This window comes from Leucoraja erinacea, chromosome 1 (assembly GCF_028641065.1).
Source record: "Leucoraja erinacea ecotype New England chromosome 1, Leri_hhj_1, whole genome shotgun sequence".
Lineage (NCBI taxonomy): Eukaryota > Metazoa > Chordata > Chondrichthyes > Rajiformes > Rajidae > Leucoraja > Leucoraja erinaceus.
In genome coordinates this window covers 43716301-44004658 of record NC_073377.1, presented here as the reverse complement: position 1 = coordinate 44004658, position 288358 = coordinate 43716301, and the positions used below count along the sequence as shown (strand labels likewise).

The following is a 288358-nucleotide window of genomic DNA, read 5'->3' as shown; positions in this document are numbered from 1 at the left end:
TGCTTTTTTGCATGACTGTTGGCAAATCAAATTCCTTGTATGTTTACATACTTGGTTAATTAATTACAATTATTTCTGTAGAATTATTTATGATTATATGTTTTGTTGATATTGTGACAAAAAGAATGATGATGTTGGAGCCTTACTAAGAGCCCCTTCAAGCTGTACCACATCAGTTATCAATGACCTTTTCCTGGAGGATTTTTTTGTTTTGCTGGTTATAGAGAAGGAGCATTAGAGTCACAGGAGACATGTTACAACATCAACAAGGACCTGCCCTTTCATCTGCCACACTTACAAACTCCAGGTATTCCTATTGGGATATGCTGAATGAAACTGACATGGGAAAGCTACAATTCTCCAGGGATACCATCTATGAACATTACACATTCTGAAAGCCACACTTGCAGTTTAATGATAGAGAATGCTCTAATAATATATGATGAACACAGACTTTATTCTATGGTATACATTTTCTTCTTAGATGCCACCCAAATCTCCCAGTATGTATTGAAATGGTTGAATCACAAATTCACAGATACTTTTTTTATTCTAAACCTTTTAATTTATCAATTTCTCTGTGGAAAACAAATAATATTTTGAACGACTACAGCATTTTTACCTTATAACTGGAATTCCAAATATTGGTGGCATTCCTGAGACCATATGGACTCTATTTTCAATGCAACTACTTTTATGACAAAAAATTATGTAATTTTATTAACCAAGAGTACACATTAGCAGTCGCTAGCTTGATGGTTGGCATTATTTATTTTGTATTCATTCTTGATCCTACCATTTTTAATGGGCCAAGAAGGTATTACTGTAATCCCATTGAAGAAACTAAGAACACTATAATCCCTGTTGTAGGATCAATTAAATAAATCATTACCAAGTAGAAGTTACAATAATGATGGATTTAACCAACAATGCGATAAGTTGTGTTGGTATCATGACTCTGAATCTATATATTCAGCAACATATGAAGATTTCACAACATCAGCATTATTTAGGGTGTAAGGCTTTTTGTATCATTGGGATCTCTTCTGGGGCTGAGGTAAACTGTACAAGAGGGGGTTTGCACCTGAACTGGAGGTAGATCAATATCCTGAGAGGGAGATATTGTTATTCAGAAGGTTGTAAATCAGAGCAAAAATAGCAGATGGAACAGGTTGGTGCACCACAAAGAGAAAGGGAAGAAACTGGGTTTAAATGTGGGTTAAACTGCAGTTATTTCAATGCCAGAGGCTTAGCAGGTTAGACGAACAATCTCAGGGGGTGTATTGGCTTGGTGTACTGGAATATCGTAAACATGAAGGAAATATGGCCGAGGGATGGGAACGACAAGCAGCTCAATATTACAAGGTATAGACATTAGAGGTGTTATAGAGATGTAGATAAGAGAGGCAGGGAATGGTTGGTTTTATGAGCAGAGAGGAAATAACTCCAATGTTTAGAGAGGGTATTCCTACGGTATTATGGATAGAACTTAGAAAGAGGAAGGGTATAATCACTTTGATAGTACTATATTATAGGCCCCCTAGTAGTCAGCATAAATTAGAGGGAAAAGTGTGTATCGGTTGTAGATAGCTACAGTATAAAATTAATAGAGTAGTGTTAGCGGGAGATTTCAACACTTAATATTGAATGAGTGTCCCATACTGTCAAGCTAAGAGGATTGAATTTGTTACGTGTATCCAATAAAGTTTCCTTGATTAATATACAATGGCCCCTACTAGAGAGGATGCAACACTGGAACCTCGTCTTAGGGAAAGGGTTAGAGGAAGTGGCAGAAGTGTCAGTGGGCGAGCAGTTTGGGACCGATGACCATAATTCTATTAGATTTAAAGTTGTAATGTAGAAGGATAAGACTGGCCCTCAAATTAAGATTCTAAATTGGGGCAAGGTCGATTTTGGAGGCAGTTGGAGTGCAGGGATTGCTGGTCGGCACGGACTCGTTGGGTCAAAGGGCCTATTTCCACACTGTATCTCGAAACTAAACTAAACTAAACTAAACTAAGCTAAGCTAAGCTAAGAAGAGCAGTTGAGATCTTCCCAGCTTCTACACTCCAAAGACGTACAGGTATCTAGGTAAATTGGTTTGGTAAATGTAAAAATTGCCTGTAATGTGTGTAGGATAGTGTTAATATGTGGGGATCGCTGGTCAGAGCAGAACCAGTGGGCCAAATCGCTGTATCCCTAAACTAAACTAAACTAAACTAAGAAGAGCAGTTGAGGAATTTTCCCAGCTTCTACTTTTTCTATCGCTCAACAGCCTTCAGACGATGAATTGAGACAGTCTGTGGCAGCTCTAGAAACATACTAGCTACACGAAGGTGAGTAGGACTGCAGCTCCGCGACTGGAGCCCCGGGTCGTTCCTGTTGGAGGCCGCTCCACGTTGCAGACCCCCAACGACACAACGGAGACCCGACAAAGAAAAGGTCGGGTCTCCCGTGCAGGGGATGCAAAGAGCCCCTGGAGCGTTTTAAAGTTCCCTCTTCCCCCCCAACTCGGGCTCCCCGTGTGTTCGCAGCTCTTCGACCCCAGCTGCCCCCCATCTCCGGGGGGTCTGGTCGCAGCAGCGCTCCACCACCCCCCCTCCCCCCCCCCCCGGAGACCCGACAAAGAAAAGGTCGGGTCTCCCGTGCAGGGGAAAGATTTTAAAGTCCCCCCCCCTCACCGCTACACCCCCACCCCCCCCCCCCCCCCCCACACACACACACACACACCCTGACAAAAAAAATAATAAAAACTACATAAAAACGAGATACATAAGTAAATACATTAGTATTTACTCCAGCAGCTTTCAGCACCTACTTGAGCCATCTTGAAATAGTTTGGCTCGTCACCCGACCATGTGGTTTCTTGTGGCTGACCCATAAGGCTTTTTCTCTCCCTCGGGGATTTCTTGTTGTGTCAATGTAATTCAATAAGTGGGTCATGACACATAACCGTGGTTCAGGTGGGTAAGCCCGGAATTCCATGACTGGACCTGATGTTCCTGGTCTGCTTTGTTTGACCAGCCCCTGGATGGTAAATGAGACACGGTCTGGTGTTACAACCATATTGTCCAATCGTAGTAGATGGAGGGACTGGACTCTTTGTGCTGAGACAAGTGCCATCAGCATGACCGTCTTCAGGGTTAGTTGTTCCAGGGTGAGGGACCTGGCTGGTGACCATCTCCTAAGGTATGTCAGGACCACACTGACATCCCAGATTTGGGTGTACCTAGGTCTGGGGGGATTAGAGTTAAATATGCCTCTCATGAGCTTGATCACCAGCGGGTGGGACCCCATGGCCTGTTGTCCTGGTGTTCTGACAATCTCAGGCCCAGCAGAGGTCTTTTCAAAATCTGCAACCCAGGAGTTTAATTTTATCATGGGATGGGTGGCTTATGCCTGATACCGGGTGAGTTCATAAGTCTGGGCTACTGGGAAAAGTCATTGGGGTTTCGACGACCATGCCAAGGAGCACTGGGAACCATGGCTGTCGGGTGCTATCAAAATACCTGAAGCAGAGTCCATCTGTATTTTGCGTAGTACCCGACTGATGAGGCAGAAGGGAGGAAAAGCATAAAAGAAGAATTTTCCCCAGTCCAGCGCGAATGCATCTATCGCTGCTGCCTCAGGGTCTGGTTCCCAAGCGACATACATTGGTACCTGGTGATTTAGTCTGGATGCAAACAGATCGATATCTGGCATGCCATATTGCTTTGTAATTTTAGCAAATGCTTTGGGATTTATCATTGAATTTGCGTGATCTGGTGTCTGCCACTATATTTAGCTTACCTGGTAGGTAAGTTGTGATAGCCAAATATGTCTATCGACACACCATTGAAAGATTGTGTTGACCAAATTGTCACATGATATCAATTTTATACCGCCCATATGGTTAATATAGGCCACCACCGTGGTATTATCTATTTGTTAAGAGCATGCAAGTGATGCATATTTGATGAATATGCTTTTAAGCCATAAAATGCACCCAACATTTCCAGATAATTTATGTGTCTGTAGTAAAGATGACTCTAGATCAGTCCATCTACCGCCTGTGCTGGATATGGTATCAGTTGCTCCCCAGCCTTGAGCATTGGCATCTGTTTGAATAATTAACGTTGGGTTAATGATGATGATAGGGCTGGAACTATGCCAAACGTTCCATACCCACCACTGTAACTCTGATATTGCTTCAATGGGTAATTTCATTACTCGGTCAAAGTGACCTGCATGTCATTTTAACGCCTGCACTTTTGCTCTTTGTAAGTTTTGATAGTGCAGAGGTCCAAATTGTGTAGCTGGAAATGCTGCTACCATTTTTCCAATTACTCTTGCCACTTGTCGAATGGTTGGTCGATCGTTGACCATTAAATTGTTACATGTTTGTGCCAATTCTGCTGCTTTCTCTTTTGGCAACGTTATAGACATGTGGACTGAGTTAATTGTGAATCCCAGATAGTCCATGGGTGTGGATGGCGTTAACTTAGATTTATCTGGATGTAAGACAAATCCCAAGGTTTCAAACAATTGTTTGGTAGCTGACACAGCTGATTTTTGCCAATTCCATGGTTTTGCCAACTATTAAGATATCATCAAGATATGGCATGACAATATTTTTGCTGTTTTCTTAATATTGCCAAGGCTGGTTTTAATATCTTGGTGAATAATCTTGGGGCTGATGTTAACTCAGGAGGCAACGCTTTAAACTGCCATTGTTGCCCCATCCAGGTAAATTTCAGGTATCTGCGATGATCCTTTTGAATGGGTACTGAATAGTAAGCATCTTTAAGGTCGATGCTTGCCATGAATTATCCTTTGGAAATCAGTTGTTTGGCAGGTACAAACGTTTCCATTTTGAAATGCATATACTTAACAAACATATTTAGTGAAGTTAAGTCAATGATGATGCGACATCCACCATCTTTTTTAGTTTTAGTGAATATATTTGAGACAAATTCCAAGGGTTCATGTTTGGTTTTCTCAATGATACCCTTTGTAAGTACCTTCACCAGTTCTGCTTGACCCTCTAGTTGTTCTTTAACTGAGAGGGTAAAGACCCTTTACGGGTGTATGCTGAACTGGTGGGATGTTTTCTTGAACAAGTTCAATTTTGTATCCACGAATGCTGTTGAGTATATATTTATCATTCGTGATAGACCTCCATGCTTCACCAAACAGATGTAATCTCTCCCCTGTTAGTATAGATCCCCCACTTTTTATATGCTGGTAGGAACCAGACCCACCTATCTCCATGGTTATGGGTGTTTCTTCTGTTTCGTCGTTGGACGATGTGTTGTCTGATGTGCTGCTGGTTGGGGGTGGCACATTTTCCATGGGGTCCGCTCTGGGCCCTGGCCTAAAAAAGGCTTCTGGGGATGGTGTGCGGACCCCGAGCTTTCACCAGTCCCATGAGGCTGACGTCGACTGGTGGACGCGGTGGGGTACTGCCGTCTGGGTCTTGTGGGTTTGCTCGTTCCGGGGCCTGCCCTCATGAGGCCAAATGTTTTGGATTCTTCTTCCAGGTCCTTCACTTTTTTAGAGAGGTCCTTACCGAAGAGCAGGATTTGCGGCTCTGAGGCCGGTGTTTTGCACAACCCTGCAAATTTCGGGTTGAGGGCAGATCTTATTATCTCCTTACGGAGGTTGTTGACCTCAAATTGGGTGTTGCACAGCAGAGCTAATGTATCTTGCTGGTTTGTGATTATATCCACCCCATCCATGGAACGAGCATAAGAAGTAATGGCTGACGTCAGGAGCCTGAGAATCCGCTGTAATTTTAATTCTTGGTTGCGGATGTTCTGAGCAACGTGCCCCCAGATTTGGCTGTTGGCGGCCGGCACGTTGAGCAAAGCGCAATTTTCTGGGGCCGAATACAGCTCTAGTGCCTCATTGACTGCCTGCTCTTGTAGAGGTTTATGAAGGACAGGTAGTGGAGCTGCCACGTAGCGGTTGACCACACCCAGCAGCTCTTCCTGGTCCTGTACCCCAAGCGTACTCCCGACATCTTCGGCCAGTGACCCCTCTTCTTGACCAGCCCAGCCCTGGTCGCCAACGCTGCCCTCGGCTGAGGGGGAAGCGATGGCCAGTGCCTTGTGAGGCACTGTGGTGGGAGTGCCTGAACTCCCTTGGCAAGACTGCTCCAGCTCCCGAAGCAAGTCTCGCTGGAGCATTTGCTCCATGAGCCGCTCCATGCGGCTCAGGCGGCTGTCTCTGCCGCTCTCGGGCGGTGAGACGTCCTCGTCGGAGATGTCGGACATTACCGGCCGGTTTGTCTTCCATGTAGATTTACTTCCAGCCCGCTGCTCAGGCTGCGCTAGCGGGACTGGGCTCGGCTTGGTGTCAGAAATAGCGGACCGCAGGGTGTGCGGTCCTGCCACCTCTCGCCCCCCACTGATGGAACGCTCCTCTGTTGGAGTTGAACGGGTGGCGCTCTTTTTTGCTTGCCTTGTTTTGCTCATTTTTCCAGTTGTCTCAACCTGGTGAGACAAAGGAAAGCAAAAAAAAACTTTTTCAAAATACGACCTCAGAATAAACTTACCTGACGGTCCGTCTTTTTTAAACTGTAGCGGGAGCGCCCTGTACTCCTGTTCGTCGCTGTTGCACTGCGTGAACGCTCATGTCGCGCATGCGTGCTGGACGGGTTCTTCACATAGTCACTCACGTGACTCCGAAGTACGATAAACATTCACCCCCTCACTCACTGCGCTCTAGAAAAATCTGAAGCACATTTGACTTTAGAAGTTTTAAAATATTCTAAAAATGTTGATTTGGTTAAATTTGTGAACTGTTACGCCAATTTTGTTTCATAGTCTGTTCAATTTTCAGTAGTCCTGGCAACAAACATCCAAAACTGAAAGTCTGTCAAAATATACGGTGGGGTATGTCAGCTAAAGAAATGGGCAGAGACATGGGCAGGTGGGGTTTATTCTGTGCAAGTGGGAGGTGTTGCACCTTGGGAGGTTGAATGTAAGGGGAAAATGTACAGTTAACAGGATTGGAGTACATAACTCCTTGAAAGTGACAGCACAAGTAGATAGAGTGATATACCAAATTGATGCTTCAATTAGAAGGTATTAATTACAAGGAGAGATTATACAGACTTGAATTCTTTTCTCAGGAACACCAGAGGATGAGGTGAGATCTGCTAAAAGCATATAAAAGTATGAGAGGCACCACCAAACTCAGGGACATCTTCATCCCTCTATTATCAGGCATCTGAACGGTACTTCTGTAAGCGAGGGTACTGACTGATTCACCTCTACCCCTTTGTGGTCATTGGGCTTTGACTATGGAACTCATATACTATAAAATTGTGAGCTATATTCTGCACTCTGTATCTTTCCTTTTGCTCTTATTCTATAACCTAATTCGATTTTTAATATGATTGTGAATAATTTTTGGGCCAGATTAAGCAGATCAACATTCCAGAATGTTTTTAATCTCCAAACATCTGTGCTTACCTGGGACAGGTGCAAATGTTCTATAACACAGACCTTCCTCATGAGTGTTGGTCTAATAATTACCCTTGTTTGACTGGCTGAACACTGCATGTTCCTTTCAGCACCAAAGGCCCATCCAACAGATTTCATAAAGGTAGACACAAAATGCGGGAGTAACTCATGGGTGACGTTTCGGGTCGGGACCTTTCTTCGAACATTTCATAATCTGGTTTTGATATCTTTTGCTACTGATAACAAGTGTTCACCATCCATCCATTCAACGAAGACCATTACTCTTGCCTGCAGATCACTTTTTTTCATTCTTTCAGAAGAGAACACCGAATGCCAGAATAATTCTAGAATTTAGACGAAGCTTGATTGAATTTTTCAAGGTAATAATATTGATTAGAAATTGATATAAAATATAGGCACTGCTAGAAGAATCCATACGTTGGTACAAGGTATTTTGTGAATAAAATAGTAAGATTAAACGAGAACTTACCAGTTTGAAGTTTGATCTGTATTTTATGAGGAGTTACGATGAGGGATTACGTGAAGAACCCGTTCAGCACGCATGCGCGGCATACTTCAAAGCAGCGGTGTGGAATCACAGATAGACACAGTTATTGAAGTAAACATAGTAAAGATAAGGAGACATCAGTTTATGAATTTGACCCATACTATTGAGGGTGGGAGCGGAGGGCACGTAATCCCTCATCGTAACTCCTCATAAAATACAGATCAAACTTCAAACTGGTAAGTTCTCGTTTAATCTTACTATTTTACTTCGGAGTCACGTGAGTGATTCCGTGAAGATTTCAAAGCTCTGTGATTTCAAACCGTGTAACAGTTATTACTACATCACTGCCGAAGTCTTTGAGGGAGGAAGTGTGTTATTGTAACCAACCAATTAATCTGTTTGTAGAAAAACACAATGGTATTTTTTAACAATAACAACAAAGAAATTAAATTGCTCCCCTGGGCTTAAATTAAATATTTGCAGTCTGTAAAATCTTTCCTGCAAATAAAACAGGTTTTGCCAACGGCTTATTATAAACTTTCTGAACGGTCTTTCCCCCCACCATCCTGCTGTAGCCAGGATGTGGTTTATAGGCATGTCCATTCTTTTAGCCGTCGACGTGGATGCTGCCCTGGTGGAATGAAATTTGTACATGTTATTTTTTATCCCAGCAGCTTTTAGCACCTGCTTGAGCCATCTCGAAATGGCTCATCACCCGACCATAAGGTTTTTTATGACTGACCCACAAGGCTTTTCATCTCCCTCGAATATTTTGGTTCTGTCTATGTAGGATAATAGGGTCATAGCACATAACCGTGTTTCTGGCGGGTAAGCCCGGAATTCCACGACTGGATTAGGTGTTTCTGGTCTGCTCTGTTTGATCATTCCCTGGATAATGACAGAGATCTGGTCTGGAGCTGTGAGCATGGTGTCCAGTCGCAATAGGTGTAGTGACTGCAGCTACAAGTGCCATCAACATGAGTGTTTTGAGCATAGATGGTTCCAGGTTGAGGGATCTGGTCGGTGGCCATCCCCTCAGGTATGTCAGGACCACACTGACATCCCATATATGGGTGTACCTTGGTTTAGGGGGTTAGAGTTGTAAATACCCTTCATTAGTTTGACCACCAGCTGGTGGGACCCCATGGCCTGTTGTCCTGGACCTGGCTTTAAATAGACAGGCAGGGCAATTCTAGCTGTGTTGATGGCTCTGTAGCTGAGTCCTTCATCGTGGTGAAGGTTCGCCAGGAATTCCAGTACGTTGGTAACTGTAGCGGTTGAGTAGGTGGTCCCTGTATCCAAGCAGTACTTCTCCCATTTTTTGATGCTGGACAAGTGCTGTTTTTTAGTGGATGTTCGGAGGGATGCTGACATGGTGTCGACGGTTTGTTATGATAATCGCAGTCCCAGAAGTGGTTTGTGCAGAATCTGCAACCCAGGAGTTTGATTTTTTCATGGCACGGGTGGCTTGTGCCCGACACTGGGTGTTAACAGCTCTGGATCACTGCGGAATACCATCGGCGTTTCAACAACCATTTCATGGAGTATTGGGAACCATGGCTGTGTAGGCCAGTCGGGTACTATCAAAATACCTGAAGCAGAGTTCATTTGTACTGTGCGTAGCCCCCGACTGATGAGGCAGAAGGGAGGAAATGCATAGAAGAAGAATTTCCCCAATCCAGCGCGAACGCATCTACCGCTGCTGCCTCAGGGTCTGGTTCCCAAGCGACATAAATAGGTACCTGGTGATTCAGCCTCGATGTAAATAAATCGATATCTGGCGTGCCATATTGCTTGATAACTTTTGTGAACATTTTTTTGGGGGTTTTAACATCCATTCGATATTGTCATTAAATTTACGTGACCTGGTGTCTGCCACTGTATTTAGCTTACCTGGTAGGTAAATTACTGGTAGCCAAATATGTCTTTGGACACACCATTGCCAAATTGTGTTGACCAACTTGTCGCATGATACCGATTTTATGCCGCCCATATGGTTAATGTAGGCCACCACCGTAGTATTATCTATTTATAACCGTACATGCAAGTGATGCATATTTTTTGCATATGCTTTTAAACCATAAAAGTCACCCAACATCTCTAGATAATTAATGCCCAGTGTAAGTGGTAACGATGATTCTGGGTTAGTCCATCTACTACTTGTGCTGGATATAAAGTTAGTTGCTCCCCAGCCTTGAGCACTGGCATCTGTTTGGATAACTGACGTAGGGTTAGTGATGATAATAGGCTGAAACTATGTCAAACGTTTTTTGCCCACCACTGTAGTTCTGATATTACTTCAGTGGGTAACTTAATGAAACGATCATAATGACCTGTATGTCGTTTTTGGTACAACGGTCCGAATTATGTAGCCGGAAATGCTGCAACCATTTTCCCAATTACTCTGTTACTTGTCGAGTGGTTGGTAGTTTGTTGACCATTAAATTGTTGCATGATTGAGCCAATTCAACTATTTTGTCTCTTGGCAATGTTACAGTCACGTAGACTGAATTAATTGTGAAGCCCAAGTAGTCCATGATAGTGGATGGCTTCAACTTAGATTTATCTGGATGTAAGATAACCCCAGGATTTTGAATAACTGTTTGGTAGCTGAACAGCTAACATAGTCAATTTCATGGTCTTGCCTACCATTTAGGATATCATCAAGATATGCCTTGACAATATGTTTTTGTCTTCTGAATATTGCCAGAGCTGGTTTTAGTGTCTTGGTGACACTCTTGGGCTGATGTGAACCCATTGGGTAACGCTTTAAACTGCTATAGCTGCCCCATCCAGGTAAATTTCAGGTATCTGCGATGATCCTTGTGAATGGTACTAAATAGTAAACATCTTTAAGATGAATGCTTGCCATGAAGTATCCTTTGAAATTTAGTTGTTTGGCAGTAACAACCGGTTCCATTTTGAAATGTATATACTTAACAAACATATTTAGTGAAGTTAAGTCAATGATGATGCGACATCCACCATCTTTTTTGGGTTTAGTGAATATATTTGATACGAATTGCAAGGGTTCAGGTTTTCCCATGATACCCTTTGTAATTATTCTCACCAGTTCAGCTTGTCCCTCTTGTTTCTTTAACGGAGAGGGGAAAAATACCCTCTGGGGTGAATGTTGACCTGGTGGCAATTTTTCTACTATGAATTGTATTTGTATTCACTAATGCCATTGAGTATATACTGATCACTCGTGATAGACTCCCATGTGTTAGTATTCCCCTATATACTGGTAGGAACCAGACCCACCTACCTCCATGGTTATGGGTGTTCTTCTGATTCCTGCCGGTCCAACGAGTGTTGCACGTCGTCTGACGTGGCGGTGACGTTGGGGGGTGGCACATTTTCCATGGGGTCCGCTCTGGGCCCTGGTCTAAAGAAGACTTTCGGAGAAGAATGCGGACCCCGAGCTTTCATCAGTCCGATATGATAGACGTTGACTGATGGACGCGATGGGGTGCTGCTGCGTAGGAATTACTGTTTTTGGTTACTCGTCCCGGCCCTGCCCTCATGAGCCGAAAATTTTGTAAAACCTCTTGCATGTCCTTCATATGCTTTGTGAGGTTTTTGCCAAAGAGCAGTGGGTCTGGCTCTGTGGCTGGGGTATGCACCCCACAATGTAGGATTTTATGGCAGGTCTTATGACTTGTTTACGAAAGTTGTGGTCATCGCCGTATTTGTCCATGGAACGAGGAAAAAACGATGTGATGGCTGTCGTCAGGCTTTTAACGGCCTCCTGCACGTGGGGTTTCCACGTAGCTGTCCACCACACCTAGCAGCTCTTCCTGTTCCTGCATCCCTTGCATACTCCCGAGATCTTCAGCCATTGCCCCTGTTCTTGACCAGCCCAGTCCTGGTCACCAAAGCTATCCTCTGGAAAGGAGGAAGCAATGGACAGTGCACAAGGCACTGTGGAGGGAGTGCCTGCCTGACCCCCCTCTGCGAGAGCGCCCCTCCTGGGGTGCACCTCGCTGGATCTCCTGCTCCAAGAGCCGCTCCATGCGGCTCAGGCGGCTGTCTCTCCCTCGCCTGGGTGGAGAGACATCGCCGTCCGACAAATCGGAACCACCGGCCGGACGCTTCTTCCTTGGCTTTACATCCAGCCCGCTGCTCAGGCACTAGCGGGCTGGGCTCGGCACGGTGTCGGGCTATAGCAGACCGCCCGGTAAGCGGTCCTACCGCCTTGTTGCTGCCCCCGCGAGATGGAACGCTCCTCCGTGGAGTCGAGTGGGGGCAGGTCTGTGCAGGCGGTGGAAAGACGTCCCGTCCGATAAGTCGGAGCCACCGGCCGGACGCCTCTGCGGCGGTACTTCCAGCCCGCTGCTTAGGCGCTAGCGGGCTGGGCTCGGCACGGTGTCGGGATAGCGGAGCGCCGGGTAAGCGGTCCTACCGCCTTGTTGCTGCCCCCGTGATGGAAACGCTCCTCCGTGGAGTAGAGCGGAGACAGGTCTGTTCTGTTGCTGCCCCCCCCCCCCCCCCCCAGATGGACGCTCCTCCGTGGAGTCGAGCGGGGGACAGGTTTGTTGCAGAGCCTTTCTTCTCTGCCGGACAGCAGAAGGCTCCCTGTGAAAGAAAAACCCGACGTCAGCTTACCTGACGGTCCGTTCTTTCACCTCCATAGCGGGAGCGCCTGGAATTCTCTTTCACAAATAATATTCTGATGCTAGGTAAATCCTTAACTTTGTTGCACCCGTTATGTTTTGCTTTTTAATTTTATCTCTGAGATTGATAGGTTTATACAAGCCAAATGTATTAATGAGAGTGGGGCAGATCTTCAAAGCTTCATGTTGTGCGGACATAAAATCAGCCATAATCTCACTAACATGCAGGATCAATTTGTGGGCCAAATGGCCAACTTGTTTTCCCATGTTTTTCTGCCAGTAAAAACTTTAGAGTTTAGGCAATTTGATAACCCGTTGGCTAGCAATAGGAGGAAATTAAGAAGAAATCAAGTTTGTTCCACCAAATACAAAATGCATCTGCTCGGTGTAATTCTATCTTAAATCAAAATATACTCTAATACTTTAATAGTCTGTAATTTATGTCAAGCATTTTGTACAAGCAGCTTAGTCACTCGAGTTAATGACGGTTGGACATAAACTGCAAGTCTAGATCTATCATTTTATCAGCCAACATGAACAGCTCAATTCAGCTCCATTTCATTTCTAATTTCAGAATTTCACATCAAGGCATTTTTTAATGTGTCCTGGTTTCCATTTACAGTAAAAGGTCAGAATTACTGAGGAACTGGTCTCACAGAGAAAGGAAACTATCCACTGATATTCACTCATCCAGTAAGCAGGGAACTTAAATACATTAAAATGTTTTATTATTTTGTCACATCTGCTCTCCTTCATCAAAGTGAAGACTGTAAAATTAATGGGCATTCATCATGATTATGTCAAAACCCAGTCGGGATAAGAAATGGATTAATGTGCAAAGTGATTACGATAATGGCAGTATTGCAATTCCATGAAGTTTGAGGTCGACCAGGCTACAGGTCTTCCCCAGGTTGCAATCGCTTGGCTTAAGAGCAGCCTGTACTTATGAATGAGTGTTTTGGAAACTGGCTGGATGGATTTGCCTCTTATGAAATGAAATGAAATGAAATGATTCAATTTATTGTCATTGTCAGTGTACAGTACAGAGACAACGAAATGCATTTTTAGCATCTCCCTTGAAAGGGAGACACAGGGCGTCGCGGTGTGCCCGCGCCTGCCGCCGTAACATTCCATTACAGGCAAAGGTGGGTGAAGTGTCTTGCCCAAGGACACAACGACAGTATGCACTCCAAGCGGGATTTGAACCGGCTACCTTCCGGTCGCCAGCCGAACTCTTAGCCCATCGTGCTATCTGTCGTCCTATGCAGGGTTATAGGCATTTCCTTCCAGGTGGTAATTGGGTTTGTGGCGATATAAGGTCATAAGGAATAGTAGAATTAGGCCATTCGGCCCATCATGTCTACTACGCCATTCACTCATTGCTAATATATCGTTCCCTTCTAACCCCATTATCCCGCCTTCTCCAGTAACCTGTGACACCTCTATTAATCAAATCTATCAATCTCTGCCTTAAAAAATCTCCACTGACTTCTGTGGCAAAGAATTCCACAGATTCACCACCCTCTGACTAAAGAAAAGTTTCCTCATCTACTTCCTAAAAGAAGGTCCTTTAATTCTGAAGCTATGACCTCTGTTTCCTAGACTCTCCCACTAGTGGAAACATCCTCTCCACACCCACTCTATCCAAGTCTTTCAATAGCCTGTTTCAATGAGGTCCCCCCTCTTCTTCTAAACTCCAGCGGGTACAGGCCCAGTGCCGGCAAACGCTCATCATAGGTTAACCTACTCATTTCTGGGATCATTCTTGTAAACCTCGTCTGGATCTCCTCCAGAGCCAGCACATCCTTCCTCAGATATGGTGTCCAAATTTGCTCACAATATTCCAAATGTGGCCTGACCAGCGCCTTATAGAACCTTAGTATTACATCCCTGTTTCTGTATACAAGCCCTCTTGAAATAAATACTCGCAATGAGTTTGCATTATTTACTACTGATATCATTGCATCTTGCAGAAAAAAGGGAATGGTTGAATGAAATTCCCTGCTTTAAATACACATTGTTCTTGGTTGACATATGTTATTTTTAAATATATTGCTGGGCGACTGCATTTTGGACGTATGCTGCTTGGGTTACAAGCAGTTCTCAGGAAAAGAACCCTGTCGTAACCTGGGGAGGATGAAACATACCAAGAGGAGAATGATACCACCGTGGCTGACAAAGGAAGTCACACATAGCAAAATAGAAGGCAAAAACATGTAAAGATTAGTAGGAAACTAGAGGATTGAGAAGTTTTTAAAAAGCAACAGAAGGCAACTACAAAAGCATAAGGTGAGAAAACTGAAATATGGAGATAGGCTGGCCAATACTAAAAAAGGACACCTAAAGTTTTTACAGATGTATTAAAAAAAGTAGCAAGAATAAACATTGGACTGCTCGAAACGGTGGCAGGTGGAGGTGGAGTTGCTGCCTCACAGCACTTGCAGCGCCAGAGACCCGGGTTCAATCCCAACACGGGTGCTGTCTGCACGGTGTTTGTACGTTCTCCCTGTGACCGCGTGGATTTTCTCCGAGATCTTTGGTTTCCTCCCACACTCTAAAGACGTACAGCTTTGTAGGTTAATTGGCTTGGTATAAGTGTAAATTGTCCCTAGTGTGTATCGGATCACTGGTCGGTGCAGACTTCATGGGCCGAAGGGCTGTGTCTGCGCTGTATCTCTAAACTAAATTAAAAACTAAACTACACTAAATTAAAATGATGCTGGAGAAGTAGTAATGGGGAATAAAGAAGTGGTGCATCAATACGTGAAGACACCAGCAATGTGACAGAAATTCATGAGAGATTGGGGGCAGCCATTAGTGCAGTGAGTGCTACTACTGAGGAGAAGGTGGTTGGGAAGCTGAAAGATCTGAAGGTGGATAAGTTACCTGCATCAGGTGGACTACACCCCAGGGTTCTGAATGAGATAGTGGAGGCATTAGTAATGATCGTTCAAGAATCACTGGGGTGTGGAATGGTTCCAGAGGACCGGAACATCAACAATGTAACTCCACTTTTTGAAATGGGAGCAAGGTAAAATAAAGGAAATTATTGGCCAGTTAGTCTGATTTCTGTAGTTTGTAAAATGTTAGAGTCCATAATGAAGGATGAGGTTATGGGGTTCTTGGAAGCAAATTATAAAATAGGCCAAGGTCAGCATGGTTTTGTTAAGGGCCTGACAAATCTATTGGAGTTGTTTGAGGAAGTAACAAGTAAGATAGACACAAGATAACCAGTGCGTGCTATTTACTTGGATTTTCAGAAGGCCTGTGATAAGGTGTCACACGTAAGGCTGCTAAACAAGATATGAGCCCATGGTATTAGTGGCAAGATACTATTTTATCTCTCCTTGGCCAGGAGAGAGGCTTGAAGATTGAAAAACTGGAACGGAAAATGAATGAAAATACTCGAGCACTCCAGCAATATGATTAAAAATATGGATCTGGAAAACAGAAGCCGTTGACTGAATTTATGAATTGTTGGTTTGCCGGAAGGTCAAGAAGGAGATAATATTATTAAATATGCTTCTAAAATGATAAAGGAAACTTTCAACATTGAGCACAATGAAAATCTTCCATTTTTGGATAACGCACACAGGATTGGGAAGTAATCTGGTAATAAACCGAGACACTTGATTGTTCGGTTTCACTTTTTGCAAATGAAGGAGAATATTCTCCAGGCAGCAAAACAGTAGGGCATGGTTGAATATGAAGGATGCAAGTTTCGGTTTATTCATTATTATAGTTACAAGCTTTTGGAAATAAGAAAGTCTTTTCATAATGTAATGTCTGATCTGTTTAAGAAAAAGTTGCGCCCATCCTTACTTTATCCAGCTAGACTGTGTATATAACTTTTCAATGGTAACATTTGAGTTTTTAACAATCCTCAAGGCGCTTCCAGCTTTTTGGAGATTTATGAGGGTGAAGGGGAGTAATTGATAGCTGATTAAGTTATAATTGGAGATTTACTGTTCCTATTTTGACAATATATCGTTTGGTAATGAATAAGAATTTAACTGGACGAGGTGTTTTTCTTTTATATATATTAATTTTTAAGAATTTCTCTGTTAGTTTTTTACTTTTGAAAGTGAAGGAATTTGTGTTCCCCCTGTCTTTAGACAAATTAAGTGAACACAGTTCTTGTTTTTCATATTTTGACCTTGGATAAATAATATGTAGCTCTTGCTCTTCAGCTTCATTGCCAGCATATATTTTTTTTAATTTTCTCTCAAACCATAACAATGATCGTATTATGGCTATTGAGTGGCAAATATGCTTTTTTCTACGCTGGGTGCTGTTGCTGGGAGAGCTGGGGGTAGGGTAGGGATTAGGTAGCTTACTGTCTATTGTCAGTTTCGGCTTTACATGGATGGGTGGGGTGCGGGGGGAGGGGTCTTTTGTTTCTTATTTGGTGTTTTTCATTTGTGCAAAATGTGAACTACAAAAATGTCTGAAATGACGTCACTTCTGGCTCCGCACTAGATTTTTCTTCCTCCAGTATCATGAACTATTAGGCTTTAAGAAATTAACCCTTTACATTCCACATGATTTTTACAAGCAATATGGATAAAGTTATTATCTTCCTTTGATGGAATGTGAATGGCTTGAACCATCCCATTAAGAGGAAAACATTTTTTAAAGTTCTTCGCAGACTAAAGGCTCAGATTATTTTTGTTCAGGAAACTCATGTAAGGCAAGATGACAATCAACAATTTTTCAAGTTTTGGAGAGGACAGCAGTTTCATTCAAATTCACAGGCTAAGGTGTAAGCAGTCTCTATTTTTATTGACTCCTCAATTCCGTTTGTTCATTATGAAACAATTTTTATCCATATGGTAGAATTTTGGTGATTACTGGTGTTCTTCTAAGCAAAAAGTTGCTATGGTGAATGTTTACGCACAAATATTGATCACTGAGATTTTTAAATTGCATCCTTTCCTAATTTAAATGAACACTTTTTAATAATGGGTGGAGATTTCAACTGCTATCTGAACCCCTTGATTGACAGATCTACATCTGATCATGTGCTTCCAAATAAATCAGCTAGTTTTATCAATTCTTTTTTACATGATTCTGGAATGTTAGAAGTTTGGAGATTCTTACACCAAAATGACAAAGAATGTTCTTGTTTTCTCATGTATATCATAGTTATTCTAGGATTGACTACTTTATAGTAGATTCTCGGCTAGCTTCATCTGCATGTGAGTATGATGCAATTGCTATTTCTGATCATGCATCTTTGAAACTATCAATCAAACTAGCTGATTCCAAGTTTAGTGCTAAACAATGGTGATTTAATGCTATTTTGCTTCAAGACTTAAATTTTGTTAATTTTATTAAAGATCAGATTGCTTTTTTCTACTTGACAAATTCTACTGAAGAAATATCCAATGGTGTAGTCTGGGATGCTTTTAAGGCATATATTTGTGGACAAATTATTTCATACTCCGCAGGATTAAAAAAACAAACTCAAAAAGAAATACGTATATTGACTGGCGAGATTAAAGAAATTGCTAAAAAAATATTCAAATGCTCTCAGTTTAGAGCTCTATAAGAATAGAGTTGAACTTCAATTGAGATATGATTTGTTATTAGTATCACCGATTGAGAACCAGCTACTTAAAACCAAAAGTCAATTTTATATACACGGCGAAAAATCTGGTAAATTACTCGCTAATCAGTTGAAAGCGGTGTCGGTCAAACATCAGATTACAAAAGTGAGTAAACGGGATGGTACACTAACTGTAGGCCATGACGAAATTAATAAATCCTTTCAGGAATTTTATGCCCCCCTATACCAATCAGAATTTCCTACCGATTCCAATATAATGCATGAGTTTTTAAAGAAATTGAACTTTCCAAATTTACCACATAATGAGTCTCTGTTATTAGATGAACCGATCACGGAAGAAGCAATACAGAAAACAATCCTGGTAAAGCTCCCGGTTTAGATGGGTTTACAGTAGAATTTTTAAAGTACTTTTCAAGTTTATTGTCTCCCTGGCTATGCAAGGTTTTTAAAGAAGCCTTTTTAAGGAATAGATTACCACAATCGTTTTATGAAGCATCTATTTCTTTAATTCTTAAAAACGATAAAGACCCTACTGAAGTGACATCATATAGACCTATATCACTGTTAAATGTAGATTCCAAAATTCTTTCCAAAATATTACCTATGAGATTGGAAAATATTTTACCGCAGATTATCTCTGAAGATCAGACAGGTTTTATTAAAAAATGTTACTCATACTTTAACGTTAGGAGATTAATGAATATTGTACATACAGCTTCAAATAAAACCCCAGAATGTGTCATTTCACTTGCTGCCGAGAAGGCGTTTGATGAGGTAGAATGGGAATACTTATTCAATTACATGAAAAATTTAAGTTTGGTCCAAAATTTATTTTGTGGACCAAACTGATATATCATATACCCCAGGCTTCTGTACTTACTAATAATCAGAGATCCCCTTTTTTCAGGCTCTTTCGAGGTACTAGACAGGGCTGTCCTTTAAGTCCTTTACTATTTGATATTGCTTTGGAACCTAATAGTTTTGGTATTGTCCGCGGGAATAAGACACATAAGCTATCTCTTTATGCAGATGATTTGTTATTATTCATTTCTAACCCTGAGAAATCTGTTCCGGCAATAGTTGCATTACTTAATTAATTTAGTAGTTTCTCTGGTTATAAACTAAATCTTAGTAAGAGTGAGCTTTTTCCATGAAATAATCTAGTTTCGAATTATGGACAGTTGCCACTTAGGTTGACTACTGAAAGTTTTACTTATTTAGGTATAAAGATCATCAAGAAACACAAGGATTTATTTAAAGCTAATTTTATGCCTTTAATTGACCATATCAAACAACAGTTTACTAAATGGTCACTAATGTCCTTATCTATAATCGGCCGAATCAATGCTATTAAAATGTTCATTTTACCTAGATTTTTGTATTTATTTCAGACAATACCAATTTTTATTGCCAAATTTTTCTTTGATACTATTGATTTCAAAATTTCTTCATATATATGGCAGAATAAAAATTTCAGACTAAGTAAAAAATACTTTGATTGCTTTTACCACATTAATTGCCAGAAGATCTATTTTATTTAAATGGAAAGACTCCAACCCTCTGACCACACTCCATTGGTACTCTGAAACGATATCATGTTTAAATTTAGAAAAAATCAGGAGTGACATTGTTGAGCCTTTGGTTAAATTTGATAAGACTTGGGGAAAATTTATTCAACACTTTCACACAACATAAATTGCTCCCTCTCCAACCGTTATAAAAATTATTTTACCTCTATATGGTGGAATGGACTTTGTTGAAATTCTCAGATCAGATTCTCTTTTGCTTTTTTTTTTCTCTTTAGTTTAGAGGGTTTTTATTTCTTCCTTTTTTCCTTTTTTTTTCTTTCCATCTGTGGGTTTTTTTTACATATATGTTCTTTTAAACATTTAACTCCATTTACATAGATACACATCTGTTCAATGTGTATTTTGACACTGGACTCATATTTAGGTTATAACTGTTATTAATGTAATCCTGATCCCTATGTCATTGTTATATTTATCATTATTCTTTTTTTTGTTTTGTTTTGTTTTTGTTTTTTGGAAAAAAAACTAATAAAAGGATTTAAAAAGAAAGAAACAAAAGAGATTTCTCTCACTTCAGGTAGCCCCGGCATTCCCTCTCTCTTTATCCCTCCCCCACCCAAGTCGCACTAGGTCTCATTTTCACCCTCCAAACAGGTTACAATGGCTTGTTTCTTTTATCATCGTTACTTTTTGCATATCTTTCATTCATTGTTTATCTCTCCACATTACCGTCTATATCTCTCATTTCTCTTCGCACACCAGCCTTTGGGTTAACATATGAGGAGGGTTTGAACTCTCTGGGTCCTGTGCTTGCTGGAGTTTAGAAGGATGAGAGGTGATCACATTGAAAACTATCGGATAATGAAAGGCCTAGATAGAGTGAACGTGGAAAGAATGTTTCTAGTAGTGGGAGAGTCTAGAACTTGATGGCACAGCCTCAGAATTAAAGGACGAACATTTATAATGGATATGAGGAAGAATTTATTTTGCAAGCGGGTGATGAATCTGTGGAATTCATTGCCATAGATGGCTGTGGAGGCTAAGTCATTGAGTATTTTTAAAGTAGAGTTTGACAGATTCTTGATTAGTAAGGTTATGGGGAGGAAGCAGGAAAATGGGGTTGAGAGGGAAACATAAATCATAAAACAAATGATCAAATGGCAGAGTAGACTCAATGGGCTTAATGCTCTACTCTCTGCTCCTATGTCTGATGATCTTAGATGAACCTGTAATTGGTAAAAAAAAAACACCAGTTGACTTTGCACTTCTCTCGATCCTTTCATTTTCTCTGAGGCCAATTGTTACCATCAGCTAATTATAAAATTGCTGATTGATCTAACAAAAATGCAATAGATACCACATTCTTAAAAGAAAAACGGCAAAAAAGATTAAAAATTAAAAATTACAAATCTATCCTCTGCGAACATAATATAATAGTTTTGTTTTGTTTTTTTCATGGTTTTTTTATTTCAAAATGCCGAACTAAATTTTCTCAGAAATCACAATGAAAATAATTCAGAGAAAAAAGAGGTAAGGCAACGTTTATGATAAAAGAGCAAAGTAGGATTTGTAATATGTAAAATACATTACCCAAGCATCAAATTATTTGTTTCTTTCTCCATATCTGCATGCCAATATCATAATAGACTAACTCTTAAAAGAAAAGTTGTGAATTTCCATGCATTTTCTAGCCTCTGATGTTACCTGTATTTATAATATAATTCTTTATTGCCAAACCGTGAAGGAGATGATTTGTGATTATGCAATGTATGTTGTGCTGAGTGACTGCATGGTTCAATAAACTTTAATTTCTCACCTACTCTCATACACTAATGAGTTCCCATTTCCTATAACGTTGCACCTGAATTTAGACAATTGTCTGTGATTTTGATGCTTTTCCAACACTGATATCTACCACACCCTACAATGCCAAAAAATATGCAGTATATACATTGAGTTAGGCACATGTGTGTGCATTAATGAATGTGACCATACATGTGACCAGCCGTGCTGCTTCTTTGTTGGTCAAAGAGATATCATACAGCCCATTTATTTTTCATTAAACTTATTGAATGTGATACTCAAAATGTGATGCTTGACCCTTTACCATCAATACAGCTGAAAACAGCTGTTGGTTTATTCCCCAGTGTAGCCACAGGTTGTTTCTGGTATTAAAGTCTGTTTTTGTTGCTAAGCATCCAATACATAGTTTTCATGAATCCTCACAAGATCTGTTTCTTATTTGCATCTGCTTTTTTGTTATTAAAATTTTCTATAAGAGGAATTCCATTCCTACAATTGTTGTTAAACTGGACATGTAAATAAATGGTTTGAATAAAATATATTAGCGTGGATTTTGACTACGATAAACTGAAAGATTATTGCCAAGAAAGACAATGAAAGAAATCATTTTCACAGAAATAAGACCATTTTCCTTCATTAGCAAATTTCTACTTATGGATAGTTAACTTATAGAAATAGAATTACAATTCCCTTATCAATACATTTCTCCAATGTCCAATGGTTGCAGATGTGAATTAAAATGAATAGATTTTCATCATCACCCTGCAATGTAGGAATAGTTTGCATGGGACATCTTCACAAATACAGTACGGCACAAATGGATTGTGATTTATAGTTTGGTTGCAAGGCAGAACATTTAACTTATGCAGGTGTTCAATTTTCAGTCTCTTGCTACAGACATAATGTTTTTTTTACAAAGCCTGCACACCATATGACTATCCTGCCAAAAGGATTACAATATGTCCACACACATAGATGCACAGAGTTCAATGCATTCAAGCATATTAATACCCCGTTATGGTTTCAGCAATGAGATGTAGGTAACTTGAACCTATATTTAATTGCGGAAACCAATATACACACAATTTACTCACTTGTATATGGCTTACATAAAATAATACAGCACAGAAACAGGTCCACGATGTGTGTTCTGACCATAACAGCAAACTAAACACTATCCAACTGCCTACACATGATTCCTATTTGTCCTTTTACTGCATGTTCATGTGCCTATTTTTAAATGATGAACATCAAGTAATATATTTTTTGGCAGCACAGTGGTTGGCTTACAGTGTCAGAGACCCAGGTTCGATCCTGACTACGTGTGCTGTCTGTATGGAGTTTGTACGTTCTCCCTGTGACTGTGAGTGTTTTCTCAAGGTTCTCCAGTTTCCTCCCACATTTCAAAGACACGCAGGTCATAGTCATAGAGTCATAGAGTGATACAGTGTGGAAACAGGTCCTTTGGCCCAACTTGCCCACAACACTCAACAATATCCCAGCTGCACTAGTCACACTTGCCTGCACTTGGTCCATATCCCTCCATACCTGTGTTATTCATGTACCTGTCTAACTATTTCTTAAATGATGGGATAGTCCCAGCCTCAACTACCTCTTCTGGCAGCTTGTTCCATAAACCCACCACCCCTCCGATTCCTATTATATCTTTTCCCCCTCACCTTGCACCTACATCCTCTGGTCCTCGATTCCCCTACTATGTGCAAGAGACCCTTTGCATCTACCCAATCTATTTCTCTCATGATTTTAAATACCTCTATAAGATCATCTCTCATCTTCCTGCGTTCCATGGAATAGAGACCCAGCCTACTCAACCTCTCCCTATAGCTCACACCCTCTAGTCCTGGCAACATCCTCATAAATCTTTTCTGAACGCATTCAAACTTGACAATATATTTCCTATAACATGGTGCCCAGAACTGAACACAATATTCTAGATGCAGCCTCACCAACATCTATTACAACTGCAATGTGACCTCCCAACTTCTATACTCAATACTCTGACTGATGAAAGCCACAGTGCCAAAGGCCTTTTTGACCACTTTATCTACCTGCAACTCTACCTTCAAGGAACCATGCACCTGTACTCCTAGATCACTCTGCTCTACAACACTATCCAGAGGCCTACCATTTACTGTTTAGGTCCTGCCCTTGTTCGACATCCCAAAATGCAACGCCTCATACTTCTCTGTATTAAATTCCATCAACCATTCTTACGCCCAACTGGCCAATTGATCCAGATCCTGCTTCAATCTTTCATAACCATCTTCACTATCTGCAAAACCACTAACTTTTGTATCATCAGCAAACTTGCTAATCTTGCCCTGTATGTTCTCATCCAAATCATTGATGTGGATGACAGACAGTAACGGGCCCAGCACCGAACTCTGAGGCACACCACTCATCACAGGCCTCCAGTCCAAGAAGCAACATTCCACCATCACACTCTGCTTTCTTCCATGGAGCCAATTTCCTATCCATTCAGCTATCTCTCCTTGGATCCCATGCGATCTATCTTTCCAGAGCAGCCTACTATTCAGAACCTTGTCGAACGCCTCACAGAAATCCATGTACACAACATCTGCAGCTCTGCCCTCATCGAACATTTTGGTCACGCCCTCAAAAAAATCAATCAGATTTGTGAGACACAACCTCCCACGTACAAAACCATGCTGACTATCCCTAATCAGACTTTGCCTATCCAAATGCCTGTATAACCTATCCCTCAGAATACTCTCCGGTAACTTTCCAACTACAGATTTTAAGCTTACCGGCCTATAGTTCTCAGCATTTTCCCTGCAGCCCTTCTTGAAAAGAGGCACAACATTTGCCACCCTCCAGTCATCCAGCACCTCTCCTGTATTTAAGTAAATTTCAACCAGGGCTCCCGCAATTTCCTCTGTAGTTTCCCACAATGTCCTTGGATATATAATTGAATGAATGAATGAATGACTGAATGCATGAATGAATGAATGTATGGAATGAATGAATGAATGATTGAATGAATGAATTGGCTTCTGTAAATTGCCTCGAGTGTGTGGGACATAGCACTAGAGTGGGGGTGGTCGATGTTTGGCGTGGACTCTGTGGGCCGAATGGTAGGTGACGTTTGGGTTGGGTCCTTCTTCAGAGTGATAATAGTAAGGGAAGAAAGTTAGAAAAGAGAAGTGGGGGCGGGACAAAGCCTGGCAAGTAATAGGTGGATGCAGGTGTGGGAGGTTTGATGGACAGGTGGGCGGGGCATGTGAGAAGCACAACAAGTAAACAGGAGACTGGGCGTCAGGTAAGAGGAGGAGGACTGAAATGCAGAGCTATAGGCTGCGATGCATGTGCAAACTAACAGAGGTAGGGAAAGAGGGGGGGATAAAATGGAGGGAGAGGACAGGGATGCAACATAAATTTATGAAGGAGCGGGGAGACTAGGTGAGGAGGGGCTGATGGTGGGAGAATTGGGAGCACACTGGGGTGAGAGCATGTGAAAAAATAATGGGGTAAGGAGGTTTCATTTGAAGTGGGAGGAGTCAAAGTTCATGTCCAAGCAGAATGTGGGGTGCTGTTCCTCCAGTTTGCACATGGCACCAATCTGGCAATGGAGGAGGCCCTGACCAGAAAGGTTTGTGTGGGAATGGGAAAGGAAATTAAAATGGTTAACAGCTTGGAGATCCAGCAGGCCTTGGAGGACTGCTCCTCACATAAGTGCTCCTCAAAATTGTCACCTAGTCTAAGCTTGGTGTCATGCCTGTGAAGAAGGTCACATTGGGACATCTCTCCCTGCAATTTTACATTTCACTCCACTCCGAGGATTCTCTTGAACTTCTCCAGATATGCTATAACAAGTATTCTGATGAGATGCATCTCAGTGTGGCATGACAAATGCCCTGCTCTTGACTACCTGAATCTGTAGAAAGTGGTGAACGCGCCAAATCCATCACAGCCTTGTCACTTCCATTCAGTTCATCTCCATGATGCATTGAATTGGCCAGACTGGAACTATCATTAAGGATGCCTGCCACCCTGGCCATTCCTGTTTATCTCCTCTACCTTTTAGGAGCAGATACAGGACCTGGAAACCTTGGATGTCTGGAATGAAGAACAGCTTCTTACCCACTGCTATTGGATACCTAATCCAAACACCCATTTTACATTTAATTCTCAGAGGTGCTGCCACATAATCTCACTCTTTACTCGACTTTAGCTAGTTATTTTATTATTATATTTTACATTCCTTTACACTACTTCCACTTTGCAGTACCAATCTTATGTTTTGTACTCATATTTATTATCATGCTTATCAGTACTGTATGTGTACTGTTTACTCTGTGAGCTTCATGAGAACAAGGAAATTCATTGCTTTCTCTTAGTCTGATCTGACCGGTTCATCTACAGTGCATTCTATAGTTGTAGCACAGGAATCTGGATGTTTCATCACACCACTCCACTTTCAGATGCAGTTGACTAGTGCCTGGGAAATGTCTTCCCATTTTCACTAATGTCCATGTATATCATCGCAAAAGGTCTGCTCGGTCATGACCAAAGCTGCAAATGGGGATGTTTTTAGTGTCATTCTTACAACTATGTATAATCCTACATTGGATTTGCTGCTCAATGGTTCAAGATTACTGTCCAAATAGAACTGGTAAGCAAAGCTTACTATAAGTATTTTCATATTGACTATTCTTGTGGTGATAAAGTATGCAAAGTATGATTTTTGCATCAATGATTTTCCCTCTAAATACCATTTATTATGATTCAATGCATCTCTGCTCACCAGCATAATCAAGGATTAGTCTTGCCCCGTTCACTCCCTCTTCTCCCCCCTCCTAACAGGCAACAGGTACCGAAGTTTGATCACAGGTACAGGTACACGTGCTCAGATTCAGGGACAATTTTTTCCCAGTTCAGCTTATCAGGCACGTGACCATCATGTCACCAGCTAGAGTGTGGTCAGGACTCCCATCTATCTCATTAGAGATTTTTGAACTGTTTTTAATTGGACTATATTGGACTTTATCTTGCACTAAATGTTGTACCCTTTTCCCTTATCTGTACACTGTGGACAGCTTGATTGTGATCATGTACAGTCTTTTCTTTGACTGGGATAACATGCAACAAAAAGCTTTTGACTTTTCTTCAGTACATGTGACAATAATAAACTAAACTAAACTAACTAAACTAACTTACGGGATGGCACGGTGGCGCAGCGGTAGCGTTGCGGCCTTACAGCGCTTGCAGCGCCAGAGGCCTGGGTCCGATCCAGAGTACGGAGTTTTACATTCTCCCCGTGACCATGTAGGTTTTCACCGAGATCTTTGTTTTTTCCCACACTCCAAAGATGTACAGGTTTTTTTGTTAATTGGCTTGGTATAAATGTAATTTTTGGCCCTAATGTGTGTAGGATAGTGTCAATGTGCGGTGATCACTGGTCGATGCGGACTCGGTGGGCCGAAGGGCCTATTTCCGTGCTGTATCTCTAAACTAAACTTAACTAAACTAAAAAGTAAATCATGACATAAATGGCACCAAACTTGTGCTAATGAATATCCTCTCCCTATCTCATGGCCTTTTTAGTTAACGGCTTGAATCACAATAATCTCTCAGGGTCTCGACCCAAAACGTCACCCATTCCTTCTCTCCAGAGATGCTGCCTGTCCCACTGAGTTACTCCAGCATTTTGTGTCTACCTTCGATTTAAACCAGCATCTGCAGTTCTCTCCTACACAGTAATCTCTCAGTTCTGGACAATATCTTTAGCAGAATATTTTTAAGTTTAAGTGTGGCCATACAATTTGATAATGTAATTTCCAGAAGCATGTGGCATTTGGTCAAATCTTGTGCTGGACTCCTTTTGTACACTTGTACATCACATCTTTTTAACATCTGATGATAATGCTGAAGCAGAGACCCTTGATTCTAGATTCCTTAGCCAGGGAAGCATCCTCCCTGCAGAACTTTGCATGTTTCAATAACACTACTTGCCATTCTTTTAAAATCTTGAGAATATGGAACTAGTCAATTTGGTCTCTCCTCATATATAGAGTCATACAGTACAAAAACTCATTGTTTGGCCCATATCTCTCAATACCTTTTCTGTCCATGTACTTGTCCAAATGCCTTTTAAATGATGTTATTGTACCTGCCTCAACTACTTCCTCTGGCAATTCCACATACCCATCATCCTGTGTGTGAAAAGTTGCCCCTCAAACTCCTATTAAATATTTTCCCTCTAATTTTAAACCTATGCCCTCTAGTTCATGATTCCCCTACTCTGGGAAAAATACCCTATTTTTTCACCCTATCTATTTCACTCATAATGTGATGCTCTTTTATGATCACTCCTCAGCCTGCATTCCAAGAATAGTCCTAGTTTGCCTAATTTGTCCCTATAACCCAGGTCCTTGAGTCCTCATAAATCTTCTATAGAGTCTTAACAGTTTAATGGCATCTTTCATAGCGCAGAAGCAGGCCCTTCAGCCCAAATTGCCACACCGGCCTACATGCCCCTGCTACACTAGTCCCACCTGTTCATATTTGGTCCATATCCCTCCAAACCTGTCCTATCCATGTACCTATCTAACTGGTAGGGATAGTGCCTGCCTCAACAACCTCATCTGCCAGCTTGTTCCATCCCTTTATGTGAAAATGTTACCCCTCAGATTACTATTAAACCATTTCCCCTTCACCTTAATCCTATGTCCTCTAGTCCTCGATTCACCTACTCTGGGCTGGGTACCCTATAATAAAGTGACTAAAACTCAACACAAAACTTATAATATGGCCTCACCAATGTCTTGTAAAACTGTAATGTAATGTCCAAACTTCTAATCTCAATTCCCTTAATAATGAAGCCATACCTCCCAAAAGTCCTCTTCCGCACCCTATCTACCCCTGATGACACTTTGAGGGAAGTATGTACTTTTACTGCTAGATCCCTCTGCTCTTGACTAGGCTCATATTCACTGGAATTTAGAAGGATGAGTGGCTATCATATAGAAACAAAAATTCTTAAAGGATTGGACAGGCTAGATGCGGTAAAGGTTTTCTCGATGTTAGGGGAGTCAGTTTAAGAATAAGCAGTAGGCCATTTAGGACTGAGATGAGTAAAAACTTTTTTACCCAGAGAGTTGTAAATCTGCGGAATTATCTGCCACAGAATGCAGCGGAGGCCAATTCACTGGATGTTTTCAAAAGAGAGTTAGATTTAGCTCTTGAGGCTAGTATGACTGTATGGCAAATCAAGTTTCACTGTATTGGTACATGTATTGATAAAATACATTTGAATCTTTGAACCAAGGATATGGTGGAAAAGCAGGTACAGGATACTGATTTTAGATGATCAGCCATGATCATATTGAATGGGGGTGCTGGCTTGAAGGGCTGAATGGCCTACTCCTGCACCTATTTTTCCATGTTTATTATATTTTATAACAGTCCCCTGGGCCCTACCAATCACTGTAAGGGTCCTGTTCAAGTTTTACTTCCCAAAATCCAATACCTCATATTAACTGACACATTGCCATTTAGAAAACAATCTTTGTTGCATCTCTTTTGCACCAAGTAAGGAGACTACAACTGGAGAAAATACTGCAGAAATGTGATCTTATTAAGACCTCATATAATTGCTTTCAGAAGTCTTTAGTCCTTTACTCAAATTCCCTCATAATAATGGTCAGCATACCATATGCATTCCTTAAATCCGCTGCACGGCATAGTAAGCTTTAACGGAAAGGAACAGTGGTAATGATTTTTCACTGAACTATTGCAAGCACCATGTTTAGCTCATAACAGTTTGAGCATTGAATTTTCCAATTTTAGGTAACTACTAATCCAGAAACAACCTCCCCCCTCTCTTCCCTGTGCCACATATGGATGTGTACCCATTTCTCCCATGATCCCACCCCCCCCTTTCCTCTTCCTCCCATCGCCTTCCATCTATATTCCTTGCTCCATGCCTCTTCTCTCCTTATCTTCTTATCTTACTACCTTTTGTCTTTTCATCACTGGCATTTGTCCAACCAGCCGTTTACCAAACCTCCCATACCTGTATCCACCTATCACTTGTCAGGCTTTTCTACCTTTCTTTCCCCACTACAATCAGTCTGAAGAAACATCACCTATCCATATTCTCTAGAGATGCTTCCTGGCCTGCTGAGTTGCCCCAGCATTTTGTGTCTTTTTTTTGTAAATTTGCATTTACAGTTCCTTTTTTTTTAAAAAAAAACGTTGTTTATTTCTTTTAAAATCTTTTTAACAGTTTTTTTGCCAAAAAACAAAAACAAAACAAACAAAAAAATAAAGAAAGAAATAACAAAAAGGATAATGATAAACATAACAATGATATTGATACATAGGGATCAGGCTTACATTAATAACAGGTATAACCTAACTATGTGTCCAGTGTCAAAATACACATTGAATATAGACCTCCTGGTCTCTATATAAATGTAGTTAAATGTTTAAAAGAAAACTTATATATGTAGAAAAAAAACACAAAGATGGAAAGAAAAAAAAGAAGGAAAAAAGGAAGAACCAAAACCCCCCTAAACTAAAGAGGAAACAAAAGCAAAACAGAATCGGAGCTGAGAATTTCAACAATTTAAGTCGCCAAGTCCATTCCACCATATAGAGGTAAAATAATTTTTATAACGATTGGAGAGGGAGCAATTTATGTTGTGTGAAAATGTTGAACACATTTTCCCCAAGTCTTATTAAATTTAACCAAGGGTTCAACAATGTCACTCCTGATTTTTTTAAACTTTAAACATGATATCGTTTAAGAGTACCAATGGAGTGTGGTCGGAGGGTTGGAGTCTTTCCATTTAAATAAAATAGATCTTCTGGCGATTAATGTGGTAAAAGCAATCAACCGATGGGTGGAATGGGACAAATGAATAGAATCTAACATTGGTAGCACAGAAATTGCAGTAATAGGATGAGGTTGTAAATCAATACCTAAAACTACAGAAATAGTATCAAAAATGTATTTCCAATATTTTTCCAAAAGTGGGCAGGACCAAAACATATGGGTCAGTGAGGCCACTTCAGAGTTACATCTGTCACAGGTAGGATTTATATGACCATAAAAACGAGCTAACTTATCTTTTGGCATACGAGCTGTGTGAACCACCTTCAATTGTATCAGAGCGTGTCTTGCACACATTGAAGAGGTATTAACTAATTGAAGAATCCTCTCCCATTTCTCTATAGACAGGAACATTTGGAGTTCTCTTTTCCAGTCATTCTTAATTTTATCAAATATATCTATTTGTAATTTCAAAATCAACTCATAAATAGTCATTATTAATCCTTTCTGATAAGGGTTCAAATGTAAATTATTTTCCAAAATTTTGGTTTGATGTGGTAGTGGAAAAAGGTGTAGAGTAGCTTTCAAAAAAGGTCTAATTTGTAAATATCTAAAAAAGTGTGAATTAGGTAAATTATATTTATTGGAGAGTTGTTCGAAAGACATAAAACAACCATCCAAAAACAAATCACGAAAAGCTACTAATCTCTTCCTCTTCCATAACAGAAAGGCTTGATCAGTACTAGAAGGTTGGAAGAGAAAATTAGATAAGATAGGATTCAATAAGATAGTTGGATAGTTATATGGACGGGAAAGGAATGGAGGGTTATGGTCTGAAAACAGGTATATGGGACTAGGGGAGAATACGTATTCGGCACGGACTAGAAGGGTCGAGATGGCCTGTTTCCGTGCTGTAATTGTTATATAAGATAAAATCATTTAGTCCAAAACATTTACGAGATTGAGACCATATTCGAAAAGTATGTCTTATTATTGGGTTAGTCAATCTCGTAATTGTAAAAGGTAACGAGGCCCGTAGAATAGAAGCCAATAATAGCCCTTGTAAGGAATCACATTCAAGATTTATCCATCCTGGGCATTGGGTATCTTATAAATCTTTTGTCCAAAATGTTAGGTAACGAACATTGACTGCCCAATAGTAGAATCTAAGGTTCGGCAGTGCCAAACCACCATATTTTTTTTTTATTTCTGTAAGTATTTTTTACTTAGTCTGGAATTTTTATTCTGCCATATATATGAAGAAATGTTGGAATCAATAGTTTCAAAGAAAGATTTGGCAATAAAAATTGGTATTGTCTGAAATAAATACAGAAATGTAGGTAAAATGAACTTTTTAAATAGCATTGATTCGGCCGATAAGGTGACCATTTAGTAAACTGGTGTTTGATATGTTACTTGTATCTATAAAACCTAGCTGTGTCACTGTTCAATAGGAGTGGAACTAATAACTACCCTGACTGGCTATATCAGAAGCCTTATCGTGAACCACTGAGAAGTCATTCACCTTGTATTTCAAACAATAGGCATGTTCCTTAAAGAGAATAATGTTAAGTCCTGATGGAGCCAATCAGTACAGTCATTAATTGCAGACAGGGAAGGAGAAACTTGTTTACTAGAGTGAGATGAATCTTTGGAATTTTCTATGCTGGAAGGCTGTTGATGCTCATTCATGAAGTTTATTGGTAATCATTTCCTGATTATTAAAGGAATCAAGGATGAGGGGGACAGTGCAGGAAAATGACATTGAAGTCGCTCAGCTGTGACCTTGATGAATGGTGGAGAGGGCTCAAAGGGGCAGGTGTCATGGCCTTGACTGGAATTCACTGCAAAAATATGCTTTGGGGCAAGTATCTACAGTTGTTTTCAACACCTCTATGCCACTTTCTTGCCATTCTTGCCATAGAGGGAGTACAGAGAAGGTTCACCAGACTGATTCCTGAGATGTCAGGACTTTCATATGAAGAACGACTAGATAGACTCGGCTTGTACTCGCTAGAATTTGGAAGATTGAGGGGGGATCTTATAGAAACTTACAAAATTCTTAAGGGGTTGGACAGGCTAGATGCAGGAAGGTTGTTCCTGATGTTGTGGAAGTCCAGAACAAGGGGTCACAGTTTAAGGATAAGGGGGAAATCTTTTAGGACCGAGATGAGAAAAACATTTTTCACACAGAGAGTGGTGGATCTCTGGAATTCTCTGCCACAGAAGGTAGTTGAGGCCAGTCCATTGGCTATATTTAAGAGGGAGTTAGATGTGGCCCTTGTGGCTAAGGGGATCAGAGGGTATGGAGAGAAGGCAGGTACGGGATACTGAGTTGGATGATCAGCCATGATCATATTGAATGGCGGTGCAGGCTCGAAGGGCCGAATGGCCTAGTCCTGCACCTATTTTCTATGCGTCCTGATCCTGCCATTAATTCTTATGTTCTTATTTTCGTGCATGGAGGCCTTTACCAAACAGGATCAATCAGGGCTGGCAACAAATTATGCCAGGCAGGGAGTTGCCTTGGTAGGCCCATTGTTGGCAAGGGAAGGTGATCTCAAGAGGGATACAATGTGGTGAACTGTGGAACTGGTCAAATGACCAAATGACTAGAGTGGAAGAAAGGGGCACCTATACCAGTTGTTGGATTTAGCATTGGCAGAAAATGGCATAGAGGTGTTGAGAACAACTGTAGACACTTGCCCCAAAGCATATTTTTGCAGTGAATTCCAGTCAAGCCCATGACTTTGCATGCAGACACAATACAATTAATCTTTTTTGAAATATGGAAGTTACTTTACCTCAAAACATTTCAAGTTATAAATGCATTTACCAACTATTCTAAATCTTATCGCGTTGAAGAACTTAGCAAAAATATGAAATTTTAATCTTCTAATACTTCAAAATCGCAATTATGTTCAAAAGCAATTAAAGGAAATTAAGATAACCATAACATTTCAAAAACAATGTAAAACGTTGCAATATTTTTATTTAAATCTATTATTTTACATAATAGGAATAATTATTTTGTTGTTCATACCAGCGACCAAAAAACTATCAACAAAAAATATCTGCTACATTTATTACTCAGGCTGGCAAACAATTTAACTGTGGCTTGCTTAGGCCATGTCTTGGTATACATTATAACTTTTGTTCCTTTCAATGGTTCTATTTCCAGATCTAGATTGTTGTAAATGGCAAGAAGATGTGGTGAGTTGCTGTGGTATTTCCTGAAAATCAGTAATTAGACAAACCATTGAGTGCGATGTAAGTTCTTAAAAATCATGACTAGACACCACAAAAAATGATTCCAAAGTACTGAAAAAGATTGTTAACACAAAAACAAAACTGTGCAACAAACTGGAAACAGATGTATTTAAAATGTTCAGATTCTGTTGGGAGGAGGATTTGGTGACAGTAAAACACATAACAAATAACAAACTCCCTCGCTGATGTTTACTTGCAAGCGTGGTCATTATTCACAGTGCAGAATGGGCACTGCAATCCATCCCTGTAAGACAGAAGGAAATGTACTAGCTATCGGGTGATCGCACAACTAGAGAGGTCCATTTACGCATTGACTCTTCAAACACAGGATGAAAGCTTTGCAACAAAGAATTTATAAGTAAGCTCATATTAATTTGCTAATCCTGTTGAAATGATAAACCCTGAAAAGAATTATACAGGTGAATCCAGTCAAATATAAAAGTGTTCTTTGATGCTAGTATTTGGTTACCCATTCATGTTTTTCTAAAGCACTTGCAGTACACTAGATTTTCAAGTGAGTTACCACCCTGTGAAAATGGAGATTCAATACAAATGCAGGGTTAGCAAAAAAATCTGTGAAGATTTTTCCTTTTCTATCCCTGATAGTGAAGTTTGCTGAACCAATTGGAATCTACCCATATGGTTTATTCTATCTTGTATTTCAAGACAAAATAATGCAAAATAAATGCTACCAAGACTGGTGGGCTGGATATTACTGCCCGGACTATGCACCAGCCGCTCCAACCAGTCCTGGGTCAGTCGAAGGAAAGGCCCCAACCTCAAATATTACATGCCCATTTCCCTCCACAGATGCTGCCTGCCCTGCTGATTTCTTCCAGCACTTTGTATTTTGTTCCGGGGTTCAGCATCTGCAGTTCCTTTTTGCACTCCCTGCAAAAAGGGAGTGCCAGGGCAGTTTACTGTTCTGGATATAAGATGTGGGAAGGCATGGAGTCTGATATCCTTCCAGACATCCACATCTGCGCCAGGTGCGTCGAGAAGGGGTTCCCAACGGACCGTATTAGGAACCTGGAGCAGCAGCTCAATGACCTCTGTCTGGTCAGGGAGAGTGAGGAGGTCACTCCAAGACTACGGGAGGCAGACAAGTGGGTCACGGTTAGAACCATAGAAACATAGAAAATAGGTGCAGGAGTGGGCCATTTGGCCCTTCACCGCCATTCAATCTGATCATGGCTGATCATCCAACTCAGTATCCCGTACCTGCCTTCTCTCCATACCCCCTGATCCCTTTAGCCACAAGGGCCACATCTAACTCCCTCTTAAATATTACGAGGGGCAAAGGGCAGAGGCAGGGTCTAGAGAGTACCCCGGTGGCTGTACACCTTGGCAATAAGTACTCCTGTTTGAATACTGTTGGGGGGTAGCAACAGCGGCCAGGCTACCGGCACAGGGACCGGTCCTGTTGCTCAGAAGGGTAGGGAAAGGAAGAGGATGGCAATAGTAATAGGGGACTCTATAGTTCGGGGGTCTGACAGGCGATTCTGTGAATGCAGTCAGGAGACCCGGATGGTAGTTTGCCTCCCTGGTGCCAGGATCTGGGATGTGTCTGAACGTGTCCAAGCTACCCTGAAATGGGAAGGAGAGGAGCCTGAGATCGTGGTACATATAGGTACCAATGACATAGGTAGAAAAAGAGAAGAGGTTCTGAAAGGAGAATTTAGGGAGTTAGGAAGAGAGTTAAGGAGAAGGACTGCAAAAGTAACAATCTCAGGATTACTGCCTGTGCCACGCGACAGTGAGAGTAGGAATGGAGCGAGGTGGAGGATAAATGTGTGGCTGAGGGACTGGTGCAGAGGGCAGGGATTCAAGTTTCTGGATCATTGGGACCTCTTTTGGGGAAGGTGTGACCTGTACAAAAAGGACGGGTTGTACTTGAACCCGAGGGGAACCAATATCCTGGCGGGGAGATTTGCAAAGGCTACTGGGGATTCTTTAAACTAGAATGGTTGGGGGGAGGGACTCAAATAGAGAAAGCTAGTAAGTGTGTGAGGCAGGAGGCAGAGAAGGGAAGCACTCAGACCCAACATGTAGGGGAGAAAGAAGAAAAAGATAATAAACAGAGAATAACCGGTGATGGGTTTTTTAAATGTGTATATTTTAATGCTAGGAGCATTGTAAGAAAGAAGGATGAGCTTAGAGCCTGGATTGACAGCTAGAAGTATGATGTTGTGGCGATTAGTGAAACATGGTTGCCGGGTGGCTGTGATTGGAAATTAAATATTCCAGGATTTTGTTGCTTCAGGTGTGATAGAATTGGAGAGGCAAGAGGTGGAGGTGTTGCATTATTTGTCAGGGAAGATATTACAGCAGTGCTTTGGCAGGATAGATTAGAGGGTTTGTCTAGGGAGGCTATTTGGGTTGAACTGAGGAATGGAAAAGGTGTAGCAACACTTATAGGGGTGTATTATAGGAAGAGCAAATATGTAAGGAGATAGCAGATATTAGTGGTAAGCACAAGGTAGTGATTGTGGGAGATTTCAATTTTCCACACATAGACTGGGAAACACATTCTGTAAATGGGCTGGATGGGTTGGAGTTTGTAATATGTGTGCAGGATAGTTTTTCGCAGCAATACATAGAGGTACCTACTAGAGAAGGGGCAGTGCTGGACCTCCTGTTAGGAAATGAGACAGGTCAGGAGACGGAGGTATGTGTTGGGGAGCACTTCGGGTGCAGTGATCACAATGCCATTAGTTTCAATATAATTATGGTGAAGGTCAGAAATGGACCAAGGGCTGAGATTTTTGATTGGAGAAAGGCTAACTTTGAGGAGATGCGAAAGGATTTAAAAGGAGTGAATTGGGACATTTTGTTTTATGGGAAGGATGTAGTAGAGAAATGGAAGACATTTAAAGGTGATGTTTTAAGAGTACAGAATCTTTATGTCCCTGTTCGGTTGAAAGGAAATAGTAATCATTGGAAAGAGCCATGGTTTTCAAAGGAAATTGGACACTTGGTTCGGAAAATTAGAGATCTACAATAAATATAGGCAGCATGGAGTAAATGAGGTGCTTGAGGCGTATAAAGAATGTAAAAAGGATTTTAAGAAATAAATTAGAAAAGCTAAAAGAAGATATGAGGTTGCTTTGGCAAGCAAGGTGAATGTAAATCCAAAGAGTTCCTACAGCTATATTAATAGCAAAAGGATAACGAGGGATAGAATTGGTCCATTAGAGAGTCAGTGTGGGACAGCTATGTGCAGAGCCAAAAGAGATGGGGGAGATATTGAACAATTTATTTTCTTCGGTATTCACCAAGGAGAAGGATATTGAGTTATGTGAGGTAAGGGAAACAAGTAGGGTAGCTATGGAAACTATGAGGATCAAAGAAGAGGAGGTACTGACACTTTTGAAAAATGTAAAAGTGGATAAGTCTCCAGGTCCTGACAGGATATTCTCTAGGACATTGAGGGAAGTTAGTGTAGAAATAGCAGGGGCTATGACAGAAATATTTCAAATGTCATTAGAAACGGGAATGGTGCCAGAGGATTGGCGTACTGCGCATGTTGTTCCATTGTTTAAAAAGGGTTCTAAAAGTAAACCTACCAATTATAGACCTGTTAGTTTGACATCAGTGGTGGGCAAATTAATGGAAAGGCCACTTAGAGATAATACATATAATCATCTGGATAAACAGGGTCTGATTAGGAACAGTCAAGATGGATTTGTGCCTGGAAGGTCATGTTTGACTAATCTTCTTGAATTTTTTGAAGAGGGAAATTGATGAGGGTAAAGCAGTGGATGTTGTTTATATGGACTTCAGTAAGGCCTTTTACAAGGTTTTACATGGAAGGTTGGTTAAGAAAGTTCAATTGTTGGGTATTAATAGTGGAGTAGCAAGATGGATGCAATAGTGGCTGAATGGGAGATACCAGAGAGTAATGGTGGAAAACTGTTTGTCAGGTTGGAGGCCGGTGACTAGTGGGGTGCCTCAGGGATCTGTGTTGGGTCCACTGTTGTTTGTCATATACATCAATGAACTGGATGATGGTGTGGTAAATTGGATTAGTAAGTATGCAGATGATACTAACATTGGTGGTGTTGTGGATAATGAAGTAGATTTCCAAAGTCTACAGAGAGATTTAGGCCATTTGGAAGAATGGGCTGAAAGATGGCAGATGGAGTTTAATGCTGATGAGTGTGAGGTGCTACATCTTGGCAGGACAAATCAAAATAGGACGTACATGATAAATGGTAGAGAATTGAGGAATGCAGTTGAACAGAGGGATCTAGGAATAACTGTGCATAGTTCCCTGAAGGTGGAATCTCATGTAGATAAGGTGGTAAAGAAAGCTTTTGGTGTGCTGGCCTTTATAAATCAGAGCATTGAGTATAGAAGTTGGAATGTAATGTTAAAATTGTACAAGGCATTGGTGAGGCCAATTCTGGAGTATGGTGTACAATTTTGGTCGCCTAATTATAGGAAGGATGTCAACAAAATAGAGAGAGAGTACAGAGGAGATTTACTGGAATGTTACCTGGGTTTCAGCAACTAAGTTACATAGAAAGATTGAACAAGTTAGGGCTTTATTCTTTGGAGCGCAGAAGGTTAAGGGGGGAATTGATAAAGGTCTTTAAAATTATGAGAGGGATAGATAGAGTTGACGTGGATAAGCTTTTTCAATTGAGAGTAGGGAAGATTCAAACAAGAGGGCATGATTTGAGAATTAAGGGTTTAGGGGCAACATGAGGGGAAACTTCTTTACTCAGAGAGTGGTAGCTGTGTGGAATGATCTTCCAGTGGAAGTGGTGTAGGCAGGTTCGATTTTATCATTTAAAAATAAATTGGATAGGTATATGGACGGGAAAGGAATGGAGGGTTATGTTCTGAGTGCAGGTAGATGGGACTAGATGAGAGTAAGAGTTTGGCACGGACTAGAAGGGCCGAGATGGCCTGTTTTCGTGCTGTAATAGTTATATGGTTATATATTGGCTGAAGCTATAGATATTTAATCATGATGAGCATGGATAAAGTTTTTCCTCCAGAGTAGAGGAGTCTAAAACTAGAGTGCATAAATTTAAAGTGAGAGGGGAACGATTTTAAATGTTTCTGAGAGATATGTTTTTTCACACAGAAGGTAGTGGGATTGTGAACGAGGCGCCAGAGGAAGTAGTCGAAACAATTAAAATACGTTTGGGTAGCTTCATGGGATTGGAGCTTGTTTGGGCTACATTGATATAGCATTTGTTACATGTGAAAGACATTACAAAATTCAGGGTCTATCATGTCCAACAAATGAATATATTGGGATATGAAGCAAGTCATTGAGAGTACATGGCCTGAATAAAGAAAAATCATGCTTAAGTTCAAGTTCAAGTTTATTGTCATATGCACAAGTATGGTGTGGTTCAGGCACACAATGGAAAGTCTTGTGTGTAGTGGCATCACAGGCTCAAAGGGCTTAATTAGGAAAGGAAAAATGGATTATGAAAGAAAACTGGCAGGGAACATAAAAACTGACTGCAAAAGTTTTTATAGATATGTGAAAAGAAAGAGATTAGTTAAAACAAATGTAGGTCCCTTGCAGTCAGAAACAGGTGAGTTGATCATGGGGAACCAGGATATGGCGGACCAATTGAATAACTACTTTGGTTCCGTCTTCACTAAGGAAGACATAAATAATCTGCCGGAAATAGCAGGGGCCCGCGGGTCAAAGGAGTTGGAGGAATTGAGTGAAATCCAGGTTAGTCGGGAAGTGGTGTTGGGTAAATTGAATGGATTAAAGGCCGATAAATCCCCAGGGCCAGATAGGCTGCATCCCAGAGTACTTAAGGAAGTAGCTCCAGAAATAGTGGATGCATTAGTAATAATCTTTCAAAACTCTTTAGATTGTGGAGTAGTTCCTGAGGATTGGCGGGTAGCAAACATAACCCCACTTTTTAAGAAGGGAGGGAGAGAGAAAACGAGGAATTACAGACCAGTTAGTCTAACATCGGTAATGGGGAAACTGCTAGAGTCAGTTATTAAAGATGGAAAAGCAGCACATTTGGAAAGTGGTGAAATCATTGGACAAAGTCAGCATGGATTTACGAAAGGTAAAACATGTCTGACGAATCTTATAGAATTTTTCGAGGATGTAACTAGTAGCGTGGATAGGGGAGAACCAGTGGATACAAGATACATTTAATTGTCATTTGGACCCCTTGAGGTCCAAACGAAATGCCGTTTCTGCAGCCATACATTACAAACAAATAGACCCAAGACACAACAACACAACATAATTTACATAAACATCCATCACATCATTGTGATGGAAGGCCAAAAACACTTATCTCTCCACTGCACTCTCCCCCCCCACGATGTCAGAGTCAAAGTCAAAGCCCCCGGCTGGCGATGGCGATTGTCCCGCGGCCATTAAAGCCACGCCGGGTGATGCGAGGTCGCACACCGGGTCTTGCTGTTAGAGCCCCCGGCGTGCGCTCGCAGAGTCCCGAGGCCATTCCAAGCCTCGCGGGGTGGTGCTGTAAAGGCCCCGCTCCAGGAGCTCTTCAACCCCGCAACTCGGGCGGGGGAAGTCGCCGTTGCGAGAGCCCTGAAAAGCGGTCTTCCTCCAGGGAGCCGCAGGCTCCCGGTGCCACCGTCCACAGACCTGCCGTTGGAGCCTCCGACTCTCCGGTAGCAGCAGCAGCAGCAGCAGCATCAGCGCTCCTCCACCGCTCCACCCGCTCCGGACTCGGCCAGCCCCGCGACGGCGACGGTGACGGTGAGTCGTAGCACCAGAGTCCCCGGCTTCTTCCTGTTGGAGGCCGCTCCTCGTTGCGGCCCCAACGACAACGGAAACCCGACGAAAAAAGGTCGGGTCTCCAGTGCAGGGAGAGATTTAAAACGTTTCCCCCCCCCCCCCTCCCACCCCCCCCCCCACCCCCCCACACACACACCCCAAAAAAAATAACAAAAACTACATTAAAACACAGACAAAAAAATGTGGATGTGGTGTATCTGGACTTCCAGAAGGCTTTCGACAAGATCCCACATAAGAGATTAGCATACAAACTTAAAGAACACGGCATTGAGGGTTCAGTATTGATGTGGATAGAGAACTGGCTGGCAAACAGGAAGCAAAGAGTAGGAGTAAACGGGTCCTTTTCACAATGGCAGGCAGTGACTAGTGGGGTACCGCAAGGCTCAGTACTGGGACCCTAGCTATTTACAATATATATTAATGATCTGGATGAGGGAATTGAAGGCAATATCTCCAAGTTTGCGGATGACACTAAGCTGGGGGGCAGTGTTAGCTGTGAGGAGGATGCTAGGAGACTGCAAGGTGACTTGGATAGGCTGGGTGAGTGGGCAAATGTTTGGCAGATGCAGTATAATGTGGATAAATGTGAGGTTATCCATTTTGGTGGCAAAAACGGGAAAGCAGACTATTATCTAAATGGTGGCCGATTGGGAAAGGGGGAGATGCAGCGAGACCTGGGTGTCATGGTACACCAGTCATTGAAGGTAGGCATGCAGGTGCAGCAGGCAGTAAAAAAAGCGAATGGTATGTTGGCTTTCATAGCAAGAGGATTTGAGTATAGGAGCAGGGAGGTTCTACTGCAGTTGTACAGGGTCTTGGTGATACCACACCTGGAGTATTGCGTGCAGTTTTGGTCTCCAAATCTGAGGAAGGACATTATTGCCATAGAGGGAGTGCAGAGAAGGTTCACCAGACTGATGCCTGGGATGTCAGGACTGTCTTATGAAGAAAGACTGGATAGACTTGGTTTATACTCTCTAGAATTTAGGAGATTGAGAGGGAATCTTATAGAAACTTACAAAATTCTTAAGGGGTTGGACAGGCTAGATGCAGGAAGATTGTTCCCGATGTTGGGGAAGTCCAGGACAAGGGGTCACAGCTTAAGGATAAGGGGGAAATCCTTTAAAACCGAGATGAGGAGAACTTTTTTCACACAGAGAGTGGTGAATCTCTGGAACTCTCTGCCACAGAGGGTAGTTGAGGCCAGTTCATTGGCTATATTTAAGAGGGAGTTAGATGTGGCCCTTGTGGCTAAGGGGATCAGAGGGTATGGTGGGAAGGCAGGTACGGGATACTGAGTTGGATGATCAGCAATGATCATATTGAATGGCGGTGCAGGCTCGAAGGGCCGAATGGTCTACTCCTGCACCTAATTTCTATGTTTCTATGTTTCTAAGAACACTCAAAAACAAATTATAGATAAATTAGACAACATTATAATGCTGAAAGAAAGATTGTTAAAAAAATAAGACATTAATGCAAAAGCATAACTAGAAAACATGTCAATCATAGTAGAAGAGGTTTCATTGTCGAGGTAGAATCAGGGTTATGTAGGGTTGGTTCTAAGACCTAAGAAAGTAGCTGTTCCTGAACCTGGTGGCATGGGATGTCAGTCATTGTACCTCCTGCCCTGGAATCCCCATTTTGGCTCTCTGAACTCCAGCAAAAAAAAACAACATAATTTTAGAATCAAAAGATCAGGAATAAGTTAAAAAAATTGCAAGAAGAAGTGCGAAGAATAACACTTGGTATATATATATCCCTGTGAACCATGTGATAAACCGTTCCTAATGTTGTGAATGATGAACTGTCTTGAACCATTTGCTTGTATGGAGAAAGGACATGTTCTGTGCCCCTGTAACTGATACTGCTTAATATAGCAGCTTAATAGTTTAACTTACTAGCTAATCTTGAGTGTCTTAGTGAAAGACATATTGACATTTGACATAACACATTTTGGCCCCAGTGAATATCTGGGGAATAAATCTGTAGTGCTAGTACGATGTATTATTCAGAAAAGCTGATCTCCTAATGGGAAGGTAACTATCTTCACATATACAGGAAGAGATTCCTGACAATATTTATTACAGTCACAGAAAGGCTTAGAAACAATCAATGGCCATCTAAAAGACAGAACAACAAGACAGGAAGGAGTAGGAAATCATCAGGCCTAAAACATCATAATCTCTATTCAGATTTGCCCTAGTCTGTAAATTCAGCATGAACTTCCACTGAATTTAACATCATTCATGCAAAATATGACAATACTGCTCCATGCTTTGGTACTTTAAAATATTGCCTGTGCAATTACATTACACTATACTGGCACACACCCAGCACGTGTTACAGTTGGGCCAAGCATTTTCACTGTATTGAACCCACTGTATTACTGCAATTCATAGAGGGCATATTACAACATGTTCAAGCGCAGAACAGAAGTGCCCTTTTATTTTTTTAACGTAACCATCTTCTCAAGCAATCCCTAACTTTGTCAATCTCTTCTCTCCACTGTCCAATAACCCCAAAGCAATCTCACAAGCTACATCCTAATCTTTGACAGTCTTGGAACTAAAGGGGCTGTCCCACGTGGGCGACCTAATCTGCGAGTTTAGAAGAGTGTCTTCGACCTTCAAACACGCAGCATGGTCGACACGTGGTCCTAGGAGGTCTTATGAGGTGACTGGAACTCTCCTTCATGCTCGAGGGAAGTTCCCGAATACTTGTGGCCTCAGCTGGGACGCGGAAAATGTTTCAGCATGTTGAAAATGTTTCCGCGAGTAAAATATGGTCGGCATGGTTCTTTTGAATTCGTAGTGCAGTGGAGTGGGGTCGCTATTTAGTTAAAGGCAGTCGAGGGCAGCCGCAGGCAATCTTCTTCGCTGATCGGGCATTTTGATTGGCTCATTGGAGTTTTCAGGACCAAGGAAGACCTACCGGTAGGTAAAATGCCCACTAAATTTTATTATACTTCTTAAAAGTGTCTCCCCCCCTTCTCCCCCCCCCCCCAATTCTCTCTCCTCCCCTTCTCTCCGCGTTCTCTAAAGGACTAAAGGACTTACCGTTACTGTGTATGTGTGCGGTCGGTCGATTCAGCTCGCGGCTTCAACGCGGACGGTCGATCCAGCTCAAGGCTTTCCAGGCGAGTGCGCTCGAGCTTGAAGGTTGAAGACACTCTTCTGAACTGGCGGATTAGGATGCCCAAGTGGGCCATCCCCTTAAGGACCTAAACAATTGTTTTACAAAGGCCTAAGATGGTTAAATGGAAAGTGGCTATCATGCATCACTTATTTCTTCTCTCCAGAGATGCTGCTTGTTACTCCTGCATTTTGTGTCTGTCTTAGGTTTAAACCAGCATCTGCAGTTTCTTCCTACACAGAATAATTAAGAGAATGGAATAAAATAATTAAATGATTACATTTAAGCAAATTGGAGGCAAGAGATCTTTATTCCAGAGGCCATAATGTTTTGTATTCCAAGGGAAGGAACCAAAATGAATACATTAAAAAAAAAATCATTTCAAACAAGCTGATTTTAGAAATATAGAAAGTTATGGCAATGGAGACAATTGAGAACCTGTGGGAATGAAAAGATGTGGAAGGCAAAATGTTAGTTTTTAAGATGCAAATACACCTTATTTCTGAAATGCCAGAGAATGTAAAATGTAAGATCCATATGGCTCACTGGCAATAATATAAAGGCAATAATATAAAGGGGATTTGGCAGGAGGGGAAAGCAAACTTTTTTTAATATGTTGAGTACAAAAATAGAAAAGGTGGATGTGTAAAGCTAGGTTGAGGTTTGCCAAGACACTATTGAATGCTATAAAGCATCATGAGGAAAACACCTGAAAACCTAAGTGAAGCATTTTTCAAGTGTGCCAGAAATACATAACAGTTACACAGAAGAGTTCTCCCACAAGATAAAACAAGAGTTGGAAATTGACATCTGTTTTCTTTTTAATAGTCTTCATGAGGGAAATGGCCTAAGATACGGCAGCACTGGTGCTGTAATATAAAGGTGAACGTAGACTGGAAACATTGGAATTGCAGAGAAGACACTCGCAGAGGATCTAAAGTTTGGTTACTATCTCTGGCTCCCACCATCTTTCCTACTTTTCCAGGGGAATTGGCTCAAACCTTTGTGTCTTGGAAATATTTCTCTGTGTCTCTGGCCAAACTCTGGAGGATTAGAAAATATTATTTATTTTGCAATTCAAAAATGTTGTTTCTCCCAGGGTTGGTAATGTGACCCTGTAGCAGCTGCCAACAACATTTAGCTACAAAATGTAATATAAATTTTGTATTAAAAAAATTATATTATATGTGAAGTAAAACTATTGCTTAGGGAACAGTAATCATTGATCCAAGCCAAGGGTCCGAAGAAGGGTCCTAACCAAAGACGTCACCCATGTTTTTCTCCAGTGATGCTGTCTAACCCATTGAGTTACTCCAGTACTTTGTGTCTATTTTCTTTGTGCTTTAGTATATACCAGCATCTGCATTTCTTTTCTACACACTCTATTCCAAATGGGTTTTCTTCTGAAATGTTAATGCTCATAAAACTTTTTCAATAATTGTCTATTGTTGATAGGAAAATATTCAAAACTGAGTATTCCAGGAGAAATAACATTCAACCAGGTAATAATTATGTTGTATATTGATGTAATGTTAAATGATGCTAAATTACTCAGTCTTTAGTCAAAAAAAAAAATGCTTTGATCTGTCATTTTCACGTGTCACTTTTCTATTTTACTCTTGCATATCTCGAGTCTTCCCTTCCCCTGACTCTCAGTCTGAAGAAGGGTCTCGTCCCAAAAAGTCACCCATTCCTTCTCTCCAGAGATGCTGCTTGTCCTGCTAAATTAATCCAGCATTTTTGTGTCCATCGTTTGAGAAACTCAGTGGGTCAGGCAGCTTATTTGGAGGGAAACAAACAGATTGGGACCTTTCTTCAAGACTGGAGTAAAGGGGAGATGACAGGCAGAAAGAGGTGAAGGGAGGGGGTGGGACAAGAGCTGGCAAGTGTTAGATTGATCCAGATAAAGTTATAATAATAGTTGAAAAACAGACAATTTAGGTGGGGGAGAGAAAGGTGGAGATAGCCACAAAGTGACAAGTGGAGATGACAAGTAGAGAAAAAAAGTGTTGCAAATGGCATAATTTGATAAGAAAAGATGAGGTGGAATGAAATGTAGAACCAGAGGAAGGGCTATTCAGTAGATGGGAATAGGTGGGATGAAATAGGGGAAACATAGGTGGGTAGGGGTGGGTGATAGGCAGAATGAGGAGGTGGGGGGAGGAGTGGAAAATAATTTGATGACAGGGGCAGGAGGAGTGGACAAACAGATGTGTGTGAGAAGATCTCAGTAGATTAGGAGAGTGAAGGTTGGGGCAGAGAGGGGGGGGGGGGGGGGGGGGGGGGGGAGGGGATAATTTAATGTTTATGTCATAGGCTACCCAAGTGGATAATAGGGAGCCGATCTTCCAATGTACATGTGACCTTACTCTGGAAATGAAGGAGATAGGTCTTTATGGAAGTGGGAAGGGGGATTTGAAGTGGCCTTCAAATGGCAGATCCAGCTGACCTTGGTGGAGGGAGAACCAGTGTTTGCAAAGCGGTCGTCCAGTTTAAACTTGGTGTCACTGATGTAGCGGAGCCCACATCAAGATACAGTAAACAAAGATGAAGGAGTAGCTAGACCTTTCTTCATCCCTTTGCCTCACTTATTTCTGCCAGTTATCGCCCCCCCCCCCTTTCAATCCACAGATGCTGCCTCGCCCATTGAGTTCCTCCAGCAGTTTGAGTTTTGCTCAAGATTCTAACATCTGCTGTTTGTGTTGGCTCCAGACTCAAGTTTTAGGTGATGTGCTAAAAATATGGAGCCTTAGTATCATTTAAAGTAACCCTGGGTCCCTTGGTGTCATGCACAGCTTATCTTGCCTTCTCCTATAACGTTCAGTGGGAGTCTACTTGCATGGACATAGAGAGTACAACAGGATCTTGGCCTACCACCAGGATCTGTTTAACTTTACAGTTTTTTTTGCTAATCAGGAACCTCCACTCCCCAAACCATGCCTCATATCCACCAGTGATGGTCAACCTATGGTGGTTGTTTGTCACCTGACCAGACAAGGTCCTGATCAAGTTCGAGATCTTAGTAGAATACTTGAAACGTTGATGTCAATTAATTTCTGAAGTTACCTTCTTGCCAAGGAAGATGAGAGAATACTGAGTGCAGGTAAGTCCTGACTTCCTGCATAAGCAGACAAGCTTCTTCACATTTCCAAGATGTTCAGCAAATGGTTAAGGTCTTAATTTCAGTGGTAATATATTGTAAGATAATGAATAGAAGATGCATTTATTTATTTTTTTCTTTTTGCTGTGGAACAATACAAGTTCATAAGTTATAGGAGCAGAATTTAGCAATTCACCCCATCAAACCTATGCCATTCAATCATGGCTGATCTACCTTTCCCTCTCAGCCCCATTTTCCTGCCTTCTCCCCATATCCCCTGACACAATGTAGTTTGGAACTGAGGAGTTATGTACAACATTAACCATAATGTTAGTGATTGCCAGAACAGGCGCGATGGGTTGCACCACCTACTCCTGATCCTATTTTGTGTATTTTTATGTCAGAAGTCAATCAGCAAACTACATTTGCCTTCTGATTTTCGTGCCAAAGTTAATTATAATCTACTACAAATGCCGAAGGATTTTATTGTTACGGTTCCTCATAATTTTTGTGTACTTTTATTACCAAGCTGGATATGTGATTTATATACAGTGAGTCTATTGCTTTGTACACTATTACACTTTATGATGCCATGAACCAAACACCTCCCAGGGCAATAGTTGTTGCTCCAGATCCTGCTATAAACTCTCCAGATGGTACCTATAAATGTATCGGAATTAACATCTGATTCTGTAAATGAAAAGATAACCACTACAAATACTGTAGCTCCCCATAACACTTTGTAAAATGGACAATTATACTTGCTCACCTGCTGTGACCTGTTTTTGGAATCCAGCAAAAAAAAAATATTTTAATGGCTGAAGGTCTTCTTTTATCGAATCATCTCATGTAACCCAGTGAGTCTACAACAATGCAGAGTAATGTCTGGTTGCCAACCAATGATGAGTTGTTTTTTCTTAAATGCAATTAAATTTTGAAAAAGTTAAAAGATGGCAATTGAAATACAGTCGATAATTCACTCCAGATCTCTCCAATGTAGTTATGTTGTAAGTTACCATTCAAAAAAAATCTTATATCTCATCGTAAGGATAAAAAATCATAAAATCTTATTTCAGCAACAGTGTACTGTATGTTTGTTAAACACTGACGGTTTATGCACAGTGCTTTCATTGTTTGGGAAACTTTTACACTCTTTGATGCCATGTAACTTAATATTATATCTCGCTGCCTTTATTAGCCTTTCACATTAGTTGCACATTTTGTATGCTTGACACATAATCTTTAGAAATGTCTTTATTAAAGTTTATTAGTCTTGCTGACTATTGCTGGTAATTCCATTTGAAACTTTTTGTATTTGACTTTTAAATTATACAATGTCTCAGACTTCTATGAATGAGCTGTCAAATGTGGAAGTCCATGCCAGCTAAAAACTTTGGAAGACAGACTGGAACCCTAGTCCAGCTCAGACCCAGTAGAAGATTCAGGATACCTTTGATTTCAAAGGGGAAATGATTAAGAGGCAAAATATCATAAGATCACAAGTGATAGGAATATAATTAGGCCATTCGGCCCATCAATTCTATTCCACCATTCAATCATGGCTGATCGATCTCCCCCACCTAACCCCATTCTACTGCTTTATCCCCATAACCTCCGACACCCATACTAATCAAGAATCTATCTATCTTTTCCTTAAATATATCCACTGACTTTACCTCCACAGCCATCTGTGGCAAAAAATCCACAGATTCACCACCCTCTGACTGAAGAAATTCCACCTCACCTCTTTCCAAAAAGAACATCCTTTAATTCTGCGGCTATGGCCTCTAATCCTAGACTCTCTCACTTGTGGAAACATCCTCTCCAAATCCACTCTGTCCAAGCCTTTCACTATTATGTACATTTCAATGAGGTCCCCCCTCATTCTTCTAAACGTTCTTCTAACCTCATTCTTCTAAAATAAAGATGTTACATTTATGAAACTATTTTGTTTAATAATAAATGTCTGGGATTCTCAGCATGATTCAGTTCCACCACATGACCCCATGAACCATTTTCATTTAACAGCAAGACCTAGCCCATAACGTTTAATTTTGATGTTTTATGCTAATTTAGGTACCATATAAAATGTCTGTACAAGCTTAAAAACAATCAAGTGTGAATTATCCAACAAATATGTTGTCTTAAGAGATGAATTGATGCATTGTTTAACACTGTTTCTCATTGTGACTTGAATCCTTTGGCTACTTAGTTAAGAGAATAGACAACATAGGAGAACTTCCAACCAAGTTGAGACATGGCAGCTAGGGCATGTTTCCATTTCCCTTCCTAAAGGATGAAAAAATTAGTGCCCCAATTTGACGGTAGTAATGAGATATACTCTGAGTCCCATTGCTAAAAGACGCAAATTTGTCTGTGAACCTTAGGATCATACAGAATTATCTCACAACACTCATTATGTGAAGCTCACCGTGCTTCTGAAGTGTGATAAACAATAAAGGTAAAGGCAGAGGTAGCCAACCGTAATATGTGTATTTTCAGGTGAAGCCACAGTCAGTACACACTGCATCGATTATTTGTAAGCAAGAGGGCAATATTATGCAGCCTCCCTGGCCATCTGTAAATTTCATTCATTTTGCAGCCAAAGCTAGTTGAAAGCTTATGACATCTCATAAGAAGGACATTATTGCCATAGAGGGAGTGCAGAGACGGTTCACCAGACTGATTCCTGGGATGTCAGGACTGTCTTATGAAGAAAGACTGGATAGACTTGGTTTATACTCTTTAGAATTTAGAAGATTGAGACCGATAATATAGAAACTTGTATTTTAAGGGTGGACAGGCTAGATGCAGATTGTTCCCGAGTAGGGAAGTCCAGGACAAGGGGTCGCTTAAGGATAAAGGGGAAATCCTTTAAAAACCGAGATGAGAAGACTTTTTTTCACACATCAGAGTGGTGAATCTCCTCCCTGGCCAGATCTAGTGAGGCCAGTTCATTGGCTATATTTAAGAGGGAGTTTTGCAGCTAAATCAAGGGGTATGGTTGAAAGGTCGGGATACTGAGTTGGATGATCAGCCATCCATGAATGGCTTGCAGGTCGAAGAGATGGCCTACTCCTGCACCTAATATGTTTCTATGTTTCTCTCCATGTCTTATGTCAGAGACTGCACTATCTATGTCTGAGAGACTGCCTGTCTTTGTTTTATTAAGGTCATCAACAAGGAGGGTTACATTTTTCACCGGTTTCGATAAATACATATTGTTGTTTGCTTTTATGTGCCCGCTGTCATTATCTGTCAGACTCAGAAGTGATGCTGGGAATACAAATGTCACTTTATAAAGGCAAAACCTTTTGTCTATCACGTTTCCCAATTAATATTTCATGTGATTTGTGAAACAACGGTTGTCAATGCAGATAATGCCATCAGCTCTATTCAAGGAGAAGCCTGACAGATAATTAAACTCCAAGAAATGGAATGAATATAGGGAGAAGGCAGGAAAACCATGATTGGATTAATCATGATCATATTAAATATCAGAGCAGGCACGAGCAACAAACTAGACTGAATCTTGTCTCTTATATACTTAGGGAATGAATGCTCAATTATAAAGCAGAGCAATTGCCAATTTGCATTAGTTCAAACTTCTTCCGTAAAGAAGTCTCACAACTTATTTTATTGACAACTATAATGGAAATTATAACTACAAAGATACCTGCATCATAAATATTGCTCTGCTCCAGTAACTGTTGGTGTAAAAACCATGGGCAGTAGCTTGCATTGTAAAACTTTGCTCAACATCCACATATTTGGAATGAGTATCAGTAACTTTATTAAGGTATTCAGCTGGTGAAAGACCAATTCCACAGCCAAGGATCAAGATTGTCAATATAGTTCTAATGAATTTTCATACTGGGTGCACCTTACTTCTAGTCCTCACCGAGATTAAAAATTATAATAAATAGAAGTTAGCCTAACTTCAGCCGTTGGTCACATTTTAGAGTCCATTATTAAGGATGAGGTTTCGGGTACTTGGAAGCACATGATAAAATAGGCCAAAGTACAGCATGGTTTTGCTAAGGGGTGATCTTGGCTGACAAATCTGTATGTTTTGGGGGAGGATAAAAGAAGGATAAACAAAGGAAGATCAGTGAATGTGGATCAGAACCAACACTGTTTTTTTATTGGATTTTCAGAAAACTTTTGATAAGGTGCCACACGTGAGGTGCTACACAAGATAGGAGCCCATGATATTAAAGGCAAGGTGCTAGCTTGGATTGAAGATTGGCTGACCAGCAGGAGGCAAAGAATGGAAATAAAAGGGGCCTTTCTTGGTTGGTGTTGGTTCTGCTACTTTCCATGTTATATGTGAACGATCTGATTCAGGGCTTTGTGGCCAAGTTTGTAGATGATAAGAAGATACGTGGATGGAGCAGGTAGTGTTGAGAAAGCAGGGGCAGCACAGTGGCGCAGCTGTAGAGTTGCTGCCTTACAGCGAATGCAACGCCAGAGACCCGGGTTATATCCTGACTACTGGTGCTGTCTGTACGGAGTTTGTACTTTTTCCCCGTGACCTGCTTGGGTTTTCTCCAAGATCTTTGGTTTCCTCCCACACTCCAAAGATGTACAGTTTTGTTGGTTAATTGGCTTGGTAAATGTAAACATTGTTCCTAGTGGGTGTAGGATAGTGTTAGTGTGCGGAGATCGCTGGTCGGCGTGGACTCAGTGGGCTGAAGGGCCTGTTTCCACACTGTATCTCTAAACTAAACTAAACAGGGAGGCTGCAGAAGGACTTGTTGGGAGAATCGGCAAACCAGCGGCAGATGGAATACAGCTTAGCAAAATTTATGGTCATGCACTTTGGTAAAAGTAATAAAATCAAAGACTAAATGGGGAGAGAATTCAGAAATCGGATCAGCAAAGGGACAGAAGTGCTGGTGCTGGATGTCCAAAGCTTAATCTGCATGTTGAGTTGGCGGTAAGGAAAGCAAATGCAATGCTAGCATTCATTTCAAGGGGTTTAGAAAATAAAAGCAAGGATGTAATGATGATACTTTATCAAGCGCCGGAGAGGCCACATTTAGAATATTGTGAGCCGTCTTGGGCCACATATCTAAGGAAGGGTGTCCTGGCTTTGGAGAGCCCAGAGGAGGCTTACGAGAACGATCACGGGGAAGATTGGATTAATGTATGATGAGCGTTTGAAGGCTCTGGGCCTCTGCTCGCTAGAGTTTAGAAAGATGAGGGGACACCTCATTGCAACCTACCAGATAATGAAAGGTTCAGGTAGATTGGATGTGGAATTGATGTTTCCATTAAAGGGATAATCCAGAACCAAAGGGCACAGCCTCAGAATAAAGGATGTGCCTTCAGAATGGAGATGAGGAGGAATTTCTTTAGCCAGAGGGTGGTGAATCTGTGAAATTCATTATCATAGACGGCTGTGGAGGCCGTGTCATTGTGTATTTTTAAAAGTAGGGATTGATAGGTTCTTGATTAGTAAGGATGTCAAAGGCTACGGGTAGAAGGCAGGAGAATGAGATTGATAGGAAAAGATAGATCAGTCATGAATGAATGGCAGAGTAAACGTGATGGGCTGAATGACCAAATTCTGCTCATATCCTGTGGTCTTATTATGGTCTTATAAAAAACGAGAATCAATATCTGCTATTTTCACAATTGCAAATAAACATATTGACGTATAGTATTGTATGTCTCCCTTTGACCAAACATTTTTCAATACACAGCAGACGAACATTCTGAGTCCATTAATTCAGTTTCCATTACATTAAATAGCAGCATCAATTTCATTTAAATATTTTAGCAGGTGAGCTGAGAAAATACACTTCCTCTTCCATTTTTCCGTGATCAAGGATTAATCATTCAGTCAAACACATACCTGTCATGTAATCTCCAAGCGTGTAATGCTGTCAGTATCACACAAGCCAGGCAAACTCATCTAACTTACAAGGTTGAATGGAAAAATCTAACACTCCATAGGTAATTGTCCACCTCCAAACTAATAGTGTTAGAATTTGGGTTTACTCGTGTGATATTTCATACTCTTCAGATTTCAGATAGTAAGTTTGAATTACATTTTCTAAATTAATTTAATTTCTGTGAGATATTTTATGCAGTATAATATCATTGACTTAATGATGTTTTGGAAATGGAGCCAGATCTAGCTTACTGATAGAAGTTAGTGATTATGGTGGAAGGACAATATTCAGGCTGGAGGTGTGTGACCAGTGGAGCTCCGCAAGGATCTGTGCTGGGATCATTGCTGTTTGTGATATGTATAAATGCCTTGGATGTAAACGTAGATGGGGTATTACTATTGTAGATGACCCCGAGGGGTCATGGAGTGTGAGGAAGGCTGTCAAAGTATACAGTGGTATACAGATGAGCTACAGAAAAGGGCAGAGAAATGGCAGATGGTGATTAATCTGAGCAAGTGTAGATGTTGCATTTTGCGAGGCTGAATAGAAGGGAAAACTAAACAAGTAATAGCATGACCCTTAACAGCATTGATACATAGAGGGATCTCAAGGTCCTAGTCCGTAACTCGCTGGCCTTCTTAGCTCAGGCCATTGAGTATAAGAATCAAGAACTCATGATGCAGACTTTGGTTAGGTCACATTTTGTGTATTGTCAGCAGTTCTGGTCTCTCTGTTACAGGAAGGATATGAAGGCTTTGGAAAGAGTGCAGTAGAGGTATACCAACATGATGCATGGATTAGGGGATATTAGCTACGAGGAGAGGTTGGACAGACTTGAATTTGGAAGACCTGAAATAAGTATATAGTAATTACTAGACTAAGTGGGACCTGTTGGGTCCCAGCATCACACGGGAGGGCTGGTCCCCCAACACAATATTCCACCTCTCCACCAATTCCAATATTGGTGGCCAGTGGGGGTGGGGGGTTCTGGAGTGCTAATATGGGTGTTGTGGGCTGAAGGGACTGGTTTCCCGAGGGCTAGTATGGACATTGTGGACCAAATGAATTCTTGGGCTGGCGGCTCAGTCACTCAAGCCTGTTGTGCTGGCAGCTCACTCACTTACGGCTGGTGGGCTGGCAGCTGACACGGCTATTCCTTGAAATTCCATTTCAAGCAGGGTGCAAGGCCACCAAATTCAAGTGCAATTTATAACCACTTCAAGCAGTGTGCAAGGCCACCAAATTCAAGTGCTGTTTCATACCATTTCAAGCAGGGTGCAAGGCCACTAAAGGCAATGAGTCGAGACCTCCCCCGCTTCCATCTTGCAGAGACTGAGCCATGCCCACACTTCTGGGTTTTATAGTCCCTCCCCCCCAGCAGAAGGGGTGTGGCCTTCATGGCATGATTGACAGGAGAGAGAATCTTAACATTTTCTAAACACTAATAACTCTTTTATTTTTCATCGATGGGAAAAAATCCTCAGCACCTGATGAGCGGAGGGGTACTGAGTAAGATGGCCATAAATCACAGCCGTACATGGTAGCATGTTTTCTAAAATCAATATAAAGCACAAACAGGAAGTGGTCAAGATTAGACTTTTAATTATATAGAAGGCAAGGCGACTTTAATTAGGCAAGGCAACTTTAGCATGTCCAAACCAAAGGCAAGGCAACTTTAGCATGGCCAAACCAAAGGCAACACAACTTTAGCATTTCCAAACCAAAGGCAACACAACTTTAGCATTTCCAAACCAAAGGCAACACAGCTTTAGCATTTCCAAACCAATGGCAACACAGCTTTAGCATTTCCAAACCAAATGCAACACAGCTTTAGCATTTCCAAACTATATTTTCAAACCACAATAAGGGTACTGACAGGTCAGTAAAACCACTCACAGTTTAGTAGGCATGTGTTCAGTGTTATTCACAACTCAGACTGAGAGACATAACCCTCTCGCTCCCCCATCTTGCAGAGACTGACTGAGGCACTCAACACTTCCGGGTTTTATAGTCCCTCCAGAAGGGGTGTGGCCTTCAGGAGAGAGAATCTCAACATGTTTTAAACACTAATAACTCTTTTATTTTTAATCGATGGGAAAAATATTCTTGTCCTGCGCAGCGGAGGGGGACTCTTAGTAAGATTACAGCCGTAAGTGGCAGCGTTTTTTCTAAAATCAATATACAGAACAACAGGAAGTGGTCAAGATCCGACTTTTAGTAATATAGATGAGAGGCATTGATAGGGTTGACAGTCAGAACGTTATTCCCACAATGGAAATATCAAATACTAAAGGGCATAGCATTAAGATGACAGGGGCAAAATTTAAAGGAGATGTCCAGGGAAAGTTTTTTACCCAGAAGGTGTATGGAACACGCAGAACACGCAGGTGACTGAGGCAGTTCTGATTGTGACATTTAAGTAAATTGTGGATAGGTATATGGATATGCAGGGAATGGAGGGGAAAAGCTATGACAGGCAAATAAGAGTTGGGCTTGGCATCGTGTTTGGCACAGAAATTGTGGGCCGAAGGGCCATTTCTTGCGCTGTACTGTTCTATGATTATAGGAACAAGGGCTGGGTTCCAAATTCACTAAGGGAGCTGTTTCAACTATAACAACATTTTAAAAAATCATATGCCACAGGCAGAGTCTTGAAGGCAGTAAGCAGTTTATCAGAAAACCACAAACATGTTGTCCCACAGTTCCTATTCTTTCATATCACTGGCTATAAGATTAGGCTGTGTGCCAGTGAATTGCTAATAAACTGCCAGCTGTATGTAACAGGAATCCAAGCAACATGCCTTTTATCATTATATACAGTAAAGCATCGCTGCCCAAGTATCTTATTTGACTTATTTTTTATTAAAGGAGATTTTAGATATACTGTTAAATGCACATTGCAAATATTTAATTATAACACAGTTTCTTACGTCAATGATTTTTTTATTGCGCATAGAACCAGTTATTTCATCTTTTTTCCTCCATTTTTCAATCGAGCAAGTACAAATGATATATGACTGGAAACTGGTCAGTGTGTGTTTATTCAATCAATTTTCAGTAGCGCAATAGACGTTTTCTTTGTGAATCTACCATGAAGAAATGCAGAGGCACATGAGCCAAGTCCTTTCCTTTGTATGCCATGCCACTGCTGAGCAAGCAGTGGATAAACAGGTATGTCTGGACTAGAGATGGGGATAGGGCCAATGTCTGGAGGGAATCTCAGGAAAGAAAATGTCCAGAGGTGGAGGGCGGGCCGGGGAGCAAAAGTGAGAGTTGGCACTGGCTTTTTATGGATAAAAAGTGATGGTTGGTTTCTATGGTAATGGGGTTGGTTACAGGGAGGCTACTGGATCTTGACTCATTGACGGGCCCATTGATGGGCAGAAGGGTCTTGACCCAAAACATTGCCTGTCCATTCCTTCCACAGATGCTGTCTAACCTGTTGAGTTCTTCCAGCACTGTTCTGCTCAAGATTCCAGCGCCTGCAGTATCTTGTGTCTCCTTCGGGTCCTCTTCAGCAGTTTGCTTCATGGGATAGGGTAAGGCTGAGCTGGACATGGGTTCCATCTCTTGCAGGTAAGTAAGTGGTTGCTTCAGGGGTAATGTATGTATGCTGATTGACCACTTTCTCATAGAAACATAGCAAATAGGTACAGGAGGAGGCCATCCGGCTCTTTGAGCCAGCACCACCATTCATTGTGATCATGGCTGATCGTCCCCTATCAAATATCAATCTACCAATATTTTTTCCACATCTTTCTCAGAGGTCTCTCTGCTCCTCAACACCCTTTAGAACACTTGTCTTTGTTCTATATTGCCCCTCATCATTCTTCCAACAAAACACTTCACTTGACATTTCTCCAAATTAAACTTAATCTGCCACATGCTTGCCATTTCCATCAGCCTGTTTATATCCTGCTGCAAGTCCACAAAACTCAGTTCACAAAACTCAAGTGTTATCTTGTACCCCAATTCCAGGTCATTCATGTTTGGTTTAGTTTGGTTTAGTTTAGTCTAGTTTAGTTTAGAGATACAGCACAGAAACAGGCCCATTGGCCCAGAGTCTGAGCCAACCAGCAATCCCTGCCACACTAGCACTTACTGGGGACAATTTGCAATTTATACCAAAGCCAATTAACCTACAAACCTGCACGTCTTTGGAGCTTAGGAGGAAACCGGAGCACCCGGAGTAACCCAATGCAGTCACAAGGAGAACTTAAAAGTTCCATACAGGCAGTACCCATAGTCAGGATCAAACCCGGGCCTGTTTCCATGCTGTATCTCTAAACAAAACTAAACTAAGCCCAGGAACAGGCCCATCAGAACATAATGCCAATACCAACTCTGATCTGCCCACAAATAATCCATATTCCTCATTCCCTGCATATCCATGTGCCTATCCAAAAGTCTCTTGAATGTCACCTTTTTATTGGTCTCCACCATCATCCCCAGCAGTGTGTTCCAGGCACCCACCAGCCTCTGTGTAAAAATGTGGCTCTGCTAAATCACCTTTAAACTTTTCCCCTCACACTTTAAAGTTATACCCACTCGGATGTGATATTTTCATCCTGAGAAAAAGGTTCTTATCCATGCCACTCATCATTTAATATCTTTATCAGGTCTCCCCGCAACCTTTGGCATTCTAGATAAAATTATCCAAGTCTGTCCAACCTCATTTTGTAGCTAATCCAGTCATCATTGTAGTACACCTCCTCTGCACTCCTCCATGTCCTTCCTTAATGGGGCAACCAGAATTGCATGCAATTCTTGAAACAAAGCCCAACCGAAGTCCAATAAAGCTGCATTTTGACTCTTATAAATACTTTACCCACTGGAATTCCTATCCTCTCTCCCAAATGATTCCATCTGCCTGTCATCCAATTATCATCTCCACTTATCACCTTGCTTACTTATTAGATTCCAACATTGGCAGGCTCTTGTGACTCCAGTTATCACCTACCAGCTTATGTACTTCTCCGGGGATTGTCACCTTGTCAATTTGGAGAAGCTTGTGTGGACCTGAGATCGATGCAATCTGGAGCCATGCTCCTGGTAGGGCCACCCATGGCGGTAAGGTCAAGGGGGAGGTCTCTGACAAAGAATAATCCAACCAAGACCTCAACCGGCGGAGGACGATGGCTGACCTTAATGGAACGTCACAACGGCTGGGAAGGCAGATGAAGGTTGCAGCAGAAAAGGGTCTCCAGTCATCTTGGACTCCATGTCACTGGATCCAAACCCAGATCTGTTAATGACCATGGGGTGGTTGCCTGTGCACCAGTCAAGTAACATTAGCAAATTTGCAGATGACACAAAGCTGGGTGGCAGTGTGAACTGTGAGGAGGATGCTATGAGAATGCAAGGCGACTTGGATAGGTTGGGACAGTGGGGGCAGCATGATGCAGTTTAATGTGGATAAATGTGAAGTTATCCACTTTGGTAGCAAAAACAGGAAGGCAAATTATTATCTAAATGGTGTCAAGTTGGGAAAATGGGAAGTACAACGGGATCTGGGGGTCCTTGTTCATCAGTCAATGAAAGTAAGCATGCAGGTACAGCAGGCAGTAAAGAAAGTGAATTGCATGTTGACCCTCATAACAAGAGTAGTTGAGTATAGGAGTAAAGAGGTCCTTCTGCAGTTGTACAGGGCCCTAGTGAGACCACATCTGGAATATTGTGTGGAGTTTTGGTCTCCAAATTTGAGCGGCTGGTCTTGTATACTCTGGAATTTAGAAGGATGTGAGGGAATCTTATTGAAACATAAGATTATTACGGGTTTGAAAACACTAGAGGCAGTAAACATGTTCCCGATGTTGGGGGAGTCCCGAACCAGGGGCCACAGTTTAAGAATAAGGGGTAAGCCATTTAGAACAGAGATGAGGAAACACTTTTCACCCAGAGAGTTGAGAGTCTGTGGAATTCCCTGCCTCAGAGGGCGGTGAAGGACAGTTCTCTGGATACTTTCAAGAGAGAGGTAGATAGGGCTCTTAAAGATAGAGGAGTCAAGGGATATGGGGAGAAGGCAGTAACGGGGTAATGATTGTGGATGTTCACATTGAATGGCAGTGCAGTGCTACTCCTGCACCTTTTGTCTATTGTCTCCCCACATTAAACAAAGTTATGCACAGGCGTCCTCCATATAGCACCCTTGAAGGGTGAAGGAAAACACCAAATGCAAACCTCCACTGCCCTGTGGCTATTACCTTATTCAGGGAAGGCGAAGACTGGATCCGGCAGAATATGCGGAGGAGACTGCCATTTGGTGGTCCAATGGGTAGGAAGGTGGACCCAGCAAAGTGCAATTAGGGCACAATGTTCACATAGAACACCGGTGGCCCTCCACTGCATCCTGACCAATTGCCAGCCGTCTTGACTATGTCTAGGCCTGGACGAGAGAATGAGGCTGATGATTTGCACAACTCTCCCTCACTTTAATCCAAGTCGAGCACAAGTCAACACTTCAGGACCCATACCGCCCAACTGGGCGAAGCAGGATCACCACAGGAGCGCATGCAGCAGGGAAGAAGCGCACCGCAGAGGCTCTGAGGAAACGTGCCATGCGCAAGTCTCGAGCCACTTGATCTTCTACTGCAGCACCCACCCAACTATGTCCCATATGCGGGCAAGCCTTCAGGGCCCGGATCGGTCTCACCAGTCACCTCCAGACCCACAAACAAAAACACTGACGTCATGGTCTTCTTCGACTGCGAAGGACGAACACAACAACCAGCCTATGTTGTTATCTCCATTCATCACTCTTTCACATAACCCTATCTACCCCTTTTTTTCCCTCTCTTCTCTATCTGTCTCTATGTATTACCCACCAGCCACTGCCTCCCAACTCCACCCCACCTGGCTCCATCTGCCCTTCATCTGCCTCCTCACTTTACTTTAGAGATACACCGTGGAAACAGGCTCTTCAATTGGAACAATTTACAATTTACAGAATCCAATTAACCTACAGACCTTTGGAGTGTGGGAGGAAACCAGAGCACCCAAAGAAAACTGACACATTCACAGGGAGAACATACAAAGTTGTACAGACAGCACCCATAGTCAGGAACGAACAGGGTATCTGGCGCTATAAGGCAACAACTGTACTGCTGCACCATTGTGCCACCACTGTAGATCCACCCATCACCTTCTAATCCAGTGCCTCACCACTTCCTCTCATCCATTTATAAGAAACATTTCCCATTTTAGGGCAGCACGGTGAGATACTGCCTTATAGAGCCAGAGACCTGGGTTCAATCCTGACTATGGATGCTTATCTGTACAAAGTTTGTACGTTATCACCGACACCTGCGTGGGTTTTCTCTGAGATTTTCGATTTTCTTCCACACTGCAAAGACGGCCAAGAGTTTAACTGATAGAGGAATTAAGGGACAATAGGTACAACAGTTGTGTACCAACCTCACTAATTAGTCACAAACTCTGACACACGAGTTACTGTCCCTTCCTCACACTGCACAACCAAAGGGGTTTGTGTCAATATTGTCAATCCAGGTTCCACTTCAAAATACAACAGCCAGCATTACATTGGAAATCATCACTAACAGCATAACGTCACAATCATGGCACCGGAAGGTTTGAACATTTCTTTGCATTTTATGATCTCAGATTTACCAGGTAACCAAACATGGACCTCAAATACTAAGATAGAAATTCAAAGACATCAGGAACGGCAGATTTTTAAATCTAGAGCAAAGCAGAAACTCAGCGGGTCAGGCAGCATCTCTAGAGAACATGAACTGGTGATATATTGGGTTGGGACCTTTCTTCAGTTGGAAACATACTGCCAGGGGTTGTGGAAAGGAGCAACCTACATCTGGGAGTGGTGGTGGTGGAGGCACATACAATAGTGGCATTTCAGATACTTCAGGATGGGTACATGGATATCCATGGATATGGATTATGTGCAGGCAGATAAGAGTATGGCTTGACAATATTTTTAGCATTGGCATTGTGGGCTAAAGTACCTGTTTCTGTGTTCTACTGCTCTATGTTCTATGTTGAGACTGATAGTAGTAAGGGAGAGAAAGCTGGAAAAGAAAGATGGAGGTGGGCCAAAGCCTGGTAAGTGATAGGTGGATACAGGTGAGGGAGGGTTTTGACTGACAGATGGGTGGAGTAAGTGACAAAGAGCTGAAAAAGGGATGAATGGTGTCAGACAAGTAGAGGAGTGAAATGTAAAGCCAAAGATAGGAATGGGACAAGAGAGGGATAACGGGAAACGATAGACTCAGGAGATGAGTGAGGGAGGTGAAAGAAGCAGGGTAACTGAGAATGGGAGATAGTAGGAGAAATGGGTGCACAATAGGGCTGTACAGGGAAGAGAGGGAGGAGGTAGAGTGTATTGTGTGAGAAGGAACTGCTGATGCCGATTTAAACTAAAGATAGGCACAAAAAGCTGGAGTAACTCAGCAGGACAGGCAGCATCTCTGGAGAGAAGGAATGGGTGACGTTTCAGGTCGAGACTCATCTTAAGGGACTCAACCCGAAATGTCACCCATTCCTTCTCTCCAGAGGTGTTGCCTGTCCCTCTAAGTTACTCCAGCTGTTTGTGTCTATCGTAGGTAGAGGATATTACTTGAAATTGAAGAATTGAACCTTCATATAGTAGAAGCTACCCAAGCAGAATATGAGGTGCTGTTCCATCAGTTTGTGTGTAGCAATGGAGAAGGACAATTGATAATGGGCAATGGAGAATGCCAAGGACAGAAAGGTTTGTATAGAAATGGGAATGAGAGTTTAAATGGTTTACGACTGGGAGAGGTAGCAGGCCTTGGTGGATAAAGAGTAAGTGTTCAGCAAAACAATCGCCTAGTCCACGCTTGGTCTCACCAATGTAAAGGAGATTACATCGGGAGCACCAAGTGCAGTAGACGAGGTTTAAGGAGGTGCATATGAACTCCTCTCTCACCTGGCAAGGCTGCTAGGGTTCATGAGAGGATGTGAGGCATGAGGTGCAAGGACAGGTGTTGCATCTGATGCAGTTGCAGAGGAAAGTACCAAGGGAGGGGGTGGGTTGGGTGGGAAAGGATGAATGAACCAAGGGATTAATCTCTGTGGAAAGCAGAAATGGGTGGGGATGGGGAAATGCGAAGTTCATTGAATGTGGTGCAAATGTTGGAGAATGACGCGTTGGATGAGGAAGCTGGTGGGCTGACAAGTGAGCGGAACTCTCAGATGCTTTAATTTCTGGGGATGTAGTCACTGGACTTGAACAATTAGGTCAAAAGCCCTCTCAATATTCAGAGGTTTTCTTTACGTGAAATTACCATGCTACAATAACTCTCAGTTAAATTAAATTTCTACTAACAATTAAAATGTAAAGGAATGAAATACCTCAACTGTAATACCGCAAGTGTAATGGTAATAGGACTAATAATTATCATTTATTTCTGCACTTAAAATGCATATAAATTGAAAGAAGATGTATTGTGATGAGTGTAGTTCCTAATTACACTGTATGCACAGAAATTTCACAGATTTCAGTTTGTTTCAATCAGGGTGATCAAAAATATGTTTTTCTCATGACGGAAATGAATTGGTGCAACTTGGATATTTGCTTTCATCTAAATATCTATCCCAACCATAAAGTTGCTGTTCATAAATATCAGCTATTGGCCTCACCGTTATTTTCATAGCAAGTTGTAATCCCAATAACTAGAATAGTTTTCAAATTGTGCAAATACTTAAAATCATTCTGGATAAAAAATAAACTTCTGACAATTCCAAAATAAAGGGGATTTGCTTGCTCAGTTTATAACTATAAAGCATCACTTTATACCATCTGTCAGTATAATAATTTATTTAAAGATTAATGTATTTGTTTTTTTTATCCTACCTGTAAAGGAACATCACAGCATAGTTCAAAGGACTGCATTTTGCCCTACGGCAATTGCATTTAACTCGCATGTAAGAGTTTCTTCTGTTGCCTTGGCTGCTAATGTAATGGGTGTAGAACTCTGAAACAAAAACAGTCAGATATGGTTCAAATACCAGGAGAAAATAAAGGCAGGAACTAAACTGCAGTAACAGCAGCAGAATGGCTTTTCACAGTACAGGGCTGACAAGTTGACATATCTTATGCTTCAGTTAAGAGGGCAGGTTGGAAAGTCTTGGAGGAGGAGCATCAATTTTACCCTCACCCCACCCCCACCTCACACCACAAATGAAATACTGTAATACAAGAGTCAATTTGAAGACTTCAGTTGAACATTGGTTGCTGTACTAACACCAATCTTTTTAACACAATTTGTGCACTAAGGCACTTCAGCTATGGTGAGATTATTTAACTGCAGCAAGCTGGAGAGGTGCAGTTCACTGAGGTTGTTAACTGTGGAGACACCAACCTGCTGCCAAGTAGGATTTGCTGTTCTGTGATACTAATGAGTTCCAGATTGAGAGGCTAGACTGCTGTGATCTCCCTTAACCACTACACTGCAGGGTGAGTATGCTTCTGTTTTTATCTCAAAAAGATGTAGAAAATATTTAAAAATGCCAAGGTGTTAACAGACCTAACCAAGATTCATTAAATGGTGTGGCATTTATAAATTGCATCTTTATCCTTGCTGCTTTTACATCAAAAATAATTGTAATGCTCAAATATAATTGAATTAAGTTATAGTGAATAACCAAAAAATAAGATAACATCAAATGCTGATGACAATAAAATTGACACTCGACCAAAATTAATTAATAGCGACAGATCTTTGATTTTTCTTTGCCACATACAAATGTTTTTTTTTTTAATTGAGTAGATTCAGCTAAATTGATGACAGTCACATTTCTCAATCTGCCAACTGAATGAAGAAAAGTGAAATTTGTTTTTAAATTATTTGTTGTATTTCCTACCGTGGCATTTCCTAAACTGCGTTACCTCTCACTTACAAATGATTAAAATAAACTTTTTTTTTCTAGATACCACTTCACACTAAATCATGCAGATTAACTGCATGAAAGGTTCATTTGCACACCTGACAGTAATGGCATTAAAGGACTTCTTAGTTCATTTTGCCTCACACATTATCCTCAATTGTATTTATTCTTCAGTGCTCTCTATGGACACGCAAACCACATGAGACATGGTAAAGCCCTTTGGAATTCCATTCATTATTGTCACAAGGCATAGCTTTCATCTGATTTAATGTTCCATCAAACATGATTGTTCAATAGGTGAACACTTTCAATGGAAGAAAAAGCTAATGGTTTTATGGATTTAAAGAGCTCTTCTGTTAGCCAGAAAAAAAATGTTAGAGCAGCAGAAGACTAACGATAATGTTTATGTGCAGTTATAATCAGAAAGGTTAGGAATTGGCCCATTGAACTGGTTTAATAGAGGCAAAATCATAGTTGAAATTGATTTACAACCAAATCCCATTCTGCTAATTGAAGTTACAGTGATTGGTGATACTTTTCATTGTTCAATTTTCCATATAAGTAGAATAGTATCTGCAATCATTTGTCTTATGTTCATCATATTCACAGCAAATATATTTTGCTGAATATAACAAGCTTATATAACAATACATTTTTGTGCTTCAGTTTGAGAAAGATTGCTGCATGAATAAAATACAACCAAAATCCTCAATAGTTCAAATTCTTTCGAACTTGCTTTAGATCTATGAAGCATGGCAGCGTTACGTAATACACTTTGGAAGCATTTACTCAAAATAAGGCAGTCTATTACCTCATATCTGATTATCAAAGATTCAGATCAGTGTCTTTGGTCAAATAATCTTTGGTCGAGTGACATCATTAATAACTGAAAGTCCTTTATTCTCAGTGTATGGGCATTGAAGTGAATGTGTTTAAAGCTCTGCCAATTTGAAGCATGAATTAATTCAAGCTACATTTCAAACTACAGCTGGTTAAATTGACGCTTTGTAATTTAGCACCTCTGTTATTAGTATAGGGAGAAAGGAGATGAGTTAGAAGTTTTTTTTTGTGTGTGCAACTTTAATCATTCATGCTAGGCAGCAATTTATTTAATTCTATAGTTTTTTGGGAGGATTAATTTCTAGACCTATTCCCTCCCCCATGAAATTTAGTTTCTGAGTTTGTAGGTTGTTAAATGGTTATATAGTGCAGGCAAAATATAAAGGTAGTCATGCACTAAATACCTTCCCATCAACTTATATTAAACTACCTTTGATGTAATACAAGTGAAATTGATTTCATTGATTAATGTTTTGTGCCTAGATCAATCACTCTTTCCAGTAAGTATCAAAACTTGATTCAGGCATTGATATGAAATAACAGTATTTATCAAGGTATGGGATTATAAATTATTTGAAAGCTTTATTTGGTCACATTTATGTTTCATAGGGTACAGAGAAGAGCAAACATCTTTTAGAATTTTAGAACTGTGCTTTTGTATTACTATATAATAAGGTAATCTTATCTGATAAAATAAACCATTTTGTCAAGCTTTTCCCTCGTGTTTTTAATCCTCACATAATGGATATTCAATAAGGAACTAAATGATCTGTTAAAAGCAGATTTGGCAATTTGTGGGATTTGCACACGTATCCAGTAGTAATGAGGATTCATGTGCTTGACAGAGTACATTTTCTCCAATAATGAGAAATGTCAAAATTAATTGTCGGTTCAATATTTTTTCCAGCTGAATCTATGATATTAAGTTTACATTACAGATGGTTTATTTAATTATCCCATAAATGATAGAAGCTTTACTCAGGGAAAAAAAAATAATTGAAAAGTACCCTCAACTGCTAAGTATATTACCTGAGTACTATGTCTCTGTCTCACAGAGAGTTGTAAGTCTGTGGAATTTTCTGCCTCAGAGGGTGGTGGAAGCCGATTCTCTGGATACTTTCAAGAGAGAACTAGATAGTGCTCTTAAAGATCGCAGAGTCAGGGGATATGGGGAGAAGGCAGGAATGGGGTACTGATTGTGGAACATCAGCAATGATCACATTGAATGGTGGTGCTGGCTCGAAGGGCCGAATGGCCTAATCCTGCACTTATTGTCAATTGTCTATTGTGCCATACACTGGATAGAAAGCACAAGTTTGATCCCTGTTCTATGCATTGTTGACAAACACCACCATCTTTGGACATGCTAAAAGAAGCCATGGCTCACACTATTAATCATTGTCCAGTATATTTTGTTAAAAAAATGATTTATAGAGATTTTGTGTAAAAAAAACAGTGAAAAGCTTAGTTGTTGTCTCGTGATATTGCTGTTTTTGGACGTTAATGGCCACAGGCACATATTTGGACATAAAATACAGAAACAATTTGTCTGTTGGTAAAAAGACATACTAATGAGTAACTAAGACTCAGATTATTCTGTTCCACCACGATTGGAATTGAAACATAGAAACATAGAAAATAGGTGCAGGAGTTGGCCATTCGGCCCTTCGAGCCATTCAATATGATCATGGCTGATCATCCAACTCAGTATCCTGTACTGGCCTTCTCTCCATACCACCTGATCCCTTTAGCCACAAGGGCCACATCTAACTCCCTCTTAAATATAGCCAATGAACTGGCCTCAACTACCTTCTGTGGCAGAGAGTTCCACAGTGTGGAGAAATGTGCAAAGTCAAATACGAGTTACTTGTTCCTCATCCTGAGGTACTTCTTAATTATCAACTAAATATAACTTTCCTTCTGTGAATTCCTTTTCTTTTTTCAAACATTATCATATAGGAACGATTTCACTTGATAATTAGGACACCAGCTTTCATTGCAGGTATTTCTCCACTGAAGCACAGATTTTGTTTTGTTTTCGGTGAGAGGGGCAAGACGTACTTAGAACTTGATGGCTAACTTTTTCTCTCAGAGGGTGGCGGGTATATGGAACGTGTTGCCAGAGGAGGTAGTCAATGCAGATACTACAACAGCATTTAATAGACACCTGGACAGGTACATGGGTAGGAAAGACATGGGCCAAATGCAGGGAAATGGATGAGTGGGACCGAAGAGACTCAATGTATCAAGAAACAAAGGACTGAGTCGGCGAAGATCTTTCTATCTGTCATTTTGATTTATGTCCATAAATACCAATTGTATTCTATCTTTAAACCCCTCGATCATCCTTTCATAGCAAACTCTTCAGCTTTCTTTTGAATATACTGACATTGTACATCACCTCTACCTTCAGACAAAGTTTTGTACATTCAGTAGCAAAGTAAAAAATGCTGGAGTAACTCATCGGATCAGGCAGCAATTATTTAGGCAATGAACAGGCGACGTTTCTGGTCCTGACGCGAATGTCATCTATTAATTCCCACCACAGATGCTGCCTGACCTGCTGAGTTTCTCCAGTACTTTGCAAGATTCCAGAATCTGCAGTTCCTTGTACCATCACACATTCATTATCTGTGTGATATAGTTATTTCTAAATTCTTTATTCACTTTCACTCATCTGAGCTTGAATGCATTTTGTTTAGTGTAAGTTAATTCAGTCGGTTAGTTCTGATTCTTGCATGGTTAACTGTTATGAGAATCAAGAATATATATATGGGCAAAGTCAGTATTTGAAGGTGAATTACAGGTTAGTTCTCTTTATGAAGAATCAAGAAAATCAAATAACTCAAGCGAAAATAAGCTTGCCTATCCCTTTCATACGCTGGCTGGGTAGTATGTATCTGCAAGATGTTCCCGGTTTTATTGCGGAACTGGTCTTTCACTTTGTAATTCTACCCTTCTATTCTGCACCTGTGTTGCTAGCTTTAAAGACATCTTTAATTAATCAATCATTGAATTTTTTATCATGTTAACAGTCACATTACATGAACAGAGATATGTCTACCTCACCCTAGAATTCAGAATTAGTTTTCAATGGTATTGCGCTCAGATCACAACCTACCTTTGGAGTCTGTTATCAGCACCTTTAAAAGTCTGAGTTTGATTACCTATTTTAGATCTTTCATCAGGAAAAAAGTACTTTGAGGCTGATGTGCTGTAATAAAAGCATGCCTGAGAATGTGCAGAACATGTGTTTGTTCTACCATCTGAAAAAGTGGAGTGTTGTAGAGCAGGGGTCAAGTAGCAAACATGCAACACTCTTACCTTAGGTTTTACTGAGAATATTCTGCTGTTGAAATACATCCATTAAAATGCATCTATTAAAGAAAATGGGTGGCAGGATATGGACCGGGGTTCATTCATTTTCTTCCAATAAAGTAATGTAAATTATAAAAGATAATATGGTCTCATTTACTGTTTCATTCCACCTGCCGCCTGAGTTTTAATAATTTTTTTAGCTTAAGTATTCTCTGCACTGATCTCGCTGTCCTCCATGCCCTTCTTGGTTGATAGATAGATTCTTGATTAGTACAGGTATCAGATGTTATGGGGAGAAGGCAGGAGAATGGAGTTAGGAGGAAGAGATAGATCAGCCACGATTGAATGGCAGTCTTGATGGGCTGAATGGCCTAATTCTGCTCATAATTCCTTATGACCTTATGACCTTCTCTTTGGTGAAAACAGATGCATTGTACTTGTTTAGTACCTTGCCTTCATCCCCTGACTCCAAGCACTAATTCCCTTCTTTGTCCTTGAGTGGTCCTACTTTCTCCCTGGTTACCCTCTTGCTTTTAATGTAGTTACAAAAAGTCTTGAGATTTTCTTTAACCCAACCCACCGAAGGCATTCCGTGGCCCCTTTTGGCACTTCTAATTACCCACCAGCTCTTTCTCTCTTACTCTATATTCCTCAAAGGCCCTGTCTGATTCCAGCCTCTTGAAACTTGCATTGCCTTTATTTTTCATTTTGACCCAATTTACAACTACTTTGGCCATCCAATGTTCCCTTACATTGCAATCCTTATCTCTCCCTTTTCAAAATAATGTTAAAACTTATGGAGTTGTGAGCACTATCCCCCAAATCCTCTTCCATTGAAATACCACTCACCTGGACCGGCTTATTTCCAAACATGGTTAGGTATGTTCTCTTCTTGGGTCGGACTATCCAAATACTCTATAAAGAAACTCTCTTGCATACACCTCACAAATTCTTCCCCATTAAGGCAAACTTGAGATATAAGGATGGAGTTAAAGGGAAAGAGAGTATAAGAAAAGTTAAGATAGACACCAGAAATAATGGGGCAGAAAGCTCAGGAAGGAATAGGAGAGTATGGCCAAGTGAAATAGTAATTGACGTGAAGGGCGAGGGGAGTATTGAATTAAAAGTATAATATATGGATGCACAAAGTATAAGAAATAAAGTGGATCATCTTGAAGCTCAGATAGAAATTGTCAAGTATGGTGTTATGGGAATTACAGAGGACATGGCTACAAGAGGACCAGGGCTGGAAACTGAATATTCAAGGGTATACGTCCTATTGAAAAGACAGACATGTAGGCAGAGAGGGTGGGGTAGCTCTGTTGGTGAGGAATGAAATACAGTCCCTTGCGAGGGGTGACATAGAATCAGGAGATGTAGAGTCAGTATGGATAGAACTGAGGAATTGTAAGCGTAAAAATAACCTAATTGGAGTTATCTACAGGCCACCAACAGTAGCCTGTGTATAGGGTGCAAGTGGAATCAAGAGTTAAAATTGGCATGTCGCAAAGGTAATGCTATGGTTGTTATGGGAGATTTCAACATGCAGGTAGACTGGGAAAATCAGGTTGGTACTGGACCCCAAGAAAGGGAGTTTGTGGAGTGCTTCCGAGATGGATTCTTAGAGCAGCTTGTACTGGAGCCTACCAGGGAGAAGGCAATTCGGGATTAAGTGTTGTGTAATGAACCAGATTTGATAAGGGAACTTGAGGTAAAGGAGCCATTAGTGGTGGGGAAGATGCTGGAGTCAATCATATAAGATGAAATAGCTACATTTGGATAGCAGTAACAGGATAGGTCTGAGTCATCATGTATTTACGAAGGATAAATCATGCTTGACTTATCTTCTGGAATTTTCTGAGGATGTAACTAGGAAAATGGACAAGGGAGAGCCAGTGGATGTAGTGTACCTGGACTTTCAGAAAGTCTTTGATAAGGTCCCATATAGGAGATTAGTGGGCAAAATTAGAGCACATGGTATTGGGGGTAGGGTGCTGACATGGATAGAAAATTGGTTGGCAGACAGTGGCTATTGGTGTACTGCAAGGCTCGGTGCTGGGACTGCAGCTATTTACAATATACATCAATAATTTTGATTAAGGGATTCTAAGTAACATTAGCAAATTTGCAGATGACACAAAGCTGGGTGATAGTGTGAAGTGTGATAAGATAAAGATAAAATACTTTATTAATCCCCTTATTCAGGGGAAATTCAGATGTCCTTGCAGCACACTAATAAAAATACAACATAGCATTCAAGAAGTTTAACATTAAAACATAAAAACATCCCCCCACAGTGGTTCCCACTGTGGGGGAAGGCACAAAGTCCAGTCCCCATCCTCTTGTCCACCCAGAGTCGGGCCTATTGAGGCCTCCACAGTCGCCATTACGGGGCCCGATGTTCCCGGCCGTTCTCGCCGGATGATGGTACTCCGGCGTCGGGAGAACCCTCAGCGGCTTGGGGTGCCAGGAACGGCCGCCTTCTTACCGGAGACCGCGGCTTCCAAGCCAACAGACCGCGCTGGATGAAGCTTCACACACTGGCGATCTCGGCGAGAGATCCCAGGCTCCGGGATGTAAAGTTCAGCGCCGCAGCTGGCCGCTCCACAGAACCGCGGCTCCACGATGTTTTTATCGGCGGTCCCAGCATACTGGAGTTCCAACGCGGCGACTCAGGCAAGGCATCGCCCGCTCTGTGATAGCGCTCCAGCACTGTGCCGCCGCCAAAGCCGAGGTTCTGGCCAGGTCACCTCAGGAAACGTTGCTCCAGGACCCGCTGGTAGGCCGCGAGGACAGGTCGAAGGTGCTGCTTGGAGGAAGGCAGCCTCACCGACCAGGTAGGGACTTGAAAAAGCAGTTTCCCCCTTCCCCCCCACCACCCCCCACACATAAAAAGATTAGACCCCCAGACTACACACTTTAACGTACTAAAAATAATAAAAAAGAAGTGAAAAAAACGGACAGCTGCAGGACAGGCAGCCATACAGGACAGCGCCTCCACTGATATGAGGAAGATGTTATGAGCATGCAGGGTGACTGGACAGGTTGGGTGAGTGGGCAGATGCAGTTTAATGTGGATAAATGTGAGGTTATCCACTGATGGCAAAATCAGGAAGATAGATTATTATCTGAATGGTGGGAGTTGGGAAAAGAGGAAGTACAATGAGATCTGGGGGGTCTTTGTTCATCAGTCACTGAAAGTAAGCATGCAGGTACAGCAGGCAGTGAAGAAAGCGAATGGCATGTTGGCCTTCATCACAAGAGGAGTTGAGTAATAGGAGCAAAGAGGTCCTTCTGCAGTTGTACAGGGCCCTAGTGAGACCACACCTGGAGTATTGTGTGCAGTTTTGGTCTCCAAATTTGAGGAAGGACATTCTTGCTGTTGAGCTAATGCAGCATAAGTTCACGTTTAATTCCCAGGATGGCGGGACTGTCATATGTTGACAGAATGGAGTGGCTGTGCTTGTATACTCTGGAATTTAGAAGGATGAGAGGGAATCTTATTGAAACATATAATATTATTAAGGGATTGGGCACGCTAGAGGCAGGAAACATGTTCGGAGATGAGGAAAAACTTTTTCACCCAGAGAGTTGTGAATCTGTGGAAGAAGACAGTGGAGGCCAATTCTCTGGATTATTTCAGAAGAGTGTTAGATAGAGCTCTTAAAGATAGTGGAGTCAGGGGATGTGGTGAGAAGGCAGGAACAGGGTACTGATTGTGGATGATGAGCCATGATCACACTAAATGGTGGTTCTGGCTCAAGGGGCCGAATGGCCTACTCCTGCACCTATTGTCTATTGTCTATTGAATAGTAAGCTTAAATTATCAGGATAATTTCAGGAACCTTGTCAAATTTCCAGTATTGAGACATGAAAGTAATAAGACTGTGGAAAAACAAATAACTATGATTAATTTTGTATTGATTCCCAAATAAAGAACAGAGTAGGGCCTCAGTTGATTGACTTGTTTGGTGATTTTAATCATTCTCCAACCACAGTTATTCAGAAACAATGAGTTCAGTCTGTGAGAAGGGAACTCATGCTCTCATCTCTCTTACTCCCCTTAGTTTACACTTTTGCCGTCAGCTGATCATTGATGAAAACTTGTGAAGACATCTTTGACTAAAGCACTGTGTTATGTCATGTTGACATGGGGAACAGAAATTGAATTTTTTTTTTAAAAAAGACTGCAGATGATTCAATTCCAAAATTTAAAAATGAACATTATGCAAATACTCGGTAGGTCAGGCTGCGACTGTGGAAAGAGAAACAGCATTTCTGATTCGTGACTTACCTGTATCATCAGAAATTATGTACTTTAAATATTTCTTTTTACACATATTCATTCCAATTAATGAATTTCTTGTAAGTTTGGTAATGAGAAAAAGTGAGAAACAAATGCAAAATTGCCAGAAATAGGAACATTTATTGAGATAACTTGGAGTTAGAATTTCAGTTTTGAATTCTGATATGAAACTGTCCTTTTATTTCAATGAGCATATTAAATAATCAAGGACTCTCTCTGTTGACATAATTCATAATGCATCCTCAAACCCCTCAGATGTGTAACTTGAGAGGCTTTCGGGAGTAAAAATGGGAGAAAATTAAACCCAAATCTGATTGGTACCAGTTTGCATTTGTTTGCTTTTATAAGATTTAATAGAAGTTTTAAGTATTGTTATTTTATTTCATTTCTAGTTTCTTCCTTTTTTTCTTCCACTGGTATATTTGATAGTTTCAAAGTTCTGACAAGTAATAATAATAATAATAATAATAATAATAATAATTTAAGATTATTATTAACAAGATTAACAGATACTGGAGAAAACCAATATAACAGTAAAGTATAACAATGAAAACTTGAAATGAAAACATGGGAGTCATTAGGAAATGCTAACAGATAGAATCATAGGGAAACACTATTCGCCTTCTTTGATTCCCATATGCTGCTTACCAGAGGTTTATTGCTGGTCACTACTTTGTAATTTAACATTCTAACATTCCCAGCATTGTTGAAATAAAACTCAACCAACATGTGATTCATTTCCAGCTCCATGGGACTGTGGCTGTGAATGTCTCGCCATCTCTTTTATTCACTCCCTTGACTACTGTAAAAAGTCTAGAAAGCATACTGTCATGTTGCATCACAGCTTGGTCTGGAAACAGCTCTGCCAAAAACCACAAGAAATTGTACAGAGTTGTAGATGTAGCCTGGTCCATCACATAGGCTGGATTCACCACTGTTGACTCTGTCCATGCTTCGCGCTACCTTAGAAAAGCAGCCAACTTAATCAAAGACCTGTTCCATCCCTGGTCGTTCCTTCTTCTCCCTGCTCCCAAACGGCAACAGATACAAAAGCTTGAAAATGTGCACCACCAGGCACAGGAACAGCTTATTCTTCTCTGTAATCGGGCATCTGAATTGTTCTTCCATACTACAGTACTGCCGGTTCACCTCTACCCCATTGCAGACATTGGATTTTGTTGTGCTATTGTATTCTACATTCTGCATCTTCCCCTTTGCTCTGCCTATTGTACTTGAGTTTGACTTGATTGTGTTTATTTATGGTATATCTGAACTGATTAGACATCATGCAAAAACAAAGCTCCTTACTATACCTGAGTACACATGGCAATAATAAACCCAAACCTAATTTAACTATCGACAAAGACACTTTATTCATGAAGTAGTTCATAGAGCCTATTGTCATCCTTGCAATTGAATTCTCATAAACAGCTTTTCATTGGAATTTAATGCACACACGCAGTTCTGAAACAGTGAAACATTAGTTATATGGAACAGTTCATACGAGTTGTTAACACTAAACTAAATATTATTCTCTGAGGATCAATACCAAATTTGTTGCATTCTGTAAATAGTGAAACCAAACAGTCTGATCCTCCTGATCTGGTACTAACTGGTTGCAGTTCTCCATTGATCTGTTGTTGAGTGATGGTCTTCTTGCTCAGCAAAGTTGCTGGTAAATCTTTCCATATCACCATATCTATTTAAGTCAAACAAGATTCATGAGTGCATTTTGCAAAATGGTGTCTGTTTCCCTAATATCAAATAGAAAGATGAGGGGATCCTCATTGAAACTGACCGAATAGTGAATGACCTGGATAGAGTGAATGTGGAGAGGAGATTTCCACTAGTGGAAGAGTCTAGGACCACAACCCATACCTTCAGAGTAAAAAGATGTACCTTTAGAGAGGAGATGAGGAATTTCTTTAGTCAGAGGAACTAAAGAAATCCATGGAATTCATTGCCCCAGATGGCTGTGGAGCCCAAGTCAATGGATATCTTTAAGGCAGAGATTGACAGATACTTGATTAGTAAAGGTGTCGGGGGTTATGGGGATAAAAGGTAAGAGAATGGGGTTGAGAGGGAAAGATAGATTAGCCATGATTGAATGGTGGAGCGGAATGAATGGGCTGAATGGCCTAATTCTGCCCTAGAATCTATGAACTTAAGAACCTAGCCCAAAGCTAATAATGGCCTGTTTCCTTAATCTTCATTACATTTTTCCATATCTTTCATTCACATTCTATATCTCACATTTCCCACTCCCCTGACTCTCAGTTTGAAGGTTTCAACCCGAAACGTCAGCTATTCCTTCAGCTATTCCTTTTCTCCAGAGATGCTGTCTTACCCGTTGAATTACTCCAGCTTTTTTGTGGCTATCTTTGGTTTAAACCAGCGGGTCAGGTACTTTTCGACGCCGCTGTTTCGGCACCGCTGTTTTTGATTATCCCCCGTTTAATATAAATGTAGGTTTCTGTTGTCCCCTATAAATTGTGTCATGAATTTTCCTATACCCAAAATAAAGATAACCAGCTGGGAACTGATTTTAATTCATCTAAACTTTAATCTTAATTCATCTAAATATATAACAATAAGTATATAACAATAATACACCTGAAGCTAAACCAGTAGAATGCATTTCGAGACTTTGTAATAATTTACTGTCTACTTTGTTAATGATTGCACTTTAAAAATGATTTGATTTTACCCTCAAACTTCTGCTCTCAATAGTCAATAGTCAATAGTCAATAGTCTATTTATTTGTCATTTGGACCCCTGGAGGTCCAAATGAAATGCCGTTTCTGCAGCCATACATTACACACAAATAGACCCCAGACACAACATAATTTACATTTTACATAAACATCCATCACATAGCTGTGATGGAAGGCCAAAAAAACTTATCTCTCTCCACTCTGCACTCTCCCCCCCCCCCCCGATGTTAGAGTCAAAGTCAAAGCCCCGGCTGGCGATGGCGATTGTCCCACGGCCATTAAAGCCACGCCGGGTGGTGCGAGGTCGCACACCGGGTCTTGGTGTTAGAGACCCCGGCGTGCGCTCGCATAGTCCCGCGGCCATTCCAAGCCGCGCGGGGCAGTGTTGTTAGGCCCCGCTCCAGGAGCTCTTCGACCCCGCAACTCGGGCGGGAGAAGTCGCCGTTGCAGGAGCCCCGAAAAGCGGTCCCCCTCCAGGGAGCAGCAGCAGTGGCAGCGCTCCTCCACCGTTCCCGCTCCGGTCTCGGCCAGCTCCGCGACGGTGAGGTAAGTCGGCACCAGAGTTCCCGGCTTCTTCCTGTTGGAGGCCGCTCCTCGTTTCGGCCCCAACGACAACTGAGACCCGACGAGAAAAGGTCGGGTCTCCAGTGCAGGGAGAGATTCAAAGTCCCCCCCCCCCCCCCCCCCCCCCCCCCCCCCCCCCCCCCCCCCCCCACCCCCCACACACACACCCCAACATAAAATAACAAAAACTACATATAAACATAGACAAAAAATAATAAAAACGCGGACAGGCTGCAGAGGCCGCTGCTGACCAGAGTCGCGTCGCCTACCGCCTACAGTGGTTTTGGGTGTGTTCAAATGGAGGCGCCGAAACAGCGATGCTGAAACGGCGGCGCCGAATGGTACCATTCCGTAAACCAGCATCTGCATTTCCTTCCTGCACATCAAATATAGCCTCATTGTTTTCCAACAGAGGGGAGTGAAAATTATGTTACAATAGTACCTATCCCTAGTTTCCCCTTGCATCACTATTTATTTCATTGTGTTAGGTTTAGGTTTATTATGTGTTATCCAGTCAGATCAGATAATGTTATATATACTTAAATACAATTAAGTTAAAGTTAAGTACAATTGGTAGAACAAAGGGTAGGACAAAAAATGCAGAATTTAGTTCTCTGCATTGTAGAGCAACAGTTCCGTAGACAAAGTTCAATGTCCAAAATAAAATAAAGGTGGGGCAGTACTCTAGTTTATGGAAGGACCATTCAGAAGCTTGATAATAGAGGGGAAGAAGCAATTCCTAAGTCTGGTGATGCATGCTTTCATGCTTCTGTATCTTCTGCCTGACAAGAGCAGGGGGAGAAGCAAGTCTTTGATTATGTTAGCTGCTTTCCGAAGCATCGTGAAATGTAGATGGGGTGGGAAGTCTGGACTGTGATGGATGGGGCCATATTTAGAACTCTCTGAAATGTGTTACGCTCTTGGGCAGAGTTGTTCCCAAAGCAAGCTATGATGCAACTAGACAATATGCTTTCTATAGTGCATCTGTAGAAATTTATAAGACTCATTGGAGACATGCCAAATATCCTCCATCTCCCAAGGAAAGTAGATGCATGGTGTGCCTTCTTGGCAATTATTTCAATATGGTTAGTTCATGGCAGATTGTTGGTAATATTAATGCCAAGGAACGTGAAACCCACAACCATTTCCTCTTTGACACCATTGATGCTGATTGGAGCGTACTCCACTACACTTCCTGAAGTAGCTCAAGTGTTCAAGTTCAAATTAGTTTATTAGTCATGTGTCCCTGATAGGACAATGAAATTCATGCTTAGCTTCAGCACAACAAAACATAGTAGGCATTGACTACAAAACAGATCAGTGTGTCCATATACTATTATATAAATATATATACACATGAATAAATAAACTGATAAAGTGCAAATAACAGATATTAATGGTCAGAGTTTTGTCCGAGCCAAGTTTAATAGCCTGATGGCTGTCGGGAAGTTGCTATTCCTGAAACTGGTCGTTGCAGTCTTCAGGCTCCTGTACCTTCTACCTGAAGGTAGCAGGGAGATGAATGTGTGGCCAAGATGGTGTGGGTCCTTGATGATACTGCTAGCCTTTTTGAGGCAGCGACTGTGATAGATCCCCTTGATGGAAGGGAGGTCAGAGCCGATGATGGACTGGGCAGTGTTTACTACTTTTTGTAGTCTTTTCCTCTCCAGGGTGCTCAAATTGCCGAGCCAAGTCACGATGCAACCGGTCAGCATGCTCTCTACTGTGCACCTGTAGAAATTAGAGAGAGTCCTCCTTGACAAACCGACGCTCCGTAATCATCTCAGGAAGTAGAGGCGCTGATGTGTTTTCTTAATAATTGCACCAGTGTTCTCGGACCAGGAAAGATCTTCAGAGATGTGCAGGCCCAGGAATTTGAAGTTCTTGACCCTTTCAACCCATCGACCCATTGATATATGGTTTCCCATCCTACTCCTTCCAAAGTCCACAATCAGTTCCTTGGTTTTGCTGGTGTTGAGGGCCAGGTTATTGTGCTGGCACCATATGGACAGTTGCTCGATCTCTCTTCTATACTCGGACTCATCCCCATCAGTGATACATCCCACAACAGTGGTGTCGTCAGCGAACGTGATGATGGAGTTTGCACTATGACTGGCTACGCAGTCATGAGTATAGAGTGAGTACAGCAGGGGGCTGAGCACGCAGCCTTGAGGTGCTCCCGTGCTGATTGTTATCGAGTCTGACACATTTCCACCAATATGAACAGACTGTGGTCTGAGAGTGAGGAAGTCGAGGATCCAATTGCAGAGGGATGCGCAGAGACCCAGTTCTGCGAGTTTGGTAACCAGCTTGGAGGGGATAATTGTATTAAATGCTGTGCTTTAATCAATGAATAACAGCCTGACATATGGGTTTTTGTTGTCCAAGTGGTCCAAATCGGAGTGGAGGGCCAGCGAGGTCGCATCCACCGTTGATCTGTTGTGGCGGTAAGCGAACTGCAGTGGGTCCAGGTTTTTGTCGAGATAGGAGTTGATTTGCGTCATGATCAACCTCTCAAAGCACTTCATCACCACAGGCGGTAGTGCCACTGGTCGATAGTCATTGAGGCACGTCACCTTACTCTTCTTGGGCACTGGTATAATTGATGCCCTTCATGAAACAGGTGGGGACCTCATACCTCAGAAGTGAGAGGTTGAAAATGTCCGTAAAAACTGCAGCCAGTAGGACCGCACAGGTTTTTAGAACACGACCGGGTATACCATCAGGTCCAGGCGCTTTTCGGGGGTTCACCCACCCCTCTGAAGGATTTCCTGACATCGGCCTCAGTGACTGAGACTGAAATGCCATCACAGCTAATGGGGGCTTGGGAAAGCACATCGGTATTCTCCCTATCAATGCGTGCGTTAAACGCATTGAGCTCATCAGAGAGTGATGTTTCACCGACATTCGAGCTGCCTCCTGATTTCGCCTTGTAGGAGGTGATTGCATTCCGGCCCCACCACAGCTTCCAAACATCTGTCTCATCCTCCAGTTTGGAGCAGGTCCCTTTTGTCCTTTTTGATGGCCTTACCAAGGTCGTATCTGGACTTCTTATAGACCACTGTATCATCAGACATGAATGCCCGGTGTCTAGTCTTCAGAAGAGTGTGGATCTCAAAGTTCATCCAAGGTTTCTGATTGGGAAACACTCTGAAGGTTTTTGTAGGGATGAAGACCTCCACACATTTCTTAATGAAGTCTGTAACGACTGTGGCATACTCGTTCAAGTCCGTTGCTGAGTCCTTGAACATTGCCCAGTCTACAGACTCCAATCAGTCCTGGAGTTGTTCTTCTGTCCATGGTCTCCAGTTGGCGAACACACGTATTGTCTTCTATGGTACCCAGTCCTCTACACACTTGCTGATGAAGTCTGTGACAGCAGTGCAATATTCATCTTAGTTAGCCTCAGAGTACCTGAATAGGGACCAGTCCATCGATTCAAAGCAGTAGCGAAGGACTCATCTACTTCCTCGGACCTGCACTGCACAACTTTCTTACCAGACCAGATTCGGAAGTTGCGGCGCTGCCTTGCAGCTGCGGCTCGCCTGCAGTCCGTTTGTCTTTTTTTTTTTTTGTTTTCTTTTGTCCCGTTGTTGCAGTTTATTTCTGTTTATTTAGTTGTGTATGTGTGTGTGGGGGGGGGGGGGGGGGGTGAGTGTGGTATGTTTTTTGACTCTTCCTTCAGGGGGGATGCGACGTTTCCTGCCATATCCCTCCCCATCTCCGTGTCCGCCTGCGCTGAGGCCTATCGCGGAGCTGGTGGCCTCCAACTGCGACCGACCTCGAGGCTGCGGAGGCAGAGCCAGGACTTACCAACGCAAGGCTGGCCGACTTCGGGGCTGTGGTTGCGGTGCGACCCAACTTCCGACCCGACTTTGGAGCCTCAGAGGTTCGGCCGCGGGCCCAGTGGACGACATCATGAGGAGCTCGCAGGTCACAGGTGGTGACCTGTTTTTCCGGAGCTCCCGCAACTACAGCTGCATCCGCTGGACTGGAGGGCAGCAGCTTCGGTAGCTTCGACTGCCTCGGGCCGCGGAGGTTGAACCGGCCCGTTAGCGGAGCTCGGATTCAGCCGCGGGACTTGCTCACCATCACCCGGCGGGGTCAGAACATTGGAGGCCTAGATTGCCTCAGCGCAGAGGGAGAGCAAGGAGGGAAGAGACAAGGACTTTGGGACTTTAAACTGTGTTGAGTGTTTGTCTTGTTATTTATTCTATGTTATGACTGCAGGCTAAACCATTTTGTTGCACTGAAAAGTGCAATGACAATAAATTGAATCCAATCCAATCCAATCATCATACTTCAGTTTCTCCTTGTAAGCAAGGAGTAGAAGAAAGAACATCCAGGTGATCAGATTTATGAAAGTGCGGTGTGGAAATAGAGCAGTTTTCCTTTTTTATGATTGTGTTGCAGTGCTTGAGGGATCTTGGGCCATTAGTTGGATAGGAGATCAGTGGATAGTATTTTGGAAGCACACTTTTGGAGTTGGACTGATTGTAGTCCATGGTTATTACGAGTATGGCCTGGGGCTTTGGGGTACTTTGTTTCAAGGCTATTGATGATAGTGTGCAGTTCCTCAAGTGCAAGCTTTGGGTGGGATGTAGACAGGATAGCCAGAGTGAATTCCCACGGCAAGTAGCAGGGATGACATCTCACCATATGATATTCCATTTCTCGGGAGTAGGAGCTCGCTTGGACCGCCATATCTGGGCACCATATGGAATTAATTAGAAAGCAGACCCTTCCAACATTTACCTTGCCTGAGGATGCCGTGCTGTCATCTGGTGTAGCTAGCAGTCCTCAAGTTGAACGGCACAGTCAGGAGAGGCAAGGGTGAGCCATATCCCTGTAAAAGAAAGCACCCAGGAGTTCTCTAAGGTAGGTAAGCCTTGCTTTGGGTTCATCTAGTTTGTTCTCAGTTGCTTGTACATTTGCTGACAGTATGCTGGGGAGGGGGGAGGGAATTGAAACCATGCCATCAGTCACGCCTGCAGTCCGGCTCATGCAGTGGCCAGTTTCACCAAGGATCTTTGATAGATATATCACAAGCCCTAGTTTATTTTCCGCACGAGTTTAAAAGTGCCAGTTCAAACGATTATGGTAAACCGATCATTGAACAATTGCATCATTTGCAATTACATACGAGGTGTAAAATATACATCAACATTCAAGCTGTACCAGTTTAATTAGATAGCTGCCAATCATTATTTGGAACTTTCTTAAATGGTGAAGATTTTCTCTGTAACTCAAAACTGGCGAAACATTGAATGCATTTTAAAATGCTGGATTCATGATTTTTCTTTTCTGAAATTAGGAAAATAACTTGTTTTAAGTTACGTATGCACTGCAACAAGAGAATTTATTTCCTCTCTTCTTTATAACTTGTCGTTCCTTATAATTCCTGTCTCCTTGTATTTGGCTGTAAATAAGGCAGTATTACTTAAAATAAAATAAAATAAAATTCTGAAGAAAGGTTCTGGCCCGGAACGTTGCCTATTTCCTTCGCTCAATTGATGCTGCCGCACCCGCTGAGTTTATCCAGCACTTTTGTCTACCTAGTATTACTTAAAAGCCAGGATAATTACTGACTTTCTGATTGCAAGGTAGTATTTTTGTAATACTATTCTATGCTTTAGCAACATTTTCACCAGCAAGAACAATGTTTTACCTGTGTGCAAGTTTGCCCCTTCTAACTGGGTAGGCTATTGTTTGAAAACATGCCATGTTCCGCAATACGAACAACTATTTTTTGCCTAGGGCCCCAAAGTTTCATATCATAAAATTAATGATTTACAATACAAAAGTAAAGAAATCGACAAGTAAAATGGTAATTGCTCACAAAATTCAATGATTTCTATCCTCTATATTAACAGAATGATCTCAGTGCTGTGCTATAAAGATTTTTTCTTTAATGCATGATCATGTTCATAAATATCATTTTCATTTCCCCTCCTACTCCTGCCCTGCCATCCATTATTCTAGCATCTGTAAGGACAGCTAATAATCTTTACTTTTCTTCTAGCACCTAAAAGCTTTAAAACATCCATTCAGACTGAGAAATAACGGACCCTGCTTTCTCATTAAACACGTTGAATTTCCTCAACTTCCAAGGCAATGTTGAACCATTGACTTCTACAACATCTGACCAAGCTACAAGTCTCTGGTGAAATCATACCGAGAAACAAAAGTCATAATTGATTGCGTTTAACTCCCACTAAGAGTGTAAAAAACAGTCAGACTTCCGTAGTTTTATATGAGACATCAGAAAGAGCTAATGCTTTAGTAAGAGAGCTGTAATGGTTTTCATTATTGCTTAAAGTTAATCGAAAACATTCCTTGCCCCGACTGCCAACCAGACACCACAGACACCTTGTACACTAAGCTGCAAGCATTCAATAACTTGGAGTGGTCGGCAGCCCCCAGATTGAACATTGCTTTACAGCCGGATGTGTTTTTGGATTGAACAACTCGAGTGCATGTCTATTCCTACTATGTCTAGAATCAGGTTAGTCCTGACAGATTTTGGACTCTTTTCCAGAAAATCCTTCAGTTTATTAGAAAACTGTCACTCTGGAATAACTCACATATATTTAATTTCACTAACTCACGGATCCGCTGAAAGGGAGTTGTGAGTAATTTAATTCTCAGTAATAAAATGCTCTTGAATCTATCCATCCGTGGAAAATAAATCCAGGTTTGAAAAAAAGAAATGGCAGCTATACTTCAGCAGGAGGGTCACCCAAAACCGAATGATTTGTGGAGTGATATCAAGTAATCATGCAGCATGGAAACAAGCCTCTTGGTCCAACTAGTTTATACGGACCAAGATTTTCCATCTGAGCTAGTCCCATTTGCTCATATCACTCCAAACTTTCCTGAGTATGTGTCCAAGTGTCTTTTAAATGCTGTTTTACCATCTACCTCAACTAACCCCTCAACTAACAGCAGCTCAAACCATACACGCACCATCCCCTGAGTGAAAACATTGCCCTCCGGTTCATATACACTAAGTTGGGAAAGTTGAGCATAATGATGACAGAAGGAATGTAATCTGTGTGAGGTAATGCACTTTGGGATTTCATATACCAACTGGATATACACAGTAAATGGTAGGGACCTTAAGAGTGTAGATGTACTCTTTAGGTGGCATGGTGACACAGTGGTAGAGTTGCTGCCTTACAGTGCCAGAGACCCAGACTCGATCCTAACCTCGGGTGCTGTCTATATGGGTTTGTACATTCTCCCTGTGATCACGTGGGTTTTCTCCAGGTGCTCCAGTTTCCTCCCACACTCCAAAGATGTACAGATTTGTTGGTTAATTGGCTTTGGTAAATAAAATTGTAAGTTGTCCCGGTGTGTAGGCTAGTGCTAGTGTATGGGGTGAGTGTTGGTCAGCGCAGATGCATTTGGACAAGGGGCCTGTTTCCATGTTATATGTCTAAAGTGTGTAAAGTATGTACAGAGAGGCCTCAGATGCAATTCACAGTTCTCTGAAACTGTCAACGCAGCTGGATTGTAACGAAGAAGGCATTTGACGTGCTTGCCTTCATAAACTGAGGTATTGAGTATAAATGGTAGGATGCCATATTGAAGCTGTGCTAAACATTACTTAGGCCAGACTTGGAATATTGTGTTCAGTTCTGGTCACCACACAAAGTGAAGTGTAACATAGAAACATAGAAATTAGGTGCAGGAGTAGGCCATTCGGCCCTTCGAGCCTGCACCGCCATTCATTATGATCATGGCTGATCATCCAACTCAGTATCCTTTTGAATTGAATTGAATTGAATCCTTTATTTGTCATTCAGACCTTTCGGTCTTGAATGAAATGTCGTTACCTGCAGCCATACATGTAATAATAAACACACAATAAACACAAATTAACATCCACCACAGTGAGTTCACCAAGCACCTCCTCACTGTGATGGAGGCAAAAGTCTTAGGGTTGCTGTCTCTTCCCTCCTCTTCTCCCTCTGCCCTGAGGCGATACCCCACCGGGCGATGGTAAGTCAGTCCCGCGGTTTAAGCTCCATGGCCCGGGGGTTTTCGAAGCTGCCGCCCTCCAGTCCAGCGGACGCAGTTGTTGCCACGGGAGCTCCGGAAAACAGGCATCAACCTGTGACCCGCGAGCTCCCGACGATGTCATCCACTGGCCTGCGGCCGAGCCCCGGATTCAGGTCGCCGCCGCCAGAACGCCGTCAAAGCCACCGGAGCACCGTCTCCGCCCCGCACCGGGCCGCCCCCACGGGAGCGTCTCAGCCGCGCACCGAGTCGCCCCCACGGGAGCGTCTCAGCCCCGCACCGGGCCGCCCGGGAGCCTCGGCCGCCCACACGGGAGCGCCTTCCAGCCGGGAGCCGGGCCGCCCACACGGGAGCGCCTTCCAGCCAGGAGCCAGGCCACCCACACGGGAGCGCCTTCCAGCCGGGAGCCGGGCCGCCCACACGGGAGCGCCTTCCAGCCGCCCACACGGGAGCGCCTTCCAGCCGGGAGCCGGGCCGCTCACACGGGAACGCCCTCCAGCCTCGCATCGGGCCGCCCACACGGGAGCGCCTTCCAGCTGGGAGCCGGGCCGCCCTCACAGGAGTGTCTCAGCCCCGCGCCGTCCGCCCTCACCGGAGCGCCGAGTCGTGCCGCTGCCCGAACGCCACCGCAGCTCGAAGACGGCCAGCCTCGCATTGGTAAGTCCTGGCTGGCTCTACCTCCAGATCCTCGAGGTCGGTCGCAGGTTGGAGGCCGCCTGCTCCGCCATTAGGCCTCAGCTCAGACGGGGGAAGAGAAGGGGGATACGACAAGAAAGTCGCATTCCCCCCGAAGGGAGAGACAGAAAGCCCTGTTTCACCCCCCCCCCCCCACACATAACACAACCTAATAACCAAAAGTTTAACTGAACAAGACAAAAAAAACAACACAAAAAAGTAAAGACAGGCAGTTGCAGGCGAGCCACAGCCGTTTCACGGTGCCGCCACTTCCTGTACCTGCCTTCTCTCCATACCCCCTGATCCCTTTTGCCACAAGGGCCACATCTAACTCCCTCTTAAATATAGCCAATGAACTGGCCTCAACTACCTTCTGTGGCAGAGAATTCCACAGATTCACCACTCTGTGTGAAAAATGTTTTTCTAATCTCGGTCCTAAAAGATTTCCCCCTTATCCTTAAACTGTGACCCCTTGTTCTGGACTTCCCCAACATTGGGAACAATCTTCCTGCATCTAGCCTGTCCAACCCCTTAAGAATTTTGTAAGTTTCTATAAGATCCCCCCTCAATCTTCTAAATTCTAGCGAGTACAAACCGAGTCTATCAAGTCTTTCTTCATATGAAAGTCCTGACATCCCAGGAATCAGTCTGGTGAACCTTCTCTGTACTCCCTCTATGGTCTCATTAGAAATAATGCAGAGGAGAGTCAACATGATGTTAAAAATAAACTGCTGGAGGAACTCAGCGGGTCAAGCAGCATCTGTGGAGGAAAATACCTATTCCTTTTCCCTAAGGGACAATCCCTTTGTTTCTAAAGATGCTGCGTGATGCTATCGAAAACCTCCAACTATTTGTGTTTTGCTCCAGATTCCTGCATTTGCTCTTGTGTCCCCACTTCATTAGATTGGTGCCTGGAAAGGTGGGCTTTACTTAGAGAGCTTAGATAGGCATTGGTTTATTCTCACCAAAATGCAGGAGTCTGAGGGATGACCAGACAGAAGTTTATAAAATAATGAGAGTAGACAGGGAGATCATAGTTAGATAAAGGCCAAAGGTAGGGTAGATAGTATGAATCTTTTTCCTAGGTTGGGGGAATCTAAAACTAGAGAATATCATTGCAAGGTGAGAAATGAAAAGGAGATCAGATGGAATGAGTTACCAATGGAAGTTGTCGAGGCAGACACAATTACATCATATAATGGCAATTAGAATGGTACTTGGAGAGGAAAGACATAGAGGAATTCAGGCATAATGCAGGTTAATGGAAATAGAAAAATAGGCCTTGAGATAGGCATGGACGAGTTGTCAATGCTATGCAAGTCTATGATGCAATGACACTTTTTCAAAACAGGAGGATACTGGGCTAGCAATAATATTGAGCTTGGAAATCTTTGTTAAAATGCCTCCATGCCAGTGGTATGGATCCACTTCATTGGAAGTATGGAGAAGAGATATTTTGTGCAAAGGAAGCTTGTTAAGTTGCAGAGAGGGTGTGAAAGGGAATGTCTCTGCTGGGGTAAAACTGGAATGAGCATGGGATAAACTGTTAACATGGCTATCTGGCCAATGAGTGAACGGGACCAGTTAGGGAGTGAGAACATAACCAGAAGAGTGTAGAAGTTGCAAAATACAGAACAGGGAGACTTGCCTGGCAGGTAAGGCTGAGGGCATGTATTCCACTTCCAAACAGAGAAATCAAATTATTTGTAGAATTCAACATTGAGTCGACAAGACTGTTGTAGGTTCCATGACAGAAGATGAGGTGAAATTCCTCAGGCTCACAAATGCCTCATTGCAATACTTCTATTGTTTGTTTATTTTCTCACTCCCATTCACTCAGTGACCAGAAAACCTAATTCACAATTTATCTCCATGGTCATCCCAGTTTTACCCCATCAGTTTTACCCCATCCCCCACCCTCCCTGCAGTTTAACAAGCTTCTTTTGTCTCCTTTCCAGTTATTACAGGTTCAGTCGACCTGAAACGTTAACTCTGCTTCTCATCCCATTGAAGTGGCCTGACCTTCTATGTCCTATATTTTCAATATTTTTTTAAAATTATAGACAAGCAATAACTGTACATTTCCATTGCCCATACATGGGTGATGAACCTGTCGCAAACAAATGATCTTGTGTCAACTATTTTCAGATATCACAGTTGTGCCATATATTGGCTCAGCAGTGGGGTTTTCTGGAATTATTACATCTTCACCCTAATGTCTGGAACGTAAAGATTTAAAAAAATAGGACTAAGCCTTGAAACCCTTCAGGCCTGCTCCACCATTCAAAACAATCATTGCTGGTTATCCATGTCAGTATCCGATTCACACCATCTGCTTTTATTCCTTTATCTCTGTGGTGTTCCAAAATATATCTACCTCTTTCACGAATGTATTCAATTGTCTGACATTCAGTACCTTCTGCAACAGAGAATTCCACAGGCTTGACGGTCTATAGGTAAATAAATTTCTCCTGATTTTAGTTCTAAATGGACAAACTGTATCCTGATGCCATGATCCCTGGTTGTGGATTCTACAGCCATCTGGAATATCCTTGGGTCTATTTAGTCCATCCAAAGTTGTCATAAGATTCCTCATTCTTCTATAATCCCGTAAACACTGGACCTAACTCTTCATCAGTCTTCCTGCCTTCACAGCCCTGATTGTACCCCTTCATCCTTCCTCAGATTAGGAGAGAAAACATTTTAAACATAGAACTCAGTACAAGAACTTGCTGAGACCACATTTAGAGTATTGTGTTCAATTCTGGTCACCTTATTATAGGAAAGATGGTGTTAAGCTGGAAAGGGTACATAGGAGCTTTACGAGGTTGTTTCCAGGACTTGGGACTATAGGGAGAGGTTGAGCATGCTAGGAATTTATTTCTTGGAGTGCGAGAGGATGAGGGGTGATCTTTTAGGAGCAACTTTTCTACATGAAGGGTGGCAGGTGTATTGCACGACCTTCCAGAGGCAGTAGTTGAGGTAGGTACTATAATATGTTTAAAATACATTTGGACAGGTACATGGATAGAAGGTTTGACGACATGTCCACTTTGGGGTTCGCTCCTCTCATGGCCCTGGGCAAACGAGCCATAACCAAGTCCAATTAAGGTTCATTGGACCAATTAACCCGATCCTTCAGATCTACCCCTTATAAACACAGGAGCCCAGAGGGGATGGGACAAAGGAAGCTGTGAGGATGATTCTAGCCCTTGTTTATTGTTGGAAATAAATCCCAATGTGTGCGTTCACCTTAGTGCGTGTGTGTGCGTATTCATTACTGATCTGGCATCATGACTGACAACACAAAGGATATGGGCCAAACTCTATCCGTGTAGATATGAGCCAAACCAGTCCCACCTGTTTAGTCCCACCAAAACAGAGATAGATAGCAGAGATAGATAGATAGATTCTTGATTAGTATAGGTATCGGGGGTTATGGGAAGATGGCAAAAAAATGGGGTTAGGAGGGAATGATAGATCAGCCATGATTGAATGGAGGAGAAAACTTGATGGGCTGAATGGCTTAATTCTGCTCCTATCACTTATGACATAATGACTAGTTTACATGGAGCATGCTGGAAACCATGGGCAAGTTAGGCTGCTGTTTCCACACTGTACAATTCCATGAATAACTCCATATGTGGTCTGAAAATGTACAGCTGCAGCAGGATATTGTTGTTCCTATACTCAATTTTATTTGCAATGAGGGACAGTATATCCTTCCTAATTACTTTCTGCACCTGAATGCTTGCTTTCAGCGACATACACAGGTCACTCAGGTGTGGTCTCACTTTCCTTGTCCCCAATCTGTCAACATCTAGATAACAGTCTGCCCTTTTTGTTTTAGAAAAAAAAATGGATAACCTCAAGTTTATGCAAATTCAACTGCACCTGCCCAGCATTTAATCACTCTCACAAGTTGGCCAATTAATTTTAGAGCTTAAGCTGCATCTTTCTCACAATGTACAAAAACTTCAACTTTGTGCCATCTGCCAGCTTAGAGATGTTACATTTAGTTTGCTTAACTAAATTATTAATAGACATTGTGAGTAGCTGGGACCCAAGCACTGATTCCTATTGCAGCCCCTCCATTCACTAGCTGCCACCCAGTAAAGGATCCATTTATGCCTACACTGTTTCTTGTTTGTCAACCAACTCTGGATTTACATTAGTACATTATTCCCAATCCCACCTTCTTTACTTTTGAACACAAAACCTCTTATCTCGAACCTTCTCAAAACCATTAGTTTTATCATATAATATGATTTATAATTGTAATATTAATATAAGACTTTTATATAAGATTTGAAAATAAATTAAGATTTTTACACCATCAGAACATTTCAATGTCCTTTACAGCTGATGCAGTAATTGAAATTGCAATCTTCATTAATTAAAAGGTTGATAATGTAAGGTTGATATCCTGCAAGATTGATCGTCATAACCTTTGATCCTCTATATTCCAAAAAATATTTAATCACAGCTTTAAATATACTTAATAGCTCAGCAACCTTAGCTCTATCGCCAGAGAATTCCCCACCCTCCAAAGTGAAGAAATTCCATCTATCACCATCACTGACCTTTTATCCTGAGCATGTGCCTCCTTCCAGGGGAACTATCATCCCAGTAATCAAGCCAGCAAACCTGCTCAGGGTCTCATATGTATTTGAAGAGATTACATTTCATTCCTCTAAACTCCAGATTGTGTGGACAAACTTTCCGCAGTGGACAAGCCCCGCTTAATCTTTCTTCAGAGGCCAACCCCTGCATCACAGGAATCTATAAATCTATAAGGAGAACAAAACCACACTCTATACTCCAGATATGATGTCAACAACATTGTGTATAGCTGCAGAGAGCCTTCCTTCCATTGAACTGTACCTCCCTTGTAACCCCAGCCATCATCCTATTTCCCTTGACTGCTTGCATCATCTGCATGTTAATTTTCTGTGTTTGATGTGTGAGAACTATAGACAATAGGTGCAGGAGTAGGCCATTCAGCCCTTCGAGCCTATCCGCCATTCAATATGATCATGGCTGATCATCCCCAATCAGTACCCCGTTCCTGCCTTCTCTCCATATCTCCTGACTCTGCTATTATTAAGAGCCCTATCTAGCTCTCTCTTGAAAGCATCCAGAGAACCTGCTCCTCTGAGGCAGAGAACACTGAGATATTTATGAACAATGTCACGTTTATCGGGGTACAGTGAAAAGCTTGTCTGTATCCAGCCGTGATATCCAGTCAGCGGAATACATGATTACAATTGAGCCATTTACAGAGAATAGATACAAGATAAGTGCAAGATAAAGCCACTGTGTTTAGTACAAGGTAATGCCACCAAAGTCCGATCAAGGATAGTCCGAGGGTCACCAATGAGGTAGATAGTAGTTCAGGACTGCTCTGGTTATGGTAGGATGATTCAGTTGCCTGATAACAGCTGAGAAGAAACTGTCCCACATCAGTCTCACACCATCTGGCTAGTACCGTGCATTTATTTTCTACCTCCCAAATCAGACAATGTCACCCATTTTATATTCCAATCGATATTATTTGCCCATTCACTTATTTTGTTAACAATCATTTGTAGACACATTGTATCCTCAAGCTATCATTGTGCTATCGCCAGAATTGCAACCCTACATTTAGCCCTTTTATCTGTCATTAATAAAGTTTGTAAAAGACCTGTGATCCTTCACTAATTCTTGAGGCACCCCACTAATGTACAGTTTACAGATCATAAGGTCATAAGTCATAGGAGCAGACGTAGGCCATTTGGCCCATCAAGTCTACTCTGCCATTCAATCATGGCAGATCTATCTCCCCCTCATTTTCCTCCCTATAACCCCAGACACCTGTACTAATCATGAATCTATCTATCTCTGCCTATCTACCTGGCCTCCACAGCCTTCTGTGGCAAACAATTCCACACATTCACCACCCTCTGACTAAAGATGGCCGCTTTTAGCATACTTCTAACTATTAACCATGCTATTATACTTCCCACAACCCATGACCCCTTACTTCACTGTTATGAAAGCCATGGAATGCAGGAAAGAAGGCAGCCAGTTTGAACACAAAAACAGAAAGTAACTTTATTTTGGTTGCGGTATGACGGTGGAGATAATTTATTGCATTATTCACTTACAATGAACATTTCCAACTGATATATAGATTTACTAAACACAAATTGATATGTGTGAATATATTTACTTTAGAGGTCTGAAATTCCCAGTTTCTATATTAAATTAGCTAGTCTCACCAAAGATAGAAACATAGTAACATAGAAAATAGGTGCAGGTGCAGGAGTAGGCCATTCGATATGATCATGGCTGATCATCCAACTCAGTATCCCATCCCTGCCTTCTCTCCATAACCCCTGATCCCTTTAGCCACAAGGGCCACATCTAACTCCCTCTTAAATATAGCCAATGAACTGGCTTCAACTACCTTCTGTGGCAGATTAGCTAGTCTCACCAAAGATAGAGAATCTACAGATGACCTCGGCCAGTAATTATAATCTTGATCATATGATTGATGCAGCAAAGTGGATGTTGCGTGAGAAATGGGTTGGGATGGGCCATTGAGGCAGAGATAGATAGATTCTTGATCAGTACAGGTGTTAGGGGTAATGGGGAGAAGGCAGGAGAATGGGGTTGGGAGGGAGAGATAAATCAGCCATGATTGAATGACGGAGTACATTTGATGGGCCAAATAGCCGAATTCTGCTCACTTATGACCTTAAGATGTTCCCACAAAGTGGTTTAGTTTAGTTTAGAGATATAGTACAGAAACAGGCCCTTCGGCCCACCGAGTCCAGGCCGACCAGCAATCCTCGCACATTAACACTATCCTACACATCCTAGGGACAATTTGTAATAATACCAAGCCAATTAGCCTACAAACCTGCACATCTTTGGAATGTGGGAGGAAATCAGAGATCCCAGAGAAAACACATGCAGGTCATGGGGAGAACATACAAACTCCACAGAGCCAGCACCTGTAGTCAGGATCGAACCTGGGTCTCTGGCACTGTAAGGCAGCAACTCTTCCACTGCGCCACCATGTTATGCAAGTATTCATCGTTCAGGCTCAAACATGGTTACGGTGACAAAGTACCACACAGTACCAAGCATTCCCTTCACTAAAGGGGGAAATGAAGTTGTCTCAAGTGTCTCAAGTTTCATATAGCAACTGTAATTTACTGTAACTGTAAATTAATATTCAAACAAGTAAACATGAACGTATTATTTCCATAATAAGTGCAATAACCGTATAGTATCTTCCATCACAAATGTTCTCCATTTTCTTTGCTGCTTCCATGAGCCATTCTTCTCCAGATTTGGGGAGGAAATTATGCTTTTAAATTATGTAGATTCTTCTTCCATCAACCTACTGCCATCCCCACCCTCTCACACGTAACAGCGCACTTTTCATGAAAATCCTGCACTCATTGCTCTCCTCTTTTCACGAGGTAGCTGTAAACAGACAGATATAGAGGACAAGCCTTTTATTTGGGCAGTGAAACTAAGTTACCTTTTTGCTTCTCATTCAGGCATCTGCTATGTCAGCTGTTTTGATCACTGAAGCAGATGAAAGCACCTGAGGTAGAATTTTAAAACCCAAGAAGTGAGTCATTCTTCACAGGATGAAATCCAAATCCTGTTTTATTATGTTGTCAATACACTGCAGAGATTCACTTCAGCTTGTTAACATGATAGCAGACAGATGAGGTGAAATAAAAAGTACTGGTCTGTGAAAGCAAGTGAAGGGAAATTGAACAGAACTCTCAAGTTACTCAGATAAGTCTCAGACCACAACTGGCGAACCAACCAATGGCTAAAGTGAGGCAAGTTCTATTTGGCTTAACCGAACACTTTGACATGGTATCCAACCATCTGAACAAAAGGGTAGATTTGCAGCATCTTTTGTGAGCTCCCAGCACAATGAACAAAGACTGCTTAAAAAGAGGGAGAGAGCAAAGGTACACATTAGTACAGGAAGAAAGTGGTTAGGCAGTAACAGCATGAAGCTTTTAGAAAGCATGAACCGCAGTACTTGCCATTTATTGAAGCAAAGTTCTTATATATTTCTGGTTTCCTGAAACGCAGCTTTGCTTTTTAATACTTAGTTGCAAACACTTGCATCTTTGATTCAACGTACCCTGGGGTGCTTGGATGTAAAGGAAAGTACCATTCTGTGATTAGTTTCAGTAGAGTGCACAAGGAAATCTGTTTAATTTTTTTTTTAATTATGCCAAGCATATTTTGCATGTGGGTTAACCCTTTGCTGAGAGAACCATATGACCTAATAAGATCACAACAGGATCAAACTCCATGAGAACTGAATTTTACACTTGGAGCAGTCATTGATTCTGCATCCTCCTCCTTCAACACCCACAGATAATGCAATTAATTTCCACTCTCACCAAGCACTACTTAAGACCTAAAGTATTTTACCAAACTACTTTACAGATTCATTAAAATATATTTATATTTTAATTTAATGTTAAATAAAACAGATTTTTTTTGTATGGCACTATTTTTTTGTATGGCTTCAATGTAAGTGACTAGTAAGCATACATATTTTAGGATTTCCCATTGAATAGAATAGATGAAAGACTCCTGTTTATACCTTAGATTAGTTTAGAGATACAGCGAAGAAACAGGCCCTTTGGCCCACTGAGTCCGCATCCACCAGCGATCCCCGCACATTAACGCTACCCTGCAGATACTAAGGACAATTTTACATTTGTACCAATTCAATGAACCTGCAAACCTGTACATCTTTGGAGTGTGTGAGGAAACTGAGGATCTCGGAGAAACCCATGCGGTCACAGGGAGAATGTATAAACTCTGTACTGACAAGCACCTATATTCATGATCGAACCCGCGCCTCTGGTGCTGTAAAGCCGTAGCACTACCGCTACACCACTGTGCCACCCACCCTCTAGTGCTATTAATAAAACCAAAACACCCAATAGTTAAAAATGATGGCGTATGCTAAGTTTTTCAATCCATTAATAATATTAATAAATATTATTATACCTGTATATCAATTGAGCACTTTCTGCATTTGGGAGCCCTAAAGAGGGAATACAAGATAACATAAGAACACAAGAAAATTAGCAGGTGTAACCTACCTAGTCCCACAAGCCTGCTTTGCCATTCAATACCATCATAGCTAATCAGCCCCAGGCCTCCACTCTTCCTCTGTGCCAGTTCCACATGCAACTCAATTTGCCGAACAGATTGAGTTAGTGGCTACTCGTGTCTGGGTTTGTCCTCCGTAACCTTGAAGACATGTGACGGCTCTTTCTCAACCAGCCCACATGCTGAAGGCAGAGACTTATAGAATCACATTAGCACAATGCATGTTATCTCCATGAATATGTTCTTAAAGTTGATATGAACCAGCTTTGAATTGTGTTATAATTTCAGTTCCAGCTGCATGATACTCTTGTCATGAATTGTTTGGGGCTTTGCACCCACCATGGTACCTCAACATTCACATTCATCAAGAAAACAAATAAGTTGTAGAAATACACACGTATTTCAACTGTGTGTGCAGGTAGTAGTGACCTTTTCACTGATACAGATTAAGAGCCAGAGATATGTGTTAGTCACTAATAAAATCAGCAAAGTGCTTGGAAAAAAATTCAAAGTCAGAGTGGTGAGAAATGATTGGGCGAATTAGCATGGATGTCTTTTAGGGTATCTGGATTAAAAAAATGAGAGAACAAGGATTAAACAGAAGTGCTGACAGAGTGGGATGTAGTAGATGGAATATGCATATATACCGGCAAACGCCGTATAATCACATGATCCACTGTGCTGTAAATTCAATTACATTCAATGTAAATTAATGCATATGCCCCCATGTTATTATGTTCTTAATGTGGTAGAAAATCTGAAGAATTATTATTCTAAAAGCTGATGAGATAGTTGAAAATATTAGCAGTCAAAGATAAAAATGGAGTGAGAGGGGCAAGTTATTTTTCATGCAACAGATGTTTGATCCATATAAGCCTCTGCCAAATTTAAAATTGAAAGAACCATTCAAGTCAAATCATGATAAATGACAAATTTAATGTGATTTCGTCCTTGATTTTTAAGTACCATTTCATACAAAGTGTTGTTCACGGCCTTACCTGCGAACACAGTAAATGAGATTTAAGCAAGTGGAACATTTTAATTTCCCTTATTTTCTTAGTCAGGATACACAATGAGTTGTGATCAGTCTAGTTTTGTGGATTCTGAGGTGACTATTGAGGGCAATGGAGAAACTGTAGACTTTTCCACTAGAGCAACAGTTGCTTGATGGCCACATTTTGTGGTTGTGCACTACTTCTGCCAGGGCTGCTGTGTGCTCTCGATACAAGCACCTTGGGCTCTTAATATCATCCAAAATTCTCCTTCTTCATTTTGAGCAGTCATATAGTCATTCAGCATGGCAACAGGACCTTTGGCCCATCTTGTCCAGGATTTATGTTTCATCCTTCTAAACCTTTCCTGTCCAATTCGCCATCTAACTGTCTTTTAAATGTCACCATTGTACCCACCTCTGCAGCTTCCTCCAGCAGCTCATTCCGCATACCAAGTATCCTCTGCATGAAGAAATTGCCCCTCAGGCGCTGTTAAACCTTTCCCCTCCTCACTTTAAGCCTATGCCCTCTACTTCTAGACCACCTATACCCTAAGAAAAAGAATATGACTGTTCACTTGGTAGACATAAAATGCTGGAGTAACTCAGCCGGTCAGGCAGCATCTCTGGAGAGAAGGAATGGGTGACGTTTCTGGTCGAGACCCTTCTTCAGACTGTTCACTTTATCTATACCACTGTATACCACTATAAGGTCCTGCTATAAGGTCAACCCTCAGCCTCCTATGTTCCTGGGAAAGAAGTCCCAGCTTAACCTCCTTATAACTCAAGCTCTCTAGTCCCGGTAGCATCCTACTTAAAATGTTCTGCCTCCTTTATTATTTAGCTTAATAACTCCGTTCCTAAAGCAGGATAACCAGAACTGTACACGATATTCCAAATGTGGTCCCTCTCTTCTCTTATAAAACAGTACCATGATATTCCATCTCCTACCCTCAGTGCCCTGTGCAACTGTGCTAAATACCTTCTGCACCACGCTGTCCAGCTACCAGCCTTGCTCTTCAATTCAACAGGAATGTTTTATGTTTTATGTTAAATCTTATTTGTGTGCTACATGGTAAATCAACTTTCACTGCACCAATTGGTGTATCTGACAATAAATGTCCTTTGTCCTTTGGCCTTTGGGACACTGTCCCTGAGCTCTCCCAATCTCACCTTTAAAAAATCTCCTATTTGGCAGGCAGGTTTGCTATGGCTACACGTGCGGATTTAAACTAAATAGTGGGGGGAGGGATTGACAAATTGGGAGTATAAAGATGGAGTTGAAGGGGAAGTGGCTACAGGAAAAATTACAAAAGATTCTCGAATTAATAGGAAGGAAAGCTAGAGAATGGACAACAGAGTAAGGTTAGGGCCAATTACAAACCATATAACCATATAACCATATAACAATTACAGCATGGAAACAGGCCATCTCGACCCTTCTAGACCGTGCCGAACACATAATCTCCCCTAGTCCCATATACCTGCGCTCAGACCATAACCCTCCATTCCCTTCCCATCCATATAACTATCCAATTTATTTTTAAATGATAAAAACGAACCTGCCTCCACCACCTTCATTGGAAGCTGATTCCACACAGCTACCACTCTCTGAGTAAAGAAGTTCCCCCTCATGTTACCCCTAAACTTCAGTCCCTTAATTCTCAAGTCATGTCCCCTTGTTTGAATCTTCCCTACTCTCAGTGGGAAAAGCTTTTCCACGTCAACTCTGTCTATCCCTCTCATCATTTAAAAAACCTTTATCAAGTCCCCCCTTAACCTTCTGCTCTCCAAAGAATAAAGCCCTAACTTGTTCAACCTTTCTCTGTAACTTAGTTGCTGAAACCCAGGCAACATTCTAGTAAATCTCCTCTGTACTCTCTCTATTTTGTTGACAAACGTGTGAGGGGGGAAGTGAATACGGAGGTCAAAGTGCTGTATAGAATGCAAGAAGTATAAGGAATAAATTGGACAAGCTTGAGTCTCAGTTAGAAATGGGCAACTATGATGTTGTGGGAATTACTGAGACATGGCTACAAGAGGGCCAGTGCTGGGAACTGAATATTTAAGGGTATACCTCTTATCGAAAAGACAGACAGGTGGGCAGAGGGGGTGGGGTTGCCCTGTTGGTGAGGAATGAAATTCAGTCCCTTGCAAAGGGTGACATTGAAATAGGAGATGTGCAGACAGTATGGATAGAACTAAGGAATTGTAAATGTAAAAACACCCTAATGGGACTAATCTACAGGCCCCCAAACAGTAGCCTGGACATAGGGCGCAAGTTCAATCAGGAGTTAAAATTGGCATGTAGTAAAAGTAATGCTGTGGTTGTTATGGGAGATTCCAACATGCAGGTAGACTGGGAAAATTAGGTTGGTACTGGACCCCAAGAAAGGGACTTCATAGAGTGCCTTTGTGATGGATTCTTAGAATAGCTTGTATTGGAGCCTAGCAGGGAGAAGGCAATTCTGGATTTAGTGTTATGTAATGAACCGGATTTGATAAAGGACGGATTTGATAAAGTCCAGGACAAGGGGTCACAGTTTAAGGATGAAGGGGAAATCCTTTAGGACCGAGATGAGAAAAACATTTTTCACACAGAGAGTGGTAAATCTCTGGAACTCTCTGCCACAGAAGGTCAGGAGGCCAGTTAATTGGCTATATTTAAGAGGGAGTTAGATGTGGCCCTTGGGGCTAAAGGGATCAGGGGGTATGGAGAGAAGGCAGGTACAGGATACTGAGTTGGATGATCAGCAATGATCATATTGAATGGCGGTGCAGGCTCGAAAGGCTGAATGGCCTACTCCTGCACCTATTTTCTATGTTTCTATGTTTCTATGTTTCAAGGTTAATGAGCCATTAGGAGGTAGTGACCATAACATGGTCAAGTTTAATCTACAATTGGAGAGGGAGAAGGGTAGATCGGAGGTGTCAGTGTTACAGTTGAATAAAGGGGACTATGGAGCCATGAGGGAGGAGCTGGCCAAAGTTGACTGGAAAGATACACTAGCAGAGATGACAAAAATGGTAGGTATTTCTAGGAATAATACAGAAGGTGCGGGATCAGTTCATTCCTAGGATAAAGTAAGATTCCAAGGAGAGAAAGGGACGACCATGGCTGACAAGGGACATCTCGGACAGTATAAAAATTAAAGCATAGAAGTACAACGTAGCTAAGATGAGTGGGAAGCAAGAGGCTTGGGTAATGTTTAAAGAACAACAGAAGGTAACCAAAAAGACAATACGGGGAGAAAAGATGAGGTACAAAGGTAAGCTAGCCAAGAATACAGATAGTACAAGCTTCTTTAGGTATGTGAAGAGGAAAAAATAAGTTAAGACCAAAGTTGGACCGAAAAAGGTGTATTTATTATGGAGAACAAGGAAATGGCAGACAAGTTGAACAGGTATTTAAGAGGGAACTGCAGATGCTGGAGAATCGAAGGTTACACAGAAAAGCTGGAGAAACTCAGCGGGTGCAGCAGCATCTATGGAGCGAAGGAAATAGGCAACGTTTCGGGTCTGAAGAAGGGTTTCGGCCCGAAACGTTGCCTATTTCCTTCGCTCCATAGATGCTGCTGCACCCGCTGAGTTTCTCCAGCTTTTCTGTGTAACCCAAGTTGAACAGGTACTTTGGATCTGTCTTCACTAAAGAGGACACAAACAATCTTCCCGATATAGTAGTGGCCAGAGGATCTGGGGTGACGGAGGAACTGAAGGAACTCCACATTAGGCAGGAAGTGTGGTGTTGGATAGACTGATGGGACTGAAGACTGATAAATCCCCTGGGCCTGATGGTCTGCATCCCAGGGTACTTAAGGAAGTGGCGCTAGAAATCGTGGATACATTGGTGATAATTTTCCAATGTTCCATAGACTCAGGATCCTGTAGATTGGAGGGTAGCTAATGTTATCCCACTTTTTAAGAAAGGCGGGAGAGAGAAAACAGGGAATTCTAGACCAGTTAGCCTGACATTGGTGGTGGGGAAGATGCTGGAGTAAATTATAAAAGATGAAATAGCCGAACATTTGGATAGCAGTAACAGGATCAGTCCGAGTCAGCATGGATTTACGAAGGGGAAATCATGCTTGACTAATCTTCTTGAATTTTTTGAAGATGTAACTGGGAAAATGGACAAGGGAGAGCCAGTGGATGTAGTGTACCTGGACTTTCAGAAAGCATTTGATCAGATCCCACAAAGGAGATTAGTGGGCAAAATTAGGGCACATGGTATTGGGGGTAGAGTGCTGACATGGATAGAGAAGTGGTTGGCAGACAGGAAACAAAGAATAGGGATTAACGGGTCCCTTTCAGAATGGCAGGCAGTGATTAGTGGGGTACCGCAAGGCTCGGTGCTGGGACCGCAGCTATTTACAATATACATCAATGATTTGGATGAAGGAATTCAAAGTAACATTAGCAAATTTGCAGATGACACAAAGCTGGGTGGCAGTGTGAACTGTGAGGAGGATGCTGTGAGAATGCAGGGTGACTTGGACAGGTTGGGGGAGTGGGCAGGTGCATGGCAGATGAAGTTTAATGCGGATAAATGTGAGGTTATCCACTTTGGTAGCAAAAACAGGAAGGCAGATTACTATCTAAATGGTGTCAAGTTGGGAAAAGGGGAAGTACATTGGGATCTGGGGGTCCTTGGTCATCAGTCTATGAAAGTAAGCATGCAGGTACAGCAGGCAGTGAAAAAAGCGAATGGCATGTTGGCCTTTATAACAAGAGGAATGAAATATAGGAGCAAAGAGGCCCTTCTGCAGTTGTACAGAGCCCTTGTGAGACCACACCTGGAATATTGTGTGCAGTTTTGGTCCCCTAATTTGAGGAAGGACATGCTTGCTATTGAGGGAATGCAGCGTAGGTTCACAAGGTTAATTCCCGGGATGGCGGGACTGTCATATGCTGAGAGAATGGAGCAGCTGGGCTTGTACACTCTGGAGATTAGAAAACTGAGAGGGGATCTCATTGAAACATATATGATTGTTAAGGGTTTGGACACGCTAGAGGCAGGAAACATGTTCCCGATGTTGGGGGAGTCCAGAACCAGGGGCCACAGTTTAAGAATAAGAAGTAAGCCATTTAGACCAAAGAAACACTTCTTCTCACAGAGAGTCGTGAGTCTGTGTAATTCTCTGCCTCAGAGGGTGGTGGAGTACGGTTCTCTGGATGCTTTCAAGAGAGAGCCACTGCTGCACGGGTGGTTTTCAACTGAATAAGGGGGGGTGGGGTGTCAAATGGGATAGTCGAGGACAGAGTTAAAGGGAAAGAGAGTAAATGGATGGTTAATTACCCCAGAATTAACGGTAAAGGAAGCTCACAAAGAGATAGGAGAGTGTGGCCAAGTGTAATACGGATCAAAGTGTAAGGTGAGATGCGTTAGGAATTAAAAGTGTTGTATATGAGTGAGCAAAGTATAAGAAGTAAAGTAGATGAGCTTGAGGCTCAGTTAGAGGTTGATAGATATGACATTGTGGGGATTACTGAGACGTGGCTGCAGGAGGATCAGGCCTGGGAAATTAATATTCAGTGATATACATCTGATAGAAAGAACAGGCAGGTGGACAGAGGAGGGGAGTTAGCTCTGCTGGTGAGGGATGGAATTCAGTCCCTTGTGACGGAAGACATAGGGACTGACGAGGTAGAGTCACTGTGGATTGAGTTGAGGAATTGTAAAGGCAAGAAGACACTAATTGGTGTTATCTACAGACCCCCAAATAGTAGCCCGGATGTAGGGTGTAAGATGCAGCAGGAGTTAAAACTGGCATGTAACAAAGGTAATGCCACTGTGGTGATGGGGGATTTCAATATGCAGGTAGACTGGGAAAATCAGGTTGGTTCAGGACCCCAAGAAAGAGAATTTGTAGAATGCCTCCGAGATGGATTCTTAGAGCAGCTTGTAATGGAGCCGACCAGAGAAAAGGTAATTCTGGATTTAGTGTTGTCCAATGAACCAGATATGATAAGAGAACTCGAGGTAAAGGTAAGAGGTAATGATCATAATATGATTAGTTTTAATCTGCAATTTGAGAAGGAGAACGTTAAATCGGAAGTGTCAGTGATGCAGTTGAACAAAGGTGACTATGAAGGCAATGAGAGGGGAGCTGGCCAAGGTAGACTGGAAAGGGATCCTAGCAGGAATGACGGTGGAACAGCAATGGCAGGAATTTCTGGGCATAATCCGGAAGACACAGGATCATTTCATTCCAAAAAGGAAGAAAGATTCTAAGTGGAGTTGGAGGCAACCGTGGCTGACAAGAGAAGTTAGGGATAGAATAAAACTAAAAGAAAAGATGTATAACACAGCAAAGAGTAGACAGAAGCCAGAGGATTGGGAAACTTTCATAGGACAACAGAAGGAAACAAAACGGGCAATACGGGCTGAAAAGATGAAATGCAAAGGGAAGCTGGCCTGGAATATAAAGAAGGACTGTAAAAGCTTCTTTAGATATGTTAAGGGAAAAAGAGCAGCAAAGTCAAATGTGGGTCCCTTGAAGGCAGACACGGGTGAAATTATTATGGGCAACAAGAAAATGGCAGAAGAGTTGAATAGGTACTTCGGATCTGTCTTCACTAAGGAAGACACAAACAATCTCCCAGATGTATTGGAGGACAGAGGATCTCGGGGGTAAAGAAACTGAAATACATTTTCCTTAGGCGAGAAATAGTATTGGGTAGGCTAATGGGACTGAAGGATGATAAATCCCCTGGGCCTGATGGTCTGCATCCCAGGGTCCTCAGGGAGGTGGCTCTAGAAATAATGGACGCATTGGTGATCATTTTCCAATGTTCAATAGATTCAGGATCAGTTCCTGTGGATTGGAGGATAGCTAATGTTATCCCACTTTTCAAGAAAGGAGCGAGAGAGAAAACAGGGAATTACAGACCAGTTAGCCTGACTTCGGTGGTGGGAAAGATGCTGGAGTCAATTATTAAAGAGGTAATAATGGGGCATTTGGATAGCAATAAAAGGATTAGTCCAGGTCAACATGGATTTATGAAAGGAAAATTATGCTTGACTAATCTTCTGGAATTTTTTGAGGATGTGACAAGTAAAATGGATGAAGGGGTGCCAGTGGATGTAGTGTATCTAGAGTTCAGAAACTCTTTGATAAGGTCCCGCACGGGAGACTGGTGACTAAAATTAGAGCACATGGTATTGGGGGTAGGGTGTTAACATGCATAACAAAATTGGTTGGCAGACCGGAAGCAAAGTGTAGGAGTGAACGAGTCCTTTTCAGAATGGCAGGCAGTGGCGAGTGGAGTGCCGCAAGGCTCGGTGTTGGGGCCGCAATTGTTTACCATATGTATTAATGATTTGGAAGAGAGAATTAGGAGCAACACTAGCAAGTTTGCGGATGACACAAAGCTGGGTGGCAGTGTGAACTGTGCAGAGGATGTTAGGAGGTTGTAGGGTGACCTGGACAGGTTGAGTGAGTGGGCAGAAGCGTGGCAGATGCAGTTTAATATAGATAAATGTGAGGTTATCCACTTTGGCGGCAAACACAAGGGGGCAGATTATTATCTCAATGGGGTTAGGTTAGGTAAGGGGGAGGTGCAGCGAGACCTGGGCGTCCTTGTTCACCGGTCACTGAAAGTTGGCGTGCAGGTACAGCATGCAGTGAAGAAAGCTAATGGAATGTTGGCCTTCATAACAAGAGGATTTCAGTATAGGAGGAAAGAGGTTCCTCTGCAGTTGTATAGGGCTCTGGTGAGACCACATCTGGAGTATTGTGTACAGTTTTGGTCCCCTAATTTGAGGAAGGACATCCTTGTGATTGCGGCATTGCAGCGTAGGTTCACGAGATTGATCCCTGGGATGGCAGGACTGTCATATGAGGAAAGATTGAAAAGACTAAGCTTGTATTCACTGGAGTTTAGAAGGATGAGGGGGGCTCTTATAGAAACACATATAATTATAAAAGGACTGGACAAGCTAGATGCAGGAAAAATGTTCCCAACGTTGGGCGAGTCCAGAACCAGGGGCCACAGTCTTAGAATAAAGGGGAGATTATTTAAGACTGAGGTGAGAAAAAACGTTTTCACCCTGAAAGTTGTGAATTTATGGAATTCCCTGCCGCAGAGGGCAGTGGAGGCCAAGTCACTGGATGGATTTGAGAGAGTTAGATAGAGCACTCGGGGCTAGTGTAGTCAAGGGATATGGGGAGAAGGCAGACACGGGTTATTGATAGGGGACGATTGCTATCACATGATCACAATGAATGGCGGTGCTGACTCGAAGGGCTGAATGGTCTCCTCCTGCACCTATTTTCTACGTAATCTATCTATCTAATCTATCTATCTATCTATCTATCTATCTATCTATCTATCTATCTATCTATCTATCTATCTATCTATCTATCTATCTATCTATCTATGTAAGAGCTAGATAGGGCTCTGTAAAATAGCAAAGACAGGGGATATGGGGAGAAGGCAGGAACGGGGTACTGATTGGGGATGATTAGCCATGATCATATTGAATGACGGTGCTGGCTCGAAGGGCCGAATGGCCTCCTGCACCTATTGTCTATTGTCTAATTTTTTACCTTTAACAGCATCTCCCAGACAAACTCTGCAAGTTCCTGTCCAATATCTTCAAAATTAGTCTTGTCCCAATTTAGGACTAACTCGTGGACCAGTCCTATCTTTGATCATAACTTTTTTTAAACTAATAGAATTATGGTTACTGGTCCCAATGTGTTTTTATATAATCGTAATCATTCAGCACAGAAACTGATGCTTTGTACCCACTATAGGAGAGCATAGATCACTGCTGGGCTAAAAATCATGAATTTTATTCCAAATCTTTTTCCTCCAGGCTGTGCTGTTGCATTGAAGGAAATGAAGAGGAGCATATGAGGTCATTTGCATTTAACTGCCTGAATGCTATGAAAAATGCTGTATCCTAATTGACTCTTACCATTTACCACAAAAGGAGCAGTAAAATTGTATTGGGATAAGTTTCCCATTTTAGTGCTTAGGCATAAAGCATGACATTGCAAAAAACAGTAATATAATCAGTCTCATTTTACACTCCTTTCTTTCTGGCACTGTATGAAAAGGGAAACAAAAATTTATTATAACAAATTTGTTGCCCTGTCTTGAAATTTATATCAGAGACCTTGCCTCAGCGGGCAAAACTCTTTCTCTATCCCTGAGCAGCATTAATTTTCAGTTGAGAATTTAGAAATGGTAAAGCTGCCAGACACGTATACATTAATGTCACTCACTCAGTCTGAATCAGGTGCACAGCCTACACTCTGTTCATTCCTGAACTGACGTTTAACTCCACATATGTCCAGTTCCCCATATCCTGGAACACTACAAAAGCTTTCATCCATATCATTACTTGTTCACACCATCTCCAACTCTTCGTCAGCTGTGCCCCATTACAGAGATGTGTATCCTGTGCAAAAATATCCCAAAGGGCCTGATCTTGTGTTGTACTTTTCCTGTACTATGTTCTATGTTTTATAACTCCCCATGCTCTCATGTTATCATACCTGAGTTTGCTCTGTCAGACAATCCCCTTCACTGCATCCATTGCATTTTCCTCTGCCATGTTCCATGTTTTAACAACATAACAATTAACTCAGAAATGTTCATTTTAATCCTCTATGAAGTCTAACCTCCCACCTTACAAACACCTTTAAGTATATATGGAGATCATAGAGAGCTGCAAGAGTAATAGTTGTGACAGTAAGTGTTTTTAACTTCCCTAATAGTGACTGGGGCTAAGGGTTTGGATGAGGCAGAAATTGTTAAGTGTGTTTAGGAACACTTTCTCAAACAATGTGTAGAGAGATACTAAAGAGAGGGCAACACACGACCTGTTTGAGAAATCAGGCAGGGAGAGCACTTTGGGACGAGTGACCGTAATTCTATTTGTTTTAAAGTATTAGTGGAAAAACATAGGAGTGGGTCATAAGTTAACGTCATAAATTGGGCAAGGCTAATTTTAATGGCATTCAATAAGAATTTGCAAAAGTTGAATGGGAGAGAATATTTGCAGGTAAAGGGACGTCAGGCATGTGGAAGGGTTTCAGAAGTGAGATAGAGGGAGTTCAGGGACTGCGTGTTCCTATTAGATTGAGGGGAATGGATGGAAGGATTGGAGAAACCTGGTTTTATCATGGATATTGAGGCACTGGTCAGGAAAAAGAAGAGGGCATACATCAGGCACAGGCAGCTGATATCAAGCTAAACCGTTGAGGAATGTTGGGATGTAGGAAGTACATTTAAGAGGAAAATCAGGAGGGCAAAAGAAACTTTGGAGAATCCCAAGAGATTCTAAACTATATTGAGAGCAAAAGGGTGACCAGGGAGGGAATATGTCCTCCTATGAATCAATGTGGCTGTCTATATGTGCAACCACAGGAGATAGAAAAAGTGTTAAATTAATATTTCTCATCAATATTTATTGTGGAATGGGTCATAGAAACCAGAGAATTCAGGGAAGAGAATAGTAATTTCTTGAAATCTATCCACATGGCATAAGAGGAGGTGCTGGCAGATATCTTCTAAATGCCGTTATGGTACCTGCCTCAACTACCTCCACTGACAACTCATTCCATATATCCACCACCCTATAAGTGAAAACATTTTGCTTCAGGTTCCCAGGAAATCTTCCTCTTCTCACCATAAACCGATTTACTCTGGTTCGTGATTCCTTTCCCCCGGATAAAAGACTCTGCACATTGATCTTATTAATTCCCTTCTTATTTCATAGACCTTTAAAAGATCACCACTCATCCTCCTGCACTCGAAACAATAAAGTCCTAGTTGCCCTTCCTCACCATACAGCTCAAGGTCTCGAGTCTTGGCAACATTCTCAAAAAATACATCTTCAAAGGGTGGTAATGTTGCAAATGAGAAATTGATGAAACTTTGCATTGCGTATACAATTAGTACCTAGTGTAAGTACCAATGTAACCTCTTCAGTATGTTTCTGCATAAAATCTGATATGTATGTTTTTAGTATTTTTGCACACCTGGCTAGTAAAGTGCATCCACCTGCAAAAGTGCCCTGGCAGCTAACAATACAGTGACGATCAAATGAAGAACCCTATGATATGATAGTACAATAAATTATGTAGCACAGCAACAGCAGCAAAAGCAGCAAGTGCTCCACTGGTGTGGAACTCATGACCAGGAGGGAGAGTTGTTGTACCGTTGTCAGTGAAAATAGTTCACAGCATAATCTTCCAAATTTGACTTCCTTTTAACTGTATTGCAAGGCAAAACCTATGCTAAAAACACAGCATTTATATAAATCCTACCTCTGAGAAGAATGAATAAGCATCTGAGTATGTATTTACTTCCCAAGTCTGTAAAGTTCATTTAACATTTATTTTACCACTGGATATATGTTGGAATTGAAAAGAAGAAGCTTACACATAAAACTAAAAATACACCCAAGGCATGGCTTTGTTGTTTGCGACATGGAGTTTGACACCACTTTGGTGATTTTAGTCACAACTGGACAACATTAAAAGGTCTGGGAATACTTGTACGGGCCACATGAGAAAGCAATTCTCAGTTATATAATCTCAAAGCTAACTGTTTTCGTGTCAAGATGGGAAGTGTCTGTTAGTTCACAGGGAGTTAATTTCAATTAGTGTGGTTCACTGAAGAATGTTATTGTCTGAACCTTGATAGCAGAGTGACAGATTCCTAGGCCTCCCTGCTGAAGCTTTCAGAGTAATTTTCTGCCTCTTATAACTCTCTTCCACCTCTGCCCTGAATTGTAGCAATGTTCCCATTTAGTCAGTACACAAAGCAATAAAAGACTGGGCCTCGCCAATCAGATGATGCGTTATTTATCTCTTAGATATGTATACTTACATATATATACAGACTTAGAAGAGGCTGAGAATACAGGAATTAAGTCTTAATTATTACCTGGTCAAATGCATCAACCTTAGTACTAGTGCGCAGTCTGAATGTTCAACTTTTAAAATGTATGTCATTTTAAGGTAAAATAAGTACATTTAAATGCAATCCTCAACTTTGAAACTTTATATTGAGAACAATTATTTTTTTCAAAGAGAGTAGCAAAACAATTAATAATAGAGTCTATTAAGATCTGATTGTTGCCACTAAGAGGGAGGTAGAATTTCAGGCCTTTGAAGTAGCTGAGTATGAATCGGGCCTTATTACAGAGATATAATCTGCATTCATACATTTATGTTGGTAGCTTGAATCTATTGGGAGAGATTGAATTCCGTTACATAGTACATCTTTGCTTTGGAAATGTTCTCAGGGTTTCTCTATTTAATCCTGACGTGACTCAATAATACAATGCAGTAGGACACAGAATGATGCTGCATTACTGGTGCAGTAGATGCGATTGAAAGTCAGGGAGAAGCCTGAGTAACTCAGAAATATGCATGATGATCTGTTATATAGGCAGCATAATAAAGTGATTAGGAACATATTTTTTCTATGTGTTCTGGTCATAGTATGTTTAAATACAGATTTGTATTTTTTAAGATCAAAACATTTATAATGGTACAAAGTGCATGAGCTTTGAAAGGAGACTGAAAATGCATGACTCATGTTAACAGTTACAATCTGTTCATCAGGCTTTATTTAATCCTATAAACATAAAGAAGCTCTAACACAGAAAACTTTACATGGTTTCTAAACAAAAGATAGAACGCAATGACTAGAAGTGTGAATGTCTCCTCTATGGAAGCTAAGTACAAATTATTTATGAAATTAGGATTTCCTTCAGAGTTGGCAGAGGTTAAAAAAAGAAATTAATTGCATCTATCTGCTCTTCCTGACCAGTATATAATCTGGTTTGCAGGACTCTGTGTGACTGGTCTCCTTCACAGGAACAGTCGGAAAGCAGCGAGCTCCAGGTGGCTCTCAAGAATTTCGCTGCCAAAAAAAGCCCACGCTGGAAAGTCCAAAGGGGCTCCCTAGAGGGAGTTGGGTTCAGCCCGGAAGAGAGTGAGATTAGTAAAGCATGATTATACAACCCATGCTGGTGGCCGTCTGTCAGAGGGAAGAGGAACAGTAACGGCAATTAGCAAGACTGAAAGCTTCAGAAGGCTTACAATCAGTGATCTGCATAGTTCCCTCAGAAGAATTTTCTTCCAGTACTTGATTTCAGATGTCCACTGCTGTCTGATCCATAACTGGCTGACACACCACTGCGGTAAGCACATCCCTGCTCAGTGTGGTAATCACTGATATTTATCACCACTTTTTGACCTGTTTACTATGAAGTAAAGCACTTCTGTTTTTGCCAAGTTACTCACTTGCCTTGAGCTGTCCGATGCCCTCAACAGGTTTGAATTAGCTTTCTGTGTCGTCGTCAAGGGAAAGTGAACTTACTGCAGGACTTTGTTCACCTTTCTGAAGTTACATTATCAACCAGTACTCGGAGAAGGACGTTAACAGAAACCAAAGATATAAAAATAAAAGCACCAAAGGGATATTTGAGGAGCTCAGTAACTTCGTTAAGGAAGTAAAAGAAAACCCGCATTGGATATGATTTATCACCTGAAGTATGGATATTGATGAACGACATTCAAAGGATAACAGGGGTCAAACAGAGAAGACCAGCAACAAACTCTCAACCTGCCGCATAAGTGTCCTTGGTATTCCAGCATGTTTCTTTTTATGAGACTATTTCTAGTGCTAAGAGCTTCACTACAATGTGGAAATGGATACTGACAAAGGGTGCCTCTGCCTTTACACACCTGGCTTATGTCTTTCTCCTCTTCCTGATCTGTTCTTCGTCTGTTGCCTCCAATGACATCAGCAGAGATATGCGGTCTCCAAATATCTCAAGCTCTTCATACAGCCTGGGAAGGCATGTGCGCAGCTACAAATACCTGGAAGGAGATGTGCGGTGGAGAAAGCTGTTCTCTTTCACCAAATACTTTCTCAAGATCGATAGGAATGGCAAAGTTGGTGGAACAAAGAAGGAAAACTCTCCCTTCAGTGAGTATGGAATCTTCATTACCCCAGTTTATTTACGGATGTTTGAATGTTTAACATTTACTTTGGTTGGGTTTTTAATAGCAAGAACAATTGATTTTTACTTCTATAGAAATAACATATTTTGTAAATAAAAGCGTATTGTATGTTACATGCAGAGGTTTAAAGCATTAGTGATTGCCTGTTTTTGCATAATTACTGGTATAATTGTCACATATTATTTTTTTAATGCCTGTTAATATTAACCAAGGTACCTCTAAATTGTAACCCAAGCCTTAAAATAATTACTGATGTCATTAAGCCATTTTATATAACTTTAAGGACATTACATCTTTTACAAGTTTAACAAACAGTGCCTGGTTCTGTTTTTAATTTTATTTTCCTGCTTGTTGCTTTGAACGATTGCAGTTAAAGAGGCAAAGTTAAGGCACCACTACTGCTATTTGTCTTTTCTGATGCCTCGTTGGTAACTCGATACTATTCTGTGTCTGTATTGTCAGTAATATATGTGACAATCTGTGGTTCTTTGTGGCATTCTGAAATTTTATGAGTCCTTGCCGTATTCCTCCATGGCATTTTAAACTTCTAAACATTATAATCAGCAAATTACATCTCAATACAAAGTTATTAGATGAATAGATTTCTTCAAAATGGTGAAGTATGTACCATTTTTTAAATAATGAAGATGTTATTTAAAGTTATTACCCCAGGAAAAAACATGGCTTTCAATTAGTTAATGGAAGATTTATTTTATATTTCAACAACATCTGATATTATCAGTGTTAATGTTTTGGCATCTTTCCTCTCCTTTACATGAGTTACATTGAAAACGAGACCAGAATAGATGAATTGTCGTCTCCTTGGTCCCATATGTCCATATTTATTGTTTCCAGAATTTGCAAGTCTAGTTTCTGTGTTCTGAAAATATGCAGAATTGCAGTCTGTATAAAGTGTGGTGAAGAAAAATGTACGACTACTAATTGATCTGTGTAATTTCTAAAATATACTGAAAATGAAAATTGTGAAAGCAACAACAGTTTTTACTCGTAAATGAACTGAGCCTTTAACCATCAGTAAAAAATGCAAAATGGATGGTGTTATTCTTTTGCAACCAATAAAATATAACAGATCTCAAGGTCATTAAATATTTCTTGTTGTACAGTTCATTGGCAAGAAAATATTAAGGCTGGAGAATGTGAACAATCCATTTAGTTTATCCAGCTCATTTCACTGTTTGCCAACATTCTGTACTTGTGACCCTTATAAGCGATGTTATTTGTTTCCTGCAGCAACATAAGTCTGTATCCTTTCACTCCCTAATCAAAAACGTGTCTGCTTCTTTTGTCAGTGCTTCAGAAGACCCAACACTCACCGCATTTAGTGGCAACTTGCTCAATTAAACTATGACTCTTGACTTTGAAATAACCACCTCTTCAATCATGTTTAGTCGTTTCCTAAGCCTGTAATCATACACTAATAATCAGTTATGCAACAGTGGTCATTGGGGCATAAATGAAATATCAGAATCTGAATTTGTATCTGTTTTCCATTAGTGGCAATTTTTTTCATTGTAAAATAAACAGCAATGTAGGATTTACATCTAAATGCATTTGTGATTATCTTAAAGGTCTTATAAGTTCAATCTGCTGTACTTCAAGTATTGTTCATTGTTCAAGAATCTGATATAATTCAGTCAAGGGGTTTAAAATATACTTCATTTCAAACCAGGACAAAATGAAAAAATTGGATAAAATAGTGTCAGATGAGAGTGAATTGCTAATGGATTGATTAACATCATCATTACTTTTGGAATGTTAAATCATTTGTTAAGTTGAGAGTCATTCAGAATGTCTTTCCTAGTAGTGGACATTGACAAGCCATTGGTAGAGCTATTCCCTTTATCCAGTATCTGTACACTGCCGGTGACTTGATTGTAATCATGGTTAGTCTTTCCGCCGACTGAATAGCATGCAACATGAAAGCTTTTCACTCTACCTCGGTACATGTGACTATAAACTAAACTAAACTAAACTAGAGCTATCTAGGGTACACAAAAATGCTGGAGAAACTCAGCGGGTGCAGCAGCATCTATGGAGCGAAGGAAATAGGTGACATTTCGGGCCGAAACCCTTCTTCAGACTGATGGCTTCACTAGAGCTATCTAGTGCTGATTTGTCGCAAGGAGAGATTTGAAACATAGTTCTTTTATATATACTGACCACAAAACTGGCATGTTAATGTTGTCTAAAGAAGAAATAGATTCAAGAGTTTGGGTGAGATGAAAAAATGGTTTATTGCAAATTTAGAAGGAAAATGTAATTCTTCAAATGGCAGACCTCCATGTCTCCAGAAAGGTCTTGTGTGGAGTTTGGGTCATACTACTGAGACTGGACATTACCTCAACATTAAAGGTAAGAAAAACCTAAAGTTATTTTCTTTCTGGCCTGTCTCAATTACTTCCTAACAGTCAGATCAACATTATTTTATGAAAAAACTGAACATCAAGTTATCTCCTTCATTTTGGAGTGTTATGCCTTTATATTAAGTTGAATTTTAAGCTTTAACCTGGAGACCCAGGTTCAGTTTGCTTGTCAACTCTTCTTCTTTGCTGTAGTTAATAGATAAACCATGATATATTTCAATAATCCATGCCTTTAGGTGCAAACCACTTAAAAAAATGGAAGTAGAAAAGAATAATGAGTGGAAAGTTAGCCAGTGAAAACAATTATATTAAGGCACAAGAGTCTGTAGATGTTGGAGTCTGGAGCAACAAACAAACTGCTTGAGGAACTCAGCAGCCCAGCAGCATCTGTAGTGGGAAATGGATAATCAACATTTTGGGTCGCGCTCCTACATCTGGGCTGAGAGAAGAGAAGAGATAGCTAGAGAAAGAAGTGAAAGGGAGGGTGGAGTAAGAGGTGGCAAACAATAGATAGATTCAGGAGATGGGTTGACTGTCAGATGTTTGTTTGTGGCCTCCACATGACTACCCACCCCCTCCAGCTTCGGTCTCTATCTCCACCCTTCCTACCAGGCTCTACCTGCCAATCAATGCACTCTCACTTATTGCTTGCTAACTCTTGTTCCACCCTTCCCCTCACCACATTTTACTAGCTATCTACCCCCTACTTGTTCAGTCCAGATGAAGGGGCTCAACTCAAAACATCAACTGTTTATTTCTCACCGCAGATGCTGCCCGAACCACTGAGTTACCACAGTGTACTATGTTTGCTAGTGACTGTTATATAATAGGAGCATACCTGAGAAAGGGATATGGAAAAATGCTGCAAACCCACAGCAAATCCCTACAAAATAGTATTATTTATTTCAGGTTTATTCCAGTGAAATAGCAATGAAATAATTAGTCTTTGTCTAAAATGTTTTGAGTCTATCACACTCAGACTGGCTATGAGAAGATTAAAATTTAACTCATCCTCAAGAAATACTTCTAATGGAAATGCTCAGCCGTCTACACTCCTAATTCATCTTATTTATTCAGCAAGGATTCTGGGGTAAACATCATTACCAATGCAATTTCTAATATGTATTGTTTACATATCCTCATGTTTAATGCATCCACAATCAAATTAAAGATGAAAAAAATGTATCTGAAATGAATTTCTGCATCTACAATTGTTTTAAAGTGAGTTTTACAAACTTGCATTTCTGACCACGCATCTTCCATAGCACATGTAATAAATCCAACAGTTTGAAAGCGAAATTGAACTGCTAGTCTTCATTAGTGAGTTGGCGGGGAAAGCAAACTAGGAGTCCTAATAGTAAATGTTGACAGTTTTATAATTACCACCTGCTGTGTTTTACCTTATGAAGCAGTTATTAAAATAATCCCTGAGCAGCCTGCTGTATATAAGGTGTATAAATCTGGAAGACCAAGTTAATGTTGGCAAGTTTTACTTTTGTTGCTGTGGTTCTTAAAAACAGACCAGAAATGGATGATCGGCTATGATCACAATGAATGGCGGTGCAGGCTCGAAGGGCCAAATGGCCTCCTCCTGCGCCTATTTTCTATGTTTCTATTAATTCAAAACTGTCTGAAAAGGTCCTTTTGATGTGCAATGGAATTATCTCTGCAAAGCCATGGTATTTATGACCCTGACAAAAATGAGAAAAAAATCAGTTGCTGCTGTGAATCTGAAACATAAAGGGAAATTGTAAGAAATATTCATCAAGTAAAACAACAGGTGCCAGGAAAAAAATAAATGTTATATTAAAGATCTTTCATCATAATTGGTAAAAATTATAAGTTGAAGAGATAGGGTGAAGAGAATGACAGGAAAAAACAGAAAGGAAGGTTTATGATCATTTGCAGAAATTAATGAGATCACATTAAAACAGAATGGTGATAGGACAAGCAAATATACCATAGCTCCAGGAGAAATGTAATTATTATCTGAAATTCTTGGAGATATCGTTGAGGAAAAAACACTGTTCCACGAGCATTGAGCTTCCTTGAAATAGTGTGGGAGGTCAAAAGAAAAAAGTCAGTGTGAGAGTGGGCCTGAAAATTAAAGTGGCAGGTGACCGGAAGTACAGGGTCATGCTAGCAGTCTGAAAGATGTTCTGTGAGGCAATCTCTTTTTCATCTCCTTAAAGTAGAGGAGGCATCAAAATAAGTAGCAAATGTAGAAACCTAGATTGAAAAACATATGAGTAAGATGGTCTTTCAACTGAAAGGAGTGTTTGAGGCCATGGTCAATTACTTTCGCAAGGAATTCATTGAATTCCTGGTTCATTCCTGAGTCGCTATCAATAGTCTCTCACCTTTGTATCCTGGTATCATGTGCCCTTTTAACTCATTTCCTCTCAATATAACTTCCCGCCAGGGGACTTCCTTTCTTAACACTACTTTGTCATGTTTGTCAACTCTTTATGGACATACAGGAATTCATATCCCAGACCAGTATTATACACATGTACCAAAATTGCCATTAGCAATGGTAATCTGCTCTCCAGAGGAATAGGGTAGTCTGGCTTAAAAAACATCATAAATCTATTCAAAGTTAATTAATCCTTGTGGTGGAACCTATCTGCTGATTTGTCCGCTCCACTGCTGAATTTATGATGGCCATACATAGAAAATAGGTGCAGGAGGAGGCCATTCGGCCCTTTGGGCCAGCACCGCCATTCATTGTGGTAATGGCTGATCGTCCCCTATCAATATCCCGTGCCTGCCTTCTCCCCATATCCCTTGACTCCACTAGCCCCTAGAGCTCTATCTAACTCTCTCTCAAATCCATCCAGTGACTTGCCCTCCACTGCCCACTGTGGCAGGGAATTCCATAAATTCACAACTCTCTGGGTGAAAAAGGGTTTTCTCACCTCAGTCTTAAATGACCCCTTTATTCTAAGAATGTGGCCCCTGGTTCTGGACTCGCCCAACATTCTAAAGAAGCTTTTACTGTCCTTCTTTACATTCCTGGCCAGCTTCCCTTCGTACTTCATCTTTTCAGCCCGTATTGCCCGTTTTGTTTCCTTTTGTATTAAAAGTGTTCTGAGTGTGAGGTGATTATCTATGTTAATAGCAGCACTCTCATGGTTCAGACCCTTCTTAAAACCAACATTCTGGCTGAGCTTTTGGCCACCAAGTCCCTCTTAGGCCTAGTGTCCATTTTCCCCTCATATCTCAGTAAACCCCTTTAAGATTTTATTTCTCTGTGACAGGTCAACATGGGCTTTTCTGTTTCATCTTTCTCTCCTGGTGTACAACATTTTTCCACGTTTAGTGGGGATAGCCTCTAACTTGTTATTCATACACATCCTGACTCAATTTGGAAGGTAATTTGCATAGCTTTGCATTTAGGATGAATGAAGGTATTTAATCTCCTCATAATTGTGGTTCTTACATTGATTGGAGGAAAGGCACACATCCGATATCAAGAGCTAGCCCATGGTGTAATGCAAGCCCCGAACCCCAGCAAAACATCGAGGAAGCCAAGAGAAATAAATTGCTTCTAACACAGAGAGATTTCTAGAAAAATGAAAATTAAATATGAAGCATTTTTTAAACACAAAAATGAATAGGATTTGGTATGGTGGTTTTAGATTTCTGGGATAATAAGCATATCATGATATAATCTGAATTGACAGTAAATGATTAGTAATCAGCTGCAGATGATCAATAAACTTGCAGTGATCATTTTCTTTTCAATAAGGATGTCAAAACACATCAGCTACAGAGAGTGTGCTGGTCATTCAGGACTTGGGAAGCCTCAGGCAACTTAAGTGAAAATGAAATAAACTACCCCCTGCCTATGCCATACATCCATTATAATAAAGAACAGATAAACACAAGTCATTTCCAGGCAGCAATCTGAATGAAACTTTACTTTTGATATTTGACAGACTTTAATAAGACTGTGCCCATCAGCCATTCTTTACTTTCAAATTGTACGGTGATATATTTGATTGGTGTGTTTATAACACCTAAATGTTAATTAAAATGATTGTATTATATAGTAATACCTCTATTAGTGCACTAGATATGTTCCTGGAAAATGGAGCACTAAACAAAACAGCATTACAACAGAGCATAAATGGGGTTGTGATCCTGATAAGTTATTTGTAACTCAATTATTCCATTTGTGGCTCCAATATAAAAAGAGACATGAAACAACCGGATTTGATTCTCCAACTGGAGCTTTGATTGCCCTGCGTAACTCCAAAGTTATGCTCCAATTCCCCTCCGGAGTTACTCCAGTACTTTGTATTCTATGCAAGATTCAAGCATCTGCCATTCCTTGTGTCTACTATCTAGCTCTAACCGGGGAACCCCTGAGCCATAATGCAGACGAGTACTGGACCATAAGCCCAGAGGAATGTGGACCATGTGGAGCAATGTTTCTGTTAAACTCTATGATGTATTGTGTTATTTTTATTCGTATGGCTGTATGGTAACTCAAATCTTACTGTACCAATTGGTACATGTGACAATAAATGTAACTTGAACTTGAACTTGGATCATATCCCACCTGACCCAGCCATAAACCTAACCGGAGGGAATGGCATAACACTGAGCATGAACTCGAACCCACATGAACCTTAGTAGGTAAATGAGCAGCTCGAACCCAGCAGAAGGAGCCTGGGGACCCATAGGATCCGCCAGACCCTGTCCCCTGCACTCCCTGTGTCCTGATCGCCCGAGAAAGATCACCTGTACTCATCTAGTGGAAGGCACATCCAGCCCAGTAGAAACAAGCATATCCAACCCCTTGGCTCCCCCAGTCTCCCAGTGGCCAGGGTCACCTGGCAGAAGAAGCCGTAAACCCCACAGGCACAACCACCACAACCCCTTAAACACCTCCATACACCCAACATAGTGGCTCCGACCCACAATTATGCCTCTGCACTTTCAAAAACACCTCCATTCTACCTGTTAAACATCCAGCTTTCATTAAAGCCACAGCATGGACTGCAAAGTAAGGTTCCAAAATGAAAGAGTGTTATAGAAAAGGTGTGGCGTCAGGGGTAGCGTTAAATGGGGTACGCCTGTATTTTTGTGACTACCTGACAAACAAAATACATATAAGACACATCCCAACTTTAATCATGTGCTTTGCTTAATATATTTCAGACATAACAATTGAAAATCAAAACGTAGAATCACAGAGCAGAATAAATAGTACAGGAACTGGCTCCTCGTTCCACAGTGTTTGTGCCAAACATAATGCCTAGCTGAAGTTATCTCATCTGCTGCATGTGATCCATATTCCTCCATTCCCTACACTTCCATGTGCCTATCTACAAGCCTCTTAAACAGCACTATGGTACCTGCCTCCACGACCACCCTTAACAACATGTTCCCAGTCCCCACCTCCCTCTGTGTAAAATAAAACATGCCCCGTACATCTCCATTAAATGTTCACCCTCTCACCTTACAGCTATGCCCTCTAGGGTCTTAGAGCTATAGTCATAGAGTGATACAGTGTGGAAACAGGTCCTTTGGCCTGATTTGCGCACACCGGCCAACATGTCCCAGCCACACTATTCCCACCAACCTGCGCTTGGTCCATACTTGTCCTATCCATGCACCTGTCTAATTGTTTCTTAAACGTTGGGATATTCCCAGCCTCAACTACCTCCTCAGGCAGCTTGTTCTATATACCCACCACCCTTTGTGTGAAAAAAAGTACCCCTTGGATTCCTATTAAATCTTTTCCCCTTCACCTTGAACCTATGTCCTCTAGTCCTCGATTCCCCTACTCTGGGCAAGAGATTCTGTGCATTTACCCCATCTATTCCTCTCATGATTTTATACAACTTTATAAGATCACCCCTCATCCTCTTGTGCTCCAAGGAATAGAGCCCCAGCCACTCAACTTCTCCCTATAGCTCAGAGCTGGCAACATCCTCGTAAATCTTCTCTGAACCATTTCAAGCTTGACAATATCTTTCCTATTACATGGTGCCCAGAACTGAACACAATACTCTAAATGTGGTCTCACCAATGTCTTATACAATTGCAACATGACCTCCCAACTTCTATGCATGATAGGTACACAAAAAAGCTGGGAAAACTCAGCGGGTGCAGCAGCACCTATGGAGCGAAGGAAATAGGCAACGTTTCAGGCCGAAACCCTTCTATACACGATACTCTGACTGATGAATGCCAATATGCCAAAAGCCTTTTTGACCACCTTATCCACCTGCGACTTGACCTTCAAGGAACCATGCACCTGCACTCCTAGATCCCTCTGCTCTACAACATTCCCCTGAGGCCTATCATTCACTGTGTGGGTCCTGCCCTTATTAGACGTCCCAAAATGCAACACCTCATATTTCTTTGTAATAAATTCCATCAACCATTCCTCTGCCCACCTGGCCAATCGATCAAGATCTTGCTGCAATCTTTCACAACCATCTTCACTATCTGCAAAACCACCCACTTTTGTATCATCAGCAAACTTTCGAATCTTATGTTCTCATCCAAATCATTGATGTAGATAACAAACAGTAACTGTCCCAGCACCGAACCCTGAGGCACACCACTAGTCACATTCCTCCAGTTCGAGAAGCAACCTTCCGACATCACCCTCTGCTTCCTTCCATCTATCTCTCCTTAGATCCAATGTGATCCAACTTTCGAGAGCAGCCTACCATGCAGAATATTGTCGAATGCCTTACAACATGTATATGTATACATGTATACAACATCTACAGCTCTGCCCTCATCGACCTTTTTCATCACATCTTCAAAAAACTCAATCAGATTTGTGAGACACGACCTCCCACATACAAAACCATGCTGACTGTCCCTAATCAGCCCTTGCCCATCCAAATGCCTGTATACCCTATCCTTCAGAATACCCTCAGGTAACATTCCGTCTGCAGGGCGGTCACATTGGCGTAGAGGTAGAGTTGTTGCCTTACAGCGAACGCAGCGCCAGAAACCCAGGTTTGATCCCGACTATGGGTGCTGTCTGTACGGAGTTTGTCCGTTCTCCCCATGACCTGAGTGGGTTTTCTTAGGTTTCCTCTCACACTCCAAAGACGTACAGATTTGTAGGTTAATTGGCTTGGTAAATGTAAAAATTGTCCCTCGTGGGTGTAGGATAGTGCTAATGTGCGGGAATCGCTGGTCGGCACGGTACCCGGTGGACCGAAGGGCCTGTTTCCGCGCTGTATATCTAAACTAAAACTATACTACAGATGTTAAGCTCTCCGGCCTATAGTTCTCAGCATTTTCCCTGCATCCCTTCTTGAATAGAGCCACGACATTTTCCACCCTCCAGTCTTCCAGCACCTCTCCTGTATTGAAGGATGGCTCTTAAATTTTAACGAGGGCTCCCGCAATTTCCTCTTTAGTTTCCCACAATGTCCTTGGAGATATCTGATCAAGCCCTGGAGATCTATCTACCTTCATACACACACACATAGAAATGGGCCCTCAGCCCACAATGTCCATACCCACCTTTCTACCAATCCTCACTGATCACAGTTGCCGGAATTGGGTCCATATTCTCCCATGCCTTGCTTATTCATGCATCAGTCACAAAGGTAATGATTGTATCTGATTCTACCATATCCTCTGGCAGTGATTTTCAGATATCAACCACACTCTGTGTAAAATATTTCAATCCTCTTTAAAACTCTTTTTCTCACCTTAAGCCTGCAGGCCCTTGCATCCCATATGCCTACCATGGGAAAAGATTATGCATATCCACCTTATCAATGACTTACAATTTTATATACATCCAACCTCAGCCTCCTTCCCTCCAGGAAAAACAAGCTTAGCCTATCCAATCTCTCCCCGACTAAAAACCTTAAATCCAGGCAGCATCCTGTTAAATCAACACCATATTCTCCAACATTCCAATTTTAATATTGTATCCCCTGCCCTATGAAGGTATTCTTCATGACTCTATCCACCTCTGTTACCACCTTCTGGGAATTGGGGATTTGAACCTCAAGCCCATCCATTCCTCAACAGCCTGCAGTGCCCTGCCATTTACTGTGTATATCCTACCCTATTAAACTTCCCTAAATGCACTGGTCAGGAATACATTTATTGTGCTAACTCTTCGTACATTTCTCTATCTAATCTATAACATGCTCTAGCCCTAGAATCTTCCTCACTGTCCACAACTCCACCAAGGTTACGTCATCTGCAAACCTACTAATCATGTCACCTACATTCACATCCAAGTTGTGAATATATCACAAACAACAAGGTGCAAGCACTGATTCCTATAATAGACTGTTGTTCATGGAATTCCAATCAGAAAAGTATCCTTCCATTACTACCTTCTGTTTCCTATCAATAAGCCAATTTATGATCCATTATGCCGGCTCAATTTGGACCCCATGTCTTAACCTTCTGGACCAGTCTACCATGCAATTGTCAAATGCTTACTAAAGTCTGTGTAGACAACATCTACTACCTTGCTTACATCAATCTTCTTAGATATCCCCTCAAAACTCGATTAAATTAGTGAGGCAGGATTTCCTCTGCACAAGGCCATGTTGACTATCTCTGATAAGCCCCTACTTTTCCAAATGTGCATGTATCCTATCCTTCGGGATTTTCTCCAATAATCTCCCTACCCCTGATCTATAGCTCACCAGCTTGTAGATACATGATCAATCCCATCTGCCCTTCTCGAATGGTGGATCAACACAAGCTACCCTCCAGTCTTTAGGCATTGCATTAAGGGCCCCACAGTGGCACAGTGGGGAAGTTGCTGCCTTACAGCGCCAGAGACCCGGATTCGACCCTGACTACAGGTGCTGTCTGTACGGACTTTGCACATTCTCCCTGTGACTGCGTGGGTTTCCTCCAGGTGCTCCAGTTTCCTCTCACACTCCAAAGACATACAGGTTTGTAGGTTAATTGACTTTGATAAAAATTATTAATTGTCCAGTGTGTGGGATAGTGCTAGTGCAAAGGGTGATCGCTGGTTGGCATGGACTCGATGGGCCGAAGGGCCTGTTTCCATACTGTATCTCTAAAGTCTAAAGTCACACCTGCAGCTAATGTAGATGCACCAATATCTGTCAGAGCCATAGTTATCTCCTCCCTTGTTTTACATAGGAACATGGGATAGATTTTGTTGGCCATGAGGTACTTACCAGCCCACGGAGTGAAGCAGCCCGTGATCTGACATCGCCTCCTTCTTAATGCAAACCTGCTCCAGACTTTTTTTTTATACCCTTTCCTGCTCCCTAACTTGCCTCTGACTGCTCTGCCCACTAAACTCACTGAATTTACCCTCAATACGTTTCTCTCAGCCTGCTGTGCTGCTTCTCACCACTCCTGCTAAATCAGTTTAAACCCTCCCAAGTAACATAATAGCATTGTCGACTCCAATGGAATTAAGGGATGATGAGCGACAGGTGGGAAAATTGAGTGTCCCAAGGATTTGTCATAATCGTACTGAGTGCTGGAGCAGACGTGGCCACATGTACGAATTTAGGAATGTAAGAAACAAGAATAGGAGTAGGCCAGTCAACTCAAACCTGTCCACCTTTCCTTTCAATAAGATCACAGCCAATTCAATCACACCCGCTGTTCAGAACAGCACTGAACAGAGAGCAGCATGGTGGCACAGCGGTAGAGTTGTTGCCTGACAGCACTTAATGAAGATGCAAAATCTCTGTCAGAACCACAGTTATCTCCTCCCTTGCTTTACATAGCAACTTGGGATAGATTTTGTGGCCATGAGGTACTTATCAGCCACAGAGACCTGGGTTTAAACTTGGCTATGAGTGCTTGTCTGCACAGAGTTTGTTCGTTCTCCCCGTGACCACGTGGGTTTTCTCCGAGAACCTTGGTTATCTCCCACACTCCAAAGATGTACAGGCTTGGTATAAATGTAAACATTGTCCCTAGTGTTAATATGTGGGGATCGCTGGTCGGTGCAGAATTTGTAGGCCAAAGGGCCTGTTTCCGCACTGGATTTCTAAAACTAAAACTGAAAAGTAAAGATGTTCACATCTATGAACACAGATTCAGTAGTTGTGAATCTGTGTCTCTGTGCACAAATTCACAACTCTGAGAGAAGAAATTCCTTTTCATCACCAATGGAAATTAATGTACTCATATTCTGAAACTATGCCCCTTTAGGAGTAACATTCTCCAATAATTCGGCTGGTCCATGCCTCTTAGAATTTTAAGTTTCAGGGAAATCACCTTGGATTCTTCCAACCCACCAGGAATAAAAACCCAACTTGCTCAATCTCTCTCCATATGCCAACCACTTAATCCCAGAAACCAACCTGGTATATATTCTCTGCTGGAAACCTTAGCAATACAATACAATACAGTACAATATGGGTTTATTTGTCACATTGCACATAAAGTGCAAGTGAAATGAATATGTCAGATCAGGCAGCATCTGTAAAAAGAGCAACAGAGTCACTGTTTCAGGTCCAAGACCTTTCATCACAACTGGGAAAGGATCTGGGAAAACAAGTTGGTTTCAGTTGCAAATAAGGTGTGATGGGTGGAGCAAAGGGAACATCTTTGATGGTGTTACACCAAAAAAGCTAATATCACATTTAAAGCAGATTTTGTTTCTTTGTGTTAAACGCTGTGAATAGCAGGGTTGTAGGACATGCCCAGCAAGCAAGATGTGGTAGTAGAGAGAGAACAAATGAGGCTGAGAGGCAGAAATGGCCAATTTTGATGTTGACAAAATGAAAAAGTGAGTTATCTGAGGTTGGTGAAGCTGAAGCCGTCCAGAAGGCTGCAATACATTTAGAAGAAATATAAGATGTTGCTCTTCAAGCTTGCATTGGTCATCATCATAACGTGTAGGAGGTCAGAGACAAATAAGTCTACATTGCATTGATGCATGTATGTCTTTCCTTAAATATGAAGGCAAAAATTGTGCACAGTATTGCAATTTGGATTCAGTAGTGCTTTGTAAAGTTGTATCAAAAGGTCCCTACTTTTATATTTCATAGCTTTTGAGAGCCAATATTGCATTAGTACTGTGCTGTACTGCACTTGTTTTGTATCCTCAGATCCATTTGTACCACAACATTTTGTTATATCATCCTTGCTAAATAATAAATTGTTTTTCCATTCTTCCTTCCAAAGCAGTTAACATCACATTTTCCACATTATCTTCCAATTGCCACCTTCTTGTTCACTCTTGATCTCTTTTTAAGATCTCACAATTTGCTAACATGCTTATGTTTGTATCATTTGCAAATTTGACTACACCCGAATCCCTCATCCAAGTCATGTGCAGTGACAAGCCATTCCTGGGATGTGCCCATCATTGGCAATGTTAGTATCTGTTGCTTATCCCTAATTATTCCTGAACTGACACACCACATATGAGCCAACCACACAAGGAGTCACACACATAGCAGACTGGATAAGGCAGGAGATTTTATTCTTTTGATTTTACTTTGTGATCCAAATGAATTTAGAACTGCAGATCCGTAGTTTTATGATTGCTGATACAGTACTTGTTTTTTTTTAAAGAAAGCTTCAGATTTACTTAATTACTTGAATTTTAAATTCCCACTTGCAATTGTGGAATTCAAACTTGTGTCTCTTGATCTCAAGTTCAGACTTCTGTCCACTGTTGTAACCGCTATGCAATGCTTCATTCTGCTCACCAATCAATAAATGTATGTCAAGCCTATAATATTAGATGAGTACTGACAGAACATTTTTTTTTCACACCAAGCACTAAAAGGCAATTTGTAAAGCTTTGCAGCTGTTGAAGTCAAATTGGAAAATACCCAACTGATTCCAGTTCAGCTCCAGGTCATCTTTCATAATAGTGATGTGGAAAATGTAATAACACAAAACGTGTAGTTAACACGCACCATTAGTCACAAAATATATAGTGTTGTAGTTACATGTTTACTTAACCCTTTAAATTTAATCAAAGTAATGATACTCTTTCCATCAAAGTATTACTGAAAATGTTGAATAAGCCCTGAGAATAAGCCCATGAAGTTTGAGATGCAGCAAATGCAGCAATACACATTTCAGCTTTATTGAGTCCCATTAAATCCTATCATCACATTGGGGTGCACAGTAATGGGCCTGTCCCACTTAGGAGATTTTTCAGGCGACTGTCAAGTCGCAGCAGGTCGCTGAAAATCCAGCGACTGAAACGGCGATTGTCAGAGTGGAACACACACACACGTACCCACATCGCTTCCTTCACCCACCAGTTAGGCAGGCGGGGGACAGGGCATACGGGGGGAGCGCTGTCTGAGTGAAATTCACACTGTGCAAAGCCAATGTGATACAGACACACACCGCGATGAACAGGAAGGTTGACACTGTAATTAAGACGGTGAAAGCGCAGTGTAAGGGAATGGTCACGTAAGTCCTTTTAAAGAGGGGGGAAGGAGGGGAGAAGGGGGGAGGGGAGAGAAGGAGGGAGAAGGAATGGAGACAAGCCAGAGATACAGAGCTGTGAAGCTCGGCGGACAACATTACCGGTCGGTTATCCTTGGTTCTGAAAACTATTGGTTACGTTTTCTTTCCCAATGAGCCAATGAAATTCATTGGTCAGCACCGGCAACAACCTATGACAACCTTCGACCTCCTGGCAACCCACTACCACTGCACTTACGGCACAAGAATTCTCGCTACTCTCTATGGCGGCTTCATTCTGGTCACCGTTAATTTTTCAATAGACAATAGGTGCAGGAGTAGGCCATTCGGCCCATCGAGCTAGCACCGCCATTCAATGTGATTATGGCTGATCATCCCCAATCAGTACCCCTTTCCTGCCTTCTCCCCATAACCCCTGACTCCGCTATCTTTAAGAGCCCTCTCTGGAAAGTATCCAGAAAACCAGCCTCCACCGCCCTCTGAGGCAGAGAATGCCACAGACTCACAACTCTGTGAGAAAAAGCATTTCCTTATCTCCGTTCTGAATGGCTTACCCCTTATTCTTAAACTGTGGCCCCTGGTTCTGGACTCCACCAACATCGGGAACATGTTTCCTGCCTCTAGCGTGTCCAAACCCTTAACAACCCAGCCACTCCATTCTCTCAGCGTATGACAGTCCCGCCATTCCGGGAATTGACCTGGTAAACCTATGCTGCACTCCCTCAATAGCAAGACTGTCTTTCCTCAAATTTCCTCAAATTATGGGACCAAAACTGCACACAATACCTTGTGGTCTCACAAGGGCCCTGTACAACTACAGAAGGACCTATTTGCTCCTATACTCGACTAATTTTGTTATAAAGGCCAACATGTCATTTGCATTCTTCACTGCCTGCTGTACCTGCATGCTTACTTTCATAGACCGATGAACAAGGACCCCCAGATCCCGTTGTACTTCCCCTTTTCCCAACTTGACGCCATTTAGATAGTAATCTGTCTTCCTGTTTTTTATACCAAAATGGATAACCTCACATTTATCCACATTAAACTTCATCTGCCATGCATCTGCCCACTCCCCCAACCTGTCCAAGTCACCCTGCATTCTCATAGCATCCTCCTCACAATTCACACTGCCACCCAGCTTTGTTTCATCTGCAAATTTGCTAATGTTATTTTGAATTCAGATAAGATAAGATAAGATGCATTTATTGTCATTTGGACCCCTTGAGGTCCAAACGAAATGCCGTTTCTGCAGCCATACATACAAACACATAGACCCAAGACACAACATAATTTACATAAACATCCATCACATCGCTGTGATGGAAGGCCAAATAAACTTATTTCTCCACTGCACCCACCCCCCCCCCCCCCCCCCCCCCCCCCCCGATGTCAGAGTCAAAGTCAAAGCCCCCGGCTGGCGATGGCAATTGTCCCACGGCCATTTAAGCCACGCCGGGTGGTGCGAGGTCGCACACCGGGTCTTGGTGTTAGAGCCCCCGGCGTGCGCTCGCAGAGTCCCGCGGCCATTCCAAGCCGCGCGGGGCAGTGGTGTCAGGCCCCGCTCCAGGAGCTCTTCGACCCCGCAACTTGGGCGGGGGAAGTCGCCGTTGCGAGAGCCCTGAAAAGCGGTCTCCCTCCAGGGAGCCGCGGGCTCCCAGTGCCGCCGTCCACAGACCTGTCGTTGGAGCCTCTGACTCTCCGGTCGGGCCGCAGCAGCAGCAGCAGCGCTCCACCACCGCTCCACCCGTTCCGGACTCGGCCAGCCCCGCGACGGCGACGGTGAGTTGTAGCACCAGAGTCCCCGGCTTCTTCCTGTTGGAGGCCGCTCCTCGTTGCGGCCCCAACGACAACGGAAACCCGACGAGAAAAGGTCGGGTCTCCAGTGCAGGGAGAGATTTAAAAAGTTTCCCCCCCCCTCCCACCCCCCCACACACACACACCCCAACAAAAAATAACAAAAACTACATTAAAACACAGACAGAAAAATAATAAAACGCGGACAGACTGCAGAGGCCGCTGCTGGCCAGAGCCGCGCCGCCCACCTTCATCCAAATCATTGATGTATATTGTAAATCGCTGCGGTCCCAGCACCAAGCCTTGCGGTACCCCACTAGTCACTGCCTGCCATTCTGAAAGGGCCCCTTTAATCCCTACTCTTTGTTTCCTGTCTGCCAACCAATTTTCTATCCATGTCAGCACTCTACCCCCAATACCATGTGCCCTAATTTTGCCCACTAATCTCCTATGTGGGACTTTATCAAATGCTTTCTAAATGTCCAGGTACACTACATCCACTGGCTCTCCCTTGTCCATTTTCCTAGTTACATCCTCAAAAAATTCCAGAAGATTAGTCAAGCATAATTTCCCCTTCGTAAATCCATGCTGACTCGGAACGATCCTGTACCTGCTATCCAAATGTGCGGCTATTTCATCTTTTATAATTGACTCCAGCGTTCTTCCCCACCACCGATATCAAGCTAACTGGTCTATAATTCCCTGTTTTCTCTCTCCCACCTTTCTTAAAAAGTGGGATAACATTAGCTATCCTTCAATCCACAGGAGCTGATCCTGAGTCTTTAGAACATTGGAAAATTATCACCAATGCATCCACGATTTCTAGAGCCACTTCCTTAAGTTCCTTTTCACCATGAAGGCGACTCCCCGGCAACCACCCGCGAGCATGTGGCGACCACATAGTATCCTGTAATTGCCTAAAAATTTGCCCAAGTGGAACAGGCCCATAAGATTTTTTTTTCCCCCAAACTGCTGTGGTTTAGGAAAATGAGTTAGACAAAGATTTAGACAAAATCTGAGCAAGATATTTTTCACCCAGAAAGTGGTTGCAATCTTTGAATGCAATGCCGGAGAGGGTGGTCGTAATAATCACAGAGCTGTACACTGTGGATGGCTCAATTGTAATCACATACAGTCTTTCTGCTGACTGGATAGCATGCAACATAAAGCTTTTCACAGTGCCTCGGTACGTGACAATAAACTAAACTAAACTAAACGCTGTATTTCTTCTGGATTACAATAATTTTTGATGAACATGATACCACAAAGTATTATTTCAAAAAGAAACTATGGGTCTAAAATGCTTGCTTCTGTTTACATCGGACCCTGTTCTTTTTACTGCTTTCTATTCATTTCAAGCAGAGGTTAACACTATCAGGTCAATGTGTGAAATTGTAGCTCCTTATAGTTTTTGACATCCCACATATTGGCATGGCATTTCTTTTTGAAGAAGGTCCATTCTTCACAGATCATATGTCACAAGGCACTAAAAGTGTCAGAATCCCACAGCAGGCTTGTAGTAGCTTGTTACTTTCCCCAGTGCCTTAAAAAAAACCTGGCTGACCCACTCGAATCTAATGAAGGCCAGATAACAGCCAAATACCACTAACTCCAGCTGTGAGAATTGACCCTTAAAAAATCATTCAATTTTTTCAGGATGAGATTAAAAGTAAGATGTATACTTGGTCTCATTACTCAGAGATGCTTCAATTGCATCAAAAACCTTGTGTGTTAAGATTGCTGTTTTTAAATATGAGCACTCCTGGATTTCCATTCCCAGCAGTGTCGATAGAAAGATGTACGAAATGCACTCAGTTCATAAATTGGATAAATTAGCACTATTTGGGTTGCCAGCTTTGAATGATTCATCCCTCAAACTAATCATGAAACTGTATGAATGATCAGTGTGGAGAAGTTTATTGGTCTGAACTTCCTATTCCTTCAGGTACAAAATATTTGCCTATGACTTACAAACAGGTAAAAATGTAGAGTTTTTAATCAAAAATCCTAATTAAATAAACATAGAGATTTATAAAATATGAATATGTTTCTCTTGAATACTAAAAAGTTTGAACATTAAAAATCCTATATTTGTACATAAAATATTATCACAGATGTTAGGAGTCTGTGAACACCTTTCATGAGAAATAGTGATCATTATTATTTAAGGATTAAAAGTACAGGTTGTGAAGTTTCTATGTACAATCAAACTGTATGGAAATCTAACAGCTGAATTGTGAGTTATTTGCCGTGTACCTTCGATTCTGCATGTAATTTGCAGTTGTGTGCAAAATTGCTCACATGATATATATTGCTCTTGATGACAGAACACGTTTGTGTACTTACCTTAAGGAACTATTGCAATTATATTTTTGCATATTGTAGCTTATTACATAATTTCAACTACCATGTTGTAATTGTGTGGTTAGATCATGCATTACTCAACTTATCAATTCAGCTAAACTGATGTTGCATACTTGGAAAAGAGGCATACAATAATCTATTGGAGCATAGCGAAATTAAGGAATGACAACATGAATGAAACATTTGAGACCTAACTAGTTAAATATTGCTCATTTCTGGGAAATGGAGCTTGTGTATGAAATTAGCAAAACCATTTAAGAGATTTGTTCAACAAGCTATCATTCACTGTTTTAATAAAGGATACCTTAAATATAAGTTGGAACATTCTTTAAAAGATTTATATATTAATACTTTAATGATTTCAGATTTAACAAGCTTTAACCAGCTGAAAGTATTCACTATTTCTGTAAAGATACTTTTTTTAAAGGGACAATCAAGACACTTGTTCGTAATCATTGGTCGCCTATTATGCAATAAAATCAGATATTACAGCATTGACATTGCATTTGTCTGATTAAAATTTCTCAATCGATCACATGCAATCTCTCTTTGTAAGGTACATGGGGTTACTGAAGTGGTGGGGTTAATTCTGGACAATAAACTAGAGCTACACCATTGGAAAAGTGAGCAACTAATCTTTGAAATGAACAATTATGTTACATCAAATGGCAGCAGCGTTTAATGTTAAGTTATGCAAGTTGTTTATCACATTGATAAAAAGAAAATAGGATGTATTTTATTCCAAAATATAAATAGAAATATTTTATGAATCTATCCATACCTGTGGGGTGGAACAGTGGCACAGCAGTGGAGTTGCTGCCTTACAACACCAGAGGCCCGGGTTCTAACTGTGGGTTCTGTCTGGACGGAGTTTGTACATTCTCCACGTGACCACGCGTGCTTTCTCCGGGTGCTCTGGTTTCCTCCCACATTCCGAAGATGTGCAAGAATGTATGTTAATTGTCTTCTGCAAATTGTCTCGAGGGTGTAGGATAGAACTAGTGTACGAGTGATAGTTGGTCAGCACAGTCTCTGTGGGCTGAAGAGTATGTTTCCATGCTATCCATCCATTCCCTTGTGGATTTTGTTTTGTTGAAGTAATATCTTCACTCTCATCAATGTTGTTGATGGCAACATTCAATTATATTATGTGTATATAGAAACATAGAAACATAGAAACATAGAAATTGGTGCAGGAGGAGGCCATTCGGCCCTTCGAGCCGGCATCGCCATTCATTGTGATCATAGCAGATTGTCCCCAATCAATAACCCGTACCTGCCTTCTCCCCCATATCCCTTGATTCCACGTCCCTAGAGCTCTATCTAACTTTCTCTTAAATCCATCCAGTGATTTGGCCTCCACTGCCATCTGTGGCAGGGAATTCCACAAATTCACAGCTCTCTGGGTGAAAACATTTTTTCTCACATCAGTCTTAAATGGTTTCCCCTTTATTCTAAGACTGTGGCCCCTGGTTCTGGACTCTCCCAACATTGGGAACATTTTTCCTGCATCTAGCTTGTCCAGTCCTTTTCTAATTTTATATATTTCTATAAGATATCCCCTCATCCTTCTAAACGCCAGTGAATACAAGCCTAGTCTTTTCAATCTTTCCTCATATGACAGTCCCGCCATCCCAGGGATCAGTCTCGTGAACCTACGCTGCACTGCCTCAATCACAAGGATGTCCTTCCTCAAATTAGGAGACCAAAACTGTACACAATACTCCAGATGTGGTCTCACCAGAGCCCTATACAGCTGCAAAAGAACCTCTTTACTCCTATACTGAAATCCTCTTGTTATGAAGGCCAACATTCCGTTAGCTTTTTTCACTGCATGCTGTACCTGCACACCAACTTTCAGTGTACAAGGACGCCCAGGTCTCGCTGCATCTCCCCATTACCTAACCTAACCCCATTGGGATAATAATCTGCCCCCTTGATTTTGCCGCCAAAGTGGATAACCTCACATTTATCTATATTATACTGCATCTGCCACGCATCTGCCCACTCACTCAACCTGTCCAGGTCACCCTGTACTCCTAACATATCCACTGCCAGCTTTGGTCTCACCAGAGCCCTATACAGCTCCAAAAGAACCTCTTTACTCCTATACTGATAAAAATGCGGCCTCTTGTTATGAAGCCAACACTTCCGTTAGCATTTTTTCACTGCCTGCTTTGTACCTGCACACCAACTTTCAGTGTACAAGGACGCCCAGGTCTCGCTGCATCTCCCCATTACCTAACCTAACCCCATTGGGATAATAATCTGCCCCCTTGATTTTGCCGCCAAAGTGGATAACCTCACATTTATCTATATTATACTGCATCTGCCACGCATCTGCCCACTCACTCAACCTGTCCAGGTCACCCTGCAACCTCCTAACATCCTCTTCACAATTCACACTGCCACCCAGCTTTGTGTCATCTGCAAACTTGCTAGTGTTGCTCCTAATTCCCTCTTCCAAATCATTAATATATATGATAAACAGTTGCGGCCCCAACACCAAGCCTTACGACACTCCACTCGCCACTGCCTGCCATTCTGAAAAGGACCCGTTCACTCCTACTCTTTGCTTCCTGTCTGCCAACCAATTTTCTATCCATGTGGTCAACACCCTACTTCCAATACCATGCGCTATAATTTTAGTCACCAGTCTCCTGTGCGGGTCGTTATCAAAGGCTTTCTGAAAGTCTAGATGCACTACATCCACTGGTACCCCTTCATCCATTTTACTTGTCACATCCTCAAAAAATTCCAGAAGATGAGTCAAGCATGATTTCCTTTCATAAATCCATGGTGACTTGGACTAATCCTTTTACTGCTATCCAAATGCCTCATTATTACCTCTTTAATAATTGACTCCAGCATCTTTCCTAACACCAAATTCAGGCTACGTGGTCTGTAATTCCCCGTTTTCTCTCTCGCTCCTTTCTTGAAAAGTTGTATAACATTAGCTATCATCCAATCCAACTATATCAGTATAACAGTGAGTTAAAATCAGTATTGAGTCAAAAATCCGACAACAGTGCCTTCCTTTTCACCCACAGGAACAAAGAAATGATCAGTAAGATGCCATTTATATGAGATATTTCACATTTGCAGGAAATATTACTGTTAATGCTTTTGACTTTTGAAATGTAACAAAAAACTGCCATGTCATGTGGTAACCTGGATGCCCCCAACGTGATCCAAAAGACCAGCATGGTTATTGTAGATAACATGCTTTTGTTAACACTGTTTGAGAGTTAAGTGTCTCTTTAGATGCTTGCTTTTCTACATATAATATCATAGGATGTTTTCAGGTAGACAAAAGATGCTGGAGAAACTCAGTGGGTGAGGCAGCATCTATGGAGAGAAGGAATAGGTGACGTTTCAGGTCGAGACCCTTCTTCAGACTGAAGTTGGGGTGGGGGGGCGTGGGGGCGGGGGTGGGAAAAAGAAAGGAGGTAAGCGTAGACAGTAGGACTTGTGGGAGAATTGGGAGGGGAAGGAGAGGGAAAGCAAGGGCTACACCCGCTGAGTTTCTCCAGCATCTTTTGTCTACTTTCGATTGTTCCAGCATCTGCAGTTCTTTCTTAAACATAGGATGTTTTCAGTCTGTTTGAGTAAGTCGACAAGGGGACTGGTTAATATTTTACCTGAAAGACGGACCTCCAATATTTCTTTGAAATGCAACAAAAAAATGATGTTGTTACAAATCTGAAATAGAAACCGTAAAACATGGAAATGCTCAGCAGGAGAGAGTTGTCAACATCTGCATAGAGAGACATAAAGTTACCGTATTAGGCTAATGACCCTTCATAACTTCATCTTGTGTGCTTACATTGGAGTGGAACAGTGATATATCACTCATTTCCTAGTACATCACTACTTTAACCACACTTTTTAGATATATGAGTTCATACGTGCTGTGGTCCAATTATGTTATTAGGATAAAAAAACTAATGGAAAATCACACATTGGCAAACCTACATGTAAAAGCTAGTGACATAGGTTTTGGAGGACCACTGACAGAAGCATTCAGGTACGGGCTTTATTCAGGTTCTTCCTCCTCAGAAAGAACCAGAGGAGCAGGAATTTAGCATTGCACTGGCAAGCTACAAGGCTGCAGAGACGAGCTTTACGTTACAACTTGATATTGCCCAACCTGCTGAATGTGCCTTTCCACCTATTGATTTCCCTTATTTGTATGCATCACTTGCACCTCATTGTCATATTGTGGCCACAACCTTTTACAGAGTGAAAGAGCTTTCTTATTAGAAAATAGTGCTGTCTGTGGGCGCCTTGATGATAGGCGTGTCCATCTGAATCTATTATACCTGTTTGCAAGTCTCACGTAGCTTTTGAATGCATTTCACTTGGATCAATAGATTCAATAATTAGAAAATGCTTTGCAATAATGACGTGCCACCTTCATTTATTTTTAGTGGGTCAGAGTATAATTAATAACATTTTACTTCCTTCCTCCTGTTGATCCTGTGATAATTCTACTCTTTGCCTTAGGCTGCCTTGAGACTGGCTCAATGAATCAACATCTGCAAGAATAGTTCACCTGTCCAGAAACTCTGCATCCTTTCCTTAATAATTTTGCACGAGGCTGGATTTTAAAAGTGAGCTATTGAAAATCATCCTATCTGTGAAAATAATGGATAAGGCATCGTGCCATAAATTTGAATGAGTGATATTCTGCCGAGTAGTAAGTACTGGAGAAATAAACCACAAGAGTGCATAGTTAGGTTAAAAGAAAAGAATGCATAGTTAAGTAATTCTAATTGCTATTCTTGATAAATGATAAGAAATAATTAGCAATAAGCAACATACATGACTAATTACAAATGTAGTCTTAGCTCAAGACAGAGAACATCTTGATCTGAACCTTTGAAAACTATTTTTTAATTAAACATCTAAAAAGATTCAAATTGTGTAATTCTGTGTTTGGTCCATTGTCAATGAAGTCACATACTATTCAAGACAAAAAGACCAATTCATGACCTTTGCCATGTCAGATCACTTCATCTGGTTCCCATCAGGAGCAACATAATTAAATGTTTCAATCTTGTTTTTGACCGCCTTGGTAATGGGTCTCTGATGTTGTGTGGAAAATATGTCTTGTTGACAAACTCACACTGAAAAAACTTAGTTTAATTGTACTTGAAAAGCACCCATTTTATCTGCTTCAAATAGAATTTAAATTTAACAATGTGAGGGGAACAATAAAAAGTTTTAATCCTGATAAACATCCGAATCCTACTTTTTGTAGTCATCAAATCTGCATGAACAGAGGGGACCTGATGGCTCAGCATATTGTGGCCTAACAACTCAACCCCACAACATTGGGTCTTTATTTACGAGAAGACAGAAATCGCTTGAATACACAATTTAAGAAAAAGAAACAAAAATGCTAATGTTACGTTCAGTTAATTTAGCTCCTGATTTTAACAATGTTGATACAAGTTGATAATTAGCAGAAGCGGAAGCCAAGTATGTCTCTAAGGTGAGAGAGATTTCAAAAGTAAAATGGAAAATGCTGGAAGCACGCAATAGGTCAGCCAGAATCTGCGGAAAGAGGAACTGTTAAAGTTTCAGGTCCAGAATTGGGAAAGAGAGAAAAAACACTAATGGGGTGGTGTGGAGTTGGGAGGGGTGAGGGGAAGGGGTTGGATGGAACAAAAGGAATGGATCAAATAGGATGAGTTAGCAGTGAGGTACAGTGTAAATCCAGTGTAATGTGTTAGTAATTGTTTGGCTATGAGACATGACCAAAGGGCAGACAACACCAAAAAAGAGAACTGCTGAGGCAAATAGACCAGTTCAAACTCAAACAGAAGAGTGTGTTTATATAGCATTGGGGAACTCATTGATGGGTCCCACAGATTGTAATGTGCCCAGATAGAAGATGAGGTATTGTTCCTTGTGCTTGTGTTGTGCAGAGAAAACAGGCTGAAATGTCACCATGGAAGGTGGATGGAATGATTAAATGTGGTCAGGAATTAAATATCCATAACATGTAGCCAGTTGTTTCAGGTTACCATTGGCAGGAGCTTAGAATATCCTGTCTTTATCATGGACCTATACAGCGTGATTGCAGGACCTCAAGAGAAGAGAGGAAAAATCATGAAAGGATTTAACTCCAGTTCTAAATGTCTATTGATGGAGCATGTTCATAAACAAACTAACAAATGTCTAGAAATGATTCCATTGCGCCAATGTGGATATTTTCCAAAGGATCTATAGCAATAGAGCAGTACTATGTGGCTGCTCTGTATCCAAGTTGCATGTCAGAGGTTACCAGAAATAGACAGGCTGTTACACTACAAAGGAATTAATAGTGCAGCAACCCAAGATAAATATACAATTTTTTTGTGTGCAGCAACCAACATAATGTTGGCAGCTGGAACTACAACACTGTGAAGCACAGGAGAAGTAGCTCTGAGCAAATCTTTGCCCTAATAGATAAATTGAAATGTCATGATATCAGTAAATATGGAATGGAATACTTTATTGTCACCTGTGACAAGGCACAGTGAAATACTTTGCTTGCATACCCAAGGTATGCATATAGCGGCCACCTACGATGCAGACCAAGTTACAAAGTACGCTGGCTCCTCCTTTGTTCTTCCCCCGCCCCCGCCCCACAGTGGATCCCACGCTGGATCCTCCATTGTCCATTGTTTCCCCACCCCCCCATGAAATATGCAGATCATTTTATGATTTCTGTCGATGTGTCTATTTGAGAATTCCCACAAAGACATTGGACATAAACATACTTGGCTGTGGGCAGTGACTCTGCAGAGAATGACCTGGAAAGTTGTCCTTGTGGATCAAGTCATCTCTGGCTTGTATGCCACTATAAAATGCACAAAGTATAAATGAACACAAAATAGCCCTTGCTCCATTGCAGGAACCATCACTGAATCAATGCGCAGACTACCAGGCTTTTGATATACTTTCTACTGGATCAATTGGTTTGTGCTATCACATTCATTAACTGGGTTTGCCTAGATTGAATAAAAATGTAATTGGTCGTTTAGAACTTTTCAGTTTTATATTTTGAATCAATTTGTAGTATTTTACAGAGACAGAAGGGACTGCAAATACTGGCATTTTGATGCAAAGCACAAAGTGTTTTGTGAAGTCTAAAAAGGGCAGGACACACACAGTGAATGCTAGGGCTCTGGGGGGTGTTGTAGAATCTAGGAGTGCAGATACAAAGTTCCTTGAAAATGGCGTTACAGATAGATAGCATGGTCAAAAACACAAATTCAAAACCGACGCTATGATCGGGTGAGCCGGCGTAGGGAAGGGTAGTGGGATATATCTCCGCTTTTTTTCACTTCTTCGTTAGTTATGGGGTTTTTCTTTTTTCTTTTTCGTATCTTTTTCAAAATTCTTTCTTTTCTTTTTCCTTTCTTCTTCCTTTCCCTTCTTTCCTTTTTTTCTTTTTTCCGATTTACTTATTAGTTTATAAAATGTTAAAACTGAAGCTGTACGAAAATTGTACATTTGTTATGTCGATTACTTTCTCCTTGTACAATTGCTTCTAATAAAATAAATATTTAAAAAAAAAATGCTTTCAGCACATTGGCCTACAGAGTATAGAAGTTTGGCAGTCATGTTGCATTTATATAAGACATTGGTGAGGCCGCATTTAGAGCTCTGTGTTCAGTCTTGGGCATCATGTTATAAGAAAGATGTTGTCAAGCTGGGAACGTTGCAGAGAAGATTTATAAGGATGCCAGGGCTCGAGAGCCTGAGCTACAGGGAGAGGTTGAGTAGGCTGAGTAGGTTAAATAGGCTAGGACTATTCCTTGGAGCGCAGGAGGATGAGGGGGGGGTTTATAGAGGTGTACAAAATCATGAGAGGAATAAATCGGGTAAATGCATTGAGTCTCATGCCCAGAGTAGGGGAATCAAGAACCATAGGACACTGGTTTCAGGTGAGGGAGGAAAGATAGGAACCTGAGGGGTAACTTTTTTACACAAAGGGTGGTGGGTGTATCGAATAAGCTACCAGAAGAGGTAGTTGAACCAGGTACTATCGCAATGTTTCAGAAACATTTAGACAGGTATGTGGATAGGTTAGGTTTAGAGGGATATGGCCCAAACTCAGGCAGGTGTACTAGTGTACATGGAACATGTTGGTCAATGTGGGCAAGTTGAACCAAAGGGACTGTTTCCATGCCGTATGACTCTTTGACAGTTTACAATAGACTGCATTCATCCAAACTGTTATTCATGTGGTTTGTGAACATCAACCATCAAATTACAACAGTGTCAGCTGTATCCACGATGCACTTGAGTCCCCAGTGCAAAGTTTGTTTTCCAGGGGCACATGGACCCGAATGTAGACTCGGAACAGGATCAAGCAGTCGATTCGGGCAGCTCCGGATCCTTGAATGGCCATCTTGGCTGGGGACCCTTTTTTCCAGATTGTCTATCTATTTCTCTCCACAGATGCGGCCTGACCTGTTATATTCCTCCAGCAGTTTGCTTTTTGCTTATAGTATTTTACGATGTTTGTTGGTAAAATAGTATATTTTTAATTTATCAAATGCATTTCAAAATAATCAAACAGCCTTGTCATCAGCATGTTGTCAAAAGGCCATGAAGACAGTCCAGGAACTGGGCCATACAATTTTCTACCCCTGCTCATGGCAGAGTGTTTTGCACATTAGCTGCATCATGCATGGTAGCTCAGACAGTTTAAGACTACCACATAGGCTGGTGCAGTTTTTCTGCCGCTCCTCTGCTGGGTTCTTCTCGTGGATGATCCTACATTACCCCTTCGTCTCCTGCTCCTCGTCACTGTAGAGGCCCAGCAGGATCACAACATTCATTATATGTAGCAAAGAATGAGAATACTGAAATATTTGAAAAGAGAGTAGTGCATGATCAGCAGAAAGTGTATTGGTATAATGGATATAATGTTAGATACTGCTTAGCCTTAGTGTTGCACAGTTACTCAATCTTTTAGACAATAGACAATAGGTGAAGGAGTCGGCCATTCAGCCCTTCGAGCCAGCACCGCCATTCAATGTGATCATTGCTGATCATCCCCAATCAGTACCCCGTCCCTGCCTTCTCCCCATATCCTCTGACTCCGCTAACTTTAAGAGCCCTATCTAGCTCTCTCTTAAAAGTATCCAGAGAACTGGCCTCCACCGCCCTTTGAGGCAGAGAATTCCACTGACTCACAACTCTCTATGAGAAAAAGTGTGTCCTCGTCTCCGTTCTAAAAGGCTTGCCCCTTATTCTTAAACTGTGGCCCCTGATTCTGGACTCCCCCAACATCGGGAACATGTTTCCTGCCTCTAGCGTGTCCAAACCCTTAATAATCTTATACGTTTCAAAAAGATCCCCTCTCATCTTTCTAAAGACATACAAAGTATACAAGCCCAGCCGCTCCATTCTCTCCGCATATAACAGTACCACCATCCTGGGAATTAACCTTGTAAACCCACGCTGCACTCCCTCAATAGCAAGAACATCCTTCCTCAAATTAGGGGACCAAAACTGCACACAATACTCCATGTGTGGTCTCACTAGGGTCCTGTACAACTGCAGAAGGACCTCTTTGCTCCTATACTCGACTCCTCTTGTTATAAAGGCCAACATGCCATTTGCTTTCTTCACTGCCTGCTGTACCTGCATGCTTACTTTCATTGGCTGATGAACAAGGACCCCCAGATCCCGTTGTACTTCCCCTTTTCCCAACTTTGCATTATGATTCTATATTTTTACAAGGAGTTCTTTAGATTGCAATCCAAAAAATACATTAATTGCTTGACTATATCGCACCGAAGTATCCCATGGCTTAGTGGCTGATTAATTTACAAATAATAAATTAGTCTCTTTACATGAAATTTTTCAAGGTGACAGATTAAATGATTTCTTTCCCTGAAGGCACAAGTTATTTGCAAGTATTGCTGGAGGCTCCTTCCAACTATATTGGCAGAACAAAATTTGATGTTAGCAAATAGCTGGCTAGTACGTTATAGCAACTATGAGAGTCAGGTACTTTGGATCACTTCTTAAGATCATTAAGTACTTTAGTAATTATTCTTCCAATTTAAAGTCCCCAGTCGAGCCTTAAGTTGTTAAATAGCCCATCAGCCCAAACATTTATTGCTGACAAGCCAGCATTTGTACAAGCAAATATGTAGCATGGGCAGTGACACAACCAAAATTACTTCTGTTTATTTGATTTCCATGGTTATTCTATCCAAAAGCCAATTTAAATAGTTTTAAGACAAGTAAGAGATCTGTGAACAAAAAATTAGCAGTACCATTTTTAGTTTAGTTTTAAGGTCCGTGGAAATAAATAAGAACAGATGTAAAACAGGCTGCCAACTTAACCAGTTTAAAGCTCTGCACAATGTCAAACATTGTTATTCTAATTGTAAATTATATCAGAGTACATAGTGTCTGCATTTGCATAACTATTACAAATATGATGAGAGTCTCAGTTTTCTTGGTGCCATTGCCAATCAAGGCGTGCTCTGTGTGGGAGCTGATATACAGTACAGGTGTACAACCTTTTATCCGGAGTTCCGGAAACCGAAAAACTCCGAAAACCAGCCATTTTTTTCCCAGGATGTCGTCTGCACACACTACTGTACTACTGTAGTGGCTGCCTCCTCCTCCCCGTAGACCGGGGAGACACTTAAACATCTGTAAATCATTGCTTAAATGTTAGTCAGTTAGTTTGGAGGGCTTTTATGTGAAGGGGTAATTCTTAGTCCCTTACCTGGTCGGAGAGGCGGGGAGCTTCAATGCCTTACCGGGTCGCCGTGCAGTAAGCTCCGCAGCGCTGTGGCCGCCAACTGCCAGCTGGGGCTGCGGGCGGCCGGCCGCGGGCGGCGCCGGTTGTAGCGACCCAGCTCCGACCCCGGAAACTCTACCCCTGGATGCGAGACGCCCGCAGCCCCAGCTCCGCGAATATTGGGAGTCGGTGGCGTCGCAGCGCTGGGATACCAGCGGGGAGCGGGCAATGCCTTACCGGGTCGCCGTGCGGTAAGCTCCGGAGCGCTGTGGCCGCCGACTCCCAACATTCGCGGAGCTGGGGCTGCGGGCGTCCGGCCGCGGGCGGCGCTGGATTTAGAGCGCCTCGCAGCCAGGGGTAGAGTTGCCGGGGTCGGAGCTTCAACCGGCGCCGCCCGCGGCCGGACGGAGCCCCCCAGCTCCGCGATGTTGGGAGTCGCCAACCAGGTAGGGGGACTAAGAATTAAAGTTTCCCCCTTCACATCCCACCACCACCTCCACATAAAATCCCTCCAAACTAACTGACTAACATTTATGCAATGATTTACAATGATTCCCCGGTCTCCGGGGAGGAGGCAGCCACTCCAGACTTTTCAAGCCGCCCACGCTACCTACCTAATCTACGCTAAAAAAATTTCCATTCGGAAATCCGAAAATGTCCGAAATCCGACAAGTGTCTAGTCCCAAGGCTTTCGGATAAAAGGTTGTGCACCTGTAGTACCACTATCGCTGTCTCTTCCAAAATCTTCTAAATCTATGGTAGTGTAGTGGAACCAATGTTAGTGTTCTTTCCGTGGCCAACATCCTAAGACTTGAGCATGTATTCAAGCACAATCATCCACAGTAGCTGGGCCTCCTTGCCTACATGCTTGACAATGTTAAAAACAGTTATTGTCACTGTAAATGGTACCAGATTACATAGTATTTGCACATAGAAACATAGGTGCAGGAGTAGGCCATTTGGCCCTTCGAGCCTGCACCGCCATTCAATATGATCATGGCTGATCATCCAACTCAGTATCCTGTACCTGCCTTCATGTACCATGTAGAAAACTCTGAAATTAAGACAAGAGGGTATTTGATTTGCAGATGCAAAGAAATCTGATGTATTTGCATTTGGTTAATTTATATTTCAACATTTGAAATGATGTGCCTTTGCAAAATAATGGGTCACGTCTCGACAGGAACCGGAACACCACCATACGTGCAACCCTTGGTGTGCAATTAACCATTCTGGACAGAATTACAACAAAAAGACTATGTTACTTCCATATCCAGTGAATGCCACCATCACGCTTTCCCAAACTAGCATTTGAGGCACCTGTCCATGTATTGAAAACCTGTCCCGAACATCACCTTTAATCTCTGTTCCTCTCAACTTAAAGCTATATCGTCTAGTATTTGATATTTCCATTCTGAGAAAAAGTTTCTAGCCTATCTATACCTTTCATAATTTTATTTACTTCTTATCAGGTCTCACCACAACCTCCACCATTCCAAAGAGAAAACAATCCAAGTCTGTCCAACTTCTCCCTGTAGCTAATACCTCCTAATCTAGCCATCATTTTGGTGCGCCTCCTCCTCACTCTTTCAAAATCCTCTACATCTTTCCCCTAATGGGGCTGTATATTTTGACAGCCTTCCTCACAGTCCACGACCCCAGCAATCTTGGTATCATCTACAAAGTTACTAACCGACCTTGAAGTTTAGTTAGTGAAATGGTATGCTTCTTCCACTGTATACACATGGCCTCCTTGTACTCTTTGTTGCAGAGGCTTGAGGTTCTCAATGTCCACAGATGTGTCCCTTCTACTTTGAGCCCTGGAGATGTAGTTTTTTTTAATGGGGATTTTGAGAAAGTCCATGAAGTACTTGATTTGTACTCCTGGAAATCTCTTATCCCGAAGTAGAGTCTAGTGTCAAACATGTAGGCAGGGTGGCCCAGCCACAGCAGATGGCTATGCATGATTAAATCCTCAATTCTTAGGATGTTGATCTTGGAAAGAACACTGACACTGGTTTCCATGCCCTGCTATAGGTTAGAAAGATTTGCAGATACAGCCACAACGGAATTTTTCCAAAGTTCAGAGGCCTGTCAATTTTACGGGTGAGCAGGAATCACTGTGGCTCAGTTGAGTAAAGCTCCATATCCTGTTTGAAGTATTGGCCTTAAAACTCTGCTTTCCTCAGCCTGCCAAAGGCTGCAGACTTTAGACTGTAGAGATGTAGCGTGGAAACGGGAGCTTCAGCCAACTGTCCACGTGGACCCGCTATCACCCCGTACACTATCCTACCCGCACTAAGGACAATTTTACGACTTACCGCAGCCAATTAACCTACAAACTTGCACATCTTTGGAGTGTGGGAGGAAACCGAAGCACCCAGAGCAAACCCACGCGGTCACAGGGAGAACGTACAAACTCCATACAGACAGCACCCATAGTCAGGATTGAACCCAGGTATATGGCACTATAAGGCAGCAACTCTCTGTTGTGCCACTGTGATTCAAGATTCAAGATTCAAGATACATTTAATTGTCATATGTGCCAAATGGCACAGTGAAATGAAATTCCCATACAATAAAAACATTTAAAAAAAATTTAAAAAAATAAAAAATAAATAAATAAATAAATAAAGAACACACACTATAGATTTGACATAAAACACCCCCACACAGCAGAATCAAAGTTTCCCACTGTGTGGGAAGGCACCAAAGTCAGTCTCTTCCTCCACTGTTCCCCGTGGTCAGGGCCTCCCCAAGCCCTCCGCAGTTGCAGCTACGGGCGGCCCGATGTCCAGGACCGCTCGCCAGGATGATACAAGTCCGACGTCGGGGCTGCGGGATGTCCTCAGCGGTGTGGACACAGAGTCGGCCCCCTCCTACCGTAGTCGGCGGCTCCCAAAGTCCATAGGCCGCGCTGGGTGGAGACTGCTGCTGGCGGCCCTCTGCAAGGCGCCCCAGGACTCCACGATGACGGTCAGCACCGCCCGCGTTGGAAGCTCTCCGCACCAGAGCTCCATGCTGTTGGAGCAACGGCCCAACGCTCCGGAGCTCCAAACGGCGACCCAAGTAGGCATCGCCCGCTCCGCGGTGACTCCAGCGCTACGCCGCCGCTGTAGCAGCCCCGGTCCGGTTCCCGGTCCCCGGCAGGAAATGCCGCTCCAATCCAGCTGATAGGCCGCGAGGTGGGGGGCGAGGACGCGACTCGGAGAAATAGTCGCATCCCCGCCAGGAAGAGACTGGGAAACAGTTTCCCCCTTACCCTGCCCCCCTCCCCCACATAGAAAAGTTAAAGTTTCCCCCAACACAAAACTTTAGACTAACTAAAAATTTAAAAAAAGATTGAAATAACAGACAGGCTGTAGATAGAGGCTGCTGCCAGTGCAGCGCCCCTGTGCCAACCTTTACTAGTGTACTGAGGCAAAGGGGAATTTCAGCATCAATATCTGTCCTCAGTGACAATGAGTCCACATCTGGAAAGTGATCCGTGTTTGCCAAAGTCTTGTTATTGATCTCGATTGTTGCAGGGTATAGACACAAAATGCTGGAGTTACTCCGTGGGTCAGGCAGCTTCTCCAGAGAAAACAAATATATATTGTTGTGTGGCAGGAATAAAATAATAAAGGATCTTTGACAATCAAATATTTAGTATAAGCTCCTTCTGGTCATTAGATTCAATGAACATGTAACCATATAACCATATAACAATTACAGCACGGAAAACAGGCCATCTCGGCCCTACAAGTCCATGCCGAACAAATTTTTTTCCCCTTAGTCCCACCTGCCTGCACTCGTACCATAACCCTCCATTCCCTTCTCATCCATATGCCTATCCAATTTATTTTTAAATGATACCAATGAACCTGCCTCCACCACTTCCACTGGGAGCTCATTCCACACCGCCACCACTCTCTGCGTAAAGAAGTTCCCCCTCATATTACCCCTAAACTTCTGTCCCTTAATTCTGAAGTCATGTCCTCTTGTTTGAATCTTCCCTATTCTCAAAGGGAAAAGCTTGTCCACATCAACTCGGTCTATCCCTCTCATCATTTTAAAGACCTCTATCAGGTCCCCCCTTAACCTTCTGCGCTCCAGAGAATAAAGACCTAACTTATTCAACCTATCTCTGTAACTTAGTTGTTGAAACCCAGGCAACATTCTAGTAAATCTCCTCTGTACTCTCTCTATTTTGTTGACATCCTTCCTATAATTTGGCGACCAAAATTGTACACCATACTCCAGATTTGGTCTCACCAATGCCTTGTACAATTTTAACATTACATCCCAGCTTCTATACTCAATGCTCTGATTTATAAAGGCTAGCATACCAAAAGCTTTCTTTACCACCCTATCTATATGAGATTCCACCTTCAAGGAACTATGCACGGTTATACCCAGATCCCTCTGTTCAACTGTATTCTTCAATTCCCTACCATTTACCATGTACGTCCTATTTTGATTTGTCCTGCCAAGGTGTAGCACCTCACATTTATCAGCATTAAACTCCATCTGCCATCTTTCAGCCCATTTTTCCAAATGGCCTAAATCACTCTGTAGACTTTGGAAATCCTCTTCATTATCCACAACACCCCCTATCTTGGTATCATCTGCATACTTACTAATCAAATTTACCACACCTTCATCCAGATCATTGATGTACATGACAAACAACAAAGGACCCAACACAGATCCCTGAGGCACCCCACTAGTCACCTGCCTCCAACCCGATAAACAGCCATCCACCATTACCCTCTGGCTTCTCCCATTCAGCCACTGTTGAATCCATCTTGCTATTCCTGCATTTATACCCAACAGTTGAACCTTCTTAATCAACCTTCCATGAGGAACCTTGTCAAAGGCCTTACTAAAGTCCATATAGACAACATCCACTGCTTTACCCTTGTCAATTTCCCTAGTAACCTCTTCAAAAAATTCAAGAAGATTAGTCAAACATGACCTTCCAGGCACAAATCCATGTTGAGTGTTCCTAATCAGACCCTGTTTATCTAGATGCTTATATATATTGTCTCTAAGTATCTTTTCCATTCATTTGCCCACCACTGAAGTCGAACTAACAGGTCTATAATTGCTAGGTTTACTCTTAGAACCCTTTTTAAACAATGGAACAACATGCGCAGTACGCCAATCCTCGGGGACTATTCCCGTTTCTAATGACATTTGAAATATTTCTGTCATAGCCCCGGCTATTTCTACACTAACTTCCCTCAATGTCCTAGGGAATATCCTGTCAGGACCTGGAGACTTATCCACTTTTATATTTTTCAAAAGTGTCAGTACTTCTTTTACTTTGAACCTCATAGTATCCATAGCTACTCTACTAGTTTCCCTTACCTCACATAATTCCATATCCTTCTCCTTGGTGAATACCGAAGAAAAAAAATTGTTCAATATCTCCCCCATCTCTTTTGGCTCTGCAGATAGCTGTCCACTCTGTCTCTCCAATGGACCAATTTTATCCCTCCTTATCCTTTTGCTATTAATATAGCTGTAGAAACCCTTTGGATTGACTTTCACCTTACTTGCCAAAGCAACCTCATATCTTCTTTTAGCTTTTCTAATTTCTTTCTTAAGATTCTTTTTACATTCCTTATACTCCTCAAGCACCTCGTTTACTTCATGCTGCCTATAATTATTGTAGATCTCCCTCTTTTTCCGAACAAGATGTCCAATTTCCCTTGAAAACCAGGGCTCTTTCCAATTTTTCCTGTTTCCTTTCAACCGAACAGGAACATAAAGATTCTGTACGCTTAAAATTTCCCCTTTAAATGTCCTCCATTTCTCTTCTACATCTTTCCCATAAAACAAAATGTCCCAGTTCACTCCTTTTAAATCATCTCGCATCGCATCAAAGTTAGCCTTTCTCCAATCAAAAATCTCAACCCTAGGTCCAGTTCTGACCCTCTCCATAGTTATATTGAAACTAATGGTATTGTGATCACTGGACCCGAAGTGCTCCCCAACGCATACCTCCGCCACCTGTCCAGTCTCATTTCCTAACAGGAGGTCCAGCACTGCCCCTCCTCTAGTAGGTACCTCTATGTATTGCTCTATGTCAATAAGAGTCTTGGAAAAAGGACACAAAGTGCTGGAGTAACTCAGTTAGTCAGACAGCATCTCTGGAGAACATGGAAAGGTGACATTTTCATCTAAAGAAAATCACCTTCCAGGCTTTCCAGAAATACAGCCTGACTGGCTGACTTACTCAGGCGTCTTTTCTTGTAAACCAGCATCTGCAATTCCTGTATCAACAAAAACTTGGTGCTCGTTCTCTGAATATGCATATTTGCAAACATTGTGTGGGTACTGTAATGCGATAATGATTATCATAGCTTTTGAATGATAATTGAGAAAGATGAACAGTTTCAACCAGCTCAGTGAGAAGTTTTTAGATGGTGAGTTGGAGTATTGCAGTGAAGAAGTTTAAGAAGTGCATTTGTCCAATAACACAGGCTTGCTTGACCTCTATCTGAACTCAGCTTGGATTCATGGAAGATGTGATGGTTAGGATAATGGCTTGCATGATATTGTATAGCACAAGGAGGATGCTCTATAATCTCCCATGGGCTATGGGGGTCAAAGACTTTTAGAAAAGGTTTGTGCATTAGAATTCTCTTCTATATTTTTCTTGGATTTTTCAACTGAACAAGATCATGCACTTTCTGATGGATAGATTCTGCAATGCAAGTGGGATTACCTCTTTGGCCAAATGGGAGGAAACTTTGTAAAAGGCCTTCACATTGACTTTCCCTATGGCTGACTGCACAGTCAGACATGTCTCCTTTCTTGAAAATGTTTACAGTTATGGCATCTCTGAGATCGTCAGGCATGCCATCCTTATTTAAAATGAGGGTGATGAGACAATGGAATTGTGCCAAGAACACTTCTTTGCCATGTTTGGTACTTGGGATTGGTTGTGGGGTGGTCTTTTAAGCCTACTGCTAAGTTGAGCAGCTGCAGAGTGAAGTCAAGGATACTCATGTTAAGTACAGAGTAGTGGGTTGAGGAGAGCTTTTAAGTGATCCATCTGGCAGGCACTAACTGCCTTTCATCGGTAATAAGTTATATGCTAATCAAAGAAGGTGCAGACTGAAATAAGATTAAATATATTACATGGGCTTTTTATCCCCTAGACTAAACAGTACACTCTGTCCAAGTGTGGTTTAAATGCCTACCACGCTATTGATGTCTTCATAGACAATTTGTTTACAGTAAACTGTGGCACTCACGAAAGAGGCTAGAGTCACATGAATGTGCAGTGGTTAAACATTCTTAGAAGGTTGGAGAAGAGCCAAATATCATATTTGTCTTCAGACTGGAACAAAAATCTATAATAAAAGTGGGAGATGTTGGGAATTTTTCATCAGACCAGTCAACCACTGGATAAAAATACAGTCAGTGTAAGGAACTCAAACCAATTATCCATTGAATGGGATTGGACGCAACATCAATTTTATAAGATGGCTGGTGTACAGCGTGGAAACATCCCCTTCTGCCCACCTAGTCGATACCTGCCCTAATGCACACGTGTGCCAAGGTAATATTGATGGAAAGGAAGCACGGAAAGAGCTGTGAGATTTTATGTGGCTCGTTTTATTTTTGCAATTGTGAAAAACTCCAAAGGTAATGGGAGTGGCGGATGTTAAATTTGTTTAATACATTACACTCTAAATGTAGTACATAATCCATACAAAGTATATTCCATAATTTGCTCCCCAGCAAAACTAAATTCAAAGTGATGGTTATGCATGCATGGTTTTAGTAATGGAATGTCTCTTTTGTAAATTGCGAGTGATACAGGACTTTTGACTTCCACATTTTCTGAACTTGCTCTCTGGTCACAGAGCCCATTTCCTCCACAGCAAGACATTATGGCAGAAATCTAGCCCTAACATAGGCCAACTCAACCTGCATTACTATGAATAATGTCTGACGTATGCCTGCAAATGCACTGAGCCTCGTAAAACGGACCAAGGTTAGGAAAACATATTGTGAATAGGTAGAAGTCCCACTGGGCTAAAGCTATAGTAACAGAAGCGACTGAGGAAATAATGAAGGTAGACAAAAATGCTAGAGAAACTCAGCGGGTGAGGCAGCATCTATGGAGCGAAGGAAATAGGCAACGTTTTGGGTCGAGACCCTTCTTCAGGAAATAATGAGATCTCTTACTCCTGGTAGATTGATTTGCTTCTTTTTGTGACAGCCCGATTTTTAGCAACATTCATCAATCTTTAACATGTTTAGATACGTGCAGGAAGAATACTTGACAATAACTATTTCTTAAAAAAATATTTTTAGAACACTGCCAGACTGAAAACGTTTGTGAAAGATTTACTGTTCGATAAAAAAAAATAGGTATGGATATTTTGGAGAAAGTTTGGAGAAGATAATCAAGTATGATCTCGGACAAGTATGATCTCGGACAAGTATGATCTCGGACAAGTATGATCTCGGATAAGTATGATCTCCGAGAACAGTTTGCGGTCACTCACCAGTTCATGTAATACTAACTAAATGTTATCCTCACCTCTATCTACATTAATTTAACATAGAGCATGGACCCGAACAGGTATTTCAGCTCACAATAGCAACCAGAACTGTGCACACTATTCCAATCGTGGTCTTATAGAACATATAAAATAGAATAGTACAGCACAGAAACAGGCCCTTTGATCCATAATGTCCTTGCTGAACAGAATGCTAAGTTCAATGAATCTTCTCTGTCTGCATATCCTTCTATTCCCCGCATATCCATGTGCCTTTCCAAAAGACTCTTAAACGTGAGTTTCGTATCTGCCTCCATCATCATCACCCTTGGCAGTGCATTCCACCCACCCACCACTCTCTGTGTAGTATTAACTCTACTGAAGTTGCTGAAGGTCCTGAGGTGCTATGGAGTTAGACAAATCTCCTGGGCCCGATAAAATATATATCTGAGGACACTGTGGAAAGCAAGAGAGGAAATTGCAGGTGTCCTGGCTGAGATTTACAAGTCAGCATTAAATATGGGTAAGTTGCTGGAAGATTGTAGTGTGCTAAATGTTGTGCCTCTATTCAAGAAGGGCTGCAGGGAAAAGCCTGGGAACTACAGGCCAGTGAGCCTAACATCAGTGGTCGGAAAGCTACAAGAAAGTATTCTGAGGGATAAGATATACATGCAGTTAGATGGACAAGGGCTGATTAGGGATAGTCAGCATGGTTTTGTACCTAGAAGGTCGTGCCTCACAAATCTGAGTTTTTTGAAGATGTGACCAAAAAGATTGATGAGGGCAGAGCTATAGACATATATATAGGCAAGGTTCCACATGGTAGGCTGCTCTGGAAGATTAGATAGCATGGGATCCAAGGAGATATAGCTGAATGGATAGAAAATTAGCTTCATGGAAGGAAGCAGAGGATGATGGCGGAGGTTGTTTTCCAGACTTGAGGCCTGTGACTAGTGGTGTGCCTCAGGGTTCAATGCTGGGCCCATTACTTTTGTTATCTGATTTGAATGAGAAGTACATGACATGATTAGCAAGTTTGCAGATTATACCAAAATTGTAGATAGTGAAGATTATTGTCACATAATTGCAGCAGTATTTTGATCGGTTGGGCAGGTGAGCGGAGGAATGGTTGATGGAATTTAAAACAGAGAAATATGATGTGTTGCATTTTGGAAAGTCTAAAAAGGGCAGGACCTACACAGTGGATGGTCGGGCTCTGAGGAGTGTTGTAGAGCAGAGGGATCTAGGAGTGCAAGTACATAGTTCAGGTATGTGGATAGGATAGGTTTAGAGTGATAAGGGCCAAATGCAGGCAGGTGGGACCAGTGTCGATGGGGCATGTTGGTTGGCATGGGCAAGTTGGGCTGAAGGGCCTGTTTCCACACTGTATGACTCTCTGACTCTACCGAGCCAAAAGAGAATTTGCATTTGTATAGCATTTTTTGTAATCTCAGGATGGCCAAAGAACATTACCGTTTTATTAAAAATGTGGTGCAGTCTGCAAATCAATCAATTGAAAGGTTAATAAATATGTCATATCGCTATCATGTAACTCTATGTCTCTGATTTATCACTCTGCTTATCTGACTGAAAAAGCAGCCAGATGAGGCAGGTAATATAACAATATTTAAAAGACATTTGGACAGATACTTCGAAAGGTAAAGTTTAGTGGGATATGGACCGAATGCGGGCAGGTGGGACCAAAAGGGGCATTCTGGTTGGCATGGGCAAGTTAGGACAAAGGGCCTGTTTCAGTGCTTTATGACTATGATCCTATGAGTTCAAATTCTGCATGGTTGGAACTTACTTCCAGTTACATCAAGGAAGGTACGGTTCATTTGTCTTCATTTTCATTTGATCTTATTCCAAGCTGATCTACAATCCACATATCCTCTCTACCACCTAGTCATGTTTATACTTTTCACAATTCCATCCATCTGCTAGGTCGCCTGCTGCAAAACACTCAAATGTTCCTTTCTCAAATCTAGAATCAATCACTCTTTTGATCAGCCTTTCGTCTAGTATACACCTCCAGCTCCACCCACATCACAGAATTATATTTATGAAATCACTGCTCTCCGTATTCTAACTTTACTAAATCCCACTCCTATTATGTAGCTGATCAGTATGATCTCAGCTATTTGTGAGATACATGTTCTATTTAGAAGATATCTTCTCATTATCACAGATATTCCTATAGCATTCATCCTTAAAGCCATCCACAAGAAAAAAAAAGTATTGAACTTGCTTTGAAGAATCAGTTGTGTTGAATGTAACGGCTCACATTAACCCAACATGATTTCATTTCACAGAAAATCCTGTGAATATAAATTCATCCTTAAAGCCATCGCAACAAAAACAAAAAAAGTATTCAACTTGCTTTGAATGTGTTGTGTTAAGATGTAGAGAGAAACGTTGATACCCAACATGATTTCATTTCACAACACAAAATCACCTTGTGAAAATAAAGTAGTCCTGTAGAATTTTACCCGCAACAAAAACACAAGTGACTGTAAAGTCAATAACTTTCATTTAGTATGTGAACTTTGCACCCAGGGATAAGATGGTTGAGAGAATCGTTGATATTTTAATTGTTATGCATTTTTACTTCCTCTATGTAAACATTAACACAAATAACACATTATGTTAAGCAATTGTGCCTTACAGTTAGATTAAATGTCTATGTGATGTATTGTTCACAACTTGTGTATTTTAGTATAAAAAGATAATTGTAGAAAGTAATCTTCTTCAGTATCATTTTTATTCCACAATAATATGGGTTGATTTGCATCAAGGATTGAAGTTAAGAGGAGGTATTAATTTGCTTTGGAAAGTAATAGTTTGTGAAGATGAAGTCTAAATAATATAAAACAAACCATCAAGAGGCTCAGCTTTAATGAATGTTGTCAGAGATTTTAAAGATGGTTTATTTGCAGTATGATCCAGCTAACACATGGTAAATATTAAAGATAATGTGCTGCAGAGCCATTTGGACTTTAAGTGAAAAAAAAACGTGGTGAAATAACTGAAGGGCAAATGGCTTAATTTCAGAAACCAGAGTAAGAAACAAACTTAATGCCTTTCATCTGATCTCTGTTAGGTCATTTGTTTTCCTCCAAGTTTTTGTTCAACTATTCATGTAGAAGCAGAACATGCATGCAGCCAGCAATTCAGGTCTCTGCCTAGCAGTCACAGACAAGTATACAAAACAATGCTCTTAGAGATAATCTTCTTTCAGCCACGTCAATGACACCCACTACATCAAATCAGGATTGTGATTATCAAGAGAGGTTAACTTTACATGTTCAACTTTACCCATCTTCCTTCTCCCAATCCCTTGTTACTTATAAAGTCTCTAAACGTTATTTAATGTATGCAGGCGGTGTTTGAATGCCTGCCATCACAATCCTATACCGCTCAATGAACTGGGCTTATATGCTCTAGAATTTAGAAGGATGAGAGGGTATCTTATAGAAACACATACAATTGTTAATGGATTGGACAGGTAAGATGCAAGAAAAATGGTACCAATATTGGGGGTGTCCAGAACCAGGGGTCACAGTTTAAGAATATGGGGTAGGCCATTTAGGACTGAGATGAGGAAAAACTTTTTCACCCAGAGAGTTGTGAATCTGTGGAAATATCTGCCACAGAAGGCAATGGAGGCCAATTCACTGGATGTATTCAAGAGAGAATTAGATATAGCTCTTAGGGCTAAATGAATCAAGGGATATGAGGAGAAAGCAGGAATGGGGTACAGATTTTGGATGATGAATGTAGTCAGAGATTTTAAAGATGGTTTCTTTGCAGTATGATCCAGCTAACACATGGTAAATATTAAAGATAATGTGCTGCAGTGTTGGCTCAACGGGACGAATGGCCTACTCCTGCACCTTGTTTCTATGTTTCTATGTTTCTATGATGTTTCTATGTTTCTATGAACTGCACAGAGACTGAGCAGAATAGTTTTGGTCCCAACCTAATCAATTGGAATTTTAAACTACAGGTTCCAAAGTTAAAGGAATTATCTGCTAAATCAGATCTCAATAACATCAGTAGCAGATTAATTTTAACTATGACTTACTTGGTTGCATGTAATTTAAGGAGCATAAGCAGTGCGGTACATCTCCTTACTCTCCTCATTCGTAAGTACCCTCATTGAACTCACCAACTTCCTCTCCAAATTCAAATGCCTCAATGGTTAACTCTCCTTGAGTTTAGTTAAGACCTAGCTAGTCACCTCCAAGGTGTCTGATTTTAACTACTGGCAGGTGTTACTGATTGATTTGCTGGTCGGAACATTTTAATACATTTCCAGTCAAATAGTCCCAAACGTAAAAGGCACCCATGGCTCAGTGGTAGCACCCTCTCATCTGATTGGGAAGATTGCTGGTACAATTGTAACTGCAGAATTGGGCACAAAGTCAAAGCTAATTCCATATTCATAATACTAACAGACTGTTGCATGTTTAGAAACTTGTGCCATCATTTAGCTAAAAAATATTACTGAAGAGCCCATAAGATAATAAGCCATAGAATGTTTCCCTTGGGTGGTAATAAAAGATTCCAAGAAATTCTGAAGAAGAACCAGATAATTTGCTTCCAAGAATACAATTAAACCAAGCACTCCACTGGTAATTACATGATGTCTGGACGGCCTTGCCGTGTGCAAAGTGGCTACCACATTTCTACATTTACAATATTGGTTTAGAGGAATGTGGGCCAAACACAGCAATCTAGCTATGATGGTTATCGAGGTCGTCATGGACATATTGGAGGAGCAACTATTTCACTCAGAGGGTGGGGGGCATATGGAACGAGCTGCCAAAGGAAGTAGTTGAGCCAGGTACTATAACAGCATTTAAAAGACACTTGGACAGATATTTGTGATAAGAAAAGTTTAGAGGCATATGTGTCCAATGAGGGCTAATGGAACTAACTTAGAACGGGCATACTAGTCGGCACAGCCAAGTTGGGCCGAGGGCTCTGTTTCTATGCTGCCTGACTATGACTATATATTTTTGAATATATTTGATTTCCTATGTTTATGAATGCCTCTAGATAATTACAGGTCTTTCTATCTTCTTCAGCAAATCCATTCTTGCCCACTAAAGATTTTCAGGGATACTTACTTGAGATGTGTTAAATCATGAGGGGCATGGCTAAATAAAATAGGAATGACCCATTTCCATTTAGCTATATGGCCAATCCTTTAAATGTAATCATTAAAAGGATAATAGGAAAGATGGGGAAAATGTTTTCACCCAGAGGCGGTTAAAAAATCTGGAGCTCACTGCCTGAAACAATGCTGGAGACAAGAAATGTCATCATATTTAAAATGCACTTGAAAATATACTTGAAGCTTCTGGATTACGGTTCAAGTACTACTCAGTGGAATTATGACTAAAGGCTCTTTGTCAACCAGCACAAATGTGCTGAATTGCCTCCTTCTGTAATTCGATGTCACAAATTCTCTGTTCTATCCTTGGCTATTCATCCAGTTCATTTCATAAAGTCAGGAATGTTTCTACATTTGTTTGGCTGCAAGCATATAACACCATCAGAAGCACAATCAAATAAGTACAATTAGATAGAGCAAAAGAACAAGATCACCTGGCAATATCATGATTTGTAATGAACAGTAACAGGTCAATGTAACAAAGAGCAGTGATTTATCAAAGATAATGGTCAGACCATCTGGGACTCAACTTTTATGCACCAGGCAAGAATGTATAATAATGGTTCATATTGTTAATGCATTACATGTGTTGTGGTTGCAAGAAGATGGTGTGATTGAAAGCAGGCAGTAGCTTTGCCAGTAGCAGTGGATTGCATTAAATCTCCAGCTGCTTTACAGCTTTCCAATACAGTGGCATGCCATACAATACCTGTTAGGAGGTTTCACTGTACAACCATCCATTTTATTCAGGCATTAAATACTTGTTTTAATATATCCCTTTTTAGTAAAATAGCTTTGGCTATATACACCTGTTACCTAACCCTTTAGGAGCTGGTAATATATGGCTCTAAACCTGATCCTCATTAATAGTACTGTAATAACATAGACTGGTTTCCAGTGATTCATCTCATTTCTTTGCTTAAAGGAGCGTAAAAGAAAAAACTCAGAACATGTGTAATGTTTGCAAGTAAAGAGGGAAGTATGCTTTCCTGGAAATGCTATTTAAAGTTCTTTGTTAAGTGGGTCAGAATTTACTGTCTCAAGTGGGTATAATTTACTTGACATTTACAACATCCAGTTGGTCCAGCAAACTAACGTTTTTGTTAATGGAATAAAATCTATTTTTGGAATAAAAAACCCTTTGCCAAAGATATTAAAGGCTAACGACCTGCATAATAAACATGCAACATTTCAAACAAGTAAAGTATATTTTAAAATGGTCTCCAAATTAGACAACACAGCTATTTTGTTGAAATTCCCTTGCCAAAATCCTTATATTTTATCACGTGCCTCCTTTTAAATGTTTCATATTTCATATATATCTCAGGAGTGTTCGGGGGTTATGGGGGGAAGGCAGGAGAATGGAGTTGAGAGGGAAGATAGATCAGCCATGATTGAATGATGGAGTAGACTTGATGGGCCGAATGGCCTAATTCTGCACCTATAACTTATGAACTTATGAACTCTGCTTAGTGAAACTTGGAAAAAAAAAATGCTGGAGCAACTCAGCAGGCTAGGGAGGGAAATGAACAGATTTCGGGTGTCGGGAATGGGAGCCTTCTTCAGACTTCAAGCGTGACTTGGATAGGCTGGGTGAGTGGGCAAATGTTTGGCAGATGCAGTATAATGTGGATAAATGTGAGGTTATCCATTTTGGTGGCAAAAACTGGAAAGCAGACTATTATCTAAATGGTGGCCGATTGGGAAAGGGGGTGATGCAGCGAGACCTGGGTGTCATGGTACACCAGTCATTGAAGGTAGGCATGCAGGTGCAGCAGGCAGTAAAGAAAGTGAATGGTATGTTGGCTTTCATAGCAAAAGGATTTGAGTATAGGAGCAGGGAGGTTCTACTGCAGTTGTACAGGGTCTTGGTGAGACCACACCCGGAGTATTAGTATACAAACTTAAAGCACATGGCATTGGGGGTTCAGTATTGATGTGGATAGAGAACTGGCTGGCAAACAGGAAGCAAAGAGTAGGAGTAAACGGGTCCTTTTCACAATGGCAGGCAGTGACTAGTGGGGTACCGCAAGGCTCAGTACTGGGACCCCAGCTATTTACAATATATATTAATTATCTGGATGAGGGAATTGAAGGCAATATTTCCAAGTTTGCGGATGACACTAAGCTGGGGGGCAGTGTTAGGTGTGAGGAGGATGCTAGGAGACTGCAAAGTGACTTGGATAGGCTGGGTGAGTGGGCAAATGTTTGGCAGATGCAGTTTAATGTGGATAAATGTGAGGTTATCCATTTTGGTGGCAAAAACGGGAAAGCAGATTATTATCTAAACGGTGGCCGATTGGGAAAGGGGGAGATGCAGCGAGACCTGGGTGTCATGGTACACCAGTCATTGAAGGTAGGCATGCAGGTGCAGCAGGCAGTAAAGAAAGCGAATGGCATGTTGGCTTTCATAGCAAGAGGATTTGAGTATAGGAGCAGGGAGGTTCTACTGCAGTTGTATAGGGTCTTGGTGAGACCACACCTGGAGTATTGCGTGCAGTTTTGGTCTCCAAATCTGAGGAAGGACATTATTGCCATAGAGGGAGTGCAGAGAAGGTTCACCAGACTGATTCCTGGGATGTCAGGACTGTCTTATGAAGAAAGACTGGATAGACTTGGTTTATACTCTCTAGAGTTTAGGAGATTGAGAGGGGATCTTATAGAAACTTACAAAATTCTTAAGGGGTTGGACAGGCTAGATGCAGGAAGATTGTTTCCGATGTTGGGGAAGTCCAGGACAAGGGGTCACAGCTTAAGGATAAGGGGGAAATCCTTTAAAACCGAGATGAGGAGAACTTTTTTCACACAGAGAGTGGTGAATCTCTGGAACTCTCTGCCACAGAGGGTAGTTGAGGCCAGTTCATTGGCTATATTTAAGAGGGAGTTAGATGTGGCCCTTGTGGCCAAGGGGATCAGAGGGTATGGAGAAAAGGCAGGTACGGGATACTGAGTTGGATGATCAGCCATGATCATATTAAATGGCGGTGCAGGCTCGAAGGGCCGAATGGCCTACTCCTGCACCTAATTTCTATGTTTCTATGTTTCTATTGCATACAGTTTTGTTCTCCAAATCTGAGGAAGGACATTATTGCCATAGAGGGAGTGCAGAGAAGGTTCACCAGACTGATTCCTGGGATGTCAGGACTGTCTTATGAAGAAAGACTGGATAGACTTGGTTTATACTCTCTAGAATTTAGGAGATTGAGAGGGGATCTTATAGAAACTTACAAAATTCTTAAGGGGTTGGACAGGCTAGATGCAGGAAGATTGTTCCTGATGTTGGGGAAGTCCAGGACAAGGGATCACAGCTTAAGGATAAGGGAGAAATCCGTTAAAACCGAGATGAGAAGAACTTTTTTCACACAGAGAGTGGTGAATCTCTGGAACTCTCTGCCACAGAGGGTAGTTGAGGCCAGTTCATTGGCTATATTTAAGAGGGAGTTAGATGTGGCGCTTGTGGCTAAGGGGATCAGAGGGTATGGGGAGAAGGCAGGTACGGGATACTGAGTTGGATGATCAGCCATGATCATATTGAATGGCAGTGCAGGCTCGAAGGGCCGAATGGCCTACTCCTGCACCTAATTTCTATGTTTCTATGTTTCTAAGCTGATGCAGACATTGGTTTAGTTACATCTTGTGTATCTAGCTCCCTTACATCCCCAATCTACATATAGATCCTGCTTTTCCCTTACTGAGGAATCACAGATGTTGGAGATAGATGAACCAATTCAGTGGACCAGCATTGCTCCAATTACTTCAGGTTTTAGTGCCCTGGGAATCCTGAGACAATGGCATCAGAAATTGCATCAGGCACTATTTACATCCCCTCATTGGCTTCATTTTCAGAGGAGTTGCATATTGAGATAGGTAATCATACCAGCTCAGAACAAGTCAGAACAGAGTTAAACTCTCCCTCATCCATAATATGAGACCTTAGTCCAGGTGATGAGTTTCCATAGGTAGACGCACCATGCTGGAGTAATTCAGCAGATCAGGCAGCAGCTCTAAAGAAAAGGAATAGATGATGTTTCGGATGGGAACCCTTTCTCAGACTTCCGACCCGAAACGTCACCTATTCCTTTTATGCAGAGATGCTGCCGAAATTACTCCAGCATGAATTACTCCAGCATTTTGTGTCTATCTTCGGTATAAACCAGCAGCTGCTTAACCTGATAACTTTCTGCATTCGGAAATTGAATAAAGCCTGACATAGAACATAGAACAGTACAGCACAGGAACAAGCTCTTTGGCCCATAATGTCTGTGCCAAACTTGATGCCAAGACTAACTCATATCTGTCTGCACATAATCCTTAATATAACATCTCATCAAAAAGATGTTGCTGCTGAAAATCTAGTACTGACGTAGCTCTGCATTGAGTTACTAGCCTTGATTGTTGCAATATAATAATCTTCATGGGGTCTAATAACCACACCCTCATATGTTATATCGTTCTTGCAAATGTGACATATTGAGAAGGTTTTCCAAAATGTATGTATTTAAGTGGCAATGCAATTTGATAGCAAATGGCATGCTTGCCTTCATTGGTCAGGGCGTTGAGTATAAGAGTCAGTATGTCTTGATGCAATTTTATAGGACTTTGGTTAAGTTGCATTTTGGAGTATGACATGTGGTTCTGATCACCGCATTATAGGGAGGATACGGTGGCTTTAGAAAAGGTGCAGTGGAGGTTTACCAGAATGATGCCTGGATTAAAAGTATCAGCTACAGGGAGATATTGACAGATATGGCTTGTTTTCTCTGGAACACTAGAGGTTACGGGGAGACCTGATAGAAGTATTTCAAATTATGAGAGGCATTGATAGGGTAGATAGACAGAATCTATTTTCCAGGATGGTAATATCAAATACTAGAGTGCATAGTTTTATGGTGAGGGGAACAAAGTCTAAAGGAGATGTATGGGGCATGTTTGTTTTTGTGCAAGGGGATGGGAGATGACGGGTGAAACGGGCTGACAGGGGTGGTTGTGAAGATAAGTTTGATATATATATATATATATATATATTTCGAAAGAGTTGGTCTTGGCAACATGTTTGTCACAGACGTTGTTCTACGTCCTATCTCACACTTGTCCATGCCCTTCTCACAGGTGAAGACAGATGTAAAGTATTCTCACGTGTCAGATGTGGATTTACCCAATGACAAATGGTCCTAATTTATCTCCCTACCTCTTGCATAATAATGTGGTCATCTGTTTTATGACAATTAACTTTTGGCACTTTACACATTTTCCCTTCAACTTAATCCTCTCTTTAATTTCCTTGGCTAACTAGGATTGATTCAATACCATCATAGAATCCTTTGAGATCTTTTCTAGCTGGGAGTCTTGAATTATCTTTTTTTTAAATGTCTTTCACTGCTTATCTAGTGTCTTACCTAATTTATTTGCCCAATATACCCTAACCAACTCTAACTTCCTTACCTTCTAATCCCACTTATTTGAGTTTAATATAGTTATTTCTCACTCGGAAATGGAATGGAGACTAAATAATGTTCTGATCCCTTCTGAGCTGAATTTTACTCCGAGATTGTTTAGCAAATCAGTTTTGTTGCACATTACCAAATCCAAAATAACCTATTCCCTGCTTGGCTCCATGACATATTGCATTGGGAAAATATCCTGAATCTGCTGTGTAAATTCATTCTCATGGCTACAAATTGTTATTTGCTTGATTCAGCCTTATCTGAAGATTAAAGTCTTCACGATTAGTGCACTTATGTTTAGATATGTCCATTATTTCTTGATTTATATTCTTTATTAGAGTAGCACTAATGCACTAATGTGGCACACAGATTCACTTTCCATTTCAACCAGACAATATGATACAGCATATACTCTACATTTCTTGAATTATCCTAGTAACTCATTTCAATGAACATGCTATTGTCATTTTGTTTTTGATGATCTAAGGTTGAGTAAAAGAGTGGTGGGTCCTCTAGTACAGAAATTTAATTTTATTGAAAGGCAATTCTACTGAAACAATGATTTACAATGTTAGATCACTTGGATCATCTGCCAACCAATTTGAGGCCCACTTTGAACCGCCTGCCCTACAACTTAATTTCAATTGTTAATTGGTCTGAAGTGAAAGTAATGAAAAATATGTATCTGACCACTAAGCTAAAAGGTACACAATAAAGTAGGTAAGACAAATAGTCTAAACCTTTGAATCACAGAAATAATTTCAAATAAATAGTTATGCTTTTATCTTAAGATAAATTAAAACTTGGAATTAAGATACATTGTTTGGGAGCTACTAGTGTGTTCCATCTAATACATGTAAGAAGGCTAGTAAAACACCAATAATTCAGTGGCCCTGTAACTCAGAGGGAATTTGCATATTCTGGTGAAAGGGGCCATTTCATCTCCTTGTGGATAAAACCATGAAAAGTGAGGACACAAAATACGATACGATACGATACGATACGATAGAACTTTATTTATCCCAGGAGGGAAATTAATTTGCCAACAGTCATAAAAAACACTAAATAGATGAAACTTTCTGCTGGAGTAACTCAGCGGGTCAGGCAACATCTATGGAGAACATGGATAGGTGACAATTTGAGTTGATTGAAGAAGGGTCCCAACCCAAAACGTCACATAGCCATGTTCTCCAGAGATGCTGCCTGAGTTACTCCAGCACTTTGTGTTATTTTATTTGAAGCAGCATCAGCAGTTCCTTGTTTCTACATGAAAAGTGAGGGCTAGCTTTAGTTTTGAATATGCAAATAACAGTGTTAGGCTAAATTAAAACAGGTAGTGAGCGTGATATTTTATTTCGTTTGTCGAAGAGGCTCAGGTTTTATTTGCTCAGGTAAATACAGAAAGCATTAATTCATCAAAGCCAAGATTGGGAATATGTTCGGAAATTATCTCTGATATTATCGGTTTTAAAAATCTGATATTTTTATGAGCCTTTATTTGATAACACTGTTACAAAGTTAAATCTTCCTTTCAAACTCATTAAAAACTACTGGTCCTGATTTGCAGAAAATTAAATGTTTCCTGTGAGTGTTTGAACATATGTTTGCCATTTTACTGCCTATGTGTAATTTGTGGGAAAATCCAGTATGGCTACAAAAGTCATTAATGAGAATCAAGAACAAAAAGGTTCTTGTTTGAATTAGGTGCATGGCAATGAAAACTAAGCGCACTTTGAAAAGTCATAAGCAAATTACCAAAGGCAATAGGGCGATTTATATAACTTTAAAAACATTCACATAATGTAAAAAATGCAAGGTGATAAACATATATGACAGAAAGATATGCATTGACTGAACATCAGGAATATCAATATTTAATGATAATCTACCAATCTACTTTAAACCCTCTCAATTAGCACAAATAAACCTGTCCACCAGGAAATTGGTCCTCTTCCAATTCTGAAGCAAACCCTTCTATCTTGTACCGGTCACCTCTGCTCCAGCAGAAAGCTCAATGGTCCAAAAATCTGAAATCCTGCCTCCGATATTAATTCCTCACCCATGCATTCATCTGTCCGTTCTTCCTATTCCTACCCTCACTAGTCTGCGGCACAGGGAGTAATCTAGAGATAACTATTCTTGCGGTCCTGCTTCTTGACCCTTTGCCAAACTCCCTATATTCACTCTGCAGGAACTCATTCCTTTCTTACCTTTGTCATTCATGCCAATATACTGTACATAATGACTTCTGGCTGCTCATCCCCCCCCTGAGAATGTAGGAACAAAGAACTGCAGATGTTGGCTCATACCAAAGATAGTTACAAAGTGCTGGTGTAACTCACAGGGTCAGACACAGCATCTATGGAGAATGTTTCCTTTTTCCCCATCCATTTTCCCCAGAGATGCTGCCTGACGCACTGAGTTACTCCAGCACTTTGTGTCTCTCTCCCCCTTGAGAATGTTCTGCTGCAACTGCAAGACATCTGAACCCTAACACCAGGGAGGCAAAACACCACCCTGGAGTCCCATTTGCTGCTACAGAATCTCATGTCTATCCCAGTCTTTTATATTGTTCTTATATTTTTGAAACCCAAGCAGGGGGCCAGATCCAATACACTAGTGACACAGGTGAGAGGCAGGAAGTTGAAGTAAATGACAGCACGTTTACTGGACACGATAGGCAGGAGTAGGGCAGGGAGTGATGAAAGGTGGTTTGATTAAAGCACATTTATTTCAATACAATAAAGATTCAATTGCACTTGTGGACCACAATCGAGACTAGAGCCAAATTTGTTCTCAAACAAAGTGTCAGCTGTTTCTCTCACTGATTATGCTGTCGTGTTAAAAATGTCAGCAAGTCAGCATACTGGAGCATTAATTCTTAGTAGCGATAGTATATCCTATCAACCAGTTTTGATGACGGGATGGGGGGGGATGGAAGATAACAACATGACACCAGGCAGGCTGTGTCTTTAAGTTGCATTTCCAAATTAGGAAGAACATTTTATAAATACTACCTCCAGAAAATATTGCATCCAGCTACAAGAATAGATAACATTCCACACAGGAAGGGCAATGAAATACAAAGAAATATGAGAAGTGTGGAAAATCATTATAGCTTTTACTTTCTCAGGTTGTAGGTGGCACTGGAGGGTTAATTAAATCTCATGTTGACACATGAAAGTATGATGCTGGAGCCAGTACAGGGTACAGCTCATTGAACAAAAGTCAGACTATCCCCACCTTTCATAACAAAAGCCCAGTGTAGAGACCAGCTGAGACAAGATCAAAGGTGCTAGTTACCATCATTCCCAGTCAATGCAAAGTCAACATAAAATGCTACGTTAAAAATAAGCTCCTCGCTTTACTCCTGAGCATGCTGTGAAGCAATTTAAAAAACATGTCAATCAGAAGCTCAAATCTGAGACCCATACTGAGGCTGTAACTGAGTTCTCAGCATCAGAATGCTCCATCCAATCAATCAATCAATCAATCAATCAATCAGTTTTATTCGTCACAGTGCACGTGAAATGAATTTGCCAGCAGTGGTACAATGAAAAAGAACACATAAAAACACAATAAAAATGTAACACAAACATCCACCACAGCATTCATCGCTATATAACCATATATAACAATTACAGCATGGAAACAGGCCATCTCGGCCCTACAAGTCCGTGCCAAACAACTTTTTTTCCCTTAGTCCCACCTGCCTGCACTCATACCATAACCCCCCATTCCCTTCTCATCCATATGCCTATCCAATTTATTTTTAAATGATACCAATGAACCTGCCTCCACCACTTCCACTGGAAGCTCATTCCACACCGCTACCACTATCTGAGTAAAGAAGTTCCCCCTCATATTACCCCTAAACTTCTGTCCCTTAATTCTGAAGTATGTCCTCTTGTTTGAATCTTCCCTATTCTCAAAGGGAAATGCTTGTCCACATCAACTCTGTCTATCCCTCTCATCATTTTAAAGACCTCTATCAAGTCCCCCCTTAACCTTCTGCGCTCCAGAGAATAAAGACCTAACTTATTCAACCTATATCTGTAACTTAGTTGTTGAAACCCAGGCAACATTCTAGTAAATCTCCTCTGTACTCTCTCTATTTTGTTGACATCCTTCCTATCACTGTGGTGGAAGGCACAACATTTGGCCAGTCCTCCTACATTTTCCTCCGTGATCGGGACCTCAACCCTCTGCAGCCGCCGCTGCGGGCGTCCAGATGAGTAGACAAGGTAAAAAGTCCAGGTAAGTCCAGAATCGGCGCTTCCCCACCGGAGCCGGCGGCTTCAGGTTGGTGTAGGCCACAGGCCGGCGGTCGAAGATTTAATATTCCCACCGCGCCGCAGCCAAAAGCACCGCAGACCGCAGGGCCGGTGATCGAAGCTCCCCTCCAGGGATCCCCGTTGAGGGACCCCGCTCCTGATGGTAAGTCCCCACCGCGCCCGTGGTAGAAGTAGGCCGTGGGCCGGCGGTTGGAGCTTCTTCTTTCAAATTCAGATTCAGATTCCGATTCAGATTCAGATTCAGATTCAGATTCAACTTTAATTGTCATTGTCAGTGTGCAGTACAGAGACAACAAAATGCATTTAACATCTCCCTGAAGAGCGACATAGCATATGATTTGAATAAATATTTACATTAGCATATATACAGACATAGTGTTTTTCCTGTGGGAGGAGTGTAGTGGGGGGGGTGATTGGCAGTCACCGAGGTACGTTGTTGAGTAGAGTGACAGCCGCCGGGAAGAAGCTGTTCCTGGACCTGCTGGTCCGGCAACGGAGAGACCTGTAGCGTCTCCCGGATGGTAGGAGGGTAAACAGTCCATGGTTGGGGTGAGAGCAGTCCTTGGCGATGCTGAGCGCCCTCCGCAGACAACGCTTGCTTTGGACAGACTCACTGGAGGGGAGCGAGGAACCGGTGATGCGTTGGGCAATTTTCACCACCCTCTGCAATGCCTTCCCGGTCGGAGACAGAGCAGTTGCCATACCATACTGTGATGCAGTTGGTAAGGATGCTCTCGATGGTGCAGCGGTAGAAGTTCACCAGGATCTGAGGAGACAGATGGACCTTCTTCAGTCTCCTCAGGAAGAAGAGACGCTGGTGAGCCTTCTTGATCAGAGTTGAGGTATTGTAGGTCCAAGAGAGGTCATCAGAGATGTTAACACCCAGGAACCTGAAGCTAGAAACACGTTCCACCTCCGTCCCGTTAATGTGGATGGGGGTGTGCGTGCCGCCCCTAGACTTCCTGAAGTCTACAATGAGCTCCTTGGTCTTCTTCTCCCGGGACCCCAACGAGGGATCCCAGGCTGTGGACGTCACGCCAGCTGGAGCTCTGCAGACCGCGGCTTCAGGCTGTCGTGGGCTAGCGAATGGAGTGCTTCCCTCCGGCGAGCTCCGGCAAGGGCTCGCCCGCTCCGCGACGAGAGTCCACGCTGCACCCGCTGCTGAAGCCCCGGGCGCATCTCCGGGAAAGGCCGCCCAATCCTTGATGTTAGGCCACCGGGGAGGCGACATGGAAAAAGTTGCCTCTCCGTGGAGGAGGCGACCAAAGCGCTTTCCCCCTTACCCCCCCCACACAAGACACACAGAGAAACATTAAAAACATACATTTAAACACACTAAAAAAATTAAAAAAGTAGAAAAAACGGACACGCTGCTGGCAGGGCTGCCGGCTTGCAGCGCCCCCACCGACAGAGAGCGTGAGAAGAACCTATTGCATGTGATTGAACTTACATCATCTGATGACAGTTTTGAAAACTGTCCACGGCTTAACTACTCTCTTTATGGTGCCACAGTGGCGGCACCTGCATGTGTAATATGTATATAAAAAGAATGTCACTGTGCAGTTGCATATGTGGCAAATAAAGCTGCTATGAACTCTATCTGTAATATTCTCCAGGTTTATAACCTTGCAACCTATCCAGGACCCCTCTATTTCTGGGCCCATGATAATTTCCATAATTAATTGTTTCACCTTTATATCTTCAGAAACCAAGATCCAAAACTCTGAATTCCATCCTTAAAATTCTTTAGGTAGACAAAAATGTTGGAGAAACTCAGCGGGTGAGGCAGCATCTATGGAGTGAAGGAAATAGGCAACGTTTCGGGTCGAAACCCTTCTTCAGACAAAATTCTTTACTTGTCTACTATCACATTTACTGGAAGAAGCTCCTTAAATCTGCAGCTTTGTCTAAGATGTTGGCCAATTGTCCCAATTTCATCTCTTGAACTTTAGCAATTTTTGTTTGATAAATATCCTTTGAAGTGCATTGGGATGCTTTGCTACCTTAAGAAAACTATAATCGATGATATTTTATATTCAACGATTGTTTCCTGATGGAAAAAAATAGAATTCAAGTGCATATAAAACATGCAATTTACAATCCTTTCATTGCCGCAGCAGGGCCATGCTTTAGATAAAATGGCTAATACATGGAACAAATTAAAATACCATGAGAATTGCTAAAACATTAGATTTTTTTTTCTAATTCAATTCGACAAGTACATGGATTGAATAGGTTTAGAAAGATATGGGCCAAACGCGGGCAGGTGAAAGAGTGTAGATGGGGCATCTAGGTTGGCGTGGGCGAGATGGGCTGAAGAACCTGTTTCCATGCAGTATGACTACTTCTATAATTCATTTAAGGAGCCATCATTTATAATGTTTTCGGTCAAGAAATGTAATATACCATTTGCTCATAATCTTAACTATGTTTGTACTCAAATAAACTAAGAGCCACTCATGCATACATCGCTTAGGAAGGATCGGGATAGAACATACAAATTATGATCCCCATCACATGGCACATCAGGCAGCATCTGTGGGACGAAAAACATAGTTGAAGTGTCATAAATGTTAAATGTTTTGCTTTTGATAGAGGTGCGTGACATCATGAGCATTTGCAGCATTTTGTTTTATTTCAGGTTTCCAGAATCTCAGGTTTCAGTTTCATCTACAATGTAAAGTTTATTCATATGAAGTAAAAGCTTTTAAACAGCAAAAGGAATACACGGCCTGAAAGCGCAAATTGAATTATTGCTTTGAAAAAGAATTGGTCAAATATTTGAAGGTAAAATCATTGCAGGGTGATGGGGCAAGTGAAGAGTTAAGCACGGCTTAACACTGAAGTCACGGAAACCATAGAGTCAGTGGGTTTAATGACCTGCCCTGTTATAATGTAATGACTCCGCTACTTTAACCAATCACTCTGAGAATGCACAGTTCCAAAACCCTGTAGGAGTCATTTGAGTTCTTCACTCCAGTAAATCTGACCCACCTATCATCACCTCCTCCAAGGGATTTGAGCTCTATTTCTTTTGAAATGGATTAGTTTACTGTATCATAGCATGAGAAGTATGCAGGCGAGGGAAGGAATGACATCATGGCAGCAGAGATAGCTGCAAGCTTTGTTGAACCTTCTAATATCTTTTAAATCATTTTCCTGACTATGGGGGATTGCTGACAAGGTTAGCATGTGGATTGGAAAGGTTTAGAGGGCTAGGGGCCAAACGCGGCAGGTGGAACTAGTGTAGATGGGGCATCTTTGTCGACATGGGCAGGTTGGGCCAAAGAGCCTGTTTCCATGTCATACAACTCTATGATTCTATGTCCTTATGAAGATAGAAATGAACTTTTTTGAAGTATAAGATGTTGCACAATGTAGGCATAATCTACAATTTTATCGAAGCCAATTAACCTACAAACCTGTACATTTTTGGAGTGTGGGACAAAATCGGAGCATCCTGAGAGAACCTACATGGTCATGGGGAGAATGTACAAACTACATACAGAAAACACCCTTAATCAGGATAAACCTGTGTCTTTGGCGCTGTAAGGCAGCGACTCTACCACTGCACTACTATGCTGCCCTAATTAAATTGTTAGGTGCAAGGTGCAAAGTTTACAGTCTCAGATTTTTCTCTTCCATTTCTCAGGGCTGGTCTGTCAGTCATTTATTCCCTAAATTTGAGTCCTCTGGATAAATGCAACCCCCAAAAGGCTGAGAAATGTTAGATGGAGTTTAATTTAGATAAATGAAACACCTTGCATTGATCCGATATGAACTTCATCTGGCATTTCTCAGCCCTTTGGCCCAGTTACTCATGATCCTGTTTTTCCGAAAGATAACCTTCATTGTCAACTGTACCTCAACTTTAGGTAAACTTATGAAAACCTACTAATCTTGACAGCTCCATTCACATCCAAATTGTTAATGTGTATAATGAACAACAGTTAACTCTAAAGTACACCATTTATTACAGGCCTCCATTACCACCATCCTCTGTTTCCTATGTGCAAGTCAATTTAGTATCCAGTGGCCGAGTTTGCCCTGAATCACATAGAAACATAGAAACAGAGAAAATAGGTGCAGCAGGAGACCATTCGGCCCTTCAGGCCAGCACCACCATTCATTGTGATCATAGCTGATCGTCCCCTATCAATAAACCGTGCCTGCCTTCTCCCCATATCCCTTGACTCCACTAGCCCCTAGAGCTCTATCTAACTCTCTCTTAAATCCATCCAGTGACTTGGCCTCCACTGCCCTCTGTGGCAGGGAATTCCATAAATTCACAACTCTGGGTGAAAACGTTTTTTCTCACCTCAGTCTTAAATGACCTCGCCTTTATTCTAAGACTGTGGCCCCTGGTTCTGGACTCACCCAACATTGGGAACATTTTTCCTGCATCGAGCTTGTCCAGTCCTTTCCTAATTTTATATGTTTCTATAAGATACCCCCTCATCCTTCTAAACTCCAGTGAATACAAGCCTAGTCTTTTCAATCTTTCCTCATATGACAGTCCCGCCATCCCAGGGATCTATCTCGTGAACCTACGCTGCACTGCCTCAATCACAAGGATGTCCTTCCTCAAATTACGAGACCAAAACTGTACATAATACTCCAGAGGTGATTTAACCTCCAAGACTAACCTACCATGTGATACCAACATATATTCCACAGTCCTAAATCTTCTTGGTCATCACCTCATAGAGCATACTGACTAGTTATATCATGGTTCAGTAACTCACAACCCAAGAAGGTAGGAGGCTGCAGATGTGGTGATATTGCTCACTCCATCATTCATTGACCTCCCCACTACTGAACAAATCTGTAGGGAAATTTGTACCAACCACTTGCACCACCCTGAACACACCTGAAGGTTCAGGTGCCTGTGAAACATAACCTCCATATTCAATTACAATTATTTCCCAAGATGTCAGAGGTTACGGGGAGAAGGCAGAAGAATGGGATTAGGAGGGAAAGATGGATCAGCCATGATTGAATGGCGGAGAGGTTGAGTAGGCTGGGTCTCTATTCTATGGAGCACAGGAGGATGGCGGGAGATCTTATCAAAATCATGAGAGGAATAGATTGGGTAGATGCACAGAGTCTTTTGCCCAGAGTAGGGGAATCGAGGACCGGAGGGCATAGGTTCAAGGTGAAGGGGAAAAGATTTAATAGGAATCCGAGGGTTAACTATTTCACACAAAGGGTGGTGGGTGTATGGAGCAACCTGCCAGAGGAGGTAGTTGAGGCTGGGACTATCCCGTTGTTTAAGAAACAGTTAGACAGGTACATGGATAGGACAGGTTGGTCCATATCCCTCCAATGGACCAAGCACAGGCAAGTGGGCCTAGTGCAGCTGGGACATTGTTGGCCGGTGTGGACGAGTTGGGCCGAGCGGCCTCTTTCCACATTGTATCATTCTATAACTATGTCTATGAGTAGACTTGATGGGCCAAATGGCCTAATTCTATTCCTATCACTAATGACATGAACTATCAGGCCCTTGAGCCACATTATACAAATCAAACCATAACCCTACCTCAGCGGCGAACTGCTACGGAATTTTTATAATGATTGTATGATGTACTTCATCTTGCAGTATTATCATCTGAATATTTATTGTACCTGATGATTTGTTGTATTATTGTATGTTGTACATTTATTCGTTGTGGTATTGCATTAATGCACCTGTAACGGCTGCAACAAGTAAGAAGTTCATTGTTTCATTCCAGTGCATATGACAATTAACCATTCTTGACTTTTGATACACATGTAAAATTTCTTTGGAGTCTCCTTTATCTTACTATCAGCCATCTATACTTTGAGAATCTTTTTGGATTTTTTTTTAACTTTATCCTCCTTCCACATCCTAAAGACCTGCAAGTTATGTGGCAAAATGAATGCAAAGTGCTGGAATAACTCAGCAGGACAGGCATCATCTCCGGAGAACATGGAGGATAGACAATGTTTCGGGTGGGGACCATTCTTCAGACTATCAACTTAAAGGGCCTGTCCCACTTAGGCGACTTATTTTGCGAGTGCAGGCGACTGTCCTCAGAAGTGATTCAGATTGTTTCACTGGTGCTCCTCACAAGAAAAAACTGTTGTTTGAGTCATAGTCATAAACTAAGGGCCTGTCCCACGAGCATGTGACTGCATGCGGCAAGCGCGACCAAACCACAAGCGGGGGCCGAGCGGAGGTCGAGTGATCCCCGTACAGGGCCTGTCCCACGAGCATGCGACTGCATACGGCAAGCGCGACCAAACCGGAAGCGGGGGCCGCGCAGAGGTCGAGTGATCCTGTATGAGTTGACGTGAAGTTCGAGCGAAGTCCTCGGGAAGCACACACTAGGCGTATGCCGTCAAGATGCTGCGTACGGCATCGAGACGATGCGTACGCCCATCGAGGCGGTGCATACGGCCTCAATGCAGCTGCGAGCCGGCAGGCTCGTGCTGCGTGGAATTTTTGAACAGTGTTAGTTTTTCGGAGCCCCGCGCGATGGCGGGACCAGCTCCGCACAACTCCATACGACTCCGGCAATCGAAGTGGGACCGGCCCCGCGAGGCCATACGGCTCAAGCGACCATGTTAGGTCGCGCTTGCTGCATGCAGTCGCGTGCTTGTAGGACAGGCCCTTTACACACGGAAACAGGCCCTTCGGTGTAACTGATCCATGCTGATGAAGGTGCGTATCTGAACGTCCAATTTGCCCAAATCCAACAAGCCTTTCTTATCCATGTACAGTACTTATCCAAATTATATTAAGCATTGTAATTAGAACCAACTCTACCACTTCCCCTGACAGTTATGAAAAACCTGCCACTCAGCTCTCCTTGAAATCTTTACCCTCTTACCTTAAACCTATGTCCTCTAGTCTTAGATTTCCCAATCTTGGGAAGTAGACTGTGACCACCCACCTTATCTATGCTCTTCATGGTTTCATAACCCTTTTTAAAGTCACCCCTCAGCCTCCTTTGCTCCAGGGAAAACTATCCCAACCTATCTCGTTTCCCCTTATAACTCAAGGCCTCCAGCCTCAGCAACATCCTTGTGAATCTATTTGCCATCCTTCTAATAGCACGACAAGCAAAACTGCACTGCAATCTCACCAATGTCCTGCACTGCTGTATTATGTACATAAAAATTAGGAGCTGACCTTTGCTTGTCGTGCTATTAGAAGGATGGCAAATAGATTCACAAGGATGTTGCTCACTTGACCTTTTAGGCAGCTCTATCAATCTACGTCTTGGCAGTTATTCTACCCCCATGTTCCCACACTGTATTTATATTTCTATTGATAAAAAACTGGGGCTGTGAAATGTGGAATTTTGCCCTAATCAGGTCCTTGTATCCTATGAGGCCAACATGTGAAATTATGAAATTTGCATTTTATTCACCATCATGAAGCATTTAAAAAAATATTTGTCTATTCTATCTTTCTTTTTCAGTGTTAGTCACTATAGCTTATCATCACTCTGTCTATTTTGAAAAAGATTAGTTTCCATTAGCGCTAGTAACCAATTGGTTAAAATAATATTCGTTTTTCTGAAGGTTTGAAATTCCTCTGCTTTCTGCTGCATTATTGCCTTCCTGCTTTCTGCACTCAGATGTTTATTTTGTAACTGGTCAAGGAAAGGTAAATACCAAGATGCTGATATTAACTGAGCTGATAATGTCAAATCAGAAGAATAGAGCAATCAGAATTCACTTGTTACACTTAGTGGGACAGCTTCTGTCAAAAAGCAAGGAATTCCAAAAAATTGCAGATTTTGTATTTATAGACTTTCTAATTTAGAGAATAGCATGGAGACAGGTCGTTCAGCCCATCAATTCCACACTGATCATTGATCACCCAACCATATTAGTTCTATGTTATTCCTGCCTCACATCTAGAACCTTCTAGATTCCTCCACCACTCCTCCTCATTGTGAGCTGAAGGGCCTGTTCCTGTGTTGTACAATTCTAAAAGCAATGCCAGGCTACCTCCCAATTCTGATAAGTGCTTCAGGCCTCAGCCACAAATGATATTTGATGCGGTGAAATTATAACCAACATGGTTGTCATTTTACCACATCAACCCCATTCCCACTCAAGGGTGCATGTGAATTTCTGGGCAACTTACATTCCTTCAAATCTGGCCTCTTGAGAGTCGCTGATTGCAACCTCTACACCATTGGCAGTCCTGCCTGTGGTGCCTTTGCTCTGCACTGGAATTCTTCCTCTAAGCATCACTATCTCCTGTTTTCCTTTTAGGATGGTTTATTAAAGCCTACCTGTTTAAGTAATGTTAATTTATTCTACTTTTAAATAGTGACAGATTTGGACTGGTAATACTTCCGTTGAGTACCTTGCTGTACCACATTAAAAGTGCTATGCAAATGCAGATTGTTGTGACGTGTTAGATGTGAGATCTCACAGAGACAACGAAATAATGTCAAACTATTTCTCCAAAAATGCTAAATTCTACCTCTTCAAACAGTTAACATTGCAATTAACAAACATTTTCGTATCATTTTTTGATTCATATATATTTGTAAATTAATTTATTTTTGATCAAACTGTATCTTGCCTTTAGGAATTGTCCTTTTCCCCATCTAACCACAAACAGGTGGCTGTAGAGGTTCTTTTAAGGTTCACCTTCATCTGTTCTTCAAAGTAGTAACAAAATCCGAATCATTTTTGTTGAGTGGAAGAATCATTTGAAAAGAGGAACAATGAAGTTGCTGAACCATTGATAGAAATGAGGCACTTTGGTCACTGCTCACTGCTAAACAGGACGGCAGAGGTAAATAGGAAATCTTTGTGTTTCATCTCAAAGGTATTTGGACCCACATCACAATACAATTGCATTATGTATTTTTCAGTTCCTAGTACGGTTGACCAAGAAGGGAGAAAGGGGGAAAATTGTTGACAGTTTAAAAACCACATCAAAGTTTTAGAATTAAGCACCCAGTACAAATGCTATGAAGTGTGTCTGCTTGTAGCTTCAGAAATTATGTAAGAGGTCGGGAGAAGAGTTTTGTGCTTGCATTCACAAGGAATCACAAGGCAGTGTGGACTTTTCATGTGGTCTCTTTGTTTCCTGAAGACTGCTTACCTTTGATCGCAAAGGATTTAAAAATCTCCCAACATCTTCAGTCATCTCATTTCACCTTACTTCTCTTCTGTACTTGTGTTGTTCAACCTGAGGGTTGGGAGGGGGTAGCTATTAACTTACATCACCAATGATAGCGGGGAACTTGATATCTTTTGAAAGGAAGAAAGCCTGGAAAATATTATTTTTCTATCTCTGAAACATTTCTGAATAAGTTACTAAGCAGCTACTGCACATAACCATATAATATATAATTAGGTTTGTTTTTTAATCATCCTTACCTTGTGATGAGTATTACCAGTAAATGTTCTATTAAAAGACCAATAATTTATATGTATTGAATCAGAATATTCCTTTGCTAATTTTGTAAATATCACAATCATACTTCATTCGTCAAGTATGTTTTGCAACATACGAGGAATTTGATTTGCCATATAGCCATAGCAATAAAATGCAACAGAACACACAAAATACATTTTGACATAAACATCCACCACAGTGACTCCTCCACATTCCTCACTGTGATGGAAAGCGTAAGAAAGTTCAATCTCTCCCTTCTTTGTCCTCCAGCGGTCGGGGGCCTCTAACCTTCCGTTGATGGGGCGATCTAACTCCCTTAGCCGGTGGCGGGCCACCTCGTCAGGACGATCAAGTTCCTGCTTTGAGGGGGGGGGGAATCTCAGCTCCAGCGCACCGGGCAATCTGACCCTGGGTTAGGGCTAGTCGAATGTCGTGTGGCTTTTGGAGCTTCCCGACATCAACCTGAGACTGTGAGCTCCGTGATGTTGAATTCCGCAGGCTGCAATTGGAGCGTCGATCCCAGGCAAGGAATTGGCTCCGATGGTAAGTCCACGCCCCGCGATGGGGCTCAAAATCAGTCCCGAACAAGGCCTTCAGCTCCACGATGTTGGGCCGCAGAGCAACCTAAGATACGATCCGGAAAACAATCGCTTCTCCGGCAAGATAAGAGATTGAAAAAAGTTTCCCCCCCCCACCCCCCCCCCCCCCCCACACACATAAAATAAGCCAGAGAATATTAACACATACTTTGTTAAACACACTAAAAAATAACAGAAAAAAAGACGAAAAGGACAGACAAACTGTAGGCGAGGCTGCCATCGACGCGCTACCACGTGAAAATATGCCCCAAATTAAGTGCTTTTTGTATTGCTTAATACTAAAAACCCTCATGTACATTGACATATCTCATAGATTAACCCCAGGTGCTTATCATTCTGTTTTCTTTACACTCCCTAACTGTAACAATTCTCAAGCAAAATAGAAATATGATCCACAAAACCAGTGATCCATAAGCATGCTTATATAATAGTTGACGAAACTTAGCCAATTATTCTGAATAGCGAATAAACTGTTGAACCCCTGATTCTACTGTAAGTTTCAGACATATTGATTACCTCAGTTTTGTATGAATATGACTAAAGGCGTAAAGTAACATTTACATTTAGTACCACATTGTCAGTGTTGCTAATTATTGTGGGACAATATTAGTATGTATGCATTTCATAAAACCATAAGACATCAATAGACTCAGAGTTGAAGCCTGCAGCATGTGCATGTATGGATTGCATTCACTGTGTAGTTTAATCATATGACTTATATTTGGAAACATTTTTGCATCTGAGACATGGTTTACCTATGCAGAGTGTGAATAACATGGCACCTGGTAGATGAAAAGACCCTAATGTCTATCGAGTTTGCCACCTGCCCCCCTGGTAGTCACATTATACAACAAGAAAGCTTTTTTCCATCCAATTATAGCAATGAATGCCTTACAAGAGCCTTAATACAAAGGCAAGGAATACCCTACTATTATAATCTTTGGACCACAGTTCCTGTATTTACTTCACAGAATATGTAGTGGCGCATTGCAATTTTTGCTTATTTCTCTATTTAAGGAGACAGACTTTTGACATCAGAAATTTGACTGCAGCTTCAGAAATGAGTCTGCTCAAACACATTTCAAATTAATTTGTTTCAGCTCAGTTTAGTTTATTGTCACGTGCCATTCACCGAGGCACAATGAAAAGCTTTTATTGTGTGTCAACCAGTCAGCGGAAAGACAATACATGATTACAATCGAACCATTTACAATGTATGGATACATGATAAGGGAATAAAGTTTAAAGTAACGTAAGCAAGTAAAGTCCGAACAAAGATAGTCTGAGGGTCACCAATGAGGCAGATAGGAGTTCAAATACTTACACTCAGTGCACCAAGGCCCACTGGATCTTCCAGTTGCTAACAATTTTCACACCCCTTCCCATTCCCACACTAACCCTTCTGCCCTGGACTCCCCCATTGCCAGAGTTAGGCGACATGCAAATTTGAGGAACAGCGCCTCTTATTTCACTTGGGTAGCTTACAACTCAAATTTTAGATAACGTATACAAACACTAGCCACCGCCCTCCCTCCCTCCCCCCCATTAATTGCTGGTTAACCAGTTCCACAGTTTGCAATGATGTATTGCTCCTGGGAGCACACTGTCCCTAACCAACAATTGACCTCTCAGGGAACCACCCTGCATGAGGTAATCTGTTGCCAGTCCTGATTTGTCTTGGTCTTTTCTTGCTTCCAGTTCCCTCCCCCCCCCCCCTCCCCACCCTCTCCCGCACCTATAATCAGTCTGAAGAAAGGTCCCAACCAAAACATCACTTATCCATTTTCTCCAGACTTACACTAACATTTTCGTCTATCTTTGCTATAAACCAGCATCTGCGGTCCTTTTTATTACCCAAATCACAGGTCCCAGTGGTATTCACGCCACTCTCTAGAGTCATCTCTCTGAATTATCTCAGCAGGACTGCTCACAAAGAAGGGGTGCATAAGTTGGGCTGAGTCTCTGACCCTACAGAAGAAAGAAAATCTGTGCCACAGGAAACAAAGAATAGGATCACTGGTTCTGCTCCAAGTGGAAAGCAATGACTGGTGTTTACCAACAGGTTTTGTGCTTAGACCCCAGCAATTCACAATATATATTAATGGGTTTAGAGTTTAGAGAGCTACAGTGTGGTAACTGGCCCTTCAGCCCTCCGAGCCAACGTAGAACCATCAATCACCCATTCACACTAGTTTTATGCCATCCCACTTTCTCGACCACTCCCTACACCCAAGGGGCAATTTACAAAAGCCAATCAACCTGTGAGGAAGAAAATTCTTGCTATGGGAAGATTTACCAGACTGATTCCTGGGATAGTTGATCTGACTTCTGTTGAGAGATTGCGATGATTGATCTTATATTCACAAGAGTTTAGAAGAATGCAAGAGGGTCACATTAAAACATATTAAAATCCTGATCAGATTAGACATACTGGATGAATGATGGATGTTCCCATTGGTTGGGAAATCAAAATGAAGGGTCACAGCTTCAGGTATGGATTAGACCATTTAGGACTGAGCAAGTTTTTCACACGGTGCGGTGAATGTCCAGAATTCCCTACCACAGAAGCCAATTGCAGTCAAATCAATATATATATAAATTTTTGAAGGAGTTAAATACTGTTCAAATGGTTAAAGAGATCAAAGGACACAGGGAGAAACCATTATCAGTGTACAGAAAATGGACAAACAACCATGATCATATTGAATGGTAGCGCAGGCGTAAAGGGCTGAATGACATTCCCCTCCCCTTCTTTTGAATGTTTCTATGTTACGGCATCCTCTGCCTTCTTCGTGGCAGATATTATTGCCTGCCTGCCATGGGAGTGAGCCTTTAAATGTTGAGGCTCCTCTGAAATACATGTGCAGCAGTGTACATTTGGAACATTTTACACGTTTATGTCGGATAAACAATTGGACTTTAGTGTTTTGCTCAGCGCATATTTTGTAAAATCCAAATTCTTGGGCACAAGCACCTTACCTGTTCATGATGTCACTATATCTTGAGCAGGCAAAAAGGGTCATTGGCCAAAGCTGTTGCAGCTGGGAAATTGACCTTTGAGAGTTAATTCAGCAGTCGAGAAATTAACCCGTCAGGATTGTTCCTACCGGAAATCCACCAGCAGCCAGGGTCTCAGAGCACTTCACAAGGTCAGGGATGGGCTGATTTTAATAATTAGTGGATGACAAGTGGGTGACAAATGAAGGGCAGAGGGATGGGAATGTCCGGATAAAGGGCACGATGGGGGTATGGGTGGAGGGATGGCTGAATCGTGGCAGACAGAGAGGGATGATTCAGACGAGGGCATGGAGGGCAGTGGGCACTCCCATTCTTAGCATCTATAAGTGCATGGTACTTATTTATGCCCTCAATTCTATTCTACCGATATACAGCTGGGTCACCCAGTGAGCTACCCACATTTCAGAGGCTGGATGGGGGTCAGATCATAAGATCATGATAGGCGTAGAATTAAGCCATTCAGCCCAGCAAGTCTACTCTGCTATTCAATTGTGGCTGATTTATATCTCTCTCCTAATCCCATTCCCCTGCCTTTTCCCCATAACCTCTGACTCGCCCAGAGTGTCCCTCCTGAGAATCCCAGTAAAAGTAAGAATCACTCCCAGTGTGTGAGGCCCCAGTAAGATCAGCTATGTCCTTTCTCATGAGCTCAGTGGGATCTCTTTCTCTCCTCCTAGGTTCCAAACTAAATAATTAGTTTTGAAAGTGGTCTTGATAGGTCGCAAGCCAAGTTCAATTTGGCCTTATGGGCACCCAGCAGGAAACGGAAAAATTAAAAGCTGGGCCATATGTTTCTACCAAAGCATATGTTTCTTTTAGATTATTGAAGTGACGGAGAGGTGTAGATTTTATATAGCATAGCCCACGACCTGCTATACGCATTACTTGAACTTATGGTTGTAATTAGAAATGCTAGTGACAGCTATACTTTGCAGAAGTTCGGGTCCCATCAGTATCTGTCACTGCCACAGACATGGCCATTGCCAGAGGAGGTAAAAAACACACACACACATAGGGGATCGGAAAGAAAAAAAGTTAATTCTGCAAAACCACAAATTGTTCTCTAATGATATGAAACACAAAATAGGGATGTCAATTAGTAGCACCATCATGGTGAGTGCTTCATGCAAGTCTAATGAATCATTGCCAGTCTTGATCCGACCATCCACTTGGATAGGTTTTATTGCATTATTTTACCATCCAAAAATATGAAGGGAAGATACAATGGTGACTATGTAGTAATATATGAAGATAATTAAGGGCAATGTAATCTATCTTATTCCCTATTTTTCATCAAATATACCAAATTTTGCTCCCACCAAACATTACCTCATCTGCCCTTAATTTTGATAGTGCATACCCTTCATTTATCTAGTACACTGTTGCAATGGAGAGTAAGGTGAAAGTAGTAACCATTCATAGTAACTAGCTTACAGTCTGAACTTGGTGAATGTAAGGTCAAATTTAATTATACTGTTGGGTTTAAAGCCTTGACCCTATCTCTTTCGAGTTTAAGATAGATAATTTGAGAGGAGTAACATAATGCACATGTGTGGCAGGAAGCAGCTGCCTCAGCTCTAGCTGCTCACCCTGCTTCATAAAAACTGTAAAACACCTTGTCAGAAAGTTCAATGGCCGAGTGTAGCTATAAAGGTGTCCATTTTGAAAGCACCTGATTACATGGGGGCAGAACATGCTAAATCTGCAAATGCATTAAAAAAAAAGACATTTCAACTGACAAGTCTATTGATCAAAAACTGTTTCAGTTGTTTGAGATGAGGACAAAACTATCCGAGCAGGAAATTGAAAATCTACCATACTGGGCCATAAAATGTTTTCTTATACCATGTGTAAGTAAAATCAGATGGTAAGATCGGTAAGGTGATCATAATGACCAAATCACATTGTGAAACAGACAGTGAGGCAATACATTTAATCATTTGTAGGTACCACCTTACCATGAACCATAAATGTCCTCAAATGTCTCGGGTCTTGTAAATTTCTGTCTATAATTCAACCAATTTTTCACAAATTGCTAATTAGCAATAATTTAGGACTTGATAGTTTAATCTCCTTCCTTATACATAGAGGCCTTGATGTTCTCACAAGCACACAATTTCTATCCCACAGACGAACACAAAGGGTGCCTTACCCCTGTTTTGTAACTAGATACAACGTTGAAAGTGGACTCTGTGGCCTAATAGAACAGGAGCCTTAATACCCTTCAAACACATATGTTTCATTGTAATCTGAGATTTCTGAAAATAATACATTCCCAGAGGATTCCCCAATTTCCTTTATTACAGAGAAGAATGATGACCAGTTGGCTTGAGGTCAAAACCTATACCTTAGCTATCCAGTTTGCAACGCAGCATATTTTTTACTCTTTTCTAACTTTAACATTCAAAATCAAGCACATTGCGTCCACTGGAAAGATGGGTCTTTTGCTTCAAATGACGATAGATTTTGGGCCTGATTCTAATTCCATGAGTTGTTCAAAGAAGATTACATTGCCTTTAATTCACTTGTTATTTTTTTAAATCATGCAAATTTTCTTGACCTAATTGCTGAAAAAGGGTGTATAAACATTAGATGGTAATGACAAAGATGTGGTAATTATGCCTGGGCTTAGTCAAATCACCTCACTCGTTATATTTCTACATGGGAACTAGCAGGTTATAAAAGCCTGCATACAGTCTAAAATGCCCAAAGATAAGGATATTGGAGATATACAATGATAATTCGGCAGCTCTATGATGGAGTAGCGGAAACCCTGCCTCACAGCTACAACGATCCAGGTTCAATCCTGACCCCAGACGACACATTGTTACCTATGATTTCCAAAACTAATTCTTTTTTACCGTTTTAATTACCAAATTGTTTTCCCATTGTTATATATTTGGAAATATAAATAGGTTCATAAACTACTGAATAATAAATAAGTTTATTAAGATTAATTGGAAAGTTTCCATAACTCACATAGTTAGTTGTCCGTAGTGTTAGCTGTGTGGACTTCTGTTGACTATTTTACAATACAAATTTATTATCATTTGAGCCCCAGTGAGACTCAAACGAAATGTTGTTTCCACAGCCATACAAACAAAGACACTGTCTTACAGACATACACATAATTAAATTCACACAAACATCCATCACAGTGAAGCCACTGTGATGGAAGGCAAGTCTTTTCTCTCCCCTGTTCTCCGTGTCTCTCCCGATGTCCAAGCCCCAGGCGGGCGATGATGAGTCCCACGGCCATTTTAGGCCGCGCGGGGCGATTTACGGCCCCGCTCCCGGTCTGAAAGTCCAAAGTTGGAACCCCCACGGGCGATGGTGAGTCCCACGGCCATGAAGCCGTGCCGGGTGATGTACTGTCCCGGTCCGGGTTGTTCCAACCCCGTGACACCGGCTGGAGAAGTCGCGTTGCGGGAGCTCCGGGAAGCGGTCTCTCTCTCTCCCCCCGGACCCGCGAGCTCCCGATGTCCCAGTCCACCGGACCTGCGGCTGCGTTGCTGGAGCCTCCGAGCCCCAGGAGTCGAGTCGCAGCAGCGAGTCACCGCCGCTCCCCACGCTCCGAGGCCGGCCACCCCCGACGATGGTGAGTCCGCAGATCCGCAGCTCCGCAGCTCCGCAGTCTCCCGAGCCCCCGGGTCGTTCAGGCTGGAGGCCGCTCCACGGTGCTAGGCCCCAACGACAGCCGAGACCCGACAGGGAAAAAGTCGGGTCTCCCGGACAGGGAAGAGATTTAAAACAGTTTCCCCCCCGCCCCCCACATTTACACATTTAAAAATACTATTAAAAAACACCAAACACTACATTTAACTAGACAAAAAATAAAAAAAAGACAGACAGGCTGTAGGGGCCGCTGCAACGGGTGAGTCGCGCCGCCCAACCATCCAATTTTGGATCCAATTATTTCACTTTTATTGTATAAGGTTAATGCAGGTCTCTTTTAGTTAATAGATTCAAATCCAGTTTAACCACAGTACAAAAATCAGAATGAAAATAAATTGCTTCAAAACAACAAATTCCTCTCCCTCTTTTGAGTGAATCCACCAAATGTGTGTCTCTTCAGCGCTGAACTTGTTTTAATACTCAGATACACTCAAGGAACTGCAGATGTTAGTTTGCAACATAAGACACAAATGCTGAAGTGGCTCAGTTGATCGGGCAGCATCTCTGGGGAACATTGATAGGCAACGTTTCAGGTCGGGACCCTTCTCCAGGTGTTGTTGTTGATAAGATCATGTGTTGTGCATAGGCCATTCCTGAAGCGTGTTTATCTGCCCTTCCCTGTTGGTGCAGGTCAGCTGGACTGTTCCCATTCACCATTCACCGTGCCTCTGTCTAAATCTTTCAAACTAGTTTCCAAGGCAGATTAAGATTTCCAAGTTGTCTTATCCTCCTCTGCTCTCACAGAAATTCTGCCATGAAGTCCCTGTTGACAAAACAGTATGGTCTCCATTTAAGGAATGGTCAGAGCTGGTATGACATTGAATGATTCTGATGTGAAGGAGCTCCTGCTATTCTCCAGGTCTCCAAATAATATGTTGAAACGTACTTACTTTTAACTGCTATTTGGAAGAGAACCTCTTTGTGGGTGGAAGCATTCCCCCTTTTGCACGAATGTTTAGTTCAGTGAATGCATCCCTGGAATTACTGTGGATGTGAGTGTGTGGTTAGTGCATCAGATTAAACGTAACCCAGCTTCCCACTGGACCAATGTTGCTTCATCGATTGAGTACTGGAGCTCTAAATTTCATTCACACAGTTTGTTCATTAAATTTGTGTGTTTCATTTATCGGAATTCACTGAATAACACAGGAAATATTCTGATTGTCTTGTAAATGATATATGAGGCTCAGCCTGATTCACAGGGGATTACACTTTGAGTTGTGTGTAATTGCCGTATCAGGTTCAGGTAAATTCAAACGGACTTTTGTCCAGATAATCGCGTCATCAGAATCAGACGTCAGCATGTTCTAATGATTGTGCAATTTCATTATCAGAATTGGGAGTTACACAGGATTTCAGAGTGAATATTGTGTCATTCACGTATGTGTTTCAGACTAATTCACGTGTGTAATCATGATGCAGGGATAATTTTTCACGTGTGAATGATCTGATTTTTTTTTTAAATCTGATTTGTGTGTAGTTTATGATTTGTGCGTAACTCATTTTTCAGGATTAGACTGATTTACATGAATGATGTACACTTCACATATCAGGTTCAAACTCATTCACAGGTGAATTGTTCTACCTATTGTATCATTTATATCATAATCTGGTAGATTCACACAGGATTTATGTGTCAGAATCAAGACAGATTCATTTAGAAACATAGAAACATAGAAAATAGATGCAGGAGTAGGCCATTCGGCCCTTCGAGCCTGCACCGCCATTCAATATGATCATGGCTGATCATCCAACTCAGTATCCCATCCCTGCTTTCTCTCCATACCCCCTGATCCCTTTAGCCACAAGGGCCACATGTAACTCCCTCTTAAATATAGCCAATGGACTGGCCTCAACTACCTTCTGTGGCAGGGAATTCCACAGATTCACCACTCTCTGTGTAAAAAAATGATTTTCTCATCTCGGACCTAAAAGACTTCCCTCTTATCCTTAAACTGTGACCCCTAGTTCTGGACTTCCCCAACATCAGGAATAATCTTCCTGCATCTAGTCTGTCCAACCCCTTAAGAATTTTGTAAGTTTCTATAAGATCCCCCCTCAATCTTCTAAATTCTAGTGTGTACAAGCCGAGTCTATCCAGTCTTTCTTCATATGAAAGTCCTGTCATCCCAGGAATCAGTCTGGTGAACCTTCTCTGTACTCCCGCTATGGCATGAATGTCTTTCCTCAGATTAGGAGACCAAAACTGTACGCAAAACTCCAGGTGTGGTCTCACCAAAACCCTGTACAACTGCAGTAGAACCTCCCTGCTCCTATACTCAATTCCTTTTGATATGAACCTGGAGAAAACCAACATGGTCACATGGAGAACGTACAATTCTGTACAGACATCACATAGTCAGGATTGACCCAGATCTCTGCCGCTGTAAGGCAGCAACGCTACCACTGCATCATTGTGCCATCACAGGCAAAGAATGAGAGTAAAGGGGGTCTTTTCTGGTTTGCTGCCAGTGGCTACTGGTGTTATAGACAATCGACAATAGGTGCAGGAGTAGGCCATTCGGCCCTTTGAGCCAGCACCGCCATTCAATGTGATCATGGTTCTGCAGGGGTTGGTGTTGGGTCTGCTACTTTCCACGTTATATGTTAATGATCTGGATGATGCAATTTTGACCTTGTCGCCAAGTTGCCCTGTATAACTGCAGTAAAACCTCCCTGCTCTTATACTCAAATCCTTTTGCTATGAATGCTAACATACCATTTGCTTTCTTCACTGCCTGCTGCACCTGCATGCCTACTTTCAATGACTGGTGTACCATGACACCCAGGTCTCGTTGCATCTCCCCTTTTCCTAATCGGCCACCATTCAGATAATAGTCTACTTTCCTGTTTTTGCCACCAAAGTGCATACCCTCACATTTATCCACATTATACTGCATCTGCCATGCATTTTCCCACTCACCCAACCTATCCAAGTCACTTTGCATTTTCCTAGCATCCTCCTCACAGCTAACACTGCCCCCCAGCTTTGTGTTATCCGCAAACTTGGAGATGTTGCATTCAATTCCCTCATCCAAATCATTAATATATATTGTAAATAGCTGGTGTCCCAGCACTGAGCCTTGCGGTATCCCACTATTCACTGCCTGCCATTCTGAAAAGGACCCGTTTACTCCTACTCTTTGCTTCCTGTCTGCCAGCCAGTTCTCTGTCCACATCAATACTGAACCCCCAATACCGCGTGCTTTAAGTCTGCATACTAATCTCTTGTGTGGGACCTTGTCGAAAGCCTTCTGAAAGTCTAGATATAGCACATCCACTGGTTCTCCCTTATCCACTCTACTAGTTACATCCTCGAAAAATTCTATAAGATTCGTCAGACATGATTTACCTTTCATAAATCCATGCTGACTTTGTCCAATGAATTCACCACTTTCCAAATGTGTTGCCATCCCATCTTTAATAACTGACTCCAGAATTTTCCTCACCACCGATGTTAGACTAACTGGTCTGTAATTCCCCGTTTTCTCTCTCCCTCCCTTTTTAAAAAGTGGGGTTACATTAGCTACCCTCCAGTCCTCAGGAGCTACTCCAGAATCTAAAGAGCTTTGAAAAATTATCACTAATGCATCCACTATTTCTGCGACAACTTCCTTAAGTACTCTAGGTTGCAACTTATCTGGCCCTGGGGATTCATCGGCCTTTAATCCATTCAATTTACCTAACACCACTTCCCGGCTAACCTGGATTTCGCTCAGATATTTGATGCAGATTAAAATCATTATGTAGATTGTGCATCAGGAGTAGACTGATTAAGATGAGGTTCATTCATCTGAATCAGAAATCTTCACACAGATAACTGATTAGTATGTCAAGATCATAATACTAAATGTGGTATGTTTGCTTTGCTTAAGAAGGAACTGCAGATGCGGGAAAATCTGAAGAAGGGTTTCGACCCGAAACGTTGCCTATTTCCTTCGCTCCATAGATGCTGCCTCACCCACTTCAGTTTCTCCAGCATTTTTGTTTATCTTCTGTTTGCTTTGCTTAATTGGTGTATCAATCAAGTATCAAAATTAGACTGATTCACACAGAACTAGTCTAAACAGCATATAGTTTACGTAAGCGATTTAATGGATTGAATGGTGAATAGTTCTGGCTACAGTTGAGTTTATATGTCAGAAGCACAATATAACTTTTCATATTGGTAGATCAGTCCCTTTCACTGATTTCAGCAGAAGAATATCACATTTCCTTCTGCTTGGTATTATTCATGGATCAGACTGATTCACACCAGCAAGGTCTGGATAGCAATACATGTGTCAGGTTGTGACACATTCGAATGGAGAATGTACCAGTCGGTGTAAAGATCAGATCACAGGCTGATGTATACTAGCTCTCCCACCCCACCCCTCCCCTCTCCCTTTACAAACAAAGTCCCTGAAGTGAAGTGCTGAGTACTTTCAGCATTTTCTGTTTTGATTCATTTTGGATTTGTTTAAATTGCTGTGTAATTGATCACGTAAAATGCTCTGGTTAGTGTATAGTATAATTGAAATCTCAGTATCAGGTTGATACACACAGGAAATTCTTCTGTGTAGTGTGTAATTCATGCTTCAAACTGAAACTATTTCACAAGTGGATGTTCTGACTAATGCAGGAACTGCAAATGTCGGTTTACAAAAAACACACAAAGTGCTGCAGAATTGGAGTATGCAGGTCAGGCAAGATCTCTGAAGAGCATGAACAGGTGACGTTTCTGGAAGCACCCTCTGCGATCATTCTGAAGAAGGGTACCAACCCAAAACATCACCGATCCATGCTCTCCAGGAGTGCTGCCTGACACGTTGAATTACTCCAGCATTTTGTGCCTTTTTCTGACTAATGCAGTTTGTTTATCAGGATCAGAGCAATCACGTGATGTTGACATCACTGTTTAGTACGTCACACGACTGTTTAATACGTCACACATGTTGAAGGATTAGAATGACTGACATGAAAAATCTTCTGATGGCTTTGTAATTCTTTCATCCAGATTGTAATAGTTCACATGTGAAATGACCTGATTAGTGTGCAATTCCTGTGGCAGGGTCAGATTGATTCACAGGCCTTTGTTCCAATTTGTGAGGTTCATTTATCACAGTCTGATGGATTCAACAGAAGATGACATGTTTAGTGTGTGAATCATGTACCAGCATTAGACCAATTTATTTGGTTATGTTGCCACAAATGTGTATTTTATTATTGAGGTTTACATTGATTCACTCAGGGCATGTTTCAATTCGTGTGTAGTTCATGGTTCAAGTTCAATCTGTTGCACACACTTCTGCTAAGGTTCATGGACCCAAAAGGATAACATTGTCTTTCAACAGATGCTGTCTTTCCTGCTGACTATTTCCACCATTTCTGTTTTGATTCAGATGGTGTTTCATGTATTGGATTCAGGCTGATTCCTGCCAGAAATGGTCTCCAAGTTTGTAATTCGCCTGTAAGGATGAAAATAGTTCCCAGGGGAATGTTCTGATTAGTTAATGTTTCATGTGTGAGAATCAGACTGATTCATATACCGGAGGAAAGAACTGAGACGTTAACTCTGTTTCTCTCTCCACAGATGCGTCCTGGCCTGCTGAGTATTTCCATTATCTGTTTTGATTCACACGGGTTTTTTTCTGATTAGTGTGTAATTCATGTATCAGGATCAGACTGATTCTAACAGGTAAGTTCTGATTAGTGTGGCATTTTTTTGTCAGGTGAAATTTGTGTGTAATGCATTTATCAGGATAGTAAATATTCACAACAGGAATGTTTTAATTCGAGCATAGCATAGGTCTCAGGATCAGTCTGATTCACACAGAGTAAGTCTCTTTGGTGTTTATTTTTCAAGTATCAGGAGTCAGCCTGATTCAAACCTTCTATGTTTCATGTCAACAACCTGAAACATTGGCTGCAGCGAGCTTAAAGGAGGTCATGCTTCATGTTTGGTCACCATCCACGCTCCACAAACAGCCTCCTCTTCACCCAGACGATCTCCACAAGCACATTCAGTTTTTTAAAAAATATTTTTATTAGAAGCAAACATATTATAAACATTTCATATTTATCAATTGTGGATTGATTCTGCTTCTAGTTTTTTTTTATATAGATAGGAAGTAAGAGAGAAAGAGTTGCAAGAGAGAACCAGTTTTTGTCATTCTACAGGGCGAGTTGCACTTAAGGTAGGGTGATCTGAGTGTTGTGACGTGATCAAAATGGCAGAAACATCTAAAGATAGATAGAAGCAACTAAAAAAAATGTGATTGTTTCAAAAAAATAAAAAACATGTACATAACACATTCAGAACTCTTGTAAATTAGAAACATTAATATAAAGTGAATTAAAAACAAAAGAAGCAAACCATGATAGAGTAGTTAACATTTCTGTTTCCCATGGTAAAATTGTCTAAAATTAGGCCCATCAAGTCTACTCCACCATTCAATCACAGCTGATCAATTTTTCCCTTTAACCCCATTCTCCTGCTTACTTCCCTCAACCTATGATGCCCTTATTAATCATGACATTTATAAGGCTTCTTGACAATAAGATATATGGAATTAATGGAACCAAATAGCATGAATGTAGATAAGCATGATCATGGCTGAAGGGCCTATTTCCATGCTGTACTTGTATATTACTCCATAAACCTTTGTTATATAGGTTTATGAGCCCACTACAGTGAACGGGCCCCCTCTAGATATGCCAGTCAGTCCTGATTCGACCAGATACCAAATGTATCTAGCTGAGCCCAGCATTGGAGCAGGAAGTCAGTTGTACCAAGTTGGTATGAATGGGTGTAGTTTATTTCTACGTTCTTATACGGTGCATAAATGTGGAAGTCAAAAACACACTGAGCAGTGGAGGGTGTCTGGACAACAGTTCATTAGTTCCAGACAACAGCTGGAACAAATACTGTTGCATAATTTATCTCACTAACTTCGTTTTTCATGGCATGTTATTCAAGAATGAAGAAGCAATCGATTCACGAAGAGCATTGTTTTGTTTTGTGCGTAAATGATGTATCAGGATCAGACTTATTCACATTTTCTATTTTCTAAATAGCGCAAAATTCTTGATTCAAAATTCAAGCCAATTAATTTCCAAGAATGTTTTGATTAATGTATTATTTACGTAGCATGATTGGACTAATTCAAATGGGCAATTAAATCATTAATGCGTAATTTGTAATTGAATTGATTCACATTTTTTTGCAGATGAGTGTTTTACCTATCAGGGCCAAACTGATTGACGCCCTTCTGCTGATGGACAGACCAAAGACATTTAACTCTATTTTCTTTTGACAGATGATGCCTGGACTACTGACAAATTTTATTATTTTCTGTTTTGATTCATTCATTTTATTTGAATCAATGTGTTATGGATGTATTGAGATCATACTGGTTACCGTTGGGAATATGCTGATAACTGTGGAGGTCATTGTTCAAGAATGTAATGATTTTCATAGAGGATGTTCTGACGTGTATAAATTATACATTAGAATAGGAATAATTCAGGGAAGATTTTGATGAGTGTGTAATTCATGTCTGTATATAACAGATCGGGCTGGGCATTGTTCTGACTAGTGAGCACTTCATGTATCAGGTAGACAAAAATGCTGGAGAAACTCAGCGGGTGAGGCAGCATCTATGGAGCGAAGGAGTAGGCGACGTTTCGGGTCAAGACCCTTCTTCTGACCCTCTCTCCGTAATCTACTTCACTTCATGTATCAGGTTCAGAGTGTTACATCCCCTTCACTTAAAGGTCATTGAACTGAAATGTTAACCTGGTCTCCCTGTCCAGGGATGATGTTTTGCCTTGTTGTCTATTTCTAACATGTTCTATTTTAATTGATGTGGGCTTTAGTTCTGATTTATATATAATTTATCAGATTTAATCACATAAGAAACGTTACAGTTAGTCTGTAATTTATAAATGAAAACAGACAGATTCTCAAGACGTTGTGTTCTGATTAATGCATTGTTCATAAAGTCATAGAGTGTGGAAACAGGTGTGGAAACAGGCCCAACTTGCCCACACCAGCCAACATGTCCTAGCTACACTAGTCCCAATTGCCTGTGCTTGGTCCATATCCCTCCAAACCTGTCCTATTCATGTACTTGTCTAACTGTTTCTTAAAGATGGGATAGTCCCAGCCTCAACTGCCTCCTCTGGCAGATTGCTCCATAAACCCACCACCCTTTGTGTGAAAAAGTTACTCCACGGATCCTTATTAAATCTTTTCCCCTTCACATTGAACCTATACCCTCTGATCCTCGATTCCCCTACTCTGAGCAAAAGACTCTGTACATCTACCCAATCTATTCCTCTCATGATTGTATACACCTCTATAAGATCTCCCCTCATCCTCCTGCACTCCATGGAATAGATGCCCAACCGACGCAATCTTTCCCTATAGCTCACATTCTCTAGTCCTGGCAACATCCTCGTAAATTTTTCTGAGCCCTTTCAAGCTTGACAATATCTTTCCTCTACCATGGTGCCCAGAACTGAACACAATATTCTAAATGCGGTCTCACCAACGTCTTATACAACTGCAACATGACCTCCCAACTTCTATACTCAATACTCTGACTGATGAAGGCCAAAGTGCCAAAAGCCTTTTTGACCACCTTATCTACCTTCAAGGAACCATGCACCTGTACTCCTAGATCGTGTATCAAGATCTGATTAATTGATAGCGTGAATGCTCCAATATTGTGTCATCTTATGTCATTGAGTTTACTTATGAAAGATTGATTCACTAGGTTACCTTTTAGTTGCTATAAAAGTGCCGTTTCAGGATCAGTTTAATTCACATCAGGAGTGCTCTGATTATTTTATAATTCACAAACTAATCACTCAAGGTTAGATTCTAGTTACTGAGAAATTCACGTGTTAGTATCCATCTGATTCCCATGAGAAATTATCTTTATTCATGTAACAGGATCAGACCAATTCACCTTGGGGACTGTTGCAACGTATGTGATTTGTCTGAGATTCAATTGTTATCATTGCTGCCACAGAATCGGGCAGGTTCATATGTGTAATAATTTGATTAGTTGAAATTGGTGTATCAGATCTAGTCTGATATAAACAGGGATTGACCTGATTATTGTGGATCTCGTGCACCAAGCGGAGATTAAACACACATGTATGCTCTGATGTGTATGACTCATGGATGACGGTAATTTTTCACTCATATTGGGATTATTCTGAATAGTGTGTAATTCATATATCAGGGACAGATAGGTTCACGTGATGTGATCAGATTGGTGCATAGAGCTTATGTTGGCAACAAACGGATTCACATGAAAGTTGTTTCGATACTGTTGGTATATAATTCATGCAGGTCACCCATGGAATTTCTGATTGATGTGCACTTTATATATTGGATTAATCCCATTTTTGAGGGGAGTGTTGTGTATGGTGTGTAATTGCCATATCAGGACAAAAATGGGTGTTCAAATGTAATTGTCCACCTTAGTGTTTAAATCAGTTATCAATAACAGACTAATTCACAAGGTTGTTCACTGATTAGAATATAGATCATGCGTCAAAAGCAGTCCAATTAATAACAGAAATGATCTGGTTAGTGTGTAGTTCTGAGTTTGGACCAGGCTGATTCACGTGAAAACGTTGTGATTTATGTATGATTTACCTATTAAACAGTGAATGAAGATTGATGTGATTGGAATCACGCAGTTTTTCAGACGAAATAATCTGATTACTGTATAAATCACATATCAACAGCAGACTGATTCACATGGAAAATATATATCACATTCCTGGTTCAGATGACTATCATGGAAACTGTTGCAAAATATGTGATTTGTTTGCGATTCAAATTTTATCATTGCTTCCACAGAATCGGGCAGGTTCATAGATGGAGTCATCTGAATAATGTGAATCATCTGAATAATGCAGGGTCCCTGCAACAAAAATGCATCAGTTCACATCATTGAACTGTGCAATCCACATGTAATGATTAGAACTACTCACACAAAGCATGGTCTGATAAGTGTGCTATTTATGTATCTGTATCAATTTCAATTGTATGGCAAGTATTCTGATTACTGTGTAATTCCTGTATCATTACAGGCTTGTTCATACAGTGTTATGTTCTGATAAGTATGTGCATTTCATAACAAAGTCATTCATCAGTGGAATGACTTGTTTAGTTTGTGATTCATAAATCAGAATCAGACTTTGCCACATGGGACATGTTATAAACAATAATTCAACTATCCGAATGCCCTGCATAGTATACCATCCTGATATAAAAATCAGAAAAATCCACAGATGTAATTATTTGATTAGTTTGTAAATCATACATATTGTATGAATTTGATTCACACAGAGATTGTACCGATCGATAAATAAATCATGTATCAGGACTGGACGGATTCACATGGAAGGAGCTAATTAATACATAATTCATTTATTTAGGATTAGACTAATTTCACAGAAGGATTAATCCGTTTAGCTTGGATCTCTAGTATCAAAAAATGGGCTAATTTTCAGAGTTATGTTCAGATAATAATGTGATTTATGTAATGGGTGATTCTCACTCACATTGCCAATGTTCTGGTTAGTGCCTGAATCATGTGTAAGCATCATTGGACATGATCTGATAAGCATGTAATTTAAGCTAACAAAAACAAATATTATTAAAGCAGACTAATTTTACACAAGGTTACATTCCAGTTAAAGAGCTGTCTATCGTGATCAGAATATTCATGGGAATATCAATTCATGTATGTGGAGCATATGCACGGTTCCCTCATTAATGTGAAATTCCTGTATCATGAACCGTCTAACTCACACAGGAAAGGTTCTGATCAGTGGGCAGTTCATGCATCAGGGTTGAATGGACTCACTGTGGGAAGAAACCTGCAAGTGAGTTAATCATGTCTTTGGGTCAGATTGATTCACTGGTGGAATATTCTGATTATTCGCAGATTATGTGTGGGAATCAAACTGATTTGCTCAGAATTTGTTCTGACGGGTGTGCAATTCATGTGTCAAGATATGAATCTTGATATCACAAGATTATCTTGATTCCCGTACAGAATAAATTGATTAATGAGTAAATTATATACCAGCATGTGATCAATTCACAGAGATGATGATCTGACTAAGGACTGATTCTCTGGAAGAATGTGTAATTATTTTATGTACAAGAATTTAAAATAATTAGTATTGCTATCCTGGTTATTGCATAATTGAAATATGATCAGATAGATTCCCATGTTCTCATTGGTATGTAAATCTTTATAAAGGATTGGAGTCATTTACATGATTGTTTTAATTATTGTGTAAAATTTATATCAACTGATTTACAAAGTTTATTCTGATCAATCGTAAACCATCGATCAAGATCATACTAATTCATATGAGGATTAATATGATGAATATGTGGGGCACGTATCAAAATCAGACTGATTCATGCTGCGGATGTTCTGATTAGGTTATTCATTTGCGTACATCAGGCATACATATGTACATAGAACACTCCATGTGTTCTAATTAGAACACATGGAGTGTTCTAATTAGAGTAAAATTTCCGTAGCCGCATCGGATTCATTCAATTAGTAAATATTCATGTAAGTGTATAATTCAGGGCACAAAGTGCTGGAGTAACTAACGCCATCAGGCAGCATCCCTAGAGAACTTGGTGACATTTTGGGTGGGAACCATTCAGAAGGGTCTCAACCCAAAACGTCACCTATTCGTGTTCTCCAGAAACACTGCCAGACCTGCTGTTACTCCAGTACTTTATGATTATTTGTTGTAAACCAGTATCTGCAGTTCCTTGTGTGTCTGTATTATTCATGAATCAGAATCAGTTTAGTTCATGAGAGGAATGTTTGAATGTATGTATTGCTCATATAACATGAACAGATGGATTCCCACATGAAATGTCCTGATCACTGTGCAAATGATGTGCCAGACTTCGTTCTAAAATATGTGTAATTAAATAGAATTATTAGGGAAGTTTAATATATTTGGAGCAGGTAACCATTTTTATTTGGTTTTCTTTTGCTATCAAAAGTCATTGAAATTATGACTGTTTTCAGTTAATGATAGTTCCCATGGTTGTTTGAAATTTTCTCCCCCAGGGAGTTGAAGAGTGCAGACATCTGAACAGCTGATCCAGTAACCTCACTCTTGGGCAATACCTCACAGTCATGGGCAATTTGCCTCCACTCTTGGTCTGTGGTTTCTGTGGTACCTGATGAAACCAGCCCAGAATCTACAGACCATGTGCCATTTGCTCTGAGTTTCAGCATGCTCCCACTGTGGAGAGTTATGATTTGCAATGCAATTCTGAAAGCTTTTTCCAGCCCCTTGAGTGGTTATGGGACTGAGATTTTCACAGATTCAAGGTGATAGTACACGTTTTTAAAAGTACTTTGTGAACATCCTTGAATTATTTTTCTTTTACTCCTGGCAATTCTTTGCCTGAATAGAGCTCAGAGTAAAATACTTATTTCAGCAGTCTGGTATTGCAAATATCAATGTCATGGCCTGTCCATCAGAGCAGGCACTGTGAAATTGGAGCCTCAATGCTGGGGATGTTGGCCTGGGAGAGCAGGCACAAAATAATTCTGAAAATTGAACCTCTCTCATGCCCATCAAAAGTAGAATATCTACTTGTATAGTTGTTCTATAGTAGTGACTTGCTCTGTTTGACTTGTACAAGTGCAATATTTATTTTCGAAACAATCCAGTTTCCTTATCAGTTGATCCATTTAGAGCAAGTTCAAAAGGTTTGCTGCAATGTATGCATTGCACCATGTTATGCCAATACATCTCACTCCAAATACATAATTTTACCTCTCCAACAATGAATAAACGTATGACTTTTGCACCCTAATCTTGCTTTATTCTGCCAGTCACTCTCTTCCCATTTATCTTTGTCTGTTTCAATAGTTTGTTTCATAAAAAGATAACCAGGAGAACATGACCTTAAAACTGCACTAAAATGCCCTTACGTACAATACATACAATTTCCACAGAAGTCAAGATTGGTCAGGCCGTAATGTAGTATAAGGTGTTGCAAAGAGTGAATCATTGATTATGCAATCAGGTTGAACTGTTCATAACAGAGCAAGGAAGAAAACCTTCTAACTTCCGATGACTGAAATTATTTGAGTTCAAAGTAAAAGGTAAATAAAAATGCTGGAGAAACTCAGTGGGTGAGGCAGCATCTCCTTCGCTCCATAGAGTTTCTCCAGCTTTTTTATCTACCTTCGATTTTAACACCGTCTGCAGTTCCTTCTTAAATATTGAGTCCAAAGCAAAGTATATGCATATTTTTTTAAGAAGGTGGACCTGAATATGAATATTGATGATATTGGAAACAATAGAAGCTTCACCGATACAGACAGGCTTAAATATATAACAGAGCTAAGGTTGGACATTGTGGTGGTTCAGTGTTTCACATCATTCCTTCCAGATCTTGTAATGGCATCCATATCATTAAATCAATTGTTGAAGAAGTATGAGAAGTGGATGTGGAGCAAAGAGCTACAGAGTGCATATGATGAAAGGAAGATATCTTTACTAATCATGAGTTGAAGTGCAAAGCAGTATTATGGTGTAGTCGACATAATAAATTGCAGAATGGACAATGAGCCTAAAAACCCCACAATTTTTGCTTCTCACAAGCCCACAAAGAGCAAGAGCAATGTTGTACAAATCAAGGGGGAAGCAGGAAATGTGTTCCATCAGTTATTGTTTTATCCAAGCAACAGATCAAAAGCTTTTATCTTTTAAGCTTTAATATCTAAGCAACCACAGCAGCATTTTTGGATACAAATAGGTGCATCATGCATGGCTCAAGTAGTGTGTAGGATAACGTTAGTGTGCGGGGATTGCTGGTCGGTGCAGACTCAATGTGTCAAAGGTCCTGTACTGTACACTGACATGCGTGCTGTATCTCGAAGCTAAACTAAAACTGAACACTCAGGGATAGTCATTATGACAGCAAGCACAAGACGTTTGGTTTGCTTTCCTCATATTGTATCATTATTCAATAAATGCAGTATTAAAGAATATGTAATTAGAGGAGTAAATCATCAATAATTATATTGAAATCATGAACTAAGCCTTTTCAGAAAGCACGTGGAAAATGTTGTGGGAAATCGAATTTCCTCTTGTCATTCAATGTCTCTCAAAGTGGATTGAATATGAATTCTTGCAGCACTGCTGAATATGTTGTTGGAGTCCATGTCTGCATGTCAACGAAAGAGCGTGCTTCTGGCAATTTCCCACATCTGCCCTGTTGGGATACTTTATGAAATGGATCGGTATTTGGCATACCTTGTTATATTATGTGACTTCAAATGTATGTTGAGGGTCGTCAAATCACCTCCGAAGCTGCCAAGAAGCAGGCATTGCAGGGATGCCTAAAACCTAGCATGAAATTTCACTTTGTCTATTTCTTGCTAAAGTATAAAATAACCCTGAACCTTATCACAAGTGCACACATTCAGAATTCTTTACAAAGAGTACGTTGGGAATATGCTTTACTTTCGTTCAACAAATGTAACTTCTCGAGTTGAAGAGACGTCATTGAGTCAAAATCTAAAAGTAACACAGTTTTATGGGAAAGCCGTATGTTCAGTTCTTAACCATTTATGAAGGTGAGCTTACACATGAAAGATGTAAACCATGGTTGAGGTTTGCAGAACCAAGAGATATTTATCGAGATTGGTGATAAAAATCTAAAACCTCATTCAAATCAAGTGACCTCTGCTAGTTTGGATTTTGAACCACTTAATCATTAAACTGTCTTTGAGTTGAAGCTATTGCAAACTTCAGGAACTGAGATAACAGATCTAAGCAAGTCTGACAAATGAACTGGTTATTAATCATAGATAGACACAACAAGCTGGAGTTATTCAGTAGGTCAGACAGCTTCTCTGGAAAAAAGGAATAGGTGATGTATGTAATATATGTAGTTTATGTACGGTCAGATCGGGGGCAATTCCCCCGCCACGCGTACCATGTAATCCCGTGCTACCTGCTCCATGGTCGGATAGTCGGTGACTAAACCGTCTCCCCCACCTGGTTTACACGGTGAGGAGGGGGCTGTGGACCCCCAGCAGGACCAAAAACAAGACCTGTCAAAGGACGGATGAGCTCCGAGTGAGCCAACGGCCATCCACGCTTCAGTAGAAGTTACGATCACTGTCCCGTTGATGTTTTCAACGATGATACACACATAATAACAGAACGAACATTGAAATCTGCAATCTATCTATCTATCTATATACTTTTAAATCTGTGTGTGTGTGTGTGTGTGTGGGTGTACGGCATTTTGCCTTTGAAACGTATTTCCTAGAAAACCTGACGCAAAAACGCAGAGATTTTTACAATTTCGGTAGGGATTTATCTTATTTCAGAAATCCACTCCTTGATCAATTATTTTCCCAGATTTTGAATAAAATTGATCACAAACTCACTTTAATTTTTAAAAAAAATCGGCGCTTGAGCTGCTGACGTCACAATGTCCACATGCCGACCAATCCAGGCCCACCTGCCTCCAGGCGCCGCCCCCCACCGCTGTGGACTAAAGCCCCGTGCCCAGCCCAAGTACGCTCGCCCCCTTCACCCCCACTCGCCCTCTCACCCCTCCTCCCCCTCCTCTCCCCCACACCCCCCTCATCTCCCGCCACTTCCCCCTTCTCTCTTCACCCACTCCCTCTCCTCCTGCCTCTCCCCCTCCCTACTCTTCCACCTCTCTAGTCTAGTACATAACTAAAACTCTGATCTTGTTATCTTCCTGTTTGGTGGTCATTCTATTTACGCAAAAAACGTTTGCGATAGCGCTACGATTTGTCTTCAGTTCACTCACCTTTCTCCTATGCTGCGAAGTTTAGTTCTGATTGGTTGAATGTCCTAAAAGTTAGCGAAATTTAAAAATCATAAAAAAACGCGCGTGCGCAGATCGATCTCTTCTCCTGCCAGTCAGCGCCGTGCGGATTAGCCTCTTCCACTGTCACTCCCCTGGACGATCTGCCCTTTCCTGTGCCATCGCGTATTTAAGGAGCTGAAGATGGCCGGCGGAGGTTTCCAACCGGACTTTCGGAGGGACCCGAGGCAGCCCCGCCCCGAGCAGCCCAGAGTCGGAGACCTGACCCAGCCCAGCCCAGAGTCAGAGACCCGGCCCAGCCCGGAGTTGCAGATGCCACCAATGTCGCCAAAAGCTGAGACTCTGATCCCAGTGGAGGAGAACGACCAGCGACCAGCACCCGCTGTGAGACACCATCGCACCATCAATTCCATCCACTACCCCTCTGGTCCCCCTCGCTGCCCCTCCTCCCCCCCCCCCCCCCCCATGATGCCCCCCTCTCCCCCATGGCTGTCCCCCCCCCCCCCCGTCTTTTCTCCAAGCTCACTCCCCCCGTCCCCCCCGTCTCTCCCCACACACCCCTCCCCCCACACACACACACACCCACACACACACACACACACACACACACAACCCCCACCCCTAGGGGAAAAGAGCCGCGCCTGCACAGTTAGAGGCTACGGGTGAGTGGTGGAATATTGCGTTGGGGAATGGGTTGCGTTGGGGGACCAGCCCTCCCGTGTGACTGGGACCCGACTGGTCCCACTTGGTCTAGTTCCAAATAAAGCCACCTATTCCCCCTCTGTCCTTCCTGCCATCCAAACTACCCTCCCCACCCTAATGCTCACCCATTTATCCAACTATCCTTCCACGTTACCCCCATTCCCTTCAACCTATAACCTTCTTCTGGCTTTACATTTCACTCCGCTTCTCCCTTTATCTAACACCTTTATCATCTCTAACCTTTGTTACTTACTCCACCTGCCAATCAAACACCTCCACCTATATCCTTCCATCACTTGTCAGGTTTTGTCCTGCCCCTATCCTCTAAACTTATCCTATCCATGTACCTATCTAAATATTGCTTTAGAACCCAACTCAACTACCTCTTCCAGCAGCTCTTTCCACATGTGTAAGAAGGAACTGCAGATGCTGGTTTAAACCAAAGATAGACACAAAATGCTGGAATAACTCAGTGGGACGGGCAGCATCTCTGGAGAGAAGGAATGGGTGACGTTTCGGGTCGAGACCCTTCTTCAGACAGGTTAGGGATAAGGGAAATGAGAGATATAGATGGTGATGTGGAGATAAAGAACAATGAATGAAAGATATACTAAAAAGTAACGATTATAAAGGAAACAGGCCATTGTAAGCTGTTTGTAGGATGAAAATGAGAAGTTAGTGCGACTTGGGTGGAGGGGAGATTCAGAGTGAGGAAATGCTGGGGCTACCTGCAGTGAGAGAAATCAAAATTCATACCACTGGGCTATGAGCTGCCCAAGCAAAATATGAGATGCTGTTCCTCCAATTTGCGTTTAGCCAAGCTCGGACAATGGAGGACACTAAGGACAAAAAGGTCTGTGTAGGAATGCGAAGGAGAATTAAAGTGTTCACCAACCGGGAGATCACGTTGGCTCATGCGGGCTGAGTGAAAGTGTTCCGTGAAACGATTGCCCAATCTATGTTTGGTCTCGCTGATGTATAACAGTCCACATCTTGAACAACGGATACAGCAGATGAGGTTGGAGGAGGTGCAAGTGAACCTCTACCTAACCTGAAAGGACGGTCGGGGTCCCTGGACAGAGTCGAGGGAGGAGGTATAGTGACAGATGTTGCATCTTCTGCAGTTGTAGATGAAGGTACCTGGGCAGGGGGTGGTTTGGGTGGGAAGGGGTGAGTTACCCAGGGAGTTGCATAGGGAATGGTCCCTGTGGAAGGCAGAAAGAGGTGGCGGAGGGAAAATGTGGCTAGTGATGGGATCACTTGAAGGTGGCGGAAATTTTGGAGGTGGTGGGATCCCGTTGAAGGTGGCGGATATTTTGGAGGATTATGTGTTGTACGCGACGGCTGATGGGGTGGAAGGCCAGCTGCAGGTGGTGGCGCTGAACTTTACATCGGGAGGGAGCCTGGATCTCTCGCCAAGAGGAATTCACCAGTGGGGTGTTTGTAATAGATGTCAGTCAATAGCCATTTCTTGTGCGGAGACTGTGAGTCAAGAAAAGGGGGGGAGGGGGGGCTTCGGAGAGTCCGCGGTGCTCGAGAAAATAAGCTTAGTTGATGAAGCCGTTCTGCAGCAGGAGTATCCCGATGCAGTCACCAATGTAATGCCGCTGAGAGGCCATGTACGCCTGGAACAGTGATTGTTCCGTACACTACAAAGAGCAGGCATAGCTGGGGCCCATCACCTCTTTTTTTTATTTTTAGTGAGTTAAAGTGTTTTGTTTTTGGAGGTTTAAGGGGGGGGGGCCTGGGGGGGAGGGGAAAAGCAGCACCTTTGACCCATCCTCGCAGCCTACCATCGTCTGAAGCGGCCGGCTCGGTGGCACAGCGTAAAGGCGACTGCGGGGTGGCGCCTTTCAATATCTCTTGCCAAGATCGCCAGTGGTGGACTCCAGCGCGGGGCTTCGGAACATGGGGATGGGGACTCCCGGGCATTTGTGGCCTTCCGTAAAGGCCTGCATCAATAGGCCCGGGTAGACCTGGACTTTGTGCCTTCCCTCATAATGGGGAACCATTGTGGGGGGGTGTTTTTATGTTTAAATGTCTTTATTATTGTTATGTTCTGTACTTTTTAATGTGCTGCAATGGCAATCTGCATTTCACTACACCAATTGGTGCATTTGACAAATAAATAACCTTTGAACCTTTGAACCTTTGGATGGTGGAAGTGGAAGGAGTCAAAGGAAAAATTGATGAGGGTGAGGACCAGATCGGCTAGGCGTAGTATAGTGTTAGTAGAGGGAAATTGGATGGTTCTGCAGTCGAGGAAGAAATGGAGGGCTTTAAAGTCTTTCCATATACCTACCATGTTTTGTGTAAAAAGAAATTGCCCCTCAGAATCCTATGAAATCTTTCCCCCCTCACCTTAAATCTATGCCCTTTTTGATTCCCGTACTCTGGGTAAAAGACTCTGTGCATCTATTCCTCTCATGATTTTATACACCTCTATAAGATCACCCTTCATCCTCCTGCATTTCAAGGAATAAAGTCCTTTTCTGGTTAACCTCTCCCTATAGCTCAAACCTTCAACACCTGTAATATCCTCATAAATCTTTTTTGCACCCTTTCAGCTTAACAACATCTTTCCTATGACAGGGTGACCAAAACTGAACACAATACTCTAAATGTGGCATCACCAATGTCTTCTACAACTGTAACATGACCATCCAACTACAGGTGCACAACCTTTTATCCGAAAGCCTTGGGACCAGACACTTGTCGGATTTCGGACATTTTCGGATTTCCGAATGGAAGATTTTTAGCGTAGATTAGGTAGGTAGCGCGGGCGGCTTGAAAAGTCTGGAGCAGCTGCCTCCTCCCCGGAGACCGGGAGAATCATTGCATAAATGTTAGTCAGTTAGTTTGGAGGGATTTTATGTGGTGGTGGTGGAGTAGGGGTGAAGGGGGAAACTTTAATTCTTAGTCCCCTACCTGGTCGGCGACTCCCAACCTCGCGGAGCTGGGGGCTCCGTCCGGCCGCGGGCGGCGCCGGTTGGAGCTCCGACCCCAGCAACTCTACCCCTGGCTGCGCGGCTCCAAATCCAGCGACGCTCCGCGAATGTTTGGAGTCGGCGGCCACAGCGCTCCGGAGCTTGCCGCACGGCGACCCGGTAAGGCATTGCCCGCTCCCCGCTGGTGTCCCAGCGCTGCGACGCTGCCGACTCCCAACATTCGCGGAGCTGGGGCGTCAGGCCACGGGCCGCGCTGGATTTGGAGCGCCTCGCAGCCAGGGGTAGTGTTGCCGGGGTCGGAGCTACAACCGGCGCCGCCCGCAGCCCCACCGGCCACAGTGCTGCGGAGCTTACTGCACGGCGACCCGGTAAGGCATTGACCGCTCCTCGCCTCTCCGACCAGGTAGGGGATTAAGAATTAAAGTTTACCCCTTCACCCCCCCATTCACATAAAAGCCCTCCAAACTAACTGACTAACATTTAAGCAATGATTTACAGATGTTTAAGCGTCTCCCGGTCTCCGGGGAGGAGGCAGCCGCTACAGTAGTACAGACCTGGGTTGACCGTGGGTCGTTTCGGGTCAAGTTTGGCGCCAAACGCGAGCTTTGGTGCGCAGACGACATCTGGAAAAAATGGCCGGTTTTCGGAGTTTTTCGGTTTCCGGAACTCCGGATAAAAGGTTGTGCACCTGTACTATACAATACTCTGCCTGATGAAGCCTTCCTGACCATCCTATCTACTTGTGATGCTACTTTCAAGGAACAATGTGCCTGCACCCTTAGATCCCTTAACAGGTCCTGCACTGGTTTGACTTCCCAAAATGCAACACCTTGCACTTCTCCATATTAAACTCCATTATCCATTTTCCAGCCCACCTGCTCAACCGAATGGGATCCTACTACAATTTTTGATAACCATCAGTGCTATTTCCAATACTGGCCACTAACTTATTAATCAACTCTTGTATGTTCTCATCCAAACCATTGATGTGGATGACAAACAGCAATGGGCCGATCATCAAAACCTGAGGCACACCACTCATCACAGCCTCCAGTCCGATAAACAATCTCCCACCATCTGAAGAAGGGTCTAGACCCGAAACGTGAGCCTTTCTCCTTTTCTCCAGAGGTGCTGTCTGACCGGCTGTTACTCCAGCTTTTGGGGTCTGTCTTCCACCATCACAGCTTCCTTCCATGAAGCCAGTTAGCTAACTCTCCCTGGATCCCATGCAATATAACCTTCCAGAGCAGCCTACCATGCAGAGCCTTGTTAAATCCCTTGCTGAAATCCATATACTGTACATAACATCTACAGCTCTGCCTTCATTAATTATTCTCGTCACATCTTCATAAAACTCAATCAGTTTCGTGTTCTACAAAAGAACAATTGAGTTCAAACCTAGAACCAAAGAATTCCAGAATTGATTCAACAACATAATATGTAAGGAAGATGTCAGGAAGATTCTGAAAACCTGTTAGTAGACTATCCCATTGTTTAAGAAACAGTTGGACAAGTACATGGATAGGCTTTGGAGGGTTATGGACCAAGTGCAGGCAAGTGGAACAAGGGTAGCTGGGACATTGTTGACCGGTGTGGGTGAGTTGGGCCAAAGGCTCTGTTTCCACACTGTATCACTTTATGACTCTATGACTAAATAGTAACAGTAGAAGCTCCCTTGTGGCATTTGGGGTATTGTATGATCCTAACAAGCCTTGGAGTGACGGGATTGGTTAAAGTCAGTATGAATCAGCCATAATCACAATGAATGGCGGTGCTGGCTCGAAGGGCTGAATGGCTTCCTCCTGCAGCTATTTTCTATGTTTTCTATGAATATATGAAGGGGAAATCATGCTTCTTATCTTTTGGAATATTTTGAGGATGTAACAACTAGAATGGATAAGGGAGAGCCAGTGGATGTGGTGTATCTGGACTTTCAAAAAGCCTTTGTCAAGGTCCCACACAAGAGATGAGTGTGCAAAATTAGAGCACAGGGTATTGTGGGTGAGATAAAGAACTGGTTGGCAGACAGGAAGCAAAGAGTAGGAATTATGATGATGCTCATGACACATGTGTGCTTCACAGAAATGGCAATTCTGGATGACATAGAAATGAAGTTTTGTTGGCATTATCTGGTTCAAAGTTGTAATGTCCTTAGAATGCACCAGAGCACATTAAATAAATGTCCAAAAAGGGAGAGAAAGAAATTTTCAGAATGGCAGACAGGGACGAGTGGGGTGCCGCAAGGTTTGGTACTGGGGCCACAGTCGTTTACAATATACAGTATATTAACGATTTAGACGAGGGAATTAAATGTAACATTCTAAATTTGCGGATGACACAAAGCTGGGTGGTAGTGTGAGCTGCGAGGAGGATGCTATGAGGCTGCAGGTTGACTTGGATATGTTGGGTGAGTGGGCAGAAGCATGGCAGATGCAGTATAATGTCGTTAAATGTGAGGTTATCCACTTTGGTGGCAAGAACAGGAAGGCAGATTATTATCTGAATGGTGTCAGATTAGGAGACGGGGGGGTACAACGAGACCTTGGTGTGCTTGTGCATCAGTCACTGAAAGTAAGCATGCAGGTACAGCAGGCAGTGAAGAAAGCTAATGGGATGTTGGTCTTCATTGCGAGAGGATTATAGTTTAGGAGCAAGCACGTCCTACTGCAATTGTACAGAGCTCTGGTGAGACACCACCTGGAGTATTGTGTGCAATTTTTGTCTCCTAATATGAGGAAAGACATTATTGTTATTGAGGGAATGCAGCGTAGGTTCACCAGGTTAATTCCCGGGATGGGTGGACTGACATGAGATGAAAGAATTGGTCGACTGGGCTTGTATTCACTGGAATTTAGGATTAGAGGGGATCATATAGAAACATATAAATATTATTAGAGGATTGGACAGTCTAGATGCAGGAACATTTTTCCCGATGTTGGGGGAGTCCAGAAACAGGGGTCACAGTTTAAGAATGTGGTAGACCATTTAGGACCGAGATGAGGAAAAACTTTTTCACCCAAAGAGTTGTGAATCTGTGGAATTATCTGCCCCAGGAGGCCAATTCACTGGATGTTTTCATGAGAGAGTTAAATTTAGCTCTAAGGGCTCAGGGAATCAAGGGATATGGGGGGGGGGAAAGCCAGAACGGGGTACTGATTTTGGATGATTAGCCATGATTATATTGAATGAATAGCCTACTCCTGTGCCGATTTTCTATGTTTCTATGCACCATTTATCTTCATGAAATGCACAAATTTTTATTGTTTTATAATTTTAAGATTTTTTTTACAAAAGGAAGCAAAATGCATTTTATCTAGGCAACAAACTATTTTCTCATGTGCAATGTGAGTGCCTGCATATTAAACAATATAACCTTCAGAAACATTTATTTTCATTTATTTTTCAGCTTAGCTGAAAATCTGAACAAATACAAAGTGATGAGTTGTTGGTATGCCTCTCCCTTTTTGGACATTTATTTAATGTGCTCTGGTGCATTCTAAGGACATTACAACTTTGAACCAGATAATGCCAACAAAACTTCATTTCTATGTCATCCAGAATTGCCATTTCTGTGAAGCACATATGTGTCATGAGCATCATGATAATTTTACAATCCTTTTTCAGATATTTTCTGTATTTTGAATAAGCAATGAATGAGCTACGTACTCTGAAATACCTCCACTGCAGTCATAATGGTAACATGTTATTTTTGTCTTGTTCTAGGTATACTGAAAATTACATCTGTGGAAGTCGGGGTTGTTGCTATTAAAGCAATTAGCAGCAATTATTATTTGGCCATGAACAAGAATGGAAAGATCTATGGCTCAGTAAGTATTCTTTCAAAGTATTTCAATTATAAGGCATTTAAGAAGGGATTACTGTGATTAATGGCATCATTATCTGCAAATTATAATGAGGTCAGTAATGACTTAGTTATTAATAAAATGAAGCCTGAACTACAGAACATATCTACTGTCAGATTAGTGCTGGATTTGGTTGGGTTGATTAGATTAGGTTTAATTGAATTAATTATTGAAGAACTGTTGAAGACTGTGTTAACTTTAGCCCCCTTGTGGCTTCTGGGGTATTGTAGTGTCTGAGCAAGCCTTTTCCCTGTTTAATGCATGATGTGATTTTAACCTGTGTTTATTTCCATGTTTGTCCTGAAGGGGTTCAAACTGGGCTGTAGGTCCATTAAGCGGGTGATCCTATTCCTAACCTTATTGTCTTCCAAGGTGATGTTATTTCATATATGATTGTAAAACTTTTAAGATGCAGCCCAAACTTGAATTTGTTTGATAGACACAATATGCTGGAGTAACTCAACATGTCAGGCGGCATCTCTGGAGAAAAGGAATTTGTTCATCTTCAGTACAGTCTGGAGTAGGAATGGCATTTAATTCACCCTCCATCTAGGCCAATTGTAGAGTGCAGAACAATGGTAATAGCATACTATAATTCCATATTTGAAAATTAACTCAAAATATGAGCAGAATACTCAAAGCAATTTAAGAACTATTAAAATGATATGTTACTTCCGTTGACCTACATTTATAGACAAATTAAAGTCTAACCATCATTAACCTGAGATTGGGTGTCGAATGTCTTTGCTGTTAAGACTTTGCTTACTCTGAGATGATCCTTTGCAAGAGCTTCCTTTGCAACCATATGGTATCTATCTGCTAATCAAGTAAACCCAAGAGGCATTTGGATTTAAATCTGATAGAAACATAGAAACATAGAAACATAGAAATTAGGTGCAGGAGTAGGCCATTCGGCCCTTCGAGCCTGCACCGCCATTTAATATGATCATGGCTGATCATCCAACTCAGTATCCCGTACCTGCCTTTTCTCCATACCCTCTGATCCCCTTAGCCACAAGGGCCACATCTAACTCCCTCTTAAATATAGCCAATGAACTGGCCTCAACTACCCTCTGTGGCAGAGAGTTCCAGAGATTCACCACTCTCTGTGTGAAAAAAGTTCTCCTCATCTCGGTTTTAAAGGATTTCCCCCTTATCCTTAAGCTGTGACCCCTTGTCCTGGACTTCCCCAACATCGGGAACAATCTTCCTGCATCTAGCCTGTCCAACCCCTTAGGAATTTTGTAAGTTTCTATAAGATCCCCTCTCAATCTCCTAAACTCTAGGAGCAGCAGTACCAGAAAAACACCCCAGAAAAGTCATAATGTTTAAGAAGGAACTGCAGATGCTGGAAAATCGAAGGTAGACAAAAATGCTGGGGCGAAATTCAGCTGGTGAGGCAGCATCTATGGAGCGAAGGAAATAGATGCGGGTCGAGACCATACTTCAGATTGAACTCATTTTTGTCTATCATAAAATCATAAAAAGTTTTCACATCTGACCAGCGGTATCGCCTTGCTTAGCCAACTGTCAAAAGCTTTGAGAGTTTGTGAATGGCCAAATCTAAAAGCTATCAAACACTATTTAAATAGATAAAGATTTATCTTTTCTTTTAAATTAAGCATAAAAAATAAAATAAAATACTTGAACAAATGAATTTAATTAAAACATGTAAATGGCCCATTATTGTGTTCCCTTGCATCAATTCCATTCTATTGAAGTGAAAGGGACCATAGTCTATGTGCTGGTTCCAACCTGGCTGAAGTTCAGGAGGCAAATTCCCTAGCATAAGGGCTGAGGAATTTGTGAAGTTTGTAAAACCACACCAAACACTCACCAGGAACACAATTATTTCTGTATTCTTACTGTAAATTAAATCTCCTGGCACTTATGATAAAATGCCAAATTGTTCACGTGGAAATTATAACATTTCTAGTAAAACCAGAGCCAATTATTTTCTATAATGCATGCTGACCTGGGCTTGGGATATTTTGTTTGGAACAACTCGAACTCACAAACACAAGAGCAAAATACCACAGATTCCAGAAATCTGCAAGTGAAGCAGAAAATAATGGAAAGATTCAGCAGATCAGAGAGTAACAAATGAGGGAAAATAACAGTGACCTTTACCAGTTAGTAAATTTCCTGACTTGAAGTGTTAACTCATTTTTCTCTCTATTGATATAGTCTGATCTACTGAGAATTTTAAGCATTTTTTATTTTCATAATTGATTGTATCTACTGATTGTAGTAAGACTAAATGAAAGCACCCCAAAATATGTGGCTCATAAAATACTTGAGGCGGGACTTCAAAGAGAGGTTCCAAAGAAAGAAATGTGGAAGGCTATTCAAAGCAGGGCTTTAATATTTTATTTAAATGAGTCTTGGTGTCAGTCATTGCCAATACACATTCCACAAGAGCGTGGAATTGAGAGATCACTCCACTTCATTAATGTTTTTTGATTTGTTTTTGTTTTTAAGCCAAATCTTTGCTTTGTTTGACTGTAGAGGAACCCAAGTGAATTAGAGCCGGCTCGTGGCTCATTTATCACTGCTCAAATTATATGGGCAGGCCATAAACCAAATAAGTTTCTAGGTTACATGGCAAGAGGTCTGATGCCTGCTTTGAGCAACGAGGGATGGCTGATAAATGGCCCAGCTCAGTTTCTAATCATACATTACTCAAACAGCTTTAAAGTATAGAACATTTGTTCTCAATCTTATCATTTTAACATTTTCACAGTGATGCCCAATTCATATCCCAATCGTTAATGATTATGGAAGAAACAGGAGTGAAAATCAGCAGAAATGCAGGGTAGCTGCACCAGACAAAATCAAAGGATTGGATTAAAGTGTAGAATTGAGGATGTAATGCTGCAGATAGTTTGATGGTAAGACTAAAATTAAATAGTTTGAAATCCATTTGCTAAAAAAACACAAAGAGATTAATGCATATTTCAGGATGATGTGGGGGGCAGAATGCAAACACAGAATGGTGGAAAATAATTGGGCTGCAAATTCAAAATGTTTACTAAAGAACAAGCTTATTTCATAAAATCAATGGAAACTTTTTACATATTAAATTATTTAAACTCAAATACCCTAATACTTTTCAAGCAGTACCAAACCGAAAACATAAAAATAATTATGAGAAATATAATACCCCTGTAGTAAGATTAAACGAGAACTTACCAGTTTGAAGTTTGATCTTTATTTTATGAGGAGCTACGATGAGGGATTACGTGAAAAAGGCCATCAGCCCGCATGAGCGTCAATCTTCAAAGCAGCGGTGTGAAATCACAGATAGCAGTTGATGAACTGAATATAGTAAGATTCGAGAACCTAGAATTACCAGCTGATCTTTATGAGAAAGGGCTGGGAGCGGAGGGCACGTAATCCCTCATCGTAACTCCTCATAAAATAAAGATCAAACTTCAAACTGGTAAGTTCTCGTTTAATCTTACCATTTTACTTCGGAGTCACGTGAGTGACTACGTGAAGATTTTGAAGCTCTGTGATTTCATGCCGTGGAAACGAGTCACACACTGCATCAATTGACCAGGGATGAGTGAAATTTAATCAAGCATGACATCAATTGAAACATGCTGGTGCTTTTTAATGATGACAATAGTAATCCCAATCATCCAGGAGGAATTAAAAATAGAACATAAAAATAGTGTTGGCAAATACCCCCGGTCTGGCAAATGGGTTTATTATAACACATTTGGAAATTCGCTGGTTTGACCATCCTGCAGCCACTAGGAAGAGGTCCAGCGAAACATTCACAACCCTCGCTGCTGATGTTGTTGCAGCTGTATGAGGTTTTTTGCAACTAACAAACATTGCTGGTTCAGAGCCTCTAAGACTTTAGGTGACATAATGACTTGTAGATGTGTAACTACACACACACAACCAAAGGTCCATGAGACTAGTTTGAGACCTGACGCCCCCGGTCTACTCTGCAAGACTTAGTCATGAACATAAAGTATCATATTATTTGCAGCTGTAACCATCCTGTCCAGTCGTAGCTTATGCAACAACTGGGCCTGTTGCGCTGAACCTAGTGCCATGAGGATAACCACTTTGTAAATGAATAGACCGTGGACAGGAATGTAGCTGGAGCCCACCGACGACGCAGCTTCAGCAGGACATAAACATCCCATATCTCTGAGTACCTGGGCCTGGGGGGAATTTGAGTTGAAGATACCCTTCACAAATCTGGATACCAGAGGTCGAGACCCGACAGCGTGGTGTGCCGACCCCAGCAGGAAGTATACTCACAAGGCACTACTGGCACAATATGTATAACTCCATCTCTTGTGAAATATAGCTTTGAGAGGAATACCAAAACATCTGTTATACGTACCGTGTCATACGATATATTGGACTGTAAACAGGACCCTTACCATTCCTTGATATAGGAGATGTACTGTTTCTTGGTACTATCTCTTCAGGCCACAGTGATTACATCCACCGTACAACCTGACAGTCCGTACCCCAGGAAAGGTCTCCTCATAGTCTGCAACCCAACAATTTGATTTGCTCATGCAGAGGATGGTTCTCCCCAGTCACGGGGTAAATCAGTAGATTTTGTGTTTGGGAACAGCCATAAACTGTTGATTTAGACTAGATGCAAACAAATCAATATTTGGTGTACCATCAATCCGTAATGTCATTAAATACTAGTGATCCAACATTCATTGTGTTGTCATTGATTAACGTGATGATACACCAGCGCCAAATGAGGTTAGGTAAACTATCACAGGATATTAACTTAATTGAACCCATGTGAATAAAATATGCCACCACCGTAGTGTGTCAACTTGTAGGTGAGCATGCAGATATGCATATACGCACAATAAGCCTTTAACCCATAGAATGCACCTAGTGATTTTAGGTAGTTGATACCACATAACTGATGGATTGGTAACTCATGCACATCCCATCCGCCTCTGTGACGAGAGATGGGTTAGTAATTCCCCACCTTTGAGCACTAGCAATAGTTTGTAACATAACTGAAGGTAAAAATGACCAAAAATACTGGAGCAATGCTGAATACTCTTCTCCTTGGAGAAGACCTAGCCAAACAGGCAAGAAACCTGGATGAGGTAGTGAACCTGTCAGAACAGCCAATGAGTCCATCATTGTGACATAGCTTCAGCTGGTAATAGCATAGATCTGTTGAAAATGACCTACATGGTATTTGAAAGCTTGCTCCTTTGCACAATGTAAGTTCTGATAATGCAAAGGTCCTAATTACACAGCTGAAACAACCACTTACTTGCCAATTTACACTGGCCACAATCTCTTGCCCCAGGGCGGAGTCACATATTAGACCGTACACCTCTGGTCAAGATTCATGATAGCGTGCCTGATATTTCCAGTGTCATTCATGCATCTAATGACATGATTTGGCATGCAACAGCAGTTTTAGCCCACATCAATATAAATTGGAACACAAAGCTCCACATGAGAATCATCAGGGAACAGTCTCATGAGATCTGAAAGCACATTGTGCCAAGTTTGTGCTTTACTAGAGATTTAAAAAGGACACTACTGATATTGAGATAATTCACAGACAGCTTCAGAACCTAATGGAGACATGATATAGATTCCAAAGTACTCAGCTTATGCTCAAACTAACATTGCGTTTTGTACAAGCCTCAACTACCTCCTTTGGCTGCTCATTCGATGTGACCATCACTGTGTGAGGAAGTTGCCCCACAGCACCTTATTAAATCTCACCTCAAAACAATGTCCTTTGGTTCTAGATTCCCCTGTTTTGGGTAAAAGACATGCATTTACTATATCTATTCCCTTCATGACTGTGTACACCTCCATAACATTGTGCTTTTGTTTGAGAATTGTAGCTAAAGAGAAAATACATTACATATTACATTACATATAATACATAAATCACCTATTCCTTTTCTCCAGAGTTGCTGCATGTCCCGCTGAGCTACTCCAGCATTTTGTGTCTCCCTTTGATTTAAACCAGCATCTGCAATTCTTTCCTACACATCTGCAGTTCCTTCCTACATGTTACATATTGGCCACCCTGCTAAAGGAAGGATGCCATTAAACAGGAAAGACTGCAGAGAGGATTTACAAGAATGTTACCAGGACTTGAGAGCGTAAGCTATGGGGAGGTATTGGGAAAGGTAGGAATATATTCCTTTGAGCGCTGGAGATTAAGGGGTAATCTTATGGAGGTGTATTAAATCATGAGGGGAAAAGTTAGGGGTAAATGCAGTCTTGAGTCTTTTACCCAAAGCAGAAAAATCGACCAAAGGACATCGGTTTAAAGCAAGAGAGGAAAGATTTAATAAGAACCTGAGGGGCAACTTCGTCACTCAAAAGGTGGTGGGTATATGGAATAAGCTGCCAGGGGAGATAATTGAAGCCAGGTACATTAACAACATTTAAAAGAAACATGGACAGGCACATGGATAGGAAAGGTCTGGATGGATATTGGCCAATTGCAGGCAAATGGGATTATCATAGATGGGGATGTTTGGTTAGCATGGATGAGGTGGGCCGATGGTCCTGTTTCCACAATATATGACTATGATTCTATTTAGTTCAATCATCATTCAGCGGGTGGCAAAGTGTGAAGCAACTCTGGGAAAGTAGTGCCCCAAAGGAATGAAACACAGAAATACACTCTCCCCAACTACTTTGTTCACCCTTATTGATATCTCCTCAGTTTATGATGACTGCCTACCATAGGATTATAGGTGCCATATATCAAAGTGATGCAATCTGAGCTACAGTGATAGTGCTCCCATTAGGAGATGCGTGTACCCGAATTCCACTTTTTCTTTGAGATGGAAACCATGCAAACACTGATGCATACTTGCATTTATCCAATTTTGCAGGCTAATTTGGTGCTAGTATGATACACAGCAATGTTTTTGCATACCCCAAATGGTGAAATCCAATTTCTGGGCAAGAAAGTGCATTAGAGCATAAGAAACTAGCAGCAAGCATAGGCAATAGGCCTCTCAACCCTACCCTACCATTTAATATGATCATGGCTTATATGCCCCCAAATTTGTCTCTTATTTTTTGCCAGATGCCTATAGCCTGATTTCAAAAAGGATCGACTGCATCTCTAAATACCCTGCAAAGTCTAGGGTAGAGAATTCTAGAGATTTGCCCCTTCCGTGAGGGGAAGTTCTATGCAACTCAATTTTAATTTACTGCCTACAATCGAGTAACTCTGACTCATCATTCGAGATTCCCCCACTGGGGAAATATATTGACATTTACCTTGTCATCTCCCCTTGGGATTTTACTTTTCTTTAAAATAGCAGAAGCAGGGGATATTGGGAGAAGGCAGGAACGGGGTACTGATTGGGGATGTTCAGCCTTGATCACATTGAATGGCTGTGCTGGCTCGAAGGGCCGGATGGCCTGCTCCTGCACCTATTGTCTATTGTCTATTGTTTCATAGAAACATAGAAACATAGAAACATAGAAAATAGGTGCAGGAGTAGGCCATTCGGCCCTTCGAGCCTGCACCGCCATTCGATATGATCATGGCTGATCATCCAACTCAGTATCCCATCCCTGCCTTCTCTCCATACCCCCTGATCCCTTTAGCCACAAGGGCCACATCTAACTCCCTCTTAAATATAACCAATGAACTGGCCTCAACTACCTGTGGCAGAGAATTCCACAGATTCACCACTCTCTGTGTAAATAACTCTCTGTGACACTCTCTGTGTCAATAAGATCATCCCTCCTTCTGAACTTCAAATTTCTATCTCCACTCCTGATAGGACAGCCCTCTCATCCCAGAATTTAGTCTAGTGGATCTCTTTTGGACTGCCTCCAATGTCACTACATTATTTTTTTCAATAAGAGAACCAGAATTGTGCACAGCGCTCCAGGAGTGACCCCACCAATACCCTGTATAATTGTAACAAGATTTCCCTCTGTCTCTCTGTCAATAAAGGCCAATATACAATGTACTTTCCAAACCACATGCTAAATGGCCTGTTAACATTTTGCAAAGTGTGCACAATAACATTTAGATTATTCTGTACTGCCATCAGCTCAATCTTTCTCCATTACGAAAGTTAAATGATTTGAAAAAAATTGTAAGTCTTGGTGTTTGATCGACCAACAAGTAATGATTACATTGTTAGCAACTAGGAATTTAATTGGTATATATTTTAATAATTTATTTCTCTATAAATTACTTTACTAACATTGATAAATGTGGCCCAGATCTGAATCCCGAAATAGCATTTTGTAACAATCCAATTTAGAGTTTAATTTAGTTTATTGTCACATATACTGTGGTACAGTGAAAAGCTTTTTTGTTGCATGCTATCCAGTCAGCGGAGAGACCATACATGATTACAACCAAGTCCATGGTTACGGTCCACAATTCCAATACATTATCACTAAAACACAGATAATTCTGTTTAATTGTGGAGGTTTAATACTTGCAACATTATTATAACTTTTGTTTTGCAGAAAGAATTTAACGTTGACTGCGAACTTAAAGAGAGGATAGAAGAGAATGGTTACAACACCTATGCTTCCATGAGGCGGAAGCCGCAAAAAGGACGGCAAATGTTTGTGACCTTGAATGGAAAAGGGGTTCCACGGAGAGGGCACAAAACAAGACGGAAACACCCATCAGCCCACTTTCTGCCAATAGTGGTGAGACATGATGTCTCTATAATATCAGACTAAAATAGGTGTGGACACAGCACCACATTCATGAGCGCTGGTCTTAATTCAACGTTACATTTATTTCCTAACATCGCATGACCCTATTAAAGTATGGAAGTCCTAATGAAGAATATTATCTGAGCTCAGGCAGTAAACTCACAGACATCTGCTTGTAAAACTTTGAACAAGCCTTTGATATTCAAAATGACTTTTGCTGGCACAAGGGGTTCCCATGCCATTAAAGAATGATGCAAATTGAAGAGAACATATTTCATTGGCAGCCAATGTCAAAATGTCTTGTGATGCAACCTGAAGCACGAGAGACAATGCAGTTGTACAATGTTGTGTGATCTTCGTGAGAAGATGTTATTTATGGAGTCCTACCCCATATCAAAGACATATGCTCATCCAAGCATGATTATCCATTGAGTGGTTAAACACGCATTTATCTGGAAGCACTTTGGATCAGATGTGAGAAGAACTGTTTTTTTGTAACTACACTTCAGCACAACAGACAGGACCCATCAAATGCAGAAAATATTAATCTGCTCTGACAAAATAAGTCTTGATTTTGCTCTTTAATCGATCAATTCTAAGCTCTACATTTAAACTGCTTTGTTTACAAAGCATGTTAAAGTCCACAAAATAAATTGTTGCAAAATTAAACTTGATTTTAATGATTGATTAAAAATAATCTCTAGAAAATAAATACACTAGTGATAATAAATTAGTATTAAAGTTATGGCACAATATGTTAATCTTAAAATGTTCCCTATGTTCATAACAAGATTTATTTTGATGGAGCAGGTTTAACAAAATATCAGTATACACCCATTTCACTTTGTAACACACTGAGTTGCATAAAGCTCCTATTACAGTGAGTAGAAGAACACTTAGTAGTTAAATTGTATTTTGTTCTAAATACTTTTAAAGATATTTCTATTAAGATTAATATTGATGCTGCATTTTCTTCATACTTTGTTGTTGTAAAATGGTTTGTTTATTTTTGTTGTTTGGGAATAGTATTTCTGGTATGAAGAAACATTTTTGGCAAGTTGGTCTGTAGATTTCTTCCCAAATTTAATCTCTTTGTTGCTGGTATCTCATTATTATTTAACGTGCCATTCCAGGCATTTCTGTCCATCACATCAGATGTTTAAAAATGTTATATGTTTGATCACTTGCTGTACAAAAGATGTTTTCTATGTTGCATAGTGAAAAACCATTTGATCACATTACAGGTTTCATTAATAAAGTTGATTGTCTCCAAAACATGGGACAGTATATCCAAGTTAGAATTTATGTTTCAATTGATAGCATTAGAATTTGGAAAGGTCTTAACTTACTCGTTAGAAATGTGACTGATATTTAGTTTAGTTTAGAGTTTAATTTAGAGATACAGCACGGAAACAGGCCCTGCTTCGGGCCAACGAATCCGCGCTGACCAGTGATCCCCGCACACTAACACTAATACTAAGGACAATTTACATTTTTTATACCAAGCCAATAAACCTACAAACCTTGTATGGCTTTGGAGTGTGGGAGAAAACCGAAGATCTCAGAGAAAACCCACGCAGTCACAGGGAGAACATACAAACTCCGTACAGACAGCATCCGTGGTCGGGATCGATCCCGGGTCCTCAGTGCTGCTAACGCTATAAGTTTTGCTGCTTCTCAGTTTTATCTTCTATCCCTCTATTACTAACAACAAAATCTTGCTTTTGGGATAAATTCCACAAACACCGACTATGCTGCAGTTCCTTACCTGAATAACACGTGGTTCTGTACTGCAGGTCACAGATTATTTGGAAGTGGAGTATTGAACATAGATAAAACTAATTTATCTTTATCAATTTCTGGTACAAGATAGTTAACCTAAGTGAATGTTGATCTAACCATGTAATATTTTTAACCATGGCTATTGCATTGTGATTGCTATTAATTTTAATTGTGCATTTCTGTAACCTCTGAAATACAGCTATTAAGGAAAAGGATGGGCATATGTTTCGCTGTCAATAGATCAAATTTATAGTGAAATTTAAAGATGACACCAAATTCCATTAGATTCCACCTTTGAGGATGTTGTTATTAAATTTGATATTGAAGCTCCAATTCCCAGATGTTTTATTTTTTGTAAGATGGTTGAATCATGGAATTGTTACAGCAGAGTAGAAGTCAATTTGCTCTTTGGATACAGCTCAGTGATGCAGAAGTTAGCACTACCTGCACCACTACAAACACCCAGTTTAAATTTAATCCTCATGACGGGTGCTGTATGTGTGGAATTTGCACATGGCTTATTCCTCTGATGTTCTCTGATCTCCTCCCACATGCCAAAGTTGTGCTGCTGGTAGGTTAATTGAATGATATGAGTTACCCCTGGTTTAGATGGGCAGCATGATAACTGGGAGGAGGAGGTGTGTAAGAAAAAGTGATGGAGATGCAAGTAGAGAAATGGGATTAGCGTAGGTGTGGTGCAGGTGGGTACTTGATGGGTAGTGTCGGATGCAGTGGGTTAACGAACCTGTATTATTTTATGAAAGTACTATCCAGAGAGCTCATTTTCACAGCTCTTTCCTTATGGACCTTAATGTTTTACTCCCTAGTATTTATCCAGTTCCCTTTTGAAAGCAGCAATTAAGTGTCCTTCCACAACCTTTTGCAGCCAGTGAATTCCTGATCATGACAACTCACTGCATAAAAAGATTGTGTCTCATATCATAGATAGACGCAAAATGCTGTAGTAACTCAGTGGGACAGGCAGCATCTCTGGATAGAAGGATTGGCTGATGTTTCAGGTCGAGACTGAAGAAGGATCTCGACCCAAAATGTCACATATTCCTTCTATCCAGAAATTCCGCCCGACTCACTGAGTTACTCCAGCATTTTGTGTCTATCTTAGTGTAACCCAGTTCCTTCCTACATATTTGCGTCTCATATCATGCCTGGTTCCTTTACCAGTCATCTTTGATCAACCATCTGCCAATGGAAACAGTTTCTCCTCATTCACTTAGTCAAGATCTGTCAAGTTATGTCTTATTATTCTTTGCTCTTGGGAGAATAGTCTCCAGTCTGAAGTCTCTCTACCGCAGGAACGTTATATATTTTTTTTCTTACATTCTGTCTTCAGCTTTCACATTCTACCTGCATTTTGAGTATCACATTGTAATGCAACACTCTATTTGCAGACAATTCAGTGTTTCATAGGGTTCAACATCACCATTTATCTTTGTTGATGCCTCTACTAAAAATCCAAGGATTTTATGAATGTCTCAAGCTGCATTGCTGTTTTCAATTTTCAGACAAGACATTGATCCTGAATTTTCATTAGAGCTGATGCTTTATATTATATTTTCTTTCCTCATTCAACCCAAATAAATGAATCACTTTGCACTTCACTGTGCAATTTTGCTGATAAGCTTATTGTGTGTCACTCTGTTAAAATGCCTTAAGCGCATTCAACCACCATCACCCATTTATGTTACCTCATTAAATAATGTACCAAGTTAGCATACTGGAGACACGAGAGACTGCCTGTGCTGTAATCTGGAGCAAAACCAAAATGTTGGAGGAATTCTGCCAGTTATAGATACACATCATCGAAACACTCCTTTCATCCCATTTTGTCCATGCCAAGTCAAATGGCATCTGTGAAGTCAAAGGGTAACCTGGTTCTGTAGGTATTGATAAAAGATAAAACAGATTTACCTTTATAAATTTCTGGTACACGATAGTTAATCTGAGTGGATGTTGGTTTGAACATGTAATATTTTTAACCACGCCTATCACATAGTGATTACGATTAATTTTAATTGTGAATTGCTGTGACCTCTGAAATACAGATATTAAGGAAATGGCTGGGAGTATGTTGTCCTGTGAATAGACCAAATTATGGTGGTTTTGCTAAACATGACATAAAAATCAATTAGATTCCACCTATGAGGATGTTATTAAATTTCATAGTGTTGCTCCATTTGCCAGATGCTATATTTTTGTAAAATTATTTAATCATAAAATTTTTCACATCATGGAAGGAGTCAATTTCCCTTTTGGATACAACACAGTGAGGCAACAGTTAGCACTCCATCTGCACCACTCCAAAGACCCAGTTTAAGTTTAATTCCCATCTTTGGTGTTGGTTGTGTGGAATTTGCACATGGATTATTCTTCTGATGCCCTCTGATCTTCTCCCATGTGCCAAAGTTGAGCTGGTGGTGGATTAATTGTTCTTTTGTAAATTGCACCTGGTGCGGGTGCATAGCTTGACAACTCGGAGGGGAACATTAAGCGCATTTAAGAACCATCAATCATTTACCTCATTAAATAACCAACCCTTACTTAGCATGATGGAGACACGAGAGACTGCAGACCCTGGAATCTGGAGCAAAAACCAAACTGATGGAGGAACTCAGCAAGTTATTGATTCATAGAGCTACACATCTGGTTTGTTTTATGTGCGGGGTGGGGAAGGGGTCGGGGGAAATTTATTTTCAATCACTTACCTTGCCGGAGATGCAATTGTTTTCCGGATCGTATCTCCGGTCGCTCTGCGGCCGAACATCATGGAGCTGGACGCCTTGCTCGAGACTGACTTTGAGCCCCACTGCGGGGCCGTGTTCTGACCATCGCAGCCTGCGACCCCTTGCCTGGGATCATTGCTCCAACCATGGCCCGCAGATTCCAACATCGAGGAGCTTGCAGTCTCGGGTAGAGACTGATGTTGGAAAGCTCCAAAATCACAGGAGGCTCGACTAGCCCTGACCCAGGGATCCGATCACATGGCACGGGGAGCTGAGATTCCCCCCAATACAGGAGCTTGATCGCCCCAACGCAGAGGGCCTAACCACCGGCTATGGGAGCCAAGATCATCCCATCAACGGAAGGCTCCCGACCACGGGAGAACAAAGAAGGGAAGATAACTTTTTTTTTTGCATTCCATCAGTGAGAAATGTGGAGGAGTCACTGTGGTGGATGTTTATGTTAAAATGTATTTTGTGTGTCTTGTTGCTTTTTATTGGTATGATTTTATGACAAATCAAATTCCTTGTGTGTTGCAAAACATACTTATAACCATATAACCATATAACAATTACAGCACGGAAACAGGCCATCTCGGCCCTACAAGTCCGTGCCGAACAACTTTTTTTTCCCTTAGTCCCACCTGCCTGCACGCCTACCATAACCCTCCATTCCCTTCTCATCCATATGCCTATCCAATTTATTTTTAAATGATACCAATGAACCTGCCGACACCACTTCCACTGGAAGCTCATTCCACACCGCTACCACTCTCTGAGTAAGGAAGTTCCCCCTCATGTTAACCCTGAACTTCTGTCCCTTAATTCTGAAGTCATGTCCTCTTGTTTGAATCTTCCCTATTCTCAAAGGGAAAAGCTTGTCCACATCAACTCTGTCTATCCCTCTCATCATTTTAAAGACCTCTATCAAGTCTTTTTAACCTTCTGCGCTCCAGAGAATAAAGACCTAACTTATTCAACCTTTCTCTGTAACTTAGTTGTTGAAACAAAAGCAACATTCTAGTAAATCTCCTCTGTACTCTCTCTATTTTGTTCACATCCTTCCTATAATTGGGCGACCAAAATTGTACACCATACTCCAGATTTGGTCTCACCAATGCCTTGTACAATTTTAACATTACATCCCAGCTTCTATACTCAATGCTCTGATTTATAAAGGCTAGCATACCAAAAGCTTTCTTTACCACCCTATCTATATGAAATTCCACCTTCAAGGAACTATGCACGGTTATTCCCAGGTCCCTCTGTTCAACTGTATTCTTCAATTCCCTACAATTTACCATGTACGTCCTATTTTGATTTGTCCTGCCAAGGTGTAGCACCTCACATTTATCAGCATTAAACTCCATCTGCCATCTTTCAGCCCATTTTTCCAAATGGCCTAAATCACTCTGTAGACTTTGGAAATCCTCTTCATTATCCACAACACCCCCTATCTTGGTATCATCTGCGTACTTACTAATCCAATTTACCACCCCTTCATCCAGATCATTGATGTACATGACAAACAACAAAGGACCCAACACAGATCCCTGAGGCACCCCACTAGTCACCTGCCTCCAACCCGACAAACAGCCATCCACCATTACCCTCTGGCTTCTCCCATTCAGCCACTGTTGAATCCATCTTGCTATTCCGGCATTTATACCCAACAGTTTAACCTTCTTAACCAACCTTCCATGAGGAATCTTGTCAAAGGCCTTACTAAAGTCCATATAGACAACATCCACTGCTTTACCCTTGTCAATTTCCCTAGTAACCTCTTCAAAAAATTCAAGAAGATTAGTCAAACATGACCTTCCAGGCACAAATCCATGTTAACTGTTCCTAATCAGACCCTGTTTATCCAGATGCTTATATATATATTATCTCTAAGTATTTTTTCCATTAATTTGCCCACCACTGAAGTCAAACTAACAGGTCTATAATTGCTAGGTTTACTCTTAGAACCCTTTTAAACAATGGAACAACATGCGCAGACGCCAATCCTCGGGGACTATTACGTTTCTAATGACATTTGAAATATTTCTGTCATAGCCCCGGCTATTTCTACACTAACTTCCCTCAATGTCCTAGGGAATATCCTGTCAGGACCTGGAGACTTATCCACTTTTATATTTTTCAAATATAAACTTGGCTAATAAAGTAGGAATATGATTATGATTATGATCTTGGAATCAGGCCCTTCGGCCCACTTGTCCATGCCAAGTCAAATGGCATGTCTCAAGCTGCATTACTGTGTTTAATTTTCAGACAAGACATTAATCCTGAACTTTCTACAGAGTTAATGCTTTATATTACATTTTCTTTAGTCATTCCACCTAAAGAAATGTATCACTTAGCACTTCACTGTGCTATTTTGCTGATAAGCTTATTATGTGTCACTCTGTTAAAATTGCTTAAGCGCATTCAACACCCATTGACCATTTATGTTTCCTCATTAAATAACGTCCCAAGTTAGCATGCTGGAGCCACAAAAAAAAAATGTTGCAAGAACAGGGAAAAGGAAGACAAAGGGAAAGTTCAGGATTTTATAGTCACAATTTTATAATTCTATTCTTGTTCACCGCAATTTGTGCATTTATGTACGTTTGCTACAAAACCCAACTAGATGTTGATATATTGCCTCTCAGAATGATTCCATTAAATACTGTATTATTCCTTGCCATAGTGCCGTCTGTAACATTCAAAACTTTATGCTATTGTTTGTTCTCTCTAAGGCCATATCAAGATTCCCATCCCAGCCAAACTAAATTAACTCCTCATCCGCTGCATTAGTACTCCTCCTTGCATAGATATTTACCCCATCTTTGTTGAGGTGAATGTTCAGGTACAGAGGTTCTACCTCGCCGATAACCTGGGTATAGCTTTCCTCCTGCATAATCTCTGCAACCAATCATTTGTCAATACTCTCCCACTATCCCACTGGGTACCTGGCATCCTACCTCTTTTATGCAGGATCTCATTTTACAGATAAGTGTGAATGGTAGGGTTCAGAGTGTTCATGCTCCTCCTTAGAATTGTTTTGCAACCATTCAGTTATATGCTGGATCCTGGCAAATGGGAAATTGCACCCCATAATGGAATCACATTCATCACCACAGAAACAATTGCCTGGCCCCGTATTATTCATTTCCCTGCTTCTTCATAAAAGTTAATTAACCTACCAGCAGCACAACACTGGCATGTGGGAGGCGATCAGAGAACATCAGAGTCCATGCCGACTAGTTAAGACAAATGTGGGTCCCTTGAAGACAGAAAGAGGTGACAGAAAAAGGGGAAGTACAACGGGATCTGGGGGTCCTTGTTCATTAATCCATGAAAGTAAGCATGCAGGTACAGCAGGCAGTGAAGAAAGCGAATGGCATGTTGGCCTCTATAACAAGAGGAGTTGAGTATAGGAGCAAAGAGGTCCTTCTGCAGTTGTACAGAGCCCTAGTGAGACCACATTTGGAGTATTGTGTGCAGTTTTGGTCCCCTAATTTGAGGAAGGACATTCTTGCTATTGAGGGAGTGCAGCGTAGGTTAACAAGGTTAATTCCTGGGATGGCAGGACTGTCATATGCTGAGAGAATGGAATGGCTGGGCTTGTACACTCTGAAGTTTAGAAGGATGAGAGGATATCTTATTGAAACATATAAGATTGTTAAGGGTTTGGACACGCTAGAGGCAGGAAACATGTTCCCGATGTTGGGGGAGTCTAGAACCAGGGGCCACTGTTTAAGAATAAGGGGTAAGCCATTTAGAACGGAGACGAGGAAACACTTTTTCTCTCAGGGAGTTGTGAGTCTGTGGAATTCTCTGCATCAGAGGGCGGTGGAGGCCGGTTCTCTGGATACTTTCAAGCGAGAGCTGGATAGGACTCTTAAAGATAGCGGTCAGGGGATATGGGGAGAAGGCAGGAACAGGGTACTGATTAGAGATGATCAACCATGATCACATTGAAACGCGGTGCTGGCTCGAAGGGCCGAATGGCCTACTCCTGTACCTATTGTCTATTGTCTATTGTCTAATTTATTATGTGGAACAAGGAAATGGCAGATGAGGTGAACAGGAACTTTGGATCTGTCTTCACTAAGGAAGAAACAAACAATCCCCCAGATGTATTAGTGGCCAGAGGACCTAGGGTGACAGAGGAATTGAGGGAAATACACATTAAGCAGGAAATGGTGTTGGATAGACTGATGGGACTGAAGATTGATAAATCCCCAGGGCCTGATGGTCTGCATCCCAGGGTATTCTCTAGAAATCGTGGACGCATTGGTGATAATTTTCCAATGTTCTATAGATTTAGGATCAGTTACTGTGGATTGGTGGGTAGCTAATGTTATCCCACTTTTTAAGAAAGGCAGGAGTGGGAGAAAACAAGGAATTATAGACCTGTTAGCCTGACATCAATGGTGGGGAAGATGCTGGAGTCAATTATAAACGATTAAATTGTGGCACATTTGGATAGAAGTAACAGAATCGGTTCGAATCAGCATGGATTGATGAAGGGGAAATTATGTTTGACTAATCTACTGGAATTTTTTGAGAATGTATCTAGGAAAATTGACAAGGGAGAGCCAGTGGATGTTGTCTACCTGGACTTTCAGAAAGCATTTGGTAAGGTCCCACATAGGAGATTAGTGGGCAAAACTAGGGCACATGGTATTGGGGGTAGAGTGCTGACATGGATAGGTTGGTAGACAAGAAACAAAGAGTAGGGATTAACAGGTCCGTTTCAGAATGGCAGGCAGTGACTAGTGGGGTACCACAAGGCTCGGTGCTGTGATGGCAGCTATTTACAATATACATTAGTGATTTAGATGAAGGGGTTAAAAGCAACATTAGCAAATTTGCAGATGGCACAAAGCTGGGTGGCTGTGTGAAGTGTGAGGAGAATGCTATAAGGATGCAGGGTGACGGACAGGTTGGGTGAGTGGGCAGATGCATGGCAGATGCAGTTTAATGTGGATAAATGTGAGGTTATCCACTTTGGTGGCAAAAATAGGAAGACAGATTATTATCTGAATGTTGTCAAGTTGGGAAAAGGTGAAGTACAACGAGATCTGGGGGTCCTTGTTCATCAGTCACTGAAAGTAAGCATGCAGGTACATCAGGCAGTGAAGAATGGCATGTTGGCCTTCATAACAAGAGCAGTTGAGTATAGGAGCAAAGAAGTCGTTCTGCAGTTGCACAGGGCCCTAGTGAGACCACACCTGGAGTATTATGTGCAGTTTTGGTCTCCAAATTTGAGGAAGGACATTTTTGCTATTGAGGGAGTGCAGCGTAGGTTCACAAGGTTAATTCCCGGGATGGCGGGACTGTCATATGTTGATAGAATGGTGTGGCTGGGCTTATATACTCTAGAATTTAGAAGGATGAGAGGGATCTTATTGAAATATAAGATTATTAAGGGATTGGACAAGCTAGAGGCAGGTAACATGTTCCCGATGTTGGTGGAATCCAGAACTAGGGGCCACAATTTAAGAATTAGGGGTAGGCCATTTAGAACGGAAATGAGGAAAAACATTTTCACCCAGAGAGGTGTGAATCTGTGGAATTATCTTCCCCAGAAGGCAGTGGAGGCCAATTCTCTGGATGCTTTCAAGAGACATTTAGATAGACCTCTTAAAGATAGCAGAGTCAGGGGATATGGCAAGAAGGCAGGAATGGGGTACTGTTTGTGGATGATCAGCCATGATCATATTGAATGGCAGTTATGGATCGAAGGGCCGAATGGCCTACTCCTGCACCTATTGTCTATTGTCTGGTAATCATCCCATACACAAGCACTATCCGACACACCAGGGATAATTTACAATTTACAGAAGCCAATTAACCTATAAACCTGTGCATCTTTGGAGTAAGGGAGGAAGCCAGAGCACCCACGCAGTCACAGGGAAATGTACATACTCCATGCAGACAATACCCACAGTCAGGATCGAACCTGGGTCTCTGACACTGTAAAGCAGCAACTCTACTACTGCACCACTGCTATTCAAATTTCAAAATTGAGCTTTAACACTTCCTACGTTGTGCAGCTACCTAGAACAAGTAAGAATTTCATTGCTCCGTTGTTGGTACATATGACAATTAAACGTCTGAAGAAGGGTTTCGGCCCGAAACGTTGCCTATTTCCTTCGCTCCATAGATGCTGCTGCACCCGCTGAGTTTCTCCAGCTTTTCTGTGTAACCAACTGACAATTAAACGTTCTTGACTCTCTCTCTTGACTCTCTCTTGAATCCTGGAACAACTGTGTGGTCAGGGATATGTGTTCAGTGAGGTCAAGATTCCATGCATGTCTCCATTCACCAGACTAAGAATTAAAAACATATCTTTATCCTGTCAGCAATTATTCATTACATTATAAGTATCGATTTAGCACCGAGTTGATTAAGCGTTGATTTGATTTTGGAATATATTTCAATTTAGATTTTAATTGTCCATATTTTGGTTTTTACTTTATCCCAACTTTTTTTTTTCCTATTTTAGGATTTGAGAAAAGTCAAAAACATTGAATGTTTAGATGTCCAGATAAATCTTTTGATGTTACCTTTCCTGGTTACCAAGCAATACAAGTTGATGTGTGTGATTTTCCAGCAAACTTATAACAAATATAGTAATGGATTGGTCTATTTACCAGATAGGGAGCCTGACCTTCAAATGTTTTAAATCTTTTTAATACAGAATCTACTGGATTTAGGAGTAACAGTTGGACAAAATATCACAAAATTAAAGCTGCTTCCTTATAGTAGGAATGTTACAAAATTTTGAGATTTAAAAAATCAAGCCTTTAATTTATCCCATCAGATAAAGCATAAAAATAACTTTGATTTTATACCTAATTTACTTTCATATCTTCAGCATTAAAAAAAGTTATGGTCATTTTCATACTCGGAAATTAGCATCTTGTTACCTATTGCTTTTCCATTGATTTAACACAAAAGCTGTGATTGAGGACAGTCAAAAGCCCATAACTTTATTAAAAATTAAGAGAACTGAATGGAATTCTCAGGTTTTTTTTTTTTTTTTTAATTTTAAATTATTTAAATTTTTAATTTTTACAGTACAAAACAGTACAGTGGAACCTAATTTTAGGTGCCAACTATGTCATACCGTAATCCATTCTATGTACAACCTCTACTTTTATGTTTTGAGAAGGGAAGTAAGACAAGAAAAAGAAAACAATAGAAAGGGGAAAAAGAGGAAAAATTGTTGGTAGAGAATAGAAAAACGTGAAGTGTGTATATAAAAAAAAAGAAAAAGTAGAAAGTAGAAATAGGAGAGAAGAACCCTTAAAAGAGAAATTTTCAAATCTTTATTCGGAGATGTAAATCTATCCGCAGCATGAACTGAAATCAGCTATCTTTACGGTACTGCTGCATCACATGATTCCAAAAAGTCGATGAAAGGAGACCAACTCCTTAAGCATTGGTCATATTTATCTATTAGTCGGAGTCTCATTTCTTCAAGGTGTGCTATGTCCATCATATTCCTAATCCACATTTTAACAGTTGGTATGGTTGTATTTTTCCAAAATTTAAGTATCAATTTATTTCCAATTATTAACCCATAATTAAAAAAAAACGTTTTGGTCTTTATTTAAATTGATATCTTCTACTATTATTCCAAATACAATCCATTCCGTTTTAGGTTCTATTGTGGCCTTAAAAAGCTTTGTAAATATATCAAATATATCGCTCCAAAATTTATTCAACTTTGTACATCCTACAAATGAATGTGTTATATTAGTGTTTTGAAACAAACATTTATCGCATCTGAGAGAGACGTTTGGGTAAAATTTATTCAACCTCGTTTTTGAATAATATAATCTATATAATAATTTGAATTGAATTAAATTATGTCTTGCATTAATAGAACAATTATGTGTGTTCATCAGATACTTTTCCCATCTATCCTTCGAGATCTTTATCATTAGCTCATGTTCCCAATCTTCTCTTAGTGCTTATATTGAGGGTAATTCTCTATTTAATATATTATTATAAAAGTATGATATTAGTTTTTGTGAATCAGCCTTAATAGTCATTGCTTTTTCTAAAGGGTCTAAAAATATAGTTTGAAATCTATGTATATATTTCTTCATAAAGTCACATATCTGTATATATTAAAAATATTGATTATCCTTCAGTTTAAATTGTAACTTTAAATGTTGAAATGATACCAGTTTGCCCAATTCATACATATCCTCTACTTTCCTAATCCCCAGTCTATCCCATTGTTGATATGTTTTGTCGATGAGAGATGGTTTGAATGCGGGATTGTTCACTAGTGGGGTTAGTACTGATAGATTATTTAATTTCAAGGATACTTTTATTTGTTTCCAAATTCTTATTGTATTGTGAATAGTTGGGTTCTTCTTATATAATATTATATAAACCATATAACCATATATATTATACTATTCAATTTTATCGGTGAGAGCAAGATCGTTCCTATATCGTGCGGATAGCACTCCTCTTTCTCCATTCTTATCCACTCCAACTGCTGAGTGGAACTATCCAACCAGTACATTATGTTCTTAATATGCACTGCCCAGTAGTAATACATAAAGTTAGATAATGATAAACCCCCAACTTTTTTAGGTTTACACAAATGCTTCCGTTGAATTCTGTGTGCTCTGTAATCCCATATAAAATTAGTGATAGTAGAATCTAGTTTTTTGAAAAAGTATTTTGGAATATATATTGGGATCGCTTGAAACAAATATATTAATTGTGGTAAGAAAGTCATTTTTATAGCGTTAATTCTACCTATCAATGAGAGCGGGAGCGTTTTCCAAAATGTAATCATATCATTCAGTTTATTTAATAGTGGCATAAAATTGGCACTAAATACTGATTTGTGTCTTCTCGTAATTTGAATACCCAGATACTTGAATTTTTCTGTTGCAATTTTGAAGGGGAATTTTAGTGTCTCGGATCCTGTGGTTTTAAAGACATAATTTTGCTTTTATTCCAATTTATTCTATATCCTGAAAAAGAGCCGAATTCCTCAATTAATGTTAATAATGTGGGTATACTCGTTTGTGTATTAGTAATATATAAAAGGATATCATCAGCGTATAATGAAATTTTATTCTTTGAGTCCTTAGTGTTATATCCGTGAATATTCGGGTGATTTCTAATCCTTTCGACCAGCGGTTCTATCATAAGGGCAAATAGCAATGGTGATAAGGCACAACCTTGCCTATTACCCCTTGATAAGTAAAATTTTGGAGATAGCATATTGTTAGTTAATATTCTTGCCGTAGGTCTATCGTAACGTAGTTTAACCCATCTAATAAAATTCTCTCCAGTATTAAATTTTTGGAGTACCTTGTATAAATACTGCCATTCTACCTGATCAAATGCCTTCTCTGCATCCAGCGTAACAACTGAAATATCTTCAATGTCCTCATTGCGAGAGTACAATATATTGAAAAGCCTTCTCAAATTATTAAATGATTGTCTTTTGGGTATAAATCCCGTTTGATCCGTATTTATTAAATTGGTAATATAATTATTTAGTCTTCTAGCTAGAATCTTTGCTAAAATTTTCTGATCTGTATTTAGAAGTGAAATAGCTCTATAAGACCCCGGTTCATCTAAATCTTTATCTTTTTTTGGTATAAGCGTTATTGTTGCTTCTGCTAGTGTTTCTGGTAGTTTATTTTCGGTATAAGCCTGCATGTATAAATTGAATTATCTTGGAACAATTGACTTCTGAAATCTTTTATAAAATTCATTACTAAAACCATCTGGTCCTGGGGTCTTCCCATTTTTCAGTGAGTTTATTATTTGTTTTATTTCTTCACTAGTAATCCGTGCTCCTATTGCTCTTGTTCTAAACTATCCAATTTTGGGAGATTACAATTATCTAAAAATTTTGTAATTTTATTAACATCTGTATTTATTTTAGATGTATATAAATTATGATAAAATTGGGCAAACCTCTTATTAATATCCTTTGGCAGTGTTAGAAACTCACCCTTATCCGATTTAATTTTAGTGATAGTTTTTTCCTTTTCTTGTTGCTTCAGTTGCCTCGCAAGTAATTTATGTGGCTTATCCCCAAATTCGAAGTGTGCTTGTTTTGTAATTTGGAATAATCTTATTACTCTTGCCGATAGTAATCTATTGATTTTATATTTCAATAAAGTTATCTTATTATGTTTATCTATGGTTGGGTCAGTTGCATTGTCCAGTTCTAGTAATTTTATTTCCTGTTCTATCCGCTGAAGTTCTCTTTTATTTTCCTTATTTTGAAAACTTTGGTAAGAGATTATGACGCCGCGAATATATGCCTTGAAGGTTTCCCATAATAGCGGTGCAGAAATACCCGGTGTGTCATTTATTTTGAAAAAAAAATTTTGTTTGTTCTTTTATATACTCATAGCCCTGCGGGTTATTTAATATGTGTGCGTTGAATCTCCAAAAAGGTTTTATACCCGGCATTCCCTCAATTTTAAGTATAAAAGTCAATGGTGAATGATCAGAAATAAAACTATTATGATATGATGGTTTATTCGTATACGGGATTAATTTTGTGTCCAATAACAAATAGTCAATTCGTGAACAAGTTTTTGAACTGATGAGTAAAATGAATATTCCCCACCACTTGGATTTGCTATTCTCCAAACATCAGCTATGTGGTTATTTTTTATATAAGTATTTAAAAATTCACAGGTCTTAGTGTTAACAAGACGCTTCCCTACCTTTATTGATTTATCTAAGTATGGATCTATAACACAGTTAAAATCTCCCCCCATTATTATATTTTGATAATTATGCTCAGCGATTAAATCTATTATTTTCTTTAAAAATTGTGGGTTATTAAAATTAGGCACGTAAATATTTATCATAGTTAATGGTATATTGTAAATTTCTCCCGTGACGTATCTTCCCTCTTTATCAGATATGGATTTCTTTAATTTAAAAGGTATACCCTTCCGAATTATAATGGCCGTGCCTCTTGCTTTAGAGGTGAATGAGGAGTAATAGGTTTGACCTATCCAGTTTGCCCTTAATCTGATCTGAGTTTGTTGTTTCAAATGTATCTCTTGTAGGAAAGCAATATCCATATTTAATGATTTTAATTGTGGCAGAATTTTACCCCTCTTAAATGGCTCGTTCGCACCTCTGATGTTTCAACTGCAGAAAATGAGACCTCCAATATTTGTTCGACTTTTATCTTGCATTGGCTATTATTACCAGACTGTATGATTCATGTGATGCAGCCAAGTACCTCGGGATCCCAATTCCAGAGTTGTCCATAATTTCTGCAGTAGCTTTACATCTCCTGACACTATTAAACATCATTAAGGGAAAGCGAAAAACATAACATAAAGTGTACATAAAATTGTTGTCATACAACACATAATTATGAATAAACAAAAAAAGTGAGTGTAAATTATCAAAAAAAGCGATATCTTACAAAAAAGCCACCTATGGTAGAAACATAGAAACATAGAAACATAGAAACATAGAAACATAGAAATTAGGTGCAGGAGTAGGCCATTCGGCCCTTCGAGCCTGCACCGCCATTTAATATGATCATGGCTGAAAATCCAAAAGCCTTCTCTCGATATCCCCTTGGCCACAAGGGCCACATCTAAAAAAGATTCACCACTCTCTGTGTGAAAAAAGCTAGGATCTGTTTTTAAATTTCCCCCTGATCCCTGACCCCTTGTCTGGACTTCCCCAACATCGGGAACAATTAGCCTGTCCACTAAGAATTTTGTAAGTTTCTTATCCCCTCCCCCTATTCTTAAAGTGTGACCTCCAATGTATTAAAGTGACCCAATGTTAGTCGTTCCCTCTAGTTGTAACCAAAATTATCATATCAGGTCAGTTAATAGCTGAACAATTTAAAATAGAATAAAAGAGAAGCTAGAAGATTTGGACTAAAATAAATATAATTATGGGTTAAATTACCTCATCAATAATTACACTTTTCATTAACCTGTCTGTTAGTTAATTCATAATTAGTATTTAAAATATATGTCTAACCACCCCCATCCTTCCTGCTATATAGTTAGTCGTGTTAATATAGTACATTATGCCTTTAACGTTAGTTGAGTTTATTGCGCGTAAGTAGTTAATTAGTTAGTTAGTTATATGTTATATGTGTAAATAATAGGTCATATAATGTTGGACAGATGCATCATATCATGGCCATGTCAAAAGGGGACAGTATCATAATTGTCAGGGCTGAAGGACTTGGCAACGAGCCTGCGACCTTGAGCTTCCATCTGTGCTTTCAGTTCAGAAATTTATTCCGGGCTGTGTTATTGAAAAACATATTCTTGCCAGATAAGCCTGTCCAGTAAGCGTCTTAATTGAAACAGAGAAAACCAGTTCCACAGATAGAATGGCTATTATTCTGGAATTTTCAGTTATTATAGACAGAAGCATTCTGAAACAAATATGAAACATTTTACTTGGATGACCTGAAATTAAAGCATATAATTAGTTAATTACCTAATTGTAGTTAATTTCAAAATTGTTGTGACGGAAATAGTAATAAACACGCAGACTACCTTGAAAATGCAAAAATGTGATAATCTCAAGATCAGAACTTTAATATTATTGTATTATATGCTATGTCTGTAACAGATAGGTAAAGCAATTACAATTTCCAGCAAAAGACCAGGTCTTTATGGAGAAGATCAGTTGCTAGCTGGTACATTTGCATATCATAATCAGTAGCACCATCATACTCCTCAGATTGTAACCAATAAGCAATTCTGTACATCTTGTTTTTCCTCAACTTTTCGATTTGGCATTAAAAACTACAAGTTTTTGCTTCTCAAACCACGCATGGCATGCCTTTCTGCCCACTACTTTCCCATTATGTATGTCCTATAGATCATCACATTTGGAGTAATCCAAATTTGGATATTCTCTGTGAATGCTGTCTAAATCCGTCTCTTTTGCTGGGCATTTGGATTGACAATTTTGCATTCCTTCTTCGGAGACATCTGATTAAAATGTAAAGAAAAGAAAACACTGAACAGCATTAACAGAAATGTTATTATTTGCAGTTTTAGAAAAAAAGGTAGAATTGATAAATTTAAACGTTAAAACAAGTAGTAAATACCCAACAAAAATTCATATCCATCAGTTTCATCAAATCAATTAAATTCATCTAAATTCAATTACTAGATCTAAACATCTATCCATTTCTTAAGAAAAGGCTAAAAATGTTAAATAGCCTAAGTATCCAAATAACAAATAACAAACTAATCCCATTCACACAAGAATTCACAATATAACATGATTTTTAAATCTCACTTTGTCATGAATTTATATGCCAAATGGAAGGAATTTTTAATTCCCATAAATTAATCCAGAAGCACCCACTCTCAAGATAATCAAAATAATTATTTTTTGCACAATACATCTGACTAAAACGGTATTGTGGATATTTTGTATGAAAATATTGATCATGGATGGACAATAACAGAAAATATAGATGATTTAGATGTTCTTATGGCATGATTGTGCAACAAAATAATGAATTTGATTATCTTGAGAGTGGATGTTTCTGGAAAGTGATCGATTGGAATGTTGCCGTTGCCATAAATTTAAGCCCATATCGGCAGGCAAGACATGGCCGATTCGTATGTGGGCCTAAATAACATTTTTCGCATCATAAGACTTAGGGGTACTGATGAAGCCACACCAAAAAGCAGAATAATATGTTAAATAAACGGCATACCTTTTGTTTTGTCCTGATATTGCGATCCGTGATGTTGAAGGACTTGAATGCATTTCTAGTCGCGTTTAAGTTCAATCCAGCGACGCAATGGAAGAGGATTGCCTGAACGATTTTTCTTCAACAGCTAGCAGCCCGAGGAAACCCCTCTCCTACAACCAATACAAACCTGCATTTTAATCCCCCCCTCCGGATCTACCCCGCACCGGCAGTGGCAGATCTACAGCGCCGCTGATGGTAGGTTTTGTAACAACGCTACTTATAGCAACTTTTTGTAACTCTACCATATTTTACATACATTATTCGTTAAAAAAACAATGGTTACCTTACAATACCAACTTGCTTCACATCAGAATGAACTTTTGACATGGCTTTCATAAATGATTAGATTTAGAGTAACATAATGTATATAGTTATAAAAAGCCTATAAAATGTAAATCGGTTGGACCTCTAGCCCTAAGCAATGAAGTCAATGTCAAAAGGACATATATTTGTGGTAATAACAGCAACCTAAGGCATAAAGATTGGAGAAGATCTCACTGATCAGAAGGATAGTAGAGACAAAACTCTGATGGTATTGAAAATAAATTTGGAAAAGTATGTTCTATACCTCATTTAGCAGGCTAAGGATGGAGGTCTACTGGTTTATAACTAGCATGAGTAAGACACCCTCAACCTCAAAGGTCAAGTAATCTATATATTTAAACCATTGATCTAATACATCAATCCAACCAGTTCAATAACTTAAATTTAGTCAATTTAAAAAGCCACTCTTAATAAAGAAAATACTGGATTATGGTAAAAACCCATTCATAGAGTCATACAGAGTGGAATCAGTCCTTTTGTCCAAACCTCTCACACCGACCAACATGTCCCATCTACACTAGTCCCACCTGCCTGTGTTTGTCCCGTATCCCTCTAAACCTGTCCTATCCATGTACCTGTTTAATTGTTTCTTAAATGATGCAAGAGTGCCTGCCTCAACTACCTCCTCTAGCAGCTTGTTCCATACACCCACTACCCTTCATGGGAAAAAGTTACCCCTCAGATTCTGAGTAAATCTTCACCTAAAAGCAATGGCCTCTGGTCATCGATTCTCCTACTCTGGACAAGAGACTTCGTGCTTCCACCCAATCTATTCCTAACACTCCCCAGATCCATACCATTCACAGTGTAGGTCCTGCCCATGATAGACTTCCCAAAATGCAACACCTCACATTTCTCTGTATTAAATTCCACCATAGAAAAACATAGAAACATAGAAAAATAGGTGCAGGAGTTGGCCATTTGGCCCTTCCAGCAAGCACCGCCATTCAATATGATCATGGCTGATCATCTAAAATCAGCACCCTGTTCCTGCTTTTTCCCCATATTCCTTGATTCCTTTAGCCCCAAGAGCCAAATCTGACTCTCTCTTGAAAACATCCAGTGAATTGGTCTCCACTGCCTTCTGTGGCAGAGAATTCCACAGATTCACAACTCTCTGGGTGAAGAAGTTTTTCCTCATCTCAGTCCTAAATGGCCTACCCCTTATTCTTAAACTGCGAACCCTGGTTCTGGACTCCCCCAACATTGGAAACATTTTTCCTGCATCTAGCCTGTCCAACCCTTTAAGAATTTTATATATTTCTATGATTCCCTCTAATCCTTCTAAATTCCAGTGAATACAAGCCCAGTCGACCCATTCTTTCATCTTATGTCAGTCCCGCTATCCCAGGAATTAACCTGGTGAACCTACGCTGCACTCCCTCAATAGCAATAATGTCCTTCCTCAACTAAGGAGACTAAAATTGCACACAATACTCCAGGTGCGGTCTCACCAGGGCCCTGTACAACTGCAGTAGGACCTCCTTGTTCCTAAACCCAAATCCACTTGCAATTAACGCCAACATGTCATTAGATTTCTTCACTGGAGGATGGAGGCCTGTGACTAGTGGTGTGCCACAGGGTTCGGTGCTGGGCCCGTTACGGTTTGTCATCTACACCAATGATTTGGATGAGAACATACAGGGCAAGATTAGCAAGTTTGCTGATGATACAAAAGTTAGTGGCAGATAGTGAAGATGGTTGTGAACGATTGCAGCAGGATCTGGATCGATTGGCCAGGTGGGCGGAGGAATGGTTGATGGAATATAATACAGAGAAGTGTGAGATGTTGCATTTTGGGACATCGAATAAGGGCAGGACCTGCACAGTAAATGGTAGACCTCAAGGTAGTGTTGTAGAGCAGAAGGATCTACGAGTACAGGTGCATGATTCCTTGAAGGTCGAGCCGCAGGTGGATTGAGTGGTCAAAAAGGCCTTTTGCACATTGGCCTTCATCAGTCAGAGTATTGAGTATAGAAGTTGGGAGGTCATGTTGCAGTTGTATAAGACATTGGTGAGACCGCATTTAGAATATTGTCTTCAGTTCTGGGCACCATGTTATAGGAAAGATATTATCAAACTTGAAAGGGTTCAGAAAAGATTTATGAGGATGTCGCCAGGACTAGAGGGTGTGAGCTATAGGAAGAGGTTAAGTAGGCTGGGTCTCTATTCCATGGAGCGTAGGAGGATGAGGGGAGATCATGTAGAGGTATACAAAATCATGGGAGGAATAGATCGGGTAGATGCACAGTCTTTTACCCAGAGTAGGTGTAAATGACCCAGTCATTCGCACAACATGGTACAACATAGTTTTATTAAAGATCACTTACAGTACACTTCAGCACATAGCTTGTGCATGCAGAGCATCTACAAATAAGGCACTACAATTGGTTAGTGTAGAGTAACTAATCTACAGTAGGGGAATCGAGGACCAGAGGACATTGGTTCAAGGTGAAGGGGAAAAGATTTAATAGAAATCCGAGGGGTAACTTTTTCACATGTGTGTATGGAACAATTTGCCGGAGGAGGCAGTTGAGGCTGGGACTATCCCATCGTTTAAGAAAAAGTTGGACAGTTACATGGAAAGGACAGGTTTGGAGGGTTGTGGACCAAGCACAGTCAAGTGGGACTAGGGTAACTGAAACATTGTTGGCCAGTGTGGGCGAGTTGGGCCGAAGGCCTGTTTCCATACTGTATCGCTCTACGACTCTGTGACACTGCCTGCTGTACCTGCATGCTTAATTTCAGTGACTGATGTACAAGCACACCCAGGTCTCTTTGCACCTCCCCTTTTCCTAATCTGACACCTTTCAGATCATAATCTGCCTTCCTGTTCATGCCATCAAAAAAGTGGATAACTTCACATTTATCCACATTATACTGCATCTGCAATGCATCTGCCCACTCACCCAACCTATCCAAGTCACCCTGCAGCCTCATAGCATCCTCATTACAGCACACACTGCCACCCAGCTTTGTGTCATCCGCAAACTTGGTGATATCACATTTAATTCCCTTGTCTAATTTATTGATATATATATTGTAAAAAACTGGTCCCAGCACCGAGTCCCAGCATCGAGCACCAACCATTGCTCTGACCACCTGGCCAATCAATCATGATCCTGCTGCAATTTTTGACATCCATCCTCATTCTCTGCAATACTACCCACTATTGTATCATCAGCAAACTTGCTAATCTTGCCATGTATGTTCTTATCCAAATGATTGATATAGATGACAAACAGTAATGGGCCCTGCACCAAACCCTGAGGCACACCACTAGTCACAGGCCTCCAGTCCGAGAAGCAACCTTATACCATCACCCTCTGCTTCCTTCCATGAAGCCAATTTTCTATCTATTCAGCTATCTCTCCTTGGATCCCATGTGATATAACTTTCCAGATTCACTGATGTTCCACATTTACTCATCCGGCATATTTGTAACCTCTGAAATGATCAAGTAAGCAATTCAGTTGTATCTAGACCATTGCAATAAATCATCATAATAAAATCATATGGAGCACTAGGCAATAACACAGGCACCAACATGACAAAATTACTCCCTACTAGGTTGATCAGCCAAAATCCTCCCACAAACCTTTGTGGACAATTGTCCAAATTGGGAGAACTCTCCCACAAACTAGTCAAGCAACAGCCTGACGAATGCCGGCAGGTAAAATTCTGTGATTACAAATAGGTCCATCAGAACAGATCCACCATTGACTGAAGAATTTTCCTAAGTGTTTTCCACACTGATTCTAGATCCCCTTAATTATTATGACATTGGGTCACACACGGCCAAAAATATGTTTTACTAATTACCACCCACATTCCTCCTGCAGCTGGTGAATCAGTAGTGAATGGTGAATCAATTCCTCTATAGTATTGGAAAGATGCTTAGAGAGTAGCAAGTGCATTGAATAAGGGATAGGGGAACTGCAATATCCATCATTCAGGCTTGCGGAATCCTGAAGGAAATAGTCTTCAGATTGGATTTGTGGCAGGCAGTGAGTCTTACATTCACACTGTTGTGGCACTCAGGTGTATTTAAGGGTGGTGTAATGGTGCAGCAGTAGAGCTGCTGCCTTACGGTGCCAGAGACAATAGACAAGAGGTGCAGGAGGAGGCCATTCGGCCCTTCGAGCCAGCACCACCATTTAATATGATCATGGCTGATCATCCACAATCGGTACCCCATATCCTGCCTTCTCCCCATATCCCCCGACTCCGCTATCTTTAAGAACTCTATCTAACTGCCTCTTGAAAGTATCCAGAGAATTGGCCTCCACTGCCTTCTGAGGCAGAGAATTCCACAGATTCACAACACTCTGGGTGAAAAAGTTTTTCCTCATCTCCGTTCTAAATGGCCTACCCCTAATTCTTAAACTGTGGCCCCCGGTTCTGGATTCCCCCAATATTGGAAACATGTTTTCTGCTTCTCGTGTGGCCAATTCCCTCAATAATCTTATGTTCCAATAAGATAACCACTCATCCTTCTAAATTTCAGAGTATACAAGCCCAGCCGCTTCATTCTATCAACATATGACAGTCCCGCCATCCCGGGAATTAACCTTGTGAACCTACGCTATACTCTCTCAATGGCAAGAATGTCCTTCATCAAATTTGGAGACCAAAACTGTACAAAATACTCCAGGTGTGGTCTCACTAGGACCTTGTACAATTGCAGAGGACCTCTTTGTTCCTATGCTTAACTCATGAGGTTCGATCCTGACTAAGGGTGTTGTTTGTACAGAGTTTTTACTTTCTCCCTGTGACCACATGGGTTTTCTCTGAGTGCTCTGGTTTCCTCCTACATTTCATGACATGCAGGTTTGTAGGTTAATTGGCTTCTGTAAATTGCTCCTAGTGTGTAGTTTGTGAAATTTGGATACATAGAACGAGTGTACAGATGATCGTTGGTCAGCATGTTGGTGGACTGAAGGGATTGTTTCCACGCTGCATCTCTGAACTAAACTAAACTAAATGTGATAGTTCCAAAATTGACCTGGCACCTCAAATTGATTCACCATCTTACTATCAACCCAGAAGGGGGGAATATGATTCAAAGAATGAGAAAGGTAGATCAAGGGAAACAGGAAATAGCAAAAATATGAAGTCACAACACAGGATTACTCTCCGATTCAACAGTTGTAGTTCTGCAGTTGTACAGAGCCCTAGTGAGATCACACCTGGAGTATTGTGTGCACTTTTGGTCCCCTAATTTGAGGAAGGACATTCTTGCTATTGAGGGAGAGCAGCGTAGGTTTACAAGGTTAATTCCTGGGATGGCGGGACTATCATATGCTGAGAGAATGGAGCGGCTGGACTTGTACACCCTGGTGTTTAGAAGGAGGAGAGGGTATCTTATTGAAACAAATAAGATTATTAAGGGTTTGGACATGCTAGAGGCAGGAAACAGCTTCCCGATGTTGGGGAAGTCCAGAATCAGGGGCCACAGATTAAGAATAAGGGGTAAGCCATTTAGAACGGAGACGAGGAAAAACTTTTTCTCACAGAGAGTTGTGAGTCTGTGGAATTCACTGCCTCAGTGGGCGGTGGAGGCTGGTTCTCTGGATACTTTCAAGAGAGAGCTAGCTAGGACTCTTAAAGATAGCGGAGTCAGGGGATATGGGGAGAAGGCAGGAACAGGGTACTGATTGAGGATGATCAGCCATCTGATTGAGCATGATCTGGCTGGCTCGAAGGGCCAAATGGCCTACTCCTGCACCTATGTCTATTGTCTATATAACAGCAAATGCAGCAGTTGACGGACAGAACTAAGCAAAAACGACTTTGAGCTCTTCTACCGTCACCTCCGCCTCACAACCTTCTTCCATGGGAAGGAGTCCTCGCCCCCCATTGATGATCCCTTTTCCCATCTCCAATGCACCCCCTCCTCGTGACCACACACCCCCCCCCCCCCCCCCCCCCACCCCCCTCGTGCCCTCCGGCTTTAGAACTTTTTATCCAAAACTGCCCTCCGGTTCTTCCTCGACCGGAGAAGAAACCTATACCCGTCCACTGATACTCTCCTCCGCCTAGCGGAGTTGGTCCTTACCCTCAATAACTTCTCGTTTGACTCCTCCCATTTCCTCCAAATACAAGGCGTAGCTATGGGCACATGCATGGGACCCAGCTACGCCTGCCTCTTTGTCAGGCATGTCGAACAATCCTTGTTCGAGGCGTACCAGGGCCCCATCCCCGACCTCTACCTCCGCTACATCGACGACTGCTTTGGTGCCACCTCCTGCACCTACACACAACTGACTGACTTCATCCACTTCACCACCAACTTCCATCTGGCACTCAAATACACCTGGACCATTTCCGACTACCATTCCTTGACCTCACTCTCTCCATCGCAGGTGATAGACTTCTGACCGACATCAACTATAAACCCACTGACTCCCATGGCTATCTGGACTACACTTCTTCCCACCCTGCTTCCTGTAAGGACTCCATCCCCTACTCCCTATTCCTCCGTCTCCGCCGCATCTGCTCCCAGGATGAGGCGTTCCACACCAGGGCATCTGAAATGTCCTCATTCTTCAGGGAACGGGGGTTCCCCTCCCCCACCATAGATGAGGCTCGCACCAGGGTCCCTTCCATACCCCGTAACACTGCTCTCTCTCCCCAACCCCCCACTCGCAACAAGGGCAGAGTCCCCCTAGTCCTCACCTTACACCCCACCAGCCGTCACATGCAACAAGTAATCCTCCGCAGTTTCGCCACCTCCAACGTGACCCCAACACTCGCCACATCTTTCCATCTCCCCCCATGTCTGCTTTCCGCAAAGACCGTTCCCTCCGTTACTCCCTTGTCAATTCTTCCCTTCACTCCCGCACCACCCCCTCCTCGGGCACTTTCCGTTGTAACCGCAAGAGATGCAACACTTGTCGCTTTACCTCCCCCCTCGACTCCATTCAAGGACCCAAGCAGTCGTTCCAGGTGCGACAGAGGTTCACCTGCATCTTCTCCAACCTCACCTATTGCATCCGCTGCTCGAGATGTCAGCTGATCTACATCGGTGAGACCAAGCGGAGGCTTGGCGATCGTTTCGCCGAACACCTCCGCTTGGTCATCATTAACCAACCTGACCTCCCGGTGGCTCAGCACTTCAACTCCCCCTCCCATTCCGTATCCGACCTCTCTGCCCTGGGTCTCCTCCATGGCCAGAGTGAGCACCATCAGAAATTGGAGGAACAACACTTCAGGCTCCTCCTCCTCCTTCTTCCTTTCTTCTCCCCGCCGCCCCCCCCACCAGTTTGAATAAGGGTTTTGGCCCGAAACGTTGCCTATTCCCTTCGCTCCATAGATGTTGCTGCACCCGCTGAGTTTCTGCATTTTTGTATACCCGCTGCAAATTTGCATGGTCCAGCCAGTCTAACCACAAATATTTTTGTGTACCTAGGGCAATAAGGAAAATCAACAATTGATTAGCATACGGGTAGCAAGACATTGAAGCATCCACAAGGTCTTCAGCTTGGCTTTCTCCTGATTTCTTGACCATCAGAGAAGCCACTCTTCATGCAACTTGACCACTTCACAGAAAAACAAGAAAGGGTTAAAACATTGGATACAGCTAGAGTAATGGAGCTAGATAATTTAGACTCAAAATGCTGAAGCAACTCAGTTGGACAGGCAGCATCACTGGATAGAAGGAATGGGTGATGTTTCAGGACCCTTCTTCAGACTGAGGGTAAGGGAAAAGGGAGACTGAGATAAAGAAGTGTAAGGTGTGAAAATGAGACTACAAAAGAGATGGAGATCAAGGAAAATGTAGAATAGATCAATGTTAACTAAGAGAAGGTGACAACAAAACAAACATAGATGAAATGTAATCAGGGGAACAGTCAGACTGGTCAGAGAACTGGGAAGGGGGAGGGATGGAGAGAGAGGGAAAGCAAGGGTTGCTTAGTTAGAGAAGTCAATATTCATATCACTGGGGTATAAACTACCCAAGCAAAATAGTCAATGTTCATACCGCTGGGGTATAAACTACCCAAGCAAAATATGAGGTGATGTTCCGCCAATTTTTTATTTTTTTTAATCAAAATCTTTTTTAATTCGTTTTCAGGACATAACAAAGTGCAAAGTTGTCTATTTGTTACAGACAGAGTGTACGAAAAAGGTAAATAACAAACAACATGCTAACATATAACAAGACGACAACAATAAAAGAAAAATGAGACACCAAAAAGAATCCCTCCCCAGTCACTGCCAGTGAGCATATGCAAATATCAGCCTGTCCCAACAATAATCCACGATAAATGAATGGGTAGACTGTTAAGCTGTTAAACTGTGCTTGCTGATCAAGCATTTATAAAGTCTGGAATGCATTTAAAAAAGGTCCCCATGCTTTCTGAAACCTTCCATTTGAATGTTGAAGTGAGTACCAGATTTTCTCGAGCTTTAGGCAGGACATAATATCTGTCAGCCATTGTGTATGAGTGGGCGGGGTAGGTTCCGTCCACCTGAGCAGGATTGTTTGCCGAGCCAGAAGAGAAGCAAAATATATAGTGCGCCGTTTATCTGCAGTTAACCTAACCTCCTCACCAATGTTCCTCAAATTTGTACTGGGCCTCACTCTGACAATGGAGGAGGCCCAGGACAGAAAGGTCAGTATGGGAATGGTTGGGGGAGTTAAAGTGCTTAGCAACTGGGAGCTAAAGTACAGCTAAAGTGCTAAAGACATGGGCTCCAGAGCAAACTATACCATCTGTTGAGGTGTTCTCCTGCAAATACAACTTGATTTGAAACCAACATTCTGGAAATAGTCTAGATATTCCTCGCAATGCACGATGCAGGAACAGGACCATTTAGCCCACAATGTCTATATAAAATATTAAAATTAAACTAATGTCCTTCTTAATGTGATCCATATCTGTCCATTCCCTGGATATCTCTGCTCATATTCATATTCATATTCATGGACTTAAAGGTCACTATTTATCTGCTTCCACCACCAATCCTGGCAGCAAGTTCAATGATTTTCCTACCAGCATATGGTGAGAAATGAGAATAATTGTTGATGATTGCACAATGTAGAGTTGCATTTGAAGCTCCTCGGCAAATGAAGCAGCCGATGTCTGCACGTGGCAAGACCTGAGAAACATTTACATATGGGGTGAGAAGTGCTAGCTAGCAGGACAGAATGGCAGCTACATTTATATTAATAACTATATTATTATTATTTTATAGAATTATAATTATAATGCTATTGATATTGCAATATTATGAATATTGTATTAACATTAATTTTAATTAATTAATAGAGTAAGACACAATAACACAAACCCTTTGAATTTAATGGCATTACTATCAACAAATCTTACATAACTACAGTGATCAGAAACTTAAGTGGACAAGCACATAAATACTGTAACTGCAAAGCCAGGAAGAGGTTGAGTATCATGCAGGGATTCATCCTCCAACAATCAAAGCCTTTCCTTTCCGGCTTCCTCATGGCACACATCATGAGTGTAATGGAATACTCTCCACTTTCTTGGATGACCACAACTGCAAGAGCAGTCAAGAAACTCAATACTACATGGAACAAAGCAGATTGCTTATATTAACTATTCTAAACATTTGTTCCCTCCACCACAGTGCACAGTGACACACAGTGCATACCAGCTACAAAAATCTATCACAGGTATTTGCAAGGGCATTTAATAGCACTTCCTCTACAACTAAGAAGAACAATGGTTTAAGATGCATGGGGAGTCTACAATCTTATGGTCCTCCTCCAAATCACAAGTTATCTTATTTTGAAAATATATTGCATGCTCCTACATCACCCCTGGGTCTATGTTCTAGAATTCTGCACCTAATTGCTGCAAATTCCAATTCTAATGCGTTTTCATTGTAATAACCGCGTCATATTGTTATAAGAAGAAAACTCTGTCGCAAACCAAATTTTAAAAAATAGACTTCATAGTCACACTGCCACTTTTTGGTGAATAATCTAACTATATAGCAGAAGGTAACAGAAAATGAAAAAAAAAATAGCAACTCATTGATAAACTTAAAATATCTAGTGGTCCTTCTCCAAAAGTATTGGACATGTGGCTAGCAGATTTGAATGTCAACCACAATGAAAATCTAAGCCAGCAGCCACAGCAGCATAAAGGGTGCGCCTAAACCACTACACTACCAAACCACAACACTTTTATTTTATTTATAAGATTCATTTTCATCTTTCTTCCTTCCCCTTTCTTTTTATCACTGTAGTTCCTATTCATTACAGCAGTCAAATCCTTCGAGTTAATAGTATCCAGAAGGTTACAATAAACAATAGTCATGCAGTGAAACAATGATTATTTATTTATTTGGTCAAATAAAAGATGATCGTAAATAGGCTTTAATAACCTGATCGAGATATTGTGTTCTTTTTGTAAAATACTGAAAATAAATTATGTTGGATGTTATTCTTTGCTGTCAATGGTTGGCTTGTTGGATATCGTACCTTGTACATTCATTTAATAAAGTGTGCTTGTCAATTTGTGAACCACACAAGGTCTTCATCAAATCACATCGTTGTCAGGATATTGATGTACATTTTGTTTGGCATAAAAGTCATTTGGAAATGGACTGTATTTTTTCTAAGTACCAGTTTCATTTATTCCCTAACACATCATAGACACAAAGCTTTCTCCAACAGTTAAACTGAATGAATTTTCCACTGGTCCAAAATGGGAGTGGTGTAGTAAGATTTTATAAACTGTCAAATCTACAAGTGTTTCATCATTTTATTCTACTAGCAATGGGAATCATCTTGGTAATGATCCCTTATGTTCCCCCACCTCATCGAGTGTCTCCCAAGGATAAAGATTTTGCATAAGCCCACTTTGACAAGCTTGAATAAATGTATTGAAAATAATTATGACTTAACCAGACAATTATACTTAGACATAGTGTTTTCTTTTTGTATTAAATAGCATAGATACAAAAATACAGGAAATTCTTGATTTAAAAGATAGGGGCAAAGACTTTAAATCTGATTCCTGTAGTTTACAGTGGGCAGAGATGGGGTTGACAGATGTGTGCCTGGTAGAATCAGGCTTCATTTAGAGGTGCAGCATTGGGCACACGAGTTCATGCCGACCATCAGTCACCCCATTCTCACTAGTTCTATGTTATCCCATTATCTAATCCACTCCCTGCACGCTGGGGGTAATTTATAGAGGCCAATTAACCCACAAACCCGCATGTCTTTGGGATGTGGAATGATACTAGAGCACCAGGGACTATGATGTTTTGGCCAACAGGGTGAATGTGCAAACACCACACAGGCAGCACCGGGGGAGCGGATAGATGATGCTGTGAGGCAGCAGTTCTACCAGCTGTGCAACTGTGCCACACTGTGTACCAGGATAAAAAGAAGTGATGAAGAACTTCATAGGGATCCTGGTCATTGTGTTAACCAGCATTCTTTCCTCAAAAGCTGACATCGAGTCTGAGGTCAACCATCACCTGAGTTGTGCCAGCGGAGCCTATGCCAGACTCGGTTAAAGAGTTTGAAGACTGAGACCTAAAGGCTCAAACAAAACTGTTGGTCCACAGAGCCATTGCCCTACCCACCCTGTTGTATGGAGCAGAGTCATGGAAAACCTACCGCAGGCACCTCAGAGCCCTGGAACAATATCATCAAAGATACTTACGAAAGATTCTGAGGATCAGCTGGGAGGACAAAGGCACCAACATTAGCGTTTTGGAGGAAGTCAACATGACCAGCATCACCACCACAATAATGCAGCACCAACTTCGATGGACTGGCCATGTCATCCGCATGTCCAACACACGTCTCTTTAAACAGATCCTGTACTCTCAACTGAAGGAAGGTCGGCGAGCCCCCGGCAGGCCAAAGAAACGCTTCAAGGACAACATCAAGAACAGTCTGAAGAAATTCCACATCACATTGAGCAACTGGGAGCAAATTGCACTGGACAGATGTTCCTGGAGGAAATCCACGCTGGAAGGAGCTGTCATGAAACGGAGCTACACCATGTCGCAGAGACAAAGCGACAGCACCGTAAGGAGAGAGAGAAGGGGGCCCGATGACTGCCAACCACCGCCAGTCTCCACTGCCCACATTGCACAAAGGTGTGTGGATCACGGATCGGTCGCTACAGACATCTGCAGACCCACAAGTAGACGACACAATGGAGAGGAGAACATTCATACTCGTTTCGAGTGACCGCCGATGAACAGCTTTGAGGCCCTCCATTATTTCCTTAAAGTACAATTTTATTACAATAAAGTCCACTGTGGGCAGCTTCCTAATTCTCTTAGATGAAACGTGGAGGATTGTGGAGAAAGCAGATGAATTTAGGACTTAGATCAGTGATTGGGACTATGATGTTTTGGCCAACATGGTTGCAAGAGGAACACGACTGGCAATGTTTCGATGTTTCAGGCATTATCGGGAGGGAGGCAAAAGAAGTGGCGGAGTTGCACTACTAATCGGGGAGACTGTCATGGCGGCACTCAGAGATGACATATTAGAAATGAGAAAGGTAAAAGCACTCCAATTAAATTTTACTATAGGCTTCCCTCTTCCACCAATAGCAAGCAGTCGATATAGGAACAAATATGTTGACAGATTATCAAAAGATGCCAAAGCAACAGAGTTGGCTTAGTGAGTGACTTTGACTTCCCCAATATTGACTGGGACTTGCTGAGTGCCAAAGGCTTAGACGGGACAGAATTTGTGAAGTATATCCAAGATGCTGTCTTGAAACAGTATGTGGATAGTCCAACCTGAGAAGGGAATGTACTGCCCCTTGTGTTGGGAAACGAGCCTGGCCAGGTGATTGGAGTATTGGAGGGAAATGCAGATGCTGGTATGTACCAAAGATAGACACAAAGTTTTGGAGTAACTCAGCGGGTCTGGCAAAGTCTCTGGAGAAAAGGAATGGGTGATGTTTTGGGTCGGGACCCTCCTTCAGGCTGGTGTTTCAGTGGAAGAGTATTGTGGGGATTGTGATCACAACTTTTAAGACTGATTTGAACAGGGAGAAAGCTGGACCTTATGGCATATCATTAAATTAGATGCTGTGACATCTGCTGTAAGTTCTTGCTTTCTCCACATGGGTCGTGTTAGTTGACAGAATTGGCCAGAGCTCGGTCAGTCTTCCTCCCCACCGCCCACCTTTTGCACTTACTTGAGCCAGATATGGAGGGACAAGCAAACTACCCACGCACATCTGAGGAGAGAGCGTACAGCTGAGGCTACACCACTGGAACGTCCTGACAGCCATGGGCAGAAAGCAAAGATGCAGGCACAGACCCACTTCCTGCCAAAACCTTTCAGAGCTTTGTAAAAATTCGCAATTTTCCCAGACATTAAGTTAATACAAAAACTATTAAAATTGCTTTAAATCATTTTCCACATTGAAATTAATTTAAAAACTAAACAGATTAATACACTCAGAAATTATTAGAAATATAAACATAAAGAAAAAGTAAAAAGAACACGAAGATAAGAAGATCAAAATGTTCTGATACAACTAAACATTCTATGACATTTGTAACCAATAGTCCAACATATTGTAGAAGCATAAACAGCTCCCCTAACAATGAATGGTAGTTACAATAATAACGGAACAGCCCCAGCAGAAATTTGAAGAAATTAAAGGAATAAGAACATAAAGGGAAAGGACTTCAATACAGCCAAACAAATGGATGTGAGGACCAGGCTTTATCTGGGAGATGATACACAAAGGAATATATAAAATGGTGTCTAACAGGCTAATTCCAGAAACCAACCAGCACAGACGAAGGCCCTGAGTCAAGGACTCAGACAAGAACACGTCACCTCAAACCCCAATCAGGTTCATCGAGACCAAGTAATATCCGAGTCCAACTGGTGACTTTGGGAATTGTTTTAACCGTGTATTGAGTCTTTGCATAGTTTGAAATTAATTGTGATTAATAAATAAATATGGTTATTAGGCCGTCTAATTTGGTGTAATTATCATGTGCTGCGTCAAATTTTGGAATCACCATTTTGAAGTACAAACGTATATTTCAATATAATAATTAAGTTCACATATTCTAATGAAAGCCAATTGATTTATTCAGTCTTTGGAAAATTATGCCATTTATGTCATTTCGTTCAAATAAAAGAGCATCATGTTCCATTTCACAAAATTACACAATAAACCAGGGGACATGGGCCTTATAATGCATAATATGACTTGCAATTCTATAAAATATAATTGGAATCAGATCAAATAAATTAAATTAATTATTGTGAGTAATCATTTTCACTTTGACCAAGTGGTCATTCCCTGAAGCGTATTTAGTATTATATAATTTGTCTCAACAATTGATTTTTGATTGCATTTTGATTTTATTTGTGTTCTTTCCTCTTCCTTTATTGTTCTTTCCACTGATACACACTGAACCATAACTTCAGAGGTCCTGGCTGCATCTACTATCTTATCTGTGTGGCCATTGATCAGACACGAGTTTAGTCAGTGGGTGCTGTCAGAAGGCTTAATTTGCCTTTGGATACCTCTATCAAATTCCCTCTCAATCCTCTCTACACTAAAAGGAACAACAACAATTACTGCAGTCTATTAATATAAGACCCTCTTTCTTGCATTTCTGCAAGACCTCCACCTTGTTCTAATAGTCTGGTGACCAGATTTGAATGCAATACTCTAGTTGCAGCAGAATATGTGTGTTATGGGAGGTTTGATCTAATCGTGTCGCCAGTCCATCCCTACGCCGATCCCCACAACACCCTGGGTTTTTCAAATTACTTTCCAACATTTGTGCACATATACTCCAAAGACACTGTGTTCCTGCACCTACTTTAGATTTGTACTTTTTTTTATTGTTTTTCCTTGTTGTTTCCTACCAAACTGTGTCACTTCACATAGATTTCATCCATCAAATTTTCACAAATTCATATCCTGTTGAGAATGCCCTTCATCCTTTGGAACACTTCCAAGTCAATTCCAGTAAGTGAATACACCATCTGATTCAAAATGGCAAGTGAGCCAAGCCAAGGATTCAAGACTCATGTCTGAATAAAATGTTAGTCATTAATTGAAAGATCTGGAACATAAAACCATTTCTGGTTATAATAATAAAGCATATTTCATCACTGACTCGATAACCTTCCAGCGATAATTGGATGAAGGCAGGCAACAATTTTACAATTTTAGTGACATCAGTCTCAAACTTCAAAAAAAAATTAATGCAATCATTTTTCATGTATGAATAAGCCATTCATTGTGCAATAACAACCAAATGCCTTGGATTCTCTGCACGCGAAAGCCCAGTGAGCTTTCGTAATGTGGATTAAGGTCTGATGCAAACAAAAAAAAGCATGGATTGCGCAGATTGGCTGCAAAGAAACTAAGGCACGAAAATCATGCTCTAAATTACAAATTAATAAGTGTTTTTCCAGAACAACCGAACTGCCTGTCATCAGCATAAAAAGAGTTATTATAAAGTTATTGATTTTCAACATTGATTTTCAATGTTAATTCAGTGTAGGAAGGAACGGCAGATGCTGGCAGCCTCCAACCTCTGGCAGCTTGTTCCATATACCCACCACCCTTTTTGTAAAAAGGTTGCCCCTCAGGTTCCTATTAAATCATTCCTCCCTCACCTTAAACTTAAGTCCTCTGGTTCTCGATTCCCCTACTCTCGGTAAAAGACTCTGCATTTACCTTATCTCTTCCTCTCGTGATCATACAATTATTCACTATTTTAATATTTATAGTTCAGACCATATGTGAGAAATGTATGAGTAGGCCAAGGAACTGCATATGATCTGGTTTACATCCAAAGATGGACACCTTGCTGGAGTAACCCTCTCCCCTTAGGACAGGCCACATCTAACTCCCTCTTGGATAGAACGAAATGGGTGACACCCTCTGTGGCAGAGAGTTCTGAAGGAACTGCATATGCTGGTTTACACCAAAGATGGACACAAAATGCTGGAGTAACTCAGCAGGACAGGTAGCATCTCTGGATAGAACGAATGGGTGACATTTGGAATTGAGACCCTTCTTCAGAGCTGAAGGTCCAGAGATGCTGCCTGTCCTGCTGAGTTTCTCCAGCATTTTGTGTCTATCTTTTGTGAGAAATGTATGTTGTGCGTGATTAGCTGCAGGGTGAAGCCTTTTAAACAAGTAAAAACTCCTGTAAATGATTTTAATTTGCAGTTGTGTTGTGATTATAATTTATATTTTTTGCACCAGTGATGTATCAGCATTAATGACCAGGTTAATTGTACCACCAAAGGCCTGTTTTTGATCAAGAATCGAGCATCTGCACTCTCTTGTGTCTCCATCTGTCAAACCAGATCAGGCCCAACCAAGCTCAGCAAAGAAATGAAGAAATTAGGGTAAGTTACCTTTTATATAGAAAAAAATCTTGAAAATGAAAGGTTAAAAGTACATATTTTCAAACAGCAGGCACCAATTTACTGCAAAGTATAGGCTTCATCTGAGAGCATTGTAAGTGAAAGCCTACATTTTAGGGTAAATATCAGTATTTACCAAAAAAAATCAGACAAGAGGAGAAGAAAATATGTCTTGCTCAGCAGGAGATTTATTTTGTTCAAGCTCTCAAGGGGCTGTCCCACTGTGGCGACATAATTCACCAGTTTAGAAGAGTTTAGGAGAGTTTGAAAAAATGTCATGTTGAAGACCTCCTTCGACTAGGTAGAAGACCTCTTACGACCTCCTTTAACTATTTGACTATGGTGAAGAATAACTTCGACTAGCTTCAGGAAAATTGGACACCGAATAGCGGAGAGTGAGGACGACCTCCTTCGATCTTCTTCGACCTCCCTTCGACTATGTTAAAGACTATCTACAACTACTTTTGACTACCTTCGATTACTTTTGACTACCCTCGATTACCTACGAATAACATTCCGACCTACTACGACCTACTTCGACTAAACCTACGAGTAAAAAAAGTATCGATTTTTTCCATGACGACCTTTTTTTACTCATGGGCATTTTACAACGTTGAAAAATACGGCGCGACCTAGCTGAGGCCTTAAGTACGCAGGGACTACTCTCGAGCATGAAGGAGAGTTCAAAATTCAAGAGAGTTTATTGTCATGTGTCCCAGATAGGACAATGAAATTCTTGCTTTGCTTCAGCAAAACGGAATATAATAGGCATGAATAATACAGAACAGATCAGTGTGTCCATATACCATTATATAAATATTTACACACATGAATAAATAAACAGATAAAGTGCAAAAATACAGATAATGGGCTATGAATGTTCAGAGTTTTGTATGAGTTGAGTTTAATAGCCTGATGGCTGTGGGGAATCTTGAATCTTGAGTTACAAAGACCTCTTAGGACCTCGTGTCGACCATGCTGCGAGTATGAGTTGAGGGCAAACTCGCCAGAACTCGCGGATTAGGTCGCCACAGTGGGACAGCCCTTTCACAGCTGTATAGTTCCACAAATAACAAGCCTGCCTAGGCTGTATTGATTGTAAATGGTCTCTTCCATGACTGTGGTAGAAAAACAGCAGTTCTGGTCCCACACTCTTCTGTGCAGATTTGCAATCATGAACACTCTCACTGAGGTGGGAATAGCACCTCCCTCTCTGCCCAGGATAAATATTTGCAATGCCCTTCAAAGTATTTAACTCTTCTGCAAACAGCATTTGTTTAATTGATCAAATACAAAATTATTGCCCATAGCAGCAGGACGGATTTATTATTTTAAAATATGCCTTTTGTGCAGAAAGACACCTTGGTTAATGCTGCAAAATGAACTTTTATAGTATCCATCAGGGAACCAGAGTCAATCTATATTGATCCCATGGGACCATTTAACCAGAAGCATGTGTGTTGCTCTGACATGTGTCCGCTTCTCAATGAAAGCATCCCTCCCTAAGTTCCATTTTATAGAAGCTCTTACAACAAGGTGTTTGCATAAAACAAACTATTGGGAGACTAACAGGTCAGAAAGCATCTGTGAAGGGAATGGACAGACGACATTGGGCATGCTGGGGGGTGGGGTTATTTTTAAATTGGAGAATTTAATGTTCATTTTGTTGGGTTGTAAGCTACCCTTGCGGAAATTGAGGCATTGTTCTTCCAGTTTGTGTGTGGCCTCACTCTGATAATTCCCCCTCTCACCTACGCTCTTTTTCCAATGACCCCCATCTCCACCCCAGTTAGAACACATTTCTCCCACCATCATTCTGCTCCTTTTCCCTCCCTTGTTCACTCATGTCTCATCCCCAAGTCCCATACCTCCACTGTTCCCCCTTCTTTTCCCTCCCCCTACCACTTTCATCCATATCCCTCCCTCTGGCTTTATATTCCACTCCACATCTTCATTCCTTATCAGACACTCTTTGATATCCTTTTCACTAGTGTTTGTTATTTACCCCACCTATCTGTCAATCAATGGTCAGGTCATGAGTGTTTAATTGTCATAAGTACCAAAAACAGAACAAAGAAATTCTTACTTGCAGCAGCACAACAGATTGGTAAACATCGTACTTACACATAGATAACACAATTAACAAAAGAAAATTCAATTAAAAAAACAATATTAGTGCAAAACAAAATCCAAAGGACTTACTGCAACAAAGACAGTCGTAGTTTATAGCTTAGTTGGTATTTGTAGTGTTCAAGAGCTTGGTGGTTGTTGTGAAGAAGCTGTTCTTGAACCAAGAGGTCACATTTTCCAGGCTGCTGTAACTTCGTCCCAATGGCAGGAGTGAAATGAGGGTGGTGATGACTCTAGCTATCTTTTTGAGGCACCGCCTCCTTTAGATCCCTTCGGCAGTGGAAGGGGTCAGTACCTGTGATGGACTGGGCAGTGTCCACCTCTTTCTGTAATCTCCATCACTCCTGGGTGTCTGAGTTGCCAAACCAGATTGTGATACAACCAATCAATATGCTCTCTGCCGTACACCAGCAGAGGTTTAACAAAGTAATCATCAACATACCAAATCTCCTCAATCTTCTAAGGAAGTACAAGCATTGATGGGCTTTCTATATGATTGCACCAATGTGCTCTGCTGAGGACAGGAATATTATAATGTTGACTCTCTCCACCACTACCACGTTGATGAAGACAGGTTTGTGGATCCCCAGCTTGCCGTTTCTAAAGGCAACAATCAGCTCGTTGAGCTTACTGACATTGAGAACAGAGTTGTTGTTCTGGCACCATTCAATCAGATGACCAATCTCTCTCCTATACTCTGACTCATCATTACCCAAAATTCAACCAAGAACAATGGTGTCATTGGCAAACTTTAAAATGGAGTTGGAACTGTGTATAGCTACTCAGTCATAGAGGGGGGGGACTGAGCACACATCCTTGAGGTGCTCCTGTGCTGACAGTTACCAAGGAGGAAGTGTTGTTGCCAATTTGCATCAATTGTGGTCTGTTGATGAGTTCAAGTTCAAGTGAGTTTATTGTCATCAGTCCCTTGTTTTGCTTCAGCACAACAGAGCATAGTAGGGATTGACTGTAAAACACATGAATAAATAAAGTGCAAATAACAGATAATGTGTTATTAATGTTCAGAGTTTTGTCTGAGCCAGGTTTAATAGCCTGATGGCTGTGGGGAAGTAGCTATTCCTGAACCTGGTCGTTGCAGTCTTCAGGCTCCTGTACCTTCTACCTGAAGGTAGCAGGGAGATGAGTGTGTGGTCAGGATGGTGTGGGTCTTTGATGATACTGCCAGCCTTTTTGAGGCAGCAACTTTGATAAATCCCCTCGATGGAAGGAAGGTCAGAGACGATGATGGACTGGGCAGTTTACTACTTTTTGTAGCCTTTCCCTCTCCAGGGCGCTCAAATTGCCGAACCAAGCCACGATGCAACCGGTCAGCATGCTCTCTACTGTGCACCTGTAGGAAGTCAAGGATCCAGTTGCAAAGACCCAGTTTCCTGATCTTGGTAACACGGTGGGAGGGGACTATGGTGTTGAACACTGAGCTGTAATCAATAAACAACAGTCTGATGTATGTGTTATGTCATAACATCATAAAAAATCAGTAGTAGAATTAGGCCATTCGGCTGATCATCTACTCTGCTATGGCTGATCTATCTCTCCTACTAACCCCATTCTCCTGCCTTCTCCCCATAACCTCTGACACATGTACTAATCAAGGATATCTGCCTTAGAAAGATCCACTGACAGCCTCCACAGCCTTCCGTGGCAAAGAATTCCACATTCACCGCCCTCTGACTAAAGAATTTCTCCTCATCTCCTTCCTAAAAGAATTCTGAGGCTATGTTTGCTAGTCATGGACTCTCCCACTAGTGTTCTTATTGTCCATATGGTCCAGTGCAGAGAGGAGAACCAGTGAGATCGCTTCCCCTGTTGATTTATTGTGGCAGTAGGAAAATTGTAGAGGGTCCAGGTTCTTGCTAAGGTAGAGGTTGACATGTGTCATAACCAACCTTCCAAAACACTTCATCACCACGGACGTTAGTGTCACTGGTCGGTAGTTATTGAGGTATGTCACCTTACTCATCTTAGGCACAGAGATAGTTGATGTCCTTTTAAAACAGGTGGGAACCTCAGACATCAGTAATAAGAGGTTTAAGATTTCCGCAAAAACTCCAGCTAGTTAGTCTGCGCAGGTTTTGAAATCACGACCAGGTACACCATCAAGTCCAAATGCTTTTTAGGTTTCGCCCTCATGAAGGATCTACTGACGTCAGCCTCGATGACTGAGATTACAATGCCATCGTGGGCTTTGAAGACATATCAATATTCTCCCTTTTGAAATGTGCATTGATATCATCTGGGAATGATCCCTCGCTCTCGCATGAGCTGCCAATTGGTTTTGCCTTGTAGGAAGCAATGGCTATAATCACCACCACACCCTCAATGGTTAATCACCACCACACCCTCACCCCAACTATCACTTGCAAGGCCTTCCTGCACCCCCACCTCTACTTTCCAGCTTTCTCCCCATGATTGCAATCAGTCTGAGGAAGGGTCCCAACCCAAAACATCATCTGTCCATTTCTTCCTCAGACCTAATGAGTATCCCCAGCCTTTGTTTCTGCTCAAGATTTCAGCATTTGCAGTTTCTTGTGTCTCAACAATATATTTATGTTCTTTCTGAAAAAAAAGGCTGATGCATAAGAATGTCAATTGTATCATCTATATTACTAAAAGTCTCATCTTAACCACTTCCTGTTTGCACAGCATATTCATTTTAGAAAAAGCGCTACCACTTTTGGCTGTGATTTTTGGCCATCTTACTCAGTCCCCTTCCGCTAGGCGGGACAAAAGTTGTCTGCTTTTTATTTTGGGTGATAAAAAAGTGAGATTTATCAGTCAGGCTCTGCAAGATGGGGGAAGCGAGAGGATAAGGTCTCTCAGTCTGAGCTGTGAATAACACTGAACACATATCTACTAAACTTTTTTAACACCCCAAATAAAGGCAGAGACAACTTGCTTCCACAACACTGTTTTGGAGGCTGTGCTGGATAAGGAGGCAGACCACTCGCAAACTGTGTAAATAAAGGCCATATGAGATGCCCTTAATGTGGTTTGAAAATGTAGTGGTTTCAAAGCAAGCAACACTTTAACATTTTCAAAGCAAGCAAGACCTTAGCATTTTCAAAGCAAGCTGCTTGAAGTGCACTTGAATTTGATGGCCTTGCACCCTGCTTGAAATGGTATGAAACTGCACTTGAATTCAGTGGCCTTGCACCCTGCTTGAAGTGGCATGAAACTGCACTTGAATTTGGTGGCCTTGCACCCTGCTTGAAGTGGCATAAAATTACATTTGAATTTGGTGGCCTTGCGCCCTGCTTGAAATAGAGGAAACTGCATTTGAATTTGGTGGCCTTACGCCCTGCTTGTAAAGTAGGAAACTGCACTTGAATTTGGTGGCCTTGCGCCCTGCTTGAAGTGGTATGAAACTGCACTTGAATTTGGTGGCCTTGCGCCCTGCTTGAAGTGGTATGAAACTGCACTTGATTTTGGTAGCATTGCACCCTGCTTGAAGTGGCATGAAACTGTACGAATTTGGTGGCCTTGCGCCCTGCTTGAAATGGCATGAAATTACATTTGAATTTGGTGGCCTTGTGCTCTGCTTGAAATGGCAGGAAACTGCATTTGAATTTGGTGGCCTTAAGCCCTGCTTGTAAAGTAGGAAACTGCACTTGAATTTGGTGGCTTTGAACCCTACTTGAAATTCAATTTCAAGGAATAGCTGTGAGTCAACTGCCAGCACTCCAGGCTTGAGTGACTGAGCCGCCAGCCCAATAATCCATTTGGCCCACAATGTCCATACTAGCCCTCTTGAAACCAGTCCCTTCAGCCCACAACACCCATACTAGTGCTCAGGAAAGTCCCCTCCCCCCCACTGGCCACCCGAATTGGTGGAGAGGCGGAATATTGCGTTTCGTTGGGGTATCAGCCCTCCCGTGTGAAGTAGAAAAGTGCGATTTTGAAATTATTTAACTTGATCATGAGTATAGAGTTTTAAATGCAATTCCAGTGGTCAGAAACACCCACAAATGGGTGGGGAAGCGCTCAGTGATAAATCTAGTTGTGGTGTTGATGTGACTGTATCTTCAGCATATTAATGATGCATTCAATAAATGTTTAAGTTTAGACACAAAAGGCTGGAGTAACTCTACAGGTCAGACATCATCTCTGGAGAAAAGGAATAGGTGACGTTCCAGGTCGAGACATTTCTTCAAACCTGACCCAAAACATCACCTGTTCCTTTTCTCCAGAAATGCTGTCTGGCCCGCAGAGTTCCTCCAGCCTTTTGTGTCTATTTTTGGTTTAAACCAGCATCTGCAGTTACTTCCTACACTGATGTTTAAGTTTGTTGTTCTTCATTTTAGATTATTATTAATTGAAATAAGATAGATTAATCATCCCATTGCTTTCCATTATTCTGAATAGATCATGTTTCAGATTGAGCTCCTGTGTTGGAATCTGGAGGTATGCATTTTCCAGCTCCTGTACCCTTTGCCTGATGGGAGTGGGGAGAAGAGGAAAATGTAAGTGGGTTATAAGTCAACACAGCCAGACAGAGCAAGGTTGTGGAAGGTTGTCCCTTGATTCTGGTAAAATTATTGTGTTATCTGATCTGTTGTGTAATTGGGGACTCGGTGACAATGTTGCTGGGGGATTAAGACATCTTCCCCAATCTACCAAGCATCTAAATATGGCAAAATCAGATGAGAGTTTAGGGTAAGCTTCAATGCAGGGTTTTACAGCCTCATGACTGTCCTTTCCTCAACCAAGCCATGTTCGCCAGCGTATTCTCGATTCAATTGTTCTTAATAGTAGAGTATTTCCTTCTCTCTCTATATTTTATCACCACAATGTTTAACCATCCTCCCAAGCAATAAATAATGCAGCTGTATCTTATTGCAAGATATGCCTTGTCGGAAGGATACTTGATTCCATGTCGTAATTGGAGAAATAATTCCCATTTTGAGTGCGGCAGACCTCCATAGTATCATGCCACCATTAATAAGATTTACAGACGGGGCAAATTCAGCATTGGAGATGACAGATCTCTAAGCCACATGCAGTAAGGCGTATTCTGATCCCACGCCTCTCCAGATGAGAAATTCACACAAGCACAAATGACAGCATGGGCCATACTGCCATTCACAAGCCATCATATTCCATTCCCATTATTTGCTAACCTTTGCCCACAGCATTTTTCTGGATTCTTTCAGACAGTTCAAACTGTGCAGCCTTGCAGACGAAAGAGACAAACCTTTCTGAAGAGGCTACTCATTCTTTCATTCCTTTGCCAGTACTGGCCCAGGAACCAGCAAACTGTGTCGAAGGCTGTGAGCTGGAAGGGCAGATGGATTCAGTAAGCATGTGAAGGGTAATGGGCAACAAAAAATGGGCAAAAAAATGGGCACTTGAGGGGCGCAGCATTTGTAAGAAAAATGCTATTTGCAGTCGATACTTCTTGAATTTATCAGATTGCCTTCTAGCTGTGAACAACCACAGCATGTAGTAAATTATGGATGATTATACTTTCAATTACTGTGGTATTCCACAGTATAGCATGCGTGTGCTGACTCTTCAATGTATTCAGCAACAGGATCCACCTTGCAGATGTCTATGTCTCCAGCATCTCTCGAGGTCAACCATATCCTCCCTTTTTGGCCGGCATTAAGACCCCAATGAATAGGGGCTTAGAGTCATAAAGATATATAGTGCAGGAACCAACCCTTCTGCCTAACAGGTCCATGCCAACCAAGGTGCTTTCTTGAGCTGCTCAACATTATTTTACAGCTCCCTGCCAATGACAGTATATGTCCGGCCCTGGTTTAACCTTCCAAAATGCATCACTTCACACTTGTTTGAGTTAAATTCCATCTGCTAGTCCTTCTCCCACTTTCCCAGTTCTAAATTCTGTTGTAACCTTAAACAACCTTCTTGACTGTCCTCAACATTTTTGAGTCACCTACATCCTCTTCCAAATCGTTAACATATATGACAAAGAACAGTTGGCCCAGCATCAAAGTCCATGGCACACCACTAGTCACAACCCTCCTGTCAGAATAACCCCCCCACTACTACTTTGACTCCTTCCAACAAGCCAATTTCATATTCACTTAGCTAGTTCATCTTGAAGCTCACCTTCCAGCCAACTGTACCATGTTGGATCTTGTTAAAAACCTTGCTAAGGTACATGTAAACATTATCTACCCCCTTCCCCTTGCCAATACTCTTTGTCACTTCCTTAAAAATCTCAGTTAAATTCATGAGACTTCTCCTTTGCTTAAACCCATGCTGTGTATCTCTAATCATGTATGTACGACCGAATATTCTCTTGCGTAAGTTTGATGCGTGTACAGATGTGGTGAAGATCTCGCTGTTTAGAGCATATTGCACACCATTCTATACTGTGCACCCTGTGGTTGAACTTGGGAAAGACAAGTTTGCAGAGTCTAAAGGTGGCCTATAATGATGCCATGAGAACAGTTAAGGAAACCTAGATGGTGTTGTGCTGGTAACATGTTTGTGGTTGCAGGAGTCCAGTACATTAGAAGCTATCCTAAGAAATCATATGTATAAATTCATTTGCAGGATAAATGACTCTAAAAATGTAATTATCGTAGCCTTGTCAAACATAAGTTTTAGCACTACATGCTACGAATCCCAGTTGTGGAGACACTGGAATCACTGTCTCGTTGTAGGACACTGATCTTTCTTTTTTATTTTGTATTTTAAATCATGTATTGTGTTTTTTATAGAAAATTTATGATGCTTTTATAAGTGATATACTAAGATTTGTTCTATGTATTTTATGGTGTTTTTATATGCAATGTATTTTTATGTAATGTTGTCCCTTTTGGACCTTGAATCCAAAATAAAGTTTATTATTATAATTATTATTAATCAGTCATTACCTTTCTAAAAGCAGATAGATCCTCTCTCATAATCCACTCATGCAACCTTCCCAACACTGATGTTCCAGGTGCGACAGAGGTTCACCTGCATCTCCTCCAACCTCATCTACTGCATCTGCTGCTCTAAATGTCAGCTGATCTACATCGGTGAGACTAAGCGGAGGTTGGGCAATCGTTTCGCCGAACACCTCCGCTCGGTCCGCAAGAACCTACCTGACCTCCCGGTGGCTCAGCACTTCAACTCCCCCTCCCATTCCCAATCCGACCTCTCTGTCCTGGGTCTCCTCCATGGCCAGAGTGAGCAACACTGGAAATTGGAGGAACAGCACCTCATATTGGGGACTTGGGGAGTCTGCATCCTGCGGGCATGAACATTGAATTCTCCCAATTTTGTTAGCCCTTGCTGTCTCCTCCCCTTCCTCAGCCCTCGGGCTGTCTCCTCCCATCCCTCAGCCCTCGGGCTCCTCCTCCTCCTTTTTCCTTCTTTCTCCCCGCCACCACCTATCAGTCTGAAGAAGGGTTTCGGCCCGAAACGTTGCCTATTTCCTTCACTCCATATATGCTGCTGCACCCGCTGAGTTTCGCCAGCTTTTTTGTGTACCTCTGATGTTGTGCTCAGCAGCTTGTAGATCACAGTCCTGTCCTCATGACCCTTCTTAAATAAAGGCACGATATTAACCACCTTCAGCCTCCCAGTATCTCACGTGTAGATAAGGAAGATATCTCTGCCAGAGGCCCAGCAATTTCTTCCTTTGCTTCCCACAATACTCTGGGATGCATTTGGTCAGGCCAGAGGGATCTATCAACCTTTATGCTCCTCAAGTCCGTCAACACATCTTCTTCTTGTTATTTCACAGAAGATCACTATTCTCTTCCCCAAGTTCGCTGGCTTCTATGACCTTCACAGTAAATACAGACCGTCTTTAATCAATCTATATATTTCCTAACTGGTTGATTACCATCACCTCCCACACAGACATAAAAAGAATGGTGGGCAAATAAAAATGATTTGCGTTAGGAAGGAATAAGTTGGTGGTTCAAATAATCCTGTTTTAAGCTATTCCCTTGTATGTCAAAATAGATTTTAATTACGTATGAGATGATTATAACATAACGAACATTGATTACTCAGTATTGTTCCAATTAGGATCTTTGAGGAAATGGTTATGATTGTGAAGAGGTTGTAATTAGTACTTCATTATTCAACTACTGCTGGGTAATGGATGCAAATAACTAACAGATGGGGATGACAGTATCTTACACTTAAGAGTTCGAATGATGCACAATTCTAGACTGAAGCATTTTTACTATTAACGTTGTTATTATTTCTCCTAAATTGATTCATTTTCTGTTTAGGATAGAAGCTATAGGTATTTATAATTCTTGCTTTGACTTTTTTAATGGGAAGGAATGGAGTATGTTTCTTTCCTGGATTAATTGTTCTGCCAGACATCTCTTTGATGGGCATTGACCAAACCACTACATTTCTGCAAATCTTTTCAGATTGTTTGTTGCTGTTTTTGGTTATAAAATGGTTGTGTCAAAATCTGTTGACTATCGTAATGTATCACTTTCATTCTGGTGAAGCACATACAGTGTTCAGTAGACACAAGGAACTGCAGATGCTGGAATCTTGAGCGAGCAAAAAGCACAAAGTACTGGAGTAATTCCGTGTGTTTAAAATGAATTAAAATATGAGACCGTTACCTATTGAGTGATAATGATACCAACAACAGTGGCTCACTGGCACAATCATGTGCAGGTGGGAAAATAACCATTAAAATGGAAGGAAAACATATTTGCCAATCAAACCCCCAAGCCAGTGAATAATAATTTAATATTGTATTTATTGTATTAAGATAGGTAGAATTAAAACTCCGATTTCAGACTGCAGGTTGAGCTCACAGGACTATATTATGACTGAATGAGCATTTTGTATCAGTTTCTATCAAAGAAAATACTGCTGGAATCTCAGCAAACATGTGAGTAGTTGAGTTTCTGGATGAGTTGTGAGGGAAGAAGTATTAACAAAGCTTGCCACGCTAAAGTGAATAAATCATCTGGTCCAGATGTGATGCATCCCAGGATGCTGAAGGAAATAAGAAAGATATTGCAGAAGACCTGAGGATTGGAAATGACAATCTTTCTGAGGATTACAAATGACAAAGGCTACAGAAAATCAGGAGGAAATCTTGGGTGGCACGGTGCCGCAGCGGTAGAGTTGCTGCCTTACAACACATACAGCGGCAGAAACCCGGGTCCGATCCCAACTACAGGTGCTGTCTGGACGGGGTTTGTACATTCTCCCTGTGACCTGTATAGGTTTTCTCCAAGATCTACGGTTTCCTCTCACACTGCAAAGACGTACATGTTTGTAGGATAATTGGCTTGGTCAAATGGTAAATTTGCCCAAGTATGGGTAGGGTAGGGTAAGTACATGGGGATCGCTGGTCGGTGCGGACTCGGTGGGCCAAAGGGCCCGTTTCCGCGCTGTATCTCTAAACTAAACTAAGCTGGTCAGACAACGCCCATGGACAGTATGAGCAGAAGAAGTTTTAGGTCGAGACCCTTCTTCAGACTGAATGCAGAAGGTAGGAGAAAGACAATAGACAATAGACAATAGGTGCAGGAGTAGGCCATTTGGCCCTTCGAGCTAACACCGCCATTCAATGTGATCATGGCTGATCATCCCCAATCAGTAACCCATTCCTGCCTTTTCCCCATATCCACTGACTCCGCTATTTTTAAAAGTCTAGCTCTCTTTTGAAAGTATCCACAGAACGTGCCTCCACCGCCCTCTGAGGCAGAGAATTCCACAGACTCACTAATCTCTGTGAGAAAAAGTTTCCTCATCTCCGTTCTAAATGACTTACTCCTTATTCTTAAACTGTGGCCCCTGGTTCTGGTCTCATCCAACATCAGGAACATGTTTCCTGCCTCTAGCATGTCCAAGCCCTTAAAAATCTTATATGTTTCAAAGAGATATCCTCTCATCCTTCTAAACTCCAGAGTGTACAAGCCCAGCTGGCCATTTTCTAAGCTAGTAAAGAGAAGTGGGGGTGGGCAAAAGACTAGCAAGTGGAAGGTGGATATGTGAGGAGAGCTGGTCAGCAGATGGGTCAAGTAAGTGGCAAAGTCTAGAGGTGAAAAGGTGACAAAAGAATGGCAGATAAAATGAGTGAAATGGAAAGCTAGAGAGGGATGATGATGGAAAGAGACTGGGGGAAGGAAAATAGCGGGAATATAAGGGATATATGGAATTCAAGGATGAGAGAAGAGTGTATGGAGGAGGGGAAAGGAGCATGGCTAGTGATGAAGGAATATATGTGCACTGGAATTTGGGGAAAGAGGGGGTGGAGGTTTGGAGTAATTCTTGAAATTGGAGAACTGTTCACACTATTGGGTTATAAGCAGAATATGAGGTGCCATTCTTCTATATTGCAGTTGACCTCACTCTGGCAATGGGGGAGGCCAAGGACAGAAAAGTTGGCATGGGAATAGAAAGGGGAGTGGCTAGAAATGGCTAGCAACTGGTATACCGAGCAGATCCTGGTGAACACAGTGCAAATGTTTGGCAAATGGTAAACTGCTCTATCCTTAGTCGCCAATGTAACTTTAAGTCATATTTCTTGAGACTATTTATTCCTTTTGACAAGGTCTTCTCAGATTTGTTGAACTGCATTATGGCTATGACACAGGGCATTTGTTGAATCAGCACTGTTCAGTCTTGTTACCGACCTTGAGTGTGAAGAATGATCGGTTGCACCTATTATTGGAAAATTTGCTTCCAGCAAAACATTTTTCTAGTATGAAGTATAGGCCAACTGTAAAGACAAGAAAAAAAAACAAGATTTGAATTGGTTTTATGAATAATATCAACTTTCACCAAATTTGAAGAATGTGCGGCACAAGGACTTAGAAGATAACTGGGTTTAATTACCTGAGCTTTGCTTGCAGATTGTTGTATTGTCCCAACATACTGTTAACTGTGTCATATTTCAGTGGCATTCACCCTTGAGTCTTTGTCCCAAAATTGAATTTACACTCGACAAAATCTTCTTATGTTTTTGGTAATTTTCGTCATTCTCCCTTGCGTATAATTGTATATATAATTTATTTTGTCACATGAGCAAAAAACATAAAATAATTAATTTCTTAAGTGTTATGTTATTCAACTCACAAAATACTGAAGTCGCTGGAATAGAAAATGCAGAATATCACTACAAGAAAATGGCACAATTTAACTTTAGAAAGGCACAATCTAACTTTAGATTGCCTAAAAACGAGGCTCAAATTTCCTTAATATAGCTAGAATTCATGTTGTGATGCAAATAGGTGCTGGTAGATTTAAGTACAGTAAATATATATATATAGAATTCTAGTTCTAGCAGAAAAGTAGCTAAATTGGCATTACGAAGTAAAGTTACAGTTCAAACGTTGTCTACCGCGATCCTCCAGTGTTGCCATTTATAAATTTATAATTCCACTAGCTCGTCTGGTCTTTCCTAAAAGGTGAGATTACAGTAAATTTGGGAAATATCTTACTACCTGTACCTTGAAATTAGAAAACCATAGGTAGAGAGAAAAAACACATATCAAATTTCCAGCTCCACTGCCATTAAAACCAATAAGAGCTTACTAACCACTTTAATGCCTTTTTTAACTATAGAATAAAATATATCATTATCTGAAAAAATTAAGTCATTCGCCCTTCATTCACCCCTCTAGTTTCATTCATCCCAAAATAATTTCATTTGCCCTTGGGTGAACCATTCACCAGTTTAAGAAACACTCGTCTATAGTAATTAGAAAACCTCAATCCCAGGAAGTTTATCAATCCAAAATACACTGTCAGTCAGGTTTGAATGTATATGTTTTCGTGGCTTGGATCCACAAATTATTCTGCAGATTCACACTCTAAATTAACAAACATATGTACAAAAATTAGATCATCATCATGCAATAAATCTGGTGTTGAATCCACAATAATTGAAAAATATTTACTTGTTGCAGTTCTGGCACCGTTGTGGTTTTAACTTTCCGCCACATCAAAGTGATGATTTCTTCACAACCACGATGACAGATAATAATTACCTTGATGCTTCTATTCAAATTTATAATCTACCAACATTAAAGAAAATTCAGCAACCAACTACAACATCCCCAAACAGTTTCAGTAATATAATGATTATCATGATCAAGGTATGGAAATCCAAATTTGTGTATGTTACTAAAAGTGATGTTCTGATTGGAATTCTGAAGAAGGGTCCCGAGCCAAATTGTCATCTGTCCATTCTCTTTGCAGATCATGTGTGATCCACTAGGTTCGTCCAGCACTTTGTGTTTTGCTCAAGACTCCAGCATCTGCAGTTTCTTGTGTATCCATTTGAACTGGAATTGCTTTCTTCAATGTGGATCTGCCATGCCTGTTGCCATTGCACATTGTATCCTTGCCCAGAATATAGTTCTGGAATACTAGATTTTTCTCATAGATGATCAATGTGTTTCAATTAGTTGGTGAACTGTGTGATTAAAGCATGCACTCTGATAGAAAAATGTTTTCAAGAAAGGCAATAGACATTTACGATTGATGGTGCGATACATAAGTGAGTTCCAGCACCACATATTCATTGGGAAACTGACAACATACCATACTTTTAGACAGCATATTAATCTTTCCTACAATTTTATGAGCAGCAACAAAGATTGTTTATATATCCCTGCTTTTACAAACAGTTTAACTCTTAGCAATCGATAAAATGCCATCTATGTTACTCCACAATGTAGTATTTAATAATATAGGGTAAAGAAAGGAGAGGATTTCTAAAGAATTAAGCTATTAGAGGAATGAAGTTGGATAAATAACACTACCCATTCAAAAAACTTCCGTCCATAGAGATGCCCTAAGGTTGGATTAAGAGTTGGTGGTTTTGTTAGTGCCTCCCATTTCAATCAATCAACCTTCATTGTCATCTTGCAAGCAACAGTTGTACAGTGCAAAATGAAAAGACGTTTCCCAGGGAATAGTGGAGCATCGCACATGCAATTTAAAACATTTCACACATAATAACACTAAAAACAATCCAGTCCCTGATGGAACAGTATAAATATATAGTTAAAAGCAGGTAAAACACAACGTTAAAATACAATAAACCAATCATAAAAATGTCCGGGGCAGCTGATTTGAGTGGCCAGTGCCAGTTATTAAAGTGTCTGTGCCAGCTGCAGAATCAAGTGACTGTGAGTACAGAGTGACTGTTTAGCAGCCTCACAGCCTGTGGTAGGAAGCTGTTTAGCAGTCTTGTAGTCCGGGCTTTGATGCTTCGATATCTCTTGCCTGATGGCAGGAGATCCAGGTGTATGTGGAGGGGGTGCAGTTTGTCCTTAGCAATTCTCTGAGCTTTTTTCAGACAGCGGCTCTGGAACAGTTCTTGTACCGAGGGTAGGGAGACGCCAATGATCCTCTCTGCTCCCCTCAGTACCCTCTGCAGAGCCTTCCTGTCCGAGCAGTTGCAGGTGGAGTACCACGTATTTATGCAGTACGTGAGTACAGACTCCACCGTACCCCTGTAGAAAGTCCTGAGGATGTTGGTGGGGAGTGAGGCCTGTTTTAGTTTCCTCAGGAAGTGCAGTCGCTGATGGGCCCGTTTGACGGTCCCAGTGGTGTTCCTGGACTAGGTGAGGCTGTCTGTAATTTGCACACCGAGGAACTTTATGCTCTCCACTCTCTCCACTGCAGTGCCACTGATGTTGAGGGGTGTATGCTTTGGCTGCGCCCTCCTGAAGTCGACAACCATCTCCTTCGTTTTGTCGACATTTAATTCTAGATTATTTTTGCCGCACCAGTCCACTAGTTGTTTTACTTCCTCCCTGTACATTGATTCGTCACCACTGTTGTGTCATCCGCGAATTTTATGATCTTATTGTCCCTGAATCTGGCAGCACAGTCATGTGTGAGCAATGTGAACAACAGCGGGCTGAGCACACAGCCTTGAGGGGAGCCGGTGCTCAGCGTGATCGAGCCTGAAGTGTTCTTGCCAACACAGACTGACTGCGGTCTCTCTGTCAGAAAGTCCAAGATCCAGTGACACAGGGTAGTGTTGAGGCCCAGCAGGGTTAGTTTCTCCACAAGTCTCTGTGGGATGATGGTGTTAAACGCTGAGCTGAAGTCAATGTACAGGATTCTGGCGTATGTGTTATTGTTTTCCAGATGCGTGAGTACTGTGTACTTCGAAAAGATTTGTTACAGACACAAAAGCCAGATGCAAACTCACTGACATAAACAAGATGAATTTTAAATGTTTCCTCATAACATAGCAAGAGTTATTTGGATAAATTACATGAAACAACCACATTGGAATAACTGAAAAGTAAATAATATATTTCAGATTTTCCAAAATGTTTTTGCGTTATATAATGCCTTTTATTAGGTGCCCTCTCTCAAACTCAATGAGATACAATTTCTGTTCGCCTGCCAGCAGCGAGCTTAAACCACTTCCTAAAAATCAACCCAAGTCTTACATTCTTCCCTCGGGGTTTTCAGTCTCTGGTCATGTATGAATCAGAGGGCATCAATTTGTGTTTACAATGCCTAGCTGTGTGTGGTATCCAGTGACTAACAGGGTGATTGTTCTGTCTGAGTGTACCATCTGGACATTATCAGCTTTTGAGCCACTAACATCTCTGCCGATATAAGCCACTTTATTGTGTCGGGTTCCAATCAGGCTGAGCTCCAAGACATTATTCCTGGAATAACGCTGTTGTGATTTTTAACCATATTCACAGCCCCGTAGTGACATCCTAGGAAGTGTGAAGCATGTTGCAATCTCCTAAAAACATATCAACCTTGACCTTACATCACTAGTGCATACCTGCAAACTGTAAATCTGAGACAGGATTGAGAGCAACCTGATAAAGTAAAATACTGTGGCTGCTGGAAATCTGAAATAAAACAAAACACTGCAATTTAGGCAATGTCTGTAGATGGAGGAACATAGAAACATAGAAAATAGGTGCAGTAGTAGGCCATTCAGCCCTTCGAGCCTGCACCGCCATTCAATATGATCATGGCTGATCATCCAACTCAGTATCCTATACCTGCCTTCTCTCCATACCCCCTGATCCCTTTAGCCACAAGGGCCACATTTAACTCCCTCTTAAATATAGCCAATGAACTGGCCTCAAGTACATTGTGTGGCAGAGAATTCCACAGATTCACCATTCTCTGTGTAAAAAATGATTTTCTCATCTCAATCCTAAAAGATTTCCCCTTTATCCTTAAACTGTGACCCCTTGTTCTGGACTTCCCCAACATCGGGAACAATCTTCCTGCATCTAGCCTGTCCAACCCCTTAAGAATTTTGTAAGTTTCTATAAGATCCCCCCTCAATCTTCTACATTCTAGCGAGTATAAGCCGAGTCTATCTAGTCTTTCTTCATATGAAAGTCCTGACATAATAATAATAATAATATAATAATAACTTTATTTATAAAGCACTTTTAGGCAACATCAGTTACCACAAAGTGCTGTACATTGGAAATCAACAAAAAGTTATCACAAACTACTAAAACCATTAAGACGACAGGACAGGACACTATAAAAACAGTAAAAAATTAAAAGACATTAAAAGCACTAAAACAGGAACAATGTCTCAGCCAGTGTCGAAAGCCAGTGAATAAAAGTGCGTGTTTAGGGAGGATTTAAAGATGGACAGTGAAGGGGCCTGTCTGATCTGCAGCAGCAAGGTGTTCCAGAGTGCCGGTGCAGCAACAGAAAAGGCTCTATCCCCTCTGAGCTTCCGCTTAGACCTTGGTACCTCAAGGAGCAGCTGATCCGCTGACCTGAGGCACCGGGTAGAAGCATATAGGTGGAGCAGCTCAGAGAGGTAAGGCGGGGCGAGGCCATTCAAAGATTTAAAAACAAATAAAAGAATTTTAAAATGAACTCGAAAGTGCACTGGAAGCCAGTGAAGGGAGGCCAAAATTGGCGTAATGTGCTCCCTCTTTCGAGTTCCGGTTAAAAGGCGAGCGGCAGCATTTTGGACCAACTGGAGACGAGCCAACGAAGCTTGCGAGACTCCAGTGTAGAGCGCATTACAGTAATCCAGCCGAGATGAAATAAAGGCGTGAATTACTGTTTCAAAATGCTGCCGCTCGAGAATAGGCTTCACCTTTGCCAGCTTCCTTAGGTGAAAGAAGCTGGACTTAACCACTGCGCCTATTTGTTTATCTAATTTAAAATCACTGTCCATCATAAAACCCAGGTTTAAAACTGTTGGCTTTACGAACACTGCAAGTGGACCCAAGTCAACAGAGGGAGGTTCACGGCAGCCATTAGGGCCGAACAAAATCACTTCTGTCTTTTTTTCGTTAAGTCCCAGAAAGTTTAAGGCCATCCAGGACTTAATGTCCTCAAGACAAGACAGAAGTGATGTTAGGGAATAATTATCTTCTTTCCTGAGTGGCATGTACAACTGGCTATCATCCGCGTAAAAGTGAAAGGAGATGCCATGCCTTCTTAAAATTGAGCCCAGTGGAAGTAGATAAAGGGAGAAAAGCAGGGGGCCTAAAATTGAGCCCTGTGGAACCCCATATGCCAAGGGAGCAGAGGAGGATTCAAGGCCACCAAGGCTTACACGCATGGTTCTATCTGCCAGATAGGACCTGAACCATCCCAGGGCACTGCCACAGATGCCCACTTGTTGCTGTAATCGGGAAATTAATATTCCATGGTCCACAGTGTCGAAGGCGGCAGATAGGTCCAGCAAGACAAGAACCACATAATTACCGGAGTCGTTTGCCAGGAGGATGTCATTAGAGACCCTTAGCAAAGCCGACTCTGTGCTATGCATAGCCTTGAAACCAGACTGAAAGACCTCCCGGATGTTGTGCTCATCCAGGAAGAGTTTCAGCTGGGCATAAACTACTTTCTCCATGATTTTCGAGATAAATGGCAGCTTGGAGATTGGCCTAAAATTGGCCAGGACAGTCTGGTCCAGGCCTGGTTTCTTGAGTAATGGCTGCACTACAGCATGTTTAAATTTTATGGGGACAACCCCAGAAGACAAGCTACTGTTTATGATGGCAAGGACCGAATGCCCTATGCTCGGGAAGACCTCTTTAAAAAGAAGAGGAGGGACAGCATCACATGGGGAACCCGATGGCTTGATATGGGTAACCACATCCTCTAGACCCGACAGCGTCAGGGGAACAAACTTATCAAATGCCACCCGGCAAGGGGCCAGAACAGGTGGGTCTGAGGCAGGAGCTGAGATAAGAGCCCTAATAGAAACAACCTTGTTTATAAAGAAGTGCAGGAAGTCGTTGCACAATTCGGGCGATGCTTCCAGGCAGACAGGCTGTGGGGCATTTAAAACAGAATCAATAGTTTTGAATAACGCACGTGGATCGTGGCGCTTAGACACTATTATATTAGAGAGATAATATCTCTTTGCCTCTTTAACAGTGTTTTGGTAGTTTCGCCAGCTGTCCTTTAGGATTTGCGATGAAACCTCTAGCCTGTCCTTCTTCCACATTCGCTCAGCTCTGCGACACTCCCGTCGAGCTGTACGAGTTGCGTCACAGAACCAGGGCTCGGGTTTAGCTCTGGGCTGCAAAGTTTTTAATGGGGCCACAGAGTCGAGAATAGTTCTACAGGAAGAGTGGAACCAAGAACTAATCTCCTCCGTACCGATGGAAATGGACGCAGAGGGGGCACAGAGCTGATTGAAGGCGGTAGAGAACTGGCCAGCAGTACAGGGGTTAATGGTCCGACAGCGCCAAGCAGACGCAACAGGTCTAACTGCAGCACTGGAGAAACCAACATCAAATATTACCGGCATGTGATCAGAAAACATACTGTCACAGACCTCCAAGTTTAACACAGGCAAACCATAAGATAATACAAGGTCCAATGTATGTCCCTGTTCGTGTGTGGGACCAGACACACACTGTGCAAAATTAAAAGAATCAATAAGATTTAAAAAGTCCTTCGTCAACGGTTTATCGGGACAGCACACGTGAATATTAAAGTCCCCAACCAAGAGGATACGGTCATAGTTGGGTATAATCCCAGCTAGAAACTCAGAAAGTCACTCACAAAGTCCTTATGGTATTTGGGGGGTCTGTAGATGACACCACACAGCACCGTGCCAGGGCGACCCACCTCAACCAAAGTAGCTTCAAAGCTGGAAAAAGTTGATAACGTAGTGCACTGTTTGCATTTAAAATTGCTTTTAAAAACGACTGCAGTTCCACCGCCACGGCCCGACATCCGCGGCGTGTTGAAATAGGAGCAGCCCGCCGGTAGAAGTTCAACAAAAGTACTGGACTCACCAGGACCGATCCAAGTCTCTGTCACCCAGAGGAAGTCCAGGTCTCGGGAGAGGAAGAAATCCCTCAAGATAAAAGTTTTATTAGCCAGCGATCTGGCATTCACCAGGCCAACCCGGGAAGGGGATGGACTCTTTAGGTCTGCAGAACTGGAAGCCCGGGGCATCCCAGGAATCAGTCTGGTGAACCTTCTCTGTACTCCCTCTATGGCAAGAATGTCCTTCCTCAGATTAGGAGACCAAAACTATATGCAATACTCCAGGTGTGGTCTCACCAAGACCCTGTACAACTGCAGTAGAACCTCCCTGCTCCTATACTCAAATCCTTTTGCCAGCATCAGCATTTCGTTTTGGCACCTTTCACAAGAACTAGGAATAATAAGTACAGTAAAAACCAAAGTGCTGGAGGAACTCAAAGTGTCAGACATCATCTGTGGAGGGAAATGGGCAGATGATATTTTGGATTGGGACCCTTCTTCAGACTGATGGGGCTTACACAGCTTTAAGACGTTCCAGGTGTCAACTTCTCTACATCGGTGAGACCAAGCGCAGGCTCGGCGATCGTTTCGCCCAACACATCCGCTCAGTTCGTACTAATCAACCTGCTCTCCCAGTTGCTCAGCACTTCAACTCCCCCTCCCATTACCAATCTGACCTTTCTGTCCTAGGCCTCCATGGCCAAAGGGAGGATATTTCGCTTGGGTAGTTTACACCCCAGCGGTATGAACATTGACTTCTCTAATTTTAGATAGCCCTTGGTTTCTCCCTCCTTCCCCTTCCCCTCCGCAGCTCTCCCACAAAGCCTACTGTCTCTACCTCTTCCTTTCTTTTTCCCGCCTGCCCCCCCCCCCGACATCAGTCTGAAGAAGGGTCACGACCCGAATGGTCGCCTATTCCTTCTCTCCATAGATGCTGCCTCACCCGCTGAGTTTCTCCAGCATTTTTTGTCTACCTTCAATGTTTCCAGCATCTGCAGTTCTTTCGTAAATAATGATATGAAATTACTAAAGGAATTTGGATAAACTACTGGAAATTTAGAATAATCTGGATTTTAAAATAAAATGCAAGAAATTTAAACTCAAGAATTTCCAGAATGGGCCCCAATGGTTATCTGTCATGCTTAAGATGCAGCCAGCAGAGCATTGTGCCGCAGAAACACTGTTATGTTGATCATATGTTTAGCAATACGAGTCACTCCTCATTTTGCTACCATGTCTCTATGTGGCTTTCTCCGACCTGACACTCCTTGTTGTACTTCATTTCTGCAGTTTATGTCTTCATTCGTGAAACTTTACAAGGTAATACCTAGAGTCTGAATAAGACCAGTTGAGACTTCAATCTAAATTTGAAGTGCTAGTTACTGTGTCCATATGCACCATCCCTCCAGATGACCACACATTCCATGATAGACTTCAGAGTGCGTGTGATTTGTATCATATCACACTCACAACCCCAGTGGTTGGTAGCTACAATGAGATGTTTGCTTGGAAAAATAGCATTTCAAATTAAATTGGAAAGCAACACATACAGATGTGCCCAATATTTTGCAAGATTCCCAACCAGGCTGGAAATTTAGTTCCCTCACAGAAATGCTGAAATGGGTCCAATCTGCTTCAGAGGCGAGATATTTAGCGTTTAGGGGATAAGAATGTATCTTATTAGGGGATAATAATATAACTGCCAGTTCTTTCCTTGTGAAGCATGATTACTCTTGACTGACTCCGGCAGCACTTGACCATTAAGAAGTCCAATATTGACAGCATCTCACTTCTAGTTTGATGAATGAATACAGCAGAGTAGCATAGCAGGAAAAGCATTAGATTGCAGTAAATCATTATGCAAATCTTGTGAACAGCAAAGTGAGATGGCAATTAGTAAAAACAAGAAACTTCAGATGTTGGTTGACACGAGAGGACACAAAGTGCTTGAGTAAATCAGCGGGTTAGGCAACATCCCCAAAGAGCATGGATAGGTAGTGTTTCAGGTCAGCAGATTGACTGTGTGGGGGGGGGGGGGGGGGGGGAGGGTGGGGGGGGCGAGAGTGGGGGCGTGGGGTGTGGATAGAAAGCAGGAATAGAGGAGAAGCAGGACAGGGCATGGCAAGTAATTGGTGTTCACGTGCAGGGGAGTTTTGATAGGCAGATGATTGGAACAAAGGCCAGGGATGAAAGCAGAATGGACAGAAAACTCTAACCGATATAGAAATGGCAGATTATTTAAAAAAGTACAGTATTTGCTAATGTAATCCATTCTTCACTATCATATGCCTTTACATTCTGAAGATGAAATATTTTAAGAATGGGATTTTCAAATTTGCTTAATATTAATATTATGAATTCTTCTGCAGCTTGTATCAAGACAACATGTTTAGAATCATTGAATCATAGAGTCATACAGCATGGAAACAGGCCCTTTGGCCTAACTTGCCTATGCCATCCAACATTCCCCATCTACATTAGTCCCGCCTATTTCCTGGGAGTACTAAGCATAACAGCACCCTTTAGAACTCGAGGGACATGCACTTTTGGTTCAATAGGAGATATTTTCAAACCTGAAGTAGTTTGGAAGATGTTACAGGCCACTGCCTTGTTCCTTCTACTAGTGCAGAACTCTACTGACACTGTGTTTTTTGCCAGACATACAGTACATAATTTATGTTTATTTATAAAGTTCATCACATAATATGAAGGATTTGAAAATGCACCATAGCACATTATCGAAGCACGATTCAATCATTTTGTAATGTCACCAAGCATTTAGCTGTCTTAACTATTACTACTTTAATTTGCCACTTAATTTTTTTTCAACTGAATTGTTTTGAACTTTGCATAAATTATTCTCTTCCCAGCACACGATAGTCTACACAGCTATAACTCTATACTCTGGTTTTGCATTCTTTGGAAGTGAACTAAGCTTCCATGGTGATTAATATTAGTCGCATGTACTGTGCTCTCTCCACAATGTATAGAGAGTGGAGGTAATATTTAATTTCTGTAAAATCAGTCGGCTGTGGTTGGCGCATTGTGCTGCATTCTGGACATTCTATTAAAAGGCTATCCAACACCTTGACAGATGAAAGGAGAAGTAACAAATTTGTTCATAAAGGCGTGCACACCACAAGTCCCAGCTTGTGAAGCATGCAAGCATCCAGCATAATCTGGATTGATTGTGGGCCAACTTTCTCAAGGATTTCTTTGTTGAGACCGACATCGAGAATGTTTTTGAGAGACATTAAAGGTGGAAACTGTTCGATCTTCGCCCAACTTTGCAGCAATAAAAAAACATACTGGGAACATTAGATGATGGACAGCTTCATCATAGAGCCTTAGAGAGAAACAGCACAGAGACAGGCCCACTATACTACCCTATCACATTTTATTCTCCCCACATTCCCATTAGCCTCCCTCTCCCCATCATTCCCCCCCCCCCCCCCCCCCCCCCCCCCCCCCCCCCCCCCCCCCCCCCCCCCTCAAGTTTTGCCATCACCTACTCACCAGGGGCAATTTACAAAGCCTATTAACCATTCATCCCACATAGCTCTGGTATTTGAGAGGAAACCGGAGCATCTGGTGGAAATGTACATAGTCATAGGGTGAAGAACAAACCCCACTTGGGAGAAGATGCTTATGTTGGTTTATCTGAGTGCCTTTTGCAAGCAGCTTTGAAACCTTTAGGTGACTCTCACCTCTTTACTGCACTCAGGTTCATAGATGGTGCATTATGGAACAGCGAAAGTTATAATCCCAACAATGGGTGCTCTTATCTTCAACTGCAGAGAAATCAGAAGATATTATGTTAGAATCTCCATGCCCACAAAGGCACATTAGAACTCCAGAAAAATCACAAGCTTGTATCTCACAGTGGTAGTGCAATTAATGCTGCTGAGGCACAGCTTCAACAAACCAGGTTCAATCCTTGTCTCACCTGCTCTCTGTAGGGAATTTGTATCTTCTCCCTGTGACCATATGGTTTCTCCTGGGTGTACCCATTTCTTCACACTTACCAGAGATGTACTAGTTCATTGACATTTACTAGTTCAACAACAAAATAGGATCCCTGGTGTAACTGGCTCGTAGGAGAATATGGATGAGTTAATGAGCATGTGAGAGAGAAGGTTTTCAGGAAATAAGACAGAAAAATTAGACTACATTGAGTGGATAAATGGCCACAATCAATGTTGAAAAATAAAACATGTCTGCTGCCCTAACATGATCTGAACAAATGTGACTTCAGCAATATAGTTTATTCTTAAATAATCTCTGAAATATCCTAGCAAGCAACTCAGTTGAAGGACAAATGGGTTGGGCAATAAGTGGCACTTTTGTAAGTGATACCCATATCCTGAAAAATGGGAATAATGTAAAAAGTTTCAAATGCTATTTCCACAATCCATCAAAGAAGTAAGATACATCATTAACCAAGCCAAGGACAACAGCTACCGGAGCAAATAACATGTTGGCTGAAGATTTCATGGCTGATCGTGCAAAACTGCAACTTAATCTCCCTTATTTTCCAAATATGGGAAAATCAAGAAATCATGGGCGGTAGAATAGCAAAGTGGTAGAGTTGCTGCCTTACAGCGCCAGAGCCCCGTGTTCGATCCTGATCATGGATGCTGACTTTACGGAGTTTGTACGTTCTCCCTGTGACCGCGTGGGTTTTCACTTGATGCTCCGGTTTTCTCCCATACTCCAAAGACATACATGTTTGCAGGTTAATTGTCTTCGGTAAAATTGTAAATTGTCCTGAGTGTGTAGGCTAGGGTTAGTGGGCGGGGTGATCACTGATCGGCATGGACTCAGTGGGGAAAAATATCTGTTTCTGCACTGTATCTCTAAAGTCTAAAGACTGAAGTAAAGACCCAATGTGTAGGAAAGAACTGCAGATGCTGGTTTAAATCGACGATAGACACAAAATGCTGGAGTAACTCAATAGGACAGGCATCATCTCTGGAGAGAAGGAATGGGTGATGTTTTGGGTCGAGGCTCTTCTTCAAGAACTAGTACATCTCTGTCCCGTTGAGTTACTCCAGCATTTTGTGTCTATCTTCAAAGTAAAGACCCAGATGTTTTGAAAAAATGCCAGCATTATTGCTATATTTAAGGAGAGAAGAACTTATTGAGTGTTGCTCTAGTAGCTACTGAAAGGCTCCTTGTTTGTATTTCCTATTGTTGAACAAGCCTAACCAGAGTTCAAGAAAGTTCCAATTTTCAACCTTGATTTTTAAAAATTGATTTACTTAAGAGTTTAACTGTGACCATATATTATAAGAACATAAGGTAGCAGCATACCATCCATTGCCACTTCAGATGTATCTTTCTTAATTCTCATTCCATGTATGGAAACTTGCCCAAAGGATTAGGATGCCTCTTTTTGTTTAATCATCCCATATAACTGTAAATTATTGCAGTTCTGAAATATGCCAGGAGCTCAAAAAGTCTGTACTAAGTCTTTTCTATATCAGCCGCCGAGTTTAATTTTTTAAATTCATGTCTCAGGATCTGAGTGCCAGAACTCAGGCTAACAAAAACAATTGACTCCATAAATCATGAAATCTTTACTTCTGCCTGCCATGCAAAATTAATTGTGAGCTTTCTGCATGATCTGATGGTTGTTGGCTTTTTTTTAAGTCATGGAATCATACTGTAGAAAAACATGTTCTGTGGCCCACCTTGTCCATACAGTCCATCAGGTCCATCTATCCACTGGCCATCTATACTAATTCAAGTCAAGAGTCAAGAGAGTCAAGAGTGTTTTATTGTCATGTGTCCCAGATAGAAAAATGAAATTCTTACTTGTTGCAGCACAACAGAATATGTAATCATAATAATTAAAATAACAAAAACTCAGAAAAAAAGAACAAACAATAACAATGCAATAACAATAATAATAATAATAATAATAATAATAATAATAATAGTCTATTGTAAATCATAGCTTATGAGATTGTAGTGTTTAATGGCCTGATGGCTGTAGGGAAGAAGCTGTTCCTGAAATTGGACGTTACAGTTCTCAGGCTCTTATACCTTCTACCCGATGGCAGTGGTGAGATGAGTATGTGGCCACGATGGTATGGGCCTTTGATGATGTTGGCTACCTTTTTGAGGCAGCGACTACGATAGATCCCTTCGATGGTGGTGGTCAGAGCTGGTGATGGCCTGGGCAGTGGTCACAACTTTTTGCAGTCTTTCCACTCCTGGACGTTCAAGTTGCCAAACCAGGCTACGATGCAACCAGTCAGTATGCTCTCTACTGTGCACCTGTCGAAGTTCAACATGCTAGCACTTTGTCCATAGCCTTCTATAGCTTGCCAATTCAAGTTCTCTTCTTGATACATAGCGAGTCACAGAGTTATACAGCTAAACAACATCGAAACAGGCTCTTTAGCCCAACTTGCTTATGTTCTAAAGAAAAAGGTCCTAGCATATCTAGCCTGTCCCTAAAATAAGGCTGCGAGCCCCAGTGAATCTCCTCTGCACCCTTTCCAGCTTAATGACATCCTTCCTATATCTGAGATGAACACAGCACTCCAAGTGTGACATAATCAACAAATTGTGCAGTGTCCCATGATGTCCCAACTGTTGGCCTCAATGCCTTTCTCCAAGTTTGCCTAATGCCTTCTTCACCACCCCGCTAATCTACAACGTTCTACAGGCCTCTACTACAGACCTCTACTACAGGCCTCTACTACAGGCCTCTACTACAGGCTAAGGAACAGCTTCTCCCAAAACACCATTACCCTTCTGAACTCGGGGCCCCGCGCTAGCCCCCACCCCCTTCTCATCACTATTATTTATATAATTTACAGTTAAGCTCTGTTCACCAGAATATAGCACATGTCAATCTTTTATCTGTATATATGTATATGCCTATGTACATAGATCAATATATCCTCATTTGTCTATATTGTTTTAATCAGCATTTTACTACTTTGCACTCTGGTTAGATGCTAAACTGCATTTTGTTGTGCCTGTACTTGTATTTGTGCAATGACAATAAAGTTGAATCTAATCTAATCTATTGATTGTGTAAATCCTAATGGTTAGACATAGCAAAATGCAACACCTCACACTTGTCAGCATTGAATTCCATTTGCCATTACTTGGCTCACTTTCCTTCACTGATCTAGATCCTGTGCAAAACTTAGATATCCTTCCTCTGTCCAATTTTAATATCATCTGCAAATCTACACCCAATATTAAGTAGATTGTCATCCAAATTGTTAATGTAGATAACAAACAACAGCAGACCCAGCATTTACTCATGTGACCACTGGTCATAAGACCTTAATCAGAAGGAATCCCTCTACAACTAACCTTTGACCTTCTCAAAGACAATTTTGAATCCAATTGGCCAGCTCACCTTGGATTCCATGTGATCCATTATTCCTGACTAGCCTACCACTGCGACCTTGTCCCTTGCCCTGCCATCATTAATCCTCTTGGTGATTTATTCAAAAAACTCCATCATATTTGTGAGACATGACTTCCCACACACAGACTTGCTGACTATCCCTAATCAGTCCCCACGTAACCAAAGTTTGTAAATCCTGTCCCTCAGAATCCCCTACTTGCACCTCCTCCAACCGCATCTACTGTATCCGTTATTCAAGATGTGGACTCTTACACATCGCTGAGACCAAACATAGACTGGGCAATTGTTTTCCTGAACACCTGGACCTACCTGATCTCCTGGTTGCCAAACACTTTAATTCCCATTCCCATTCCCACACTGACCTTTCTGTCCTCGGCCTCCTCTACTGTCTGAGTGAGGCTAAACGTAAATTGGAGGAACAGCACCTCATATGTTGCTTGGACAGCTTTCAACCCAGTGGTCTGAAGATTGATTTCTCTAACTTCAAGTAACCCCTCCATTCCCTCTCTCTCCGTCCCACCTACACCCAATTTGCACCAGCTTCAGGTTCTCAGCCAGCAAACAGCTGACAATAGCCTGTTTCCTTTATCATCATTACTTTTTTGCATATCTGTCATTCATTTGTTCTATATCTCTCTACTTCACCGTTTATAACCCTTGCTTCCCTTTCCCGTGACTCTTGTCTGAAGAAGGATCTCAACCAGAAATGTCACCCATTCCTTCTCTCCAGAGATGCTGCCTGTCCTGCTGAGTTACTCCAGCATTTTTTTGTCATTTTTTTGTCTATCCTCTGTTTAAACCAGCATCTGCAGTTCTTTCTTACACAACATATCTGCTTCAATTCAGTAGCAGTAACTATCTTCTCAGTAAAAAATGACGTGAAATATTCATTTGATATCTCCCTCATCTGACTCTACTAAACGAAAACGATGCTGATCTTCATGGAGACATATTCTCACTATAGCCACTCTTTTACAAACAATATACCCTGTAGAATTTCTTAGGACTTTCTTTTATTTTGCCTGCAAGATCCATTTCATATATCTTAAATATTGTGGTAGTTCCTGTTTCCGCCACTTCCTCTGGTAGTATGTTCCAGATTGCAATCACCCTCCGGATGAACAAATTCTTCCTCAGATCATCGCTAACTCTCCTTCTCATTATCTTAAATTTATACCCTCCAGGCTTAGACACCTCTGCCATGGGGAAAAGTATCTTACTAAATGATCTATGCTTCTCATAATTTTGTACATCATTTTTTCAGTTCCTCCTCATCCTTCTCCACTCCAGACATAGTCTCTCCTCATTACTGTAATATTTTAACCCAGGCAACATTCTGGTGAACTTTTTCTGCACCCTCCACAGTGCAATCATATCCTTCCTAAAGAGCGATGAATAGAAGAGCACATAATATTTCAGAGGTTTAAATATCTTCCAGGCAATCTTCCTTGATTTCACAAAAACTGCTTTCCTGGTGAAATTGATGTTAAACATCTTAGATATCTCCATTCCAAAACCAACATTTCCAAGGCATCTTCATTGATCTCTAGTTCACTACAATTCTCCATCCTTACACACACACACACACACAAAGAGTCAACTAAAATTTGTGCTAAATCTCTTTCAAAAACTTACCAAAGCCTAGAACTGTTGGTCATCATCAATAAGACCAATGTTCTTTATTAATCTACTCCAGACTTTGGAAACAACGCACTCTTGTAGTACAAATCCTGGGCTTAGTCAAGCACTATGCCTACATTGATAGCCAACTTTTTTTAACAACAAGCTTCAGTGATAAGATCCAGTAAAGGATTCAATGTGTTAGTAAATCCTATGAACACCACTTCTCTGAATCAAATCCAAATGTTGTTATCATTCCAACCCTTCTCTACAGGTTTACATTGAGTGAACAAATGACCTATCAGCTTCATCTTCAAAGCCTGGTGATGCACAATCAATGTTGCCTCCAGAAATTCATTCACATTAAAGGAAAAAGACAACTGTTACATTGCCTCAGCTCTAACCTTGGCCAATATCACCAGCAATAAGGCCTTGGGTATCAGCTCTGTTGGACACTATGTGAGAAATCAGCTCGCTAGACACATGTTATATCACTGATCATTTACTGCTAATGATCCCATGATGGTCAAAGGAAATATTATCACAATACTTCAGTGCCTTCTTGATTTTACTGTATTAAGGTATAGTACCATTATGAAGTGTACAAGATCATGAGGGGCATAGAGCAATTGAACGCTCATTGTTTTTTTCCCCCGGGTGGGGGACTTTAAAACTATCAGGTATAGGCTAAAAGTGAGAGGGGAGAAATTTAAGAGGAGTGTAGTCTGGAATGAGTTACCAGAGGAAACTATAGAAGTGGATACCATAATGGCTTTGAAAAGATTTTAGGGCATATATATGGATCAAAAAGGTTTGAGTTGAGTTGGAGTGGCAGGGGTAGAGATATAGAGAAAGGTTTGAGAGATAGAGGCCATAAGGGATTATTCCAGAATGCCACATTGGTCAGCATGGGCAAGATGGGCCGAAGAGCCTATTTTAATGTTGTATAGCCCTATGACTATGCAATGAGTAGGATAAGCATTTAATAATAGCAAAATTTGGATTTCATTCAGAGAAGTGGTGTTCATAGGATTTACTAACACATTGAACCCTTTACTGGATCTTATCACTGAAGTTTGTTGGTAAAAAAAGTTGGCTATCAATGTAGGAATAGTGCTTGATTAAGCCCAGGATTTGTACCACAAGAGTGAGTTGTTTCCAAAGTCTGGAGTAGATTAATAAAGAACATTGGTCTTATTGATGATGACCAACAATTTACTGCAATAAGTAGTATACTGCATTTCGTTGTCTCTGTACACTGACAATAACAATTAAAGTTGAATCTGAATCTGATCTGAAGCAGGCCTCATACTGATCTCATTGGCACCAAAGTCCCTAATTAGCAGAAGCTTGCTTCAAAGAGAAATGTTTGCCCTCTCAAAGTTAAAAAGAACACAGGGAAAGGAATGGGCATAACTTTCTACAGCCTAGATTACACTATTTGCCAATGTGTTTCCTCTATGAAGCAACCAGGAACCTCTGTCCTAATCCAACTTTGAAAATCTGCCCAGTTCTACCCGTTTCTTGTAATAGGTTTAACAAGATATTCTCAAAATCCCCAAGGAAATATCTTACAGCGTACTTGTGAGCTCCACACATTTGTTTTTTCAAAGTTTCATTATCTTGGTAGTACATGCATATTGCGAGAATGCTTTCTCATACATATATATTTTTAATAAACGACCAGAAATCACAGGTTTGCGGTGTTCTTTTTAATGACAGTAGGTTTATGAACTATTGTAAATGTGTTGTGGGCTCAGAGGTGTTGCATTTATACTTCCCTCAGATGCCCTCGTTCCCCACAACTGAGTGTTTGGAGAGTATCCTGACAGTCGGTATGGTTCATCTATATTATGCACATGGACAATTTAATTCCTTGTTGACACACTGTGAAATAACCTTTGTAGCGTTGCAATACAATTTACTGTCTCAGCTCTGGGAATCTGCCATTTATTGTTCTCCACCATGACATTGGCCAGTGGCCCAAAAAGAAACAGTTGGCTGAAAATATAATTAAACTGCCCAAATAAATGTCAGACAGTTAATTTTGGAAAGAATATTACAAGTTGCAAAGCATTTCCAGGATATAATATATGATGAGGTTCAGATTCCCATATTGACCTTTCTGTCCTGGGCCTCCTCCATTGCCAGAATGAGGCCATATGCAAACTGAAAGAACAGCATCTCATATTCCGCTTGAGTAGCCTTCAACCTAACGGTATGAACATTGAATTCTCCAATTTAAGGTAATTGAACTACAAACCAACTGACTCACATGACTATCTGGACTACACGTCTTCCCACCCTGCCCCCTGTAAATACTCCATCCCCTACTCCCAATTCCTCCGCCTACGCCGCATCTGTTCCCAGGATGAGACATTCCACACCATTGGAAATGTCCTCGTTCTTCAGGGAACGGGGATTCCCCTCCGCAACCATAATTGAGGCTCGCACCAGGGTCTCATCTATACCCCGCAACACTGCTCTCTCTCCCCATCCCCGCACTCGCAACAAGGGCAGAGTCCCCCTAGTCCTCACCTTTCACCCCACCAGCCGGCAAATACAACAAATAATCCTCCGCCATTTCCGCCACCTCCAATGTGACCCCACCACTCGCCACATCTTCCCATCTCCCCTATGTCTGCCTTCCGCAAAGACCACTCCCTCAGCAACTCCCTTGTCAATTCTTCCCTTCCCTCCTGTACCACCCCCTCCCCGGGCACTTTCCGTTGCAACCGCAAGAAATGCAACACCTGTCCCTTCACCTCCCCCCTCGACTCCATTCAAGGACCCAAGTAGTCGTTCCAGGTGCGACAAAGGTTCACCTGTATCTCCTCCAACCTCATCTACTGCATCTGCTGCTCTAGATGTCAGCTGATTTACATCGGGGAGACTAAGCGGAGGTTGGGCGATCGTTTCGCCGAAAACCTCCGCTCAGTCCGCAATAACCTACCTGAACTACCGGTGGCTCAGCACTTCAACTCCCCCTCCCATTCCCAATCTGACCTCTCTGTCCTGGGTCTCCTCCATTGCCAGAGTGAGCAACACCGGAAATTGGAGGAACAGCACCTCATATTCCGCCTGGGTTGCTTGCGTCCGGTTGGCATGAACATTGAATTCTCCCAATTTTGCTAGCCCTTGCTGTCTCCTCCCCTTCCTTAACCCTCGAGCTGTCTCCTCCCATCCCCCGCCCTCGGGCTCCTCCTCCTCCCTTTTTCCTTCCTTCTACCCCCCTCAGTCTGAAGAAGGGTTTCGGCCCGAAACGTCGCCTATTTCCTTCGCTCCATAGATGCTGCTGCACCCGCTGAGTTTCTCAAGCATTTTTGTGTACCTTCAATCTTCCAGCATCTGCAGTTCCTTCTTGAATATAAACAACCCTTCCTTCCTTTCACCCCACCCCCCCTCCCACACCCTTCCCTATGCCCCACCTGGACATGCACCCATTTCTCCTCTCCTCCCTATCCCTCCATATATAATCCTTCACAATTCTTGACTTCACAATTCATACCTCTTCCATCCTTATCTCACATCTTTTCACTTTTCACCTCTGACCTCTGATCTGCATTTCACTTGTCAGCCATTGTACTGCACTTTCTCTTGCCCAGCTTTCTCCCCCTTCCAAGAAAGGTCCCAATCCGAAAAGTCACCTATCCATGTTCTCAAGAGATGCTGCGTGACATGCTGAGTATCTCCAGCACTTTGTCTCTTTTTTCGATAAACTACTTTTGTTTGCCTATTTAAAAGCACCATCTGGATCCTTCAAGTATTCTAACCTTTCTACAATTCTCACATAGATCAAAAGTATATTCCATATACTTTTACTCGGTTTTACAATTTGGTAAAGAAAATAATGCTTTCCTGGTTCAGTCAAGTAAAGATTCAATTAGGATTCAACTAAGATTGATTCCCACTTTAAAAAAATAATGTTAATTTCCCCTATTTCTTCATTTCTCCAGTTTCCTATGAAATTCTGAATGAAATTGTGTTATCGTTCCTGCCATTTGTTAAAGTATGATCTTAGAAAAGGTATTTATATTTCTAAGAACTCTTCACATTGAGACAGTATTTAAGAACGCAAGGATTAGAACTAGGAACAGTCCATAAGTCCTTTGAGTCACATTGCAAAGATTCAGAGGCAAAAGTAGCCAGTGAGAAAGGGGCAGATGGAGTGAGGAAAGAAGGCAGACACCGAAAGATCATTGACCCGAGGTGGTGACTCTTTCGCTCTCCAAAGATATGGACTGGTCTTCTGTGTACTTTTCTGTCTTTATTGCTGATATTTACACTTCTTTACTTTTGAAGAAACCAATCGCCTGGTTAAAGAAAAACACAAAAAGAGGTGACGTGGAGGAAACTAGGCAAAGAGCAGTGGGGGCAGGATTCAAAAAAGGAGAAGCAGTATGTTAGAGAAGTGAAGAGAACAAGAGTGGGGCAGTCTGAGAAGAACAAAGAGTGTGATATATATGACTGGGGACAAGCATTAAACTAAGGTAGGTAAAGAGGGTTTTGAAAATATATAAATTCTGTGGTCAAATTGTTGGAACCTAGGGATATTTCAAAGGACAGATGATGATGTGTGGCATGTTGGTGGAGCATTTTAATTGTTAAATGTGGAGGTTTCAGTCACTAGGGTAGTATTATATAAACTGAGCTTCAAAGTGATGGAGTAGATGAAGAGTAGACAAAACTCCCCTCCTACCCAAACCACCCCCACCCCTGGTACTTTCCCTTGCAACCGCAGGAAATGCTACACTTGTTGCATTACCTCCCCCCTCAACTCCATTCAAGGACCCAGGGAGTCTTTCCAGGTGTAGCAGAGGTTCACCTGCACCTCTTTCAACCTCATCTACTGCATCCGCTGTTCCAGGTGTCAACTGCTCTACATCGGTGAGACCAAGCGCAGACCTGGCGATCACTTCGCCAAACACCTCCGCTCGGTTCGCAATAACCAACCTGATCTCCCGGTGGCTCAGCACTTTCAACTCTCCCATTCCGAATCCAACCTTTCTGTCCTGGTCCTCCTCCATGGCCATTTCGCTTAGGTAATTTACACCCCAGTGGTATGAACATTGACTTCTCCAATTTCAGGTAGTCCTTGTTTTCTCCCTCCTTCCCCTTCCCAGCTCTCCCACAGTTTCTCCAGCATTTTTGTCTACCTTCACAGTGATGGAGGTGTGAATGTGAGCTAATGGAGAAAATGGATAGCAAGGAATAGAAGCTGAGAGTTAAGCGGTTTGAGATTATGACAGTGAGTACAGAGCAATGCAGTACACAATTCTACACTGCCTGACTCAGACAGGGAGATTAATAGCTAAGATTATCTATAGCCAAAAATTGATTGCTTTAAATAAGCCAATATTTAGCTGGAGAATATGTTGGTCTATTGGGGTTTGATATTGGATAGAAAGTTGGAGAATGCAGCAAGAGCTTTTGGATTAAGAAGTGATATATCTGGGGCTTAGTTTCACCAGCACAAATACAGAACTGGGTCCATACTTTTTGATTCTGCAGTCGAGGAATATGGCATAGATGATGATAAAATAGAGCAGAAATTGGGAAATGCATTGATTAATATCAGCAGATAATTTGATTGCAAGTATCATTGCAACATGGCAGCTGGAAGATTTTTGGGAAACAATCTGAGCACCAATCCAGTGAGATTTCCTATCCCTTCCAAAGATTCTAAGGTACTAGATGAAGCAAGATAAGTTTATGGAGAATTGAAAATGCCAACCTCTTGAACAGTGTGACTGAATGCAGCATGAATTTGCCAATTGCTTCTTAATGACATTCAAAAATGAAAGAAACAGGAAACTGGAGGAAGTGATAGAAGCGGGTACAATTACATAATTTAAAAGAAACTTGGATAAGTATGTGGATAGAAAATGTTTGAGATAAACTTAGGTAAGTGGGACTACATCAGTTACGCAACTTGGTGTATACGCAACTTATATGTGTATGTGATGAATAAAACTGATTGATTGATGTGGAGCATTCTCAGCTATTCCTTGCGGTTGGGCTGAAGACCTTGGCTCCATGTGGTATAGCTTATGCCCAACTATTCATGATAAGAAGTGGGAACCTAAAATCAATGTTAGATACAAAAACACTACAAACCTTTCAATTTCACCACCGCACCAACTCCAATGTCCTAGGAGAGGATACAGTATCCCAATGCAAAGCTAATGAGGTGGAACAGGGTTCCATGTGGGACAGCACTATTCATTGGGTGTCTGCCCATTTAGCCCAAACCCAGTGAGGCTTGTATTTTGGCGGTGCCCTCCTATATTACCAGTAGTAAGGTGATACACCTGGGACCACTCTAGAGCACAGCAAGACCGAACCACAAGTACATGGTGGCATGAACTGAATCAATTTAGAAGTTAAAAGGACTTCCCCCCATTACAGGAAGGATGTTGAAGCTTTAGAAGGGACGCAAAAGAGGTTCACCAACATGCTATCAGAATTAGCTGTTGGAGAGTTTGAACAAAGATTATTTTCCCTGCTGCATTGGATGCTGTGGAAGACCTGATAGACATTTATAGCATGATGAGAAGCATAAATAGGATGGACAATCCAAATATTTTTCCCAGGGTGGAAATGTCAAATACTAGAGAACATAGCTTTGAAGAAAGAGATGCAAAGTTTAAAGGAAATGTGAAAGAAAGATTTTTCACACAGAGAATGAAAGAACACCCATTGGCTGGACTGATACAATAGTGGAGTTTAGAGACTTCTCAATAGACGTAAATATGCAGGGAATGGAGGGATATGGATTACATGCAGGCAGAGGAAAGTAGTTTAACTTGGCATCATGTTTGGCACAGACATCAGGGGTCAAAGGGCCTGTTCCTGTGCATAAAGTCCTATGTTGTATGTTCTAATGAAAAGTCACGCTTGCTGAGTCTGAAGAAGAGTTCTGACCTATCCATGTTTTCCAGGGATGCCACCTGACTCACTGAGTTATTCCAGCATGTTGTGTCTTTCCAGGAAGGTGATACGGGCAAAAACTACAAAGCACCAAGATGATAAAGAATGGAAAGAAAACATTTGTCTTATGTGTCTGTAAAATTTATATTTGAGACACAAAAAGAAAACAACATTTTAAGTGGTACTTTGGTAAATCAATCCATATTATTACATCTGTTTAATCTCCCATCTATAAAACTAATGGCACTTAGGAGGACACAAGTGAAGGTCATAAGATCATAAGGAATAGTAGAATTAGACCATTCGGTCCATCAAGCCTGGGGATGAGGGCTGACCTATCACATTCTTCTGCCTTCTCCCAATAACCTCTGATACCTGTACTAATCAAGAATCTATCTATCTCTGTCTTTAAAATATCCACTGACTCCACAGCCTTCTGTGGGAAAGAATTCCACAGATTCACCACCCTCTGACTAAAGAAATGTCTCCTCATCTCTTCTTAAAAGAATGCCCTTTAATTCTGAGACTATGACCTCTAGTCCTAGACTCTCCCACTAGTTAAAACATCCTCTAAACATCCACTCTATCCAAGCCTTTCACTATTCTGTATGTTTCAATGAGGTCCCCCCTCATTCTTCTAAACTCCAGTGAGTACAGGCCCAATGGCATGTGATGCTATCCTGGGTAGCATCATATGGGTAGAAGTTTTGTTTCTTGAGCTGTCATGGTGAAGATGGGCAAGTATGTGGAAAAATGCATTCTTTGTTCATGCTTATTCTTATTGGTGTGTTGCTCAGCAACTGTTGTTCAGCAAAGTTCATAATATAGAAGATAATATTGAACCTTACAGAAGACTTGCAAATCTCAACAAATCTATTTGCAAGTCTTCTGTAAGAATCTATATTATCCAAATTATGAACTATGCTGAACAACTGTGTGGCCTGTAGGGTTTCATCCTGCCCTAAGGGCCAGCAGAAGTCCCTGGTGATACAAGAAACTGCAGATGCTGGACTGTAGAGTAAAACACAACGTGCTAGTGGGTCATGCAGCATCTGTGGAGGGAATGGAAAGGCGGCATTTCAGGTCGGGTCAGTCTGAGGAAGGGTCCCAACCCAATAAGCCGCTTGTTTCTTTTCCACCACAAATGCTGCCTGAACCGATGAGTTATATGAGCACTCAATATACCTGGTGTCTTACATTTTGCTAAAGGCACATCATCTGCAGCATTGCCTGAAGTGATTGTGAGCAACGGGGATCTGTGCTATTTGGAGCACAAGCAAAGTGCAAGTCTTGCCCCACTGGAAAGAACCGTACCTTAATTTGATGTTTCTGGAATTACATACAGATGCGTGAGAAAAACAAAGGTGAAGGCCTGCCCTTTTCTAACAAGGTAGCTTGTTAAAATAATGGTTGCTTCTCCTAGTATCCAGGACATGATTCAAACCACCAACCAATAAGAGCAGCAGTTTCCATTTATAATGTGTATTTAACATGGCAAAATGTTTAAAGAGATTTCATGGGAATATTATCAAACAACATTTGAAGCAGTTATTCAGTCTGATCGCCAAGAGCTTAGTTAAAGAGGTCTTATAGGAAGGAAGAAAGAAAGGTAAAGCAGTGAGTAGATTGGAGATGATTCTAAAGCTATGGGTGTTTGTGGATTAGGGTGCGGCTGCAATTGATGGAACAGTTAAATCTAGAGTCATTACATTGAAGAGGTCAGAGTTGGAGGAGCACAGATATCTTGAACCATTTTAAGGATGATGACAGTGATATAGGTCAACGTAATGAAGCAGGGAATTTTTTTTTTAAAAGAGTGAAATTGAGGTGTTTGCTTAACCTGGAGGTTAATCGAGAATGAGCTATAGATGATCAGGAATTTTGGTCAAGCTAGGATATAGGCTGCTGCATGGCTTAAGATGTCCTCAAATTTATTAAGGGTAGAATGAGGGAACCCGGTCATGAGTGCTTTGGAATAATCTAGTTGAAATACAACCAAATGCATCTTCCTGAAATAAGAATAGATACTTACTGCTGCTAGCTTACTCCTGTTCTTAGAGGAAGAGTTGCGTGTTTTTGTTGTTGTGATGGCCCCCGACCAAGAATTCATAGCCTTCCAATACTGACAATTCTCACACACACTTAGACCAGTCACTTGTCTTGAGATGGCACCACACACTTATATAAACAAATCCCAATACAAATCAGCAAATTCAGAGTGGATGATGAGGCCAAGTGTGAAATGGGAAAAGAAAAAATCTTTCTGATTGCAAAAAGCTTGCATATATTCAGCAACTGAAAGAGTCAATGACAAGAAACAAGGCTCCACGCTTCTCTATTCTAGTGGGGTTGTCTGGGGGTTTTAGAGCAGGGAAAAAAGCATGCAGTTGAGAAATGGCTGGACTTTTCTGTCCACTGTTACCAATAGACACCCTCATGCGAGATCTGTAAAATGCCTTTAGCATTGAGTGTAAGTACAACAGTCACCTTCACTGGCACCACAAAATATAATTAGTGTAATCATGATACTCAAATCCACTGTTAAATTTTCATTTAGGTCATGGAGCATTTGATCATTAAATCAATGTCTCTGAAAACAGTGGGTAGGCAGACCAATAAAATGAATTTAAAGTCAATGAATCAAGTCAGTGGCTCTTTGTTCTGTATTTCAAAGTCTACTATCTATGATTATCAGTCTTTTTTACTCTAATACAGGATCACGTAGATTGATCAAAACATAATATAGGCAAATTAAATAAATTAGGAAGAGGACATTTTGCCAAACATGTACTACCTTTTACCAAATCACAACTTTGGATCACCATCGTCCCATTTATTTGACAATTTTTTTTCAAACATTCTATAGGAAATTACATTTTTTTTTGGCAAAGGTGTAGGGAAAATATCTTGGCACAAATATCTGCGCCGACCGGCGATCCCGTACAATAACGCTATCCTATCCTAGGGACAATTTTTACATTTACCAAGCCGATTAACCTACCTACATACCTGTATTTCTTTGGAGTGCGAGAGGAAACTGAAGATCTCGGAGAAAACCCACGTAGGTCACGGAGTAAACGTACAAACTCCGTACAGACAAGCACCAGTAGTCGGGATCAAACCCGGGTCTCCGGTGCTGCATTCGCTGTAAAACACAACTCTACCACTGCGGTACCATGCCGACAATCTGTGATTGAAAAGTATATTTTCTGAAATCTCAGCTGGATTAGTATCTATTCACCTCTGTATTCAAAAATAACTATTTTACCTTTGGCATCATGTTTCTGTGAATTTTCTTTCCAAACCCAGAGCTTCGGATATTAGAATTTCAGATAGTGCAGAGATTGACTTTTGCAGGATTATCTGTCGATTAAAGTTGCCCTGAGCAAGAGAATTATCAAATTTGCTCATCTCATTGACAAGAAAATATATTTCACAAATGCATCCATAGTATAAAAATTAATTTTACCTGCAACGATCTTGATAAATTAAGATGTATATTCCACAGTTTTTATCTCATTGGTTATTGCGTAAAATATATGTCAATATTATTTAGATGTAATCGCTGACTTAGTTAAAAGAATGAGTTAATAATGTCAAAAAATTACACAGGCAGGAATATAACATAAATTCATTACATATTATGTTATGACTTCTCTATAACGAAAATTAAATCTCTAATTGTCAAAATAGGAAAGTAGTCTGTGTAATGACCACATATTCCTAATCTTGATTAAAACAAAAGTTAAATTTAGGTAATCATAATGAAGATGTTATTGCATACATCATATTATATATGACTACCCTTTACTTGTGATTGAAACATAAAAGCAATGAACACTATCAAAACTTCCAATTAAGTCTCCTTCAACTTTTTAATAAATTATTCCCACATTGAGCAATCAAAACTGGAGATGGATGACAGAGTTGGTTGAGGTGGATGTTAACTATAAATTACAGAGGAAATGGGAACAAGTAACGGTACATAAACAAGATGCAGTGTCAAAGGAAACAAAGGTCAACATTTTGGAGGTATTTGTCATAACATTCCATTCTCCTTCCATGGCAAAGGTGCAGCCTAATGGGCCTGTCCTACTAAGGCTATTTTTAGGCGACTGCCGGTGACTGTCATTGTCATAGCAGCTCGCTGAAAAAACGGCCACTGGACCACCTTTCAACATAAAATTTGAAATAGAATCATTACATTAACAGCAAAAAAAACTGAAGTCAGCACCAGGGACAACCTACATCACCTGGCGACAACCTACCTTAACTTGGCGGCAACTACAACAGCACCTACGTCAGGAAAAGTTAAGCTATGCTCATTGGCGTCAAACCCACTATCGCCGACTGTCTCCAAAAATGTTTCAACATGTTGAAAATTTAGCAGCTGCCAGAAAGACGCTACGACTCTTTGGACACTATGGCGACCATGTGGCGACAGCCTAGTCGCCGTCAGTCACCTAAAATAACCCCCTAAGTGGGACAGGTCCATAACACTGCAGCATCGCAAATGTTACCCACTTGATTAAAAATGAAGGGAAGACATGGCTATTGTAGGCTAGTTAGTTAAACATAATTCATGGGAAAGATTATGGAAAAAGTATGCAGAAAATCAGCAACCACATGGGCATGTGTAGACTGGTAAAGAAGTGCCAGCAATGAGCATGTGGAAATTTATGAATCTTCAAATGACATTGACAAAGCACCACATAACATGCTAATTAGCAAAGCTATGGGATAAAAATGGCAATTCCTGCATGAATATAAAGTTGCCAAAAGAGTAGAAAATGGTGCTGCATTAAATAACACTTTTTTTTTGGACAGCAGGGAAATATAGTTAAGGATCTAAACAGGACTGCTGTTGATTTCAATACATTGGATTCAAATGAGCACACAGGCAGAAATTTAATATTTACACAAATCTTGGAAATGTAGTTAACAGTGGAATATACACATAATAGATAATGGATAATGTGTGGATAGGTGAAATCCAATGAGAAAAGTATAAGGTTGCCAAAATAAGGCTAGGTTATCATGACAAATGGTAACATTTAAAAGTTGATGCAAGAAGAGAACTGCATAGACTAATGTTGAAAATATGAGAACACTAAAAATAAGCAGGGAATAAATGGGCTTACTAAATAGAAGCAAGAGTACTAAACCATGTAAAATATGATAGACACAAAATGTTGGAGAAACTCAGCGGAACAGGCAGCATCTCTGGATAGAAGGAATGGGTGACAGACTCAGTCTGAAGAAGGCTCTCAACCGGAAACATCACCCATTCCTTCTATCTTCTATCTTCAGTTGAAACCAGCATCTAATTGTTAATATTGCATTTCTGGAAAGCAGTAAAGGCTTTGGAGTGAACACATGAAATAATTAATTGAAAATCCCAGGGAAAAGGGATTATTGCCACTTGGATGCAAGAGGAAGCCTCTTAGAGGAGAGACAGTTAAACATAGATTTGAGAGAGGTGTTTAAGGTATCAAGGTGTTTGAGGTATGAGATAGAAGGAACAAGAAGAAATTGTTTCTGTTGAGTTTGCAAATGGAAGGAAATAATCGGAGATGCTTAGCAACAGAAGCAGAGACATCATGAGGTAAGAACATTTTACAAAATTAATAATTTTAACTTGGATGCTTTATCTTATGGCAAATACAGATTAAATAACACCTTTCCAACAAAATAGAAAGATTAAACGAGAACTTACCGTTTGAAGTTTGATCTTTATTTTATGAGAAGTTGAGGTGAGGGAATACGTGAAGAGCTCACCAGCCCGCATGCACGTCATTCTTCAGAGCAGCTGTATGAAATCACAGACTAGTTGCTGAACTTAAACTACCGAATTATCTTTATGAGAAGTAGGGTTGGGAGTGGAGGGCACATAATTCCTCACTTCAACCTCATAAAATAAAGATCAAACTTCAAACGGTAAGTTCTCGTTTAATCTTTCTATTTTATTTTGAAGTCACGTGAGTGCTACGTGAAGACTTCAAAGCTCTGTGGTTTCATGCAGTAACCCAAACTGTGTGTGAAACACTTAAACAGATAAACCATTAATGGTAGAAAAAACATGGGTTATTAATACCATGATGCTAACTTGCATACATGGCCATTGTTCTTAACCGGACCATAGTCGCAATTGACTTTGAGTTGGACAATAACTCATGCAACACTGTGCAAATATTCAGACATATTCAACAAAATTTATAATTTACTAGACTAGGTAGGACCCATTGGGTCCCATGTTCACACGGGAGGGCTGGTTCCCCGACGCAATATTCCACCTCTCCACCAATTCCAATATTGGTGGCCAGTGGGGGGGGGGCTTTCTGGAGTGCTGGTATGGGTTCTTGGGGTGGCAGCCCTGTCCCTCAAGCCAGATCTGCTGGCAGCTCACTCACGGCTGGTTGACTCGTGACTATTCCTTGAAATTCCATTTCAAGCAGGGTGCAAGTCCACCAAATTCAAATCCATGTTCCTACCATTTCAAGCAGGGTGCAAGTCCACCAAATTCAAATCCATGTTCCTACCAATTCAAGCAGGGTTCAATGCCACCACATTCAAGTGCAGTTTCTTACCACTATGAGCAGGGTGCAAGGCCACCAAATTCAAGTGTAACCACTTCAAGCAAGTTTCATATCACTTCAAGCTGGATCCAAGGCCACCAAATACAAGTGCAGTTTCATACCACTTTCAGCAGGGTGCAAGGCCACCAAATTCAGTGCAGTTATATTCCACTTCAAGCAGGGTCCAAGGCCACCAAATTCAAATGCAGCTTCATACCATTTCATGCAAGGTGAAACCACCATAAAACCACACAAAACACAAAACTCACAGTTCAGTAGACATTCAGTGTGTTCAGTTGATTCACAGCTCAGACAGAATCATGACCTCTCCCTCCCCCATCATGCAGAGACTGAGCCACACCCACACTTCCGGGTTTTATAACCCCTCCCCCTCCCACCGGAAAAGGTGTGGCTTTCAGGGCGTGATTGACAGGAGAGAGATTCTCAACATTTTTTAAACACTAATACCACTTTTATTTTGCATTGATGGGAAGAATTATCTGCACCTGCTCAGCAGAGGGGGGGACTGAGTACGATGGCCAAAAATCACAGCCGTAAGTGTAGCATTTGATTTAAATCAATATACAGTGCAAACAGGAAGTAAATACATTTGCAGTAGTGTCTTTTAACTTAATGCCAAGCGCCCAAGCCGCCATTTGCAGTAAGTAGTGCCTTTCAACCTCAAGCCAAAACAACCAAGCCACCATTTGCAGTAAGTAGTT

At 41.4% G+C, this 288358-nt stretch overlaps 1 protein-coding gene across 3 annotated transcripts; it reads left to right on the top strand.

Annotated features, from left to right (window-relative positions):
* Positions 1–62619: 62619 nt before the first annotated feature.
* fgf10a (fibroblast growth factor 10a) lies at positions 62620–211108 on the top strand. 3 transcript variants are annotated; one of them, XM_055633752.1, is made up of 5 exons: positions 62620–62912; positions 106741–107094; positions 107228–107885; positions 200991–201094; positions 209618–211108. In XM_055633752.1, exons 3-5 carry the CDS (start codon positions 107597–107599, stop codon positions 209837–209839), a joined length of 615 nt encoding a protein of 204 aa, XP_055489727.1. In that variant the 5' UTR covers positions 62620–62912; positions 106741–107094; positions 107228–107596; the 3' UTR covers positions 209840–211108. The 3 variants fall into 3 exon arrangements, with proteins under 3 accessions (XP_055489727.1, XP_055489710.1, XP_055489720.1); XM_055633735.1 differs by having other exon boundaries at positions 106741–107885; XM_055633745.1 differs by having other exon boundaries at positions 106722–107885.
* Positions 211109–288358: the final 77250 nt, after the last annotated feature.

Excerpts from the sequence above, each read along its gene's own strand:
- fgf10a (XM_055633752.1), top strand. The coding sequence starts at position 107,597 with ATGTGGAAATGGATACTGACAAAGGGTGCCTCTGCCTTTACACACCTG. Across the intron at positions 107,886-200,990 it reads GAAGGAAAACTCTCCCTTCA|GTATACTGAAAATTACATCT; the intron begins GTGAGTATGGAA and ends GTCTTGTTCTAG. Across the intron at positions 201,095-209,617 it reads ATGGAAAGATCTATGGCTCA|AAAGAATTTAACGTTGACTG; the intron begins GTAAGTATTCTT and ends TTTGTTTTGCAG.